This window comes from Pelobates fuscus, chromosome 2 (assembly GCF_036172605.1).
Source record: "Pelobates fuscus isolate aPelFus1 chromosome 2, aPelFus1.pri, whole genome shotgun sequence".
Classification (NCBI taxonomy): Eukaryota; Metazoa; Chordata; class Amphibia; order Anura; family Pelobatidae; genus Pelobates; species Pelobates fuscus.
Genome location: NC_086318.1, coordinates 424886126 through 425126646, shown reverse-complemented (window position 1 = coordinate 425126646; position 240521 = coordinate 424886126). Strand labels below are relative to the sequence as shown.

The 240521-nt window shown below is 40.6% G+C and overlaps 1 protein-coding gene across 1 annotated transcript; it reads left to right on the top strand.

The window, feature by feature from the left end:
- Window positions 1–38073: 38073 nt before the first annotated feature.
- APLF (aprataxin and PNKP like factor) lies at window positions 38074–228514 on the top strand. Its single transcript, XM_063441515.1, has 11 exons — window positions 38074–38264; window positions 54696–54767; window positions 108660–108826; window positions 120602–120776; window positions 128008–128137; window positions 154904–155046; window positions 169612–169934; window positions 178769–178885; window positions 209431–209477; window positions 216311–216343; window positions 227968–228514. Exons 1-11 carry the CDS (start codon window positions 38172–38174, stop codon window positions 228153–228155), a joined length of 1488 nt encoding a protein of 495 aa, XP_063297585.1. The 5' UTR covers window positions 38074–38171; the 3' UTR covers window positions 228156–228514.
- The last annotated feature ends 12007 nt before the right edge of the window (window positions 228515–240521 follow it).

Sequence of the window (240521 nt, the reverse complement as noted above, 5' to 3'; positions counted from 1 at the left end):
GTCCTTAAGGGGTTAAACAATATTAAAAATTCTGTAAAAATATGTAATATTTGTAAATAATATTGTAAATAAGTTTCCTAATAGTGTTTTAATTGCAGTTGGTTATCCCTCACTGAGACTCTTGCTACACTGTATAGGATTATAGAAGTCTTAAGATTGATTGAAAAGTCTGTATATGGCAGAACCATATCATTTTTTGCATACCCTTGTGCATGCTCTTCGTAACTCAGAACATTAAAGATTAAATGCTTTTTTAATACATTCTTTGTTAGAGACAATTTTTTAGATATATAACACATCTCAGAAATTCTTGGAAAGGTACCCAGTCAGTGTGTATTTATATTATTATCTCCCTATACCCAGTCAGGGTGTATTTATATTATTATCTCCCTATACCCAGTCAGGGTGTATTTATATTATTATCTCCCTATACCCAGTCAGGGTGTATTTATATTATTATCTCCCTATACCCAGTCAGGGTGTATTTATATTATTATCTCCCTATACCCAGTCAGGGTGTATTTATATTATTATCTCCCTATACCCAGTCAGGGTGTATTTATATTATTATCTCCCTATACCCAGTCAGGGTGTATTTATATTATTATCTCCCTATACCCAGTCAGTGTGTATTTATATTATTATCTCTCTATACCCAGTCAGGGTGTATTTATATTATTATCTCATTATACCCAGTCAGGGTGTATTTATATTATTATCTCCCTATACCCAGTCAGGGTGTATTTATATTATTTTTTTTTTTTTTTTTTTTTTTTTTTTTTTTTTTTTAATTCTTTATTTTTGTTGTGCACGTGTAAATGCAAAGATTGCACAATATACAAATATAACAGAAAAGGTTTGTCAAGTTCAAACAGTTGTACATGGAATACTGCACATTTTTTTTTTTGATAGGCATACTGCATATAGAAGGAAACATAGTAATAAAACGTAGTGATATATTATGAGCAGTAGATGAGATCGGTGAGTGTTATCTGAAATATCACCGGAATGTGTGAATTCAATCTTAGCAAACTGAAAGACTCTAGCTTGGTTCCATCTAGGCAACATAAACTTTTATAGGTACTGCTGGGTGATTTTCATGGGGCTGTAGCGTATGTTTGTCAGAGGGTTCGGAGAAGGGTTGGTCGGTTGACCCTGGTGTGCTGGAACCGAGCCCTTATGTATAGTGTCTGGGTTGCAGGTGATTGAGTGATGTACCTCTGTGTATAGGTAATGTAGAGCTTCAAGCCACATTGGTAGCTCCGGTGTGTGGTTATTAAGAGGGTGAATGCATGGCACTTGTCGTGGTGAGCGTGGTGTTTGGTCAGGTTGGACTGATTCGCGTCCGAACGTGTACATATGCAGCTCCTCCATGAGATGAGTATGATAAGTGCATATGATGGGAGCTGGGGGGGTGGTTGTTAAAAAGGAGCCAGCGTGTCCGGGGAAATTCCCGGTCTTGGCCGCATACGGCCTCTGTGGGTGGTCGTGTTATAACTTTGTGTAGTGTTCTAAACGTTTGTCACATAGTCAACATTTAACAAAGGGCTAAGCCCAACATAGAGAGAAACGACATATAAAGAATGTTTAGGCTTATGAGTCAAGTGTTCTCCCTCCCAGGTCCTCCTTCTGAAGCGGGGATGAATGGGACAGTTTTTGCTGGGTCCCATCTTGTAGCGGGGGGTGGGGTTGTGAGGCCCAGGGCCGCCAGGACAGTGTCCATCTCAGAAATGTCCGCCACCCTTTGTTCAGTGCCTTGGTGCTGAATGAGGAGTACATGTGTAGGTCCCCAACGGTACTTCACTCCCCTAGCTGCCAGCGTAGTTGTCAGCGGACGAAGGGATTTCCTCCATAGCAGAGTATTGCGGGAGAGGTCAGAGTAGAACGACAGTTCCATATCTTCAAATCTATAGGGGTTTTTCCCTCTGGTGGCACTCATGAAGGCTGCCCTGTCCTGCCCGTTTTGAAACTTAACCAGTAAATCGCTGGTAGTTGCGCTTGAGGGTGTTGTTGGTTTGGGCAGGCGGAACATCCCATCTAGTTGTATTCCTTTGGCTTGCCTGGGGGATAAGAGGGCCGTGAATAGCCTACGCATAAAGTGAGGCGTTTCTGATGGGAGAACTTTATCAGAGAGGCCCCTGATTTTAACATGTTTCCACCGTCGTTTATCCTCCATAAATGCCAGTTGGTGGGTGAGAGTGGTGTGAGCAACTGTCAGGTCGGTGACCTGCTTCTGTAGTGCCAGGACCTGTGTTGAGGTTGTTTGGGAGGTTTGCTCCACTGCAGTAAGGCGGGCAGTGAACCCCCTGATGTCTTCCCTCACCTGGGAAATTTCAGTGGAGAGTGTTTGGCGGAGGTCTGTGAGGAGGTTAGTGATTACCTCCGTGGTGACCAGGTTAGAGGTGCCTGCTGTCTGCTGTGGTGGTTTGGGGGGCCCCTTATGTCCCAGCGTACCTGGGCTGTGTATTGGAGCTTCTTCTGAACTGTCCGTGAAGTCGTCGTACTCGGCCGCCATATTGGATCCGGCCGCGCCATGCGGTCTCCTCAGCAGGTCTCCTATGTCCGCTGTAAACCGCGGCTGATCCGCTCGCGTTTTCTGCTTTTTTCTCCCCATCGTTGTGGGCGCTCTTTCCGACCGTCGGCCGGGCCGTGTGAGGGTTTATATCGGCTGAATTGAAGCCGTTAGTGTTTGCCGACCGGGAGAGCTGCAATCGTGCGTCCGATCCCACTGGGCGCTAGCTCCGCCCCAGGGTGTATTTATATTATTATCTCTCTATACCCAGTCAGGGTGTATTTATATTATTATCTCTCTATACCCAGTCAGGGTGTATTTATATTATTATCTCCCTATACGCAGTCAGGGTGTATTAATAATATTATCTCTCTATACCCAGTCAGGGTGTATTTATATTATTATCTCCCTATACCCAGTCAGGGTGTATTTATATTATTATCTCTCTATACCCAGTCAGGGTGTATTTATATTATTATCTCTCTTTACCCAGTCAGGGTGTATTTATATTATTATCTCCCTATACCCAGTCAGGGTGTATTTATATTATTATCTCATTATACCCAGTCAGGGTAATTTTATATTATGATCTCCCTATACCCAGTCAGGGTGTATTTATATTATTATCTCTTTATACCCAGTCAGGGTGTATTTATATTATTATCTCATTATACCCAGTCAGGGTGTATTTATTTTGTTATCTCCCTATACCCAGTCAGGGTGAATTTATATTATTATCTCCCTATACCCAGTCAGGGTGTATTTATATTATTATCTCCCTATACCCAGTCAGGGTGTATTTATATTATTATCTCTCTATACCCAGTCAAGGTGTATTTATATTATTATCTCCCTATACCCAGTCAGGGTGTATTTATATTATTATCTCCCTATACCCAGTCAGGATGTATTTATATTATTATCTCTTTATACCCAGTCAGGGTGTATTTATATTATTATCTCATTATACCCAGTCAGGGTGTATTTATATTATTATCTCTTTATACCCAGTCAGGGTGTATTTATATTATTATCTCCCTATTCACAGTCAGGGTGTATTTATATTATTATCTCTCTATACCCAGTCAGGGTGTATTAATAATATTATCTCTCTATACCCAGTCAGGGTGTATTTATATTATTATCTCTCTATACCCAGTCTGGGTGTATTTATATTATTATCTCCCTACACCCAGTCAGGGTGTATTTATATTATTATCTCCCTATACCCAGTCAGGGTGTATTTATATAATTATCTCCCTATACCCAGTCAGGGTGTATTTATATTATTATCTCCCTATACCCAGTCAAGGTGTATTTATATTATTATCTCCCTATACCCAGTCAGGGTGTATTTATATTTTTATCTCCCTATACCCAGTCAGGGTGTATTTATATTATTATCTCTCTTTACCCAGTCAGGGTGTATTTATATTACTATCTCCCTATACCCAGTCAGGGTGTATTTATATTATCTCTCTATACCCAATCAGGGTGTATTTATATTATTATCTCCCTATACCCAGTCAGGGTGTATTTATATTATTATCTCTCTTTACCCAGTCAGGGTGTATTTATATTATTATCTCTCTTTACCCAGTCAGGGTGTATTTATATTATTATCTCCCTATACCCAGTCAGGGTGTATTTATATTATTACCTCTCTTTACCCAGTCAGGGTGTATTTATATTATTATCTCCCTATACCCAGTCAGGGTGTATTTATATTATTATCTCCCTATACCCAGTCAGGGTGTATTTATATTATTATCTCCCTATACCCAGTCAGGGTGTATTTATATTATTATCTCTCTATACCCAGTCAGGGTGTATTTATATTATTATCTCTCTATACCCAGTCAGGGTGTATTTATATTATTATCTCCCTATACCCAGTCAGGGTGTATTTATATTATTATCTCCCTATACCCAGTCAGGGTGTATTTATATTATTATCTCCCTATACCCAGTCAGGGTGTATTTATATTATTATCTCTCTTTACCCAGTCAGGGTGTATTTATATTAGTATCTCCCTATACCCAGTCAGGGTGTATTTATATTAATATCTTGACTGCTGACCCTCTCCCTTTACCTTCCGTTACCCTTCCTCCCCAATAACTCACAGACAACCACATTGTGGGTAAGGGCAACGGCCACAGCTTTTATTATTAAGCCAGCATAATTTAAACCAACTGTCAGCTGCTGGATTTTCCCAGCAGACAGCTAACATAACTTAATTCTTCCAGAGCCTCTTCAGCCTGAAGTCCGTCCTCAACCAGACCAGGCTGCGACTTCCCAAGCCCGTCTAGGCACTGCTCTCAGTTCCACTTGCTGGCGAAGGACAAACCGCAGCTGTGACAAAATAAATAGAAAAATAAACCACACCAAACACAACCCATATAACAATAACATATCCCGTGTTCACACCAACCCAGGGATGGTGGGCGGGAAACAGCACTGCTAGGTTCCCTCAGATGCTCTCCTGTGGTCTGGTAAGTATTACCCAGTGTCCCCGGTCCAGGTGCATCCCAAACATTGTATCCCCTTGTCACCATGCCAACCTCTCCGGGCAGCAGTCATGCTCCCCCCTCCTTATCCACTCCAGGGTTTGGCCTTGACTGCTGACCCTCTCCCTTTACTGCTGACCCTCTCCCTTTACCTTCCCCTCCAATTACTCACAGACAACCAAATTGTGGGTAACGGCAACGGCCACAGCTTTTATTATTAAGCCAGCATAATTTAAACCAACTGTCAGCTGCTGGATTTTCCCAGCAGACAGCTAACATAACTTAACCCCTTAACACCGCAGCCAAATGTACAAGTTGTGAACGAAACAAAATGTAAACAAAACCTGGCATTTGCGCTATATGTCTGTCAAACCGTAATTCACCTCTTTCATATTAAATGCACCCCCCCTTATTATATATCATTTTATTCAGGGGAAACAGGGCTTTCATTTAATATCAAATATTTAGCTATGAAACATAATTTAATATGAAAAAATGGGAGAAAATAAGATTTTTTTTAAATTTGTTTAGTTCCACATGACATTTTAACTGTCAATGTCATAATACTGTTTACTTTTACTGCAATAAAATACACATATTTGTATTCAGCAAAGTCTCACGTGTAACACAGTACCCCCTATGTACAGGTTTTATGGTGTTTTGGGAAGTTACAGGGTCAAATATAGCGCGTTACATTTGAAATTGAAATTTGCCAGATTGGTTACGTTGCCTTTGAGACTGTATAGTAGCCCAGGAAATAAATTTACATCCATAATGGCATACCATTTGCAATAGTAGACAACCCAAGGTATTGCAAATGGGGTATGTCCAGTCTTTTTTAGTAGCCATTTGGTCACAAACACTGGCCAAAGTTAGCGTTAGTATTTGTTTGTGTGTGAAAAATGCAAAAAACGCCAATTGTGGCCAGTGTTTGTGACTAAGTGGCTACTAAAAAAGTCTGGACATACCCCTTTTGCAATACCTTGGGTTGTCTACTATTGCAAATAGTATGCCATCATAGGGGTAATTTTCATTCTTGGGCTACCATAGGGTCATAAAGGCAACGTAAGCAGGGCCGGCCTTAGGCATTTTGACGCCCTGTGCGAAAAATCTTCACAGCGCCCCCCCCTCCCCCCCCCCGTCATCCATGTATGCTGTAATGTTTGTGTTGTCTGTGTATGTGATAGTAGGTGTGATGACTGTGTGTGATATGTATGCTATGTGTGATATTTGTAATGGGTGTATTAACAGTGTGTGATATGCGTGTATTGGTTGTATGTGACACACACACACACACAGAGTCAGACGGCCATACACACACACACAGGAAGACATCCAAACACACACACAGACACACAAAGGCAGACAGTCTCACACACACACACACAGACACACACAGGCAGACAGTCAGTCATACACACAGACACAGACAGTAATACACACAAACACGCAGACAGTCATACACACAGACACACACAGAGGCAGACAGTCATACACACAGACACACACAGAGGCAGACAGTCATACACACACACACAGACACACACAGGCAGACAGTCATACACACACACACAGACACACACAGGCAGACAGTCATACACAGACACACACACACAGGCAGACAGTCATACACACAGACACACACAGGCAGACAGTCATACACACACAGACAGTAATAAACACAGGCAGAGAGTCACACTCACCTGACAATCCCACAGTTACCTGTGGAGTTCATTGTGGAGGCAGTGCAGCTCCTGGTGACTGTTTGGTGGGGAAGCAGGGACTCCTTCCTGCTTCCCCTGCAGCAGTTTTCCGGCGTTTTTAGCTCCGCCCCCGCCGCACGGTAAGCTCCGCCCCCGCTGCAAATTTAAAAAAAAAAAAAAAAAAAAATGTTTTTTTTTTTAAATCCACGGCGCCCCCTGCTCCATGGCGCCCTGTGCGGCCGCACAGCTCGCACACCCCTAAGGCCGGCCCTGAACGTAAGCAATCTGGCGAATTTTAAAGTGAAAAAAATGAAACACAAGCCTTATATTTGACGCTGTAATTTTTGAAAACACCATAAAACCTGTACATGAGGGGTACTGTTGTACTCGGGAGACTTCGCTGAACACAAATATTTGTGTTTCAAAACAGTAAAAAGTATTGCAGCAATAATATCGTCCGTGTAAGTGCTGTTTGTGCGTGAAAAATGCAAAAAACGTCACTTTTACTGGCGATATCATCGTTGTAATACATTTTACTGTTTTGAAACACTAATATTTGTGTTCAGCGAAGTCTCCCGAGTAAAACAGTACCCCCCATGTACAGGTTTTATGGTGTCTTGGAAAGTTATAGGGTTAAATATAGTGCTAGCAAATTAAATTCCCTTTACTTTCGGCATGGGTTGTCAGGCAGGTCCCGCTAATTGTAATTAATTAGGATACCTAATTATGTAAAATTATTACATAAATATATGTGTAGAATTAATATATGTATATATATACATATGTGTATATATACGTATATATATATATAATTTTTTTTTAATATTTTTATTTATATATAAGTATATATATAGTGTTATATACGTATATATTTATGTATATAGATATATATATTATTTCGTTATAAGTGTATTTTGATATAAATATATATATATATTAATATCACAATACAGTTAGAACGAAATAAAACACATCTATATATTTTTTAATATTTTATTTTTAATTATTTTTTTTATTTTATTTTTTTCCGTATGTACATATTTATTTTTTTATATTATTTATAAATATATATATAACAATAATTATATATATATTTAATCAGTATCAGTCTACGTGTAATTTGATATTAATATATATATATAATTATATATATATTAATATTAAAATACACCTAGACGGTGTATGTGTGTGTATATATATGTATATATATATACTTAGATCATATATATTTAATATATATATATGATCTAAGTATATAATTTTTTTTTTTTTACACTGTTTTAACATTTTTTTATTTGATTTTCAGCCAGCAGGGGGACCAACTGTCATTACAGTTGGTCCCCCTGCTGGCAATGCAGCAGGCAGCTAACCCGGCCATGTGATTGTGAGGTCCTCGCAAGGACCTCACTCTCACATGGCCGGGAGGGCTCCTGGAGGGCGGACGTGCCGCGGGGGGCTCCCTGGGAGTCCCCCCAACCGCGATCGCCGGCGTGGGATCACCGGCGACCGGGTAAGTTACAAAAAACCGGAGGGCGTACTATTACGCCCTGCGGCGTTTAGAGCCGCTTTTAAAAGGACGTAATAGTACGCCCTCCGGTCTTAAGGGGTTAATTCTTCCAGAGCCTCTTCAGCCTGAAGTCCGTCCTCAACCAGACCAGGCTGCGACTCCCCAAGCCCGTCCGGTCACTGCTCTCAGTTCCACTTGCTGGCGAAGGACAAACCGCCACCGCAGCCTCTCCCCTATCCCTGTAGAGGACTGCGTCCCCCAAAGTCAGCGCCTGTTCAATGGCTGACTGTAATCCCAAATTAAATATAGCCAGCCCAATTTCGTTTAGGTGGACCCCATCAGCCCTCATTATGTTTGCGTTGTTCCCTTCCAGCTCCACATGACGAGCCACAAAGCCACCCAGCCTACGCACAAAACGTGAAATCGATATGTTGAACCGTCGCCTACCGCGATCCAACGCCATGGCAGCGCCCCCCAAGCCGGACGAGGAATGACTTCAGACCACACCAGTCTGACCTCGCTGAAAAGCACCATACAACGAGCCAAGTCGTGCTTGCAAGCGTAAATTAAATCCACTGCGCGGCAGCGTCCCAAGCCATTCCCCCCGGCATGAAGTACCAGAACCACTGACCCGGTCACGAAGTGACGGAGCGCTACACACTCTGGATACACTTGGTGCCACCCAAACTCCGTAACCCCCGCCATCGAACCCTAACCTGCTCATGCGGGAGCCCTAGATTCCGGCCGTATGGTCTCTGCTCGGGACACCTAGCCGCCCAATAAATAAAGTAGTGACCGATGATCCAAACATACCGGGGGGGAACCTGTAGAGAAAACAACACATCATAACTACCAACAGCCTATAACAGATGAGGACGAATATACAGCTGAAACCTGCGGGAATCCCATCGACCCATGCGCTGAATTGCAGCATCGGACAGCCCTACCGGAAAGTATCCCTTATCCTCTATGCCCAAAGCCCGCAAACTAGCCTTAAAAACACTGGAGAACTGAGACAGAGTTAAGACTGACCCATCTGCGTAAAGCAAGAAGGACTCTGCTGCCTCCGGCCGTAAACGTACGTATTGCCCTACTAGCGCCACCGGACACCACCTACCCCCAGTAGCACCAATGCTAACCGAACTCCCCCGTTCTAACTGATCTGTTTTGGATTTCCGAATGAAAACCTCCACTCCACTCTGCCCTGTGCGAACATCCCCCCTCCGAAGAGATGCCAGAGCCCCAGCCGACGCGGCCACCAACTCTCCTATCCACAGCACGGCGTAAAAACATAGAGAAAAGGCTACCCTGAAAAGCAGCGCCTCGAAGGAGGAGAAGCACACCACAGAGAGAACACCACACAGAGCATCCAATAGGTGGATGGACACCGGCCGTCTACAATCAGGGACCCTTTCCTTCCTCCATCCCCGAAGCACCCTCTGGACCACGAACTCTTTTGAAACATCCTCCCACCCCATACAAAGGAAAGGAAAGAGCCACTAAACTGCGTTCCACCGATGCCACCGAAGCTGTGCGCTCCTGTAAGGAGGACATGTAAGCCAAAGTAGACAGCAACCTACCCTCAGTGGAATACAAACCGAACTCTCCCGCATAGACCAGCCACCGATCCCACACTGCCCGATAGGCTGTCCACAAAGCGGGAGCCAGCGATCTCCTGAACAGGTCTGCAAGGTTCCGAAATCGAGGGTCCACAAGCACGTGGGACATACCAGACCATCTTCCTCGGCTCCCGGGGCGACCTCCCAAAAACGATCCCACTGAAAGCGAGAAAGAGAATCGGCAATAACATTAGACACTCTGGGAACATGGATTGCTCGGAACCAAATGTTAAATTCCAAACAACGCAGAACCAACCGACGCAACAGAGCCAATACTGGAACCGAGCCAGATGATAAACGATTCACCACATGGACCACACTCATGTTGTCCGTGCGGAAAACCACCTACCTGTTCGCGAGCTCCTCCCGCCACAATTCCACTGCTACCACAATAGAAAAAAAACTCGAGAAAAGTCAAGTTACGCATCAGGTCCGCCTCGTGCCATGCCGCAGGCCAAGGCTCCTCACACCAACGTCCCCGAAAAAATGCCCCGCAGCCCAAGGAGCTGGAGGCATCCATAAACAACTCCAGGGCCACATTAGATATTGCTTCCCGTCGCCAAAATGTCCGACCATTATACCCTGCGAGGAACTCACTCCAGACATTCAAATCGTCCTTAAGCCGCTTGGTAACCAGGTGTAACGGACCATTTCGCCCACAGCAGGATAAAAACGTTTAGGTGATATCCCCCTTTCCAGATACACAGGCAGCTACTGCAAGCACCAATCTCCCGAACTGCAAACTACATGAATACTGGAATAGCTGAACAGGAAAAGCATACAATCCGCTTACACTCCTGGCAATCAGCATACAATCCAATTCCCCCCAAGAATGAGACGACACTTCAGCTTGAGGGTTAAAACAAGAAGCCAAGATTTATTCACACACTGTCTTATAAAGGATTCTCCCATGCAAGGGAGGGTTTTACAATACACCAATCACACAATGGTTACATCCCACAGATTCCCTCCCCTTAGCCTGAGAGGTAATCCAATTATACATACAGTTTAAAACATACTTTTTAACCAACATTCATAACTCTAAAACCATACATCAAATTCACATAAAAATTACATATTCACAATCAATCCATTCAGGGGAACAACATATCAAAAAATGGCATGAATCAGACCAGGGGTTCAAAAGTTAGTAAAGTATATTTTAAAAACCCCTGCCAGCATGGATTTCCGGCCCAGACCAGTTTCAGAGTCTATCCTGGAGATAATTGAGAAGTAATTCAATTATCTCCCAGGACAGAGACAAGACTCCATTATGCACATGGTGAGCACAAAGCATTAAAATACTATAAAATATACAAAGTCACATTTTATACATAAAACACAGACATGTCACATATAAGATAGCTGGGATCTGAGCGCACAAAACTACCAAATAGCGCTCAGATCCTATTCACACAGTTCAATTGCCATGGAGCTGAAGTCTTTAACTACACGAATGGGCTCCATGGCATAGCTATCTGGGTTAACACATTCACATAAAGTCGGGTCCATAGTCCAAAGGCAAGAGGCGGGCAAGCAGCCCCCTCCAAGGACACGTGGCGAGGTCGGTTTTGCCACACCCGGATAAAATGATGGGGAAGACTAATGCCGACGGTAGCCAGAGACAGCCGTCTACAAAACACCCGACCCATAGACATGATCCAACATGCAAAGTTCAAGTGGCCCAACAGGGATTGCATCTGACGAAGCTGCACCTTCCGCGCACCCCTCACCCGATCAACCAGGTGTCAGGGTACCTGGAGTCTCTACCTCTGAGAGAGGTAGAGACTTAGAAGTTTATCCGTCCGGACGCCATGTCTCCTCGGTCTCCCGCGGTTCACTCGGTCTTGCTAACGCCGGCCGCGAGGGAGTCACTTCCTTTTATAACAGAAGGACCGGAGGTAGACGTCATGACGCTAACCCGAAACATCCTGCCACTCAAATCTCGGGAGACGAATCAGGACTCGCCGGAGGCGTGTCCTCTCTCCCTAGCCAGGATACTTAACGGTGGTTCTCTCATTCACTCATTGCCCTGTCGTGGTTCTAGTCCGCCTAGTCACACAGTGCTTTATGATTCACTTGTCTTTTGGTTCTGACCCGGCTTTGTTGTTTACTCTTCTGCCTTTCTGTTATCCTTGACCCGGCTTGTCTCTCGCTTACCTGTCCTCTGTTATCCTCGACCTCGGCTTGTCTCTGACCATTCTATTGTAGTTATACGTTAGTCCGGCCATTCTAAGGACCGGTATACGTATCAGCTACTCTTTGTACTCTGCGTGTTGGATCCCTGACCCGATCCTGACATTACGACAGGGCCATGGATCCTGCAGGTACAAATTGTCAGCTTGGTTCTCCTGATCCTAGGTTTGACGCCATGGATCATAGGATGGATCAGATGGCTCTAGCACTACAGGCGCTGCTGTCTCGCCCTATTAATCCACCTGAGGAGAGGCGTAACACTTCTGCTTCTTCTGTGGGTTCGGGGTTAGAGGTAGCTACTGTAGGTGCTTCTTCCCGAGTTACCCCACCTGTACGTTATGCTGGTTCTCCTGAGAGGTGTCGTGGCTTTTTGAACCAGATCAGTATTCATTTCGAGCTACAGCCCCGTTCATACCCTACTGATAGGGCAAAGGTGGGATTTATTATTACCTTACTCATTGAGAAAGCTCTGAGATGGGCGAATCCGTTGTGGGAGAATGATAATCCATTAGTCTATAACTATAATTCCTTTGTAGCTGCTTTTAAAAGAACTTTTGACCCTCCTGGCAGGAAGGCCAATGCAGCCAGATTACTGTTGCGCCTTAGACAAGACAACCAAACACTTGTGGATTATGCACTAGAGTTCAGGTCTTTGGCGGCAGAGGTAAAATGGAATGAACAGGCCTATATAGACGTATTCTTAAATGGATTATCTGATGTAATACTTGATGAGGTAGCGACAAGAGAACTTCCCGAGAATCTGGAGGACTTAATTTCCTTTATCTCTCGTATTGACGAACGTCTAAGGGAGAGACAGAATACTCGAGATAGAACCGCTAAATCTTTCTCTAGACTAGTACCATCATTTCAAGTTTCTGAAACCAAAGATCCACAGGTTTCAGAACCTATGCAGTTAGGCCTTACTCGTCTCTCAGAGGAGGAGAGACAGTACAGGAGAAGAGAGGGACTTTGTATGTATTGTGGGTTCAGAGGTCATGTACGTTTGAGCTGTCCCAGCCGTCCGGGAAACGCTCGCACCTAAGTTTCTCTAGAGGACAGACCTTGGGTGTTTCGATTTTGTCCTCTACTCATAACTACAAAGAACATAGACTCCTATTACCGGTCTCTTTAACTTGGGAGAAGGGAACTTTAGACACTATGGCATTGATAGACTCCGGCGCTGCTGAGAGTTTTATCGACCAAAAGTTTCTCACCAAACACACTATCCCATCCCAGTTAAGGAAGACACCCTTGGCTGTTGAAGCCATTGATGGTAGACCTTTAGTTGAGCCTGTGATTTTCCGGGAGACCACACCTCTTTACTTAACTACTGGTATTCTACACAAGGAGGAAATATCCCTACTACTCATTTCATCTCCTTCTGTTCCCATAGTCCTGGGATACTCCTGGCTTAAGAAACATAACCCCGTTATAGATTGGAGATCAGGGGAAATAGTTTCATGGGGCCAGAATTGTCAAGAGAATTGTTTAAAGAAAGTGTCACCTCTTTGTAGTGTCAACTCACTTAATAACGCTACTGACTCTACCAAAGTACAGATACCGTCCTTGTATCAAGATTTAAAGGCAGTTTTTGACAAAAGAAAGGCTTTTAAGATACCTTACCACCACATAGGCCTTTTGATTGCAAAATTAATTTACTTTCTGGTACCATGCCCCCCAGGGGTCATGTATACCCTTTGTCCACGAATGAAAACTTAGTTCTAGAAGAGTATATTCGTGAAAACCTAGACAAGGGGTTCATTAGAAGATCCTCCTCTCCTGCTGGGGCTGGATTCTTTTTTGTTAAAAAGAAGGATGGTTCTTTAAGACCTTGCATTGACTACCGAGGTCTTAACAAGATAACCATCAGAAATGTTTATCCGATTCCCTTGATCACCGAGCTTTTTGACCGATTAAAAAGTTCTAAAATTTTCACTAAGTTAGACCTTAGAGGTGCTTATAATTTGGTGAGAATCCACGACGGTGACGAGTGGAAAACTGCATTCAATACTCGATATGGGCACTATGAGTATACTGTAATGCCTTTTGGTCTCTGCAATGCTCCGGCAGTATTTCAGGATCTTATTAATGAGGTTCTTAGGGAGTTTCAAGATGACTGTGTAATTGTATACCTTGATGATATTCTTATACATTCCAGGGATATTGAGACTCACCACAGACAAGTCAGGAGGGTTTTACACAAACTTCTTCAGCATGGCTTGTACTGCAAACTAGAGAAATGCAGCTTTGACCAATCCCAAACTACGTTTCTTGGTTATGTGATTTCTGGGGAAGGGTTTGAAATGGATCCGGAGAAGCTCCAATCCATATTAGACTGGCCTTTACCTCAGGGTCTCAAGGCTATCCAGAGATTCATTGGTTTCTCTAATTACTACAGACGTTTCATTAAGGGATACTCCTCTATCATTGCTCCCATCACCAACATGACCAAACAAGGGGCTGAGACTAAGAATTGGTCTACTGAAGCTCTTCGGGCTTTTGAGACACTCAAAGAGCTGTTTGCTTCCGCACCAATTTTAGTTCACCCTGATACTACTCTACCTTTCCTACTCGAAGTTGATGCTTCTGAGACAGGTATAGGTGCTGTTCTGTCCCAAAGGTTGGGGGTAGATAAACCATTACATCCTTGTGGATACTTTTCCAAAAAATTGTCCGGTACTGAAAGCAGATATGACATTGGTGACAGAGAACTACTAGCGGTTATAATGGCCTTGAAGGAGTGGAGACATTTATTGGAGGGTACTTTGCATCCTGTTACTATTTTGACAGATCATAAAAACTTATCCTATATTGGGGAGGCTAAACGACTATCATCTAGACAGGTTCGTTGGTCCATATTTCTCACTCACTTCAACTACGTACTCACATATAGGCCAGGTTCTAAGAATTCTAAAGCCGACGCCTTATCTCGCCAATATGAACCTGCTGCCGTATCTGAGCCGGTTTTGTCCTCTATAGTACCCAAGTGTAACATTATCGCTAACACTACTCTCAAAGTTCATTCCCCGCTACTTGATCAGATAAGGAACTTGCAGCATCTGGCACCTAGACTGACTCCGGCTTCCAGACTTTTCGTTCCCCCTGAACTTCAATTGGAGCTCTTACAGTGTCTTCACGAGAGTAAGGTGGCTGGTCATCCGGGTGTTCGCAAGACGTATTCTTTGATCTCCAAGGATTTCTGGTGGCCGTCGTTACGGAAGGATATTAAGGATTTTATCGGGGTTTGTGTGGTCTGTACTAAAACCAAACTACCGCATACGCTTCCTTGTGGCCTTCTACAACCGCTGGAGATTCCTGACAAACCTTGGTCCTGTGTGGCAATGGACTTTATTGTGGATCTGCCGGTTTCTAAAAAGCACACTGTTATCCTCACCGTAGTCGATAGGTTTACCAAGATGGCACATTTCGTACCTTTGCCTAAACTCCCGACTTCTCCTGAATTGGCGGAGGTCTTTGCTAAAGAGATTTTTCGTTTGCATGGGATTCCTTCGGAGATCACTTCTGATAGAGGCTCCCAATTTGTTTCACGTTTTTGGAGGTCGTTCTGTTCTCAATTAGGCATCAAATTGAATTTTTCGTCCGCCTATCATCCTCAGTCTAACGGAGCTGCTGAACGAACTAACCAGAAGATTGAGCAATACTTACGTTGTTTTGTTTCCGAACACCAGGACGATTGGGTCGGTTTGATTCCTTGGGCAGAGTTTGCGCACAACAATCTCGTTTGTGACTCCACGCATTCAAGTCCCTTCTTCATGAACTATGGCTTTCATCCATCCATTCTTCCCCCGGTTTCTCCTTCCCAAGGAGTGCCGTCGGTTGATGTCCATGTGGCCAATTTGAGGAAGTTGTGGGATCAGACTCGACAGATTCTTCTACACAATTCTGTACTGGTAAAGAAACATGCTGACAAACGTAGAAGGGCGGCTCCGAATTTTGTTCCGGGCGATAGAGTGTGGTTGAGCACTAGGAATATTCGTCTTAAAGTTCCTTCCATGAAATTCGCTCCTCGTTATATTGGTCCCTACAGGATCTTGACTCGAATTAACCCAGTGGCATATCGTCTAGCTCTTCCAGCTACTTTACGCATCCCGAACTCCTTTCACGTGTCATTGTTGAAACCTCTAATCTGTAACAGATTCTCCTCCACAATCGCCCCTCCGCGCCCTGTTCAGGTGGAGGGTCAGGAGGAATATGAGGTTAACTCCATTATTGATTCTCGTGTCTCCCGGGGACGAGTACAATATTTAGTTGACTGGAAGGGATATGGTCCTGAGGAGAGGAGTTGGGTACCACAAGAGGATGTTCATGCTCCTCGTCTTCGCAGGGCATTTCACTCCCGCTTTCCATCTCGCCCCGGCTCCTTCCGCCCGGTGGGCGTATCTGAGGGGGGGGGTACTGTCAGGGTACCTGGAGTCTCTACCTCTGAGAGAGGTAGAGACTTAGAAGTTTATCCGTCCGGACGCCATGTCTCCTCGGTCTCCCGCGGTTCACTCGGTCTTGCTAACGCCGGCCGCGAGGGAGTCACTTCCTTTTATAACAGAAGGACCGGAGGTAGACGTCATGACGCTAACCCGAAACATCCTGCCACTCAAATCTCGGGAGACGAATCAGGACTCGCCGGAGGCGTGTCCTCTCTCCCTAGCCAGGATACTTAACGGTGGTTCTCTCATTCACTCATTGCCCTGTCGTGGTTCTAGTCCGCCTAGTCACACAGTGCTTTATGATTCACTTGTCTTTTGGTTCTGACCCGGCTTTGTTGTTTACTCTTCTGCCTTTCTGTTATCCTTGACCCGGCTTGTCTCTCGCTTACCTGTCCTCTGTTATCCTCGACCTCGGCTTGTCTCTGACCATTCTATTGTAGTTATACGTTAGTCCGGCCATTCTAAGGACCGGTATACGTATCAGCTACTCTTTGTACTCTGCGTGTTGGATCCCTGACCCGATCCTGACACCAGGGAAGTAAGGATCCACAATTTATCTCTGGGCAAACGAAAAACCAAGCTGGTGGAGTCAATCTCTATACCCAGGAAGGAAATCACCGCCCTCGGGCCCTCCATCTTGTCCTATGCCACTGAATCCCCCAAATCTCGCATAACTGCCTTAAACTGTCCCAACAAATCCTCACATCGCGAAGAATGTGCCGGACCGACGAACAGAAAATTGTCAAGATAGTGCAAGAGAGAAGAAAAACCTGACACCTCCGTTACGATCCATTCCAGCAATGTGCTAAAAACTTCAAAATAATAGCAAGAAATCGAGCAACCCATGGGAAGGCACATATCATAGAAAATATCCCCTTGAAACTGACACCCCAACAAATGAAAACAGGAAGGGTGAACTGGGAGCAACCGAAAGGCCGATTGAATATCCGACTTAGCCATCAGGGCCCTGTGCCCTGCTTCCCAACCGAGATCCAGAGCCCGATCGAAAGAAGCGTATCGGACCCGACTATCCTCCTTCGCAATCCCGTCGTTAACCGAAGCCCCTGCTGGAAAAGACAGGGGATGAATCAGCCGAAACACCCCCGGTTCCTTCTTAGGAACGAGGCCCAATGGGGACACCCGCAAATTATCAAACGGAGGAACGGAAAACGGTCCCGCCATCCTTCCCATCTCCACTTCTTTTCTCAGCTTAGCCGCCAGCATCCCTTCCCTACCCCGAATAGAGGACAAATTGTGGGCAAACGACGCCTCCCCCGACGGAGTAAATGGGATCCTAAAACCTTCGGTGAAACCTTCCCAAAGCACCCGCGCGTCCCTACGCCTGGGATACCGCGCGAGCCACGGAAGCAGTCTTTCCGTCCGTACCGGGGTCCTCCCCCCGAGGAACGTCATCCTTTGATGCCGTCCCGGGGAGGGGTTTTTCTCTTCTAAAACACAGAACCGCCGGGTGAGCCCCACCACAGTGGGAACACTCATGTTTAAATCGACAACTGTTGTACCACCTGCAATGACTCTCATTGAAGAGCCAGCAGATGCCCTTCTTGATCCCGGCCGACGCTCCACCAGGAGCGCCGGCGGCCGAAGGAAAGGACGACGTGGCTGGACGGCACGGGGTCATGAGAAGCAACCATAGATTACCATCTTGCATGCCAAAATGCATGTGCGGTCGCATCGCCATTTTTTGCCTAAATTGCTGGTCATATTTAAACCAGCATTGACCCCCATAAACTTTATAAGCCCCCCAAATTAAATCTAAATAAGAAAACAACGACGGGGCCCGCTCTGGAAACCTCGTCGACAGAATACTAGCAAAAGTTGCATATCCTTGCAACCAATTACCGAAGGTACGGGGGAGCTCCTTACCTTTTCCACTCTCCGTCGCCTCACCGCGTCGAGGTTTATCAGCGGATTCCCTATCAAACAGGACTAACGATATGAAGTCCACATACTCACCCTTCAAGATCTTCTCCCTCACCTCCAGCGACACATGCATCCCCAGGGGGGCGATGTCACACACCGGCCACCCTGCAGTACCCTCCATAGTACCCAAAGGAGGGGTCCCAGTGGGAAGCGTAGTGTCCTGCGCGGCTAAGCCAACCTGCCCTAAGCGATCTACTACTAAGCGCAGCAATTTTATGACTTCCCCTGTATTCCCTTGTTCTAGCCCAGAGACCCCCTCTGCTCCTAACCAGGCGCGAGCCCACTCTAACTCACGGTTCTGGAGCAGGGGTCTCTCAATCAGCTCCACATCCGAACCATTCGTCAGGATAGGTCCTGCGGCCAGCCTGCCAGCTGCCCCTCCAGGGGCCTGGCGGCTCACCCCCATGGGAGCTCCAGATCTTCTGGGGTGGATGTGTGGAGGGGAATCCTGCGTCCCTCCCTCCTCTCTGACTGATGAAACACCTTCAGGTCTCCTTGGGTTATGAAGAAGAGGGGAATCCTGCGTCCCTCTTCGCTCCCTGGCTGTCCAAAGAGGGACTGGCGAGTTCCTCCGCCGGCCCGCTTGCTCCCGCTGGCCATCTCCCCTTTCGGGGGGCCAGCGGTGATCCATTTCGGAATCCCCGGATCCATCTTCACCCGGACTTCAGGGTTCGGCAGTGGCCTGTGACGTCTGCACTCCCTGACCCGCAGACGTCACGTACGCGCCACCAGCATTCCGGCGTGCGGCGCTACGCCTCTTCCGGCGTGCGGCCGCACACCCTGACGTCACATCTGCCGCAGCCGGAAAAGAAGGGTGAGGACTGCGCGACCTTACCTCTCCCACAGCGCCATCTTGGGATCCTCCATCTTGATGGCCAAGCCCCGACCGGACCATCCGACGAGTGGAACACCTCTCCTTGTTTTACCGGAACCCGGATTCATCCGCAAGGGGCCAGACACACTCGGCCGCGGACAGGTAGTAGCTGGTGGCACAGCCCTGGCTCTCCGCACCAGACTGGGGGACAATCTGGATGGCGGCCTGGAACGGCGGGCACGACGTCCTCTGGTGGGCCCCGACCCCTCCTGAGACTCCTGGGCGTCTTGGACACTGTGAAGCAGCGCAGCATAGGACTCTGCGCCGTGTGTCCTCTGAAAGGCCTGCAGAATAGTAAGTAGAGCCTCTCTGGGCATGTCAGGGACATGAGCCATGATGTTAAATTATTAACTGCAGTGGCAAATTCTTTAACAGCAGTTTTAAATTACTAACAGCAGTTTTGCTTTTTTCAGATGACCAGAAACAGCACTGCTGGTTCCCTCAGCGTGCTCTCCAGTGGTCTGGTAAGTATTACCCAGTGTCCCCGGTCCAGGTGCATCCCAAACATTGTATCCCCTTGTCGCCATGCCAACCTCTCCGGGCAGAAGTCATGCTCCCCACTCCTTATCCACTCCGGGGGTTGGCCTTTCTATACCCAGTCAGGGTGTATTTATATTATTATCTCCCTATACCCAGTCAGGGTGTGTTTATATTATTATCTCCCTATACCCAGTCAGGGTGTATTTATATTATTATCTCCCTATACCCAGTCAGGGTGTATTTATATTATTATCTCCCTATACCCAGTCAGGGTGTATTTATATTATTATCTCCCTATACCCAGTCAGGGTGTATTTATATTATTATCTCCCTATAACCAGTCAGGGTGTATTTATATTATTATCTCTCTATACCCAGTCAGGGTGTATTTATATTATTATCTCTCTATACCCAGTCAGGGTGTATTTATATTATTATCTCCCTATACCCAGTCAGGGTGTATTTATATTATTATCTCCCTATATCCAGTCAGGGTGTATTTATATTATTGTCTCCCTATACCCATTCAGGGTGTATTTATATTATTATCTCTCTATATTCAGTCAGGGTGTATATATATTATTATCTCCCTATATCCAGTCAGGGTGTGTAACGGACCATTTTGCTCACCAGAGGTTAAAAACCATTTAGGCGATATTCCCCTTTCCAGATGCACAGGCAGCAACTGTAAGCACCAATCTCCTGAACTGCAAACTCTACGAATCCTGGAAACAGCCTAACAGGAAAACCATACGAAAGGGTTACACTCCTGGTAGTCAGCATACAATCCAATTCCCCCAATAACGAGACAAAACTTCGGTTTGAGGGTTAAGCAGAATCTGACTGACGGCACCTTCAGCTCCCTGGGATACACACTGCCGCTGGGGAGGAAGGACGACACCTTCAGCTCCCTGGGATACACACTGCTGCTGGGGAGGAAGGACGCCACCTTCAGCTCCCTGGGATACATACTGCCGCTGGGGAGGAAGGACGGCACCTTCAGCTCCCTGGGATACACACTGCCGCTGGGGAGAAAGGACGGCACCTTCTGCTCCCTGGGGTACACACTGCCGCTGGGGAGGAAGGACGGCACCTTCAGCTCCCTGGGATACACACAGCCGCTGGGGAGGAAGGATGGCACCTTCTGCTCCCTGCAGGACACTCTGCCGCTGGGGAGGGAGGACGGCACCTTCGGCTCCCTGGGATACACACTGCCGCTGGGGAGGAAGGACGGCACCTTCAGCTCCCTGGGATACACACTGCCGCTGGGGAGGAAGGACGGCACCTTCAGCTCCCTGGGATACATACTGCCGCTGGGGAGGAAGGACGGCACCTTCAGCTCCCTGGGATACACACTGCCGCTGGGGAGGAAGGACGGCACCTTCAGCTCCCTGGGATACATACTGCCGCTGGGGAGGAAGGACGGCACCTTCAGCTCCCTGGGATACACACAGCCGCTGGGGAGGAAGGATGGCACCTTCTGCTCCCTGCAGGACACTCTGCCGCTGGGGAGGGAGGACGGCACCTTCAGCTCCCTGGGGTACACACTGCTGCTGGGGAGGAAGGACGGCACCTTCAGCTCCCTGGGATCCATACTGCCGCTGGGGAGGAAGGACGGCACCTTCAGCTCCCTGGGATACACACTGCCGCTGGGGAGGAAGGACGACACCTTCGGCTCCCTGGGACTCACACTGCCGCTGGGGAGAAAGGACGGCACCTTCTGCTCCCTGGGGTACACACTGCCGCTCGGGAGGAAGGACGGCACCTTGAGCTCCCTGGGATACACACAGCCGCTGGGGAGGAAGGACGGCACCTCCTGCTCCCTGGGGTACACACTGCCGCTGGGGAGGAAGGACGGCACCTTCAGCTGCCTGTAACTCCTTTTTGGCCAAATCTGCTAGGAATTGCAGGTACTCTCCTACTAGTTTCCTGGCGAGCTGCACGGCTCTCTCCGGGGGGTTGGGTCCATAGAAGGACAGCACCTCATTAACCTCTCTGTCAAACTCCTCCTGAGTGTAGTCAGACGCCATGCTTGCTCTGCTGAAGTTGGTTCCTTTTGTAGATAGGGTCGCTGTACGGGTACTAACGTTGCCCTCAATTTGTAAATCCAGGGAATGGTGTTACCTTGTAGCTGTCCTCCTGGGCTGTGGGAATGATCCCGTCGCTTGCCACCAATTGTAATGGACCGTTTTGCTCACCAGAGGTTAAAAACCATTTAGGCGATATTCCCCTTTCCAGATGCACAGGCAGCAACTGTAAGCACCAATCTCCTGAACTACAAACTCTACGAATCCTGGAAACAGCCTAACAGGAAAACCATACGAAAGGGTTACACTCCTGGCAGTCAGCATACAATCCAATTCCCCCAATAACGAGACAACACTTCGGTTTAAGGGTTAAGCAGAATCTGACTGTCCTGGCACATACAGTCTCTTTTATTCCCAATCCACAACCACAGTACAGCCCACAGGGTATTACAGAACAACCAATCAATCTGTACAATACACACAGACACTCCCACACAAAATCCTCCCCGCTGCCTGTGATATGATTACTGAACACAATGGGTAATCTCATTATCACAGGCAGAGGAAATACATTTTCATAAGCAGCATACTCCAAATACAAACATATGTCAAAATCATCCAAATTGATCAATTGGTTCAAAAGATAGATCAAAGTCCTTTGTGACCAAATGAAGCATGGCTTTTCTGCCCAAAACCAGTTCCATAGAGTCTTCTATCCTGGAGATAATTGAGAAGTAATCCAATTATCTCCAAGGACAGAGGCAAAACTCCATTAGCCACATGGCAGTCAAAGGACAATAAAAGACATAAAATTACAATAAAATACACAAGGTCACATTTATTACATAAAATACAGACATTCTACCTATCCCCAGATAGCTTAGATCTGAGCGCACATTATTACCGGATGGCGCTCAGATCACATACATACAGTTCAATCGCCATGCAGCCAAAGTCTTTCATACAGTCTTTCAGTATACGGCTGGGCTCCATGGCATAGCTATCTGGGGTAGCATGGCTTTAACAGTCCGCAGAAAGGCACAAACCAGCCTTTCTGCAGGGCAAAAGAACAGGGGCCATAGACTAAAGGCAAGAGGCGGGCAAGCAGCCCCCTCCAAGGACACGTGGCGAGGTCGGTTTCGCCACAGGGTGTATTTATATTATTATCTCCCTATACCCAGTCAGGGTGTATTTATATTATTATCTCCCTATACCCAGTCAGGGTGTATTTATATTATTATCTCCCTATACCCAGTCAGGATGTATTTAGATTATTATCTCCCTATACCCAGTCAGGGTGTATTTATATTATTATCTCCCTATACCCAGTCAGGGTGTATTTATATTATCTCCCTATACCCAGTCAGGATGTATTTATATTATTATCTCTCTCTCTATACCCAGTCAGGGTGTATTTATATTATTATCTCCCTATACCCAGTCAGGGTGTATTTATATTATTATCTCCCTATACCCAGTCAGGGTGTATTTATATTATTATCTTTCTATACCCAGTCAGGGTGTATTTATATTATTATCTCCCTATACCCAGTCAGGGTGTATTTATATTATTATCTCTCTATACCCAGTCAGGATGTATTTATATTATTATCTCTCTCTCTATACCCAGTCAGGGTGTATTTATATTATTATCTCCCTATACCCAGTCAGGGTGTATTTATATTATTATCTCCCTATACCCAGTCAGGGTGTATTTATATTATTATATTTCTATACCCAGTCAGGGTGCATTAATATTATTATCTCCCTATACCCATTCAGAGTGTATTTATATTATTATCTCACTATACCCAGTCAGGGTGTATTTATATTATTATCTCCCTATACCCAGTCAGGGTGTATTTATATTATTATCTCCCTATACCCAGTCAGGGTGTATTTATATTATTATCTCCCTATACCCAGTCAGGGTGTATTTATATCTTTCTATACCCAGTCAGGGTGTATTTATATTATTATCTCCCTATACCCAGTCAGGGTGTATTTATATTATTATCTCTCTATACCCAGTCAGGGTGTATTTATATTATTATCTCCCTATACCCAGTCAGGGTGTATTTATATTATTATCTCCCTATACCCAGTCAGGGTGTATTTATATTATTATCTCTCTATATCCAGTCAGGGTGTATTTATATTATTATCTCTCTATACCCAGTCAGGGTGTATTTATATTATTATCTCCCTATACCCAGTCAGGGTGTATTTATATTATTATCTCCCTATACCCAGTCAGGGTGTATTTATATTATTATCTCTCTATATCCAGTCAGGGTGTATTTATATTATTATCTCCCTATACCCAGTCAGGGTGTATTTATATTATTATCTCTCTATACCCAGTCAGGGTGTATTTATATTATTATCTCCCTATACCCAGTCAGGGTGTATTTATATTATTATCTCCCTATACCCAGTCAGGGTGCATTAATAATATTATCTCCCTATACCCATTCAGAGTGTATTTATATTATTATCTCACTATACCCAGTCAGGGTGTATTTATATTACTATCTCCCTATACCCAGTCAGGGTGCATTTATATTATTATCTTTCTATACCCAGTCAGGGTGTATTTATATTATTATCTTTCTATACCCAGTCAGGGTGTATTTATATTATTATCTCCCTATACCCAGTCAGGGTGTATTTAAATTATTATCTCATTATACCCAGTCAGGGTGTATTTATATTATTATCTCTCTATACCCAGTCAGGGTGTATTTATATTATTATCTCCCTATACCCAGTCAGGGTGTATTTATATTATTATCTCCCGATACCCAGTCAGGGTGCATTTATATTATTATCTTTCTATACCCAGTCAGGGTGTATTTATATTATTATCTCCCTATACCCAGTCAGGGTGTCTTTATATTATTATCTCTTTATTCCCAGTCAGGGTGTATTTATATTATTATCTCTCTATACCCAGTCAGGGTGTATTTATATTATTATCTCTCTCTCTATACCCAGTCAGGGTGTATTTATATTATTATCTCTCTATATCCAGTCAGGGTGTATTTATATTATTATCTCTCTATACCCAGTCAGGGTGTATTTATATTATTATCTCTCTCTATACCCAGTCAGGGTGTATTTATATTATTATCTCTCTATATCCAGTCAGGGTATATTTATATTATTATTATTATTATTATTTATATATTTAGTGTGTTTATATTATTATTATTTATATAATTGGTGTGTTTATATTATTAATATAATAAGTGTATAAATATTATTATTATTTATATAATTAGTGTATTTATTTTATTATTTATATATTTAGTGTATTAATATTACTATTAATATAATTAGTGTATTTATATAATTAGTGTATTTATATTATTATTAATGTTATTATTTATTATGAATATAATTAGTGTATTTATATTGTTATTAATATTATTATTTATTATTAACCCCTTAACGACGGGTGACCCGTTAAAATTAACCCCAGATCGCCGCAATTGCGGCGATCGCGGGGTTAATGGTGCTCCGGTCTGCCTCTGTATTAGAGCACCGACTCGCGCTGTCCCAGCACATGTGCCCGCTCTGACAGCATGTCAGAGCAAGCACATGTGCAGTGTATATTTACCTTCCGCCTCCCTGCACTTCCGGGTTCACTGTGAAGTGCAGGGAGACGGATCATCAGTGATCCTGCCCCCTGTCAAAAAATAAATAAAGTTTAATTAAAATCCCACCCCCCTTTACCCATTTTAATAAAAAATGAACCCCTTCCCTGCCAATTGATCACTGACTACAGTGATCAATTGGCAGGGATTACATTTTACTATGATCTGATTTTTTTTTTTAACCCTCAGGGGTTAAATTTATTTTATTAATTAATTTAAATATTTTAAAATTATAAATTTAGCTACCTGGGGAGGGTGGAAGTTAGTGGGGAATTGGGGGATTTAGTGTTAGGCTAACTAGGGGTTAACATTAAAAAAAGTTTTAAAATAAGCTTTAAAAAGTTAAAAAATTAAGAAAAAAAAAGTTTTAATAACGTTTAAGTAGAAAATAAAAAAATAAAAACCCTTTACCCAGTCCAAATAAAAATTAACCCCTTCCCTGCCAGTCGATCACTGCCTACAGTGATCAAAATACAGATCACGGTATTATACTGTGATCTAATTTTTTTTTAAACCCTGACGATTAACTTTTATTTATTTTTTAACCCTCAGGGGTTAAATGTATTTAATTAACTAATTTAAATATTGTATAATTAAATATTTTTCTAGCTGAGGTGGGTAAGAGTTATGGGAAAATGGGGAATTTACTGTTAGTGCTGCTTACTGCTAGTTAGGGGTTAACTGTAAAAAAAGCTTAGAAAAATGTTAAATCTGTAAAAAAAAGTTTTAAGAAAGTTTAGGAAACTTTAAAAAATTAATAAGCAAAACAAAAGTTTAAAAAATAGTTTTACAAAGTTCAAAAAGTTTTAAAAAGTTAAAAAATACATCTAAAAACACTCATTACCACTACACCTGGAACAAACTAGAGAAAAAATTATCCCACGCCAGGGTTCAAAATATGCCTTTTGACTTACCCCAGGGTGTATTCTTTAATAAATAGTATGTGTTTGTGGGGAAGTTTCAATAACCAACCATCAAAACTACTCCAAATTGGAACATGGACACAGCATAAAACTTCAAAGTTAGAAAAAAACTGAATGGCTGCGTCTCAAATGTGCTGTACTCAGACCACATAGCTGAGCAACATATGAAGTATTACACAGTGGTAGCACACATAAGGTTTGCAAAATATACTGTGCAAACTCACTTTGTGTGTCAAAAAGGCAGAAAAAAACGCTTATTACCACTACACCTGGTACAAGCTAGCGGAAAAATGATCCCACGGTAAGGTTCAAAATATGCCTTTTGAAATACCCTGGGATGTCTTCTTTAAGAAATGGTATGGCTTTATGGGGTATTTGGATTATATAGCCTGGTAAAATACTCTGAAATGGGACATGGGCACAGCGTAAAAATTAAAAGTTTGAAAAAAATGGAATGGCTGTGTCCCAAATGTGCCCCTCCGATGTCCACATATACCTGACAAAGGTACATACGGGGGTATTTTTGTACTCAGCAGACATAGCTGAGCAACATATGAAGTATTATACAGTGATAGTACACATAAGGTTTGCAAAATATACTGTGCAAACTCACTTTGTGTGTCAAAAAGGCAGAAAAAACGCTTATTACCACTACACCTGGTACAAGCTAGCGGAAAAATGATCCCACGCTAAGGTTCAAAATATGCCTTTTGAAATACCCTGGGGTGTCTACTTTAAGAAATGGTAGGCCTCTGTGGGGTAGTTTGAATTTAAAACCTGCAAAGATGCTTGGAAATTGCACATAGGCCCAGCGTCAAAATTCAAAGTTCGGTAAAAACTGATATGGCTTGGTCTCCTATATGGCACTGTAGCTTCACGAAATAGTGCCAAAGACATTCATTGGGGGTGTCTTTTTACTCAGAAGACTTAGCTGAGCATAATTTTGGGGTTTTGAACTTCGTGGCACATATAAAATATACAAAATGCCCAGCAAAAATGCAATCCGTATGTAAAAAATGCACAAAATAATTTTTTACCACATACTTTGGCATATATTGGTGAAATAATAAGGGCATGTTAAGGCACAATATGCACCTTATGAGATACCCTGGAGTGTCTACTTTTACAAATGGTAGGCCTTTGTGGGTTTTTTCTGAACAGACAAACTACTATAATACCCCAAATGGAAGCATAGGCTCAATAAATCCGTCTTTTAAAATTCTACTGTGAATACTGAAAAGGACAGGTCTCCTATATGGCACTGTAGCTTCACAAAATAGTGCCAAAGACATACAATGGGGATGTAATTTTACTCAGAAGATGTAACTGAATACAAAATAAAACTTTGCACAGGAATAGCACACACCAACTTTACAAAATACACATGAGAAGATCTTTGTTATAAGTTTGTGTGCCAAAACCCCCAAAAAACACAATTTTACTCCAATATTTAGCAGAGGTTGGCGGTGAAATGGCTACGTAGAAAGTGTCAAAACAATCTTAGGTAAATAGCCGGTGGTGTCTACTTTAAATAAATATATACTTTTGTGTGGCAATTTTGTTTTCTTTTATGGCTATTAAGCTTACAAGACAAACATACCAAATTCTAAAATCGCTCCACATTAAAAGTTTATTTTACTCCTTGTGCTTTGTGACCTGTAACTACCAAAAAAAACTTACATTCTCAGACACATTATATATTCTGTAAATCAGAACAACTAAATGAATTTATTTTTAATTACTTTCCTTAACCTGCACTAATTGTGCACACATTATTATTGCAAAAACTGTAAAAAAAAATGAAAACATTTTTTCATTTGTTTTGCATTTTTCTGTATTTTTTTTATAATAAATAAGCATTTATGTATATATATGTTACATCAAATTAAAGCCCTTTCTGTCCTTTGAAAAACGGTATATAATATGCGTCGGTGCAATAAATTAGTAAAATGCAAATTGCAGTTGAACACAAACAGCAAAAAATGCAAACAATGCCGTTGTCATTAAGTGAAAGACAAGCTTCTGAAGCTCTGTCCTTAAGGGGTTAATATAATTAGTGTATTTATATTATTAGTGTATTTATTTTATTATTTATATAATTAGTGTATTTATATAATTAGTGTATTTATATTATTATTAATATTATTATTACTATAATTAGTGTATTTATATTATTCGTGTATTTATATTATTATTTATATAATTAGTGTATTTATATTATTATTAATATTATTATTAATATAATGAGTGTATTTATATTATTAGTGTATTTATATTATCATTTATATAATTAGTGTATTTATATAATTTGTGTATTTATATTATTATTTATATAAGTAGTGCATTTATATTATTAGTGTATTTATATTATTATTATTAATATAATTAGTGTATTTATATTATTATTAATATTATTATTAATATAATAAGTGTATTTATATTATTATTGTATTTATATTATTATTAATATAATTAGTGTATTTATATATTTAGTGTATTTATATTATTATTAATATTATTATTAATATAATAAGTGTTTTTATATTATTAGTGTATTTATATTACTATTAATATAATTAGTGTATTTATATTATTATTTATATAATTAGTGTATTTATATATTTAGTGTATTTATATTATTATTTATATAATTAGTGTATTTATATAATTAGTGTATTTATATTATTACTTATATAATTAGTGCATTTATATTATTAGTGTATTTATATTATTATTAATATAATTAGTGTATTTATATAATTAGTGCATTTATATTATTAGTGTATTTATATTATTGTTAATATAATTAGTGTATTTATATAATTAGTGTATTTATATAATTAGTGTATTTATATAATTAGTGTATTATATTATTATTTATATAATTAGTGTATTTATATTATTAGTGTATTTATATTATTATTTATATAATGAGTGCATTTATATAATTAGTGTATTTATATTATTATTAATATAATTAGTGTATTTATAATGTTATTTATATAATTAGTGTATTTATATTATTATTTATATAATTAGTGCATTTATATAATTAGTGTATTTATAATATTATTTATATAATTTGTGTATTTATATTATTAGTGTATTTATATTATTATTTATATAATTAGTGTATTTATATTATTATTTATATAAGTAGTGCATTTATATTATTAGTGTATTTATATTATTATTAATATAATTAGTGTATTTATATATTTAGTGTATTTATATTATTATTAATATTATTATTAATATAATAAGTGTATTTATATTATTAGTGTATTTATATTATTATTAATATAATTAGTGTATTTATATATTTAGTGTATTTATATTATTATTTATATAATTAGTGTATTTATATATTTAGTGTATTTATATTATTATTTATATAATTAGTCTATTTATATTATTACTTATATAATTAGTGCATTTATATTATTAGTGTATTTATATTACTATTAATATAATTAGTGTATTTATATATTTAGTGTATTTATATTATTATTTATATAATTAGTGTATTAATATTATTACTTATATAATTAGTGCATTTATATTATTAGTGCATTTATATTATTAGTGTATTTATATTATTATTAATATAATTAGTGTATTTATATATTTAGTGTATTTATATTATTATTAATATTATTATTAATATAATAAGTGTATTTATATTATTAGTGTATTTATATTATTATTAATATAATTAGTGTATTTATATTATTAGTGTATTTATATTACTATTAATATAATTAGTGTATTTATATATTTAGTGTATTTATATTATTATTTATATAATTAGTGTATTAATATTATTACTTATATAATTAGTGCATTTATATTATTAGTGTATTTATATTATCAGTGTATTTATATTATTATTAATATAATTAGTGTATTTATATAAGTAGTGCATTTATATTATTAGTGTATTTATATTATTGTTAATATAATTAGTGTATTTATATAATTAGTGTATTTATATTATTATTTATATAATTAGTGTATTTATATTATTATTTATATAATTAGTGTATTTATATAATTTGTGTATTTATATTATTATTAATATTATTATTACTATAATTAGTGTATTTATATTATTCGTGTATTTATATTATTATTTATATAATTAGTGTATTTAAATTATTATTAATATTATTATTAATATAATTAGTGTATTTATATTATTATTTATATAATTAGTGTATTTAGATAATTTGTGTATTTATATTGTTATTTATATAAGTAGTGCATTTATATTATTAGTGTATTTATATTATTATTATTAATATAATTAGTGTATTGATATATTTAGTGTATTTATATTATTATTAATATTATTATTAATATAATAAGTGTATTTATATTATTATTGTATTTATATTATTATTAATATAATTAGTGTATTTATATATTTAGTGTATTTATATTATTATTAATATTATTATTAATATAATAAGTGTTTTTATATTATTAGTGTATTTATATTACTATTAATATAATTAGTGTATTTATATTATTATTTATATAATTAGTGTATTTATATATTTAGTGTATTTATATTATTATTTATATAATTAGTGTATTTATATAATTAGTGTATTTATATTATTACTTATATAATTAGTGCATTTATATTATTAGTGTATTTATATTATTATTAATATAATTAGTGTATTTATATAATTAGTGCATTTATATTATTAGTGTATTTATATTATTGTTAATATAATTAGTGTATTTATATAATTAGTGTATTTATATAATTAGTGAATTATATTATTATTTATATAATTAGTGTATTTATATTATTAGTGTATTTATATTATTATTTATATAATGAGTGCATTTATATAATTAGTGTATTTATATTATTATTAATATAATTAGTGTATTTATAATGTTATTTATATAATTAGTGTATTTATATTATTATTTATATAATTAGTGCATTTATATAATTAGTGTATTTATAATATTATTTATATAATTTGTGTATTTATATTATTAGTGTATTTATATTATTATTTATATAATTAGTGTATTTATATTATTATTTATATAAGTAGTGCATTTATATTATTAGTGTATTTATATTATTATTAATATAATTAGTGTATTTATATATTTAGTGTATTTATATTATTATTAATATTATTATTAATATAATAAGTGTATTTATATTATTAGTGTATTTATATTATTATTAATATAATTAGTGTATTTATATATTTAGTGTATTTATATTATTATTTATATAATTAGTGTATTTATATATTTAGTGTATTTATATTATTATTTATATAATTAGTCTATTTATATTATTACTTATATAATTAGTGCATTTATATTATTAGTGTATTTATATTACTATTAATATAATTAGTGTATTTATATATTTAGTGTATTTATATTATTATTTATATAATTAGTGTATTAATATTATTACTTATATAATTAGTGCATTTATATTATTAGTGCATTTATATTATTAGTGTATTTATATTATTATTAATATAATTAGTGTATTTATATATTTAGTGTATTTATATTATTATTAATATTATTATTAATATAATAAGTGTATTTATATTATTAGTGTATTTATATTATTATTAATATAATTAGTGTATTTATATTATTAGTGTATTTATATTACTATTAATATAATTAGTGTATTTATATATTTAGTGTATTTATATTATTATTTATATAATTAGTGTATTAATATTATTACTTATATAATTAGTGCATTTATATTATTAGTGTATTTATATTATCAGTGTATTTATATTATTATTAATATAATTAGTGTATTTATATAATTAGTGCATTTATATTATTAGTGTATTTATATTATTGTTAATATAATTAGTGTATTTATATTATTCGTGTATTTATATTATTATTTATATAATTAGTGTATTTATATTATTATTAATATTATTATTAATATAATTAGTGTATTTATATTATTAGTGTATTTATATTATTATTTATATAATTAGTGTATTTATATACTTAGTGTATTTATATTATTATTAATATTATTATTAATATAATAAGTGTATTTATATTATTATTGTATTTATATTATTATTAATATAATTATTGTATTTATATATTTAGTGTATTTATATTATTATTAATATTATTATTAATATAATAAGTGTTTTTATATTATTAGTGTATTTATATTACTATTAATATAATTAGTGTATTTATATTATTATTTATATAATTAGTGTATTTATATATTTAGTGTATTTATATTATTATTTATATAATTAGTGTATTTATATAATTAGTGTATTTATATTATTACTTATATAATTAGTGCATTTATATTATTAGTGTATTTATATTATTATTAATATAATTAGTGTATTTATATAATTAGTGCATTTATATTATTAGTGTATTTATATTATTGTTAATATAATTAGTGTATTTATATAATTAGTGTATTATATTATTATTTATATAATTAGTGTATTTATATTATTAGTGTATTTATATTATTATTTATATAATGAGAGCATTTATATAATTAGTGTATTTATATTATTATTAATATAATTAGTGTATTTATAATGTTATTTATATAATTAGTGTATTTATATTATTATTTATATAATTAGTGCATTTATATAATTAGTGTATTTATAATCATATTTATATAATTTGTGTATTTATATTATTAGTGTATTTATATTATTATTTATATAATTTGTGTATTTATATTATTATTTATATAAGTAGTGCATTTATATTATTAGTGTATTTATATTATTATTAATATAATTAGTGTATTTATATATTTAGTGTATTTATATTATTATTAATATTATTATTAATATAATAAGTGTATTTATATTATTAGTGTATTATATTATTATTAATATAATTAGTGTATTTATATAATTAGTGCATTTATATTATTAGTGTATTTATATTATTGTTAATATAATTAGTGTATTTATATTATTCGTGTATTTATATTATTATTTATATAATTAGTGTATTTATATTATTATTAATATTATTATTAATATAATTAGTGTATTTATATTATTAGTGTATTTATATTATTATTTATATAATTAGTGTATTTATATAATTTGTGTATTTATATTATTATTTATATAAGTAGTGCATTTATATTATTAGTGTATTTATATTATTATTATTAATATAATTAGTGTATTTATATATTTAGTGTATTTATATTATTATTAATATTATTATTAATATAATTAGTGTATTTATATTATTATTGTATTTATATTATTAATAATATAATTAGTGTATTTATATATTTAGTGTATTTATATTATTATTAATATTATTATTAATATAATAAGTGTTTTTATATTATTAGTGTATTTATATTACTATTAATATAATTAGTGTATTTATATTATTATTTATATAATTAGTGTATTTATATATTTAGTGTGCCAACAGACGCTGCAAAATAGGCTTAGAAGCAGGTTTCCTCACCACCACGGAATATGAATATTTGTTTGAAACCCACCCTCGGTGCCCGATCATATATACAGTGCCTAAGGTTCATAAAAGTCTGGAGTGCCCACCAGGACGTCCGATAGTATCGGCGATCGGGGGACTATTAGAACCCATAGGGAAATGGTTAGACGCAAAATTTAAAAAACCAGTAATGTCATTACCTACCTATGTCAAGGACTCTGCGCAAGTCATAGCAGCCTTAAACTCTATAGAACTCCCCCCACAAGGAGTCTACTTAGCAGCCATCGACGTAAGCAGTTTATACACCATTATTCCCCATGAGGAGGGAATCCAGGCGATGCGCCAAGTACTAATACAGTACCAAGAACGTATAGAGCCCCCGATTGAATATATACTTGAATTATTGGAACTATGCCTCACACTTAATTATTTTCGATTCGAAAAAGCATTTTATATACAAATATCCGGAACATCGATGGGTGCCCCTATGGCACCCATGTATGCCAATGCATATATGCATGCATACGAACAGATACATATACTTCAAAAATATGGTCAGTACATCTTGAAATACCTAAGATACATCGATGACGTGCTCATCATATGGACAGGTGATGAACAAAGCCTCCATGATATGATAGGGTCATTAAATCAACTGGACTCACCAGTAAGACTTACCCATCAAATTAACAATCAACAAATTGACTTCTTGGATCTTCGAATTTTCATAGAAGATAACAAGCTGGGGTATACTTTATTTTCCAAAGAAACTGATCGCAATACGCTACTACACGCCAGCAGTCACCATCCACCCAACCTTATAAAATCTTTACCGGTATCTCAGTTTATGAGAATACTGAGGAATAACTCTGATTCTACAAAAGCAGCAAACCAGGTACACGAAATGTTTAAAAAGTTTGCACAACGTGGATACCCAAGACAACTGCTGGAGGGTGCATATTCAAAAGCACTTAAAAATTACACAGACGGTCCTGAAATCAAAAATAACCAAAATAGAATGATTTTTCCTCAAACGTTCCATTCATTATCGGGAGAAATGTCCCAGAAAATAAGACACAATTGGGAGGTCCTCAAAAAAGATAAAACACTACCGACGATATTTCAAAACACTCCTATGATCAGTTATAGGAGAAATAGGAACCTAAGAGACTATCTGGTTCATACGGATATATCTATGGCACAACAGTCTGTTCAAAACCCAGGCTGCTACCGTTGTCTGAAATGCATGGCTTGCAATAGTATGACCCCGGGCAAAGTGTTTTACCACCCTCGATCAGGTAAAGAATACAAGATAAGGCAAAGGATCACGTGTACCACCACACATGTAATATATCGTATCATCTGCCCATGTGGACTCATGTATATTGGTAAAACGTCTAATGACCTCAGGGAACGCATGAGGGGACACAGATCCACTATCAGGACTGCGTTATCTAGTGGCATAGCAACCACCCCCATAGCCAAACATTTTTTGGAAGCAGGACACACACTGCCCACATTGAAATACATGGGCATTGAACATGTTCCGGCCCCGAACAGGGGGGGTGACAGAGACGTCTTACTTCTTCAAAGAGAAGCCTTTTGGATCTTTACATTAGGAACTTTGTCCCCGGGGGGACTTAATGAAATTAACCCACTCAGTTGCTTCACCCCGAAAAGATAAAGAAGAGCACAGCAATTGATATATTGATATATTTGTACTAAAGGTTAAAGAAAAATCATAGCGGACGATTTATTCATGAGACTTTTTTCAACTATATAGTATCCATATTATTATTTTTTTCTAGAATTTGTTGGCTGACGGTGGTTCCAGCTAGACTCCATAGTCTGTATGGCCGTAATTCTGTAATATAATTAAGTATATACATAGTAACCTGGCGGGGCATTCAATCATACTTTGAAGTTTTGTTAAAATGTTTCGTTCTATATTGGGAATTCCAATTTATACGTAGCCACCGTATGTTAGTGTTAAAAATGTTCTAACACAGCTTAACAAATTTGTTAAAATACTCAAAAAGATCCTTAAACTCTTAGCCATTTTAAGGTGGCCTTGGTATTTCTTATTTCTCATTTCTTATTTCTTATTTCTTATCCTTGAATTTTAAAATATGTCTGCGAGCGCAGATTATTAGATGTTTGGCCGTAACCACAATCACAGTCAGGCCTTTTTTTACTTTAGGCACTCAAGGGGTTAATCCCTACTTTCAAAGTTGAACAATCTTTTTCACGTTTGCACAGCCTCTCTTTCATATAATCTACTCTCCAATCAAATCACCTGTAATGCATATTTAAATCACTGTTTTCCTGCCTTTCATTGTCTTGAAAAAAGTCCCACGAGGACTGAAACGTCGACTTGTATGTCTTTTGAAATTTTGGCAAAATAAATCGTTTATATCCTTAAGAAGACCTTTGAGTGCACTCTTTCCATTTGTATATATTGAAGGCTGAGGCAGCACCGAGGCAAGTACAAGACCGGTACATTGAGTGCGGGACATCTGCAGTTTGTATATATTTAGTGTATTTATATTATTATTTATATAATTAGTGTATTTATATAATTAGTGTATTTATATTATTACTTATATAATTAGTGCATTTATATTATTAGTGTATTTATATTATTATTAATATAATTAGTGTATTTATATAATTAGTGCATTTATATTATTAGTGTATTTATATTATTGTTAATATAATTAGTGTATTTATATAATTAGTGTATTATATTATTATTTATATAATTAGTGTATTTATATTATTAGTGTATTTATATTATTATTTATATAATGAGTGCATTTATATAATTAGTGTATTTATATTATTATTAATATAATTTGTGTATTTATAATGTTATTTATATAATTAGTGTATTTATATTATTATTTATATAATTAGTGCATTTATATAATTAGTGTATTTATAATATTATTTATATAATTTGTGTATTTATATTATTAGTGTATTTATATTATTATTTATATAATTTGTGTATTTATATTATTATTTATATAAGTAGTGCATTTATATTATTAGTGTATTTATATTATTATTAATATAATTAGTGTATTTATATATTTAGTGTATTTATATTATTATTAATATTATTATTAATATAATAAGTGTATTTATATTATTAGTGTATTATATTATTATTAATATAATTAGTGTATTTATATTATTACTTATATAATTAGTGCATTTATATTATTAGTGTATTTATATTACTATTAATATAATTAGTGTATTTATATATTTAGTGTATTTATATTATTATTTATATAATTAGTGTATTAATATTATTACTTATATAATTAGTGCATTTATATTATTAGTGCATTTATATTATTAGTGTATTTATATTATTATTATTAATATAATTAGTGTATTTATATATTTAGTGTATTTATATTATTATTATTATTAATATAATAAGTGTATTTATATTATTAGTGTATTTATATTATTATTAATATAATTAGTGTATTTATATTATTAGTGTATTTATATTACTATTAATATAATTAGTGTATTTATATATTTAGTGTATTTATATTATTATTTATATAATTAGTGTATTAATATTATTACTTATATAATTAGTGCATTTATATTATTAGTGTATTTATATTATTAGTGTATTTATATTATTATTAATATAATTAGTGTATTTATATAATTAGTGCATTTATATTATTAGTGTATTTATATTATTGTTAATATAATTAGTTTATTTATATAATTAGTGTATTTATATTATTACTTATATAATTAGTGCATTTATATTATTAGTGTATTTATATTATTAGTGTATTTATATTATTAATATAATTAGTGTATTTATATCATTAGTGCATTTATATTATTAGTGTATTTATATTATTGTTAATATAATTAGTGTATTTATATAATTAGTGTATTTATATTATTATTTATATTATTAGTGTATTTATATAATTAGTGTATTTATATAATTAGTGTATTTATATTATTATTTATATCATTAGTGTATTATATTAGTAGACTCTCCAATGTTACACTATGTGTAAAGCCAGCAGCCCGAGGCACAGTAAAGCACAGTCACGTGACTATTGTTTATGGAGATCCTGCCTGCTGGTTGGTGGGTCCAGGGTCACGTGACCGTCTACCTCTGCCCTAACGCGGAAGTGCAGTGAGCGGGTCGGAGCTGCCCAGGTGTCAGTGCTCGGATCCGGCCGGTCCCAGGGAGAGTCACCGAACACACGGCCCCGGCTACAGCTCACATGTCTGCCTTTCAGCTGGAGGCCACGGATGGCAGTGGGAGCACAGTCCTGCCCCCGGGGGAGACCCTGATAGGAAGAGGACCCCTCCTGGGGGTAAGTAGCCATGTCCTGGGGGGAGTGGTAGGTAGCCATGTCCTGGGGGGGGTGGTAGGTAGCCATGTCCTGGGGGGGGTGGTAGGTAGCCATGTCCTGGGGGGAGTGGTAGGTAGCCATGTCCTGGGGGGAGTGGTAGGTAGCCATGTCCTGGGGGGAGTGGTAGGTAGCCATGTCCTGGGGGGGTGGTAGCGTAGGTAGCCATGTCCTGCGACAGCTGCCTCACTGACCCCTTCATGGCAGGCGACCTGGCTGTCATCTTACTGTGAAAATGGATATTAAATCCCTTACCATCAATGGAGTGAGTCCAGGGGTGGTCTGCATGATGGGAGTTGTAGTATTGAACCAGCTAGGGATGTTTCTTCTCATCAGCTTTGGGTTAAGCTGTGTCCAGGCAGATTATTGTGTAGTTGCAGTGTAATGTTAATATTAAAGCTTAACCCCTTAAGGACCGGCCTGTTTTTGCGATGTTTGTACGTTAAGGACCAGAGCAGTTTTAACACTTTTGTGGTGTTTGTGTTTAGCTGTAATTTTCCGCTCTCTCATTTAAGTTTCCCATACAAGTTATATTGTTTTTTTCACGACGAGAAGGGCTTTCTTTACATACCATTATTTGTATTATGTCATATATTGTATTAAAAAAAAAATAAAAAAATATGGTGAAAAATTTAAAAAAAAACATGTTTTTGGACTTTTACTTGAAAAATCTTTTACTTATCTACAAAAGCTAATGAAAAAAACTGCTAAATTGATTCAAAATTTTGTCCCGAGTTTAAAAACACCCAGTGTTTACATGCTTTATTGCTTTTTTTGCAAGTTATAGGCCTATAAATACAAGTAGGAAATTGCGGTTTCAATATATATATATTTTAAATGTATCAATAGTGACATTGTAACACCGTTATCTGTCATAAATGCCCGAAACACACCTAACATGTACATATTTTTTTAAAGTAGACAACTCAGGGTATTCAAAATGGGGTATGTCCAGTCTTTTTTAGTAGCCACCTAGTCACAAACACTGGCCAAAGTTAGCATTTATATTTGTTTGTGTGTTAAAAATGCAAAAAACGCTAACTTTGGCCAGTGTTTGTGACTAGGTGGCTACTAAAAAAGGCTGAACATACCCCATTTGCAATACCTTGGGTTGTCTTCTTTTGCAAATGGTATGCCATCATGGGGCTAATTCTCATTCCTTGGCTACCATACGCTCTCAAAGGCAACCTAACCAATCTGACAAATTTCAATAAAAAAAAAAAGTTAAATCAGCCTTATATTTGACCCTGTAACTTTCACAAACACTATAAAACATCTACATGTGGGGTACTGTTATACTCAGGAGACTTCGCTGAACACAAATATGAGTGTATCAGAACAGTAAAATATATCACAGCAATAATATCCTCAGTGAAAGAGCTGTTTGTGTGTGAAAAATGCAAAAAACGTCACTTTCACTGACAATATCATCGCTGTGATATGTTTTACTGTTTTGAAACACTAATATTTGTGTTCAGCGAAGTCTCCCGAGTAAAACAGTACCCCCCATGTACAGGATTTAGGGTGTCATAGAAAGTTACAGGGTTAAACACAGCGCTAGCAAATTAAATTATCTGGACTTTCGGCCTGGGTTGGCAGGCAGGTCCCTCAAATTGCAATCATTAAAATTACTTAATTAGGTAAAAATATTACATAAATATGCACGTATAATTTTAATATATATACATATTTATATATTTGACGTCTACGTGTATATTTATGAAATTATTTATGTAATTATGTATGTGGACATATGTATATTTCGTATTATTTTTATTTATTTATTTATACATAGATATATATATCATTACATTCTAAGTGTATTTTGATATAAATATATATATCAATATCAAAATACTGTTAGAATAAAATTGCATATATATAATTTTTTTTTAATTATTACAAATTATTTTTATTTTTTGTTATTTATTTTTATTAACATATTATTTGTGTTTTATAATAATATATATATATATATATATATATACCATATATATAGTTATTATATATTGTATATATTCGTGTGTAATTTAAATATAAGTGTATTTTTATATTAATATACGTATATATAAATATAAAAATACACTTAGTATGACATTATATATATATATATATATAAATATATATTATATATAGGTGTGTATATATAGATATAATACATGTATATATATCATATATATATATCATATATATCATATATATATATATATATACATATTATTTATTTTTTTACACTGATTGTTTTTTTTTTTTTAACTTTATTTTATGATTTTTTTTACTTGCAGGGAGACTGCCTGTCAGCACAGACAGTCCCCCTGTAGGCAGATACACAGACACCTATTGCGGTCATGTGATCGAGTGATCACATGGCCGTGGGGTCCTGATCTGCCGAGGGGGGACTGCCCGGGCAGACAGGCAGTCCCCCTGGACCGGGAGGAGCACTGATCGCCGCCGTGGGACCGACGGCGATCAGGTAAGTTGCCCAAAACCGTTATGACGGTTCAGGACCGTCAGCGGTCCAAACGCACGTTTTACCGCTGACGGTCCTGAACCGTCAGCGGTCCTTAAGGGGTTAAACCGGTGCAGACAGTGGGAATGATGCATCCTTAGCAGAGGGCATGCTGTGACATGTTCACACTTAAAGGGACAGTCCAAGCTGAATGACTGCTGCAAGGAGCTTAGTAATATCGAGCGGGTGAAATACACCACATTACGGTCAGTCAGTACCTGTTGCATAGTAACATGGAAACACAGGTTGTGTCTGACTGAGATGATTTCCTATTATTATTTCCCTTTATATAGCGCCAACATATTCCATAGCGCTTTGCAATGTTTTGAGAGGGAGGATTTAACGATAAATAGGACAATTGCAAGAAAACTTACAGGAACGATATGTTGAAGAGGACCCTGCTCAAACGAGCTTACAGCCTATAGGAGGTGGGGTATAAAACACATTCGGACAGGAAATAGAAATCAAATAAGGTGGGAGTGAAGCAGAGCTGGAGGAGAGAGTAAAGTGTTGCCTTTTAGGAGAGAGCAAAAGACAGGTATGTGAGGTAGAGGACTATAAGCTTTCCTACAGAGATGGTGTGATGAAAGTAACCTCGTCACTGGTACTTGGAGGGACCTGCTTGCCAGCCTTTGTTCGTGCCTTTTCCCTTCTACATTTCAGTATTTGGGGTTACCGAATGGATTATGCTTATGGTGTTCGTTTACTGAACAAACAACCGAACAGTCGAACCACACGCAAGTGGAGTGTGCAGCTTATTTACCTCCCAGGCTGGTAGTTACCCTGCAGCCAAATTGACAAACGGCTGGGTGGTCGACGTTCGTATAGTCGAACACGCGCCGTTCATCTTGTTTATAATGTATAATTTTTATTGTTAATGTTTTATGCATATATATATATATATATATATATATATATATATATATATATATATATATATATATATATATATATATATATAAAAAAAATTGAAAATCCCCCGCACTCACGCTTAGTTGTGTGTCCAATTTGCCGGGTGCCTGGCATGAACTCCCATAGAAAGATATTTGCCAACAAACTGCCGCTCACCGGTCTTGTAAAAGTCCAAAATTTATTTAGAAATAATTAAAAAAGAGACCAACGTTTCAGTCCCCGTTCGGGACTTTCCTCAGGGTAACAAAACAATAGTCCCGAACGGGGACTGAAACGTTGGTCTCTTTTTTAATTATTTCTAAATAAATTTTGGACTTTTACAAGACCGGTGAGCGGCAGTTTGTTGGCAAATATATATATATATATATATATATATATATATATATATATATATATTCGAGTATAAGCAGAGGCCCCTAATTTTACCCCAAAAAACTGGGAAAACTTATTGATTCGAGTATAAGACTAGGTTGGGAAATGGAGAAGCTACTGGTAAATTTCTAAATAAAATTATATCCTAATAAAATTATATTAGTTGAATATTTATTTACAGTGTGTGTATATAATGAGTGCAGTGTGTGTGTGTGATGCAGAGCCTTGGTGGGGGGTGGGCCTTTTTTATTATTTTGTAATAATAATTTGTTTTATTAATATTTATTTTTTTATTGTAAAAATATTTATTTTTATTGTAAAATTTGATGTATATATTTTTTTCGTCCCCCCTCCCTGTTTGTTAGCTGGCCAGGGAGGGGGGCTCTCACTCCCTGGTGGTCCAGTGGTGTGCACTGTGTAGGAAGGGGCTGGCAGAGAGTTTACTTACCTCTCCTGTCAGCTCCCTTCTCCTCCGCACCGGTTCGGTCAGCTCCTCTGTCAGCTCCCAGTGTAAGTCTCGCGGCCGCACTATGACCCCGCGGCTCTCGTGAGACTTACACTGGGTGCTTATCGGACCGGCGCGGAGGAGAAGGGAGCTGACAGGTGCTGCAGGAGAGGTAAGTAAACGCTTCCTGCCAGCCCCCTCCTACACAGCCCCATTGTCTGTATTATGGCAATGTAAGTTGCATGGGGACTTGCATAAATGGCCAGCTGTGGCTTCCATTAAACAGAATGCTTTACCCCTTCATAAAGTCTTGCTCATGTTTTGGAGATTGGAGAACTACATACACTCTGGGGATTGCTATATCACAATACCCCCTTGAGTAAAACAGAATGCACATGTTATGGTTGATTTTATATATTTTTTCTACCTTGTTAGGAAACCAAGTATATTTAAACCTCCTTCGGTAGTTTCCTCCTGAACCACCAGAGCCTTAGTGAATATAGCTCTCTGTTCGGTAGTTGAAGTAGACGAAGTCCATACGAAATACAAATAGCTTTATAAGATAATTCCCTTAATAAAGCATACGAATCCCCAAACATCAGCCGAAGTCAAGAAGAAGGGTACACATAGAACTGGCTTTAATGATCACACACAGGCTTTTATGAAAGTCCCCATGCAAGGGGACATCCCACAAGGAGGGACAGAGATTAACCAATCTGGCACAGTAACAACATAAAGCACACACCTACAATTCCCTCCCCTAGTCCTGGAGATAATCAAGTCTGATAAAGTAATAACTTGATTATCTCCAGGCAGAAAAATCTAAATTTTCCCCAATATCTGGAACACCCCTTTATACATGAGGTATCCCCATGCCGTGCTCATTGTACTAGAAAGCAGCGATTGACCGAGGTTCCTGGTCAGGGTGCATGGCGGTCCGTCATAGATGGGTTTTAAGGCACTTCTTAAACAATTGAAGGCTAGGGGAGTGTCTGATGCCGGTAGACAGGTGGGGTGGGGAGACATGGAGATATTGAGGTATCTAGAGATGAAAAACCAGAGGAGATAACATTTGGGATATAAAGACATGATAGGTGAAAGTCCTAAACAGTAAACATAAATAAGACTATCAGTGAAAAGAGTAGCACTAGCTAAACAAACAATTAACAAAAAAGTCATAAAGAATGAACATAAAATAACAAGGCTATAAATACACCAAAAAAAAACTGAAGCTCAGGATCGGAGATATAATAGTAATCAATTAAAAGATCACCATAGGGTCAGGAAACACAATCATGTATTCCTGACCCTATAGTGCTTAACCCACCATTTAGGTGTCTTGCCCCCCTATAAAAGTTTAAATCTCTCCTTATTTCCCGTGCCACGCAGTTCTGCCGGTGCTGGCTCAGCCCCCTTTTATGACATTGTCAAAATGGCTGATTTTTAGCCAATCCAATGTTATCCCATAGAGAAAGCATTTGGTTGGCTAAAATTGGCACAGGGGTGGGGCCAAATACAATTTTGGCCAATCAGGACCTCCTCATAGAGATGTATTGAATCAATGCATCTCTACGAGGAAAATTCAGCATCTCCATGCAGAGCGTGGGGACGCTGAATGTCAGGGCTGTTTTTTTGGCAGCACTGACCCAGGACGCACCTCCAGTGGCCTTCTAAGGAGTGGCCACTTGGGTGTCCCTAGAGGCAATGTAAACACTGCCTTTTCTCTGAAACACCTGTCAAGGGGTGGGGTATTTGAGGCAGCAAGCGAACAGTTAGTTCTTGAAGTTCATGTCTTGGAAGCATAAAAAACGGGCAAGCAAAAAGATCTGAGTGACTTTGACAAGGGCCAAACAGGAATGGCTAAACGACTGGGTCAGTGCATCTTCAAAATGGCCAGTCTTGTGTTTCATGTATGCAGTAATTAGTTTAAAAGTAAGTATACTGGCGCTCATTATTACCAGTTAATCTTTAAACACTCTATAGTTATAGCTGCTGTGGCACTCTGTGGATACACCTAAAATCCCACAAACCAATTATTAAAAAAAACAAATGGTTCAATGTTTAGGTGATAAACATTAAAACAAAAAATACAAAAATTCTGCGCATCTGTCGTGTGTATTTGGTTGTGTGTGTGTGTGTATATATATTTGGGTGTATTAATAGTACTTTGTAAGTGTGTGTGTGTGTCGGACTGTCTCTTTCACTGTGCGTGTGTCTCTGTCTGTCTGGGTGTCTGTCAATGAATGTGTATGTTTAGGTCACCAGCTCCCTCCGATCGCATGGGAATGATCATTTTACACCTCTTTTTACCAGCGCCGTGCCAGTCTCGCCAGAGCTGGCCCGCCTGCATAACTGAGATCATCAATTTCCAGTCAGCTTTTCCTCATAGAGATGCATTATATCAATTAAAAGCATCTCTATGAGGAATGTGCACCGCCTCCATACAGAGCGTGGAGACGCTGAATGTAGGTGCTGTACATTGTGCAGCACTGAGATAGGCGACACTTTAGTGGCCATCTGAGTGACAGCCTCTAGAAGTGTTACTAGGCAGCAATGTAAACACTACCTTTTCTCTGAAAAGGCAGTTTTGACATTGAAAAGTCTGCAGGGACAGGCTATAGACACCAGAACCACAGCATTAAGCTGTAGTGGTTCTGGTGATACTAGTGTTCCTTTTAGAATTGTATTTTTTGTTTTTAGGGGGGAAAAAAACTGGCTCATAACTTTTTTTTTTTTTTTTTTTTAAACTGGCTCCTAAATTGAAAGCAAATTTGTCAAGCCCTGCTATACACTCACATTGGATAAAGCCTTTAATGTTATGGCTCTGAGCGTAGGCGCATTTGTGGTGGAAACCGTACCATTTCTGATCACCAATTCGTGTCTTTCAATGGAATATATAGGAAAAAACAGGTGACGTGGAGAGCAATATATTGTAGTAATGTAATGGCACATAAAAAGAAACATCAAATATATTGTGTATGCTCACCTTTGCTTGGAGCCCATAGATACTAGCTCCAAGTTTGTAGACAGATTTGCCAAATATGGAGTGGCCAAAAAAAACAACTTTTTAAATCCAACCAAGATGTATTATAGCAGGCCAGGAGTCTCGGGTTTGGACACTTTCTTTTTTTTTTTACTTTTTGTTTTGAAAAACAAAATAAACATAGAACGCATACAACCAAATGAGGGAGTGGAGACAGGGTGAAAGTGTAACGGAGAAGGGAAGGGAGTTCCACAGAAAAGGTGCAGGCCTGGAGAAGTCTTGGAGGCGAGCAACAGATGTGGGAGTACGGACAGAGGATAGACGTAGGTCTTCGGCAGAGTGCAGGGGCCTTGACGGGACATATTTGTGTATTAGGAAGGATAGGTAGGTTGGAGCAGTATTATGTAGGGATTTGTAAGCAAGCACCATCAACTGTGTGCAAGGGGCTTCATTGCACCATAGCCTACACGATCATCAGTACTCCTAAATAAATAACTTCTTATAGGATTTTATGAATAACCGATATTTAATAAAATTTTCTGTTGGCTTCCTCTAGCTCCTTGCATGGGCTCCTGGACTTGATATATCCAATGTGGAAGAAGTACTACCCATTTTAATTATATCTGAAGAGGGGCAGGACTATGGATGCACCTACGAAAATGGTTTGACTCTTACCCATTGGACAGTGCTAGGGGTCACTGATACCATAAGCATAACATGGTGCTTAGAATACCCTTTTAAAGGAAAATTATTGGCTAATGAAAATTACCGTTGAATTTTTAGTGTTCTGTATGGGGAAAAAAAATTGTCCAACTGCTGTGCACGCCTCACAGTGATATTGGACAGAAATGATATAGGCATACCTCAACAATCGGGACAGGATGGGCTAGGTTCTCAGGGACCAGACGGGACATTACACTGAAATCCAGAACTGTACAGCCAAAAGTATTCGTGTTCTAGCCAGTCATCAGTGAGCGTCGATGAAGGGTACCCTCTGCATCATAAACGTTTAATTATAGATTTTTATTCCACTTATTTTAATAACCAGTGTAGCTAAAGTTGTATTGCCTCTTGACACTCTCCTTCTCCCCTACTTCATGTATCTTACGGCTTCACAGCAATAATAAACAGTTCCAATGTGACGTGCAAAAGGAACTCTGGGAATAAAACCGTGGCATATCTAAATCTATCAGATTTACTTGTAGAAACCAACTTATTTCTGTTGCCCCTACTCACACCTCAGCTAGCCTTCATGGTAATCACGCATGACATTGATAAATTGTGTGGAGGTAGTTTAATAAAGCTGTTTGATAACCCTTAAACCTTACAGAATTAAAATAGCTTCTCTGACTACTGGGAAATGATATTGCAACAAATACACTTTTGCGATAATTCCAAGTCTAGATGTTTCTTGAATAGGAAGCTGAACACGCGTATTTAATTATAGAAATAATAGAATAGATTCTGTTATTTTTGGAAATCTGTTTTTATAACTTTTAGTAGACTTGTGCACGAAAAGAAATATAGGTTCTGCCAAATATTTTTTTCTGAAGATACAAAATGTTTCAGGATACCTGAATTTTTTTGTAAATTTTTTTTTTTTTTTAGGTTCAGGAACTGAATCAGGTGATCAAACCAAAAAGTAGTGAAAATGGGCCAGTCAGTGTGTTGCAAAATGTATTTATAATATTATGTATACATTTAGAGGTACTCTGCATTTTCTCGCCGTTTGATTCAGAGATCAAGGTAGAAAAAGTAATAGGAGCAGTAAAAAAAATTCTATATCAGGGTTTGACAAATTTTCTTTCAATCAAGGAGCCAGGTAAAAAAATTAGGAGCCAGTTTTTTTTTTTTTCCAACATCAAAACTACAATTCTTAAAGGGACCCTATAGTCTCACCAGAAACATTACAGCTTAATTTATTAACTCTGGTGTCTATAACCTGATCCTGTAGGTTTTTCAATGTAAGATCTGTTTTTTCAGTGAAAAGTCAGTGTTTACCTTGTTGCCTAGTAACACCTCTAGTGGCAGTCACTCAAACGGCCACTAAAGTTTCTCCTTTCTCAGTGCTCCACAATGTGCAGCACCTTCATTCAGCGTGGAAGCGGTGCTGAACGTTCCCCATAGAGATACATTGCTTTAATGCTTCACTATAAGGAGATGGTAATTGATAATCTCAGTTATGGAGGCGGGCCTGCTGCGGCGAGACTGGCACAGCATTGGAAAACAGGTGAGTAAAAGCACCATTCCCATGTGATCGGAGGACACACACATCCTCTCACGCACTCACAAGATATTTATTTGATACACACACACAAAAAAAATCATAGATGCACACACACACACACACACACACACACACACAGGTGAATACATATTTTTAGCCACTCTCCTGTTTTGGGTGCAGTGGGACTGGGCACAGCAGCAGACATTAGATTGGTGGGGCTGGCTGCTGCTAATGGGAGTGGGCTGCTGCTGGTCAAGACTCCTCTCCTCCACTTGTCTCGATATCACGTGCAGTTGACTGTGCGCCGGGAGGAACTGAAGGGATCTGCAATTACTCCCTCCCGGCGCAGGGGAAACGAATGTGCGGGCGGTTGGATCTGTGAAATGCGGGCGGTTGGCTCTGTGAAAGGGGGGCAGGCGGTGAACAGAGACTATTTTACCAGGTGTCCTGCTATCTTGCTAGTTCTCTGTGCAGCCTTTGCGCCGGGAGAAAGTAATTACAGATCACTTCCTCGACCTGGCACCTGGGATTTGTCGAGCCCTGCTCTACAATATATATTTATTAAATTTGTATGTGTGTATTTTATGTATGGGTGTGTGTTTATAGAAGGCATTATATTATAGTGTGTGTGTGTGTATATATATAAATATACCTTGTGCCCCGCACTCTCTGCTCCCAGTCTTGTACTTGCCTTGGTGCTACCTCAAGCCAATTCATATATTTCCACAAAGCAGGCACTCAAAGGTCTTGGTTATGAATCAAAAATGTGCTTTATTTAGCTTTCCGTGGTTAGATATTATGTTGACATTTCAGTCCACCCTGACTTTTATCAAGAGTGTGTGTATATTTTGTTAAAATTTTTGTTCCTCTTGTTGTTTTCCTCTATTGATCACTTCTTACTACTTGATCTGTGAATAAAATATTTAGTACCTATCCTCTACTGTATGTGTGTGTATATGTGTATATATATATATATATATATATATATATAATTTACTTATTTTTTTTCCCATTCATTTATTTTTGTTGTTGTGCAGGTAGGTTCAAAATATCCACAAGTGCCACAACAGCGTATGTCAACATATATAAAAGTTAAGCAGTGGCTCGAGTAATCGCACATTTTTAGTATTTATGAACAAGATTCAACCGCTATTGCCAGCATGCCCTTCAAAAGTTAACTGAACTTAAGTTATGTAGGGCGTAGCACATTTTATACTTTCAGGCAGTGTAGTTGCATGAATGATATTAGATTGTAAGATCTTTAACAAAGATTATCTTTAAAGCTAGGTACCACCAGGCAGATCATCATATACCAGACTGTCTCCATTAGTAGGCATGGAACTTAATTCAAACAGCACTATATGTATTATAATAAACAAAGACCATGCATGCTAATCCACAGTTGCAGCTGCAACAATCTGTGGCATACTGTATCTTGTGTTTTCTTAACTTTAAAAGGCTGGGGTCATCACCAGCTCCGACAGCACACACAGCAAGAGGCCATGGGAATACGGTTCCTGCCTAGGCGTGAGGAGAGTCCCTGTGGAGTACCCCAAAGTCCCGCCATAAGGTGCGACATTCGCCGCCCTCCGTCCACAAGCTTCTCAGTTGCTGAGTGAGGTTGGTACTTTAGATCGGTGCTTCAGGTGATTTCTCCTTGTGTTCTCCTGTTATTGGTCAGTGGCTCAGGCTTCTTCAGGAGTTACCGCTGCCTAATAGGCAGGTGTGGGAAATGCAGGCTGTAATGGTTCCCGCCCATCATTGAGCGTGTTCTAGAGTTGTTGCGTGGGGGATTAAGGGCCATCAAGGAACTCCCGCCGTGCCGACCCGGGCCGCGTGCAACCCCACTACCGCTTCAGCTTGCCGTCAAGGGTACACCGTCTCGCCCAGTGCAGCTGCATCGCCGCTGTCAGCCATTTTGCCGTGACTGCGTGGGAGCCTTCCACCTTCAGGTCGCCCAGAGTAGGTGTGCAGATGGTAGCTTGCCTGGTGGGGACTGGGATGACCCCCACCAGTCCAAAGGGGGGGGGGGAAACGGGACCAAGAAGGCGCCAAGCAAGTGGTTGTTCGCTTTGATCGGGACGGAAAGCGAGGCAGCGGCCGTCCGCCCCACTCTCCTCCCGGGTAGGCCTCCGTCTTCAGGCCCCAGAGTCTCTCAACAGGACCCAGAACCAGACGATATTGGGCGCTCCAGCTGCAGTGGGACACTCCAGAGCCTCCTGCCATGGACTCCCAGGGTGGTAAGAGCACACTAAGGTGGGTATTTGCCCAAAATTAGTTTGTTCCCTCAGGAGCCCTAGTGTCTTGCAGCCTGCTGGCATGGCCGCCCAGCCGGCCCCCCAATTTAATTAAATGAAGAAAAAAATATGCACCTCCAGCTCAAAAAAAACAGTCCAGAATTTGAATACATATCCGCTTGGAATTCGGTCGGAAAATGCGATCAGCTCAGTATCAGACAAATTGCAGTTCAGTCTGAAATGAATCTCCAAGTCTAATATTTATATTGTATGCGTTTCAGAGTACATTTTCAGATATTTAAAGGGACACTATAGTCACCAGAACAACTACAGCTTATTGAATTTGTTCTGATGAGTATAATCCGTCTCTTCTGGCTTTTTGCTGTAAACACTGTCTTTTCAGAGAAAATGCAGTGTTTGCATTACAGCCTACTGATAACTCCACAGGCCTCTCTGTGGGAGAGAGGCAGGGGGGCTAAATGGTGGTTTTAACACTATAGGGTCAGGAATTCATGTTTGTGTTCCTGACCCTATAGTATGCTCCTTTTAATTGTTTGCTTCCATTTTGAAGTGGCCCTTACTAATCAAAAATCTCAGTATTAGGAAGGAACAACATCTGATTGTACAATATGCTGCCTTGATTGGTGCAGGTTGAGCGACACGACACAGCATTACCAGAGCAGTTCTGCTCACTCAAACCTTCAGCATAGTGTTGCACATTCTAGCTGTTGACGAGATGCCCTTCAGGAAAGAAATGTGCCCAGCACGATTGGCGATTATCATTAGATCTCCTCCTAGTAACAATAAACCAGAGCAATTCATTCCTCCCTTTATTAACCATTGAAAAGATTTTAAAATTCCAAAGTACACCTGCCATCGGGATGAAACGTGTAGACCGTAATATATAGTAATCCCATATTGGAGGACAAGACTGATTGATTTAAAGGAGCTACTGGATATTTTTAAAGTAATTGACATGTGAACATTGTTCATTTAAAGATGAGTGTGTGAACTATTTATCGGAAGTATGAAAGTCACAAAATTAAACTATAATAAACACATAGTTACACACAATAGAGACCCTGACTCACACCGAGGACACAGACTCGACACAGTCACTGACCGAGATATACACCTTTTCTCACACACACTCAAAAATATATCATTCATTTTTTTTATTTTTTATATATTTTTTTTATTTTAATATATATATTTTTTTATTTGGGTCCCCCCAGCCTCCTTTAACTTTGAGAGAGCTAGAGTGAATCCTTTTCCTGGGGGTCCAATGTGGGGCTTGTGTAATCTTCATGTTCCTCCAGCACTACACCCTTGCTCACTGTATAGTGATGCATAGGTCAGTGTGATGTCCTAACCTGGCTCCCGTCATCACCACAGGGCACACAAGGGAGCAGTGCTGGAAGATCATAGAGATTACAGCTCCCTCGCCACCCCCACCTTCAGCATATATCCACTCTGGCCTGTAGTGATATAGTGAGAGTGCTGAGGGCGGTTTACACTGAGCTGTAGTGGTTGTGGTGCTTCAGGTGCTTATTTAATGCCTGAAGAATAGGCAGGTCAGGCTGGCCCACCAATGGCGGACCATGGAGAGAGCTCTGTTACAGCACTCTTGGTGCATGGTCCTCATGCTCTCAGCACAGTGTTAGTGTGCTTAAGGCTGCACTTACGTTATCCTTTCTGGTGACCGTACCCTGGGGTCCCCAAAAGCAGTACATCAATGAACAAAGTCGACACGGTGGAGCAGAACCCTGAAATAGGTACACTCCTGCTGAAGACGGAAATTTTGGGATGCCTAGAGCAATGAGGCTATAAATCAAAACCACTTCATTAAGCTAAAGTTGTTTTGGTGCGTAGTGTCCCTTTAAAGTCACCAAATGTAAAGCTCTGTCACTACTCTTTAAGTCAACCTCTGATGCAAAAAAGCTGAATAGATTAGCTTTACGTTTTTCCACTCAGATTGCTAAAAATACATAACATTTTATTCCTAAGAGGTGAAAACTGCAATTATTGCCACTGAAATGGATGTGCAAATAACTGTTACATACTCAAATGTAAGGAGGCTACTGCCACATTGCATGGGGGTAAACACTACAAATAAGTAACATCATTTGCTCTATCTGCCCAAATTCCTACTCATTGGCTTTTTTAGATGACCTACTGATCATTTTGAGAAGCTGAAGGCTGCTGAGCTTCTTGCCTTCGTCAATCACATACTGTGGAAACCTTTTAAAAAGAATGAGAAACACTGTATCACTTAGATATTGGTCTAATTCATTGACCGAGAAATGTGATACTCAGCTGAACAAAGACGACTTCATAAACTGAACAGCAGGGAGCGCTCTTGATCCAGCAACATTGTTTCACTTGCGTACAAGCAATATTAATTTGGACAACTGTAGTGTAGTTGTTACATCTTATTTTAATGTGGCTTGAAGTTTTTTCCTACTTAATAATCCGAATGTTTATTCTGGATTTATATGTGATATTCTGTTCTTCAAGTGAGCCTGTTTTAATTTGTTGTACAATATTCTGGTGAGAGAACACCAGAATTTAATATCCTCTAATGAAGCACACTGCTTATCAGTGCGTTGATCACATATTTTTAAATATCCCCTTGAATATGGCTTTGTTATCCATATGTTACTAGATGATCCTTCGCAGTTCAATTTTACTTGTAATCAGGGTCAATAATTGTCTGTGGAACAATGAGTAGACCAAGACTTATATGATTTAATAAAATAAGAAACGTAGCTGATTCTAGTTACTGTTTGGGGAATGTAACAAAAATCGCTTTCTGTTTAATTGTTTATTGTAGACTTTGCTGTTTGATGTCCCTGTTAACAATATCTGAAAAATAAGTGGCATTGGGCTCTATGTGGATGAACAATGTACCATTTCTTATTTCTTCTTATTTCTAAAGTTTTGTTACTGGGTTGAGATTTGGAGTAGAGATAAAAAAAAAGCACTTTCCTTGGCAATACTTTGGTGTGTGGGTGATATCTTGGTACCATGATGCTCTGAGTGTACTCCTATTTATTGTGTAATCTACCTACGTCAACTTTCCTTCCATCGTGCAATATGAATGCACCCTCAAGGCATTTGGGTGGTTAAATTAATTTACGTTGTACGTCCTACCTGATAGAAATATGATATGAAGATGAAAAGCCATTTGTTTACTTTTTAGCTTGGCTTATTGGATCCTGTGGGGAGGGGGTGAGAGAATTTTGTTAAAAAAAAAATACAAACCTAAAAAACAATTCAGCTTTCATATGAATTACGGGAGTATACCATAATGATTGACTTCATAAAGTATTAATCAAATGAATCCAGAAATATTTTATAGAGGAGTCTTTTTGGGTGAAGTAAAGTAGTACATTGCTGTGTAAAAAAGTTACGCTGGCATTCGTTATCACAGCTAGGTGAAAGATCATGCATCCAGTTTGTCGTCATGCATGTTTAACAGATATATTTATATATGTTCAAATGTATAGGGATATGGTCAGGATACTAACATAAGAAATCTCCTAAATATTAGTGTCGCAAGTTCAGGTGAAATCAAATAGAGGCACAGTCTGATTTGGGATAACAAGCAAATAGTTTCCCTACTGTGGTAGAACTGCACCTCCCGTATAATGCTAAGCAATCCTATAAAAAAGACGTGTCTGTGGCTGGTTCCAACATGGTACATTTAATTGATTTAGCCTTTAATGGCCAATGACATGCCAAGTATGTCACGTTTTAAAGTACTTTAACGAACTCATGGTCTTTAAGGACTTCATTTAAACTTGCAACCTGTTAAATGGAAACAAATGTATCTCTTCATAGATATTTGGTACTGTAAGCGTAATGCTTTTTAACTTTCTATAATTGTACTATTTTAGAAAACCTTGAGAAACTACCATGAGTATAAGAGAAACTAGATTTAAAACTACGTTTAGATTAATGAAGCAGTTTTGGTGTATAGATCATGCCCATGCAGTCTCACTGGTAATTCTCTGCCATTTAGCAGTTAAATCACTTTATTTATGCAGCTGTAGTCACACCTGCCCTTGATATTACCCACACAACCTCCCTAGACACTTCCTGTAAAGATAATTTCAATATTTACATTTCCTTTTCTTGTACAGTCTTTCATTTAGAATTTTTGCTAATTTTATCTCTATTGCCCAGGCTCCCTTAGTGCTGCTGGCCTCACCGCCTCCTGCAATGGAATTGAGGAGACGTCTCTTTCTTGTTGCTGGTCCAATCCAATGCTCCTCATACAGGATGTCCCATGACAGTTTAATTTGGTTGTTACAGCGGAAGTAAAATAACCACTAGAGGTGTGTTTTAACCCTTCTAGGTAAACATTGCCGCTGCTACAAAACATCAATGTACATTTACATTGCAGGGTTTAAACAGGGCCACTGCTTCCAGACCACTTCATAGAGATGAAAAGGTCTGGGTGCATTTAGTGGTCCTTTAACTCCTTAATGGCAGAGAACTGAGCAGTAAGACTACTTCGGCATGATCTATACACCAAAACTGCTTCATTAAACTAAATATTATTGGTGCTTAGAGTATCCCTTTTAAGCTAAAGTTGTTTTGATGCATAGTGTCCCTTTTTAGCATATACAAATGAACTGTACTAAGTCCATTCAAAGATTGATACACCATCCGTAGCCTCCTCTTTAATCCTCTCTTTTGTTTTAGGTTACAGATAAAAGGGTGTCCAGAAATCACGCTCTTCTTGAAGTTGTGGATAGCAAACTGCGCATTAAGCCGGTAATTATTGATTTTAATGTTTGTTGGTGGATAAATCATGATGGAAATGCTATATAATTATTATACTGCATATTACAATTTTACCACATAGAGGGAGAATGTGATGTTTATATCAGGACCTTCATAAAATGACTGAGCACATGTTGTTTTCCGGGGGTCTTTTGTATTGATCGCATTTACAATTTTTACATATTGAATTCTCATAAAGGTGTGATGGCAAATCGTGGCCCTCCAGATGTTTGAGCTATATCTCATAATTGTTATGAAAGCCTTGGATATAATTCAACTGTTGTGATATTTGTGTTACTGTTACTTGTTTCCACTACATTTATTTGAAAAGAAAAAAGATATCGATGATCTCTTAAGTAGAGATGTACAATTTCTGTAATGTTTCATGCCATGGGGAAACTTTGTAAATTTTTGTTTTTAATTTTATTTTTTTCCCAGGAATTTTTTTTTTTACTTTTGTGGAAAAAAACTGAAAAAATGCAGAGTGGAATAGTTTTTGCAAACTGAAAATCATCTTGTTCCACTAGAAACATGAAATGCAGTGCATATAAAAGTATAATGCTTGAAATAAAATTACAACTTTTTCTGTTAACTAAATCTTGCTTTTTAAAACTTTATTCTTTGTTACAAATAGAACAAGGTCGGTGTCTGTTGAGAACATTTCTACTATATTTGAGAACAGGACCCCTCCTCTCCCCCTAAAGCATAAAAATAAGAAACCATAAATACACCTTAAAAATAAAAGATGTCCTCTAATACTCATCCTGGAACTTTGACTGGGATTTGCGCCTTAGCACCAATTGCAAATAAAGTAACTGGCATTATTTGTGCCAGTAGGATGTGGACATATGGCATTTTGGGGGTGTAAAGACCACCTTACTACTTAATCGTCATAGTGAGGTTTAACATTGGAGTGGTCCTTTAACTAGAATGGGAAGAGCTACTTGCACTTTCATTGCTATGGTCCTTGTCATTTAATTCCATAACATATTTTTTTAATGTCTTTTTAAATACTTCTTGTCACAGTATTTGCAAATTGCAACTTTGTTCCCCGCAGAAATTGCACTGTTAAATTGTTTCCAAATGCTAAATGCCTCACCATTTTAATGAGAGGAGAAAAAGAAAAAAAAAAACAATTTACTGGCCAGACTCTGACTATAAGTAAATATTATGCAGGAGAGGGGAGGACATGAATCATAATCATTAATATAAAGATTATGGATTCTCTGAGATCATGTGCACTGATCTCAGCCAGGCAGAGTGAAATCGAGACTGGTGCAACGAGGGCTGAAAGTGAAGTATTACCTTTCAAACCCTCACACCTGGGGACTAAATAGGTGTCAGGACACGATGGCATTATGAATACATGTTTGCATTTCTAATGCTATAGTACGGTATTTCTTTAACTTGCATGGTTTTAACAAAAAACAAGAAAGTATGCAGACAGTTTCAGTGTGTAAATGAAGCTTACTGCAACATCTGGAAAAATATATATAGCGCGATTGTGTCTAAATATAGAACCTGGCTATCAAAATAATCTGGTCAGAGACCCCAATTAAACAAAGTATATACAAGTGATCCTGCAATCCTATGCCAGCCCAGGATAGTAGAGATAAGGAGATAATTAGACGAATATTCACACTCTCCCCTAATAATACGCTTTATTGTGATCTGCTATAGGGATAGGAGTATTGAGTAGCTGAATCTCCATAATCAAAACATCCTAGGGAATATGCTTGTAAGACTAGGAGCATACTTCAAAACAGAGAGAGAAATGAAACTGAAATAGAAGTATAGAGTCAGTCAAAATCAGACTATTTTAAATTTAAGAAAGCCTCTCTCCCTGTAAAGCTAACTAGACAGGCATAGGAAAGAAAAAAGAGAAACGTACGTACGTGTCGGTGCTAAGGAGATGCACCTTCGTCAGGGGCCAACAAATAACTGAAATGGAGCCTTTTAAATACCCTAACTACCAGGAGACATGATTACCTTGTGTCCAATAGAATGTGGGGGTGTGTATGTCCACAGCTGACTGTGATATCCTGGTTAGAAGACTGTGACCGCCAATACTGATTGCTGGAAATGGAGGGGGAGTCCCTAGCCGATCACATGACTCATTGTGCCGTGCGTCACATGACGCATCCGGCATTCCCCTAGCTGGGCGTAGCTCGTTCATCCTCCCCAATTGCTACCGCCCCTCAGCCTCACATGGGAGTGCTCGTCACCGCCGATCAGCTCCTGTCCATCATGCTCACGTGGGCGGACCCCATGTGACGATACGGGCGGACCTGAGTAGTCTCCGTGCAGGGAAATGCCGAGAATATCGCTATTGTAGCTAAATACCCACATCTCCCTATTAAGTCCTGGCAAAGCCACAGTGTGTACTATCTACAATATTAACACTAAGCAAAGATGCTTAGGAGGTATGCAGGTATAATACCCAGTAGAAAAAAGTCCAATAAAGAACTAATGATAAATGTCTAGTGAGCGTGCAAAGTTATTTCTTATGAACACAGACAATATTAGTTGTGATATATGTTTTGTACTAGATACTTAGAGGACACAGGCTAGAATGCCCAATTAAAGTGGTACATTCTGCCCATGTATCTACCATACTGGGTACATTAGAGATATCTACCTCTAAGCGACCAGATGGTAGTGTGGTGGCCAAGTGAATGCATAGCTCACAGTCTTTTGTCAAAAGACCCTGGAAGAAATGAACCTTCAACAGACAGGCACCACATTCCTGAAAGGCCTTAAGTATTGTACCCATTGGGTGGCTATTGTCTTAGGACAGTACTGGCATTCGCAATTAAGTGGTCCTTGTCCGGTAATCATGTCAAAAATAAAGAACTATGTATTAAAAATAAAATAAAGCCATAAAAATGATGTTAATAATTCAAATAAAGTATACCCATTGTGAAGCACAACACGCTATATTTACAAATTTACAAGTGTATCAGGCCATACAAACTCTATCCGGGTCAGTCTGTACAGCTATCACATAGAAAGAAATATGACACCTATATGTATATATATATAAATACCTGAGCATCTTACATGGTGTCAATGGTCTGAAATGAAGGGTGTATATGAGAAACCTTCGTTTAGGCCCGAGGGTGACAAGGTTTTGAGCTTATAAATCCAGAAGCTCTCCATTTGGAGTAGCTTCTTGTCCAGGTCCCCCCCTCTTGGTCCCAAGGTTACCCTTTCAATGCCACTAAATCTAATTCCTTCAGGTGAGCCCCCATGGTGTAGTTTCAAATGTTTAGAAACTGGAGTATCAATTTGCCTTTTAGGGTTCACAGAGTTAACGTGTTCCCGTATCCTAAGTTTAAACATTCGAAAAGTTTTTCCCACATATAGTTTTTTGCACAAACAGGTAAGTAAGTAGATAAGCCAAAAACCACAACCCCCACGTTTGATAGCCACATTTAATTCAGGCTGGGAGGCCGTTAGAACTGTGTTTCAAAAGTTCTGGCCGTGTTTATTGGATGATACTCACCTTAAAAGGGTCCTGGGACCTAGAGTCGAAATGACCGCCCGTAGAGGGAAGAATCTCAGGAACATTCTTGTCCCAAGCCATTTTCACTGTCCCCCTACACGTACCTGGCTACACAACACTACGGTGGGATCATATCAATGTGGCCACTGTGTGGTTTGTAAATTTATCAAACGCGACTCTAAGATCATTTTCGATAGCACTGGGAAAATACCTTTTAAGATCAAATCTTTTTTCAACTGTAACACCACTGGTTTAGTATATCTCCTCACATGTACCTGTCATCTGCAATATGTGGGAAAAACTTTTAGACCCTTCAAGGAGCGTATCAAGGAGCATGTTAGATCACCTAAACTGCTCGTTGATACCCCCATAGGTCGTCATTTGAAAGAGGCTCATGCTGGTAATCCACAGGGGCTTCGGTTCTGTGGACTAGAATTGGTCCGAAAGGACAGACGCAGGGGCAACTATGACCGTTTTTTGAGACAACGGGAAAGCTTTTGGATCTTCCAACTCAAAACACTTCACCCAAAAGGTCTCAACGAAGGTTTTTCCTTCGCCCCCTTTATTTAAACAATCTAAAAATACTAATTTAATCCTGACAGGTCAAACTTTTTTGTAAATATTGTGTAAATATTTTCTAAATTTCTTTATATATATTTTCAAGATGTATGGTCGGCATTTTTTCACCTATTTAGGGTTATGTTTCTAACCCTTTAACAATACTCGTCAACACACCGTGTTACCCTAACAAATCCTCTGTTTTCCCTATATGTTTGGAGCTAATCACTTCTCCCAATTTCTAATTAATTTATACGAACATTTATTTATCCTTTCATAATTGTTCGTTTACGCCTCGTTGTTTATATACCTAAACCTCTAGTCTGTTCCTAACATCATGGCATTTGTATGCCAACCACCGAAAAATCGTCCTATATATAATAACTGGATTAATGTACTTTGGATCGTATATTGGAATTTTTCCAGCCCTCCCTTAAGTACTATTTCCCGTTTAATTCTGCATACGGGTATATTTATTTGAAAATACTGATGTACCATTAATGCCTTTGGACGACCCCGGTAACTCTATGAACTCATAGTCTTACCACTATTATCTCTGGGGATTTTTCGGGCTATATATTTAATCCCTCGCAGCCTTCCATGGCGCCCGGGTCTTTTGTATTTAATAGATCCATATCGGCACTCTGTTCCCGTATAGGGTTAACTGCAAATGTGGACCCTTTGTGGGGGAGGGATTTCTCCGCCCCCCTCTGTCCACACGGATTCACCGATTGGACAGTGAAGATGACGTCACACTAGAGGGAAGTTCTAAATTTCATTTAAAAAGAGGCGCTATCCACTCTGCAAACGGCTCTTGACAAAGGCGATTTGTATCGCCGAAATGCGCGTTGAGCAGCTCACATAGAGCGGATGACTTTATTTTAAATTTTCTTGTTTGGACAATTCTGGGGTTTGACATTCCTACGATCCTGGGCACTGCTAAAGACTGTTTACCGATATGTATAAGATATGTACAAGATGCTAGGGACTCCTACCCCCAAATCACATTTAGCTGTTTAGGCATCTTGCTACATATTGCTACATATTTCTTACTACGCTTCTCTTTGTAATTTAGAATTGGTTTCCTTATACTTCTTGCCTCAAGAATCAATATGTGCTGTATGCATGGGATATAAGTTGATGGCATTTATGGGAACCTTCCTATTTTACTTCTAAATTTGAAGTGCACTGTAACCTGTAGCCTTTAGCTACCTCTAGGCTAATACCCTTTATACTTGTACCTGTCTTCTGCCTAATAAGTGATATTTATCCAAGGTATTATTGAAGGCATTTCTAGGTACTATTGGGTCTTTATTTTGCATTTCTGGATGCATATATTGTATCCTTTACTATTTGATACAAAATATAGCCTGTTGTTTTAGCAACTATTGCTGCATACTTTATATCCTCGGTCCCTTCGATACAACTATATTAGTGGAACATTTGGCACATTTTTGAAGCCACATCAACATTTCCACAGTTTATTTGTTCTCTTTGGCATAGCCTGCTGGTGTAGCTATGACTCTACCCCACTAGGTCCTTATTTTAAATTTACACTTGTATATTCACGTTTTTTCTTTTCCTCAAGAGGGATTATTAAAGAGTTTTTGTTTTTTGGCTACCTGCATGTAAGACTCCCCCTAGTGGGTACCTGCAGTATAGGCCCTTTGTATAACATAAGAATATAAGGTCTATTTGGAAGGTAATTCGTTCTCGAGTTGCCAACCAGTAGCCCTATCTTTCTCTAAGTAGATAAGCCCCTTGGACTGACAGTTGAAGAAATTCTTCACTTTGAATTCTTGTATTCCAGAGGAATCTGAAAACGTTTTGGAGGGTCTGCGGATAAACTTGCACGCCTTACATTTCCCACATTGGTATGTCCCTAAGACTGGAGACTTCAACCATGATGTTTTCTGGGGTGCACTCTTAAGATGGCTCGGGACCAACATATCCTTAATATTACGTCCCCTTCTTGCTGTCACTGAGGCCTTAGGTGTAATTACCTTACAAAGATGTGGGTCCTGATGTAGAAGGGGCCAAAATCTATCCAAGATTTGTATAATTTGATGCCAGCCGGCATCAAAGTTCCCTATGCATCTTATGACTTCCTGTGGTGGCCCTGGATTATGTTCGGCTAAAAGGTCCAAGAGCATATTAAAAAGAGGGGTCTCTTTTTTAGGACAACCCAACATGGAAGAAAGTGTAGCCCCACGGACAAGGTACAGAGGCAGACCACCTCAACAATACAGGGGAAGAAAAAGATACTAGATAAGACCCCCTTAAATAACCAAATCATCAATCTGTCCTCATACACCCCGACCAAAACAGAGCTACAGGTGTTACAGCGTGGTATGTCCTTTGTCCCAGTTTCAGACTTTGATAAGTTCAACTGGACAAAGGACATACACCTGTTTGCGAGAAAACTGGCCCTGTTTAAATTTCACTATATGAAAGACGAAAAAAGGGCAAAAGATCTAGGACTACAAGTCTCTGATATGGGTGCACTGGATATGTTGGTTGACCTCCTTATTGCTAATGACGAATCTGAAGAAAGATACCCTCCCTTTACACATCTAAAAAAGAAAAGTATGTTCACTCCACACTTAATGGACTTTAAATACATAGACCAATTTGTGGAAATGACATGCAATGAAATTGAGGAAATCAACCCAAAAGACCTTCCAACCCAACTGAATAGTAACATTTCCCCCCAAGAACACATCTCTCTCAAAAAACGTAAAGATCTGGATGAGGTAATTTTTAAACCCTCAGATAAAAGGGTCAATACTGTCATTCTAAACAAACCTGACTATGTTTCCATGGTACATAGACTAATTGAAGACAGTAACACCTACGAAGTCCTAAAGGGTGACCCCACTAAAAAATACCTGGCAGAATTGAAAATAATCCTTGATGCAGCATTATCTCAATTTCTAATATCCAAAGACGAATATAATTTTATGTTCGTCAAAAATCCTGTTACTGCCACTTTCTATGCACTCCCAAAAGTACATAAACAGCAACCAGTACTTAATGGGAGACCCATAGTCTCTGGCAGAGGCAATCTGACCCAAAATATCAGTTTATATGTGGATCAGATCCTGAGGAAACTAGTAATTCAACTTCCTTCATACTTAAAAGACACGAAGCATACATTAAACATCATTGAAGAAATAAAAATCAGTGGCCACGCTATTTTGTGTAGCCTTGATGTGGAGAGCCTGTATAGCTCAATTCCACATGAAGTTGGATTACAACATCTGAAAGCAAGTTTGGACAGGAAACCAATAGTATCACTAAGACATAATAAATTTGTCCAAGATTTGATGCTGTTTATTTTAACACACAATCACTTCATTTTCCAGGGTAAATACTACCACCAGGTGAGAGGTACTGCGATGGGGACAGCTTGTGCCCCATCGTATGCCAACCTCCACCTGGGGTGGTGGGAGACCCAAATGGTATTCACTGAACATATGGTAAAATACACAAAGTATATCAAAATATGGAAAAGATACATCGATGATGTACTTATCATATGGACAGATACCCCGGATTTGTTTCTGGAGTTTGTTCACACTCTCAATTCCAATAACATCAATCTAAAATTGACTAGTGAAATTGGTGGTAATAGAATTAACTTTCTGGATCTCACCATTTCACTGACAGAAGAAGGGCGCCTCATATCTACCTTGTTCCGTAAACCAACGGCAACTAACAACTTGCTGAATTGGACTAGTCATCACCCTCCATCCCTAAAGAAAGGGATTCCAACTGGACAATACCTGTGTTTTAGACGCAACTGTTCCACCCTGGATGATTTCAAAATAAAGGCCAAGGTCTTACAACTCCAATTCAAACAAAAGGGGTACCCGAATAGATGCTTAAAGAACGCATACAAACGGGCTCTCCTGTCAGACCGTAAGGACCTTTTAGCCGAACATAATCCAGGGCCACCACAGGAAGTCATAAGATGCATAGGGAACTTTGATGCCGGCTGGCATCAAATTATAGAAATCTTGGATAGATTTTGGCCCCTTCTACATCAGGACCCACATCTTTGTAAGGTAATTACACCTAAGGCCTCAGTGACAGCAAGAAGGGGACGTAATATTAAGGATATGTTGGTCCCGAGCCATCTTAAGAGTGCACCCCAGAAAACATCATGGTTGAAGTCTCCAGTCTTAGGGACATACCAATGTGGGAAATGTAAGGCGTGCAAGTTTATCCGCAGACCCTCCAAAACGTTTTCAGATTCCTCTGGAATACAAGAATTCAAAGTGAAGAATTTCTTCAACTGCCAGTCCAAGGGCCTTATCTACTTACTTACCTGTTTGTGCAAAAAACTATATGTGGGAAAAACTTTTCGAATGTTTAAACTTAGGATACGGGAACACGTTAACTCTGTGAACCCTAAAAGGCAAATTGATACTCCAGTTTCTAAACATTTGAAACTACACCATGGGGGCTCACCTGAAGGAATTAGATTTAGTGGCATTGAAAGGGTAACCTTGGGACCAAGAGGGGGGGACCTGGACAAGAAGCTACTCCAAATGGAGAGCTTCTGGATTTATAAGCTCAAAACCTTGTCACCCTCGGGCCTAAACGAAGGTTTCTCATATACACCCTTCATTTCAGACCATTGACACCATGTAAGATGCTCAGGTATTTATATATATATATACATATAGGTGTCATATTTCTTTCTATGTGATAGCTGTACAGACTGACCCGGATAGAGTTTGTATGGCCTGATACACTTGTAAATTTGTAAATATAGCGTGTTGTGCTTCACAATGGGTATACTTTATTTGAATTATTAACATCATTTTTATGGCTTTATTTTATTTTTAATACATAGTTCTTTATTTTTGACATGATTACCGGACAAGGACCACTTAATTGCGAATGCCAGTACTGTCCTAAGACGATAGCCACCCAATGGGTACAATACTTAAGGCCTTTCAGGAATGTGGTGCCTGTCTGTTGAAGGTTCATTTCTTCCAGGGTCTTTTGACAAAAGACTGTGAGCTATGCATTCACTTGGCCACCACACTACCATCTGGTCGCTTAGAGGTAGATATCTCTAATGTACCCAGTATGGTAGATACATGGGCAGAATGTACCACTTTAATTGGGCATTCTAGCCTGTGTCCTCTAAGTATCTAGTACAAAACATATATCACAACTAATATTGTCTGTGTTCATAATAAATAACTTTGCACGCTCACTAGACATTTATCATTAGTTCTTTATTGGACTTTTTTCCACTGGGTATTATACCTGCATACCTCCTAAGCATCTTTGCTTAGTGTTAATATTGTAGATAGTACACACTGTGGCTTTGCCAGGACTTAATAGGGAGATGTGGGTATTTAGCTACAATAGCGATATTCTCGGCATTTCCCTGCACGGAGACTACTCAGGTCCGCCCGTATCGTCACATGGGGTCCGCCCACGTGAGCATGATGGACAGGAGCTGATCGGCGGTGACGAGCACTCCCATGTGAGGCTGAGGGGCGGTAGCAATTGGGGAGGATGAACGAGCTATGCCCAGCTAGGGGAATGCCGGATGCGTCATGTGACGCACGGCACAATGAGTCATGTGATCGGCTAGGGACTCCCCCCTCCATTTCCAGCAATCAGTATTGGCGGTCACAGTCTTCTAGCCAGGATATCACAGTCAGCTGTGGACATACACACCCCCACATTCTATTGGACACAAGGTAATCATGTCTCCTGGTAGTTAGGGTATTTAAAAGGCTCCATTTCAGTTATTTGTTGGCCCCTGACGAAGGTGCATCTCCTTAGCACCGACACGTACGTTGGGCGTTTTTTCTGCACTGGGCACTGGTGTTGGAGCACCATGATCACTATTTAATTTAATTTTCAATTTTTCTCTTTTTTCTTTCCTATGCCTGTCTAGTTAGCTTTACAGGGAGAGAGGCTTTCTTAAATTTAAAATATCAGTCTGATTTTGACTGACTCTATACTTCTATTTCAGTTTCTATCTCTCTCTGTTTTGAAGTATGCTCCTAGTCTTACAAGGATATTCCCTAGGATGTTTTGATTATGGAGATTCAGCTACTCAATACTCCTATCCCTATAGCAGATCACAATAAAGCGTATTATTAGGGGAGAGTGTGAATATTCGTCTAATTATCTCCTTATCTCTACTATCCTGGGCTGGCATAGGATTGCAGGATCACTTGTATATACTTTGTTTAATTGGGGTCTCTGACCAGATTATTTTGATAGCTAGGTTCTATATTTAGACACAATCGCGCTATATATATTTTTCCAGATGTTGCAGTAAGCTTCATTTACACACTGAAACTGTCTGCATACTTTCTTGTTTTTTGTTATATTGATACTTGGGGTTAAGCCCCTTTGAGACTTCTGGAGTCTCATACTGGTACTCCTGTCTCTGTGCAACACCGGTTACCACTGCCCCCTTTGGGAGGTGTGTATGGTGGATGCACAGGGACATAGAATGTTCTGTTTTTTGCTTTTTTCTTGCATGGTTTTAAACTGCTTCGACACCGTTATCAAATTACTCTCAGCAGACTTGTACCAGAGCCCTAATGTTTCAGAAATTGTCTCTTGTATGATAACAAATGTTAAGGAAGCCTATTCAGTTCTGCCAATTTTTGGTTGGAAAATTCTATAAACAAAAATGTGTATTATCAAAAGCAGATAACATTGCTATAAATCTGTATATCTAAATAAATCTTTAATATAGTGAAGACTTTCTATATTTCGTACGTAGAGAGTGCTGTTACTGATTTAAGGAACTCTCTATGAACCATAAGAACATCCTCTCAATTAGGTTGTTATGGTGCCTGGAAGTCCTGAATGCTGCCTTTACTTAAAGGGTTAAACTCTTTTTACGTATGGTTTAACCCCAAGCTTGTGTAAATGGCACTCACCTGTTCTGCCCCTTTTCTTCCGATCAAGCTCTTGACATCAACCTCAGACTGGGTATCGATGAGAGTCTGGGAGAATCAGTCACAAATGTGTAATAAAGGTACATACTCCGCTCCCTCTATATTAACTACCCTTCTGAGTTTCTGTGTAAGCTGCCTCTTTTTAACTGACACAATTTCCATCTCTAAGCCATATCTACCTGCTTCTTTTTTCAGTTTTCCATCCCATTCCAATAAAATGGGGTGTGATTCTCCTGTTAGGCAGGCCTGGCTATTGTAAGCCAAGGCCAACAATAATGATGGGTTCTATTGACTGGCTGCAGCCCTGCAGTGTCCCCATGCAGTTGGTTCCCTAGTCATATTTAACAGCACAAACCTTTGTTTTGCCATTTATTTAATGTTCATTCACTGGAATACAGCGAAGAAACCAAATTCCTTTATTGGATTTCTACAGCTTTAGTTTTTGCATAGAATATGTGGTTAACGTTTTTTTGACCATTTGTACGTTAATTTACAACATGGTAACATAACTTCTATTTAGTAGAATGCTAGCTTTATTATTTATAACAATATATAATTACTCGCACAAGTTTCCTTGACCAGATAATAGTTGAATTCCAGGTAAAACAAAGTTTATTTTTATGAAACATATCGGGAATTATACTCTACAACAAAAACATTAAAGTAGGCGTAATTGCTATAATTCCTTACTGAATAAGTAGAGGAAGTGGCAGTTTTTTTCATGTCCCTCATACTTGCTTCATGTAAACCAATATATTTACGATGAGCAATATTCTGCATAGATATCTTAGACCACACAATAACAGAGTTTATATTTCAATGGGTTAGGCCATGGTGTTTCTTCAAAGCCTTAGGGGATGACAACCATAATTTCACAACAATGAGCATAGTTACATAAACATTTTACTTTACTTTAAGCAATGTTTAACTTTCTCAACCACCAAATTGCCAGTCAGTCTTAGCTGATCTGAAAGCCTTTTATTTAAAACCATTTATCACCATATCCTTCTTCAAAACTTGACCCTGGGGATGACTTTCCCCCCAGATACTCAACTGGGGTGGAAACAGACAAATCATTTTCTATCAGGTTTTGCAACCAAGATTTAAAATATAAATTCCGATATTTGATAAATTAACCTGATCCTTAAACAGACCCAGGTCCTTCTGATCTAATCTAGAATGTCTGTATGAGAAATAAAAAGATAAATGGGCGGTTGGTGAAGGTGATGATAGGTCTCAAATCTAGTGTAGGCAAGCCACTGTCCTGAGGTCACTCTTAACCTCTATACAAAATAAAAACAATGTCTGGCGCCCTGTAGTTTGAATTAGCGTTCAGACATTGTGTTTATTTTGTCTGTATGAGATCATCACGATTGAAGTCCAAATTCAGTCAATATATTCTTGCTCCTGCTCTTTGCATGGCCCGCTTTGACAAAGGAATGACCTTTGTTGCGGTATCTGAAGTAAATAATAAATAGAATAAAAGGAGGAAAAACAACATTAATTCATGTTCTCTCGCCCTTATAACAATCTTTCCCCATTGTATCTCCTCCAAAATCTAATTTAGCCGCATCAGTTGCTCCCCCAATCCTGAAAGAATATGAAGTCAATTTACCTCAATAACCAAGTCTTTCTTTCAAAGCATAACTGCAAACCTTGTCAGTGGAAAGACCAAAATACACACAACAGAATATATAGCATATTTCTAACTAACATAATGATTACACTTGATAATATAGTATTGGTAAAATTTTACCAGATAATAACGGTTATTTCACGTTACTGTGCACGTTTTGATTAATATACACTTATTACATATAGCAACAAGTTCAACTTAATTAATGTGGGACAGGTACTGTCAAGTAAGGTTATTGAGGTCGTCAAGAAGACACATTTGATAAATTATTAAGGGAAGATTGTCGTTAATTTTATTATAACGGTTTAAATCAAGGACAAGATTGCACATTTTTTTTTTTTTTTTGGCCTCTTCGGTTAATATGGGATACTCCCAATATGTTTTTTTTTGCTGATAGATTCCAGATGGTTAATAAATGAAGCTTTCGGGTTGATAATTATGTATATTCTTCTTTCTGCTCCCTCCAACCGCTATGCAGTTGAGTTTAATTGATCTGCACCTTGGTAGGTAACGGTCAATACTGGGTAAAGGATGGCTCCTATGGAAGGAAGGGCAGGGAGTCATTGGGGATTTAATGTATTTTGTACGTGCTTGTTGTTTAGTTATGTTTTGGTCATATTTGGTCTTTCTCATCATGATGGTTCCACGGGAGATTGTCTAAATTTTAAACTGGTATTACAATGATAAAAGTATTAACATAAAATCTCAGGGGTTTAAATTCACCACAAAAGCGTAATATCCTCTTAAAATTTCTGAAAGATGAGTCTATTTCCATTTGTGGGTTGCAAGAAACACATTGGGAACGGAGAGGAAAATCACGATTAAACTTTAATTTTATTTTCTCCTCCTCCTTATATGATAAAAAAAAGAGGAGTTGCCACCCTTATTTCTTCTAGAGTAGCTTTCAAATGTATTCATCAAATACAGGACCTAGAAGGCAGGTATCATATATTAATCTGTGAAATAAACCATAAGGTATATACGATTGTTAACCTTTACGCACCAAATCAAGCCCCAATAAGGTTCATCCGGAAATTGCTGGATAAAGTTGATAGAATTAGTCAGGGTATGGTAATCTATCTGGGGGACTTTAACTGTATTCCTAATCCAGAATTAGATAGAAGTTTAATTAGGGATCATTATAATAAACAGTTAAAAACGTCAGCAAAATCTTTTAGTAATTTGTTAAAGAATAGGGGCCTTTTGGATCTCTGGCGCACTCTTCATCCTATGGAACATGATTTTACGTGTTTTTCACATGCACATGAGGTATACTCTCGAACATGTGAACTCTGTGAACCCCTCCAGGCAAATCGATACAGTCATCTCTAGACACCTGAAATTGAGACACGGAGGCTCAGCACATGGCCTACGGTTTAACGGAATTGAAAAAATAAAGCTAGGTCCAAGAAAGGGTGATATAGACATTAAACTTCTCCAGAGAGAGAGTTACTGGATTTTCACACTAAAAACCTTGTCCCCAAATGGGCTAAATGAGGGCTTCTCATATTACCCCCTTCATATGAGTACTCTCTCCACTAATAAAGTGAAGTGAGGTGGTTTTCCTCACTAGTAGACGCTTGTCTCCCTCTTTACTTCTAGGTCATTGTCCTGTATGTTCGAAATATTCAATACAACGATCCGTATCATTTCTCTATGATAGCTTTACACTTATATGTTCTATGTCCATTTTTTAAGCACGCTTTGTTAATATTCACTATTACTAAATTGTAATATGTATATATTGTAAATATCTGTAAATAACAATACATAATTATTTTTCTTTTTCTGCCATTAGAAGTACCGTATCTCGAGGTCTTATGACCATCTGTCCTGTTATATAGCATTCCGATACCTTTCTATCCAAGACTGTAATATAGGATACGCCAATCATAGCACAAAGTGCAAACCTAGGCATTATCGTAAATATGCCAGGAGACAGGAGATCATATATCGTCATTATTCTCACAGATGGAATAAAATAGGATGACCATAATCTGTATCATATTGATGCTCCCCCAATCCCATTTAGAGGTGCATAATATCAAATGTATACCTCATGAATGAGTGGAGGATCAGGTTAACCTATGGCATTCTAAGAAACTCCGTCTGTGTGAGTCTATGGAGCAGCATTATACCATGGATATACTTTATTGGTCAACACTGTCTCACTATCACACTCATGTATCAGCATAATAACCAAGCGGCTAATATTCTACCCGTACAGCTGAACCCGGAGCAGACAAGCTGAGAAATGTTGAAGTGAGGGACACCCGATATTTTATGTAGAAACTGTGGCGATGAGAAGCCGTCACAGCTTCAAAGGTATCCTACATCAGCAACACACTGGGGTTTTCGATCCCCTCTCGGCACGGAGTTGGTTAAAATTCAGTTGGAGAAACGTCGGAACCTAATGCATATGATTGGCTGGATTAGATCAGCCCATTAGCATATGCCGACGTGGTAGCAGATACATTATATCAATTACGGCTGAACCCGTAATAGTCTTGCCGAGAAATATTAAAGAGAGGGACTCTTGATACTTTATGTGGAAACTGTAGCTAAGCTAAGCTGCTACAGTTTCGCATGCCTCCCACAACACTGGCAGCTTTGTGTCTTTGACTCCCTCTCGGCACACAGTTGGTTAAACGGTCTTGGAACAACGTCAGAATATAATGCACATGATTGGCTGGCTCAGTCCAGGTCATTAGCATATGCCCACGTGGTATTTTTGGCGCTCGGTATCGGCTCCTTGATTGGACAGTCTCTAAGATACTGAGACCTGAGTACATACAAAAGGAGACTAGGAACCAGTCTCCTATCAGCCCCTGACGAAGGTGCATCTAAGCAAGCACCGAAACGCGCGTCGGGCTCTATGGGCTCTTTTCGTTCACTTTATTTCACTTAGGGCTATCTATCACCATGTGCAGGCAACCAACATTCTAAGTATGGTTCTGCACATGGAGCCACTATAATCTCTGTCTCTTTCACCTCCCTCTCTCTTTCCTTGGGTTTTGGTCACTTTATGACTGTCTGTAGAGCATTTATTCTCACAGAATAGGTTGGGGTCTCCCTTGTATCTACTGTAACCATTATTTGTTTAGCGTTACAGTTGCCTAGCAATAGACTCTGGGGGATATTTCGAATTCCTTCCCAAATGCTAGATTCTCTCCTTTTATTATATACAGGGAATTGCTATATGCTGCCCCATATGCCAGCTTGGTCTATGACTCGATTTACTACAGTTTTGTAAACTGCACATCTATAGACTACTATAAGTTTGGTGTCATTTACCAGCCACACAGCATACAGGAACCTTTGAGGTTCTACATAAGTGACCATACCCCAGATACCCATGTCAGCTGAATGACATACACCTACCCTTTACGCTCTTAGCTCTGGACTTGACCATTCTTTTGCCCAATAAAGTCATTAGCCAGTTAGCATTCCTTTGAGCTTTGTAGGCACTAGGGTATCACTTGATATCTATAGAGGTGAGCCATTAAGGCAAGTTTTCACATTTATTTATCTATTAGTTTTTTTACTAGATTGCATTAATTTCTTTATTTCCCTATCATATCCAGTAGTATACTCGGCCAGTCTGGATCACTCCAGCTGTTTGAGTAGTTTGTTTATACTCTAGAATTGACTTGATAGTCTCAGACCCAAGCATCTCAAAAATGTTGAAAAAAAGTCTTTATTAAAAACATTTCATGGTCAGATCATAATGCGCTAATAATGATTCTAGATGATGGTTTGAAGGATAATAGATCTAATTGGAGATTGAACGATCGTCTTTTAAATATTCCGGATTATCTAAGCCAAATTAAGTCAACTACTGATTTATTTTTTGAAGAAAATATTAAAGATGATCTACCTTTACCTATTATTTGGTGCGCTTATAAATGTACAATTCGAGGACACCTCATTAAGTTGGGGTCTCTAGAAAAAAAAAAGAATTCTTATAATCTTGCGCACCTTTATATAGAATTAGATAAATTAGATTATATAAATAAGAAGAACCCCTCCTTAGATATTATTAAAAAACTGTCGACTATTAAGGATAATATCAATGATTTACTGATTCAGAAAGCAAATTTTTCATTAGAAAAACTACGAAGATCATGGTACTATAAGGGTAATAGAGCGGACAAATTACTCTCGAATAGGCTGAAGAAGGATTCTATCAAGATGAGGGTAACTAAGATTATCCAAGAGGATAAGGTTCTCTTGGATCCATCAAAAATAGGCCAAGCTTTCCAATCATTTTATACCAAATTATATAATCTCCCGGATAGACAATCCCCAGTTAATCTTACAGAATATTTAGAGAATCTAAAATTGCCTAAAATATCGATTTTCCAACTGCAAAAACTGAATGAACCTATTAATTTAGAAGAGGTTAACCAAGCCATAGATAAAATAAAAACTTCTAAGACCCCAGGCCCGGATGGCTTTAGTAATAAATTCTATAAATCTATGAAGGAAAATTTAGTAAATACTTTAACAGATATTTTTAATGAGTTTATGGCAAAGGGTAAGATCCCGCCGGAGATGCTAAAGGCTAATATAATTCCTATTCTTAAACATCAAAAATCATCAGAGCTAATAACTAACTATAGACCTATTTCGTTGCTGAATGAAGATCTAAAACTTTATTCATCAATAATGGCAAGTAGATTAAATACGATTATGATGGATATAATCCATAGGGATCAAGTGGGTTTTATTTCTAAACGTTCTTCGGTATACAATGTTAGACGTTTGATAGATGTAGTGGATTGGGCTCAGTCGAGGAAATGTCCCCTCCTGATCCTGTCTCTAGACGCAGAGAAAGCGTTTGACAGGGTCAGGTGGGATTTCCTCGACGCGGTCCTACCATCCTTTGGTCTTTTAGGGAACATAAGGAATGCAATAATGGCCTTATATTCAACTCCCTTTGCAAAAGTCATGGGGGCTGGATTCAGCTCAGATTTTTTTCCGTTGAAAAACGGGACAAGACAGGGCTGTCCGCTTTCACCACTTCTCTATCTAATGACAATAGAATCTTTAGCAGTAGCAATAAGGAAAAATGAAGCAATAAAAGGCCTTAATCTTAAAAACGATTGTATTAAATTAACAATGTACGCTGACGACGTCGTATTAACTTTAGCAGATCCTTTAAACTCTTCAACAGCTCTTTTTAATTGTTTAGATGAATACTAATTACACTCAGGTTATAAACTTAATGTTAATAAGTCTACTGCTTTAGCAGTGAATATTCCTCAGGATTTGAAGGCTAGTCTTAGACAAAGATTTGAATTTAATTGGGCAGATTTATCCTTTAATTATTTGGGAATTGAAATCTCAAATGACGTTAATAGAATTATGGAATTAAACTTTTTACCTCTTCTTAAGTTTACTGCAAAGAAATTGAAAAAATGGAAAAATTTAGAGATCTCATGGTGGGGCCGCATTAATGTAATCAAGTCCTACATCATCCCAAAAAAGGGTTTCTCTTTAGAATGGTGGCCTTACCGTGCCCAGACAGTTGGTTAATTTTAGCTCAATCCCTTTTAAATAAATGTATTTGGTTACATAAGCCACCAAAAATATGTCTAAGCCGTTTATCTTTAAAAGTGAAAATGGGGGGCCTGGGGGTCCCTATCCTAAGGGATTATCAAAAAGCCGCGACTTTTACACACGCGGCCATTACTCAATTAAATGATAGTAAGAATGAGATCTGGTACAAACTAGAATAAGATCTTACTCCCACCGAGGGATCTTTGTTGGACTTGTCTCTGCTCTTTTGGCCCTTAAAATCAAGGATCGATCATAATTCAAACCCCATATCATTTAGTATTATTTTGAATAATATTCTAAGAGAGTGGGAAAAAACTAAAAATTTCCTAGGTCTTTATAATAAGCTAATTCCCCTCCTTCCCTTAGGGAATATATCACACTATATGCTCAACTTCAATCCAAAAAGCTGGATTGAGAAGGGGATATATAAATTTCAAGATTTAATGGATAGTAATGGGTGGATGGATTTTCAGACTTTAAAACAATTTATATAAAATAGATAATAAGGAGATCTTTAGTTACCTTAGGTTAAAAGGTCTTTGCAATCAATATGTTATCACAGAAAATTCCGATCGATTGAAAGATTTAGGAAATATTCTTAATAGAGATTCTCCTAAAAAAATATTATCTATGGGATTAAGCCTAATGCAAAAAGATCTGGATAAACCTTTGGAAGCTATAATAAATTCCTGGCAAAAAGATCTGGACATTCAGATTACTTGTAAACAATGGAGAGAAGCTTTAAACTTGGTCTATAAATATATTCACTGTCTTAATCTGGTAGAATGCCAATTTAAAATTGTAAACAGATGGTATATGGTACGTAGCAAAATTAAGAAGTTTAATACTTCAGGCGATTCCATCTGTTGGAGATGTAATTTGGTCTGTGGGAATTATTTACATATATGGTGGGATTGTGGTTACATACAGAAGTTTGGGGAAATGATCCTGGCTAAGATAAAACATATCACCACGATTGAATTATCCCCTGTACCACAATTGTCTTCTACAATTAGATATCCGCCAGGTTAGTTACAATTCACTTCCGCTTATTCTACATATACTTCTAGCGGCCAAATTATCTATCGCAAGGTACTGGAAAATGGCGTTAGTGCCTTCCTGGTCGATAGTTAAAGAACAAATTAGATATCAATTAAAAATGGAAGCTGGGTTAAATGGAAAATATCAAGAGCGCTAGAACTCCTGGCTTGTGAGGCTAGATGCTTGTTGGTGATCTATAGATAATCTTCTGAAATACTTTGGGTCCATGATTGAGACTGATATCCCTATTAAGTGTGACCTTATATGACCAATTGGTGTTTTGTTTTTGTTTTGTTTTTCTGTATGTTTTTATCTGTGGGGTTGTCTAAGTGGGAATTTTAGATAAATTTACGGATGTGTTAAGAACAAACACTGTTATTTCATCTACATATATGTAAAAGAAACTCTATTGTTATGTTTGGCTCACTGTTTTCTATGTGATGTTTTTACTAGTTTTTTGAATAATGTTTACCTTGTTAAAAAAAAAAGGAAAAAAAGGGGGAAAAAAGGAGTTGATATCTCCGAATAAAGATTATAAATTAAAAAAAAAAAGTTTAATTAAAATGTATCTAAAATTTCTTGCTACTCTTAATATAAACTTTGCTTTTTCTCATTAAAAAGGAGTTAGCCTCCTGATCTTCCTTTAAAATATGTTAATTTTTTTGGATAACCCTGTGTAAATAGTAATTATTGGAACTAAATAATGAGGGAAATTTTAACTTTTTCTTCTTTTTCTTCTCTTACCTTGATTATATATTTCAACAATTATTGTCTTTTTTTTAATCTATCTCTTTGCAGGTTTTCTGCAACAAAATGAGATCATATTCTCTTTTTTTCAAAAACGTATTATTTTAAACTTCTGCTTGGTCATTATAACCATTTATTTTAGTACAAAAATTGGCCTGGTGGTATATTCCATGTTTCCATGTCTTAAAATCAATAAACTAGTGACTTGTTTAAAAAAAAAAAAAAAAATCCAAACATTTGTTGCGGTATCTGAAGTAAATAATAAATCGAATGGAAGGAGGAAAAACAACATTAATTCATGTTCTCTCGCACATTTAACAATCTTTCCTCATCGCATCTCCTCCAAAATCTAAAGCATAACTGCAAAACCTTGTCAGTGGAAAGATCAAAATACACACAACAGAAGACTGTGTATCACAGGGCGTACAGCAAAATAAGCTTGCAATGTCTCTACTGGGCAAACTTTGACTTCTTTGATAATTGACAAATGAATCCATCTACCCTTTCCCATTTGATCTGTTTTTTGAAGACTGCAACCCAAATATCCCTAATAAAAACATCTTGAAACTGTAAACCTGATAGCCTAAATCTATAAAATGAAACCAACTCTCTGATCCTAAATTCTGCAAAGAGGGTTAAAGAATAGTCTGCAGCAAACATGAATACTTTGAATTGAGAATAATATACAACATTCAAAACATCAAGTAAATCTCCTAACACTGAAAAAGTAATGTTTAATATCATAAACTTTAACACTTTTTTTTTTTAAAATAATCTTTCAACAATTGCTTGATTACAAATGCATTAACCACTACTGCTTTATCTAGCAAGCGTAGAAAGTATGCTTCACCCGTTAAGCGTCTGGAGATAGTGTTCTTACATATACCATTGTTTAATACATTTAATGACTAAAGGCAGTTTCTATATTACACCCACTGAATCAACCTTGATTAATTCATGGAACCTATACCATTCACCCCACCCTGACACATAAGCACTCCAGGTTCGCTTTGCAAGTGCCTTCATGAGAACAGGATCAGATTTTCCAAGATGACTTGCCAAAAGCATTTTGGCAATTCCACCCTCTCATCTTCTGCATCAGGTACAAAATTCTGAAAATGTTGAGCTGAAATCGTGAAATAGCATCAGTTATCTTATTCTCAACTCCAGGATTATGCACAGCCTTCAACCAAATACATGTGACAGAAGCTCTCGTGCCATCACCTTTTGGAGAGGCTTAAATGCCAGCCTGTTACCCACAGACCATGTATCTAGTCCCAGGAGTCCCTGAAAGAGGTGTGTGACCGCAGCAATCAATGTACAAACAATACAACTCTGCAGCACCCTCTGCTGACTGACTGTCTAGAAGTGTGGACCTTTGCATAATACTGCCATGCAAATAAGGGCAGCCAAATATGTAATTAAATATATTATTGCTTTTTATTGTGTTTGGAAATCTTATTTGTTAATGTATTCATTTTAATTGTTTGTTTACTAATGTTCTTTATATTTGTATTTTATTAAAGTTGTCACCGCAATCTCAAAGGGGCGAGCATATGGGCTAGTCCCGAGTGAAAATAATGCTGAGCATGTTAGTTTCTTTGTTGAACTGTGTGTCCTGTGTGGAGCTTTCGGGATCCCAGCAACTGAGTCTTCAGACCTGTTGGCTGGCTGCATGATCATTCTAGCCCTGGGACAATTGCCTTGTAAAGACAGGAGCACTGACTACAAGCAGAGCTGCAGAGAATAGGCAGAAGCGACGATACCTGCCTGGAAGAAGAGTCTGGTCAGATGTAAGCATTCCAGAGAGCCCACATTCAAGCTTCGGTGACTGGAGCTGATGCGTTCCTGGGTTCAGGCAAGCAGCTAGGAAGCGGACGGGGCGGAGGTACTCAGAGTACAGGAGCTCCATCACATATGTTTTATACATAACAATACTAGATTTAGCAACAAATACCAAAGAAACATTTTGGATATATTGAATGAATAACATGTACCACTGACTTCTCTTCCCATTGGAAATAAATCCGTTTATTCTAGAGTCCCTTAGTCCAGACTAAAATTGCTGATACAATTGGTAACCGTTTAAGCAGGGTTAAATTCTTGGTTAACCTTTGCTCCACCCAATTATTTGGCCACTGCGCAAAGGCCTATTTCTTCTAAACCACCAATCCCTGCTGCGTCCACAAATAATTGTAATTCTTCGGTATCCTGATATTCTGTTTGCAATACTGAATAGCCATTGTAATCTTGCAAGAATCTTTTCCAAATCTTCAAGTCTTTTTTTTAATTTCTGCAGAAATCCCAATGAAACAGTTAATCAACTTTCTTTTTTGTAAAAGCCAAAGCCATCCGTCTGCAAAAACAATCTTCCTATAATGCGACCTGCAAATGTACTTTGTTACAGTAACTTTTTGGCTTGCTAAAAAAGAATTCAATATTTTTTTATTTTATTTTTTCTCTCTGAGCCTACAAATCTTTTCTGCTGGCAGCCTACATTCAAAAGCAACATAGTCCATTGTTCCAAAAAAAATGAATACTTGTCACCGGACCCACTGTCTTTTCCACTGCTAATGGAATACCAAACCAATGATTTAAACTACAGAAAAACAATCTAACGCATTTTGAACTTGAACCTAAATCAATAAACAAAACATCACCAAAGTAATGTACAATAGAATAAATGATTTATCTACAAAAACTCATGTTGACCTTAGTGGTGATATCCATAGACAAATCATTAGAAAAGTTTTCTAACTGTATTTAATCATTTGTAAAGTTTAATAAATTGAGGCTATAGTCCTATATAAAAATGTGTTATGCAGATACACACAAATTATTACACTACTTCATTTTTATTATGACGGGTATGATGAAACTAGGGATGATGAAATATAGGGATTTATATATTGTAGCGGGAGATGTGCATCATAAATAGAGCAATCTGACCACAAATTACATTCTGTGCCATGGATTTACTGCTTCTCCTCGTGTTACAGGCACATTGCTGTTTTACTTGTATTATCTTTACATTTCACTTGATGTGCATCACTAATTTATGCATCTGTGTTTAACATTAACCTTCAATTCGTTTTTACTTTTTTATATTTATGTGTAATTATGTATCGAGCAGCTCGATAAAGAATCATGCAAACTTAAAAGTCCGAATGATAAGCAAACTACACTGTATTATACATTTTAGACAATCGGGGAAAAATACATCTTACTTGGTGCAGGAAGTGAAGGCCAGGCCTGTATCAGTCTAATGTTCAACTGCATCCTTTTAAAGGAACACTATAGGGTCAGGAACACAAACCTGTATTCCTGAAATTATATAGTGTTTAAAACACCATCTAGCCCACCCTTGGCCCCCTAAATATAGTAAAATCTTACCTTTTATCCCAGTCTTCTGCTGCTGGCTCTCCCACTAATCTGCTTGCTGATCTGCATCATCAAAATTGTTTATCTAAGCCAATCACAATGCTTTCCCATAGAAAAGCTTTGGTTTGACTGAGCTTGTAAAGGAGGCAGGTCAGGGACAGAGCCAGCACAAGCCAAACACAGCCCTGGCCAATCCGCATGTTTTCATAGGGATGCATCTCTATTAGGAAAGTTTAGTGTCTCCATGCAGAGGGTGGACACACTGAATGTCAGTCACACTGTGCAGCACTGCCCCATGAAGCACCTCTAGTAGCCTTCTGAGTAGTGGCCACTGGAGGTGTCCCTAGGCTGTGATGTAAAAAACAGTGTTTACTGCAAGAAGCCTGAAGGGACTGATTATACTCCCCAAAACAAATACAATAAGCTGTAGTTGTTCTGGTGACTATAGTGTCCCTTTAAGTCTGTGCAGGACTTAAAGGGACACTTGCCACTAATTGCTGGATTAACCCATTTGTAAACATAGCAGTTTCTCTGAAACTGCTATGTTTACAGCAGAAATGGTTAATCCTAGAGGGACCTGGCACCCAGACCACTTCATTAAGCTGAAGTGGTCTGGGTGCCTGTAGTGGTACTTTTTAAAGGTTCAAATATAATGCTTGATTTTTCATTTTTTCACATTGAAATTGGTTAGGTTGCCTTTAAGAGTGTATGGTAGCCCAGGAATGAGAATTGCCTACATGACGGCATACCATTTGCAAAAAAAGGCAACTCAAGGTATTGCAAATGGGGTATGTTCAGTCTTTTTTAGTAGCCACTTAGTCACAAACACTGGACATAGTTAGCATTCATAATATTTTTTTTGCATTTTTAACACACAAATATAAATGCTAACTTTGGCCAGTGATGTGACTAAGTGGCTTCTAACAAGACTGGACATAACCCATAATGAATACCCTGGGTTGTCTAATTTAAAACAATATGTACATGTGAGGTGTGTTTTGGAGATTTGACAGAGAACAGTGTTACAATGGCACTATTGATACATTTTAAAATATATTTTTGAAACAGCAATCTGCTACTTGTACCTATAGCCCTATAACTTGCAAAAAAAAAGCCAAAAAACAGGTTAACTTTGGGTATTTCTAAACTCAGGACGCAATTTATAAACTATTTAGCACAAATGTTTTTTGGCGGTTGTAGATGCGCAACAGATTTTGGGGGTCAAAGTTACAAAAAGTGGGTTTTCTTTCTTTAAATTTTTTCATCATATTTTATAAAAAAAATTTATAGTAAATTATATGATATAATGATGATATCTTTAGAAAGACCATTTAATGGTGATAAACTCTATATAATATATGTGAGTACAGTAAATGAATAAGAGGAAAATTACAGCTAAACTAAAACACCTCAGAAAAGTAAAAACAGCCCAGGTCCTTAACGGTCACATGGTGATCACATAGCCCTGGAGGGCCGGGGTTGCCGGAGCTGCTGCAGGGGCACTGCTGGGGTCTCCGGCAGTCTCCCCCCCCCCCTCCCCCCAATCGTGATAGCCGCAGAACGGCGGTCCAGATAACTCCTTCCAAGTGTATTTTAATATTAATATATATTTATATAGATAACGTCCTTCCAAGTGTATTTTAATATTAATATATTTATATATAATTAATATTAAAATACTTTTTTTGTGTGTGTGTGCACGCAAGTACAATTCAGCATTAGACGCCACAACAGTGCAATCAGGAACAAATGGGCAACAACAGTGACCTTTTTTTAAAAAAAAAAGAGCACCATTTTTTTTATAGTAGAGAAACAGGTTAGACTGACGTCGTCAATTACAATAATAGTGAGTATAGTTAGAGGTTACCCACAGACCATGGATCTAGTTAGTACCTGAAAGATTTGTGTGAATATTTTTTTTTTTTTAAAGTATTGTTTCTCTCTGGTTTATCAATTCACTCTCTTATGAACTGTGGTTCAGTGAATGAACCAGATCTTCAAGAAAAACAAATAGAATTTCCGGAATGAGAAACACTGTATCACTTATATTGGTCTAATTCGTTGACCGAGAAATGTGATACACTCAAAGACGACTTCATAAACTGAACAGCAGGGAGCGCTCTTTATCCAGCAACATTGTTTCACTTGCGTACAAGCAATATTAATTTGGACAACTGTAGTGTAGTTGTTACATCTTATTTTAATGTGACTTGGAGTTTTTTCCTATTTAATAATCCGAATGTTTATTCTGGATTTATATGTGATATTCTGTTCTTCAAGTGAGCCTGTTTTAATTTGTTGTACAATTTTCTGGTAAGAGAACACAGTTTTTATTTAATATCCTCTAATGAAGCACACTGCTTATTAGTGCTTTTATTACATATTTTTAAATATCCCCTTGAATATGGCTTTGTTATCCATATGTTACTAGATGATAATTCGTAGTTCAATTTTACTTGTAATCAGGGTCAATAATTGTCTGTGGAACAATGAGTAGACCAAGACTTATATGATTTAATAAAATAAGAAACGTAGCTGATTCTAGTTACTGTTTGGGGAATGTAACAAACCTTGCTTTCGGTTTAATTGTTTATTGTGGACTTTGCTGTTTGATGTCCCTGTTAACAATATCTGAAAAATAAGTGACATTGGGATCTATGTGGATGAACAATGTACAGTTTCCTATTTATTCTCATTTCAAAAGTTAATTACTCGGTTGAGATTTGGAGTAGAGATTAAAAAAAAAAAAAAAAAAAGCACTTTCCTTGGCAATACTTTTGTGTGGGTGATAACTTGGTCCCATGATGTTCTGAGAGTACTCCTATTTATTCTGTAATCTACCTATGTCAACTTTCCTTCCATCGCGCAATATGAATGCACCCTCAAGGCATTTGGGTGGTTAAATTAATTTACGTTTTACGTCCTGCCTGATAGAAATATGATATGAAGATGAAAAGCCATTTGTTTACATTTTAGCTTGGCTTATTGGCTTATTGGATTCTGGGATGGAGTTAAAAGAAAATACAAACAAAAAAAACTATTCTGCTTGAACTTGAATCATGAAGCGTATCGTAATGATTGTCTTCATAAAGTATTCCGAAAATGAATGAAGAAATATTTTATAGAGGTGTCTTTTTGGCTTCATGTAAACCAATATATTTACGATGGGCAATATTCTGCATAGATATCTTAGACCACACAATAACAGAGTTTATATTTCAATGGGTTAGGCCATGGTGTTTCTTCAAAGCTTTAGGGGGTGACAACCATAATTTCACAACAATGAGCATAGTTACATAAACATTTTACTTTACTTTAAGCAATGTTTAACTTTCTCAACCACCAAATTGCCAGTCAGTCTTAGCTGATCTGAAAGCCTTTTATTTAAAACCATTTATCACCATATCCTTCTTCAAAACTTGACCCTGGGGATGACTTTCCCCCCAGATACTCAACTGGGGTGGAAACAGCCAAATCCCTTTCTATCAGGTTTTGCTATCAAGATTTAAAATATCAATTCCGATATTTGATTAGTTAACCTGATCCTTAAACAGACCCAGGTCCTTCTGATCTAATCTAGAATGTCTGTATGAGATCATCACGATTGAAGTCCAAATTCAGTCCATATATTCTTGCTCCTGCTCTTTGCATGGCCCGTTTTGACAAAGGAACGACCTATAATCCAAACATTTGTTGCGGTATCTGAAGTAAATAATAAATCGAATGGAAGGAGGAAAAACAACATTAATTCATGTTCTCTCGCACATTTAACAATCTTTCCTCATCGCATCTCCTCCAAAATCTAAAGCATAACTGCAAAACCTTGTCAGTGGAAAGATCAAAATACACACAACAGAAGACTGTGTATCACAGGGCGTACAGCAAAATAAGCTTGCAATGTCTCTACTGGGCAAACTTTGACTTCTTTGATAATTGACAAATGAATCCATCTACCCTTTACCATTTGATCTGTTTTTTGAAGACTGCAACCCAAATATCCCTAATAAAAACATCTTGAAACTGTAAACCTGATAGCCTAAATCTATCTAATATAGCCATTTTTTATGAGATAAAAGTGGCCTAGCAAAATATATAAAAAAAAAAAAAATGAAATAACATGTTAAAGCATCAAGTAAGTAAGGCATAATAGTCATTTCCCTGTGACACTGTGTGGGACTGACTGAGTAAGCAATGTGGATAGGTAAAAGTGTCCCAGAGGTACACCCCCTCCAGAGATATAGGATGGTAGTCAAATGTGGATCTAAGCTGAATTTGGGGAGAGGTGGGGAAGGTAAAGGAGCAGTCTTGTGTAAGACCACTGCAAATAACTACAGTTGCAAGAAAAAGTATGTGAACCCTTTGGAATGATATGGATTTCTGCACAAATTGGTCATAAAATGTGATCTGATCATCATCTAAGTCACAACAATAGACAATCACAGTCTGCTTAAACCAATAACACACAAAGAATGAAATGTTGCCATGTTTTTATTGAACACACCATGTAAACATTCACAGTGCAGGTGGAAAAAGTATGTGAACCCCTAGACTAATGACATCTCCAAGAGCTAATTGGAGTGAGATGTCAGCCAACTGGAGTCCAATCAATGAGATGAGATTGGAGGTGTGGGTTACAGCTGCCCGGCCCTATGAAAAACACACACCAGTTTTGGGTTTGCTTTTCACAAGAGCATTGCCTGATGTGAATGATCCCTCGCACAAAAGAGCTCTCAGAAGATCTACGTTTAAGAATTGTTGACTTGCATAAAGCTGGAAAGAGTTATAAAAATATCTCCAAAAGCCTTGCTGTTTATCAGTCCACGGTAAGACAAATTGTCTATAAATGGAGAAAGTTCAGCACTGCTGCTACTTTCCCTAGGAGTGGCCGTCCTGTAAAGATGACTGCAAGAGCACAGCGCAGACTGCTCAATGAGGTGAAGAAGAATCCTAGAGTGTCAGCTAAAGACTTACAAAAGTCACTGGCAAATGCTAACATCCCTGTTAGCGAATCTACAATACGTAAAACACTAAACAAGAATGGATTTCATGGGAGGACACCACAGAGGAAGCCACTGCTGTCCAAACAAAACATTGCTGCACGTTTACAGTTTGCACAAGAGCACCTGGATGTTCCACAGCAGTACTGGCAAAATATTCTGTGGACAGATGAAACCAAAGTTGAGTTGTTTGGAAGAAACACACAACACTATGTGTGGCGAAAAAGAGGCACAGCACACCAACATCAAAACCTCATCTCAACTGTGAAGTATGGTGGTTGGGGCATCATGGTTTGGGGCTGCTTTGCTGCGTCAGGGCCTGGACGTATTGCTATCATCGAAGGAAAAATGAATTCCTAAGTTTATCAAGACATTTTGCAGGAGAACTTAAGGCTGTCTACCAGCTGAAGCTCAACAGAAGATGGGTGTTGCAACAGGACAATGACCCAAAGCATAGAAGTAAATCAACAACAGAATGGCTTAAACAGAATAAAATACGCCTGAAAATACTGAAGTGGCCCAGTCAGAGTCCTGACCTCAACCCGATTGAGATGCTGTGCCATGAGCTCAAGAAAGCGATTCACACCAGACATCCCAAGAATATTGCTGAACTGAAACAGTTATGTAAAGAGGAATGGTCAAGAATTACTCCTGACCGTTGTGCACGTCTGATCTGCAACTACAGGAAACGTTTGGTTGAAGTTATTGCTGCCAAAGGAGGTTCAACCAGTTATTAAATCCAAGGGTCACATACTTTTTCCACCTGCACTGTGAATGTTTACATGGTGTATTCAATAAAAACATGGCAACATTTCATTCTTTGTGTGTTATTAGTTTAAGCAGACTGTGATTGTCTATTGTTGTGACTTAGATGATGATCAGATCACATTTTATGACCAATTTGTGCAGAAATCCATATCATTCCAAAGGGTTCACATACTTTTCTGGCGATTTTATTAAATGATGTACTAGGTACGACCCCCAACTTTACCGGTCGGGTAGGGGTTAAATGTGTGGGAATTTCACTGAAATTACAATTAAAAGATATCATTAAATGTAGTAGGGACTGCTTTTTCTTATGATCAAACCTGAAGTGGAAATAACAAAAACCTAAGGTTCTCCCTTCAGGTTTGCTCTTAAATTGACACTCTAGGCACCCAGACCACTTCTCACTGTCCTCCTTAGTCCTACAATTTAAAACATTGCAGTTTTAGAGAAAATGCAATGGTTAGATTCCAATACTGAGACTGTTCTTAGTTGCTTTCTACCAGACAGCCGCAAGTGGCGCTTAATACAGTTTTGAGGAGTTTGACTCTCTGAAACACTGGACGTCCTCTCGCTCTGCATTAGGACATCTTGAGTCAAGGAAACCCCACAAAGGAAAGCATTGAGACAATGCTTTTTTATGTGGAAGGCCTAATGCGCGCAACTTTTGCCGGACATGCGCATTAGGACCCCCAATACCCCAATGACTGACTCCCGAGGAGGCAGAGCATGACCCAGTGCTGGGAGAGTCCGTGGGGGCAGAGGAACACGTTAGTGTTGGGAAAACATCCTTGTTTTCCCGAACACCAAAGTGTTCCTTTTAAGGACAAAGTAGTAGTTTTGGCACCATTAGTGAATTCGTACAGAATAAAATAAACTGATCTCTCCACATTCTTTTTGAAAGAGTTGCAGACTTGGGAGTTATTTTCTTTTGTATTATTTACGGGGATTAGCTTTTTTTTTTCTCTCTCCTTCTTTAATATATTTTTAAAACGGAACTTTATGCCAATACATAGTGTGTGTTGCTGAATTTGTCAATGTTCCACTCCTGGAAACGGAGTCTCGATGACAGATTGCAGCCCAGAATTAAATTCAATAGTTTCCAACATTTAAATAGCAAAATCCCATTTGTTCAATTTACAAATGGCACTCAATCATGTGAATTGGTTTGCATACTGTCCTGTGTTTCATGTCCATTGTTTTAGAATATCAATAAAGTGGTATCTAGTCTTATCATTCACCTTTTTTCAAACCTAATTATGGCTGAAATCTGGATTGAGGAGTGTCTTGGAAACCATACATCATATACATGTTACAGGCTCCGTATTGGACATAGATAAGGTTGTGTCTCTGGGACTATAAGGAAAATAGATTCATTGTAAATCTTTCACAGTGTGTGGACAAATCATTAAATGCCCTTGTTGTATTAACCACTGTGCTCTGATTTTATTAACTCTGAACATTTCAATAGATGTTGGAGATGATTGTGTGTTTGTATTGTTTTCCTTTTTTTTTTCTTTTTCTTTTTTTGGGGTGGAGTGGGGTGGGGGTGGAAGTTTAAACAGATGTTGAAAATAAAACAGAATTTTTATTTATTTACTTGAGTTCTATGCACGGATTTGTATCATGTTACCATACCTTCTAACATTTCAGATGGACACTTCTCACTTTTGTGAATAACCATGTTTAATTTTAAGGGTGTGACTGAAATTTTAGGTGACTTACTAGTAACAATTTATGCAACTTAAATGTCATTTAGAAAAGAGGGACAGAGGGATTTGGACCCAAATAGATAGGGACAGTACGGTGGTGAACAGATGGAGATGTTACAGAAAAAGTAGGGAGTGAGCTGGAAGACGAGATTAGTACTTTACTACTGATGACCAGTACTTGTCATAAGGCCAGGGCCGCATGGCCGGTGGGGATGTAAGATTTCCCTCACCGGTGTTCTTTTAGATTCAGTGAGCCATCACATTGTGCTCCTCCATCACTCTGCAATCTCCGGAGCTGCTTCTTCTCTGTAATATAGACTGCCCGTCCCTGTTCTTTTCTGCTCCTTCCCTCATCCATCCATTTCTCTCTGCTGTATGGTAGGGTCCTAAGCCCGCCTCTGCCCACCCACAATTTCTCAGTGCCACTTCCACTACATCTTAACCCCGCCTCTTCAATACATAATTAGTAGCTCCGCCTCCTCTGGCTCTGTCTACCTCCTCCTTCCAAATCCCAGATCAGGGTGCAGACAGCAAAATCTCCCATTGGACCACCAGGAATCAGGTTCTTCCCCATCCTTGTGAGCATCAGGGAGGGGGGGGGGGATATACACTTTTATTTTAGGTTTTGTTTATATATCCCCTATTTCCATGGCCACACACATACTAGGTCATTAAACAACCCTGTACAAGCACACATAACCGGCAACCCCACATGCAGCATCCCCACACACACACAAACCCCAGAAACAAGCAACACCACGTGTAGCCTACTCTCACAACGGCATCACAGCAAGCAGCCACCCCACACACGCAACTCCACACGCAACATCTCAACAAACACAATCCCTCAAGCACCTTCACTCCCACAAATGCAACACCACAGGCATCGTCCACACACATATACACCCTTGCGTTAACGCATCCAGTTGTATATCACAAACCTTTGGCAGCAAGGATAGTAAATCTGCTGATGATAGCTTAAAGCCTGCTTCGGCAGTATCTAATGTATACCGGTTACCTCTATGCCCATCATACTCTGGTTTGTCATGCATGTTCCAAGGACACCATTTATGTGACTCTTGCACACATTTTAATTCCTTGATACGATGTAATTAACGCATGCAAGCCTCATCAGTCACAATATAAGGCATAGTGGAAGTGTGACTATGTATATACAGTCACTGTACGCCAGGACTTTGCTGTGTATTGGCAACAAGACAGTAGGAAGTCTTGTAAGAAGTGAATATGTGTAATTTGTTGCTGAAAAATATTTTTTTCTGAAAATAGCTTTAATCATGGGAAAAAAAAACATATAATACTGGTACGTAATGATATGGAGAAACTGCCACATTACACTTTAAATGCTGCAAAATATGGATAGAAGGTTTTTAATTAACTGGCAATTCTGAATGACATTCTGAGTACAGTTTACTTAGACGTTCGCCTCTTTTTTTCGTAAGCATTATCAGTAAAAGTGTGTTTTACTTTCCAATCTGTGGATTTGTTAAATATTCTTGTGTGTGTCATCTGCAATTTACTGCACTTCAAAAAGGAAAGTGTGTATTTTCATCTTTGAGAAGTATCTCATCTCTCTAGGGATCGAAGTCCACATATACAGCCGCACGAACTACAACATCTATTAACAGTACATTATAAGAGAAAATTACCTCCTATTTTTTAATGCATAAAAGACAATCAAGGGAAGGTACTTACGTCTGAAGTTCCTTTGATGTGCTATCCAGCTACAGATAGCCACTGTGAAGAAAAGAGACCCCCAGCTACCTTTTTCTTCTATGTTTTGTGTTTAATTCCCTTCTTCTGCCAACAATAGCTTATCCGTTCGGCAGTTTGCATCACCGACAATTGAGTGTTCCCTGGGTGGCCGTTGTTTGTATAGCCGCCCGCCACGAGGAAAAGAACACGGCGGCCATCTTGTCCACACGAGGCGAGTCAGCGGGACTTGGTCGTCGAGTGTCCGGAACTAAAATCGGACACTCGACCGTGCGAGGTACCGCTGAAAACTACCGGACGGCCGGTTCTCCAACTTGCCGAACACCCAGAAGAGCGGCATTCGGTAGTTATCCCCGTATGGACCAGGGGAACAATCGCTCCTATGAGCCAGGAGAGTATTTTCGGGACTTTTGACAGTTTGCGCCCTTTTTCCCAAGCGACCGACCCCACACACGGAATTCGTGGAACCATTTTGGGCAGGAGCCTCGTGTGTGGTCGGTAAACTAAGACTTCCACACTTTTTAAGAACCCCTGAACCGATCTGGGCGAAATTTGGATATGTTTGCCTCCCAGATCGGGGCTATCAGGGGATATGTATTTTGTGGGGATACCTTGTGGGGAAAGGGGTGTTCCAATGTTGGGGTGAAATGTGTGCCCTCTGCCTGGAGATAATTGATTTAACCTTTAACTTATCTCACTATCTTCCAGGCAGAGGAAGGGGCGTGTAGTACGAAAATACTGTACAGTGATTGGTAATATGTTTGTTTGTTTTGGGAGGTCCTCTTGCATGAGGACCCCCATAAAAGCCAGCCTGTTTCAATAAAGCTTTAGTTCTGTTACACCCTTCATGAAGTCTTGGCTCATGTTTGGGGAAAGGATACTCTAACTACTGGGAAGGATTGTCGTGAAGCTGTATTCATCTCTACCCCCTGCTGGAGTTATGATCACTTATACTCAGCAGTTGGAAAAGGAACAAAGGACTGCAGTAACATCTTCCCTGCAGGTCTTAACAACTGGTGGCAAGCGACGGGATTGAATGGAACACAGAAAGACAACTGATGAATGGCCCAGCAGTACGAGAAACTAAAAAAGACAACGCTACAAGATCTACTGGAAGCCCGAGGCCAGGTGGCAAGCAACAAAAGAAAAGCTACCCTCATAGCCGAACTAATGGAGGGCGACCAAACCAGCAGCGTGACGGACGTCAGCCGAGAGGAAGCGGAGTTCCAGCGGAAGGTGATGTGGAGGCTAAATTTATATGGGCCGAACCCACCACCGGAGGCAATAACGCAAATCCTGGCACAAGTGAATGCGGAACGCAGTGCCCTACAGGCCAGCTTGATCCAAGCAGACAACGCATCACTAACAGGATCTATAAATGGAGGACAGCGAAAGAAAATTAACTATGCTGCATTTAAAAGCTTTGCGGACGGAGAAACAGAGATTGACGCATATCTGCAGGATTTCGAACGTCAATGCGCTTTGGAGGGTCTGGAATCAGAGCAATGGGCATCGATCCTAAGCAGCAAGCTCACGGGCCGTGCAGCCGAGGCCTACAGAGCAGTTCCTGACACAGCCATACATGACTATGCCAAGGTAAAGGAAATTTTGCTTGCTAGATATGCTGTGACCCCAGAGACTTACAGAAAGAAATTTCGGGCCTTACGGAAAGGTGGCCGAGACTCCTACACTGAGTGGGCTTTTAGGCTATATCGAGCGGCCCAAAACTGGATACAAGGCTGCCTAGCCACCACATTGGAAGAGGTACTACAGCTCTTCTTACTTGAACATTTTTTCGAGCACACCCCGGCAGACACCAGGGATTGGGTCAGAGACCGAAAGCCGGCTACCATCGAAGCCGCAGCCAAGCTGGCGGACGAGCATCACGAAGGCCGGAAGGGGGAAGTTAGTGGGAATCGTCCTCTGGTAAAGTCCAGTGCTCCACCACCAGGACCTGTGACCAACCCCAGACCACCCACACCCCAACCTGGTTTCGTACGGAAACCTCCACCGGTATGTCACCAGTGCAATCAGCCCGGGCACTTCAAGATCCACTGTCCTCAGCGGAGCCGAACCAGCTGGGAACGGCCCCCACAAACGCCGAGGGCGGCCGCTCACCACTATCAGCACACCCCGGTGGGCGAGCCGACACCCGACTCCGAACAGTGGGCTGTCCTACATGAGGTAGACCTAGCCCAAGCTGAAATAGACAATCGAGTCCACCACCGACAGTTGGTCACCGTAGACGGTCAAGAAGCCGAGGGGCTCCGAGACACGGGCGCCACCCTTACGCTGGTACAGCCGCATACCGTAGCTGCCAAGGCTCGCACCAACAAGACTGTAGCAGTACGGGTGGCCGGGGGCGCCATCCACAAGATACCCACTGCTCGGGTACAGCTGAATTGGGGACATGGTGACAGGCCGATGGAAGTAGGCATTATGGCGGGACTACCAGCCGACGTTTTGTTGGGGAATGATTTAGGCTGTCTAACTTCAAAGCTGATACAATCCGAACCTGCCGGAGCCTGCGCAGTGACCACTAGGGCGCAAGCCCGCCGAGCTGGACCAACACACTCCGAGGAACCACAGGTAGGAACCGAAAACCCCCTAGTCGCCCCTAACCCTATCCCCTTCTGGGGTACCCCCCAAGATTTTGGCCAAACCCAACAAACAGACCCCACCTTAGCCGGTTACAGGAAGGCAGTAGGGACACCCAGAGAAGGGAATAACCACGAGGGATTCCAATGGGATAAGGGGTTGCTGTACAGGGTTACCGGGGGAGTGGGGAGGGGGGCAGCACAAGTGATAAAGAGGCAGCTGGTAGTACCCCGGAAATACAGGGCGGAGCTTCTAAGGCTCAGCCATGATATCCCGCTAGCCGGACATCTGGGTATCAAGAAAACTAAGGACCGCCTTACCCAGACGTTCTTCTGGCCGGGAATATCCACCGATGTGCAGTCTTACTGTAGAACCTGTGATACCTGTCAACGAGTAGGAAAAAGGGGGGATCACCCTAGGGCCAAATTAAGACCCCTACCTATCATTGACGAGCCATTCTACCGGGTAGCAGTAGACCTGGTGGGGCCTCTCAACAAACCCAGCTCCTCCGGAAAACGCTACATACTCACGGTGGTGGACTATGCCACCAGATACCCTGAGGCGGTGGCGCTCTCCAACATTGAGGCGGAGACGGTGGCAGAGGCCCTAGTTAAGATCTTTTCCCGAGTAGGGTTTCCCCGGGAAATACTTTCCGACCAAGGGACCCAGTTCACGGCAACTGTAACGCAACAGTTGTGGCAGAGCTGTGGGGTTAAACCTTTATTCAGCTCCCCCTATCACCCACAGACCAATGGCCTCTGTGAACGATTTAACGGCACGCTTAAGCAAATGCTCACGGCGTTCACAGAGTCCTACGGTCAATGGGAGAAGTTTCTACCTCACCTCCTGTTTGCCTACCGGGAAGTGCCTCAGGCGTCCACTGGGTTCTCCCCCTTCGAACTCCTCTACGGGAGAAAAGTCCGGGGACCCCTGGACCTCATACGAGAGCACTGGGAGGGCAACACAGGAGAGGAGGGAGTCCCAGTCCTGCCATACGTGCTGGAGTTTCGGGACCGCCTACAAGCTCTCACCGAGTCGGTTCGGGAGAACTTGCGGGCGGCCCAGAAACGCCAGAAACAATGGTATGACCACGGGGCCAGAGATAGGAACCTGGACATAGGGCAAAGGGTGTTAGCCCTCAGACCATCCAAAAAGAACAAGCTCCAGGCAGCCTGGCAGGGGCTATTTAAAATAGTCGAGCGGATTAGTGACACCACGTATATCGTGGCCAAATGTTCAGATGAAAGAGTAAGACGGGCCTTTCATGTCAACATGTTGAAGCCCTATCACGGACGCTCGGAAGATGTGGCTGCCATATGCGCCCCATCTACAGACGATAGTGAGGGACTCCCCTTACCAGACCTACTAGCGGCTAACCCCGGGACGGTAGAACAAGTGGGATTAGGAGACAAGCTAGACCCCCCTCAACAGGCCGACGCTAAGCACCTGCTCCAGGAATACGGTGGGCTGTTCTCCTCTCTACCCGGATACACGTCCGCCGCAGTACACCGAGTAGAGACCCAGGGGGAAAACCCCTTGAGACAACAGCCCTATCGTATACCAGCAGCAGTACGCACGAGCATGTGGAAGGAACTCCAGGAAATGCTCGAACTAGGGGTTATTGAGGCTTCCCAGAGTCCCTGGGCGTCTCCGGTAGTGTTAGTACCGAAGCGAGACGGCACCACTCGCTTCTGTATTGACTATCGGAAACTAAATGATAGGACAATCACAGATGCCTACCCTATGCCGCGGATCGACGAATTGCTCGATCGCATGGCTAGTGGACACTTCCTGACTACTTTAGATCTGTGTAAAGGCTATTGGCAAATTCCCCTAGACCCGGCTGCCATCCCTAAGTCAGCCTTCGTCACCCCATTCGGGCTATACCAATTTAAGGTTATGCCGTTTGGGATGAAGAATGCCCCGGCTACATTTCAGCGGATGGCGGACCGACTTCTGGAAGGAATGCAGGACTTCGCATGTGCTTACTTGGATGACATCGCCATCTACAGTGGCACATGGGAAGCTCACCTGGGGCACTTGGCTTTGGTATTCCACAAATTACAGGAAGCTGGCCTTACCCTGAAACCCGAGAAGTGCCATGTGGGCATGGCAGAAGTCCAGTATTTGGGGCATCGGGTAGGTTCGGGTAAACAGAGGCCCGAGCCCGCCAAAATAGAGGCCATAGCAAATTGGCCCCAACCCCGCACTAAGACTCAGGTCCTAGCTTTCTTAGGCACAGCAGGGTACTATCGCAAGTTTGTCCCCGAGTATAGCACCCTAGCCAAGCCCCTCACCGATCTAACCAAAAAAGCCCTACCCAAGCAGGTATCGTGGTCCCCGGAGTGTGCAGCAGCGTTTCAAAGTCTCAAAGCAGCTCTGAGCAAAGCTCCAGTATTGGCGGCCCCAGACCCTAATAAGACCTTTCTCGTTCACACAGATGCCTCCATGTTTGGGCTGGGAGCCGTGCTGAGCCAGGTGGGGGAAGATGGCATGGAACACCCGGTGGCATACCTCAGTCGGAAGTTACTACCTCGGGAGGTTAGCTATGCCACCGTAGAAAAGGAATGCTTGGCGTTGGTATGGGCCTTAAAGAAGCTTCAACCCTACCTCTACGGCCGAGCTTTTACGCTACTAACTGATCACAACCCTCTTATTTGGCTCAACCGAGTCTCGGGAGACAATCCCCGGTTGTTACGCTGGAGTTTAGCGTTACAACCATACAATTTTACACTGCAGTACCGTCCGGGCAAACAGAACGGTAATGCGGATGGACTTTCCCGTCAGACAGACTCGGACTCTTAATGCTACCACCCGGACATCCCCTAGCCAACCCGGCAGGGTCTAGGCGGGTATGCCGACCCATGGAACTAAGGGGGAGTAATGTGAAGAAAAGAGACCCCCAGCTACCTTTTTCTTCTATGTTTTGTGTTTAATTCCCTTCTTCTGCCAACAATAGCTTATCCGTTCGGCAGTTTGCATCACCGACAATTGAGTGTTCCCTGGGTGGCCGTTGTTTGTATAGCCGCCCGCCACGAGGAAAAGAACACGGCGGCCATCTTGTCCACACGAGGCGAGTCAGCGGGACTTGGTCGTCGAGTGTCCGGAACTAAAATCGGACACTCGACCGTGCGAGGTACCGCTGAAAACTACCGGACGGCCGGTTCTCCAACTTGCCGAACACCCAGAAGAGCGGCATTCGGTAGTTATCCCCGTATGGACCAGGGGAACAATCGCTCCTATGAGCCAGGAGAGTATTTTCGGGACTTTTGACAGTTTGCGCCCTTTTTCCCAAGCGACCGACCCCACACACGGAATTCGTGGAACCATTTTGGGCAGGAGCCTCGTGTGTGGTCGGTAAACTAAGACTTCCACACTTTTTAAGAACCCCTGAACCGATCTGGGCGAAATTTGGATATGTTTGCCTCCCAGATCGGGGCTATCAGGGGATATGTATTTTGTGGGGATACCTTGTGGGGAAAGGGGTGTTCCAATGTTGGGGTGAAATGTGTGCCCTCTGCCTGGAGATAATTGATTTAACCTTTAACTTATCTCACTATCTTCCAGGCAGAGGAAGGGGCGTGTAGTACGAAAATACTGTACAGTGATTGGTAATATGTTTGTTTGTTTTGGGAGGTCCTCTTGCATGAGGACCCCCATAAAAGCCAGCCTGTTTCAATAAAGCTTTAGTTCTGTTACACCCTTCATGAAGTCTTGGCTCATGTTTGGGGAAAGGATACTCTAACTACTGGGAAGGATTGTCGTGAAGCTGTATTCATCTCTACCCCCTGCTGGAGTTATGATCACTTATACTCAGCAGTTGGAAAAGGAACAAAGGACTGCAGTAACATCTTCCCTGCAGGTCTTAACAGCCACCTTCCATTAGGAAGAAGCTATTTTCTCATAAACCCCTGCAGAGCAGATGGGATGAATGAAACTGCTCTGGAAATGGTTAACTCAGATGAAGTTATGCATGTGGTGTGCTGATACAGTACTCAAAACCATGATAAAATTAATATAGCCAGCCTGGAATTCTATCAAGCAGGGTGAATAGTTTCACCCTGGCAAAAACGATATCTTGTGACTGGCAGGGTTACAGACTTATAGCAAACTGTTTGTCTGTACACACACACACACACACACATATAATGGTGAGAAAAACTGAAGCCTTGAGATTCCACTGTATTCTAATTCATATTTTGGCTGAGCTATGGTTATGGTGTGGGGAGTCCCGGTGAAGTGTTAAACCATAATTGATAGCTATTTCTTTCGTTTGAAAATATATATATATATATATATATATATATATATATATATATATATATATATATATATATATATATATATATATATATATATATATATGACACTAGATCACACATTTAGACTGGAAGAAAGGCGATTTTTTTTTTTTTTTTTTTTTTTTTACAGTAAGATCTGTAAGTTTGGGGAATTCTCTGCCTGAAGATGTGATTTCATTAGTTTGCTGATGTTTCAACAGCAACTAGATAAATACTTGCAAAAACATCATATTCAGGGATATACTTTTTAATTTGTTGGGTAATAGGTTTTTGATCCAAGGAGATATGATTGCCATTCTGGGGTCAAAAAGGATTTAATTTTCCTAGTTTGTTGCAAAATTGGAAGCACTTTAAACTGGCTCTTTTTCCTTCTTTTGGATCAATAGCAAAATCTGATGTGAGAAACGCTGGACTTGATATACACATGTCCGTTTAAAACTATGTAACACTGAATGTGGATATGTGCCCCTCTAGAGGTATGTAACTCCACCTTGGCCAAACCAATCTCTACCAGGGAAGAACAGCAGTGACAGACTGAGAATAGCAGAGAGGGGACATACTATGGGCACCTGTGGACTCTCAGTGTTAAAATGATCAAGAACATTTTAACACTGAATAATGGGATGGCTCCACGAGTGCCATGAGATAAATCTTACTTTGCCTAGAGTGTCTCATTAAATTTGTATCTGAGTTTTATTGAAGAGAATCTGATTAAACAAACACAGATTTTACTTTTTCATGTCTTACTGAACACTTTGATCCAGCATATGCTGGGTGTTTGCTAGAAATATAGTTTCATTCTGTTTAGTAACTTTGAGTTACTTTTTTGCTGCAATGAAGGACTAGCATTCCCTGTGCCTGTTGTTAAATTTAACCCTACACATCAACTTTGAGGTATTTTATTTATCCCATTTCCAAGTTTTCATTTTTGTGGAAAAATTATCTTCTGCTTAATTCCCTGTCATTCTGCAATATTTTTCACTTTAAATATAGCCCGCCGGGACCAGACTGCCATGCTAACCGGTCACATGCAGGTGAGGCTCCGGAGAAATCTGGCTTCTTAAGTTACAAAAAAGCAGACTTTGCACGAAAAACGAGCCCACAAAATACTTAAGGCTGTGGGAGAGGTGGCAGACCCCGAGATCGGGAGTTTTGGAACCCCTGTGTGGAACACGAAGCTTTGAAGGCTGCGCCCTACTCGAGAGGGGAGCAAGGTGGACGGCCGCTGCCAGGTCTCCCTTCCCTACTACCACATGCTGACTGCCTAAGTCGCTAGCCGGTCCCGTTTCTTACCCCCTATGGGCCAGGGGAGTCATCCCGGTCCACACTGAGCCCACTGAATAAGGACTTTATCAGAGACAGCACCTTTAGTACATCGCTTGCCACCTAAGACCTAACACACTCTAAAATACACCATGGCCATAATTTTTTTTTTTTTCTAACAGTTTCTCTCCGCCTGCCTCAAACAGAATCTAGTTATGTTACAAGGGTTTACTCAGCTCCAGTGGTCGCTTATATGTCTGTTTATTCACTCGACCATCTTACTTAATAATCTACACGTCTAATGCTTCCTGTTTGTGACTCTAACGCCTTGTCTCACACGTAGACATGTATGTTGTCGCTAGCTTTAGCAAGCACAATAACACATTGATTTATAGCAACGTAATCTCACAAGATTGGCATTCTGAACTACATAAGGGTAACGCGTCGGTTATACAGCGTACAGCCTGTATTCAATATGATTTTCACAGTGAGAAGACGCCAGTGTCCATAGTAAAGCATTGAGAATGCTTTCCTATGGACTGACTGAATGCGCTCGCAGCTCTTGCCGCGCATGCGCATTCAGCTGATGACGTCGGAAGGAGGAGTAAAGTCCCCTTCCTCCCCCTTCAGCCCGGCGGGAGGGGGGGGACCTGTTAACACTATAGTTCCAGGAAAAAGAGTTTGTTTTACTGGCACTATAGTGGTCCTTTAACCATGTGATGATGGAATTTATTACGCATCAATTTCCAATGCTCCTCTGTGGGGAGTATTGGATAGGTCTCGACTCGAGAGCCAGATGACGTAGCAAGAGGGAGAGAGGCTGGAGTCTACACACTAGAGAAGGTAAGTCAAATTTCCTAATTTCCTCTTTTGGGGGCATGGACAAACAGTATCTCCTCTTAATGCCCAGTGGAAATTTCATGACACACGTTTTCTAGGTTCAAAAACTGACTTTTCTGCTGAAATAAAAATTCATTAGCATGATGTCTGTACGGGAATAAGGAAAACATGAGTGTTTGTGCATAATAGAAAGTGAGTGCAAGATCTTTAAGTTTAGTCAGTTTTTTTTGCTTTCCAATTTTTTAAATGTAATAATACTTTTTGGGATATTTAAAAAGAGCATGCACATATTAAAAGCGGGTCGATTTGACCATATTTTTCTCTTTAGATTTGTCATCATGTTGTTGTTGTTCGCTAGATGCTATGTTATATCACTTCCCCTAAAGCCTATTGATTCGCATGCCCAGCATGTTTGTATAGGTGACGGAGAATGATTTTGATCGCCCTCACTACATGAATGCTCTGATTATTATAGCGGCTTGAAACAAATCAATGTTCGTGCTGCGGGCTTTATACAGTTTGGTGGGGTGGAGGGGGTTTGGTTTATGATTCCTGTATTTGTATTGTCAGCATAATACCTTTATGTTGTTGTTTGCTGGATGTCTGTAGCAAGCAATTTAAAAACTTGTTATCTGAATAATGTCGTAAGGACATCCATTTCTTATTGGATAAAACCTGGCTTTCATTAACTAGTAGATAAGCAACTTTTTAAGCAAAGCTCGCTTCAAACTTTTTGTTTGGGATGTACAACACTACAGTAAGAGCCTTTTGAGTAGCATTGCAAACTATTGCTCACTTTTCTTTAACCATGAGAATTCAAAGTCAATTTCAAATTTAAGGCCAAAGTAATCAAACTGGAACCATAGCTGGCTTAGAGAACTTTTCTAGCTCAGCTATTTTGACCTTGAATGTGAAATATATACTTTGAATTCGCACTTTAGAGAATAAACCTGTAAGTAGCATAATCACTGAAGATCATTTTGGTGTCGTGTTTATGCGTCATCTCCACAAGAAGTGTCCAACGGTTTTATGAGTGGTTAATCGAAACCGGGGCTCTCCGTGTTTAAAACACTGCCCACCTGCTGAAGTCCAAGATAGGCTGCACAGCAGAGGTAATGGGATTTCTTGTACAAATTCTGACCAATCTCTTCTTCCAAACTGAACCCAGTGACTCATTGTACCATAACTAATAAAACTGTAGTGGTTATAGTACTTGGGATAATGGTATACAGGTCCATATTAAACGGCAGACAAGAACAAAGATGTCACATTTGTCATACTCAATCCATATATTTTTTTTTTAAAGTGTTTAGAAAAGACTTCTTCCACTTTCTGCATTAAATCATGTGTCTCCACTGCAGTGAAGCTAGCGCAGACTAGAATTTGATCCCAATCTCATGGCAAGCCGCTGGTCTGTGATTTTAAAATGAGCGTATAGAATTACATCCAGAATGCAGTCAGTCTTAACTTGATGATTCTGTTAGATTAGGATATTCACAAATTTCATACTAACACAGTAGCTGAATTTGCCATAGTTGACCCATTCCCCATATAAATACATTTAAGCATGAACAGGTTTTTTTTTAATCTATCTCTATCTACCGTATATAGTGATGTCCAGAACAGTTAGCCAGGAACCATTCGCCGGCGAACATAGCTTGTTCGTGGCGAACGCGGCAGGCGAACATATGCGATGTTCGGTCCACTCCCTATTCGTCATCATTGAGTAAACTTTGACCCTGTACCTCACAGTCAGCAGACACATACCAGCCAATCAGCAGCAGACCCTCCCTCCCAGACCCTCCCACCTCCATGACTAATAGGGGGTGGACCGACCATCGCATATGTTCGTTCGCCGCGAACAAGCTATGTTCGTTGGCGAACTGTTCGGGACATCACTAACCGTATATACTCGAGTATAAGTTGAGTTTTTCGGCACATTTTTTGCTTATACTCGAGTCACTGTCTGTATTATGGCAACTTACATTGCCATAATACAGACTGGGGGCTGTGGGGGCTGCAGAGCTGTTACTTACCTCTCCTGCAGCTCCTGTCAGCTCCCTTCTCCTCCGCACCAGTTCGGTCAGCTCCCCTGTCAGCTCCCAGTGTAAGTTTCGCGAGAGCCGCGGGGTCATAGTGTGGCTCTCGCGAGACTTAGTGTGAGCTGGCAGAGGGAGCTGCACGGACCGGCGCGGAGGAGGGAGCTGACAGGAGCTGCAGGAGAGGTAAGTAAGCGCTCTGCCAGCCCCCTCCTACACAGTGCCCATCCACTGGACCACCAGGGAGTGAGAGCCCCCGTCCCTGCCATGTATCAAGCAGGGAGGGGGGACGAAAATAAAAAAATAATAATAATAAAATAATAAATAAAATAAAATAATATTTAATAATAATAAAAAAATTATAATATAACAAAACATTTTAAAATAATAATGAAAAATAATAATAAAAATGCCCACCCCTCACCAAGGCTCTGCATCACAAACACACACTGCATCACAAACACACACTGCATCACAAACACACACTGCATCACAAACACACACTGCATCACAAACACACACTGCATCACAAACACACACTGCATCACAAACACACACTGCATCACAAACACACACTGCATCACAAACACACACTGCATCACAAACACACACACACTGCATCACAAACACACACACACTGCATCACAAACACACACACACTGCATCACAAACACACACACACTGCATCACAAACACACACACACTGCATCACAAACACACACACACTGCATCACAAACACACACACACTGCATCACAAACACACACACACACTGCATCACACACACACACACACACTGCATCACACACACACACACACACTGCATCACACACACACACACACTGCATCACACACACACACACACTGCATCACACACACACACACACACTGCATCACACACACACACACACACTGCATCACACGCATCACACACACACTGCATCACACGCATCACACACACACACACACACTGCATCACACACACACACTGCATCACACACACACACACTGCATCACACACACACACACTGCATCACACACACACACTGCATCACACACACACACACTGCATCACACACACACACACTGCATCACACACACACACACTGCATCACACACACACACACTGCATCACACACACACACACTGCATCACACACACACACACTGCATCACACACACACACACTGCATCACACACACACACACTGCATCACACACACACACACTGCATCACACACACACACACTGCATCACACACACACACACTGCATCACACACACACACACTGCATCACACACACTGCATCACACACACACTGCATCACACACACACACACTGCATCACACACACACACTGCATCACAAACACACACTGCATATCACACACACTGCATATCACACACACACACTGCATCACACACACACTGCATCACACACACACACACACACACTGCATCACACACACACACTGCATCACACACACACACTGCATCACACACACACACTGCATCACACACACACACTGCATCACACACACACACACTGCATCACACACACACACACTGCATCACACACACACACACTGCATCACACACACACACACTGCATCACACACACACACTGCATCACACACACACACTGCATCACACACACACACACTGCATCACACACACACACACTGCATCACACACACACACACTGCATCACACACACACACACACTGCATCACACACACACACACACTGCATCACACACACACACACACTGCATCACACACACACACACACTGCATCACACACACACACACTGCATCACACACACACACACTGCATCACACACACACACACTGCATCACACACACACACACTGCATCACACACACACTGCATCACACACACACTGCATCACACACACACACACACTGCAACACACACACACACACACTGCAACACACACACACACACACTGCAACACACACACACTGCAACACACACACACTGCAACACACACACACTGCAACACACACACACTGCAACACACACACTGTAAATAAATATTCAATTAATATAATTTTTTTAGGATCTAATTTTATTTAGAAATTTACCAGTAGCTGCTGCATTTCTCACCCTAGTCTTATACTCGAGTCAATAAGTTTTCCCAGTTTTTGGGGGTAAAATTAGGGGCCTCGGCTTATATTTGGGTTGGCTTATACTCGAGTATATACAGTATCGATCTATCCTTTTTTATTTTGACTAACATATTTCAAAGACAAGCTTTTGAGAGCTCAGACCTGAGGAAGAGAAGACAACTCGCAAAAGCTTGTCTTTGAAATATTATGTTAGTCCAAAACAAAAGATGATATTCTGCATTCTGCAATACTCTGATATAGATAGAGATATCTCTTCTTGTTGCCTTCCATTGTGAAATCATTCTCCGCTTGTTCTGTCTCATACTCAAACCGTTTGACACAAACCAAGGGTTCCTGCTCGCCTATGGACCAGCCCTTCATTCACACACACTCGGCCAGCAGATGCATTTTAAATTTGAACAAAATTGATTTAACACTTCTGCATTCACAATAGGATGAGTGAGAAGCTGTGCCATAGGTGCCTGTGGGACAGTGTATGTGTGTAAAACCACTTGAAAATTGGTTGACACAGACTTGAACTTCTAGCACCATAACAACTACACAGCACCTCTTTAATGCATTTAAAAAACCATGGCATTCACATGCAATAAACTATCTAGTGCTCTCGGCGGGTTATAATTAATTTTAAACACTAACATTGATAAATGTGTTTCTTTTGTATCCATTTTCAAATTAAAATATTTTGCCAATGTGTTTGATAAACCGGCATTTTACTGAATCAGCAAACAGACTCCTAGTTTGTGGAAGAGATTTCATAGTCTATGTACTTTTCCTTAAATGTTTATAAATATAAAACGTTATCTCTACTTTGTACCTGGAATGTAGTATTTCAGTAAGTGTTGTGTGTGTGGTTCCCTGTACTCTGAGTGCATGCAATAACATAAGAAAAATAAACATGTTATGTGAAGTGTAGAACTAATTAACAAGCAAAAACTCTATCTATCTAAGATATTTTTGTTTAATATAAAATGTTGTAATGTTTTGGTTTTTTTTTTGCATGTTCTACAATTTTTATTTCTATTTACATTTTTGTAGTATATAGTTTGTGTCTTTGATGATTGCAATTATTCAGAATTATGCCAGGAATTTCCACTTGATTATTCTTGATTGTTTTCTTAAATTGTATTTCTTTAGCGTAGCAGAGGGTGAGAGGAGACTTTTCATGACAATTTATTTATTTAACATTGATATTTCCTGTACAGCTCCCATATGCGTAAACCTTGTGTATCTAGTGAGCACGATGGAAATAGGAATATATTGTATGTATTAAGCAGAGTGCTTTGTGGATATCTATACATCTTCATTAGTACAATTTCCCCTTTTTTTTTTTTTTGCGCATTCTAGTCCTATACAAATGTTGTAACCTGTGGGCTCTTTAATGGGATCTAATAAATCTGTTTCATCATAAATAGATTAAAAAGCTCAAATAAAAATACATTTTTTAGATTTTGTATGTTTGTGTATTTTTGTTTGATGTTTAAAAGGTTGTTCCAACCAAAAACAGTGTTGGCATAACCCTTCCTATCCTGCCTAACTGACCCACTCAAAAAAACAATAGCTGAAGGTCGTACCTATTCCAGCACCCTCAGCCAAATCTTCCTCTGCTGATGTAATCATTTCCCCTTAGATGCAAGGGAGGGCAGGCTAAGGGTTGGACATGGATGGCACGGAAGGGGCACTGCCACCCTGACTGACTGTCTTTGTGCCAGCATGTTGACGACATACACCAAACATGCAGCCCCAAAAAATTCTCCGGATTGGCTACTGAGTCTGCCGGACTTGCCAATGACTGTGTCAGAGGCGGTGTTACACAGAGGAATGATATGTGCATGTGCAGTATTTCATAACGCATACAGACTACATGGACCATTACCAGTTCACATCGGTAAAGGGGTCTTTTTGCATGGAGTAAGGCTTTAAGTGCCAATTTACTTCACTCATGCTGAGTGCGGTAACTGCCTATTTTTTTCATGTGTCCATTCATACAAGTTTTATTTTTTCTGTGTAATGTATTTAAGGTAACCAATTTGAGTTCAATATAACAATTTTATAATTTTTCTCCTAACTCACCCTTCACAGTTATGTGTATTTTGCATCATTACGTAATTTAAAAAAAAATATTGCGTCAAATATTTTAATGAATTTTGTTCCACATGAGCTGAAGTTACAAAGTCTGCTCTTTGCAATTCCAGCTGCTGTGACATGAATAACAGACACAAAACTAGACCGATGTGTGTACGAGTGAGCATGCACACACAATCGTAGTGCAAGTAGATTGCTTCTTGGTACATCAACAGAATCTAAAAAACGTATTTAAATTAGAAAAAAAAAACATCAGATGAAAAAAAAAAAAAAAAAATATATATATATATATATATATATATATATATATATATATGTATGTATTAAGGCCTTTTGGCCTGTAATTGTGGGAGGGGCGTATGACTCACCTTCTACCTACTTAAGGGACACCCCTTACCTGGCTCCATGCCGTCCAAGGTCAGCGCGGCATCACCCTCCCACCCACTCCTCTTTATCAACTCCTTTTTCTTACATTTCTTCTTGGTGGGCCCTCTTTATTTACAGGTCTACCTCATCGTCGGTTCCGGCACACCACAACCGACTTGCTCTTGTAATACCATCCCACACCTAACAGTGTTTGTATCTTCTGTACTATCAGGAGCCCTTAACACAAATATATATATATATATATATATATATATATATATATATATATATATATATTTGTGTAAGGGGCAAATAGCCGTATATGGAGTAAGGATCCAGCATAAGCGTAGGATAGTATAAAGGGAGCAAGTCGGTTGTGGTGTGCTGAGACCGACGATACGGTAGCCTGTAAATATAGAGGGCAAAAATGAATAATCAAAGATTTAATACAGTCAACAAATATATGAAAATTAACCAGACATTTCCTTAAATGCATTACAGTATTTAATTCCTGGATTTTGAAGGTAGGAATCTAGGACCAAAAGTGGACACCATTTGTTGTGGGTAGGATAGTATGTTATCTCTACTGTTGGTGCGTGTTGACTCGTTTCAGGATGTGGTAGAGCCAATAGGTAATGATATATGTGTTTACGTACGTGGGATCGTTGAAGACAATGATCTGTCTGAGTGGTGGTGATGGTAGTGGATTCTCTGGCCTGAGAAAGGCAATGTGCATGGCTGGTAATGGCCGACTTGGTAGTATAATCTAATGGTTGTAGATCTAATAGGTCCGATAAGGATGAAAAGTTGGATGGCTATTGGTAATCTATGAGAGGAACGTGGGGGAATGGATTCCTGAAACCTCTGAGTATATTCTTGTCTGGTATGATAGCATGAAGTTATGGTAGTTTTGGCCATAGGTTATCCTGTGTTGTTGAATGCCTGTAAAATATATAATTAATGGTGTGTGAGATAGTTTAAGGTGGCAAAAAGAAGCAAAACCTAGGAGAATTGTTATGACACAGGTTGAGCTATGTCTTGTTCCAATGAGATTCTTTAAGCCAGGTGAAAAGCTGTGTTATGCGTTCTACAAGTATGGGATGAAAGTGCTAGGTGGGATAGTGCATGCTATGCTGCATGAGTATGTCTAATCCATGATTTTGTCTCTGGAACGAAAGAGTGGCCGTGACTGTATGGGCGGCTGTAGGAAGCGTATGATGAACATGTCTGGAATATAAATGAGACAATTGTCGGCAGGGATGTATACCCCCGCCTGGTACATGAAAGTAAAAGAAATGTGATAAGTTGCCAACCAAGTTCCCCAGAAATATCATGACCTTATGGATGAGTATTGGCGTTTGTTGATGATATGACATGTGCTTAGTTGTCTGAGTAACAACGGATTGATGACCCTGACCATGATTTACCCCATGCCACAGCAGCTGCTACAATGGGGTAGATCCCCCCAAAGGGGCTGAGGTGGTGGAAAATGTTTCCAAACCTGGATGCCATAGCCAACAGCTCCAAAGCAATCGTTCCCGGTAGATCGCTGCCAAACCCATGGTAGACGCCGCGTCTGACCATCTGGTTGGAGAAGTGTCAGACAATCCTGGAAGGAACATGCTTTTACCATGCCAAGTGGTTAAGAAATCCCCCCCCCATATGCGGGTCTGCTGTTGCTGGGGTGTCTAGGGACATCCTCTGATCGTCATGTTGGAAGTGTGGAAAAAGGGGAAAGTACTCTGGATGTGAAAGCGTGGTTTTGTGGTATAGAAACATAGAAACATAGAATGTGACGGCAGATAAGAACCATTCGGCCCATCTAGTCTGCCCAGTTTTCTAAATACTTTCATTAGTCCCTGGCCTTATCTTATAGTTAGGATAGCCTTATGCCTATCCCACGCATGCTTAAACTCCTTTACTGTGTTAACCTCTACCACTTCAGCTGGAAGGCTATTCCATGCATCCACTACCCTCTCAGTAAAGTAATACTTCCTGATATTATTTTTAAACCTTTGTCCCTCTAATTTAAGACTATGTCCTCTTGTTGTGGTAGTTTTTCTTCTTTTAAATATAGTCTCCTCCTTTACTGTGTTGATTCCCTTTATGTATTTAAATGTTTCTATCATATCCCCACTGTCTCGTCTTTCCTCCAAGCTATACATGTTAAGATCCTTTAACCTTTCCTGGTAAGTTTTATCCTGCAATCCATGAACCAGTTTAGTAGCCCTTCTTTGAACTCTCTCTAAGGTATCAATATCCTTCTGAAGATACGGTCTCCAGTACTGTGTACAGTACTCCAAGTGAGGTCTCACCAGTGTTCTATACAATGGCATGAGCACTTCCCTCTTTCTACTGCTAATACCTCTCCCTATACAACCAAGCATTCTGCTAGCATTTCCTGCTGCTCTATTACATTGTCTGCCTACCTTTAAGTCATCAGAAATAATCACCCCTAAATCCCTTTCCTCAGATGTTGAGGTTAGGACTCTATCAAATATTCTGTACTCTGCCCTTGGGTTTTTACGTCCAAGATGCATTATCTTGCACTTATCCACATTAAATGTCAGTTGCCACAACTCTGACCATTTTTCTAGTTTACCTAAATCACTTGCCATTTGGCTTATCCCTCCTGGAACATCAACCCTGTTACATATCTTAGCCTGGAATATAAATTAGACAATTGTCGGCAGGGATGTATACCCCCGTCTGGTACATGAAAGTAAAAGAAATGTGATAAGTTGCCAACCAAGTTCCCCAGAAATATCATGACCTTATGGATGAGTAGTGGCGTGACGATTAGGCTTGGTATTTTTTTGGTGACTGGTGAGGCCCTGCTAGTTGCCAAGTGGCTTTAGAGGCTCTATCTATGCTAGGCGCGAGGGGATTTTGTGTGGCCACCGAACGTTGTGGCAGGATGTTGGCCTCTCGGTGACAGTAACCAAAAAATAGGAAGGGGAGTAACAGGTGAGGCCCTCTCTATGATACAATGCGAGGCGGCTAGTTCACGAGTGGCCCGAGGGGTGTATGCCTCAGAGTGTGAGGCGGGGTGTTGGCCTTGTGGGACCACTAACCAGGAATAATGCAGAGGAAAAAAAAGGGGGTAATGCCTATTGGGCCCTAGAACCCTAATTGCCAGTACACTATTACTATTCCAGGGAAGGTAAGAGATGGATAACTACGTGAGCAGGTGTATGTACCTGGTAGTATGGTATTGAACCTGACAATCCGTATAGGTTGTTTAGTAGTAACTGTAACCTGAATGGATAAAACCGTATGGCATAAGGAAATATGGCATAGACCAAGCTTATCTTAATACGTACAGTATATGTGAAAAGTAAAGTGCCGTGATGTGTAAATATTAAACATCGAAGCCATAGTGGTTAAATATGTATCAATCTTAACCCATTAAGTGCCATATGTACAAGTGAAAAAGTGGTCTGTCCCCACCTTGTATGTTGTATGTCCCCTTTCTAGGGGAAAGTCTGTTGTGTGAGCAGCGTGCTGTGAAAAATGTATGTGAACTATATTACCAGTTACGTATATACAGATGCGTCTGCTACTGTGTAATAATATATGTATTTATACCAGATGTTTGATATAGTACTTGCTATGTGAATTATTGGATGTCTTATTGTATGTCTTATTGAATGGTAGGGGTCAGTGAACATGGTGTTGCAAAATGCAAGTGCACTGGAGATCTGCCGAGTGCACTAAAGTGCTTACAGAAGACAAAACTGCTATACCGAAAATGCAGGGATCTTGTGAATGCTTCATAAATGCTTGCAAGCTCCTGAGGAAGTCGATACCGACGAAACGCGTTGAGCATTCACAAGATCTATACCGAAAATGCAGGGATCTTGTGAATGCTCAACGCGTTTCGTCGGTATCGACTTCCTCAGGAGCTTGCAAGCATTTATGAAGCATTCACAAGATCCCTGCATTTTCGGTATAGCAGTTTTGTCTTCTGTAAGCACTTTATTTTGTAGTATTGGTGTATCTAGTGCTGTTTCCAGCTCTTGGAGCAGCAATATTAAGCACTTTGCATCCTTGCACTTTTAGCAGTTGGCACCTTACTATATTTGAAGTCTTCTGTAAGTTTATAGCTGCTATCCTTAGGGGTTCTTGGCCAATTTGGCTGTATATTTAATTATTTTATATTTTTGCATACATTGTGCATGTTGCACTATTGCATTTTACTGTTGTCAATAAAGTGCACTTTTTGGATTTCCACCTACTGTTATTTATTTATGGGATTGTCCTGTACTGCATTAATATATATCTTAGTGATTGTGGCGCCCTGTAGTCTGAAGTAGTGTTCAGACATTGTGTTTATTATTTTTTATGAAGTGAAATAAAGTCTGAGAAGCCTGTAGTACACCGATTGACAGGTAGGGGTCAGCATGTAGGCGAAAATGCCGTGGTTCGTTGGTTTGTACATGAAATGCAATAATGTCTGAGAAGCCTGTAGTACACTAAATGACCGGTAGGTGTCAGTGTGTAGGTGAAAATGCAGTGGTTTATTGTTTTGTACATGAAAAGCAATAATGTCTAAGAAGCCTGTAGTACACCGAATGACTGATAGTGGTCAGTGTGTAGGTGAAAAATGCAGTAGTTTGTTGGTTTGTACATGAAATGCAATAATGTCTGAGAAGCCTGTAGTACACCGAATGACCGGTAGGGGTCAGTGTGTAGGCGCAAATGCTGTGGTTCGTTGATTTGTACATGAAATGCGATAATGTCTAAGAAGCCTGTAGTACACCAAAAGACCAGTAGGGGTCAGTGTGTAGGTGAAAATGCAGTGGTTTATTGGTTTGTATATGACAATGCAAACAATGTCTAAGCCTGTAGTACACTGAATGACCGATAGGGGTCAGTGTGTAGGTGAAAAAAAGCAGTGGTTTGTTGGTTTGTACATGAAATGCAATAATGTGTGAGAAGCCTGTAGTACACCGAATGACCGGTAGGGGGTCAGTGTGTAGGTGAAAATGCAGTGGTTCGTTTGTTTGTTCATGAAATGCGATAATGTCTAAGAAGCCTGTAGTACACCCAAAGACCAGTAGGGGGTTTAAACGAATGATATGCATGAACATGCAATGGTTTTAGAACAGACTTAAAGCCGTAAAGTGAGGACCTGACCCGTGCATGGTGCCGTGGGACTGATGCCTGGCGTAACGGGTAGGTCAACTTACGGTTTGTGAGTCACTTGGACACCATCCACGGCGATGAATTGAAGAAAGAAGGTGGTAGGCCGGAAAAGCCTGTGGCTGGATTCCTGACACAGCTCAGCTTAGAAAACCTCATGCAGTAATCAGGTAAAATGGCGTCTGGATGACCCGGAAGTGGAAATCATTCTGATGCTGACCTCAAGCGATATGAGTCGGGTATATAGGGGAGTGAATTCATTTAAGCCCCTCCCACAAATACAGGCCAAACGGCCTTAACATATTATATATATATATATATATATATATATATATATATATATCTAATATTTCCAATTTATTTTTTTACAGTGTAAAAAGTAGTGTGTATTTTGTTTTACCTATTTTTGTTATTTTGGTTATTCTCTGCTTTTGTCAGCAAAGTTTCAATTCAATAAAGATATCCCAGAGTTGGCGTTCAGTATGGCTCGGTAATTATGTGCAAACATTATCTTTTGCAGGTTCATTTGAATCCATGTTTTTATCTGGCTGCTGGTAAAAGCTCTTTTATACCATTGGAAAGAAACGAGTGGTATTGGCTGAACTCCAGTGACTGCTTTTCATTCTTGCCAGACAAATATATTTTCCGGGTCATTGAACAATGTACTGAAGATGAGAAACAATTAAGGTAAAGACAATTGTCTTCTGCTAAAGTGGATCCCCTATCTATATATATTCATATATATTTTTTATATGCACTTCCTTCCTGAGAGTGTGTCGTGATTGAGTCTTCAGGATTTACAGGTAATTGCTGGGCTTCCTGATTGAATTGGTCTTTTCTACATTCTGTCGTCCCCTCCCTCCATTTTGCGCTACCCTTATTCTATAAAATTGCCACAATGTAGAGATGGAAAAGTGTAGACTCGCGTATTCAACTAACCTTTTTACCTTTTTGATACTTACAGTAGCAGAAGACCCTATGTTTTATTTTTTTATTTTATGGAAATAAATGCGTTTTGGAGTAGACGTTTGTCTTTTTTTTTTTTTATATATTTTACTGAAGCAGCATCTCTGTTACAAAGTATTAGACTTAAAGGGGAACTGTCAGCTTCCAGGATATTTACAATTATGTTTACATATCCTTGTATTTAAGAAGGGGGGGAAAAAGTGTTTTGTCATGTGTAAAAATGAAAAATATATTTAAGGGACACTCTAAGCATCAAAACAACTTTAGCTTAATGAAACGGACCATGCCTCTGCAGTCTCACTGCTCAATTCTCCACCATTTTGGAGTTAAACCACTTTGTTTATACAGCCCTAGCTACACCTCCCCTGGCTGAGACTCTCACAGCCTTCCTACACATTTCCTATAAAGACAGATCTAATGTTTAAACTTTGTTTATTGCACAGTTTTTAAACAGTGTTTAATTTAGAATTTCATATCTTCTGCCCTGTTAATAGTCTGCAGGAGTGGAATGCCTGTGTGTGATTTAAAGTTCAATAAAAGAGCAGGATATTACAACTTCAAAAATGAACACACTTTGAGAACTGATTGAAAATGAAAACATTTTTTTTCATGTTGGCTGTGTGAGGTGTGGCTAGGGCTACAGAAACTACTTTAGTCACAGAGACAATTTCATCTTAATGAAGTGGTCTGGGTGCAGTGTCCCTGACCTCTTAATCCTGCAATGTAAAACATTGCCGTTTTTGAGACAGGTCCTCGTCAGCCAGCTCTAGTGGCTTACAAGGACCTGGAAAAAGGTAAGTAAAAGGGGGTTTCTAATCTTTTCTTTGGTGAGCGGTGGTGGGTTTGTATTGCTAACGCTCTAGTAATCCTTGAAGCTAAAGTTGTTTTAGTGCTTAGAGTATCCTTTTTAAATGTTGAAATAAGCATCCCTTTATCCTGCAATTGGATGGCTCCCTGTCATTCATTGCTCTATATTTTGCATCTGGCAGACCGCAAAGAGAAAGCAAACCGAGAAGAGAAATGAAACCATGCTTGTCCGCTTCCTTTGCATGGTTTGCCCGGCGTTGCATTGTCTGAGCTGTTTTATGATGTCATTTTATAAATCTCTAATATGCATTTGAAAACAAAACAAAAATGAAACGTGTAAAAAATAAAAATGTAAAAAAAAAAAAAAGTTGTTATAGGTGATTTTCAAATGCATCATTCAGTGGTATAAAATCCAGAAAAGTGATAGATCCACTATCAACCGAATAAACTCAACTGACAGATTTATTGCTTCTATATACCGTTTGCTTGCATAATAGTTGTGAAGTATTTTTCCATAAAACGGATAATAACATGCATGAATAATTCTTAGTTAACTGTGTATCGGGACCTAACATTGTACTGAGTGAATTATGGGTTGATCTGCTGCACCTTCAGTTCATTATCTTCTAGTTACAGAAGCAAAACTACAACTTACAGCAATGCAACTCCAAAAAATAAACCCTTTATGTATGCTAAAAATAAATGGGCTATCAACCCTAAAGATGGACTGGTAATAGTGAAAGGGTAATGCCTCTCGCCAAATTACTGTGCTCAAAGACCTTAATAATTGAGCTTGTTCAAGCCATTGCATTAAGCAGGACATCCTGTACTTGCCAAGTTTAGGGTCATAAAGGTTTGTGTTTGTGAGCAATTTGAACATTGCAATAAACACTTGGTCTTATAACGGCACAAATGCCATAGAGCAAGTTTTCAAGTGACTGTTTAGTAATGGATGAGTGTGCTTAATTATAGTGCCATAATGTAATCTGTGTTCAATTAGCCATTGTAGAGAATTACTCAGACTTTTATTAATAAAACTAATTGTTACTTAACTGCGCTCTCCGGATTAGAAAACCTTTATGGCAAACAGGATAATTATTCTTTTTTTTTTTTTTTTTAATAAATCTCTTTATTAAAGGATTAATAAGAACGACATGTCAGAGTGATAGGACACGCAGGTCCAGCATTTTGAGTGAAAACAACAAAATATAACAGGTAGATAATGGCTTTTAACATTCACTAGGTAATCAATAGCGGTCTAGACAATAAAATATCTACGACAATTGAGACTGGTCCTTTATAAGTGTATTTTCAAAATGTGAAAGGATTTAAACGGCAGTAATCCAGCCGATAAATCGCTTTATATACTAGATTCTGGGTTGAAGCGTCTCAGGTGTAAACAGGTAATGTCCGGGATCGAGCCCTCCATTACGTACCGTACACGTTATAAATATCTATTAAGTTGTTTGCTCACCTATACGCTTAAGTTTGGGAATGCTATATCTGAAAATTAAATGGCTAGTGGTACCGATACCAGGGCAAAGGAAAAACAAGCAAGGAAAAAACCCCTGGTGTATGAAGGGTGGATTCACGTGCCTTGGTGAAGACCTCAGGCCCCGTGTAAACTTGGGAGACGGGACCTATAACTAATAAAGGCCTCATATGTGACCCATCGATGGTCCCCTCCAGCTCAGCTCTGGATCTGGCCAGTTGGCCATTTCAACGCGCATGAAAGAAGAAAAAACAAAAAGGGGAGGGGGACCTGAGGAGGTTCACCATCTCAAGTTTCAGAAGTAAAGTGTGTTATGTAAGTTGTAGCGTGTGCTGTCAGTGCATAAGCAGGAATTGTGTCGGGGGTGTATCACATCTATAACCCACGGTTCGGTGGATATCATCCCTTCATAAGATAGGTAATAATCAAATTCGATAGTCAGGTAGTTCAGTCCGTGAGCGATTTCTTTATAGTGTTGTTGTCGTGTGTGTGTCTCGGATCTCCACATCATGTATTAAGGTCGAAGTGTGCAGTCATTGTCTCACAGTGAGCGTCTAAAGGACTCCTCCGGTCTGAGTCCGGGACCTCGGCAACCGACATGGGTAAGGAAGGGGGTGAGGGGGGAGAATAGGAATGGAACAGAAAGGGTATTGCTCCCTCTGCCTAGCTCGGCACGGCCCCCGCGCCAGACGCGCCCCTGTCCCCGCGGCATCGAGAAATATACATGAACCACGGCGTCCACATCTCCGCATGCTTCGTTTCCCTGCCAGTTAGAGCAGAGTAGGCTGCTTCAGCACTTTGGATTTCCTCTACCCTAAGAATCCATTCGGATTTGGAAGGTGTATCAGGTTTTTTCCAGTGAGCTGGAACGTTGGCTTTAGCGGCGTTGAGTAAGTGCCGCAAAATCGATTTCTTGTACGATGAAATAGAGGACGACGTGATATGCAGAAGGGCGAGTTCCGCCGACCAGTCCGGAACATCCCCCAGGATCTGTACGATCGTGTCCCTGATCATCTCCCAATACGGGGTAATAGCCGTGCAGGTCCACCAGATGTGTAGAACCGTTCCGCTCGCTTCCTGACATCTCCAGCATACAGAAGGTATGGAGGGGAATATACGGTGCAATAAGGTCGGCGTCCCATACCAATGGGAGATGAGTTTATAATTCATCTCTTGGTAATAAGAACTCATGGAGCTCTTATGCTGCCATAATAATGCTGTATCCCATTGTTGTACCGTGAGAGATGTTCCAAGTTGTTCTTCCCATTGTCTCTTGAACGTCTGAGGCGATGTTACTTGACTGGTTTGGAGGTATGTATATAGGACCGAGATAGCATGCTCCACAGCCGTGCCTTGGTCACAGAGGTTCTCGAACCATGTGAGGGGCCTGTGCAGCTTGTCTTTATGAGGTAGTGTTTCATAGAAGTGCTGTAATTGGAAGTATCGAAAGCATATGAGAGGCGTGCGTGGTCTGTCGCCCATCATCGAAGGCAAGGTCCGCAGCCTCCCGCCCTCAAGGGCTCTGTGGATGGGTATATACGTCCCTGTGTCCTGCAAGGGCCAGGCTACGGGGGGGAGTCCCCCACCTATGGCCTCATTATGCGAGATCGGGAGCATCGGGCTCGGGGATGGGGATATGCGATCCAACTGTCTCACAGATCTCCAGCCCACCAAAGTCTGGTAGGTCAGGCCCTCGACCGGGTGGCGGGTCGGCGATCGCCTCGGGGAGCCCCATATGTGTTCCTCCAATGTCGGGCCTATAAGACCTTTATCAAGTGTCACCCATTGCTTGGTGGAGGGTGTTATATGCCAATCCAGGATGCGCTGCATTATCGCGGCATGGTAGTATTTCTTGAAGTCGGGTAATGCCAACCCACCCTGGGTTCTAGGTCGACAAATGATTTCGTGCCGGATCCGAGATCGACCTCCTCTCCAGATATATTTGAGCACTGCCGTCTTCAGGGTAGAAAAGAAGACCAGCGGTAGGGCTAGAGGTATGGTTTGCAGTAGGTACAGAATCCGCGGCAGGATGTTCATCTTGATTACCGCGACTCTGCCGTGCCAAGTGATGTGTGGGTGTGCCCATCTGATGAGGTCCGAAAGTACGGTCTTTAATAAGGGTGCAAAGTTGTGTTGGTACATGCTATTTGGGTCTTCTGACACCCAGACCCCCAGGTATTTCATTTTGTCATGACACCAATGAAATGCGAACTCTGTTTCCAGTGAGCGGAATTCCTCTGAGGGGAGCGTGATGTTCAAGACCTCACATTTCGATACATTGAGCTTAAATCCGGAGATTTGCCCGAATCTATCGAATTCCTTAAGTAGGCACGGCAGCGTGATCCTAGGGCTGCGGACAAAGAAAAGAAGATCATCCGCGTATGCTGCCACTTTGTGTTGTGTCCCTTTCCAATCGTAACCATGGATGTCTGGGTTGTTGCGAATCGCTTGTAAGAGGGGTTCCAGAGTGAGGGCGAACAGTAAGGGCGATAGCGGACATCCTTGTCGGGTTCCGTTGCTAATTGCGAAATCCCCGGTTGTAGCCCCGTTCACCCTCACAGACGCTCGTGGGCTGCTATATAGTGCGGATATCCACGCAAGTAGTCTCTGCCCACAGCCTTGTAAACGGAGGGTCTCTAGCATATACTTCCAGTTGACACGATCAAATGCCTTTTCGGCATCGGTAGACAGCAGGAGCAGTTGTGTCCCCGATTTTCTAGCGTGGTGCTGGATGGAAAAAAGTCTCAATGTGCTATCTCGAGCCTCCCTACCTGGAATAAAGCCTGTCTGGTCAGGATGTATAAGATCCGGGAGCAGATGTTTAAGACGGGTGGCTATGACCTTCGTGAACAGCTTGGCATCGATATTTAGTAAGGAGATCGGCCTGTAGCTGCCACATTGTAGGGGGTCTTTCCCCGGTTTCAGTAAGACCGTGATGGTGGCAGCCAAGGATTCCGTCCCCAGGGATCCGCCTTCACCAACTGCATTGACTGCCTTAGAAAGCCAAGGCAGCAATGTATTAGTAAAGTTTTTGTAGTATCCCGTGGGGAAACCGTCTGGTCCGGGGGCCTTGCCCGTTTTGGAGGTCTTGAGGGCCGCTGATAGTTCTTCTATGGTTATCGGGGCATCCAAACGTGTGGCAGACTCTTGGTCTATCACTTTAGTGATTGTGTCGGTCAAATAGTCCCGTGACGAGTCGTGTATACTCGGGATTGTAGGGGTTCCATTATGACCATAGAGGTTATATAGTCGTTCATAGTACAATCGGAACTCTTCCGCAATTGTCTGCGGGAACTGGGATACTTCTCCCGAGGTCAGCCTGATCTTATGGATTTGTCGTTGGGGTTGGGGGCCTTTCAGTAGTCGTGCCAGATATTTGCCCCCTTTATTGGCGTGTGTGTAGTAGAAACCCTTGGTACGTTGAACTGTGCTAAGATGTCTTTTAAGGATAAGGTCCTTCAACTTCCTCCTCTGTTCCATCAGTTCGCCATACGTAGCATTGAGTTGGGAGCGTTTATGTTGGCGTTCCAAGGTAGAGATAGCAGCGTAAACTTCGACCATGCTTTGCATGAGGGCCTTACGCTTCTGGGACGCGATTCGAATGAGCGTGCCCCGAATTACACTTTTGTGAGCCTCCCAGATGGTGATAGGGGAAGAGTCTGAGGTGTTGTTTTCTCTGAAGTATTGTTCCAGTTCCTCTTGGATTAGCGTTTTAACGCCCGGGTCCAATAGTAGAGATGGGTTGAGCCTCCAGGTCCATTTTTTCGGTCTGTACAGAGGTGAATTCAGCTCAATCTCGACTGCGCCGTGATCTGACCAGGTGGTCGTTCCAATGTCGGCCCCGCGGAGATGGGAGAGGCCTTCCCTCGCGATAAAGATATAATCTATGCGTGAATAACGATTATGGAGTGCGGAGTAATAGGTGTAATCCTTTGTTGAGGGATGAAGAGCCCTCCAGCAATCCACTAATCGTAACGAGTCGAGTGACTGCCTTATTGACCTAATGTTGCGTTGTGGTATGCAGCTATGACCCGTGGAGGAGTCCAGGGTCGGATCGAGTGGGGCGTTGAAGTCCCCTCCCATCACCAGTATCCCATCAGTGAAGTCCTCTAGTTGGAGTAAGACATTGCGTATAAATGATGCTTGTCTTTTGTTGGGGACATAAATATTCGCTATCGTATATATCTTATCCGCTATGGTGCCTTTGAGGAAGAGATATCTCCCCTGTGAGTCCTGAGCGCGTTCCAGTTCTTTAAAATCCAGTTCCGTCGCAATTAATATGGCTACACCAGATTTGTGAGCTGTAGGGTGGTTGCAAAAGTAGTTAACCGGGTAGTGTCTACTTCGCAGTCCTGGTGCCGAACCCTCCTTGAAATGCGTTTCTTGTAGCAAGGCAATTGAGGTGCGTTTCTTCCTCAATTCACGTAGCAGGTGCGTTCGCCGCTCCGGGATGTTGAGTCCCCTGCAATTCTGGGTGAGGAATCTCAGAGGTGCACTCTGGAATGCCATACTTCCCTATTCGTGCCGGCAGAGCTCCCGAACGGAGGAGGACCGTATGGTATCCTCAAGAAGCCGGGAGGCTAAGGGCTACCGCGTACCCGGCGGGCGGGCCAGAAGCCGAGCGGCAAGAAGGGGGGGGGAGGGTGTGTGTAGGGAGGGCAAGGGTAGTGCGGGGAGGAGCGGGCAATAGCAGTAGTCGGACGCCGGCGAGCCGGAGACAGTACAGGAGGGTCAATCTATCAGTGTCTTGTGTGTGTGTGGTTAGTCGTGTGACTGTATGTAGGTAATTTCCCAGGAACCAGTGAGCGTCCCAAGTTAGGATTCCCTAAACCGGTTGAAGAAAAGTCTCGCGCGGTAACCGGTTGCGGGTGAAGTTAGCTCCGGGTCCAGCCCAGGAGACCAAGTTCCTTCCGTCCGGTCACCAATTGACTTGCGCGAGTAGATGTTGCAGAGAACGTGGGTCAAGCCCCAGCCAAGCGAGGTGTCAGAGAGTCGATGGGTCAAGTATGAGGGCTTCCACTCCACCACACCCCCCAATTTGAGCTTTGAGCAAACAGTAACAACATGGGAACGTTGCACGCCATAAGTGGAGCGAGCCGTCAATAACTTTAAACATCATAAATATATATACAATACATAATTCTCCCCATGACCCAACCTGAGGATCCCCATTGGACCCGTGTCTCTCTAGCTCCTACTCCTAGGACCAACGCGCCAGAGGCCACCCCGGGCGGGAGTAATCTTAGGTGTATCACCGCATGAGGGGGGGGGGGGGGGGTTGGATGGGGGGGAGATGTGCAGGTTGCACTTGCGTCAGGTGAGTAGAGTTAAGGATAAATGCTGTGCCCACTGATGTGAGCCCGTGGGCCTGGGACGTAGCGGGTGGCGAACCATGCAAATGCTCCCCCTACTGGGGAGGGGGGGGGGGGGGGGGGGGGGAGACACGCCAAGTAACCATTGGTAAGTATAAGCTGTCATACGCTTTCATGAGCCTTAAGGCTCGGAGTATGGCGGCGGTCCTTGTATGTGTTCCATCAATCGGGGGAGGGGGGGGGGGGGGGGGAAGGTGCGCTAAAAATGCTGTGGAAGTGAGACGCAGGCCTTCATAACTTTTCGTGCAATACTGATTAACAATGTACGTGGATGCTGGCCCAAAATGAGATGCATGTATTAAATCAATAAAACATCACAATGTGTGGGAAAGGCATGAAACACAGTTCACATTTCCCCCCATCTCCCCTCCCAAAGCCAGACAAGACGGAACCCGCAGTTCCCCGTATGTCCCCGTAGAAGAGTAGTTCCCCGCAAAAATTGGGCATATGAATCTAGGCTTGCAACACCCGGGTGGGACTTGTAAGAGGTGCCATCCATAAGGCAACAAGTGTGAACATCCCTCAGTGCCCCCCTGTCCCCCCACCCCAAGGCAAGGCGAGCCCGTTTCAACCCTTAAGGAGCTAGCGGTTGGAGATACGTATGGGCCAGTGCCGCTATACCCATGGCACCTCCGCCCGTGCCAGAAGCAGGATCTGGTTCCCCCCCCATATATGTGCCCCAATCCCCACCACCCAAAGCCCGTGTCCTCTCTTATTAAGCCCAAAGTACAAGGTACCTGAAACTGGGTCATAAATCAAACCTGTGTCCTGCAGATTCTGAGAGGTAGTAACAGTCATCCGGCAACAGCTTAGGGGCGCATCGTAGTTGGTTAAGAAGGGCGTATGAGGTGTTGGGGGTGCAGTAAGGAAGGCCGTCCCGGGTCTGCATCAGGCGCGTCTGGGTCCAGTTTGGCAAACGGTATCACTCCTCTGGAGACAACGGGTCTCTGTGGCTTCCCATATGTGGAGCAGTGGGTGCTCTCCCGCCTCGATGTCTAGGCCCCCTCTGCGGCCTCGGCGGCGGATTCAAAGGACCAAGGATCCAGTCAGGGACCGGCGGTGAGGGAAGGCCCAATTCTTCCATGAAGCGTGGCACCTCTTCAGGCCACCTAAGTGAGAGCCAGCGGTTTTGATGTCTGACTTGCAAGGAGAAGGGGAATCCCCATTTATAAGGTATGTTGCGGTCTCTCAATATCGTAGTGACCGGTCGTAAGGCCCTTCTAGCTTCAAGCGTCATTGGGGAGAAGTCATTATAAAGCGAGACCTGGGTCCCCCGGAAGGGCCAGGTCTGCCTTTCCCTGGCCTTCAACATTATGGCGTTTTTTATCGGGAACGAGTGTAAGCAGCAAATTAGGTCACGTGGGCCCTCTTCTGCTGAGCGGGGCCGCAAGGCTCTGTGTGCCCTCTCAAACTTAATTTCTGTCGGAGGTGATGGTTGAAGGAGAGAGCCAAAGAGGTCAGTAAGTGTAGCCACTGCATCCTCCGGCCCCTCAGCCTCAGGCACCCCGCGGACTCGTATGTTACATCTTCTACCCCTATTGTCAATGTCTTCCATCTGTCGGCGTAGAGAGAGCAGCATCTCGCCCTGACGGGCTACCGCGGTGTCTGTGGCCGTAGCCCTGGCTGTAAGGGCCTCATTCGCTTCCTCCACCACTGTAATGCGGCCTGCCTGCGCGGTGAGGTCGTTGCGCATCTCCGCAAGTTCGGACCGCATGGTGTCCTGAATTGTGGCGATAATGGCCTGGAGGTCAGCTTTCGTAACCACTGACTCCTTTAGGTCTTGCAGGGAGGCCTCAATGCGGCTCAGGGCTGGTACCTCCGCGTCCGGTGCCGATGTCGTGGGCGCCGCCATCTTGGGGCTTGGAGAGCCTCCGCTCGATCCGGTTTGCGGCTGTAAGAAGCCGTCCAGCGGTCTCTGTTGTGGGTTCTTAGGGGTTTGGGGGTGCTCCGGGCGTTTTGTGCGACCCATGAAGTTAGTGGATGCGTGCTTATGTAGCTATTTGGGGTCCGGTGGAGCGGAGCTCACTCTTCACGCGGCCATCTTGGCTAGAGCCGGAACCACGCCCCCCCAATTATTCTTGAGTTACATTTTTTGTAACATTTTAACAGTGTTTCTTAAATTGGGTTTCTCTACCCGTTAGGATTCTCTGTTAAATCCTTGTACAGGCACCTGTCTGTCGCTCCCATCACACAGTGCTCTTCCGCTGTCTCTTTGTAACCCTATTATTCCTGTTCAGTTAATTGATATATAGTTGGATGCAGAGTTTGCATCTCGCTATCTTTCCTCTCGAGATCACTTCATCTTTTTTGTACTAATTCTCATGTAGCTATGGTTACATAGTTGCATACATAGGCTGAACATAGACATATTTCCATCAGGTTCAGCCTCTCTCACATATGTTGTTTTTGCTGTTGATACAAAATAAGGCGAAAAACCTCAGTAATACAGTCCATGAGGTTTCAGATAGGACTAAATCATCTTTTTACTTCTGTCACATTCCTTGTTTTTTTTTATTGGCCTATATGATTCTTGTAAATGTACCTTATTTGCTTGTTGTGTTATCTCATAAACATTTGGATTTGTATCCCTCTTTTCACTGGTATTTTCTATTCCTTTCTGAAACGCTATTTGAGAATGGTGTGAATATCATCAATAAACAGTGAATCTCAAAGCAAAATAGGAATACATTGTTCAGACATGGTCGAAAGCTTTGGTGTGTAGAAAACCCTTTGTTTTAAGTATGCAGGCACTGCCTAACTTGGCAATGGCAAATGTTCTGGTAAAACAATGAATGCCTGAGGAATGTTTTTAAAGGACCACTATAGTGCCAGAAAAACATACTAGTTTTCCTGGCACTATAGCGCCCTGAGCGCCCCCACCCTCAGGGCCCCCCTCCCGCCAGGCTCTAGGGAGTAGAAGGGGTTAAATTTACCTCTTTCTCCAGCGCCGGGTGGGGAACTCTCCTCCTCTTTCTCGTCATCGGCTGAATGCGCATGCGCGGCAAGAGCCGCGCGCGCATTCAGCCAGTCCATAGGAAAGCTGGCGTCTTCTCACTGTGAAAATCACAGTGAGAAGCGCAGAAGCGCCTCTAGCGGCTGTCAATGAGACAGCCACTAGAGGCTGGATTAACCCTATTATAAACATAGCAGTTTCTCTGAAACTGCTATGTTTATAGAAGAAAGGGTTAATCCTAGTTGGACCTGGCACCTAGACCACTTCATTAAACTGAAGTGGTCTGGGTGCCTATAGTGGTCCTTTAAATCCAAGAAAACGTAATTTTCCCCACTTTGGAACTATTGACAAATGTTGTACAGTAGCAATTTTAGACTTATAAAATGGTCATGCAAACTACATCCAAGAGCACTTAGAGTGTAAAGTCTTTGAAAACTGTGTGCTATAAATTGTCATAAGACTGGACTTGTGCAAGTGAGGACTGGATCCATTTGAAGCACTACGAGGAATGTCTTCCTTGTATGCAGTTTAAGACCATTGCTTATCTTATGTGCAATGGTTTCCTCCTAGTCTGTTCAAGATAGAAGTTGCTGAACTACATGTATTGTAACTCCAGCGGAGCAAGGGTTTATGGTAGGTGGTCCAAGAGCAGCACAGAACTTCCAGGTCCAGGTGATCTATTGTGGTAAAAACTCTGCACACGTCTTTGGATTCTGATCCAGTGAATGTATATTTAGGACATGGAGAGTCTATCTGAGCAATGTTTTGCTGGTACTGTTTAGTTAGAGCCATATATTTTTTTTATTTATGTATAATTTAGCATTTATTTTGCCGTTACCTTAAAAGCTTCTCTTTTATGTTCTTCCTTTCAGAAATGAAGCACTTTCTGAAAACTGTCCATTAAGTAAACGATCTGCAAGCTCCCCAGCTGCACCTCAAACATACGAGAAGTCTTCTTGCTCAACGGTTGATACGTCACATAAAGCCTTGTTTAACGCAGATCAAGAATTGCTTGCTGTGACCGAAGAAAAGACATCAGTTGACCAAGTAGGAGTCTTTTCTTGTTTGCGTTCCTAATTTCACAATTAGTTTACATTTTATGTAAGTGAATCCTTGAATTGTAAGCACAGATGAAACCGGGATATTTATCATCTAATTTAATGTAATGCATTTGTGTATGAGCTATTGAAATTCAAAAATATATACTTACTCTTATTTTAATACTTGCTTATTTTGTGCAGTTCCCGGTCTAACCATTCAGTGACATGTATTTATATCACAGATGGCGTGCTAAATAGACATCACAGAATAGATTGTTTGCTTTATACTACTAAAGACATTTTGCTTTAGATTGTTTGCCTTGTGACATGACATCACAGATGGCTTGCTCCGTGACCCAGATTACATGGTTTGCTTTGAACATCCTAGAATAAATGGTTGGCTTTGTGACATCATAGATTAGAGAGTATGACATACATTGGATGGTTTGCTTTATGAAATCACAAATGAAATGGTTTTGCTTTAGTTGTTTTTTCTTGTGACTTACATTAGATCTTTTTTGCTTTGTGAAATTATAGATGCTTTGCTCTGTGACTTACATTAGAGGGTTTGCTCTGTGACTGACCTCATAGAGGGTTTGCTCTGTGACTGACCTCATAGATGCTTTGCTCTGTGACTGACCTCATAGATGCTTTGCTCTGTGACTGACCTCATAGATGCTTTGCTCTGTGACTGACCTCATAGATGCTTTGCTCTGTGACTGACCTCATAGATGCTTTGCTCTGTGACTGACCTCATTGATGCTTTGCTCGGTGACTGACCTCATAGATGCTTTGCTCGGTGACTGACCTCATAGATGCTTTGCTCGGTGACTGACCTCATAGATGCTTTGCTCGGTGACTGACCTCATAGATGCTTTGCTCGGTGACTGACCTCATAGATGCTTTGCTCGGTGACTGACCTCATAGATGCTTTGCTCGGTGACTGACCTCATAGATGCTTTGCTCGGTGACTGACCTCATAGATGCTTTGCTCGGTGACTGACCTCATAGATGCTTTGCTCGGTGACTGACCTCATAGATGCTTTGCTCGGTGACTGACCTCATGGATGCTTTGCTCGGTGACTGACCTCATAGATGCTTTGCTCGGTGACTGACCTCATAGATGCTTTGCTCGGTGACTGACCTCATAGATGCTTTGCTCGGTGACTGACCTCATGGATGCTTTGCTCGGTGACTGACCTCATAGATGCTTTGCTCGGTGACTGACCTCATAGATGCTTTGCTCGGTGACTGACCTCATAGATGCTTTGCTCGGTGACTGACCTCATAGATGCTTTGCTCGGTGACTGACCTCATAGATGCTTTGCTCGGTGACTGACCTCATAGATGCTTTGCTCGGTGACTGACCTCATAGATGCTTTGCTCGGTGACTGACCTCATAGATGCTTTGCTCGGTGACTGACCTCATAGATGCTTTGCTCGGTGACTGACCTCATAGATGCTTTGCTCGGTGACTGACCTCATAGATGCTTTGCTCGGTGACTGACCTCATAGATGCTTTGCTCGGTGACTGACCTCATAGATGCTTTGCTCGGTGACATATATTGGAGGGTTTGCATGAAGTTGCTGAACTTTCCCTATGAGAAATCATTGAATTGGCTGAATTGGTCAATTCTGTTGATCTTTGCCAAGGGGCAGAGCATGGGCAAAGCCAGCTCTGGCAGGCTTGTGCGGCGCTGGAATTAAGGTGAGGTTTTTTGTATTCCAGACCCTACAGTGTTCCTCTAATGTTATTGGCAGATGTATGTTCAACTATATAGTGACAGTGCAGTCCTATGAGTAGTTGCTACATTCATGCTATGAATTGTGGTGTGCACTCCGGTGTTGTCCGGTGCCCACTGTTTAGTAGGCAGGGCAGGCCTTAGTCCTTTAGGCGCCCTGTAAAAAAATATTTCACAGCGCCCCTCCCTGGTCGTACCTCTTCATTTATGTATAGTGTGTGTAAAGGGGTGTAATTTTTGTATAGCACATTTGGAATGTAGTGTGTGCATAGGAGATCCAGAGTTTGTATGTCAGGAATGAAGAGTGTGTGTAGGTGGTACAATGTGTAGGGGATCTAGTGTGTAAAGGACCCAGAGTTTGTATAGGAGATTGTGTGTGTGTGTAGAGGATCTAGCGTGTATTTGGAGCGTAATGTGTGTAGTGGTGCAGTGTGATGGAGTGAGTGTATGTGTGTGTGTGTGTATGTGTGTGTATATATATATGTATATGTATATTTGGACATATTGTATGTGTGGCGTGTGTGTGTATGTGTAAGGGGTGCTGTGTGTTTTTATCTGCCGTCACATTCTGTTTCTAATTTTCTTTGTCTGTTAACTCACTTAGGGTGAGGGTGCTGTTAGTTTGAGTGTGATGTGTGTGTGTGTGATGTGTGTGTGTGTGTGTGTGTGTGAATATGTTAATCAATATATACATCTGGTATAAATCTACCACAAAAGATTTTGAATACGGTGTGTTGTCTACTTTTACAAATGGTATGCCATGATGGGGTTGATTTTCATTCCTGGGCTGCTATACGGTCTCAAAGGCAACATAGGCCCAGCAAACCAATCTGGCAAATTTCAACATGCAAACATGAAAAAGGGGAAAGCCCTACATTGACCCCTGTAAGTTTGCAAAAAAAACTTAAAACCTGTACATTGGAGGCACTGTTGTACTCGGAGATGTTGCTCGGAGATGGAGTGTTCTTTGACAGAAACTGAGAATCCATGCCTAAAGTACAATGTGTGTGAAAAATAACACAGAAAATTACTACCCAAATGGTTGACAAAGACTGGTGGTAGAATTAGTGCATGGAAAGTGTTAAAATACCACCATTTGAAATACCCTAAGGTGTCTACTTTTAAAAGATATATGGTTTGATGGGGGGTAAATTACATTGTCCGACTTCAAAAATGTCCCAAATAGGACATGGGTGCATGATGACCAGCTGTGAAAATTCCAAGTTGGAAAACTGGAATGCGTACCCTCCAAATAAGATCTTTTAGCCCCCAGAGAACCCGACACACCTATATATGGGGGGTATCACTTTACTCAGGAGATGTTGCTGAACACATATTGGGGTGTTCTTTGGCAGCAACTCTTAAAGTTCTCCGTACATGTATTCTTAAATTGCTTTGTGTGTTAAAAAATCACCAATTTTTTTTATTTTATTTGGCATAGATTGGTGGTAAAATGGTTGCATGAAAAGAGTCAAAATACCCCTTCACATATTTTTTTTTTTTTTTTTTTAAAAGACAACCTAAGGCAGGGATAGGCAACCTTCGGCACCCCAGATGTTGTGGACTACATCCCCCTTGATGCTTTGCCAGCATCATGGCTGTAAGAGCATTATGGGGGATGTAGTCCAAAACCTCTCGAGTGCCAAAGGTTGCCTATCCCTGCCTTAGGTTGTCTTTTTTAAAAAAAAATATATAGGCATGTGAAGGGTTATTCAGGGATTCCTGACCAATATCAGTGTTACAATGTAACTTGCATTAATTAAAAAAAAAAAAAAAAAAAAAAAAGTTTGGGAATAGCAAAGTGCTACTTGTACTTATAGCCCTATAACTTTCCAAAAAAAGCTAAGAACATGTTAACATTGTGTATTTCTAAACTCAGGACAAAATTTAGAAACTATTTAGCATGGGTGTTCTTTTGGCGGTTGTAGATGCGTAACAGATTTTGGGGGTCAAAGTTCGAAAAAGTGTGTTTTTTATTAAATGTTTTCATCATATTTTATAAAACTTTTCGTAGTATATTATATGATATGATAAAAATAATGGTATCTTTAGAAAGACCATTTAATGGCGAGAAAAACGGTGTATAATGTGTGGGTACAGTAAATGAGTAAGAGGAAAATTACAGCTAAACACATACACAGCAGAAATGTAAAAAGAACCCTGGTCCTTAACGGTAAGACAATTGAAAAACAGTCTGGTCAATAAGGGGTTAAGTATATATTTTAATCCACATTTAGTGTAGATTTTTTCCATCACAATGCATATAGTAAATCTGTACCTACCCCTAAATGACCGCGTCTTCTACACATTTTGTGTATGACCAGTCCCATTTACGACATGCACTCCGCGATGTCCAGCTGCATGAATGCAGATACTGGGTGTAACGGACACCTTCCGTTGATGGACGCTTCTTAGCTTGCGCCGAACACCACAAGCACCGCACTGGACACCACAACCAACGCAGACTCCACAACCGCCGTAGCTTAACTGGAGCTGCGCCGTCTTCCGTCCAACCTGGAATCTGCTTCTGTCCTCCAGGACCGTGTGGGGAAGACCTTTCCTCCAGGAGAGCGTATCAGGAACAAGGGCTAAGTGATTAAAGCTCAAGGGAGTACGCAGAGCATAGCAATCCCCAGTGTGATATAGCAGTTCCCTCCAATAACGAGACAAGGCTACGTATTGAGGGTCAAGAAGATCTCTGGTTTAATGGCAGGTACTCTGCTTTTATGCAGTGCTCCCCTGCAAGGGAGACGCCCACAGGCAATTAGGCAGTAACCAATCAGATATCGGTTACATCCCACAGATTCCCTCCCCTCTGCTTGGGAGATGATTGAGTTTCTTACTGTATCTACTCAATTATCTCCAAGCTGAAAAATCATACTTTTTATGCATTTTAATAACTTTCTCATTTTACATCGTACATGAATAAAAATTTTTTATGAACAACACAACCTGTGGAACAACATATTCAAAATTTGTGAAAATCCGTTCAGTGGTTCCAGAGATATTAAAAAGTCTCTTTGGACCGACCGCATGCCTGTTTGCATGCCCAAAACAGTTCCACAGATTCAGGCTGTGTGGTCGGTCTATTTCTGCCCTGAAAATAACAAAGTCCCATCCGAAGGCGGCGTTCGAATCGTCGAACTCACTTCGACTTCTGTCGAAGTGTCGAAGTGAAACCGGGGTTGTGTTTCCGTGGGGTTCAAGTGTCTACTGGAGGTCTATTTTACACCCAAAATGACAAAGTCCCGTTCGAACGTGTGTTTGAATCTTCGAACGGGACTTGGTCTCCAGCCGCAGTGTCGAAGGGCAGGGGAAGGTACAGGTCAGCGGTGTTCGTTCAAATGTGTGGCCGATTTCCGTTCCAGACATTTGACGGCACACACCACTGACCGCGTTCGACTGGATTAAAATGGCCGCCGCCACGTGTTCGACTGTCTAATGGCGGCCACTTTGGCACTTCGACTGCATCCGAAGTGCCAGTTTAAAAGTACAAACCCTTTCTTTGTACAACACAGTTAAAGGGCCAGAAACTGTATACAAAAATCCATTATGCCCAAATGCAGTTCTTAAAGGGCAATACATCCCAGGGCCATAGTCGCAGGGCAGGAGGCTAGCGATCAGTCCTCTCCAATGCCCAGTGGCAAATGGCAGTTTGTCACACTGGGCAAAAGATAAAAATGCAACCCTCAACTCATTATTGAAGTGTCTGGGCTCGGGTAATTTAATAGTGGCAATGCCAGCTGACACAGTAAATACGATGCATATTTTTTTTTTAAGGCAATTGGAACTGTGAATGCGGACCTATTTATTATAGCTTTCTGTATCCGGGCTCCTGGGTTTGATATTGTAGATGATTGTCGTAATCAGTATGTGCAATTTCACTGTTGTGCGACTATTATAGTGATTTTTATCTCCATGCTTGACGTTGCTCTAACATTCATGCTGTGACTTCTTCACCCTTGGCGTTTTTCTTCTTGTAAAATTGTTTTCAATTCTCACTTTTATTGCACCTTTATGTTCTTTTGATGCCTCGGTTTTCTGTCCATCACACTAGCACCAGCCTTTGCTTATGCTCCAAGATGAGATGAAACAAGCGGCATGTCTATAATCCTTTAAATGAAAGATTCACCCTTTCCTTTGCACTTATTAATTTCTTTTCATTTTTCTTTGCTGTAGGGATCTCTTTATAAACCATAGAATAGAAAGCTGTTGCAAAGTCTCTTCGTAGATTTTAGTTCCACGCTTTTGCTTTTTATCTTCTACTCTTCACATATTAGATTTTCGATACAAGAGAATAATCACGTTTATGGAGTGGGTGTTGTGTGGTTGAGGGGGGAATTAAATAAATAAAATGAAAACCGTACATACTGTATTTTACACACAAGCACAAAAAACGTAGTCTTTTTTTTATTTTTCTACCAAGTCTATCCGTTTGGTTCTTTTTTTAAAAATTTTTTTTTTATTATATATATATATATTGTATTGCCTTGCAATGAAAATTTGTATGGTATTTAGTTGTCTGAATTACAATGTAGATAAACATCTGGGGGAGGTGTACTTGCTTACCTTGCCAACACCTGTTGACCCGGAGTGCTTCTTTGAGTTGCAGTTGCCTACATGTTGCCCAGAATGCCACAGATTAGAAACATCACTTCTGTGCTAGCTTTCTAAAACCTTTTTCAAAGTCATAAGCTGCATGTTCTCTGTTTTGGATAAAAAAGGACAGAGGATTTAGATTTCCTTAATGACTCCTCTCACATAAAAAGTAATGCTTTAACACAATATGCAAAAAGATTACGAATATTAATAAAAGTATAACATGCATACTTTAATCAAGTCTTTAAGGATGTAACTCCTTTCCAGCAGTTTACGTTCGAGCTGCAGTTCTACTCATTTCCTAGTATGGCACTCCTTATTTAACTGCAGAACTGACAATCTGTACAACCAGTGTCACTATTCTCTGCTGACCAAAAACACCTTGGCTCTTATAACCACAAAACGAACACGAACGGCAGGGCCAACTGATAAAACAAACAGTACTGCAATGACTCCTCTGAGGAAACATGGTACAGTTTTAAAGCGGACATGTGAAAATCAACATCCCGGTATTTGCTGTCCCACACTCACTACTTTGGTTAGCCTATCACTTAGCCTATTTTATACTTTGTTTGGCCTATCACTTAGCCTATTTTATACTTTGTTTGGCCTATCACTTCGCCTATTTTATACTTTGTTTAGCCTATCACTTAGCCTATTTTATACTTTGTTTAGCCTATCACTTAGCCTATTTTATACTTTGTTTGGCCTATCTATCACTTAGCCTATTTTATACTTTGTTTGGCCAATTACTTAGCCTATTTTAGACTTTGTTTAGCCTATTAGTTAATTGTGTATTCCTCCATTGCTATAAACTGTATTCCTTCCCTGTTGAGGAACAAGAAGTAAATTGTTTCCTATACTGTATTGCAGATTCTTTTATTTTTTTATTTTCAGGCACCAGCAGAGGAATATAAAGGAAGAGATCTAAAATCCAGCTGTGCCCCGAGGAAACGAATTTTGCCCAATTGGATGTTACAGGGAGAACTGGAAATTAAAAACCTCCCATTCTGTGTTAAAAAACCTGGTAGGTGTGCGTGGCTTTTTACTTGTTACACTGATGAAAAAAGTACCTGGAGAGTGATTTCTTCTTTCATTTTTCAGTTCTAATTGAATAAAATCAATATGGTTTTAATTATAGACGAGTTTAACTCACTAATGCAATATTTAGTTTTAACAGACTAAGACGCGTTCATAATTCTGTTCAATGATGGGGCCAATGCTGGAATGAAAAACAATTTTCCATCTAAGCATCTTTATAACTTTTCTCTATACTGTATACACATGCGCACGGGGTGTGCCTGGGCACCCTAATCCCCGTGGCACGCCTATGGACTGAGACCGGCAGTTGAGATCTCAGAATCTCCCCTGCCGGCTCATGCAGAGCCGGCGCTATCCGAGCACTGGCACAGATCTTGCGAGAGTGAACTCTAGCCCCACAGGCTAGAGTTCACTCTCCACTGGACCACCAGGGATGGCACATGGCAGCAAGCATCCCCATCCCTACATAAGGTAAGAAGGGAGGGGGGGTATTTACTGCCCCCACCTCCACCCCCCACAATCCCTCCAAACATACAGCACCCGCACACAAACGGCACCCTAACAGCACCCACACAGCGCACGCTAACAGCACCCACACAGCGCACGCTAACAGCACCCACACACACAGCACACTAACAGCACCCTCACACACAGCACACTAACAGCACCCTCACACACAGCACACTAACAGCACCCTCACACACAGCACACTAACAGCACCCTCACACACAGCACACTAACAGCACCCTCACACACAGCACACTAACAGCACCCTCACACACAGCACACTAACAGCACCCTCGCACACAGCACACTAACAGCACCCTCGCACACATACACATCACCCTCGCACACATACACATCACCCTCGCACACATACACATCACCCTCGCACACATACACATCACACACAGCAGTGTATATATGTGTATGTGTGTGTGTGTGTGTGTGTGTGTATATATATATATATATGTGTGTGTGTGTGTGTGTATATATATATATATATATATATATATATATATACACACACACACATACATACATACACACATGTAGCGTGTGTTTGTGCTTTAGGGTGCACACCCTAATGCAATAGGCTGTGCATGCCTATGTGTATAAACAACAATTTTAGGTACTGATTACCACTTGTAAATCTCCCATTAACCCCTTAAGGACACATGACATGACATGTGTGACATATCATGATTCCATTTTATTCCAGACGTTTGGTCCTTAAGGGGTTAAAGTGGTCTGGGTACAGTGTTCCTATTGCACTTTAGAGGGCTGTCTAGCCTCTAGCAGCTGTCTACCAGTCTACACTAGAGACGCTCCCGGAATGTTACCGGACCTTTTGATTTATTTTTTTTAACCCTATAATTGCGCGGCGTGGAGAGAGGCGTGAGGGAGGGGGGAGGCAGAGGAAGCTATAGTACCAGGAATACAGCTTTGCATTCCTGGGACTATATAGTATCCCTTTAAAAATAAACAAAAAATATACATGATTTTGAGGTTTCAGCTATTTAGAGTGTTGCATATTAAAGGGTGCCATGGCTTACCTAAGCAGCCCTGATATTTCTGAGCTGCATTAACAGTACTGTGCATCCCTAAAATTTTATATAGACGTTTAGTTCTGGAAAATCTGGCATGCCAAGGCTAGTCGTTACTGCATATAAGGGGCACTTCAGTCACATATGAAGCAATAATTCATCTTTTTGTTCACCAGAAGCAAAGTCCAACACTGCTACATCTTCTCACGCTTCTATCAGCTCTGTTAGGTAATGTCATCATCAAGCAGGATGTGGCTGGGAAATCTGTACAGTGATTTGAATATAGGAATTAATTTCCGTTGCTCATTCGTGAAAAGTGCAAACATTCAGCTGTTCATTGACTACATTAGAAAAAGTGATGGTTAAAGGACCGCTAAATGCACACAGACCACTTAATCTCAAATAAATGGTTCTTTAAACCTGCAAAACTAAACACTCCTCTAGTGGCTGTCACACTGACTACTACTAGAGGCACTTCCCCTCTGAGAACGGAGCCAGATTCTCTTCTCAATCAAATGCTGCTCATAGAGCGCATTTGATTGGCGCAGTGTAGGGATTTGCTGTACATGCGCACTAGCCTTTTAATGCTTAACTTTGAGGAAGTATTGGTTTTGCTGAGATCATGAGTCTTGATAATCTCAGCCAGACTGACCGAGCAGCCACGGTGAGACTAGTGCGTCGAAGTAAGAAAGGTGAATAAAACTCGCCTTTCAAACCCTCATGGGACATGCACGCACACCTAAATTGGCATAGAAACACTATACATGTTTGGAATCTTAATGCTATAGTGTTCCTTCCATGCACCGTGCATAGTTTATCTGCTTCCGTACCTTGATGTGGATGATGAAAGAACAGGAGTTGATTGTGACTTCCAAGCCACTGCCCAACAGATAATGGCAAGAAATGTCAAGAAACTATATCGTTGAGGAGTAAAGTAAAATATTTTTTCTCTGTATGATCACACATTTGCATCCTAGTGAAGAATATTCTTTAGATTTACCCTTTAGCATCTTCTGCACAATTATCACCTTTGTTTGTGGAAACTGGCTGTCATTACGCACATTATTGATAATAATTAATTTGATATATTTTGAAGTTATATTGTTAGAAGTAGAGGTTTAAAGATTAAAAATCTGAGCCCTGGGGTGCCTTCTTTTTGCTGCATTGTATTTAAAGGAAGAGCCTTAAATAAAATGTGTTCATTCGTCTTTTCTTAAATGATGATGAAGATTGCCGCTGTTACCAGAACCGCTGTGCTTCATGATATTTTATATCCTCCAGCAGATGTAACTTTCTATATAACCACCTGCTGGCTCACTTGGGTTCTTCAGAAATGCAAAATGTTTTGAGTACTGTAGCAAGAGGTTTATAGCAATCTGAACCATCTGAATGCATTGTAATAAGTGATTGCAATCAGTTCCCATGTGGCCTTGCTGACGGATGAAATTGCGCTGCCTACTTAAACTTAAAAGAAAAGCGTGTCAAGATTTATGGAAAATTAGTAATATTTATGGAAGCCATGAAAACAGAATTTCTCTACTCCAAAACCAACAGGTCTTTATCTGGGAAATACAGAAAATGATTGTATGCATGAATATAAATATACATACATATATAAACAATGGAAATAAGATGATTGCGCTCTATATAAGGACGTATAGAATTTTATTATAAACATTGATAATGTTTTATTTTAGGCTTCCAAAAACAAGCTGGGAACAGCTGTGCACATTGCCTGTTAGTGATATCGCGAACACACAATTTTCGGTTCGCGAATGGCAGACGCAAACTTCCCCAAACGTTCGTGAACCGGGCGTACCGCCATTGACTTCAATGGGCAGGCGAATTTTAAAACCCACAGGGACTCTTTCTGGCCACAATAGTGATGGAACAGTTGTTTCAAGGGGACTAACACCTGGACTGTGGCATGCCGGAGGGGGATCCATGGCAAAACTCCCATGGAAAATTACACAGTTGATGCAGAGTCTGGTTTTAATCCATAAAGGGCATAAATCACCTAACATTCCTAAATCACAATGGATATGGATTGACACCTGTCCTCAGAGACCCTGATACACACTGACACAGAGCAGAATAGGGACTGTTCCCCCTACATAGGGTCACTTGGCAGATATGGATTGACACCTGTCCTCAGAGACCCTGATACACACTGACACAGAGCAGAATGGGGACTGTCCCTCCTACATAGGGTCACTTGGCAGATATGGATTGACACCTATCCTAAGGATACCTGATACACACTGACACAGAGCAGAATAGAGACTGTTCCCCCTACATAGGGTCACTTGGCAGATATGGATTGACACCTGTCCTCAGGGACAATGATACACACTGACACAGAGCAGAATAGGGACTGTTCCCCCTACATAGGGTCACTTGGCAGATATGGATTGACACCTGTCCTCAGGGACCCTGATACACACTGACACAGAGCAGAATAGGGACTGTTCCCCCTACATAGGGTCACTTGGCAGATATGGATTGACACTGTCCAAAAGGACAAGCTGCAGGCTTCCTGGCAGGGCCCATACAAGGTGGTAGAGCAGGTTTGTGATACCACCTTTGTGATCGGTGCGGTCACAGGCATGGGAGGCAAGCGCATGCTCCATGTGAACATGCTCAAGCCATACCACGAGCGCACGGAAGAGGTAACCGCGATCTGTGCACCTGCCACTGAAGATTATGATAATTTGCCACTCCCAGATCTCCTAGAACAAGAGGGCCAGAGCGGAGACCTGGGAGAAGTACAGTTAGGAGAACGGTTAGACCCCCAGGAGCGAACCCAGGTCCAAAGACTAATCCAGGACAAGGGGGACACATTTTCCAACCTACCTGGGTACACTCCGTTAACCACTCACAAAGTTGAAACCCTAGACCAGACCCCCCTTCGCCAAACCGCCTATCGCATACCCGAAGCAGTTAAAGAAAATATGCGGAAAGAAATTGAGGAAATGATGCAGTATGGGGTGATAGAACACTCTGACAGCCCCTGGGCCTCCCCGGTAGTACTAGTACCGAAACGGGACGGCACGACCCGTTTCTGTGTAGACTACCGGAGGCTAAACTATAAAACAACCTCAGACGCCTACCCTATGCCCCGGATAGACAAGCTCCTAGACAAAATGGCCAGAGGCCAGTACCTCACCACAATAGATCTGTGCAAGGGGTACTGGCAGATTCCATTAGCCGAGGACGCCATCCACAAGTCGGCATTTGTCACCCCGTTTGGCCTGTATCAGTTTAAGGTCATGCCATTCGGGATAAAGAATGCCCCGGCTAACTTTCAGAGGATGGTAGATCGGCTACTGGATGGGTTTCAGGAGTATGCCTGCGCCTACTTGGATGATATAGCCATTTTTAGCTGCTCCTGGCCCGAACACCTGACCCACATAGGAGCCGTACTAGACCGGATTAGGGAGGCTGGACTAACCCTAAAGCCCAGTAAGTGCAATATAGGAATGGCAGAAGTTCAATACTTGGGGCACAGAGTCGGGAGCCTGCTACAGAAACCAGAACCCGCTAAAATAGAGGCAGTCGCCAAGTGGCCAACCCCCCGCACTAAAACCCAGGTCCTCGCATTCCTGGGTACCGCAGGGTACTACAGGAAATTTGTAGCGAATTACAGCACCCTAGCTAAACCTCACGGATCTAACACGTAAAAACCTCCCCAAGATAGTAGTATGGGCCCCAGAGTGTGAACAGGCCTTCCAACAACTCAAGACGGCGCTCATTAAATCACCTGTACTTTCTCCTCCTGATCCAACTAAACGCTTTCTCGTCCATACAGACGCTTCTATGTTTGGATTGGGAGCAGTACTGAGCCAAGTCGGAGCAGATGGCGGCCAGCGACCCGGGGCTTATCTAAGCCGGAAACTTTTGCCCAGGGAAGTAGATACACTGCCATTGAAAAGGAGTGCCTGGCGGTGGTGTGGGCCCTCAAAAAGCTGCAACCTTACTTGTATGGACAACCGTTTACCTTACTCACAGATCACAACCCGTTGGTGTGGCTGAACAGGGTGTCAGGAGACAATGCCAGGCTTTTGCGCTGGAGTTTGGCGCTACAGCCTTTTGACTTTACAATTCACTATCGCCCTGGGAAGCAAAATGGCAATGCTGACAGGTTATCCAGACAAACAGACCTTGAACAGTGATCTGTGAGTACTCCTCCGGACATCCCCAAGCCGATCCTGGCCTGCTTCAGGACGTCCTGTAAGCCTGGGTACTTATGCACAAAGCACTGTACGATTAGATTACACACATGTGCCATGCACGGTACATGTGTTAACTTGCCCAAATTCAATGCCGCCAACAAATTTCTTACGTTGTCACAAACTACTTTGCCGATCTCCAGTTGGTACGGAGTCAGCCACTTTTCCACCTGTGCGTTCAGGGCGGACAGGAGAGCTGGTCCGGTGTGACTCTCTGCTTTCAAGCAAGTCAAACCCAAGACGGCGTGACACTGCCGTATCCGGGATGTGGAAAAGTACCTGGGGAGCTGGGGGGTTGCCGTTGATGTGGAGCAAGACGCAGCAGCAGAAGAGGACTCAGCCGAGGAGGTTATGGAAGAGGATGGAGTAGGAGGAGTAGAGGAGGTGGCAGCAGGCCTGCCTGCAAGTCGTGGCGGTGTCACCAACTCCTCTGCAGAGCCACGCATTCCATGCTTGGCAGCAGTCAGCAGGTTTACCCAATGCGCAGTGTAGGTGATATACCTGCCCTGACCATGCTTTGCAGACCAGGTATCAGTGGTCAGATGGACCCTTGCCCCAACACTGTGTGCCAGACTTCCTTTTGCACAATAGAGTACAGGTTGGGGATTGCCTTTTGTGCAAAGAAATTTTGTCCGGGTACCTTCAACTGCGGTGTCCCAATAGCTTAAAAATTTTTTGAACGCCTCAGACCCCACCAGCTTGTATGGTAAAAGCTGGCGGGCTAATGGTTCAGACAAGCCAGCTGTCAGACGCTGGGCAAGGGGGTGACTTTCTGACATTGGCTTCTTACGCTCAAACATGTCCTTGGCAGACACCTGACTGTGGGCAGATGAGCGGGAACTGCTCAAGGCGAGAGACGGAGTGGCGGATGGTTGAGAGGGGGCAAGGAGGACCGTAGTGGTTGACGTGGCTGAAGATGCTGGACCAGGAGGAGGATGGCGGCTTTCAGTTTGTGTGCTGCTTGTACTCATGTGTTGATCCCATAGTCGTTTGTGATGTGCGATCATGTGCCTACGCAAAGCAGTTGTACCTAGGTGGGTGTTGGACTTCCCACGACTCAGTTTCTTTTGGCACAGGTTGCAAATGGCATTGCTGTTGTCAGAGGCAGACACAAAAAAAATGCCACACTGCTGAGCTCTGCAATGACGGCATTCTGGTGGTGGACAAAGCATGCGTTGATTGGCGTGCTGTCGGGCTGACCCCGGGTGCCGATGCATGCTGTCTGACTGTGCCACTAGCTCCTTGCGACGACCTCCCCCTGCTTCCAACTCGTCTCCTCCTCCTCCTCTCTGTCTCCCCATCTGAACTTTCGCCCTGTTCTTCTTCTCTTCTAGTGGGCACCCACGTGACATCCATGGACGCATCGTCATCATCAACCGCTTCACTTGTATCTGACAACTCAGCAAAGGAAGCAGCAGCGGGTACAACATCATCATCATCACACCGTACGTCCATGTGTGTAATGCTGCCTGCCTGAGACATATCCCTGTTATCTACATCCTCTGACAATAATGGTTGCGCATCACTCATTTCTTCAAACGGATGTGTGAATAACTCCTCTGACAGACCAAGTGAAGCGGCTGTGGTGCTAGTGTTGGTGGTGGTGGCGGCAGGTGGGTGAGTGGTATCTTGAGAGGTGCCCGAAGCTAAGCTGGAGGAGGATGGTGCGTCAAGGTTCCGAGCGGAACCTGTAGAAGATTGGGTGTCCTGTGTTAGCCAGTCAACTATGTCCTCAGAACTTTTCTGAAAACTGGGCATTATTCTAGGGCAAAAGGGAATCACAGCACCACGACCATGATGGCCCCTGCGGGGTGGCCTGCCTCTGCCTGTCATTCTATTTTTGGATTAGTGGTACTATGCATGCAAGCTACTGTGAGACCAGATATGAGTGGCAATGTGCACTGGCAGAGGTTGGCAGAGTACACGCTGAAGGCCTGACACCCGCTTTAAGGACACTGACTGCTATTAGCTTACAGTGAAAAACTGTATTATTAAAAAAAACCAACCTGCTAATATACTGTTAAAATGTTTATACCAGCACATAGCCTTTCTGGACAGTGATAGAGGTTAAGTATATGAGGCTAGCAAAAGATCTATGCATAAGTGTTAATATATGTTTTTCTATTTATTAATCTCAATACTGTGCAGTATTTAACATCTGATTTGCAGCTGAAACATGAAGACTCACAGAATCTGTGTGGGTGTCTCAGGCTGTGTCAGTCTTGGATACACCATTTGACACAAATCAACATTCATTTGTCATTTAATATCATTTGTCTCATATAGTATAACATATATCATTTCATCCCATTTAACGTCTGTGACATCCTGAGCTAATATCAATACTGGAAACCTTCCCGTCCATCTTGTACTATAAGATGATGCGGTTGCTCATGGTTCTGGTATAACTTGTATGCCTGATACTTTGTGTACTTTAAGTGTTTTGTAGCTTCTTGTGCAGAGCCAGAAGCATCATTCTGATTGGTTGTTCTACCCATGGCGAAAGAGCTTGTAATATACAATAAAAAAACAAGAAGTGCCCACGCACTTCCTGTAAAAAAAACCATACGATGGATCTCATATCCAAATATAATAGACATAAACACTGAAGTTTTCAAAATAGCAGGTCCAGAAAACAAACAATACTCTCCCAGAGTAATCTCTACCTCACATACCTGTCCCTTGCGCTCTCCTTAAGGGCAGCACTCTATTCTCTCCAGCTCTGCTTCACTCCACCTTATTTGATTGTCCCCTGCCTGCCATCTTGTGTTTTACGCCTTACCTCCTGTAGACGTTAAGCTTGTTTGAGCAGGGCCCTCTTCAACCTATTCCTGTAAGTTTTTGGAATTGTCTCTGTAACAGATCACCTGGCACCCCGACTTGGTACCTCCCTTGAAGAATGCTCCTAGCGCTTCCTGAGGGCTCCAAGCACTCCAGCAGACACCATAACTACCGTAGACTCCTTCAGAGAGCAAGACAGGAACAAGCTCTTACAAGAGCTCAGTAATTATAGCAAGGGAATATGCAGAGCATAGCAATCTCTTGTAGCAGATAAGAGACAGGACTCAGATTGAGGGTGAAGTAGAACTGACTGTACTGGCACATACAGCCTCTTTTATTCACATTCTACAAACATAATACTGCACACAGGGTTTTGAAATACAACCAATCAATCCGTACAATACACACACACTCCCACACAAAATACTCCCCTCTGCCTGTGATATGATTACTGAACACAATGGTTAATATAATTATCACAGGCAGAGAAATACAGTATTATAAAACATATCACAGGGACCCCAAAACATTGCAATAACCCCATAAAATATCCCCGGAACCGGGAGATCTGGGTTAACCACATATCCAAAATTCACCCAGATCCGTTCAGTAGTTTGGAAGATACGGTTTAATGCAGATTCCGCAGAACATATACAGGCTATATGAAAAATAATTACTTAAATGTGTCCCCTGTTCTGTAGTTTAAAACTACTGAACGATGTCTTTGTGCACCAAATACCGGCGAGATGGCACTGTGTAGAAAAGTCCAAACAGTGTCTGTGAGTTAAAATGGCCGCCATCCATTGTTCTCACCATGTGCTTCATCCATTGTTCTCACCATGTGCCTCTGATACATGAAATGGTGGCCACCCAGTAACTCCACAGTATGTCCCTAGATGGTTCTTAAAGGGCCAGCAGCAGCATAATAAAATAAAATATGCCCAAATCGGTTCCTAGAAGGGCAATACATCCCAGGGCCATAGTCGCAGGGCAGGAGGCTGGCAAACAGGCCCCTCCAAAAACCAGTGGCGAGGTCACTTTCGCCACAGTCTCATTTATTGTTAAATCTCCCCCCCCTTGATGATATTGTAAAGCGCTATGAAATATGCTGACGCTAAATACCAGTCATAATAAGAATAATTATACTCTCCTCAATAATGATGAAGGTTAGTAAAACAGGAAGACTTCTATTAAAAGAACTAAAAACATAAGACAAATTTGTCTGGTAAATGTAATAACAACAGCCCCTCATGTGGCCCAGAACCGTGGACAGACCTTATAGAAACATCAAAATGATACCCTCTTCACAGGCCTAGCTGAAGGGGTTATACAGGATCCAGACACTACTAGGTACTCCAGAATTTATACATTTATTACAAAAAAAACCAATGCTGGGCCAGATAAGACTTTGCATAACAATCTCACCACTCGTCAGCCCACAAGACACAGCGCGTTTTCGACTGACCGTTTTCCTCCTGCATTTGATTGGTGGCTTTCTCTGCTAGATTTATGAAAATGTTTAAGATCTACAAACATTATTTAAAGGAACACTGTAGCTTTAGGAATACAAATGTGTATTCCCAACCCTATAGTGCTCTAGTCCTTGTTTAGGATAACGTGACCCCGCAACCAGTGTTTTAAAAAAATAAAAGAAAAAGAGTTTACTTGCCTTTTCACCCTAACCGCATCGGTCTCCAAGGATAAGCTTCACCTCTTTCAAGATCGATGCTATTAGCCAAGCCAATTCACCTTCCCTTCAAATCCATCGTGTTCCTATATCCTGCTTTCCTTGTTTCTGTACTTGATCTCTGGATACCTGACACATACCTACCCACTCAGGCATCCCAAGAATCACGACGCCAGTGGAAGGGGTTAAAGTGAAGCGCATCACTGTCTCTGGCCAAACGTGCGACCCACCCAGAAAGACGTAGGATCCGAACAAAGTACTGTCAGGCCAGCCTAGCTTAAATGCACGCCAGCCTGTCTGTAAGGCCATCCCACATAGGACAGACCCAGGAGGTCAGTGTTGTCTGCAGGGCCCGAGTGCCGTGTACATAGAGCATTTTTTATTTTTATTTTATTCATATTAAATTGTTTCATATTTGAACAAAGTGATCTGTTATAAATGTGGGGGCACTTAATAGGAGAGAGGTAAATTATAATATATAGAGGTACACCGACATATAGCTTAAATTCTAGATTTTGTTTGGATCAGAACTTCTACAATTGCCTCCATCATTAGGGGTTAGAACAACCTGAGAAGTGAGAATTTCTCTTTAACCAATTCTGCTAATTCTTTACATGCACCAAACTGACTGAATCACTGAACTGTAAAATAAAACAGATGGAAACAGGAACAGTTCTGCTTTGATGAGTTTTTCCGATGTTGTTAACTTAGACAATTTATTTATCCTTATAGACCAAAATGTTACAATGCTTCAAGATGGCCTTGGAATCTCTTGACTCATTTGGGATTTTTACGATGATTTATACATTAATCAATGCTTAACTGTATTGTATGATGTTGATTTCACACATCATTAAAGATCACTTTTTGAAGTGTGCCGTTATGGCTTGATAACTCCCTTTTGGTTGTTCTGTATGAGTGCACTGCATCGTATTGGCATACAGTATATGAAACACCCTACTATTTGTATTGCTTGTTTTTGAAACCATTGCCAGCAGTTAGTTTTACATACAAAAAAATTGTAGGAGTTCGAAATACGACCATAAAGTACACTTTTGTTTTTTATTTTTTCTGACCTTCTGAAGCTTTTGTAAACATAGTTTTTGTTTTTATTTATTTATTTATAATTTTTTTTGTGTGTGTATATTATATTTGTACATTAAGCAAACCGAGGATGCCACCAAAAAATGCAATGTCAAGTACCTTTCATTTTGGTAAATGTTGAGGTGCTGCTCCCAATATATTGGACTTTCATCTTCCGTTGGTGATCAGAATATGTAATTTTACATTGACAACAGAACCAATAAGTGGAGAGGGGCTCCCTGGGCAATTATCTTGCAAAGAAACATTATAAATCCTGCAGACAAAAATAACGTGTATAAAGAGCTTCGCTCCAAAGGGAAACCATGCTGTAAGCAAGATAGAAGACACTGTGCGGGAGGTAAGCAGCTCACATGCCGAATAGATAATCAGGAATTCTATGTTCTTTCAAATCACTTAACGTGACCTTTCAGTCCATACAGCGGCATGTTCCTGAATATTGACATCTGTTACCTTCGCCATTACACCTTATTTTGCAGTAGATGTATCTCTTCGTTTAATATTCGCCCATTTTTGTTAACATATGGCTGCATATAATAATGCAAGTTTGGCTTTAAATTCTTACGTGTGTGTGTGTGTATAATTTAATAATTTATTTCAGTATTTAGCAGTTTTTTGTTTTGTAGAATTTTAGTACCCTTCATTGCTTATATTTTAAATTACATGTTGGCAAGTAACGCATTTAATCCCATGTGTTAAGTAAGTCAACCATTCTCGTATAACATATAAAATTATGTTTGGATTTGATTTATTCTGATGATAAATTGATCCCATTTTGGATACTGTTGCCTTTGCTCTGCTGATGCCCATATACGGTTGTCCACCGCCAACAGTGATGTTTGTTCAACATTTTACTAAGCACTTTCAAGACTTACAAAAAGGTTGGAAAAATACAATAAAGTGTATTCACTTCTGCCTCTTTTTTGGCTTGTTTTGTTTATATATAACTTAATTCACTTTATATAACCATCAATGCCCTCTATGTATTTAAACTTTTTATCAACAAAGAAGGGATTGTATTTCTTAAAGAGGTGCTATGGTATTTTGTATTACATTTTTTGCTACATTTTTTTTTTATTTTTTATTTTTTTAGTAATTGCTGTTGCATTTGTGATCAGAGGCCAACTGTGTTTTATTGTCCTGGTATGCAGTGGTGTATCCTGGTTTTGTGCTGCCCTAGGCAGGACAAAACTCAGGCACAACCCAACCCTTCCCCCCCGCCCCGCCTTCTAAATACACACACACACACACACACACACACACACACACACACACACACACACACACACACACACACACACACACACACACACACACACACACACACACACACACACACACACACACACACACACACACACACATTCACTGACAGATAAGCATACATTAGCGAACAGAAACACACACACTCACTAACAGAAACGCACACACTAATAGACACACACACACACACACACTAACAGACACACTCACTAACACACACACGGACACACACAATCACTAACAGACACACACACAATCACTAACAGACACACACACAATCACTAACAGACACACACACACACACACACACACACACACACTCACTCACTAACAGTCACTCTCACTAACAGACATACACACTCACTCACATTACATTGACTGCTAAAAGCTTACACTGAGAGTACTATAGGGGTCTATCTCCTTTTTCTCACTGTTACTTTTTTGAGGGGGTTGGGTCACTTTCCGGTATACCTTTGTGCTGTCTCTGATCTTTTTTTATTCAGGGTGGTGTGCAGTATTTTTCTACACTTATTCACTCACACACTTTTTATTTTTTATTTATTCACACATATATATTCATTTATTTATTTATATATTATTATTACATATATTTTATATTTTTTATTTTCATTTATTTTTCACAGTATATTTATTTTATTTCACATAGTCCACTCTTATACATTTTACACATTCTATAAATTTTATACATATACTGATTTTCACTTATATTCTGTTCACACACATTTTTACTTTGTATGAGGACTCTTCATCACCTTGAGGTGATCTCTTCTCATTTATCTATGCCTCCTGGTTTTGTTCATTATTTTATTTTACTGATGTATTTTTCCTCCGTGAAGCATGTAGATCATGGGGATACGGTGGGATCACTATGGTAACGGTTTAGTTACGCGTGTTGACGTCATTACGTGTTTGTAGACGTCACCACGTACGCACGTCATTATGCACGCACGTGTTTTCGTCACTACGCACGCGTCCACGTCTCCATGCTGGCTGGCGGTCTTTTCACTTAATGATTGGGAATCACTTTACACAGATGGGGTAAGTTTACTAATTAATATTTTGTGTATATATACGTACTTTTTATGCACTGTCACTATCTTGATAAAGACCCTGAAGGGTCGAAACGTTGATGTAGATTTGTGTTTGATGCTTTGAATATACTATTAAAAATCCAAGTGAGTGCTCCTGTCTCAACCTTCTTATTTACCGGCCTGGAGGCACCCGGGTCAATTTTTGTATGTTTTTTGGGGGGGATGGAGTGCCAGAGTCTGGACTTTTATATATATATATATATATATTTATTTCTTGCTGTAGCTTGGGTCTTGATTTTTGCTTAACAAGTGAACCTATTTTGTCTCCAATATGTGTTCCTAGCATTACTTTATTATTTTGAGCAGTTTGCAACATTGTGCCCACTGCCCAGTGGTAATTGTGACAGCAAATTTAAATTTAATTTTAGTCATAGTCTTTTGTCTACAAAGCCATTTTAATTTTAGTCGTATTTTTGTCATCGGAATTGTTTTAGTCTAGTTTAGGCCACGCAGACACAACTAAAATCAATAGCGTCTGTTTAGTTAGTTAAAGCCTCTATCTGTTTCTCTTGCCCCTTCCCCAGCCCCTCTCTGCCTTTTTGTGTCCCCCAAGCTCTGGTCTGTCTCTTTGTGTCCTCCCAGCCCCTCTAGGTTTCTCTCTCCCAAGCCCTGGTCTGTCTCTTTTCCCCTTCCCCAGCCCCTCTGTGCAGTGTTAATTTTGGCGGCAAATTTTTATTTAGTTTTAGTCATAGTCTTTGAAATACAAAGCCATTTTAGTCATCTGAATTGTTTTAGTTTTAGTCTAGTTTTAGTCGACTAAATCTCAAATTTTAGTCAACTAAAATTTGACTAAAACACTGATTGTTCCTCCCATTGTTAAAATAAAACTGTAACTGGGAATGGTTTGCTCATACTCAGAGCTTGAACTCTGACTGCATATTAAACTGTGGATGCAGCTGCAGAAATATCTTGCATGTACATATGCGACCAGTTCAAAGTTTTAAAGGTCGGTCGAAGTTGCCAAACCACTTTTTGGAAAGTAGGGACTATTTGTCTTATGGAGGTTTCCTACGCCTGACCATCTATGACCAGCAGAGGATCAAAGTGTGCTCAGTTTCCTGTGGTCAGAGAAATTTTCCCCCAATTCTTACCTTTCTTTCGTGATCTCGCGATGCTTCCTGTCAGTATTCCCGAATGTCCTGTCATTTAGACAGAACGCTGGCGAAACTACCGAATTTTATCCTAACCGAATGAGAACAGTTTCTCCATTCGTGTTAGGATGCAATTCTGGACTATATTCGGATCAGAATTTCATTAGAATAAATTCAATTCCGATTCGTGTATTAGGGAGCAGTCTACCAAAAGGCTGAAAGATCTAATAATAAAGATTACTTTGTATTAGTAAATTCAGCCCCTACTCGCTACATTGCGAAATGTCTTCTAAAGAGTGAGCAGCCTGGTGCCCCCCCACCCGTGCAGCGCGAGGGGGGGGGGGGCTATTAAACTGAAGGTGGGGAAAATGAGGGGGGGAGAGGACCTATTGTCCTATAATATGACCCCTATAATAGCATAAGGGAGATTAAAATCTCTTCATTTTCATTTAGGGTCCCCACCCGCCGCTCATAGGTGGGAGCTGGGGGGGAGGGGGCAACAGGTCCCTCCCTTTCCATTTAGGACCCCCACCCACCGCTCATGGATGGGGGCCGGGGGTGGACGCTAGTTCCCCCCCTTAAGTTTAATAGCCCCCTCTTGCACGGCACGGGTGGGGGCTCCAGAGGGGGGACACTAGGGGGCTTTTTTTTTTTTTTAACTGAGCATATTGACCCCCATAGAGTGAGGGAGGACATGGGGGGGAGTTAGGAAGTAGCGGGGAGCTACGCGCCGGTAGATCCCTCCTTGTAATAAACCAAACGAAGAGGTCTTCGTTCATTCGTTTGAAATGTCTATTCATTTATTCGTCTTTCTGACAAATTAATTAATAGATGAAATTCCTGCTCTCATGCCCAAGTGTTTTAACCGGGCATGAGCCAGAATTTCACAGTGCTATCTAGTGTGGGCAGATGACGTGCCCCACAGGGACTTCATCTACCCACACAAAGATGGTGGCTCCAGGCAGAAAATAAAGATTAAAAAAAATGGGTAATATGGGGGGTTCAGGGGCATTCGGGGTGACTATGGGACAATTGGATGTAGTGGATTCGGTAGGGGGATTTAAAAAAAAAAAAAAAAAAAATGGATTCTGCCATGACAGCGCCGCTTTAATATTGAAACAGCAGAGTGTATTTAGTTTAGAAGGTATTTTCCCTTTTTTAATTTCATTCATATACGTTGTAAAAGATCCAGTATTTAATTTAGTTCATGTACAGCGCTACGGAATCTGATGGTGCTATATAAATAATAATAATAATGTGGTTGGATCACATTTTACATAGTCAGTGATGTGTACTATCATGTAGCTTGGTGATCCAGTATATACAAATACATTTTTACCTGTTTTCCTCATTTATTTAAAGTCCATATGTGTAAGAACTTTTTTATTTATTTTTTTATTATGGGCAAAATAGCATGTTTATCATTTTATGTTAACTAGTGCTCAGTGCACTGTGTTGTATTTGAGTTAGAACCCTGACTTATTGTCATAGTCTGTAATGAAAGAAAGAAGTTTTAAATGTTTAAAGTCTCCAAGTATGGAGTAGTCTCCAATTACATTAAAGATTTATGCATGAACATTAACTTGCAAGCTATACAGTTTGTGATGATCAGATGCCATCATACAAGTTAACCTTGACCCTGATTTTTTTTTTTTTAAATGGCCTCCAGTTAAACCATTCAAGCCTCAGATTTATTCTTTAATTGCCTAATGTAGTTGCATCTCACAATTAATTCAGGTTAGTCTAGAAACACATTATATTCTCAGAATCATGCACCATCTATTGCTCTCCTGCTCCCCCATCCCACTGACGAAATACCCTGTCATTCACACACAACCTGGCTAGGGAGAGTGACATTCTGTTACTCTTCTCAATGATAGGCTTAGAACAGTGGGATAACTGGCATCTGGGCACCAGGGTTTTTTTTTTTTTTTTTTGGTCCGCATAACAATTGGTTGACATAGGTGTTATAAACATTATAAACATTGAACGTTCTATGATTTGACATGCTAATGGCAGTGTCCGATTAGGGTTGTGATGGTTAAATTTGTCATGGCAGATATTTTCAGACTTCATTTTCCATTGTGCTCAGCCAATGTTTAGGTGACCGCAGATGCAGGGAAATCTAGTTCACAAACCAGTTTGTCATCACTAGACTAAACTATTAAACACAAGGATGTAGCTTGGCTGTCCTTTTGTATAGGTATTAAAACATGTCTTTCAGCTGCTAATCATTAACCAATGTATACCAAAAAAATAAAATACATCTCAAGCAGAAAAGAGATTGTTCTCTGAAACGTCCCGACTGTGTCCTGTGTGCCTATTATCTGCAGAACTACCTTATTGCTCCAGTAAATAGCATTGTTTCTCTTCTGCAAGGAAAATATGTGATCCGACAAACTCTAGTAATAAACAGATGTTTCAGCAAAGCAGGGCCCTGTAATCTGACCTGATCCAAAACAAATGGGTTTCTTTCCAGCTAAGCAGTAGGATGCGGCTATCAGTCTCTGCAGCTTCAGCCAACCAGTTTTAGCACAGAATAACCGAGACTTGGTGAGAGTTTCCAATTTGGCTATTTTTGCCTAATCTTTGGAATTATCTTGCCTCAATTCATGTTTAACCTGAATCCTTACTGCCATTCTTTACATATGTATGTTATAAATATACCTATGGCCCGACAAATATTTAGAATTCAGTTTTGTATGGATACATTAATTTTCTTTCTTTGTTTATTTACAAGCGGTCAGAAAATCACACTATTCATTTCTGTTCTGAAAGAAAAGTGTCAGAATGAAGATATTCATTCTAAAGAATCATCCCAAGAATGTCTTGTGCTGAATGCAAACTGCAAATTGGGGTAATTTACAGTGTGATTGGAAAAGCTTGCTCTGTTGAAGGAAAAACATTATCTCTTAACAGACATTAAAACGTAGACTCTCATCTGCTTTTAAACTAAAATTCACAGAATCGTTTTGGCATGGGGTTATAGGAAATGGAGTCCAGTTTCAACTGGGGTAGTCCATTGTTGGATTCTCAGGACCTAATGTGATGAAGTGAGAGTTTTTTAATATATGCATTTATTTTAAATATTGTGGCAAAAAGAATATTCTTTCACTTTCTCATATCTCTTCTGATTGTTGGTGATTAATTTAACTTACATCAGAACTTTTGCTGCTGCCAATTTTTCCAGTCTGCTTGTCTGTCTTCCTGCGATAATGCAGAAAAGGACTTTGCCAATAATGATTCTAAATATTCGAGATAACACAATTTCTGAGATAGCACCCACCAATTACTTTGATGTAATGTGTATTCGGGTTAGTCCTGAGTAAAAATAAAACGGAGTGTGTTAGTTCCATTGGGAACTGTGTGTACTGTGTGGTTTGTTCAAGGATTCCAGTGACGGAGTCTTCAGACCAGTTGACTGGCTGCAATGGCCCCTAATTCACTGGACATGTTAAATAAAGAGCTAGTCCTGAGAGCCGCAAGTGCCTTTGTAAAGGCAGTAGATAAAGACCTGGTAGGCAGAGGTGTTGATACCTTCCTGGGAGAGAAACAGAAGAGGCAAAGGCAGAGGGGACAATACCTGCCTGGAAGGAGAGAGCTGCAACCTGGTCCAGTGGAGACTCCAGTCAAGCTTTGGCAACTGGGTCTAAAGAGTCCTTGGGAGCAGAGAGGAAGTTTACCTAGTGTTGGTATTTAGTCATAGTGCAGGTGTTCCATCACATTTTGTGGTAGTGGCGGAATCTGCTTCCTTTTCACAGGGCATTTCCAAAAACCACAGCGAGGCCTCCTAGGAAATATTTGTCGATATCCTGACCCGGCAAAAAAGCCATGTATTGAAGCCTTCTTTCTAAGGTAGAAGTGGGAAACCTTGCAAGAGCTCTTGATACACTAGCTCACCCAGCTAGGGTGAACAAGACCAGAGACTGTCCACACCAGTGTATTGTTCTGACAAACGGTGATTATTTTATGCAGCTTGCAAAAACTAAAGCAATTTGCTTTAGTATATGGTCATGTAATTTTCTAAAGTAGTCCTGCAGGTATTAGTCTGCCAATCTTCTTGAAGTATTTGCATACATTCTTTTAAGTTTAATTGCATTTTACTTTGTACCTCATCCAAAGGATTTCACTTTATTTCACTTCTATTGAGGTCTGAGCTCTAGGTGGACAGTCAAGTTTTGGGAATGTTTGATCTTTTTACCCTGACTTATTTAAAGTACATTAATGGGTTCATTTTGACCTACTCTCTTCTGTCCCAAGTTGACAGTCCTGCCAGTGTTGGGAAGTATAAAAGTATGAAGCCAACTACGTGTTGGTTTGTTTTTTCGTTTCTTTTTCTTTCATGACCGGTAACAAAGGCCTTTACAATTTTAATATAACCTGCTCTTGTTACCAGATCATAATTTTTTTTAAATTTTTTTTTTTATTCTTTATTTTTGAGTGCAGAGCAAATTGCAGGCATAAGCACTGACTGATACAACACATGGGATCAACACATATTTCCCTAGGGGGAATAGAGCGACGCTGGAGGTCCTCACACAGCGTGAGGACGTCCAGCGACGCTCTAGCACAGAAAACCTGTGCTATGAAGCAGGAAGTGTCCTCTAGTGGCTGTCTAATAGACAGCCACTAGGGGAGGACTTAACCCTGCAAGGTAATTATTGCAGTTTTAAAAAAAACTGCAATGATTACACTTGCAGGGTTAAGGGTAGTGGGAGTTGGCACCCAGACCACTCCAATGAGCCGAAGTGGTCTGGGTGCCTGGAGTGTCCCTTTAAGCTAAACATACACATCTAATTTCTTTAACATTCTAGCTTAATGTACATGCAAGGCAGTTAGGTGGTTAATTTTCAGACTATGTTGTTGTACTCTTTCCTGCCTAGGGTGACATGTAATGCATGCTGCTGTTAGGTAGCTGGGTGGTTGCTTGAACTGTGTGCGACAGAATATTCACCCTAGTGGCCCCTGTAGCCAAATTTAAATGTGACCGAAGAGGGTGACTTAGTGAGTGAGCTTGGATCTCTTACGTGCGACGCTCATGCCAGGTAGGTGTGGGTCAGTGGGGCACATAAACAAAATGTCCACATGAGTCTCTGTGTAGCTGATGCCCTCTGTGAGCCTAGCATTGTCCTGCTGCAAGCCGGCTGTCAGGCATACCTTGTGGATCCATCCGGGCTGGCTGGTATGTGTTGTCTGGCAATCCAGGAGAGGTGTGCGGCGTCTAGCATGTGTGACCGGCTTCTCGATTCGTCTGGAGGGTATATTTTCATCTGCTGGATGTCGTTGCTGTGGTGTGTGAGCTGACCTGCTGCATCTCCATTTCGTCCTTCTGTACCCGTTCGCCAGGGAGCTAGAGTGAGTGCTCATAGCTGGCTGCTGATGTGGTCGGGCCAGTTTGAATCTGGATGCTGTGTTGGTAGCCATGTTCCTTCCCTCCGTCCTCAGCGCATGTGGCACCCGCCATTTTAGGTGAGGTGCCTGGGTTGCCAGTTGGGGTGGTGGTGTTGCTGGGCCTTGTGTGCGCTGTAGCGGTCGGGGCCACAGGGTGAGGACCGGGATCACCGGGGGGGGGGGGGGTGCTCCGTTGGGCAGGATAGTGGAGCAGCGGCCGTCCACTCACTGCCAGTTAGGATCCCGCAGGGATCTCTTCTCCGAGGGACTGGAACTCTAAAAAAAAAAGCCTCTCCTCGACTCCGGTAGCCCATATATATCTAGGGTCGCGGTTGTTGATTGCTTATTTCTGCTGAAATCACGATTTATAGTTTAAATTGGTCATATTGTGCAGGAGCTGCTCCTTCCTGCGACCGCTCAGCTCCGCGGTCTGGCCCCGCCCCACCAGATCATAATTTTTTGATCAATCATGGGTGAGAAAAAATTGCTTCCAAACTTTTAGACTGTTATTTTTGGTCACACAATACAATTTGTTTTGCTTCATTGCAGCATTGTTCTTTGTGAACCCTTTAGAATTATCAGTATTATTTATTATTTATTGCAGCCAACATAGGAAGTTGTGATAAGACCTGAATGCATCCTCTCACATCATCTAATGTTCTTCAGACCAATTCTTAAATATGTTACCACAGTTTTGTGGGAAAAAGCCATTGAGACAATAGTTTCTACTTATAAAATGTTATGTCGCCGAAATTCATGGCAACAGAACATTTGGAAGCCCATGTTTCTTATAAACTAGATCTTAAACGGGCATTAGTTTCTACCAACATTTGAATAGATAATGGCAGTACTGCAGTTCCATTTGTTGCGACAAATCATAAACGTATTGTCCTGTACATTTGAAGAAATGCTTTAATGGCACCTTGCTTGCATAAGCATAAGTGCCCTTACTCTGTCCTTCTTTCTTGCTTCCTCTCCCCCACATTGGACTCCAAGACCACAAAAATGTTTCCCAGAGCCTACTCGGGAACTGTAGTTAAACCTTTTCACCTACTTCCAGATCCCGTGGGTTTAATTATAGTATATGGAGAGATAAGGTCACTCACTGTCTAATTGACTAATGTGCACTTAATTGTAAAGCTCTCAACTGTTACATAATCTGTCTTATTGAATAGCCGCTTACAATTCACTTTTAATTGCTACCAGGCAAAGGATTTAAATAGAAGTAGGCAAGGCATTTTAATTTTATTAATTGTAGTGTTATAGTCTTTCTTTACGTATAATACATCTGTACATTCTTTTCTTTACCATATGTGTGTATTTTCTTTTTTTTGAATGCCTTTTTTATCCCTTGTAATTTATTTTATGACTGGACGTAGAAAATTTGAATAAATGCACAAAATGCCCACAGCATAATTACATTTGCTGCAGACAGGCTCCTGGTGCTGAAGAGGACCCGATGGGCTCACCCACGAGCTATAGGTTCAGATTAGTAAATCGTTACTGTTACCTGCCCCACCCCAGCCACCAGATCTCACTTTCTGGGGTCTTTACGACCTCTGCAAACTCCCCAAAAAGGTAACAGTGTCACTTTAAATGAGGGGAGGGGGGGCTTGGTAGACCGGTCATATGTGTGTTTGTTTTTAGGTAAAATATACAAAACTGGTATGGAAATTAGTTTGAAACAACAAAACAAACTGTTAAGTGCTATTTTCCTCTGCCATCTTCCGCTGGCAGCCCTGATCTCCAGGACTTGTAGTGTATTGCCATGCTTACATTACCCACCACAGTACTAGAAAAACAGTGTGTTATTGGTAATAATGTGTTGTTGGCAATGTGTTGCAAAGATAACTGGGCAGGTGCACATGATAATGGAGGAACACACCACATGTGTGTTAAGCTCTTTACTGCTCCACTCTCATAATGCAAAGAGGCACTGAAACAACTTTATTGTACCGTGGATAAAGGAACACATTGTGTGCATGTTAGGATTACGTCCACAACAATCCCACAGTATACTTTTCATGAATTATACAAATATTGCTCCTGAACATTCATCTGTGAATGCAATGGCAAATCTGAAACCTTCTTTAGCTTGTGGTTCTATGAGACCTGCTAAATCGGCAGACACCAGTTGTAGTTCTGCTGTGTCTCTGGCATTGGGCTAAACCTATTATTTTTTTATTAATGAACCAATTTCAATATTTTCAATGAATACTTTAACGTTTGGGGATTTGTTTGACTAGGTACGGAAGATGACCTCTGTAGCAGAGCACCGGCAACCCGACTGGTAACCTCCGCTAAACTCTCCTCTCATGAGTATAGAGCTCTATTTCCCCAGTAACTAGACGACACACAGTTCTGGGAGTATATCGGATTTTATTCAGAATGCAGCCTTTTATGCACCGATCCCCAGCATGAGGTCTCCATTCTCTACATATAGATCCCGAAAAGGAGCATCTGTAAATTGGAGATAATAGTCCAGGCTTGCTAAGTAAATTATCTCCAGGATACAGAGAGCTAAACAAATCTATAAAAAAAAACAAAAAAAACGAAATCACATGAAAACAGTGATGGACCCCCACAAGTCTTATTCTCCATAAAGCTCTCTGTGGAGCCCAGTCTGTTGAAATAGCGCTCTGATCTGTGGAGGTTTGGAGACCCCGTTAAACTTTAGACCAACCGCTAACGTGGTCTTTAGTTCCAGGTGGTTACAGGCATCTGACAATACTTTAAAGGGATGTCTGGCCGGTTGAGAAAGGGGGCTCTCCCTGGCTCATAAGTAGCGATTGTTCCTACTGATTTCCTTTAGCTTCCCTCCAAAGACCGCAAGTTGGGCATTGGGATTAGGGGGAAAACGTGATAAAAGTGACCAGGCCAAGGTGGTACTTGTGGTTTAGCCGGAGTTCCTGGGGCAACACAGAGCTGTCCCGCTGAAGCATTTTGGACACTTTGGCTTGTTTCATAGACCGCAAACTGGGCAGAGGAACGGAGAGCCATGGTAGTGTTGCAGTCTTTTAGTGAGGTTTTGGGGCTATCATCCATAACCTCTTTTAAATAAGCTCAATTTCCTGCTTACAAAGTCTGTCTGTTTTGATTACATTGTTAATAACATTTAGTTCTTCTTTGAGTCTTTAGCGCTCAAATTTTTGCACTGATACATCGAGCTGCTCAAGTGTCAGCTTACACCCGTTTCTTCAGAAATCCCCACAGAAAGTAACCAGGAGCTAAAAGGTCAGGCGAATGTGGTGGCCAATGAATGTGGACATTTTTTAAAATTTATCAGCTTGCTGAACCATTGTCTCAGGAGATCAATCGTGGCCATGGCTGTATGGGCAGTAACGCCATCCTGTTAAAAACCACAAGTGGTGGTGGTGGTGGTGGTGCTAAGGTCTTTGTGTCAAGATAATGAACCTGCCATTTTGCAAATAAAATTCCACTATTTTTAATCATTGTTTCTTTGTGAAGTTACCCTTGGTGAATCTCCCTAGACTCTGTTATAATATGTACCAGCAACAAAAAACAAAAACAAAAAATATGACTACTTACAAATAAATAATTTACCTGTCAAATCTTACTCTGAATTTTGCAGTTTTGATCAGTCTTAGCAAGTTAACTGTTAATCTTCTTTCACGCTACAACGCTTTCATGCCAAGAATTTTGTGCTAAATTTAAATTTCGTAACGTGCATGGCAGGTGTCTTCAATTTCAGCACAAGTATATTGTATATTGTTGTATTTTTGAATCTTGAACTTGGTGCCATTTTTGCAAATTAGTTCACTTTAGCCTCGTTTATGATGTCTTGAGGATATAAAGGTATTTCCAGTGCTTTATTTAAGGCTGCTAACACTCCTTTACTGTAAAGTAGGTACATCTCTCAATCATCTCTCCTCAGTGCCTCACCTGCTGTTCTTTTCTTACCTGCAATCTCCATGAAGTATTTCTCTGGGTCTAAAGCACCCCAGGTTTTGTGTATTTACTCAAACCTGACTTTCCACCAAAGCCACCACAATGACGCGTACTGTTTATGGTGCTGAAAGTGCCACTTTAACATTAAATCATATCACAGTTACAAGTACATTTGTGTAAAAAAAAAAAAAACACACTTCTGCATTTATTTTTGTCTCTATTTTACTTTTTCCAAATTCTGAAGATAAATACATTTAAAAAAAAAGAAAAAGGAAAAATCACTTAACTAATCCCAATTATTTATTCTAATTAATCATGATGGGCAGGATACTTTTTTTTAAAATAAATAGCAATATAAATTGTGTGTGGGTATTTTTTCCCATGTAAATAATAGATTACACAAAATAATGTGCTGGGTTGTGTCAGCTGATGAAGAGGAGTTTTGGCATTTTATGTGAAATCTCCATAATCGTGCAAATCAGCCTCTGTTTATTATTAAATATATTATACATCCGAAACTCATTTGTCTAAAAGTTAAAAAAAAAATAAAAAAAATTATACATAACTTGAAAGCAGTGTTTACTTGTTCACATTTTCCTTTTTGTGACAATACAATTGCTTTTCAGTATTTTTTATTAGATCTACAGTTATTCTGTCCTATTTCTGTAGATTTTCAAGATTAAGTAATTAGAAAAGAAGAATTAAACGGAGCTTCACTGTGTTACACTAAAACTCCAATGCTTGGGAAGAAGGTAGTTGCTAAAGAATTATGGAAGTTTATAGTCCATTAGATTTTACTGTAAAATCCCATTAGAATTCATTTAACTCTGAATAAAATAAGTTTGCCAGTACAAAAAGAAAATCATTACCTCCGTTTCTCTCCGCTGCAAAAATATATATATATTTTTTATCTGTTAAGTTAGTTATTTTTTGTGGAACGGGACACTAAGCACTATATTGACTTAAGCAGTCCAAAAAATGGGACACCCTTCCCGTGAGAGTTAAGTCAACCTAGAAAAGCATACTGTATTTAAATACCCAAAAAGGTCATATCCAGTGGTTCACAACATAGGATAAGGAACATTTAAATAACAATCATTAAAAAGAGACATTATTTATAAACACTCAAAAGAAAAACCTTGAAAAAGACTTTTTAAGAAGAATGAAAACACATAAAAATGAGATTTATCTTTATTTTATTCACTCGCTAAGGGTAGCATGTATTAGTTATTGGTAATGCAGGTATCTGTCTATTAGGAGCAAGTCATTCAGCTTGTTCGCCTTGTTTTTTGTTTTATTAGTATATTGACTTCATTTCTTTTAAAATTGTTGTAGTGCTTGGAGTCCTCTGAAGCTCTCCTTACATAAAAAAATAAATAAATCTTGTTTTTTAACTTCAGAAATACAAGTAAAAATGTTCTGGTGATATTTAAACAACACAAACATACCAAACGTATGCATTTATTTTTTCTCTTTCTGCCTCTCGGTGACACTTTTTAATGCCTCTCTGGCTGGATGGAGTCCTTAATAACCATAGTCAGATAGAGGGGTTTCCTAGAATTATGATTAGCACCCACCTTTGCCAACGATGGAGGACTCTCCACGACCAAATATTTTGTTTCCTGCACTGGGTGCATTATTTTAACCTTACTTCTAGAACGAAAAATTATAGTCGATCTTTAATTTTTATGTCAAACCTTTTTTCCCTCTTTGAATTTTAATTTTTTTCATTTTCAGTCTTTACTAGAGCATTTGGTGCGACTTGTGGAAGAGCTTTATAGCTGATTACATTGTTTTTGGTTTTTTCTACATGCTTTTAGTGACAGATGTAGTTCATTCCTCATAATTAATTGCTGTACTGTTGATGAAAAAATTCTCAGATGAGAGATTGGTAAAAGCTCCATGTTTGTGAATTGATTATCTTTTACAAAAGCCAACTCTCATTAGTATTCTTTGTGGTGTTTGCACTCAGAATATGTTCACTATTTCATACGGATCATTATGTGAAGTTTGTTTGGCTTTTGAGGAGAGCAACTATTTTAGGACTACTCTAGATATGTGCCTCCACTTTTGTTTTGTAAATTTAATGAAGACTGTTAAAACGCTGTATATATCCATATTTTTATTAATTTGTGATAACCATGGATGGAGTCTGTGTTTTTTGTTTGTTTTTATTTTGTTTTTCCTCATCTTCATTGAAGGTGGGAAGCGGAACAATTTCTGTTTTACCCATTTTCCATTTAACAATCTAAACACAGTCCTGGGGATATTTTTGGTTTGTCAGGACTGGAACTTTTGCAATCTCTGAATACTGTTAAAATATTTGAGCACTTTACTACTGGGTTTCAGGGTAATGCACTAAATTCTTCATTTTTGGGGGGGGAATTCAATCCAAATGGCAAAACTGCGGTAAAAATAGCTGACACAGAACAATTCTCCAACTAAGCCATGGTCACAGCTCGTCTGTTTTTGCCCGAGTCTTACCATCTGGATTTAATATGCAAAAAATGAAGTTTAGTGAATAACCCAGTTTGTTTCAAATAACTTAATAAGTTGGAAGAATACCTACATGTAATAAACCCTGCATGTTTGTACCACTTGAGTATACTGACAGTTGTTGTTTTTTTTTTTGCAATTTAAGGAAGAAAGAGAGAAACCTTTTCTGAGCGAAAAGCGACTGCAAGCTGTAATGGTGGGAATTCTCTAGGAAAGAACTTGTCCTCCAGGGATGCCATTGGAGACGATGAACAAGGGAGTCCAAAGAAGAAAAAGATACAGTTGGAGGTAACACATGGTCATACATGGCTTTCAGATATGTTTTTTTTTTTTTTTTTTTAATTTGAATTTTTAGATTGCAAAAAAAACAAAAATAAGGGAAGTGTACTGAAGAATTACCTTGTTGTCTCCCTCTCTCTGTGTCCCTCACTGCTTCTTTCTCTTTTTCTGGTACACCTCTCGTCCCCACACTTGGCTCCAGCTTATCTGCTTGTTCACCTTGGAATGGTTGAGCGACACTAGACTTTTGATCCACGGTAACCCGGTAGTTTGTAATGTTGTATTCTGGGAGCAGAGGCGAACTGACATCTCACAGGCCCCCGGGCAGTAACAGACCCAGGGCTTCTTGCTGATGTACGGATTTTTTTGCTGCAAAGGTGAAGATGCATTTTGTTGCCCCTTTCTTCACATTGCTCACTCTTCTCCCTTTTGATTGTTAGGATGTCACACAGATATTATGAGTTCATTGCCTAGCACATGACTGGTTGTGCAACAGATTCACAGCCAGTACTCCTACACCTACAGTTCCCATATTCAGGGTTACCATATTTATACAGTTCCCATATTCAGGGTTACCATATTTATACAGTTCCCATATTCAGGGTTACCATATTTATACAGTTCCCATATTCAGGGTTACCATATTTATACAGTTCCCATATTTATGTTTATTTATAGTAAAAAAAGTTATGCAAATATGAAGCCTCCTGTCATGTGGTAACATTTTCTCTATCTATGGAGCACTGGTTCCTCCATAGACCCCTCTGCTGTATTCTCGCAATTAGCTTGGCTTTCCTTGCCACCGAACCCTCAGCGACGATGTCGCCATCGGATGTATTTGCACTGTATCTAGACAGTGACAGTGCCGCTTTAAATTTGAAATTCACTTAGAATTTTCACTTTAGTAAATAACCCTGTGAAAGCCGAGAATTTGCTTTGCTTTGTAAGCATCCTTCTCCCTATTTGCTCTGTATAATTGCCCGGTGCTTGCCATTGGGATGTCATGGCAGACCTAAACCTAGAATATAGGGACAAAACAGAAAACATCTGCATCCCCTGGTTCTCAGGCAATTGCATCAGTGGCTTGTTCCCTTTGTTGTCATGCCTGCAGTTTATGAGACACATGCCTGTGCACCTGGGGCCAAGTTTTGGTGACCTTTAACATCCTGGGATACAGACTGGTTGGACCCCTCTCTGCACCATGAAGTCAGGTAATCTGGTATCCTTCGCAAAAATCAATCTGTTGCTGTAGAGCTTATTTAGTCTTCAAATTATCCTCACAGTCTGTTCCCTACCACAAACCCGTTTTTCTGGCACTATAGGTTTAATAGGTTAAAACCACTTGCCTGAATCCGGCGCTGGGTCAGGCTCTGCCCACGCTCCTCCCCCGCCGATGTCAGCCGGCGGGGGAGACCTAAGCGCATGCGCAGTAATGGCCACGCGCGCGCATTAGACCTCCCAATAGGAAAGCATTATGCAATGCAATCTGACGCTGGAGGTCTGTTTGGATTCCGGAAGCTCTCTAGTGGCTGTCTGTTAGACAACCATAGAGGGCAGACTTAGTGCTGTAATGTAAACATTGCAGCACTAAGTGCAAAAGGGTCACAACACTTTACTACTTCTACCAAGCTCCTGGAAAAAGTGACACCGAGGTAGGAAAGAGTTAAAGAAGTCCCTATTAAAGACCATCAGTTGGGAACAATGCAGGCATGTCAGTGTCCTTAAATGACCCGTTTCTATGACTTGCCTAAAAGAGTTAAATAAAGAAAGAATACATAATATCGTTTTTGTATTTTTTTCTTAGTTTTAATCTCTGTAAAACAAACTTTCACCAGTTAATAATAGCCACATTTTTAATAAAACGAATACTCACACATGTTTTGCATTTTGCACTCACCATGGTCAGCAGACGGATTATGTATCTTAAAGTATTCAAATGGCTCAGAAATGTCAAATATGTCCTGCGAGAAACTCATGGTCTCAGTCACGTTTTAGAAGTTATTTTATCTCCAGGGAATGGCCCTTAACTTAACAGTAGACCGGAAGGACAGTCTGGTGTTGTCTAGTGCTATCCGGCCGACTCAATTTGATTTTGATTTTTTGCAATGCTTACAAAGTGGAACAAAGGGTTTGTGTTCGCTTTTGATATAAATGGACACATCCATCACCTAAATAAAGCACAGCAGGTGGCCTTTTTTGTATCAGACATGAAATTTATTATGGAACTGTAAGATGTTGAAACCATCTGGCAGTGGGAAGCAATTTCCTGTTGCACTCTTACTTCCTGCTTTGCTATAGAGCTACTTCCTACTCAGGAAATTAAGCACAAATGCATAGCATAAATTCTGTTTAAAAGTGTTATTGTGATTCACTTTTCCAGATAAAAGAGAGCCCTGTACAAATTGTATACATTGGAAAGTAAATATGATGTGCGATTTATAGAATCTGAAAGGACCATACAATGTTACTTAACACATCCAATAAAACTCATGCTTTGGGACTCCCATCTATTATTGTGAAAGACTTTACATGTTACTGATTTCTTTGGAAATTCAAAGAGATGTAGGAATTCTACTGGATTAATGACCGATAACCATGGTATTCCAGATGTTTGTGAAACTTCGGATTTTCTGCCATTACTATTCTATGCCAGCCTATGGTTTGAGTCAGAATCTCCCAACAGTTGCTCAGATCTGGTTTCTTTCAGTATTTAATGCGCATAGAAGCTCTATCTATTACTATACGTTTCTACCTACCAAACTCTTGCCTGATTGTTAACAGGACTACCAAGCAAAACAAATCTAAATCATATACAGGGGGTACAGAATGCTGTTAATGTACTTTCCACAATCCTGCCACTTAAATCCTGGCCCTGCACTGGCACTCGATATGAAGAAATGGCTTAGATTTCACCTTGGCAGAATGACCTGTAACACCCACCATGAAAGGAGCCCCAATATCTCTTCATAGCACAACGTTCACTGAGACCAGTAGTTGGGGAAAACAGTCTAGGCGTTCATGGATGCAGCAACATCAATCTGAAAGCCAGAGATATAATCAAAGAATCTTCATTGTATACTTTTCAAAAAAGAGTCTGGAGGCACTAATTCTTATACTTTTTAAAGTCCCTCAGAGTACCTATGTTAACCCTGCTTTTTCAGCGCATGCTAAAATATGAATATTGAGCTAATAAATAAGCAACTATTACAGTGGAGGTTATGATACCTAGATTATATGAGTGTTTTTTTGTTTTTTTTTGGGGGGGTGGGGGAACAGTTTGACAACCTGGAATGCCCACTCTTCGACCAATTTGTGCAATTCATACTGCAGGTTATATCCGTTCTTTCTACCATGCTAGGCAGTGAGGGGGGTGAGAAATACTAATGAACGGTTGGAACCTTTCTGGATACATCTTGATTTTTCTCCCCCATTTGTAAGATTTTTATTTATTTATTATTTTGATTGATATTGCTGTTCGGCACCTCTGCCAGTTTGTTTATATTACTCTCGCTGTCTTACGAGGATAAACCATAACACCATCAATAAAAGCTTTTATTGGAAACATAAAAAAAAAAGAAAAAACAATATATAATATGCTGTGCAAATTAATGGAAGCTACTGGCATTTTCCACTAAACTTGCACCTATCACTTTCATCCTGAAGTTTTAGCCAATCAGAAGACTCTTAAGGAATGAGGGGTGGACCTGATCACTTGGAAAATGGGCTAAAGATATTTTTTTTTTTTTTTTTTTAATTCTTTATTTTAGTGTGTGCAGGAAATAACATCACGCCTTGGTGTGCCACAACAGCTACATCAAGGTACATCAATGAACATTTACATTACATAGTGTGGCAACCGTTTGTCTGGCACATTTTTTTTTTTTTTGTCGCAAATAAACATATTGCAGCGGTTTAGGTTCTTAAGTAGCGTATACATATAGGAGTACAGTGTAACGTTAAAATATAACTAAACTAATATAAAACATCAATGCTATTATAGAGAGAGCTCGACATGTGATCACGTCATACATTTTTAGGTTAACTCGCGTAGTCCCATGCTTGTTTAATGTGTCTAAATAGTAATATAACAGGCTTATCCGACATGTCAGGGGCATATAAGGAAGTATCCTATAAAATGAGAAAAAATAAAAATAAAAAATAAACCCTCTGACATGTGGATAGTTAAGATAAAATAAGTGATAAAACAGGCTTTTAAAGCGGGAGTAAGGCTAAAATGCTCAGTAGAAAACCAGCTAAATTTAAACATTGTGTGTATCGAGCGGTGTTGGCTAGATTAGCTTAGTAGTGTGCTGAGGTTAGGCTTAGTGCGAGCTTAGTGCGAGCTTAACATCCCGCGTATATAGCCATAGTAGTCAGAACATGTAGTTCTACCCCGGTTTTCCGCTTAGCTAATATTTCCATTCAAGTGGGGTGTCACCAGGCAGGGCATCACTCATTCCACTATTTCCCTCAGTGCGTAGTAAGTTTAAACAAAAATTTACTATATACAAAGGTATGTGCCGAGGTTATTCATGTTAGTTAACATAAACCATACACTTTTCCTCCTTTCTACCCCCTTCCTTCAACTGGCAAAATTTTATTAAACAGAGATGTAGGTTTAGTACATAAATAGGAGTAGGTCGTGCATGAGGTACGTTGAAATAAAAAGGTAAAATTATATGTGTAGAAAATGCTAGTGACCACCAATAGGTAAAGCGTAGGTGCCTTATAGGAGCGTAACGGCCACTTACATAGAGTGACCTGCTAGAGATGGGGCGCTTATAGTTTTGTTGGTGTCGCTTACGGCTATAACTATGTAACTTGCCTTTGATATGATGTGTGTGCTTCGAGGGCCGAATGTGAGAGTTGACAGGCAGCTATTCCTGTAGGGGCAGCATAATGCAATGCTCGGCCATTTAACGTGTAGGATGTCAGCCTATTGTATACTGCACACCAATTAAGCAGTGGGCAAATAACAGGGAGCAAGATGGCCATTATATGGTTAAACACGTACAGTAGATAGGGTATGTGGTGGTCATATAGAAAATCATATAAAAATCATTAAGAAGAAAAAAAAATAAATATATATATATATATATATATATAAATGAAAATAAAAAATAACATTTTAAGTTAGTTTAAGACTAAGTAGTAACTGCTTTGTTGGATCGAACTGTCCATGGGACCACCAGGAAGGGGTTTCATCAGTGTCAATCGTATTATTGTCCCCAGTCCATGCGGTCGCATGAGCATATTCTATCTGAGGCTGTGCTTACGGCAGAGGGTATAGTGTCCGAGCCTGCGTAGGCACCCGGGTATCGGTGTCGCCAAACGAAGTCCTGTAGGAACCCGGTGGTCTGAGTCCCGCGCTCGGAGGTCATGGGGTGTCGTTGTTAGAAGGAGTACATTGTTAGTGGCAGCATTAAGCTCTGGTTGCAATCCCTTGATGGCTTGGGAGATAGCTAGGGACCCGTCGGGTGTTAGCCTTAAGTGGTGACCGCTGTGTAGGAGACCGGCGTGGATCCCTGTGGTACGAATGGGGTCACCCTAGCCAGATCCCATATGTGGGTTAATGGGGTATGATTGGATGGCCCTTCCTGGGAGAGGGAGTCATGCGGCAGGCCAAGAGCCCGTAGTAGGGCAGGAGCATCCTGAATGTCCTGCAATACGTGTGTGTTCGCCCCCTGTTGAGTTATTAAGGTTCGGGAGGACCTCCATCGGTATTCAATCTTGTGTTTCTGTAGAATAGAGGTGAGAGGACGTAGTGACCTCCGCCAGGCCAGAGTGCCGCTGGACAGGTCGGCAAAGAAGGCTAGTTCAATGTTCTGAAAGCGGAAGGGGGTTTTACCCCGTAGGGCCTTATCCCTGCTGGTTCGGAAGGTGACGATTACGTCTCTAGTGGCGGTGGCGGGGGCCGTTTTTGGCTTGGGTACCCTGAAGACCTCCTCTAGGGTAGGTTTATCTAGGCCGTGCGGCCTTATTGCAGAGAGGATACGACACGCGACTTTCGGTAACTCCGTTTCCGATATCTCTTCAGGGACTCCCCTGATCTTTATGTTGCGCCGTCGCTTGAAGTCCTCTTGGGTCGCAAGGCGGCGTTCATATTGCTGGCTTTGTATTTGGAGGTTCTGCACGGTCTGTTGCAACGTGGCTATGTTCTGTGCATGAGACTGAGTGGATCCCTCCAGTTTAGTGATGCGGCCTGTCAGGCCTCTCAAGTCAGCGCGTAATGCTGTGACATCTGCGTGGATGTGCTGTTGTAATTCTGCTAGCAGTATCTTTAGTACCGCCGTGGTTGCTGGTTCAGAGTCCGCGCCCGTGCCATTTCGTTTCTCTTTCCTTGTTGGGGTGGGAGACAGCAGGACCTCCTCATCCATGTCATCGGACATTTCTTCGGAGAAGTCCGAACAGCCGCCATGCTGTGCCGCCATGATGGTGCTGCTGGCGCCTCGTGCTTGACTCCACATCTCCCCGATCGTGAGCCCCGAGGTAGGCTTGTTTGGTATAGTTTTTCTCCCCTTTCGCCCCATGTGGATGTGGGGTATGTGTCGGTCGTTTTTTAGGGGGTGATGGAGTGTTATAAATGTTTTTCCCCCGTGTAGTGCTCGGAGCGTTCAGTTTGTGCGACCGTTCTTTCCAGCGTTCAGGCTCCGCCCCCAAAAGAGAGACATTTTAAAGACGAGTACCTCTTTAATTGTAGGATATTAACTGTGTTATACATGTAAACGTTGTTAAATACACCCTAGTTTTTAACCTTTAAACTATATATTTTTTTTAATTAAAATACTATACATTTCAGTTTTCCATTATATAGGTTAGAGAAAACTGGGTTGTGAGACATGCAAGCATCCTTTTTTTTTTCACCATTGTAGAAATCTTTATACTAATTGACTTTTTATTGTACCTTTGACCAAAAATATACAGATCAAATTTGAGGCAGTGCTCTGTGTTCTACTCTGATTTCCTTGAGCATAAAAGTTAAAATTGGCCATCATTGTAACATTTCATACAAATTCTTGTAGTGTGTTTTTATTTTTTTTTCTAAACTTAACTGGCTACATCTTGCTCTCTCAAACCTCAGTTGATGTTTTCCACAGTTCTCCAGTACAAATTAGAGGACTTTGTGAGATACATGCATTTTCTAAACAATCTGAGTTTCAGTATGTTGATACACTGTCTTTGGAGTAGTAATTGCATGCTAAATCCCATGTAGACTCTCAAAAAATAAAGCATTTTAAAGTTGTATACACAGGATAACATACAGTTCAGTAAATGAAAAGTCTGGTGATTGAATAGATATATAGCAAAATAAATGGATATTGATCGGATGACATTTCAGAGAGAATACCTTAATTAACTTTTGTGACCTTGCTTGCTGGAATATCATATCCCTTTTAAATTGTTTGATTTTTTTTGTTATATGCCCTGAGAATGTTCTTCTTCCATTTTTTTTTTTTCTCTTATTAACCCTTTCTTGTTTTTATTAGTAATTGCAGCTCCTCTTTGATTCATGGTTTATTCATAGTTGACCTTTGGGTCTTCTCCACACTGGGTGTGATTGCCTTCGGATTGCTGATGCTCTGAATTTATTTTATTTTTTTTTCACCTTCTCATGCACCCGTCTTCTCTTGGAATTCTCTTAGAACAATGTCTGAAAATGGTAAGATTTAAATGTCGGCCAATAAGCATCCTGAATAATCTTGCAGAGTGGCGGCACTATAGTTGCAGAAATCAGGGAAAATTACAGTACACATAAATTTTCCCTGTTTCCCAGTCCTTCAAAAATAATTTTTCACTATGCATAACACATGTCTGTGTTGTTCGCCAAAGTGCTTTTGTGGACAGAGAGAGAAGCACAATTGTAACACCCACCTCCATTAGGACCTGGACTTGGATAAAGATTTCTGTGAATTCCACCAAGATATAGGCTGGAAATAGAAGGAACCCCCAGAAGGAGTGAGGAGGAGAAATAAAGACCTGGGTGTCTAATCAATATGTGGTGTAGTTAGGACCGATCCATGGCCACCACTGATTCATAAAACATAGGAAGTTCAAGGTTCCAAGATTGTGTGCTTCAGTATAGCAGAGGTCCGTAGGAGATGGGTATGGGGATGGTGAAAGGCTAGATGGACAACAGGTACAGAGATGAAGCACTGGCTTACTAAGCCTTAGAGGTCCGATTAACAATTCACTGATATTGAATGTATTTGGGGGATTTAGAACTGGAGTCTAGCTGGGTGCATGGAAAGACATCATGAGTAGAACATTTCTGTGGTTTGGAAAGGCTACCTTATGCACTGTTGTCATCATACTACATATATATATATATATATATATATATATATATATATATATGGCCAACACCTCATTTTCCCATTCTGTACCAAAGGGAACATCTGCACAGTGATACCAACACTCAGAAGTGGCAGAGTGATTGCTTGATATGACAGCTGTCCATGCAACTAGGAACTCCGTGGATGACAAACCTGATGGCTGCTGGTCTGGATTTTTATACCTATATGTAGAATTCTACTTTTTTTTTTTTTTTTTTTAATATATCTAGGCTGACATTTAAAAAAATAAATAAATAAAGGTTACACAAGATATTTAGTAAGCTAAAGCTGTGCCAGTGTAATTAACAAGTATAATATGTTTGCGCAATAGTGAAATAATAAAACTCTTTTTAGGAAACTTTATATATAATGTACAATGTATACATTAATAATTGCTTTCATGGCTGAGTAAAAAATACTGTGTATATAATTTCTCTACCTAAAGGAGCACTATAGAAACAAACCAGTTTTCCTGGCACTATAGGGTCATTAGGTTCCCCCCCACCCTCAGGGCCCCTTTCCCGCAGGGCTAAAGGGGTTAAAACCCCTTCAGCCACTTACCTTTCTCCAGCGCCAGGCTCCCTCTGTGCTAGAGAACTCTCCACCCCCTCCGATGTCAGATCCGCGTGAGCATTCAAACAGCCCATGTGAAAGCATTACTCAATGCTTTCCTATGGACGTCCAGCGTCTTCTCACTGTGATTTTCACAGTGAGAATCACGGAAGCGCCTCTAGCGGCTGTCAGTGAGGCAGCCACTAGAGGCCGGATTAACCCTCAGTGTAAACATAGAAGTTTATCTGAAATTGCTATGTTTTCAGCTGCAGGGTTAAAACTAGAGGGACCTGGCACCCAGACCACTTAATTGAGCTGTTCCAATTTTATGTGCCTACTGGGGAAGAATAGACTTTTTTTCTATGATTAGTAGTGTGAAACGATTCCTCCTTTTTATATGTGGATGTCTCTTTAATCATTAGTGGCTTGAAACACTGCGTAGTCTCTCTGTTTTTGCCCTAAATTCTATGTAACATGATGCATATATGATTTTTGATATATTTCTCAAATTGTCTCGTTGGGAGTTGCAGTTTGTGCACCTGATGACATTAGCTATAGGACCATAAACACTGCTACTGCTTAATGTCTTATTTTACGGAGACCTACTCTGTTTGTGTTTTCGAAGCATAGTTCGTTTTAATACAAGGTATCTCCCAAAATAATTTAAACATAAACCGTCTCCAGCAATAGAACGGTGCTATATTTGGATTGCAGGTTTCTCATTTCACAGGTTGTTTGTACTAGCAACTCGCTGTATGAAGGCAGCACCATATAAACTAGTACTTTTGGTTGACAAAGAACACAGAATAAATTATTTGTTTTCTTTGCACACTCAGACATTGGATGTCATGAAGGATAAAAAGTCTTCTTTGTGAAGGTCCCTGTAGCTCATCATCAGCCTAATCTGATTTAGGGCTTCTATTTAGTGATACAGTGATTTTTTTTTTCACCCTTTCTTTCTCTCCATGAATACTATTATTGTAAAAAAATAATAATGCAGGAAACCATTGTCCTTATTATTGCCAAGGTGACACAGGAGGCATTATCCAGACGTCTTTATAGGGCGCATTCCCTTGTCATTCCAATGTGGCCCACTGACAATCCTTAGCAGCTTTTAAGATGTAGATAAGCATATCTATTCAACTGTAATTAATTAACATGCTATAGCACAATGTGAATTATGTTAAGTAGACTTGTTTGTCCCATAAATGCATGCTGTATTCATATATACCATTCCAGAATTATTTTCCTTAAACAAAATAATGTGTAAACAATAAATGAATAAAAGAGACCCATTTGAACGACCATTCTAGATAATCACTCTAAGTACTTTGGTTCGCTTTATATTTAGGTGTTTTGTATGCTTTAGAACTTGTCATAATTTATGGATGTTCTAAGTATTTATCATTAGCATATATTCAGTTAGCATATTGTAGGGGTAGGCTACCTTTGGCACTCCAGATTAATTGGACTACATCTCCCCTTTTGCCAGAATTATGGCAGATGTAGTCCACAGTACGTGGAGTACCAAAGGTTGCCTACCTCTGTTGTAGGTAATTAACTTAAACAATAGTGTTGGAATGGAAAAAGCAGACAAACACTAGAGGGCGCTAAGTATCCAAGAAAAAGTGAGATGTAACAAAAAATGCTACAATAGAATCTATGTATATAAATTAAATACATAGTTTATTTTCCATTTTAAAACCGTGATAACAAATAAATAAATACACTGACAGTACTATTGGAAGACCGGGATATACAATCCGAAACCAACCACTGGAGTGAATATAAAGGTGCAATCAAAAGCTCCGCTGGTTGTGATTCCTAGGCTCTAGGGAATACCTTCTGATGTTGACACCGTTGTGGTAATGTGGTCTTTGTACTGAGATGTGGGTCTGTGGCTCAACGCGTTTCGTCATGTAGTAGTCGGGACTTCCTCTGGAGCTGGAAATGATCTGGAGTCCCCTTTGATGCGTCTTCTTAAATGTTCAAGACCTTTGCGCCCAATTAGGTACTTGCGCATGTGTGGAAGGGCATAATTCTCCGTCTCGTCGCATGTATTTGCGAGCAGATTCGCGTCATACACAGCGACTACTCGGGATGGCCCAACACGCATGTGCAATCAACATGGAACGCAAACAAAACTTTATAAGCATCCGAACAGCTGATACAAAGTGACACAGAATTCTACAATGTCACTAGTAGTGGCAAATTCATTATATTTGATGCCTTCAAAACTAGCAATCACCTTGGTTTATACCACAAATAAATCTTGTATATGAAAACATATAAGAAAACATATTATTGTATGGTATAGGACTAAGATTAAAACATAATTTAAAAATCATAATCTGCCCAAAAAGTCTATTTACAAGACAGGTAAAAAAAAAGTTAAAATTTGTTTTCCCAAATGAGTGTAAAAATTATTTTTTTTTTAAAATGGTCAGTCTCTCAGTAGAAAATCGTTTTAGAAATGGAACAAATGGTTAGATCTCACCCAAGAGTGTTTAGATTGCTGGATGTGCCATATGTAGGGAAGTTTTTTTCACTGTAGTGAAGAATGTGGTAGATATTTCTTTCCTTTACAGCTGATGGTTGTTTTCTTCCTATATAGCTGGAAGCAAGTGGTGTGTAGATGGATGATATCAGTGTCAGTCGTTATCCACTATTTAGTAATCAGGGCTGTATAGATGGATGGTGTCCGTATTACAGTCTCTGTCCAGCCTGTAGCAATCTGAGCTGCGTGCTCGGGGCTCTGGTATCCCTTCCAATAATCTTAATTCTTAATAAATCTATAAAATATACTATATAATATAAAACATTATTATACGGTATAGAATATCATGACCGCGATTATCTGTCAAATAAAAGCTAAAATGTCCAAATCGGTGTTTAAGCCATACCGGGTGGAAGATTTTAATTTGTAAATCCACTCGGTCTCTTTTTTTTTGGCTAAAATCTTTGTGGTGTCCCCACCTCTTCAATGTGGTGTCACCTTCTCTATATACCTATACATATAAAATCTTTAAAATTAAAATTGGAACAGTTATTAGTGTCTGGGTACACTGTGTTTGTGACTGTGTTTCCTAATTCCATTCAAATGTTCAAGCAAACGTTTGTGCAACTTCCGGATGGTCCGGCCTGCATATTTTACCCCACATTTACATTCTTAGAGGTATACTACATTCTTACTATTACGTGTGATGAAATGTTTGATTTCAAAATTTTCACCTGTAGTAAAAATGTTAAAACATATAGTCTTCCTTTTTTGGTAGCTGCATGTAATGCAGTTACTACATCTGAAAAAAACATTTGGTTGTTTACCTAAAAACTCGTTTTCCAGTTTTGTTACACCTTTCTTGTTTTCAGATGTCAGTTTTCCTATAGATGACTCTGGGTTGCTTCGGCAGGATATTATCTAAAAAATCTATCTTGCAATAAAATAGGCCAATGTGTTAAAGGACCACTCTAGGCACCCAGACCACTTCAGCTTAATGAAGTGGTCTGGGTGCCAGGTCCTTCTAGGGTTAACCCATTTTTTCATAAACATAGCAGTTTCAGAGAAACTGCTATGTTTATGAATGGGTTAAGCCTTCCCCCTATGTCCTCTAGTGGCTGTCTCATTGACAGCCGCTAGAGGCGCTTGCGTGCGTCTCATTGTGATTTTCACAGTGAGAGCACGCCAGCGTCCATAGGAAAGCATTATGAATGCTTTCCTATGTGACCGGCTGAATGCGCGCGCAGCTCTTGACGCGCGTGCGCATTCAGCCGACGGGGAGTAGAAGAGGAGGATCGGAGGAGGAGAGCAGGAGGAGATCTCTCCGCCCAGCGCTGGAAAAAGGTAAGATTTAACCCCTTTCCCCTTTCCAGAGCCGGGCGGGAGGGGGTCCCTGAGGGTGGGGGCACCCTCAGGGCACTCTAGTGCCAGGAAAACGAGTATGCTTTCCTGGCACTAGAGTGGTCCTTTAAGTTTTTTTTTAAATTCTTTATTTTTGTAGTGCATAGAGTATCAAACAAGCTCTGGTAGACATTTCATACAAAATATTCAAACAAACAATACATATTGTTAGCTTCACATGGAATGTCAGGGAGAGACTGCACTTTTTTTTTTCTTTCTAAGAAGCAGGAAACAAGAAAGTCAACAGGAACACTATTCTTGGAAGTGGAAGAGCTAGTGGGTAACTTGAGTTATAGAACAGGGCTGAGAAGTGATAAAGGTGATGGCATATGATTTAAAGCATGCTTAAAACACAGAGTCATGGAAACAGGCTAAAGCATTGCTTTCTGGTGTTTGCCTAGATAGGTTGCTTAAGCTAATCGATTAACCGTAGTGAAGTAGTGCTATGGCATGGATTCTGGATGATGTGCCAAGTATGCCAGGCATTCAAATAGGATACATATGGTGGGTCGGGGGAGACATAAGGTTGAGGTTGAATGTCTCTTAATATGGGTACTGCTGTTACAGGATATCGGGTAATGAGGCCCGTTGATTGCCCTCTGCCTAGCCTTTTCCCTGCAGGGGTTCAGCTTCATCCCACCAGTTGGAAGCCTGGCCACAGGTCACAAGCTTTCTCATGGAGGGGTTGTCACCCTTAGAAAGACATTGGTAGGGGTTCACTGGCAGGTGCAGTGGTGGTTTCTGTAGAAGGGGATCGAGCTGCAGGTGAGTGCATTGCCCGGCGGCCCCTTTGCTGTAGGTAGTGTGAGACTGTCTCCGACCCGGCTTCTTCTGGCTGTTTTGTGTCTTCTTGAGCTTTCTCCGGTTAGGCGCTCCCTTGCAAGTCCCTCTGTTCTGGGTATGTGGTGCGCTCTATTGATCTTGCAACAATCTAGCGCTTGTCCGCGGTGAGCCCTTAACAGGCTGCTGGCGGAGAGTCGAAGGTGGGTCAGGCAGTTGCTGTGCCACTCTGTGGACTGCTGCCTTGGCCCGCTTTTTCGTTGCCAGAAGCCTTTAAACAGCTTGTCGAGTTGTTGCTGGGTGGTGTATGGCAGGTCTCCATTAGCAGAGGAGCATGTGGCATCCGCCATCTTGTTTAGGCCTAAGCACACAGTGTTGTCTTTGCTTGAGCTTTTTATGCCAATGCAAGTGGTCGATGGGTTAACTCTGTAGTGTTGTGCCGGGATATCCCTCTCCGGGAGGAGGGGGGAGTGGGGAAGCAGGGTCCGTGCTGTTTCGACACTTTTCTGGGCAGTTGCAAGTGGAGAGATCGACCGCGTCTCCCACCCTCTTGCAGCTCGGTGTAGGCCGCTAGTGCCCTGCTGAGGTCATCCGTCCAGGCTATGAGTTTTTGGATCGATCAGCAGCTTTGCAGATGCTGTGGGTAACCCCGAAGCTTCATTACCCAATTTTGGTGGGTAAGTTTGTAGTTTTGTCAGGATTTGACTCTGGGCCCGGAGCTCTAGCAAAGCACGTCTGGCAAGCTCGTCTATCAGGCCCCGCCCCCAGGCCAATGTTTTTAAATCACTTTTTCAATCCTATTTGCTTTATTATATTTTGTTAAAAATGCCATATTAAAAAGGTTCTTGTCGGAACCTGTTTTATTGTGTTTTACTTGTAAAATTTCCTTGCTATTATAACTTCCTACCTCGCGTTGTGTTTTTTAAAAAAAAAAATGATCTTTGGGATTTTAGCACTGTTCTGATTTTAACAAACCTATTTATTGCATTTTTTTGTGTTTTTGGTTTAAAGGTTACATCTACAACATCACCGAACAGATTACAGGGTAACACTAATATGGAAACTTCAAATAATGACTGCATGAAATCAAATTTACTACATGACCGTGATATGGACAACCAGGAAAGTGAAGATGTTGAGATGTCACAACCGAATGAACCTCAGCAGGGTGGCTCTAGCAGTCAGTTTTTTAAGCACTCATCCAATTCTAAGAAATCTAAAGAGGATGATATCTGTCAAAGCACTGAAGAAGATGCATGTTATGACAAAGCAGATTCCTCCCAGGAAGCTTCTAAAAAGAGGACCCGATGCATTTATGCAGAAAACTGCTACAGGTAAGGTTTGGGGTTTCTGGTTAATGCGAACTTCTAAATCAGGCAGTAGATAGATTGCTTGCTATTACAATGTGCTCTCACTTTAATCTTGTTTGTTTGAACATTCTTTCATTGTTTATCTCCATGATTAAAGGAATACCCCGATGTTAGAAATCACACTCAGAAACCCTCCTGTCCGATTGACAGCCAATAGGTTTTACTAAGGATCTTTATAAAAGTGACAAATTCTAATAAATATGCAGGGACATGCGGTTAACCCCTATAGCTGAAATGTTTTAGGGGACTGAAGTGTGCCTTGTAAATTGGGCTGCTTCCATTGAAATCATTGTTGTTATTGCCATCACACAATTTTCAGAAGCACTGAATAGTAGCAAGATGTTCAGTGGACATAATGCAGACCAGAATACTTGTAGATGATCTTGCAAATTGCAGCCAATACAGATGTCCAAATAGTCATTTTCTTCTGTTGGAAATTCTCTTAGTCATTTGTTAAATATGTATTTTCTTTTTTCTCTTTTTTTTTAATTAAATTGAACTGTTCCAGAACTTTACAGCATATAAAGAAGGTTTCATAGGCTCCATTAACCCTCGGTAATAGAGTAATATGTATAGTAATATAGTAATACCCGTGTGAGTGGTTATTTTGTAAAAAGTATTTCAGTGGCAAATTCACAAAAGAAGAAAAATTTGCAGGAATCTTCAGCTTGTTTCATTGGCAATATCTCCACTTGGCAAAAGACTTGATTGGGAGTCGAAACGTTGCAGTGTTCCACATGTTGCAGTAAAGGTGCCTGGACCCTTTTTCTAATACTGGTATTTATTATTATTTATGACCTCTCAAATCTACGTGTGCTTATGTAGCCAAACACAAGAATATAAAGATTAATTTACAAACCCAGCAATCAGTCATTAGTCATATCAAATAACGGACGTTCACTATAGGTGGACAATAAATGTCATTACTGATAAACATATGTTGTCTAGTGTCTTGTAAAAATGTGGATAAATAGAATATATATATTTTATTTTTATTCAGATAAGGTTCATCTTCTGGTAGAATGTAATATTACATCCCTTCGGTGACTGGTCCATCTGAAAAAAAAAATTACAAACTATATTTAACGGCTGTTACATATATAAAGACTCTACTCGAAATAAGTACACATTAGCAAATCGAGGCAGGATGATATTACTCATGATAGTTAATATAATTTAATTTACAAGGTTTTATAAGGTTGTATCTTACTGTGGGACAATTGTACTCGGAAAACCAGTGCAATGAGCACTTGGTATCTACTTTGGATGTACAGATCCTTGTAAAATGCTCATGGCACTCATTGATAATAGCAGCAATTCGTTTGCAGACACTGATGGCATTTCTTTAGACTATCACGCTGTTCCAAGACAAGTTAATGTGCTTGCTTTCAGAGGCTATATATAGTCTGTTCTCAGCCCTGCAGAATACATAACATTTCTGCTTGACCATCAGTTCATGTAGAAATTGAAATACATTTCCATCACTCTATAAATTATATATATGTGTGTGTGTGTGTTCTGTGTTCATTACTAGTCAATACATTAATTATTCCTAAATATATGTTTTTACTGGCTGTTAATATTCTCTGGGTTCTGAAGACTCTCTATTCGTTGAAGCTATTAAGTCCTAAGGTCATAGTAACCTTGAAGAATTGGATGATTTTGTAGAATTCGGTGATATATTGAAGTAGAAACGCAATATTTGTGTCTCTCTAGCTTTGTAAATTTATCAGGCAATCTTGCTGTGAGATTTAAAATTTGAGCTCATTTAAAACTGAAATTCTAAAAGGCATGCTTACTGGAACCTAGTTAAAGTATAGCTAGCATAGTACACCATACATTAACTTTAAATGGAAAAAAAAAACACATCTATTTAATGTGCTAGCAATATTTTTTATATATTTAAAGGATCACTATAGGGTCAGGAACACAAACGTGTATTCCTGACCCTATAGTGTTTAACCCACCATTTAGTTGGCTTGTCCCCTATAAAAGTATAAAACTCCCCTTATTTCCAGTGCTGCGTGGGTCTGCCGGCGCTGGCTATGCCCCCTTTGTGATATTATCTAAATGGCCAATTTTTAGCCAATGGGAAAGCATTGGATTGGCTAAAATCTGCACGGTGGCGGGGCCAAATGCCGTTTTGGCCAATCAGGTCCTCCTCATAGAGATGCATTGAATCAATGCATCTCAATGAGGATCAGCGTCTCCATGTAGAGCGTGGGGACGCTGAATGGCAGGGCTGCTTACTGTGCAGCTCTGAGCCAGGAAGCACCTCCAGTGGCCATCTAAGGAGTGGCCACTTGGAGGTGTCCCTAGGGGCAATGTAAACACTGCCTTTTAACTGAAAAGGCAGCGTTTACGTGAAAATGCCTGAAGGGAGCTATTATATTCACCAGAACAACTACATTAAGCCGTATAACATACATTAAGCTGTAGTTGTTCTGGTGACTATAGTGTCCATTTAATTAAAATGTGGTACCTTGTTTCTTTTCAGCAGAAGCCTCAGTGCTGATGAGTAACAGGGAAAGCAGGGGATTACCTTCCTACAGGCAGTGGTTCTTCTCTCCATCACAGATAATGCTCCACCAAGCGCAGAACCTGAGTAGAAGGAGAATATGGGAATGGAGTTATCAATGTTATTCTGTTCTGAAGCCAGCATTTTATTGCCATTTAAGATTATTGCCCAGCTTGGGCAGGTGTCCCTTAGCAAGGCTAATTTTGATGCTATAAATGAGACGTTGAAGCCCCATTGTGTGTCTGATACAGTGATGTAGCAGACATCTCATATTTGTCAACCTATTTATCATTAATATATTGAATTTGTACACAAACAATCTTGTCTAGAATGAATGCAGAGCTGATTAAGGGAAAGGAGCACAAATGGACTGGAAATGGCATGCTGAAATTTAAAGTAGGAACTATAAATTGAGCAGGGGGTGCTGGAATTAAATTGGAAAGAGTGAACGTGATCCAAGAAGCTCTAGGTACAATATCATATAATATTTGAATAATTCATTTCACACCCAATCTGTAGTTAAGAGCAGCTTTGTTCTGTACCGGAAGAAACATGAAATATATTGTAATGTGAACTGCATTGTCTTGTGTGTATTAATAAAATTCTAATTTCCATAGCGTAGAATTGGGAATGAAAAATGTAGGTGTGGAGAATGAATAAATATGGATAAGTGAAGTGTGTATTGTATGAAAATAAAGCAATCAATGGCTATTAATACTGTAAGCCATAAGAGTGAAGGCCAAGTGTTTTATGTCTGTCTCAACATTTCATTGATTGCATTATTTTCCTGAAATACACAGTTCACTTTTAATATTATTTAGATTACATGACTGTTTTAAAAAATAAATATATATAATATATATATATTTTTTTTTTTTTAACAACGGTTTAGGGTGTAAGTTAACTAACAGGCCACCCAACAGTCACAATTACAAGGTCTTGTCCTGACCTCTTTTTGGGGACACCAAGGCAAAAAGCATAGCCCATTTTGCATTGTCCGCCCTTAGTGGGCTGACTTGGTTGATTGACTGGCAATGGCTTGATTTGTGTCACTGGTGTGTCTCCTTTTACCCTGCCCAACAACGTCCCGCTAAAGCAGCATCGATACAGTTATTGTTGGGTATGCAGTAACACATCTTAAACCGTAATATGTTTGTGTAAATAAATGTGCACTCACCTTTTCAGATTTAAAATCCTAATCTCAGCCCTGTACCTGTTGTCTTCTCTGCTCTTTGGACGTTGGGATCTGAGCAAATGAACAAATGTAGTGCCATGGACTTTTGCAATCTCGCCCTTTTGAGGCTCATCTACATGGTGCTGCATTTGTTCAGTTTTGCAAATCTTTCAGGCCGCAGCAAGCAGGACATTATTAAAATTCTTAATATTTATTCTATTCCATCCAGAGGCGTCATAAACGTCAAATACACACCAAGCAATATTGTCCATTTTCTTCAGAAATTTCCATCAAGCTCTGAGATTCTAAAGGCATCTTTGAAGGCACTAAAGCACTGTCATTCTGCCTTTTGCATGCCTCCCAACCATTCTGATTTCAGTTGGACAGGCCCGACTTTTTTTTTTTTTGGCCTGTCACATTGTCCTGCTTTAGTTCTCAGGACTCGGAGCCATTTTAACTTAGAACTTTGTTTAAAATTTTTTGCTAAATGTCAGCCCATTGGTCCTCTATTCACTTTGTATTGGTTTGTCTATACTGTACTTTCTCTCTTCCCCTATTGTACATTCCCAAGAATATACTTGTGCTTTTTAAATATCTATAATAATTCTAATAATGCTGATGACATTCTGGTGCCACCAGAAGCTGAGGGGAAGGCACGAATATTATAGTACATTTAATGTTCATATTTTCTGTACTGTCCCAGCTGTATCAGTCAATACGCTGTATATGTATTGCAGTGTTAATGTAATCTGCCATACCCAGGTAGTTTTAATAAACATACAAACATTTTCAGCCAGAGGCATGCTGATATTTAATCTCCAAGTGAGCTAATTTCAGCCATTGTGCATTCTCATATCGCAAATCACAAAACAAATGGAACAGGGTATGAAAGTGCAGTTTTGTTTTTGTGATTCGGCCATTTTCACCAGAAAAAGTGTTGCATGGGAAATTTGTCATAACCGAAATGCCACATGGATGATATTCAGTCTGACCGAATTAATTTTTTAATTTACGAATTGATTTGGATTGACCAAATGTTTCTCCTCTGCATAAGTCTGTTAGAGAACATGGTTATCCTTCATTCTGTTAGATAGCAGGGTTATCCTACGTTTTGTTAGAGAGCAGGGTTATCCTACGTTTTGTTAGAGAGCAGGGTTATCCTACGTTTTGTTAGAGAGCAGGGTTATCCTACGTTTTGTTAGAGAGCAGGGTTATCCTACGTTTTGTTAGAGAGCAGGGTTATCCTATGTTTTGTTAGAGAGCAGGGTTATCCTACGTTTTGTTAGAGAGCAGGGTTATCCTACGTTTTGTTAGAGAGCAGGGTTATCCTACGTTTTGTTAGAGAGCAGGGTTATCCTACGTTTTGTTAGAGAGCAGGGTTATCCTACGTTTTGTTAGAGAGCAGGGTTATCCTACGTTTTGTTAGAGAGCAGGGTTATCCTACGTTTTGTTAGAGAGCAGGGTTATCCTACGTTTTGTTAGAGAGCAGGGTTATCCTACGTTTTGTTAGAGAGCAGGGTTATCCTACGTTTTGTTAGAGAGCAGGGTTATCCTACGTTTTGTTAGAGAGCAGGGTTATCCATCATTTTGTTAGAGGGCAGGGTTATCCATCATTTTGTTAGAGGGCAGGGTTATCCAACAGGCTAATGGAAAGTTATGTCTTTAGAATTAGTCTTCTACATTTCATATATGCAAAAGTTATATCTTGTGTATTCATGACACACCCATAGGGCTCTTAAACTATTATTGCTGCTTAGGTTTGAATAAGTTAATGGGGTATTTATTTAGTCAATGGAAGGCAAAGGGTTGGGCTGTGATGGCTAGGGAGAGCCTTGGATCGCATGCTTCGAAACAGTTTGATGCAAATGAGTAGACGGTCACCATCTGTATACTGTTTGAACCATAACCACTACAATGATCTGTATACTTTATGGTTCTGTAACGTCATTCTGTCCCAACACAGAAACTAATGTGGGAAATGTAGATCTTTTTTGGCAATGCCAAGCCGGTGTACCTCAGTGCACATCTTAGTCTAGACTAGAATAAACTAAGAATTGCAACTGAAATTTCAACACTGAAATACATAAGTGACTTGAGCTGGTTTGGATCACAGATGGGAAAGTGAGAAGGCTACGGGTAAATAAATTCTCAAAGGACCAGTACATGATGTGCCTATTATGAAATGATACCTAGAAATAATATGTGAAGGTGCTAGACCTTACAAGGCAATGGCACCAGAAAATGGTCCTGTTAACTCGGTTATTAATATTCCTTGTAATAGTTTATGAAGTGTCCTTAAAGAAAATATTATAGGCTATTTGATAAAAAGGAAACCAATCTTTACATTCAAGCTATTCTATAGATCATCGGCTAATGCAGTTCGATGAGTGTAAAAAGTAATTTTCTTTAAAGCTGTCCATCGGCCATTTCAATTATAGTTCTTTTACTCCACATATGGAGCTATAAATAAGACAATGTTTACTCCATTGGAGCAAGACACCTCCGGCGATTTTGCTCACCTTAGCTACACTATGGAGAATTCAATTATTATATATACTTCATATAATAACGTAGAAGTAAAGCATTATCTCAGTTTTCTGAAATTGCCATACCTTACCACTGAAATAAAAGACCAAGAACGTGTTTTATTACATGAAACTCAAATGAAATTGCATCTCTAGTTGCCAATATAGGAACAGCTAGTTTTCCAGCTACTGTACAACTGCTAGTGATAATCTTCTAATCCGTTGTATGTATGTAACAAATAAACACCACCAATCCCCTTCAAAGACAGTACATCTATACCTTTATATGCACATTTGAATTAATGTAGATACACTTATCAGCCACATTAAAACTACCTTCCTAATATCTTGTAGGTCGCCCCTGTGTTGCCAAAACGGCACTGATACGTTGAGGCATGAACTCCACAAGACCTCTGCATGTACTATAAGTTGCAAATTGGATAGGATTTGTTGTTCCAGCACATTCCACCGATGCTTAATCAGATCTGGGAAATTTGAAGGCCAAGGCAACACAGTGTCATGTTTCTCAAACCATTCCAGAACAAATGTTGCCATGTTCAGGGTGCATTATCCCGCTGAAAGAGGGCACTGCCATCTAACACCATTGCCATGAAGGGGTGTACGTGGTCTCGTTTGGTGGTACTTGCCAAAACAACATCCACAGCAGACCATTTCCCAGAGCATAACACGGTCTCTGACGCCCTGCCTTCTTACCATACTGTATCCTGTTGCCACCTCTTCCCCAAGCAAACTGTGCACAATGGTATTCACTTCACCTGCCAGTGGATTTAATGTTGTGGCTGATCAATGTGTGTGTTTGTGTAGGTGTATGATACATAATGGAGAACCCTGTATTATGGTAATATAATGCGATTGTGAGGTTCTGGAGACATCATTATAAACCGCAAGGCCGAAGGTATTATGGGCATGTGGTATATGTTTAGGAATGCTCAGGTTGGCATGTAGATGAGAGCGGATGTGCATGCTTGCTTGCAAATTGGGAGAAAAAAAAATCTGCAAAAGAAATGTTCTGTGCTCATGCTAGCAGTTTCTTTATAACTGTGTATGTTCAAACTATTATTATCTATAAGTGTTACAATGTCTTTTTACATCACAGGCCCACACTTTAATAAATTAATGGTTAATGGTACGTCTGGATCGTTTAAAGCCACGTTGAGCAGATGTGATCCAACAAACATTCATGTAATCGCATTGTTCTACACTCCAAATTTATTGCTTTTGTGATATCTAATCCACGTCTCCATCTAAGTAGATGTTCTTGGCCATTTTACAACGTGTGGCAAGAAGTTTGTCTCTCCTAATGTCCACTATCATAATTATATGACTCATACGATCCTAAACCGATGGGCTGTATTGCAGAGATTTTAGTTTTAAGCATTTGTAGCTATTTTGTAACATACTCAGAGGAGTTAAGTGAAAGGTGCATTATTTTGGGGAGACTTTATCATTAATCTCTGTTATATTGTGTGGAATAAAAAAGGTTTACGAACAATGCCACCATTACATTTTATCCTGAAGTATTAGCTGCTCAATCATCAAAAGGTTACTGCAGCCAAAAAAGTGTTTTTCCATTAAACTCTAGTGTTGAGTAGAGTAATCCCTTCCCCCAAGAAATAAAAAAAATTGCTAAAACCTACTTCCATAACCGAATTGGCGCTGCTTGGAGAAGCTGAATGTTCCTCATAGAGATGCATTTATCCAGTGCATCTCTATGAGGAGATGCTGATTTGTACAGCACTGAGGTTTGCAGTGCATGCACAATATCCTCCCAATGCTTTCCATTGAATTGGCTGAGATCGTCACGCTTAATGATCTCAGCCAAAGAGGCGGTGCGGGAATTGGGCCAACCGCAACAAGACCCGAGTAGGACTGGAATAAAAGTGAGTAAAATCACCGTTTTACTCTTCTGATAGATGGACCGGGGACCTAAATAGTGCTATTAGAACTATAGTGTCAGGAATACAGATTTGTACTGCTGACACTATAATGTTCCTTTAAGGCACGAACTGTAAAATGTTATAACAGCGAGGCAAAAGTATAGTCAAAGTACAAATAAATATATAGCGAAAGCATGAAAGTTTCATATATTAAGATAATTACCTAATTTGGACCAAGAGCATCATTTTAAATGCTGCGACCTCCTGGCCCTTGTTCATCAAGGCAGTGAATAGATAGAATTCTGAATTGTCCGTTATCAGCCCTTCTTATTCACAGTCACTGTATTATGCTGTTTTTATTCATCGTGATTATTAAGGTGTCTAGATGTCGGCAGATCACTGATGTGCAGAAAATGCTACATATATGAGTAAATTCATCTTTGCTTTATGAAAATGTGACTTCTCTCTGAAACCTGTGCTGTAAATGGAATGGCATGTTGTTCACACAGAATGTATTATGTTTACAAAGTGTTCGGGAATAGATGAGGTTCTTAGAAAAGTTACTGCCAAAGCTCCACCTTGTTCTGATGATTTGATTTTTGTATTTTTTTTTTTGCAGAATATGTACATCTATGAATATTGCGCAAAAACTAAAAAGGTGGTGATGTGTTTTTGTCTTGTAGAAAAAACCCTGCTCATTTCCAAGAGTTTTCTCACCCGGGAGACGGTGATTACTGTGACGAGGAGGATGATAGTCAAGATGACAGGCCAGAGTGTCCATATGGAACAGATTGTTACAGGTAAGAGTAATGTACCATTGTACACTTGTCTTTTGAAAGAAAACTGCCTGTTATGTTTTTATAATCCGTATACCTGGAAAGGTATCTTCCTAGTCACCAAACGCTGCATTCAGAGAAAGTAAATTATGGTTTTATATCATCACCTCTTAATGGCCTTCATCCAAACTGTTCTAGTGATATGTTAAAGGGACACTATAGTCCACCAGAACAACTACAGCTTATTGTATTTGTTCTGCTGAGTAGAATCATTATCTTCAGGCTTTTTGCTGTAAACACTGTCTTTTCAGAGAAAATGCAGTGTTTACATTACAGCCTAGTGATAACTGCACAGGCCACTCCTTGGATGGCTACTAGAGGTGCACTGTGCAGTACTGCCATTTTGTGTCTCCACCCTCTGCATGGTGACACTGAATTTTCCTCATAGAGATGCATTGATTCAATTAATCTCTATGAGGAGATGCTGATTGGCTGGGGCTGTGTTTGAATCATGCTGGCTCTGCCCCTGATCTGCCTCAGACAGGCTGCAGACCAACTTATTCATAGTCTGAATGTTTCGATGCCAAGTTGCCCAGTTCAGTTGGGTACTTTACTTGCACAGTCCTGGCAGCCCGGTAGTTGAGAGAAGCAGCTGATGTGCGGTTACGCACAATACTGATATCTTAAGGAAGCCCTGTAACTCTCCCCACCCCCCTTGCAATGGTGGGGTAAATCCCATTACTACCCTACAATAGTAAGCCTGGTATCCTGAAGACCTGGTGGTGTGTCTAAGATGGTGGCTGTGTTGAAGCTCTCACTCCAACTAGGAAACAGAGGGTCTTGAATGGAGGGAATCCTTCTCTGCCAGATTTGTTGCTCTGTGCATTTACAGCCATACTTTTGCTCCTACCGTGGTCGGTGATGGCCAGACCCTGGGCAAATGGCACGAATCACTGATCTTCTTCTGCACTGGGAGCCCACATGGACCAAGTCCATCCCACCTCCAGCACACCCATAGGGCTCTATGTGTCGGATTTCGCTCGGGCCCAGGATTCTAATGCCAGGAGTAGGACGGTCTGTGGACATCGTTAGTGGAATCCCATTCTGGCCTGGGCTCAGAGACCTGTAGAGTTGGGGAGCTGCAGACCAGGTTCTAATAAACTACTGCAGAAGCAGTCATGTACAGAAGGGACGAGAGGCATTGCCATGCTTGAAGCTGGAGCGAACTTTAAGTCATAGCTGCCCTGTGGCCTAGGCTGGCTGTCCACCCATAACTTGCTTTGTTCTATTGTGCCACTTGGCTATCTAATGCACCTTTATATATATCTTTCCTTAGCTTGTTCTTATCCTTAGGCAGTACTCTAGCTATAGCAGCAGTATTATCACACAGCAGAACAAACACAAGCTTGCTTTTATTTCATAGTAATTTGTCTGTCAGCCCTAGTATTTAATGAGATAGGGTTTCTTGCCTTTTCAATTCAAAGAATCGTCCCAACCGTTATATTCTTTTTTTTTTTTTGAGCCTTGTGTTAGCACTGTGGATAAATGTCACATACACGTGCAAGAATATAGATTTTTCTTTTTTATAATTTTTTTTTCTCTGTGTTACAATGTCTGCACCTGAATAACTATGAATGTTTATAATGTCACGTTTTATTAGATGACCTGATCACCTGCTAGATTACCTGACCACCTATTGGGCCAAGGATTCAGTTTTTTCCAGAATTCTTCTTTTGCTCGACATACGCTGCCAATGGTCATTTTGCTTAAATATGTACACACTGTCACACCTCATGGTGTTGCTGTTATAAAACCGCTGAAATTAAGATTTGTATTTTATGTAGTCTGTACTCACTGTACTTCTGTTCCGTGATGGCAAGACTTTACTCTGAAATTAGAGTACGAACCTTTTTGGCTTTCATTGAAGCAGTTTGTCTTTCTGTTAATGCTCTGTTAAAATAATATTTTCTTTTCCAGTTTGTTTTAGCTTATCCTGTTCAACTCACACATTTGTTAGACTGTAATGGGTAGAATTTATGAGTTTGCGGGTCGGTTTGACATGATGCAGTTATGTAGGATTTTATAACGAAGAGTTCCAGGACCTGGGGAACCATCTAATGCTCGGAGAATCTCAACTGTCTTTCATAGTAACTCTGTGACTTCCAGATACACTTCTGTATTAAAACTGGATTTAATTATGAATTCTGAATACTAAAGGTATTCTGCGATTGTATAGAGTAGCACCTTCGAGAGAAGGCATTCAGGAAAAAAGCATTATTTTAAAGATCATGGTGAGGAATCTCATGGTATTCGAGATTTGAATTGAATAGTGCATTTTTAAAGTATGAAAAAAATGGAAATATATTTATGGATTAGTTCTCTAAAGATGTAATACCACCCAGCAGTCTGGGAATTAAACTATCCTAATTATTATACATGCATTTCATATCTCTGCTTCCTCTGTAGTTAGAAGAGGTTGGTGATACTTTTTAACTTGCCATGCATGAGTGAAGTACTCTAGACAATAATAATTTATGCCATGGTATAAAACACACGGTTTTAATATTAAATTTGCAAATGCATATAAAATAAAAACAATCAGAGCATATTGCAATATATCAATCAATTAAATAGAACTAAACGTATATTCTTGTCAAGCTAATTGTTAGATGGTAGTTTTGCAGCACTGCCAATTCACTTTGATTATTCACTCATTAACTGCTGCTTGTACAGTTTGCGAAAACATAGTTTGAATATATTGGTAGTGGTTTTTTTTGTGTGTGTTTTTTTTTTAAAGAAAGGTACAGATAAGGAAAGGACACATAGTGTTGTTTTTTGTGTGTCCCTCCCCCCCACCCCCCCCTCCCCCCAATGTCCTAATGAAAGTCCCCTTGGTGGGACTGAAACATCGACCTATCTCAACAGTTTACTACTACTAGCTTCATGGAATGGGTTACCATGGCCGAGCAGCTGCATGCAAGCCTCAAAGCACCATGTACAATGCCAAGCATTGGACAGAGTGGTGTATACCACCACTCTGGAGCAGTGGCAACGTATTCTGTGGAGCGACTAGCCTCTCTGTTTTGCAGTCGGATGGGCTAGTCTAGGTTTAGTAGATGCCATGAGAACATTACCTGCCTGATTGGTTTGTGCCAATAGTAAATATTGGGAAGACAATGCTATGTTTCCAACTTTGTGGGATAATTTTGGGGAAGGCCCTTAAATAGTCTAGCATGACTGCCGCAGTGCACAAAGCAAGGTCCATAAAGACATGGTTGAAAGAGTTTGGAAACATATTTCAGAGTTTGTAAACACTAAAACCTATTAAAGACATTTGGGATGAACTGGTCGGAGATTGCGAGCCAGGTCTTTTCGTCCATCATTCGTGCCTGGCCTCACATATGTGGATCCTCTTCACACAAGAGGGGAAGCAGTTAACACACACACACACACACTGTGTAAGTCATCTGAGTCCACCTTATGTTTGACGTTTACACAAACATTGACACACAAACATGACCGAGATGTATATTACATGATCTGCCTGCAATTCCAACAAGCTATTAACCTTGCCCTACAATGCGGTTTGCCATGAATTAAAGCCATGTGGTCCAATGAGAATTACAGTGTCTGTACGTATTAGTGCAACATTGGGACCAAGACAGAAAAGTTTAACCCCATGGAGCCTGCACATTGTGGGAGAAGGGGGAGTATTTAAGAAGACCGTAATGGATGGTTTTCTACCAGGGAGTGTAAATCTCACCAATCACTGTTCCTCATGTATCTTTTCTGGACTCCGTACTCTTACCAAACAAAATACTGTATATACTCGAGTATAAGCAGAGTTTTTTAGCACATTTTTTGTGCTAAAAAATCCCAACTCTGCTTATACTCGAGTCAATAGTCTGTATTATGGCAATTTGCATTACTGTATTATATTTGTACAATACAGTGAACATAGTGTATTATTTACTCTTACAGATAGTCCTTTTTTTATGCAGTGATATAACTGTCTTGAAATCCCTTTAATTGGAAAAAGATATTTTTGCTAATAACCGGACGAGTCGCCCCAGCTTGCTTTTCACAGCTAAATGAACTTGTTGCTCATATTGTTTCTAGACTAACCTCTGTCCTTTTGCATCCTCATTTATCAGCTGGCGGTATCTCTTGATCGAGTGAATATTGTGTACTGTTTTTACAGAACCAAGATATAATGTATAATTATAAATCTACTTAATTTCAAATATTCTTGACATTAATTTCCCCTTCTCGGCTGCAATAAATGATTGTGAAACATGCTTTATTCCATTACTTACACAGACTATGGCAGCGTTTCCAGAGATGGCAACAAAGTCATAATTTGACATTTGTGTGCTTAAATGTCATAGGATTTCTGTTTATCTAAACCGCCATTACCAGATTGGATGAAAAATTGTCTTTCCTCAATAGGATAAGCGCTGGTTTTTATCAAACTAGATAATCTATTTTCATCTACTTCTTATAATGTAGAGATGATTATATTTTGTAAAATCTTTTTTACGTTTTAGTGCACTATAAATTGTTGTAAAATTGCTTTTATATAGATATATATGTAGGATTTCATACCATTCCAATATTGTACTTACCGTATATTCTTTACAAACTGCTTGTGTATGCGGTTTCACTCGACTAAGAAATGTAATTTGATTCTAATACCTTACTGATTTGCTTTCACCAGTAAATTGCCTGGGTCTAGCTGCGTCCCTGCTCTCTTTTACTTATTGTCCACTGAGTGCCTCCAAGTATTTTATACCAGCAGTCTTGGATGAAGGATGTATGGTTTGCGTCCTTGTCCTAGACAAATTGGGAATAAATCAACACTGTCATAAATCTGTACTAAATGAGAACAGTGCTGCCAAGTCTTACTCTGCCTTCATCCTTTTGTTTCAAAAAAATAAAAAAATCGAAATATAAATACTGTAGGGAGGTGAACCGAGAACGTTCTATAGAGCTGCTACTGACCTGATTTCACCAACAAAGACACTATATTTATATTTCACCTGATGCTTAATATTTAGAAAGAACATTCTCTTTTTTTTTAATTCATGTATGTCTGTTACATGTAAGATTTTTACATTTTTTTCTGTAGTTTCATATTTTTATTTTATTATTTTTTTTTTTTTTTATTCAGACCATCTTTTTTGCTGTTTATTTTTATTTGCAGTTCACCCAGGACAGATTTTACTCCTAATTATGGATCAGAGGGTGGGGGAGGTTATTGTAATAGGGGGCATTTATAGGCACAATCTTCATGTCTTTATTTATTTTTTCAGTTATACATTTCTTAAACTGAAAGTGATCATTTTAAATATATTGACATCATAGGATATTTACTTTTGACTTAAAATGAGAACATAGAGTAGAAAGTGGGAACCGCACTCGTTCCCAGCGGCCACGGGTGCTCCGGATCAGGACCAGCAATCCCAGAATAATATGCAAAGAAGAAAGAATCACAGGCACTCCGAATTCAAGCCGCAGGCAGTTTTATTGTAACAAAATGCAACACAATGTTTCGACCGTAAAGGTCTTTTTTTTTTAAATGAGAACATGACTTCTTGAGCACTTCTCCACTAACCTCCAAAATCTCATTTTACCTATCTCAAACCCCACCTGCCCTAACTCTGCAATCTCCTTCTACAATTCCACCCTCTCCTCTCAACTAGACATCATGGCACCTCCTACACTTAGATGCAGCAAGCACCCCCAACTACAACCTCCAGAACTGCTGAACGCTGCTGGAGAAAGTCTCACTCCACATCTGACTTTCTAACAGCTTGACTCTTTCCTCTGCAAAAGTAAATTACTTCAATTCCCTCATATCCACACTTTACCGCAAACCAAAACAACTATTTCACACCTTTAACCCTCTTTTTTGCCCTGTTGCTCCTCCTCCTACCAACTTAACAGCCACAAACGGTGGGGAAGATTTCTGATCTGCTCCAGTCCTCATCCCGCCCCACCATCTGCTCCCTTGAGCCTGATCCCTCACATCTCATCCGTACCCGGTCTCCTTGTCTTGCTTTGCCTCTCACTAAAGTTCTCAATCTCTCCCTCTCCTCTGGCAATTTCCATCACCCTTCAAACATGCAACTGTAACCCCGATTGTGTAAAAAAAAACTCCCCGTCCAACTACCGCCCTATCTCGCTACTGCCTTTTGTGTCCAGGATCCTTGAAAGTCCTTGGTTCAGTCCTTGGTCCCCTACCGTTCTCTATCTATACTGCCACCCTTGGTAAACTCATCAGCTCCTTTCAATATCACTTCTATGTGGATGTCATGCAAATCTATCTGTCTGCCCCTCTTGATTAGTGTTTCTGACTACCTCTCTGCTATTTCTAACTGGATGGCTGCCCACTTCCTTAAGCTCAACTTGTCCAAAACAGAACTTCTGGTCTTTCCTCTCTCAAGTGCTGCTACTCCCATTTCTGTCTCCCTCCACGTTAATGGTGCTACCATCTGCTCCACCATGCATCCTCGCTGCCTAGGTGTTCTCTTTTACTCTGAGCTCTTTTACTCTGAGGCTCCATTTCATTCCGTGGGTCCAGCACACCACCATTGATTGGGACTGTATGTAGTTATATTATTTTCTATGATCTCCTGTCTCTGGCACTCCCTATATATTTTATGTTAATTTGACAATGTTTTTTATTATAGCAATGGCGCACCAAGCGTCACCAGAATCAGGCACTTAAGTTACTAACCTTATTCCCGCTCCCCCTCCCTCCGTGCCTCTGTTCCATTGGTCAATTTGGTAGCTGAGCACACTACGGCTTAGAGGCGTAAAAACAACGTAGACTGTTAGCTGTTGGCTATGGCCACTTAATTATCTATAAAGACAAATAGAAATAAGAGCTGCACCTAATAAAAATAAATAAAATAATGAACAGATAGTCCAAATATAAAAAATGAAAATAGAAAGTCTTATCTAAATCGTTCTGATGTGGTCGTCTGGTACATCAATGTTCAGTCCGCAATATTTATCCTTGATTGGTTCTTCCTTATGGATCCACTCATATGTAAGAGACAAAGGGTATATAAAGGAAGCCAGATAGTGTAGTATTGTTAAAATAAAAGGTAATAAAATGGATAAAACTCTTGAATGCAAACTCACATTTGAAAGAGCAAAAGCCTGCTCTGGTGTAGAGGGCGTGCAGCGGTTTGGATCCCCGCTTATGGGATATGCAGTAGGTGTCCTCCGTCTTTAGTGTGTTTTCTTCGTCCTTTGTATGGCAAACACTCGGGTAGAGAGAGACAACCAATAGTGTACACTGGATATAAAACTTTTCCAGTAGTTAGCTATGATACTGATTTAGCAGGTAAAATAGATCTTCAGTAGGACTTCCTCATGTTTAGACAAAAAAAATTAAACCTCAAAATTTCAACACCTGAGTAAGGTCTTGCAGAGGGAGGGAGGTATCCTGACAGGGTTGTTTACCAAACTTAATTATCTATGTTCATTTGCTGGGTCTAGCTTACCTTCATATATTATTTTCCAGAAGAAGATAGGGCATAAACTAACAATATGTGACAGGCTTAGACATTGCTTGGTGTTCCAACTTTCAACCACCTTCCCTGACATATAGATTTTAAGGCATATCCAAGGCTTTTTTTTTTTCTTATGTCTGTCCATCATCGTATCTCTCCTTATATATAAACATTTTGCTTAACTCTCAAAGCCATACCTGTGATATATATTGTGGATGTTATTGTGCCTGCCTTTGTCGTTGTGGCACTGCAAGCTACTTTATTAAAGTATGCACAACAAAAATAAAGAATATATAAAAAAAAAAAAAAAATCTTTTTTTTCACAAAAGCATATCAGTTAAACTGTTAATGGGTCCCGAGTGATTCACCTCCTGCAACTGTCATTTAAAAAAAATCAATAAAAACCTACACTAAGTCTTCATTGAATACTATTCTACCAATCTACTTCCCTTACCGTTTGTGTCAGTATACCCCACTCCCTCTAGCATGTAAGCTCATTGAGCAGGGCCCTCAACCCCTCTGTTACTGTCACTATACCCCACTCCCTCTAACATGTAACCTCACTGAGCAGGGCCCTCAATCCCTCTGTTATTGTGTCACTATACCCCACTCCCTCTAGCATGTAAACTCACTGAGCAGGCCCTCAATCCCTCCGTTACTGTGACTATACCCCACTCCCTCTAACATGTAAACTCACTGAGCAGGCCCTCAATCCCTCCGTTACTGTGTCACTATACCCCACTCCCTCTAGCATGTAAACTCACTGAGCAGGGCCCTCAATCCCTCTGTTACTGTGTCACTATACCCCACTCCCTCTAGCATGTAAACTCACTGAGCAGGCCCTCAATCCCTCTGTTACTGTGTCACTATACCCCACTCCCTCTAACATGTAAACTCACTGAGCAGGGCCCTCAATCCCGCTGTTACTGTGTCACTATACCCCACTCCCTCTAACATGTAAACTCACTGAGCAGGCCCTCAATCCCTCCGTTACTGTCACTATACCCCACTCCCTCTAACATGTAAACTCACTGAGCAGGCCCTCAATCCCTCTGTTACTGTGTCACTATATCCCACTCCCTCTAGCATGTAAACTCACTGAGCAGGGCCCTCAATCCCTCCGTTACTGTGACTATACCCCACTCCCTCTAACATGTAAACTCACTGAGCAGGGCCCTCAATCCCTCTGTTACTGTCACTATACCCCACTCCCTCTAACATGCAAGCTCATTGAGCAGGCCCTCAATCCCTCTGTTACTGTGTCACTATACCCCACTCCCTCTAACATGTAAACTCACTGAGCAGGGCCCTCAATCCCTCTGTTACTGTGTCACTATACCCCACTCCCTCTAACATGTAAACTCACTGAGCAGGGCCCTCAATCCCTCCGTTACTGTCACTATACCCCACTCCCTCTAGCATGTAAACTCACTGAGCAGGACACTCAATCCCTCTGTTACTGTGTCACTATACCCGACTCCCTCTAACATGTAAACTTACTGAGCAGGCCCTCAATCCCTCTGTTACTGTGTCACTATACCCCACTCCCTCTAGCATGTAAACTCACTGAGCAGGACCCTCAATCCCTCTGTTACTGTGTCACTATACCCGACTCCCTCTAACATGTAAACTCACTGAGCAGGGCCCTCAATCCCTCCGTTACTGTCACTATACCCCACTCCCTCTAGCATGTAAACTCACTGAGCAGGACCCTCAATCCCTCTGTTACTGTGTCACTATACCCGACTCCCTCTAACATGTAAACTTACTGAGCAGGCCCTCAATCCCTCTGTTACTGTGTCACTATACCCCACTCCCTCTAGCATGTAAACTCACTGAGCAGGCCCTCAATCCCTCTGTTACTGTGTCACTATACCCCACTCCCTCTAACATGTAAACTCACTGAGCAGGACCCTAAATCCCTCTGTTTCTGTGCGTTAAACGTGTCTGGTTAAAATTACATGTTTGTTAGTCCACTCATTGTAAATCGTTACGGAATTTGTTGGCGCTATATAAATATAATAATAATTAAATACAGTCTAATGTATTTGTCTGGTCTCTTGCTCCCAATAACATTCTGTTTACATTGTTAATGATTTCATTTAAATCTGTAAATGCTTAAATGGATTTTTCTGAAATAAATTGCAGCTATTCTATAACGATTGTATTCCGCTTTGAAAAAGCAAGGTCAAATCTATAAATGTCAATTTCATTTAAATGAAGTGCTATTAAATAGCTAGTTGGCTTGTGTGTACGACAATATATACTTAAGGATGCGTTCTAAAACTGAATGCTCGTTTGCGAGTTCTTGATTGCAAAGCTGTAAAGAAAGGTTCATAATATGGAATTCCAGTGTATTCTGTCTGCTTTATGTAAATGTATGTTTAACATGCATCAAACTCTTCAGATTAAAAGACAAGCTAACTTAATAACAAGTATGGGTGCCCATCCCTATACGACATTGGCATTCATGCTTGGTGAACCAATCATTTGCGTTTAAGGGCTTGCATTAATTATAATTATTTGTTTGCTTAAGAGTTTTGCACCTCATGTTCACCAATAGATAAGCTAACTAAAGCAAACTTTGCTAAGTGATATGGTACTGTATCTGAGTCCCTTAGACTGACTTTTAAATCTAATACAAAAAGAGAAGTCCTGTGCTCACTCCCATCACTCATGGGTGGCAGCAATGACCACAGTACACATCAGCCCCAATATATAGTTAAAAACCAAAGGAAAAAAAAAAAGGTTACCTGCGCTCTTTTTTTTTTTTTTTTTTTCCTCCAATGGCCATTGGAGTAACTAAATGACCTCCATTTGTCTAAATATACATAGGGATTAAGGAGAGAGCGCAGGTAACCTGTTTTTTTTTTCTTCTTTGGTATTTGACTTTTAAATCTGCCTGGCTGTAACCCGGATGGAAACAAGGGCATGTCTGAATAGTAAATGGGACATTTTGATAAATTTCCTTTGCTTTAATATGCTCCGGTATGATGTTACATACAATAAGTGAGTCAAAACTCCCAACAGTCCCAATCAAGTTAGGCATTCCATTTTTTAGACTTTTTTTTTTTTTTGTTTTGTTGTGTTTTTAATCTTTTATCAGATGTCCCATTATTTCTTGGATTATTGAGCACTTTTTGTTTGAGAGATGATGAAACTGAATTTAAAGACCTTTGAAGATCTTTAGGAAGAGCCTCAAGTGCAGGGGTAGGCAATTTATGGCACTCTGGATATTGTTGACTACATCACCCATAATCATCTTACAGCCATTATGCAGGCAAAGCATCAGGGGAAATGTAGTCCAGAACATCTGGTATGCCTATCCCTGACTGATTTACATTGAAGAGAAAAGGGACACGTCATATGCAACAAATCCACCATATTAAGATGATGTGGTTTTGGTGCTTATAATGTCTCATTATTATCAGATTTATATTTGGAAACATAATAAAACATTTTGAGTCCATGCTTGCAATTAAAAACAAATAAAAGGTTCAGTTTAAAAACATGCAATTTTATTGCAAAGATTCAAGCAAGTTTCTATAGCTCCTCATTTTATCTCTATAATGTAGCAGTAAATTCTGTCTTTATACTGAAAGGAACATAATTGTTTTGTCACAATGTGGCTGAGTATTGATCAGCTTTTTAAAGAAATGTCTGCTTTAATTTTGATCATATTAACGCTGTCAATATTCAAACCTCCTGATGCTATCCCACTTAATACTAATCACTGCGCAAACCTGGCTTGATAAAGCAGGACATGTCAAAGGAGAACTGTTCTCGGTGAATGTGCTAAATCTGGAGAAGTACTGGGACGCATTCCACTGGTTTTATGGTAATTGTATCAAATGTAGCATTTTGCCCCATACACTACCTTACTCTCATGTCGGCAGGGGAGGAGCATGGGGGGCGGGGCCTGACCCAGCGCGAAGGCACATCGCCACTGGATTCAGGTGTTTACACCCCTTCAGCACCATGGGAAGGGAGGTGCGAGCGGCAATGTAGGAACATATAGTGCCAGGAAAACAACTATGTTTTATGGCACTATAGAATCCCTTCAAAACCACAGCTTCCATGATGCTTTTTCATTCTAAAGGCATTCTAATGAAATGCAAAGCATCATGGGAGTTGTAGTTCTGCAACATCTATGGATCTAACATTTAGCCACCACTCCTCTTCTAGAGCCTTTATCTCAAGGCTCTAAGGTACCTTAGCTCTTTACCTATTGGGCAGTACTTCCCACAAGTAACAATTCCAATTTATTTAACACTACAAACAACAAAAATTTAAATTAAAAGCATCTTCTTCCACGTTGGCTGTGTCCTCGGAATCGGAGCAACACTTTAGAAATCATGTGTTTTGTAGCATATTGTTTAAAGTCGTATTTGTAAAACTATGTAATTTTAGGTTCTACAGTTCATATTGTTGGTTTAACCCCTTAAGGACTAAACTTCTGGAATAAAATGGAATCATGACATGTCACACATGTCATGTGTCCTTAAGGGGTTAAACAAAATTGTATTCGCAGATTAGTTAATTTTGAGTTTTGATCTAACAAACAATGGAACATATGGAAATGTGATGATTTTTTCAGGCACTTATTGAAGAAAATATACAGACCCAATCATGCATGACCCATAGTTGAACCACACGTTTGGCACTTTATCACTTCATTAAATTCTTGCCTATATTTCTTCATTCTAATCCAACCACTGGTGAAATACAAACGTGCAGTGTTTTGGCTTGGATTGAATCCAGCAAATGTATTTATTCCAGTAAATTCATGGGGATTATGCAGCTTTATAAAAAATAAATTAAAAAAATAAGATAAAACCACACTGGGTTTATAATGTAATCTGGCATTAACAAATTATATATGACTGCATTTTATTGCCATGGTAAACATGACTATTTCCTTTTGAAAGTGTTAAATGAGCTTTAAGCAAGTTTGTGCCTTATATAGAGGCAAAAAATCAGGATGTCTCCATAAAATATCCCATTACACAGTAAGCTAGGTAGGTGGGAAAAAAGACTCAAGTCTGTAAAGTTCACCCTTTAAAACACATTTGTGACCAACTCCCATCTCCAAGTGAGTTTGCCACAAGCGCCTGGAGGGGCCTGCTTGCCAGCCTCCTGCACACAGACTATGGGCCCTGCAGGGAAACCTGTGAAAGACTACCAAACTTGACCGACCGTTAGCACTGATTTCATAGAACTGTTTTCGGCATGTGCACGGTCGGTCAAAATTATGACTTCCAGGAAATTCCTGAACCCCTGAACTGATCTGGGTGATTTTTGGATATGGTGGTCACCCAGATCAGGGCTATCAGGGGATGTAACATGTGTGAGGATATCATGTTTTGGGGTACTTTTGGGACTTTTTAGAGATGTGTGTTTTTTCTGTGCTTGGAGATTATGTATTGGGGCTTATGTGTACTATGGTCGTTGCTGCTGCCCAAGAGTAATGGGAGTTTGAGCACAAGACTTGTTTTTTTTTTGTTAATAAAAATAATTGCAGTGATTTCCAATTATGCGACAAAAGGGGGGGATATGCATACTCTGATTAGGTAGAGAATTCCACGTCTTTGTTTATACTGTAAAGAACCCTTTCCTCTGCGGTAAGCGAAAATGTTGTGTTCCAGCCTCAATGTGTGAACTCCTTATCTATCTGTTGTATATTGCTGCTAATGAACAGGTTGGCACATACGCTGTGTGTGTGTGTGTGTGTGTGTGTGTATGTATGTATAATTTTTTATTTTTAGAAGACAAATTCTATTTTTATTTATTTTTTTGCATTCTTTATAACTCATGATTTCCATTCCCTCATTAATTGTGTGGCCTGCCTATGTACTTTTTCCAGTTCTGCAATATCTTTCCTTAAAGCTGGTGTCCAAATTTGCACTACGTATTCAAGGTGAGGGTTTACCATTGATTTATAAAGAGACAAAATTATATTTTAGTCACATGAACCAATGCCCCATACTACCCTTCGCAATGGCAGACTGCAATTGCATACATTTTCCTTGTTTATCTATAATAAATAATAATCTACAATTGTTCCCAAGTCTTTCATTTAGGTTATCTCAAACTCAACAATGTATAACATTGTTTGTGTATTATATATAGAATTCATGTATTACAATGTGCAAAAAACAAAAACCCAAGAAGTCTCTCTTATGAAAATGTACAAAAGATGTGCATAAGCCAGTTGTGATATTTCATATGCATGTTTGCCAAATTACAGTGTTTGCAAAAGATTAAGGGATTTTCTATTGAGTTCATTAGAAGTCCATGCAAATACCATGGTGTTTTTCGGCTGTGTCCTCTTGGAAGGACTATAGGAAGACCTAGTGGACAGAGTTTTACTTAAATATTGCTTTCATATATCATTGTTTTTATTCATTGTCGTCCAGGTGCCTAAAGTGACCCTAAAATAGAGTTTAAGGATTCTTGTACAAGATGCATCCTCCAGTGAAGCAGTGGTCTTAATGCATCCCAGAATTATAGGATTTTTCATTAATCATGTTGCCTAAAATGTACCCTCTTAAAGGGACAATCCAGGCACTAGCATAACTTAAGTGCATTTGAAAAGGTTCTACGCTGTTCCGCAGTATCGTTTTTTCCCACATTTAGTTTAGTCTCTCTTTCTAGGAAAAATAATCTCTACCCTCATAGCCACGCCATAAAGCATCTTCCTGACTGATTTCGACTTCAGTGTTCATGCTCAGGCAATAAGAGATCAGTGCCACAGCCAGTCATCATCCTCCATCCATCATCAGTCCCCAAGAATATTAGGAGGAAGAGAGGAAGCAGGGTAGCCAGACAGCAAAGTGGTCAAGGAAGAGGTGAGGGATCTCAGGGTGGGGTGGAGGGGAGGGATGGGGGGGGGGGATACATAACAGCAAAGTTAGCAGGTAAGGGTTTGAAAAGGCAAATCAAATGAATTTTAAATAATGGGAAAGAGAGGGAAAGGGGGTGGGTAGAGGTTTGAAAGAGCAGTGAGGCGTTAATCTGTCCCTGGCATCGTTCTCACTCTTTTTACGTTGTCGCCTCTTTTTACTTCTGAACCAACCAATTACTTACCTTTAGTCCAGCACTGAGACATAGTCCTTGCAGCTGCCAGATCCACCGCTGTGCCACGGTTTCGTTGCCATGCCTGGTGACTTCTTGCCAACTTCTCATCCAATCAAATGAAGAGCATTGTGGACAAATTTCCCTCTAAAAAAAGTAAAAGTAGAGACCAGTTTGTTGATGAATATCTGCTGCCTTGCATATCCTGTGCTTTTTTGCGCAGTCTCTTTGTGAGAATAGCCTGTGATTTCACAGAATCTTCTGTAGACTCTCCTCTTGTGCCATGTGTCTTCTTAGACAGCAGGAGAAATTAATACAGACAAGAAAATAAGGAATTAACCTTTCCTTCCTGTGCTAGGAGCCTCCAGATTTTACTAGGCAACCCCCCTCAGATTTCCAAAATGTAATTATTAAAGGACGACTTTAGGCACCCAGACCACTTCAGCTTAATGAAGTGGTCTGGGTGCCAGGTCCAGCTAGGATTAACCCTTTCTTCTATAAACATAGCAGTTTCAGAGAAACTGCTATGTTTATAATAGGGTTAATCCAGCCTCTAGTGGCTGTCTCATTGACAGCCGCTAGAGGCGCTTCCGTGCTTCTCACTGTGATTTTCACAGTGAGAAGACGCCAGCGTCCATAGGAAAGCATTGAGAATGCTTTCCTATGGACTGGCTGAATTCGCGCGGCTCCTGCCGCGCATGCGCATTCAGCCGATGACGGCGATATAGAGGAGGAGAGGAGAAGGAAAGTTCCCCGCCCGGCGCTGGAGAAAGAGGTAAATTTAACATCTTCCACCCACTAGAGCCTGACGGGAGGGGGGCCCTGAGGGTGAGGGCACCCTCAGGGCACTATAGTGCCAGGAAAACGAGTATGTTTTCCTGGCACTATAGTGAGCCTTTAACAGTGTTTAATTATTTCATATATTTAGCAAATGTGTGTTTTTGGGAAAAAAATGTAATCAATAAAGGACCAATTAAGTTACTCTGACAACTTCATCGCAATTTTTATATCTACATACAGTCTTTAATAGTGTAACGATTGGTTCTGTTACAATGTCAGTTTTCATATTTTTATTCATACAAACATGTTATCAGTGTCCAATTCTATGAAATCATTCTCCAGACTTTTGTGGTAATATCTTACTTTATTCAGAGTACTTTAAACTAAGAGAGTACCGCTGAGTAAGGTAATAACGTCTGTACCCCAAGGCATGTTTGAAGACTATTGAAGGTATGTCTACCACTTAAATAATTTGATTTCTAATAGATGCAGAAACATTGTGACATTGTGTATTTATTAATTGAAGAAAAAAAATCACTAAAAATTAATACATGTACACCTTACTAACCTTTTTGATGTCCTTGTATGTTTTTTTTTGTTTTTTTATCAGCCTAATATTGTACACACTACATAAATGTAATAATTGAAATTCATATTTTTCATTAAAGCTTGTTGAGCTGTGGAGAAATCTGATTTCCATTTAGGCCTCAGGAATTTTTTTTTTTTACTTTCATTTTGAGCAATGTTAAATATCAGAGATTTTTGGGTAGATGACTTTCCAGTTCCATGTAGCATTCCGGGAGGTGAACAGCACGTCTCTGACAAATTATCTCTTTTCCCCTGGCTGTTTGTTGTTTTGTATTTTGCATACAAATATCATTCATTAAGTCCAGCAGAGTCAAACGCATTCTTATTTTTGTCTTTTGTTGGCTATTGTTAAATTTATAACGGATGTGACAATTAACAAAAATAATTCTGTTTTCCAGCAAACATACATATGTGCACACTCGCATGGATCAGAGCCAATTGGGATATGATTAAATCACAGTAGGTTCTGTGTACTCAGGTGAAACAAGAACCTCATCTTTTTTCTTTTTTTTCTTTTTTCAGTATGAGATCACTTCATAAGGTATGGAAGAGAAATAAGGGAGGGAGACAGAAGCAAATAGGCTTCTTGAGTAATAAATAGAAATAAAACCATTAAGATGTTATATACAGCTGGATTTCACCTTTAAAAGAGCCCAAGCCTGGCTCTAGGTGTGATGACAAATGTGCCTTTAAGGGGGCTACAACCCCTTTTTCATCAGCCACAGCCGAACATGATCCACTGGACACTTATATGTATGTTATAAATGTATTATACCGCTTAAAACAGATTAAAAACAAACCATAATAATAATATACAAAATATATTCAGTCCCAGTGGTCTTCTTTGATCCGAACCACGTTTCTGCTGTATGTTACCGCTTTCTTAATCGGTCATTTCCCGGCTTTGATTCAGTCTTTAAAAATCCCTTTATGTTCTCCAATTGGCCATAATGTCCGTGGCCAATTGGAGAACAGACAGGGATTATTAAAGACTGAAAACAAAGAAGAGGTCCTTGTGTCTCCTGAGTACACAGAAGCTACTGTGATTTGAGCCTTTCTCAATTGGCTCTGATTCATGTGAGTGTACTCATCTTGTAGATATATCCCATTCATTCTATTAACTATAATACACCAGGACTCGACAAATCCCAGGCACCAGGTCGCCTGGGATTTGTAAACCTGTTAGGCCCCTGCAGTGACCCTGCTGCCTGAGAGCAGAGTCAGGCAGACGGCGAAGGGAGGGGGCATCCGGCTCATGGAGAGCTAAGGGAGGGAGGTAGGCAGGCGGCTGACAGAGGGAGTGGGACGGCAGGCTCATTTATTGCTGAGGGATGGTGGGCAGGGCGGCCAGCACATGGAGAGCTGAGTGGGAGGCGGGCGGCTGACACAAGGGGGCAGCTGGGTAATGGAGAGCAGAGGGAGGTGGACGGCTGTAATCTCCCTGCTCTGCTCCCTCGTGTGCCTTGCAGTGATGCCGGGAGCCGGGTTATGACGTCACTCTGGCCCCTGGCTCACTAAACGGTGTGTGAGAGGGAGCTGGGTGGATTTAAATGTACAAAGGTAGGGAGGCTGGGTGGATTTAAATGTAAATATAAAAGTAATTACTTGTGAATGAGTGTGTGTCTGTCAAGGTATGTCTGTGTATGTCTGTGTGTGTGTGTGTTCCCTCCAGTCACATAGGTAAGTTGTTTTTACTCACCTTTCTTCCCACGCCCTGCTGGAGATGCTGCGGCTTCCCCTCCTCCATGGCTGCAATCCTCAATCTTGACTATCTCAGCCAATCCAATGCTTCCCCATAGGAAAGCATTGGGAGACTATTGTGCATGCATGGCAAAATGCCACTGCGCCAATTTAACTTCTCTTAGAGATGCATTAAATCAATGCATCCGTATAGGGAACATTACCGTAGGTGCTGCACAGTGTGAACATAAAGAGCACTCCTGTTACCAACAGACGTAGAAGAAGAAGGGAACACTGCTATTGTTTCAGGATACAGTTATATCTAGCGTCTCAAGATACAATTTTACAAACAAATTGTTTTTGCAACTTCCTGCAACCATAAACATGGCAGGCACTTAGATTAAGGTATACATCCTTCACTGATCCTCACAAAATCCAAAAACAAAATATAATATATAATAAAAAAGCTTCTGTTTACCATTACAAATAATAGACAAATACATGCAGTAGTAAGTGGAAATTAATATCCTCAAATTCCTTATGTATAAGTGCATAAATTACCCAGTTATACTAAACATAAAAAGATAAAGATCTTGCCAAGAAAAAAATATTCTTATTCAACCAATGGACATAAATTCGAAATTAATTTGGTTATCAATTGCAGTGGTCAGTAGGGCGCACTGGTGCAACACGACATGTTATATGTTTCCCAACAATATCCTAGCACTATTTTAAAAATATATATATATAATAAAAAGTGACATGTATCGATAGGACTTGCCCAGAGACTCACAGCTGTTTATTCTTAAAGACTCCCATTTAATGTGGATAAGTGCAAGATAATTCATCTTGGCGTAAAACCCCAAGAGCAGAATATAACATATTTGATACAGTGCTAGCCTCAACATCGGAGGAAAGGGATTTATGGGTAATTATAACAGATGACTTAAAGGTAGGCAGACAATGTAATAGAGCAGCAGGAAATGCTAGCAGAATGCTTGGTTCTATAGGGAGAGGTATTGGCAGTAGAAACTGCTCATGCCATTGTACAGAACACTTGTGATGTAGCAGGCTTCATTCCTGTGTGTTCGGTTGTCTGTACCCCCTTGTTCGTCTCCCGAATGGATGGTGTGTGGTCCCCCTTTTACACCTCCCTGAACACCGACCTCCCCTGGCTGTTAACCTCAAATTAAGTAACTAACTTGAGTGCTTTCCTCATCAAACGCACGTGGTCCAGTGCGTGGCGGCCATTTTGTCTCCCGAACACAGGCAGAAGTACATGGTCGTCGAATGCCTGGAACTAATTTCGGCCACGCGGTCTCCCGAACCCAGGCAGATATGGTACCGCTGCCCTTCAACTTCCCGACCAACTAGATGAATAATGTTCGGTAGATAGGAACTGCACACTGGGGGGAGCATTCGCTCCCTAGCAGCCAGAGGGAGCATTCGTCGGTGTTCGCAGAGGATCCCCCGAAAGGAGACCGGCCATTGCCCTCAATTCTCTGGAACTATTTTGCGCCATCGCCTCGTGGCCAGCCGAATGGATCTGAGCGCACAACATATTCAAATTCTAAATATAGCTATTCGGGGATATACAACTTCTGGGGGTTCCTGTAAATTATCAATGTTTTTACAGTGGTTTTGTATGTTTTCTGTACTTTATTTTAACTGAGAGATAATGGAGTTACTCCGCTTTGACACAATTATCTCTCAGACAATGGGTCGCCGGGGAGGAGCTTCTGTATATTTCGTATGCAGACCCCATGCTGGATGTCTGTGCATACAAGTTTGTGTTTGAGCAAAATGAATCCATTGTAATCCCAGACCTGTGTGTTGTCCAGTTACTGGGGGGAATAGAGCTATTCACACTTCAGCGCCTTGTTCCAAAGTTCCTGTCTTCACGGATCCAGCGGAGGAAAAGTCCGTGCCAGGATTAGCGTTCTGCTACAGGTGAGACCTCACTTGGAGTATTGTACGCATTACTGGAGACCATATCTTCATAAGGACCTTGATACTTTGCAGAGTGTTCAGAGAAGGGCTATACAAAACTAGTTCATGGGTTGCGGGGTTAAACTTACCAGGATACAATAGCTCATATACACACAAATACGATACAAAGCAACTGCAGTATAAATAACACAAGCAGAATACAGCAACATACACACAGCAATTTAAAAAAAATAGGACCGGCTCACTACAAGACATCACAATCGTATTTCGGCACACTGCTGCTAAAAGGTTGCCTACCCCTGCATAAGGCTATTCTAGATATAAGAGACTAATGAAATTTTAGAAAACTGGGCAGACTTGATGGACCGAATGGCTCTTATCTGCCATCACATTCTATGTTTCTTTACATTCTTAAGAAAAAGAAATACAGGATTATTCACTAAAATATTGTAAAGCGTTACGCAATCTGGCGCTATATAAATGGCAATAATAAAATGAGAATTCAAAGTGAATTTCACTTTTTTTTTTTTTAATTGAGTTTTTATTGGTTTTTCAGGGATACAGAAAAAAGGGGAGGAATTGGGGCGAGTAAAACAAGTAATACACATGATGGTCCAGGGATAACAGAGGCAATGATGAGATTGACATAAGGATACATAACTTGACTCTGGCCTATAAGCCCTGTACATATATATGTGCTCACATTTATGAAACTGCCACGCCATTTCTGTAGTGGCTTACCGGGCAGGTATATAATATCTGTTAAGCGGCATAGTAAGCAGCTATACATTCTACAAGCATTGTCATAGGAAGCGAAAACTGCTACCCCAAGATTCCCCCTATTCCCTCCTTTGTCCCATTCACTATAGCTTGTCCATAGTCTGGATGTCACCCTTTACCCCCTGGGAATGTAGAGGGAGAAAAAGAAGGCGGTGGAGAACAAGAAAGGATAAAGGGAGGAAGACTGATAGAAAAATAACTATATACAATGTGGTGCCTCCAGGCACCATTTAGAGAGTGTCACGTGTTTGGGTATCTGGGCTCAGGATGCAGAGATGGAGGTGAGCACAGTCAACAGATTAACAGGTATTTTATTTGTAACGTAAATGCAGGTTTCATATGCAGAAAATAAAGGAACAGTAAAGTAATTATTTCAATGTGCAAATAAATGTCTTTACAGAAAATAGAGTCCTTTTCCAGAGTTACTTCACTAGGTAATGCAGTATCTATTCGGGAGTAAGTGTTGAATGGAATGTGTACGACCTGTCTCCTATATGGGTTACCCTCCATGTATCACATAGGTTGTGTGTTGAGAGGTGCTTCATTAGCGTTTTGCTTTGTCTTTTAATGAATCTGTATCTGGGTGAGTGAGGGGATAGCATTTCATCTAGATGTGGATCGAATATATGGTTGAAGTCCCCGCAAAGGCTAGTAATACCTTGTTTAATGTAGGTAAGTTTCGTCAGGATTTTATGAACAAAATTTCGTTGTTCTTGGTTTTGTGCGTGGATTTTTGCAATATAGGGGATTGGGGCATGCGTCAGTTTTGAAATGGGTTTATTGGATGCATACTAGCTCTTCTTCCGGTGTTCTGAGTTCTCGTCCCAGAAGGTGCCTTTTGACTGGGACATTGAGTGCTCTAACATTGTGTGTGTGTACAATTTCATGGAAGTTTGGGACGTAACGTAACCAAAATAATGCTCAAGATAATGAGGGCACTACCTCTCCCAGCTCTGTGGAGCAAGGTAATGACACCTCCAAACTTTTGTGTTTGAGAACTCCTGCCACTAGAGCAGGAAATCCCTTCCCACCCAACCACAATTGAATTGTCGCATGGAATCCCGGCGCAACCCGTATATATACTGTGTGACTGCCCACTCGGTCATAGAGGAACCTAGAAGGCAGAACCTTCCCGTAGGGGATAGAAACAGAAAGGGGATTAAGAGAAAGGAAACTAAAGAATAGGAATAAAAGCGCCGCAAATACGGCTAGGCACCGCCTTTGGTGCCTTGGAGGTCGACGCTTATGGCTTCGATCCTGACAGTGGACTCCACTGAATCATCCCTTGGTGTAATGCAGAATGACATGTAGGAACCTATGTTTTGCTAAACAGTATATATAATAAAACATTCAACAGAGTATACAACCCAAAACTGTACCGGACAATGAGGTGAGATTGTCCCTCATTCCCAACCCATTTCAAGAACCATCCCCCATTGCATCTTATCAGTTAACAGTGGTGAAGATCAGGTGTGCAAGTTTGTCCTGCACAGCCCTATTGGTAGCCAAACCGTATGTTGTGTTTTATTTATTTATTATTTTTTTTATTTTTTTTACATACATTAATTAATGAACACCAGAGACTGTGTATTTATTTATTTATTTTATTTTAATTTATTTTTTGTGTTCGATTTTTAGAATTTTTTTTCATAGGGGTCTACTGACGCCATCAGTTCTTCCACTTTGGAAGCAAAATCATTGTGCGCTTCTGCATATTGCAGCATCTTATTTTCCAGCGCGGATGTCCTTGTGCCCAAGTCCTGGAGGTCTTTGCTAAGTCTGCTGAGCAAGGTTTGTAGGGTCGCCTGTATTTTGGCAGACATAGCATCAAGCATGTCGCCAATGATCCTCTGAGTGACTGGGAGGTCTTTGCTCGAGGTGTTTTGGGCTGTTAAGGCTCCGATTCGGTGCCATCTTGGCTGTCTTCGTGCGGTATCCCGCGGCTGTGCCCCGCTTTAACGCCCAAAAAGTTGGATTTGTCCACTTTCTCAGCGTGCCTTTTGCTTTTGTGCTGCGACTTGGTGCTTCTTGGGTTGTTTATCAGGTAGGTTCAGTGTTTAACCGCTGTCGGGCTGATTCTGCTGCGGAGCTTTCTGGAAGTGCGACTGTTCACCGCCATGTGCAGGACACGCCCCCGTGAATTTCAAATTTTAAAGCCAAACCTGGGAAATTTCTCAGCTAAGCTTTAAGTTTTGCTACTCTGGCCTTCAATTTGAAATTCACTTTGAATTCTCACTTTAGTAAATAAACCTATTCGTTGATGACTGTCAATACATAATTCACAATTTTGCATGCATTTTTCCTTTCCTTGTAATTCTAATTGCCTGGTATTAGTCATCACGTTGTATTTATTTCCAAGAGTTGTGCTTCCTCTGACTCATTTTATTAATAATACCGTAGCCCTCTATTTATTTGCTCAGGAAATAGTTTCCAATTTGTACAGCACCTCCAATCTCTTTGAAGATTAATGATGTATATTAGTAAAACAAGTAGTGTATTTATATTCTTTTCTTAATGACGGAAAAACTATAAATATTTGTCAGATTGGAGCAAATGTTCTTACACTCATTAGTTACATTGTTTATTTTCCTACTTTTAATACTTGAAAACAAACCATATCGATGAAGGCTGAGAAAATAATAATCTGTATTTTGTGGCAAAATGTGTATAGATAACCTGGACCCTGATGAAAAGAAGTCACTGGTGAATATTCTGCTTTTTTTTTTTTTTAATCAATTTATAAAAGACTGAAACTTGATGCTTTTCGGTCAAACCTGATGTTTTAGCATCACCAATTGTTTAGTAAATTTCTCTTCATGCAAGTATCAAAATTGCAGGCCACCTAGTCATTAGTTATCGAGACAGTGAGTTATGGTGGGTTTATTGCCTATTTGTAAAGTAGAGGTTATCATTGGATAGATCAAGGTGACATCACATCCAATCAAATGTAGGATAGAGCGGGCAATAAGAGGTGAGGGGACTGCAGAGAGAGGTCTTCCAATACATCTGCTTTGGCATTTATTTGAGACACCAGTGTAAGTAATACACAGGTGCTAATTATTATGCATGTAACGTCCCACCATGTATTAAGACATCTGTGCCAGTCCTTTTCTGTTTTCTCCTATTCTTTTGAGCATACATTGCCTTTTTATTCTGAGATTGACACTATACTAGCATTATGTTCGAAGTGGTGGTTTGAATGCATATGTTATAACGGAGATCTCAGTTCATTATCGTGGAAGACTATTATGCGACAGTATTCTCCTCCAACAAGCTATGTTAATTTGTATCAGGTCTTCTATTATCAACAGTTGTGCTAATTGTTTAATTAGTATGTTGTGTAAGTATTTTTTATTAAATACCTACCTGAGATACTTCCTTTGATTACTTTTTTACCACTTAATTTTTGCATTGTACTTGCTTGGGGGCTACAGTTGTAATCAAATGTATCAACCCCCATTGAAAATGTTTGTTTTTTGTAAAAATGTACAGATTTTCAGCTGTTTGCAATAAACAAATCAAACAAAAGCAATTGAACTAACTCAACACAATGAATGCTTCAAGTGGTTTCCGAAATTCAACTGAAAATACAACTTATAATGACTTCTCCAGTGTCAAAATTATTCATCCCCATGAATAGAATCCCTCACACCAGCACAAATATGCAAAACAGTTATCTCAAGCACACCTGATGAAACTTAATTAGTTGCACCAGGTTTGATTGAGCTAGAACACTTGAACTACCTGAACTGGCTAGGGATTTGTTGAGTGTCACGTTTGACTGCATTTTAGAAAAATAGTTAAATCAATAGAAGGGCCCACAAGTTAAGAGAATAGATCATTGCCCTTCACAAACAAAGAACAGGATACAAAAATATACCAAAGGCATTGAATGTTCCTAGAGACACAGTTGGAAGCAAAGTTTGTAAGTTCAAAGTTGAAGGAAGAGTGGCTTCACTACCTGGACCAGGCAGAAAAGGGAAGTCATCAATGGCTGCAGACAGATTTTGAGAAGGCAGGTTGAGAAAAACCCTTGAGTGACTGCAAAAGATCTACAGCAAGACTGGCAACAGGCATATAGGTTTTGATGAGCACAGTAAGGTGCATACTAATCGCAGAAGATTTCCATGCCAGAATTCCAAATTGTACACCACTACTGACCCAAAAGCACAAGAAAAGTCAGCTCCATAATCATATAAATAAGAAGTTTGGGTATTCTGTTCTGTGGAGCAATGAAACAAAATTATTTGGTGCAATGGATCAGCAGTAAGTCTGGATGAAGAAGAATAAAGCAAATGCTAAAAAGGACACTATGCCTACGGTTAAGCATGGTGGTGGATTGGTGATTCTCTGGGGCTGGGATCAATCCTCTTGCACTGGAAACCTGCAGTGGAAGGCAGGCTGGATTCATTGAAGTATCAGGAAATCCTAGGAGAAAGCGTCATTCTGTCTGTGAGGAAGCTGAAGCTTGGACGTCATTGGACCTTCCAACAAGACAATGATCCCAAACATACCTCAAATTCTTATCTAGAATATGCTCCTATGGAGAATGGAAAGTCTGTAGATCCACGGTCAGGGGAAAGTTCCTCGTTGGTCTCCTTCTTAGGAATTCACTCGTATGTGGAAAAAACAAATACAAAACAGGATAGTGCAATACGTCTGATAGTGAGGTAGATAGGAAATTAAAAGCTGGTATAAAACTCACATTTATAAGAGCTATAACTCGCTCTAGTATTGAAGGCGTACAGCGGTACAATCCCCGCTTATGGGATATAGGGAAAATTTCCTCCGTCAGTGATATGTTCCATGCTCAAAGATAAAAGAGAAACAACCAATAGTGCTCACTGGGTAAAATAGTGATAAAACATTTTTTGTATAAAATGGTACTCACAAGGGAGGAGCAGACCGACTGCTCCTTGAAGATAGCGCTGGTGGTATGATCCCCACCTCGGATTACTTGGAGTCCAGGGAAATAAATAAAAATGCCAGGTAACAAATAAATATACAGTGTAAAAAAGATAAATGGCACTAAATAAAAAGTGTCCAAAAAATCTTTAATCTTAAAATACACAGTAAAATTCCATAAACGCGTTTCGCCAATGTGGCTTTATCAATATGGATTAAGAACCTGATACCTGGCAGAAAAAGGTTTAAATAACACATACAAACTTAAAAATGGCGCCAAAATAGGGGACAGCCAATCAGAATACAAGTTATGAACAGATAAAAGTATGCTTTTAAAATTAGAATAGTAATAATAAATACACAATTGGATTCACTTATTATGGCTCTTTACACTGAAAAGAATTTAAAACGAGGTGTATTTGGTGTAAAATTTACAATAATGATGCGGTCACGTGACCGGCAATCTAATCGCATGGGATCTTGGGATGTGTAGATAGACGTCGGCGCGCACTGCGCAGCCGCCGACGTCTAGGGGAAGGGGGACGTCGGCTCGCATTTGATTGCGGCCGACGAGGATACAGGAGGGGCGGAGTAAGCCATGACGAAACCAGCTGTACACAGGAACGACGGCCAGCACAAGGCTGCGGCCGTCGTCAGGGTAACGAAAGTAAACGTCGGAGCACACACTAAGTGTGACCGACGGAGGGATGCAATCTGACTATGCCTGATACACTGGAAAAATAACACATATGGAAAAATTGGCAATAAAAGAACTTCAGGAAGATAAAAATATCGTAATTAAGCCCGCCGACAAAGGAGGGGGGATAGTTATACTATCCAGCCAGATGTATATAGAAGAGGCACATAGACAATTAAATGATATTAATGTGTATGAAAGACTTACATCAGATCCAACCACAAAAATTCAAGTTGTTTTAACCCAATTTTTAAACAAAGGCCTAAGTTCGGGGATTTTAAATAAACATGAATTTAATTTTCTAAACAAAAAATTTCCTATAATACCGGTCATATACTTCCTCCCCAAAATTCATAAAAATGAAACCTCACCACCTGGGAGACCTATCGTGTCTGGCATAGGCTCCCTTCTATGTAACCTCTCACAGTACATAGACACTCTTTTACAACCTTCAGTCAAACTCATGAGATCTTACCTGCAAGACTCTATGGCCCTTTTAAAGCTTTTAAACAATTTACTATGGAAGCCAAGTTTTTTATTAGTTACATGTGACGTCCAGTCACTTTACACAATTATCCCTCATGAGATAGGCTGTCAAGCCATTAGAGACATTTTAACAAAGGGGGGAAAAATTGCTGATATACAAATTGATTTTATACTGGAAGGCATCAATATTATTTTAAAAAATAACTATTTTTGGTTTTTAAACTCTTTTTTTATTTGCAGAAAAGAGGCACTACGATGGGGACTAGGTTCGCTCCCAGCTACGCCAACTTATTTATGGCGGATTGGGAATCCAAAGCTATTTTTAACGACCACCAGTGGAGAGCGAACCTAGTCTCATTTTTTAGATATATTGATGACCTTTTTTTTTATCTGGGAGGGCACTGAAGATGATCTTATTTCTTTTATGAATAATCTTAATATAAACAATAGAGGTATATTTTTAACTTATGAATATAGCAGGGAACAAATTAATTTTTTAGATCTTAATATTTTTATAAAAAATGGGAAAATACATACTAAGACGTTTTTTAAAAAAGTTTGCGTGAACACTGCCATAGACAAAACTAGCTGCCATTATCAACCTTGGCTCGATAGCGCTCCAAAAAGCCAAATGTTAAGACTTCGGCGAAACTGTTCTGAAATAAGTGATTTTAAACAACAAGCCAATTTTTTAAAAAACAAATTTATTGAGAAAAATTATTCCGAAACAGCACTTAGGGACACTATCGAAAATACCCAAATAAAAGCTAGAAATGAACTTTTAGAATACAAGCCGAAAAATACTGATAATCCTATGCCTTTGCCTATCATTTTTAACTATAATAATAAAAGTAACAATGTAAAAAAAGTTATAAAAAAACACTGGCATATTTTAAAGCAAGACGAAATTCTTAATAAAATCATACCAGAACGTCCCAACATAGTCTTCAGGGGAGCACCCAATTTTAAATCAATATTAACGAAGAATTTTACTAAAGAAACAACCAATGCAGCCCCGCTATCCTTTTTCCCACAAATTAAAGGTTTTTGCAAATGTAAGATGTGTATTGTTTGTAGAAGTACCGATCTTACCGTTCCTCATAAAGTCACACAATTCACTTCTAAAGTGACCAATCAGGTCTACAAAATCACTGATTTCATTAACTGTTCAACTAAAAATGTTATTTATCTGCTTGAATGCCCTTGTGGCTTCCAATATGTTGGAATGACCACTAGGTGCTTAAAAACACGATTAAGCGAACATTGCAGAAATATAATAAATGGGTACTTAAATCATTCAGTATCCAAACATTTTATTAAACATAATAAAGATCCTAGATTGTTGAAATGTATTGGAATGAAAAAATGTACGATTCCATGGAGGGGCGGTAACATTAAAACCATTTTAGGGAAAATTGAAATGGAATGGGTTTACAAACTCCAAACCCTCACTCCCTATGGTCTTAATGTTGACTTTGACTTGTTTAACTTGTTATAAATATGTATTCCTCACATGTTTTTACCCACTGTGTTCTTATGTACTGTATGTTTCACTTTGTTTTATTTATTATTTATCTGTATTAATATGTGCCCTCCCTATGTATAATTACACATTCATCCCTCTGTTTTTATTTTGGGGATTCATTTTATTTGGATTTTTTATGTGCTTCTGACTATGCCTGATGACACTTTTCAGTGTATCAGGCATAGTCAGATTGCATCCCTCCGTCGGTCACACTTAGTGTGTGCTCCGACGTTTACTTTCGTTACCCTGACGACGACCGCAGCCTTGTGCTGCCCGTCGTTCCTGTGTACAGCTGGTTTCCATGACGACGACCGCGGCTCTTGCGCGAGCCGTCGTCATGGCTTACTCCGCCCCTCCTGTATCCTCGTCGGCCGCAATCATATGCGAGCCGACGTCCCCCTTCCCCTAGACGTCGGCGGCTGCGCAGTGCGCGCCGACGTCTAACTACACATCCCAAGATCCCATGCGATTAGATTGCCGGTCACGTGACCGCATCATTATTGTAAATTTTACACCAAATACACCTCGTTTTAAATTCTTTTCAGTGTAAAGAGCCATAATAAGTGAATCCAATTGTGTATTTATTATTACTATTCTAATTTTAAAAGCATACTTTTATCTGTTCATAACTTGTATTCTGATTGGCTGTCCCCTATTTTGGCGCCAATTTTAAGTTTGTATGTGTTATTTAAACCTCTTTCTGCCAGGTATCAGGTTCTTAATCCATATTGATAAAGCCACATTGGCGAAACGCGTTTATGGAATTTTACTGTGTATTTTAATATTAAAGATTTTTTGGACACTTTTTATTTAGTGCCATTTATCTTTTTTACACGGTATATTTATTTGTTACCTGGCATTTTTATTTCCCTGGACTCCAAGTAATCCGAGGTGGGGATCATACCACCAGCGCTATCTTCAAGGAGCAGTCGGTCTGCTCCTCCCTTGTGAGTACCATTTTATACAAAAAAAATGTTATCACTATTTTACCCAGTGAGCACTATTGGTTGTTTCTCTTTTATCTTTGAGCGTGGAACATATCACTGACGGAGGAAATTTTCCCTATATCACGTAAGCGGGGATTGTACCGCTGTACGCCTTCAATACTAGAGCGAGTTATAGCTCTTATAAATGTGAGTTTTATACCAGCTTTTAATTTCCTATCTACCTCACTATCAGACGTATTGCACTATCCTGTTTTGTATTTGTTTTTTCCACATACGAGTGAATTCCTAAGAAGGAGACCAACGAGGAACTTTCCCCTGACCGTGGATCTACAGACTTTCCATTCTCCATAGGAGCATATTCTAGATAAGACTTTCTTTTTTTACTTGGACTAATTGTTGTTTATATATTGACTTCCCCTGGCGCAGCCTTTTTTGTTTTTTCTTTTGTCTCATCTTTTAAGGGTATTTGAGGGATTCCCTTATTAGGTTGCTGCCTTTTTTGTTACTTAGCGCTTACTCTCTCTCCTTGTTATACCTCAAATTCTACCAACACTTGGTTGCAGAAGAAGTCCTGGAAAATTCTACAGTGGCCATCAAAGTTATCTGACTTGGTGACAGCACGCAAACCCACGATTATTGCTGGACTGGAGGCCATTACTCATTAGCAATGGCCTCAGATTCCTCAAGAACGCTGCAAGAATCTCTGCAGCATGCCCTAACCACAAAAGGGTGCTCTACGAAGTACTAAAGATGCTTGCCATGAAGGGGTTGAATATTTTGATACTGGAGAAGTAATTTAAAGGGACACTATAGTCACCTGAACAACTTTAGCTTAATGAAGCAGTTTTGGTGTATAGAACATGCCCCTGCAGCCTCACTGCTCAATCCTCTGCCATTTAGGAGTTAAATCTCTTTGTTTATGAACCCTAGTCACACCTCCCTGCATGTGACTTGCACAGCCTTCCAAAAACACTTCCTGTAAAGAGAGCCCTATTTAGGCTTTCTTTATTGCAAGTTCTGTTTAATTACGATTTTCTTATCCCCTGCTATGTTAATAGCTTGCTAGACCCTGCAAGAGCCTCCTGTATTTGATTAAAGTTCAATCTAGAGATTGAGATGCAATTATTTAAGGGAAATTACATCTGTTTGAAAGTGAAACCAGTTTTTTTTTTCCATGCAGGCTGTGTCAATCATAGCCAGGGGAGGTGTGGCTAGGGCTGCATAAACAGAAACAAAGTGATTTAACTCCTAAATGACAGTGAATTGAGCAGTGAAATTGCAGGGGAATGATCTATACACTAAAAGCTAAAGTAATTTAGGTGACTATAGTGTTCCTTTAAGTTGCATTTTCAGTTACATTTGGGGAAGCCACTTAAAGCAGTCTTTGTGGTGAGCTATTTCAATTGTTTTTGTTTGATTTGTTTAATGCAAACAGATGAAAGTCTGTACATTTTGTCAATTAACCCAATTTTTCAATAGGGGTTCAATAATTTTGGTTACAATAATATGTATGACTGTTAAACTATTATGGGGGGGGGGAAAGGGGCGAGAGGTATTTGTGTTTGTCAGATTGTTGTTGTTTTTTTTTCACAAATATATCATTAATCTGTAACTTGCCCTATTTTCTGTTGCAGGAAAAATCCACAACATAAGCAAGAATATAAACACACCAAACCACCAGGTAAGACTTCTGTTATTTATTTGTGTTTATTGTAATTTTTGAAAAAAGCTGCTTTAAATTTGTTTTATGGAAGAAAACAAGCAGAAAAGGCTGGTCCGCATCCATAAAACTTAATTAATGAGGTTAGTTGAACTATTTACACACTTAAAAGGACACTGTAGGCACCCAGACCACTTCTGCCCATTGGAGTGGTCTGGGTGCCAACTCCCACTACTCTTAACCCTGCAAATGTAATTATTGCAGTTTTTTATAAACTGCAATAAATACCTTGCAGGGTTAACTCCTCCTCTAGTGGCTGTCTAGTAGAGGGCACTTCCTGGATTATAGCCCAGAAAACCTGTGCTAGGGCGTCGCTGGACGTCCTCACGCTGTGTGAGGACCTCCAGCGTCGCTCAATTCCCTATAGGAAAGCATTGAAAAGCATTTTCAATGCTTTCCTATGGAGAGCTCTAATGCGCATGCGCAACATTGCCGAGCATGCGCATTAGGTTTCCTCAGCCGGCGAGCGTGATCAGTCTCGCCCACTGGCTGACGTAATTACTGGGAGGAGCGGCGACGAGCAGAAACCACTGACGAGGGGATTGGGAGGTGGGAGGGAGAGGGACCTGCAGTTCCAGGAAAACGGATTGTTTTCCTGGCACTGGAGTTTCCCTTTAAATACTATAGAGAGGCTCTCGTAAAAAACAAAAATAGAAATATTTACTTTTTGTTCTAAAAAGGGCATGGTTTAGCCACACAACTCAAAGGTAATGGATGAAGATAAATTCAACTTCTAAAAGTAGAACAAAGTACCTGTGTACAATGATTTTCGTGGGCATTGCTCCATCTTTATAACTTGTTTTCCACCGTTGCTATACATAACTTTCCGATACTCTGTATCTTCATCTGCCCACACTAGATAGCGCTGAGATTCCCGCACATGCCCAGTGAAACACCTGGACATGCGAACGGGAATTTCATCTATTCATTCATTCATCAGACAGACGAATGAATGAATAGAAAATCAGACGAACAAACTAACACTGTGTATCAGTGTTCGTTTGTTGGTTCAGTTTATTACAAGGAGGGAGCTACCGCCATGCATCTCCCTCCTTGTAATATGTACAAATAGAAGCGGCAGGGAGCAGTGCTCCCCACCACTTCCTAAGCCCCCCAGGCCCCCCCTCACTCTATGGGGATCAATATGACCCCCATACTTGTATAAAGGAGAATAAAATCTCCCCAATGCCCCTACTCGCTAGACCGCGAGTGGGGCATGTGTACTAAACAGTGAGCAGCCTGTGGCTGCCCACTGTAAAATAAAATCCCTACTAACCGGCCCCCACCCCTGCGCGGCTGGTGGGGGCCATTGTAGCGGTACTTACCCTTTCCAGGGGCCGGCCGGGGTTCTCTGTTCTAGCCGTGCGCGGTCCTTCTGCTGCACGAGCCGCGCGCGACTCCTCCGACGGCTGGAACAGGAAGGCGGGCAGTGACCGCAAGAAGCGGTCACATGTCCCATCTGACTCTAAGAGCGCGCCGCGGGTCTCGGGCACGCTCTTAAAGGGACAGTGGGAGCCTAAATTGGAAAAGGCCTCCCATTGGTCCCTGTCATGCCACACTCCCCAGACACTTACCTTTTGGGGGCGTGGATGTGACAAGGACCAATCAAAATAGATGTTTAGGTATTTATACTCACCTTTTCCCTTAGTTCCTTGCCCTATCGTGGTTTCTGTTTCAGTTCCCTTTAGCGCTTGTTGTGTTCAGTTGTGTTCCTTCGTATTGACCTTGGCTTTGTTTCTGACTATGTTATCTCTTTATCCTTATCTGTTCTGTTTGCCGGCTTGCTGTTTACTGTGTACCAGACCCCGGCTAGTCCTAGTTAACGCTGTCTCTTTGTGCCCTAGACCTCGGATCGCTCCTGTCTCTGTACTTCTCTCATATACGTCAAGTCCGGCCATTCTAAGGTCCAGTAGACGTATCTCCCCTCTGTGTTGTCTTTTGTTGAGTTGAATCCTGCGTGTTGGGGTATATTTTCGTTACATTACGATAGGGCCATGGAACCCGCAGATTTAGCTCAGCAGATGGCTTCTCATGAGGCTAGATTTGTAGAGCAGGATCACCGTATGGATCAGATAGCCCAGGCTCTCCAGATGTTCTTATCTAGAACTTTTCCAGCAACCACACCTAACCCTCCTACACCCCTTCCTCCTGAAGTATCTACTTTGCCTAATACTTCGGTCCATTTAAAACCTCCTCCTAGGTATGGAGGGGAAACTAAGACATGCAGAGGTTTCATTAATCACATAGAATTCCACTTTGAGATGTATCCATGTTCCTTTCCCACAGTCTAAAGTGGGGGTTCCTTATGCACCAACTTACCGATAAAGCACTTGAGTGGGCAAATCCTATTTGGGCCTATGGTGCATAATTTCAATAGTTTCCTTACGGCTTTTTCGTAGAACTTTTGACACAACTAAAAGGTCAAAGAATGCTGCTAGAACATTAATGAGAATTAAACAGGGTTCTAGGTCTGTTGCTGACTATGCCATTCGGTTTCGTACCCTTGCTTCACAGGTAGATTGGACCAACAATAACTAACTACTGCATTCATGGAAGGTTTATCGGACACTATATTGGATGAGGTAGCAGCTAGGGAGCTTCCTATTGCATTAGAGAACCTTATTGACTACCTCAATAAGCTGATAATTTCAGCCTCAATACTCTGGGCAGCTGATAATTTCATGGACTCGTGTTTTGTTAAGAAAAATAACATTCCCATCAGAGAGAAGGAGATACCCTTGGCCGTTGAGGCCATAGATGGTAGACCATTAAGTTCCCCAGTTGTTACTCATGAAACGGTACCGTTAGACATGTATACAGGGGTTTTGCACTTTGAAACCATTCGGTTCCAGGTCATCACATCTCCCTCTTCTCACATCGTATTAGGGTACCCATGGTTACGTACTCACAATCCCATTTTCGATTGGGAGTCAGGGCAAATAAAATCATGGAGCGAAGCCTGTCACGAGTCTTGCACTATTGAAGTCACCCCTTTGAATTCTATTAATGTTCCTACCACTCCTCCTTTGTCTACTGTAATACCCCCTCAATACTTATTTCTCAAGACTGTCTTCGATAAAAGGGAGGCTGACAAATTACCGCCTCACAGACCCTATGATTGTGCTATCGATTTATTGCCTGGCACTATACCTCCAAAGGGCAGGGTGTACCCTTTATCTGTTCAAGAAAACCGTGTCATGGAGGAGTATATTAAGGAATCACTAGAAAAGGGGTTTATTAGGAGATCCTCTTCTCCGGCTGGAGCGGGGTTCTTCTTTGTATCAAAGAAAGAAGGTGATTTAAGACCGTGTATCGATTTATAGAGGCCTAAATAAAATCACTATCAAAAATGCATACCCTATACCTTTAATCACGGAATTGATTGACAGGCTCAAACATGCTACTGTATTTACCAAATTGGATCTTAGAGGTGCATACAATTTAATACGTATTAAGAAAGACCGCGAATGGAAGACGGCATTCAACACTAGATCTGGCCATTACGAGTATACTGTTATGCCATTTGGTCTATGTAATGCCCCAGTAGTATTTCAAGAATTTATTAATGACGTCCTAAGAGACTTTATTCACACATTTGCAATTGTGTACTTGGACGACATATTAATATACTCTACAGATTTACACACTCATCACAGACATGTTACAACAGTTCTGAAGACCCTTCTTGCTAATGGTCTTTATTGTAAACTGGAAAAGTGTCTATTTGACCAATCCGAAGTCCAGTTTTTGGGGTATTTGATTTCTGCTAAAGGTTTCCGTATGGATCCCCAGAAGCTTTCTGCTGTCATAGAATGGCCTCTACCACAAGGTTTGAAAGCCATTCAGCGTTTTCTTCGATTCTCTAACTATTATAGGCGCTTTATTAAAGGTTTTTCCTCTATTGTAGCGCCTATCACCCGTATGACAAAAAAGGATGGCAATACTCATGTCTGGTCTACCGAAGCACTTCAGGCTTTTGAATTTCCTAAGACTACGTTCGCCTCGGCTCATATTTTACAGCATCCTGTCCCCTCACTGCCCTATATTCTTGAAGTTGATGCTTCAGATATCGGGGTAGGTGCCGTCTTATCTCAAAGAGAGTCACCTGAAAAGCCATTGCATCCTTGTGGCTTCTTTTCTAAACAAATGTCCAAAGCAGAGAAGAATTATGATGTGGGTAATCGCGAACTCCTTCCTATTATTGCTTTTTTATTTGGGTGGGGGGTGGGTGACCAGGGGCTTGGGGACCCCTAGTCACCTTTGGGGGGTTATTTGATTTAGGGCCCCCACCCGCCGCCCAGGGGTGGGGGCCGGGGGGGGAGGACAGTAGGTCCCCCCCCTCATTATCATTATGGCCCCCACCCGCCGCCCAGTGGTGGGGGAGGACAGTAGGTCCCTCCCCCCTCATTATCATTATGGCCGCCGCCCAGGGGTGAGGGCCGGAGAGGGGGAGGACAGTAGGTTCCCCCATTGTAATTTATGGCCCCCACCCACCGCGCAGGGGTGGGGGCCAGGGGGGGGGAGAAGTGTAGGTCCCCCCCCATTACCATTATGGCCCCCACCCGACGCGCAGGGGTGGGGGCCGGTTGGAGGACAGTAGGTCCCCCCCCCTCATTATCTTTATTGCCCCCACCCACCGCTAGGGGGCGGGGGGTACAATAGGTCTGCCCCCTTATTTTACTTTAGGGCCCCCACCCGTCGTTTAGGGGTGGGGGCCAGTAGGTTTTTATTTTTTTACAGTGAGCAGCCACGGCTGCTCACTGTTTACTAGACATGCCCCTACTCGCGGTATAGCGAGTAGGGGCATATTATTTACTAATACTAAGTAATCTTTACTTAGTATTAGAAAATGTGGCTGAAAGACCAATTTAGGTCTTTCAGACTTTTAGTAGATAGCTCCCTAATACCGCGGGAATTAGGGAGTTATCTACTAAGCGGCTGCAAGATGCAGCCACAGCACGAATAGGATCGGAGTTTCATTCATTCGAATGAAATTGCGATCCAAACAAAGTGCCGAATTGCGTTCTAAAACAAACGAACATTCTGTTCTCATTCAGTTAGAACGCAATTCGTCAGTTTCATCTAAAATGACAGGAAGCATCGTGGGAACAGGGAGGAAAGATAAGGATCATGGGAAAATTGCTCTGACCAGCGGAAATGAAGCACACTTTGCTCCTCCGCTGGTCAGAGCTGGTCAAGCGGAGGAATCCTCCATAAGGCAAAGAGTCCCTACTTTGTCTTATGATTTTAAAGAAAACTATAGCAGACAGGAAGAAACGGAGAACAGATCCTGAGAGAGGGGGAGAAGAGGAAGAGATTGAGGAAAGGTAAGTTCGGCATGACAGTGCCGCTTTAACCAAGACTGATACATGGTTTATTCCTAAAAAAAACAGTCATGTACAAAATATTTAAAAAGTGCGAACAGAGACACCAGTTGGTTGCAGTAGATGATGAAACAATAAACTAATATAATCTGTAAAGATCCCTCTTCTCCAGCCAACACCATCTGAGAAAATAGCAAGGGTCAGTTATTCACAGTGCTCAGCAATACTAAGGCCAGTATTTTTACATACTGGCACTACTGTTACACTTTGGACTTCTGACCTGTGGCACAACTTCCATCTCTGTTACCTCCGTTCCATCATTGTGGAATGTGTCCTTTTGGGGTTGTTTTGGATTCTGGTACATTTGCAACAGATTTATCAAATACAAAAAAAAACATTAATTTTGTATAAATAGAACTTCGTAATAAGAATAGTAAAAATGTATAAGAATGTGAAAAATATTCAATAGGAAAATAGTCAGTTTTGGGGAATCAACCTCAGAAGTAAAAGAGAAATGTGCACATGGTATAGATAAAATTAACAAATTAATATAATAATTGTATCCCTGACATTGCCCTTACTGGAAATTGGAGATAAAATCAACTGCAGAATGGAATTACTCCAAATACAACACTGCTTTCATCATTCTAACAGTTGTTTGAGCGTTCTTATCCCACATCACAAATATTCATTTTTCATATTTGTTTGGTTAAACTATTAATAATAATCATTCCACAAAAGCCAGATCCCTAGCAGTTATTTTTAAATGTACAGTATTTTTTCAGTGACAACAGATTTATCAATCGTTATGTCTCCTTTTCTGTGAAAGGTGTTTTTGCTTTACATCTCTTTTGTTCGGAATATTTGTATTGGTGGTCTGTTCTGGAATGGGATTTTCTGCAAAAATAGCTGAATTTCAGCAGAGAAAAGCCAATTTTTTTTTTATTTTTTTTTTTACTGTTCTAGGAACAATTTAATAAATAAACAGATAAGAAGAGACCAAAAATAAACACTCTTCAGTAGACTTTTATACATTTCACCCAAAGTTTTATTTTTGTGCAGTGCTTGACCTGGCATTGACGGGACCATGTTGTATTGCGATATAATTTGCAAAATGTTTAATTATTTGCTAAATCTTTAAGCTTAAAGCTTAAAAGAAAACCTAGCATGAGAAAAACTAAATCCGTTATAGGGAATTCTCAACGTTTTATTCAATGGTTTATTTTCTAGAGAAATGACATTTCCCTTTTTATTGGTTGTGTATTTTAATTCCCGTTCTTTTCTGGGCAATCAACGTGGAAACTAAAGTAGTGTTACCAGTTAATGGACCATATAGAGAGCTTTGTCCCACAGTTGCTGATTGCCAGTAACCCCAATGGGTTTTGCAACTGTTTAAGTTCGTTATAAATGTTTGTGTTTTTGTATTTTATGTATTTAAATATTTTTCTCTTTTTTTTCTTGGAAAAACAGGCAGACGGCTACGGAAAAGAGCTACAAAAAAAGGTATATATTATCCCTGAATACATATCTTATTTATTAAAAGTAAAAATAAAATATTCAACTTGCTATTCAAAACCACAAAACTGTCAGAGCGTCCCCACTATCCGTATGTTTTATCACAAGAGCACGTTTCGGCTTACTGCAAAATAACAGCTCTGGTGAATTTTAAAGTGTGAAAACCAATTTGAGGACTTTTATATATTTTTCGATGTGACATACCTGTTTTTTCAAATAGTCAGGTAAATTTGCTTAAGTAAAAAATATTTCAAATGTAAGAAAAATTTGCTGGAATTGGACGCAATGGTACAAATAGGTGTGTACTCCTTAGGAAATCTTTGCGTGGGTTGTGTGGAGACACAAGTGATTGCTATTGGTCTGTTCTACTCACTAGGTAGATGTAGCACATTTTATTTTGCTTTAAATGTATACTGTAAGGACCAAGGCAACTTTAGCTCATTGAAGTAGTGTTGGTGTATAGAATATGCCCTTGCAGTCTCTTTGCTCAATTCTCTGCTCTTTAGGAGTCAAATGACTTTATTTATGCTGCCCTAGCTGAGATTTACACACTTTCTCCCTACACACTTCATGGAAAAGGGGTCTATTTTTTTAAGGAACACTTGTAGCATATCTCCTATACTCTGATCGTGTATCTGCGCTGAGCGCTTCTCCCTATTTCCCAGAAGGCGAAAGGGATTGTAGCTCTAACCCAAACATCAGCCTAGACTTGATGAAGGATTAAAAGTAATGTTTATTGATAAAAGTACAGGGTTTTATACACAGACCCCCAGCCTGGCATCTCCATTCAAAGTACAGTAATCCTGCCCAAGCGCCTCTATGTCTGGTGAGTCGTGGTAATTTATAGGGTATATCTCTAATGATCCTGAAGGGTGCATTGTACCTGCCTGGGGCCAAAATCTAATTCTAAGTAAGTCACCATTGTTCTTACCAGAGACTCCCTGGATCAGAAGTGTTATTTTGAAAAATTGAGTAAGTGATTAGGACTTCTGTTATGTTATCCCTTTTGTTTTTATCTGTTGTTGGTGTCAATCATTTTGATTGTCATCTATATTTTTGTATGCACTGTGACTATTTTTTGCTCATAATAAATATTCCTTTATTAAGTTATGCCTTTGTCTGGTTAAGAATCACGTTACCTGAAGAGACTAATTAGTATTTTTGCAATTCCTTAAATATTGGGCTAAGTTGTATTTTGTGGGTTTTATTGTTGATTTACCTGGGGGACCAAGGCACCCCATTTATAAATTGTTTTGGTGGTGGCAGCGTTCAAATAGTAATATTTATATTATTATGCTTAATTGTGGGTGGTGTTAAGTGGGATTTTATCATTATTTCCTGTCTAGTGCAGACAAATAGTGAACTTTAACCCTTTCACCACCACAGCTCTGTCACGCACACTCATGAAGTAGGGTGTGTTTGTGACAATCTATACAAAACCACTTTATTAAGCTAGAGTTGGAAAGCATGAATTGAGTTTGTTGGAAGAATTGAAATACTTAAACTCTAAGGAACACACCAGAAACAAAAATACTTCAGCTGAAGGGGGCGGGGCCTGGCTCTCAGACTGATCAGACTTTCAGAGCACGAGCTCATGAATACCTAGCAGATTTTGAGGTGCTAATCCTGACCAGGGGTACATCCTGCTTCTACTGTGTACTCTGTGGATAGAGGTCACTCCAACGTCCACGCAGATACTCCACTGGGAGTTCAAGAAGTTCTGTTGCGGCCTACTAAAGACTGGCCTGGGGAGAGGCGGCCGATCTCCCTGCCTCTTGAATCTTAAAGCAGTAACCACTGTGCTCCTAAACCCATCTCCCCCTTCTTTGGGACCGGTGGGGGTTATCCCGGTCCTCCACTGGACTGTCCTCAGCGGTCTCTACCGCACTACTCTTGTGCCCACGGGACATGATTCAGCTTGCCTGGTTGCCCAAGATGTCATCTACCCCACTCACTGACAAGCAGGGCCCATGGAGCATGGGCCCATCGCAGCTATCTAACAGCTGCTCTGTTGATTATATATTATCGCGCTTCCATGACATCTTCAATCATTTTTGGCTGAAAGCTCAAAGACTGCATCACTGCCTCAGCCTTTGAAGGTCATCCAGAGTCACACAGAGCCGAAGAAGAGGGGATCCCCTTGGGGCATAGCTACTGTGCATTCTCTCCCTCAAGCTACCAACTGCCATCCTGGGCTGATTGTTGAACATCTAAAAACACATGGATTTCAAGATCAGAGACAACATGGGTTTACTTCAGGGAGATCATGCCAAACTAATCTTATTGATTTTTTTTTTGATTGGGTAACTAAAATTATAGATCAGGGTGGTGCAGTAGACATTGCTTACCTAGATTTCAGTAAGGCTTTTGACACTGTTGCACATAGAAGGCTTATCAATAAACTGCAATCTTTGAGTTTGGATTCCAATATTGTTGAATGGGTAAGGCCCCTGGCTGAGTGACAGGCAACAGAGGGTTGTAGTCAATGGAGTATATTCGAAGCTTGGGCTTGTCACCAGTGGGGTACCTCAGGGATCTGTACTTGGACCCAATCTCTTTAATATTTTTATTAGTGATATTGCAGAAGGTCTTGATGGTAAGGTGTGTCTTTTTGCGGATGATACTAAGATATGTAACAGGGTTGATGTTCCAGGAGGGATAAGCCAAATGGCAAATGATTTAGGTAAACTAGAAAAATGGTCAGAGTTGTGGCAACTGACATTTAATGTGGATAAGTGCAAGATAATGCATCTTGGACGTAAAAACCCAAGGGCAGAGTACAGAATATTTGATAGAGTCCTAACCTCAACATCTGAGGAAAGGGATTTAGGGGTGATTATTTCTGAGGACTTAAAGGTAGGCAGACAATGTAATAGAGCAGCAGGAAATGCTAGCAGAATGCTTGGTTGTATAGGGAGAGGTATTAGCAGTAGAAAGAGGGAAGTGCTCATGCCATTGTACAGAACACTGGTGAGACCTCACTTGGAGTACTGTACACAGTACTGGAGACCATATCTTCAGAAGGATATTGATACCTTAGAGAGCGTTCAAAGAAGGGCTACTAAACTGGTTCATGGATTGCAGGATAAAACTTACCAGGAAAGGTTAAAGGATCTTAACATGTATAGCTTGGTGGAAAGACGAGACAGGGGGGATATGATAGAAACATTTAAATACATAAAGGGAATCAACACAGTAAAGGAGGAGACTATATTTAAAAGAAGAAAAACTACCACAACAAGAGGACATAGTCTTAAATTAGAGGGACAAAGGTTTAAAAATAATATCAGGAAGTATTACTTTACTGAGAGGGTAGTGGATGCATGGAATAGCCTTCCAGCTGAAGTGGTAGAGGTTAACACAGTAAAGGAGTTTAAGCATGCGTGGGATGCATGTGTGGGATAGGCATAAGGCTATCCTAACTATAAGATAATGCCAGGGACTAATGAAAGTATTTAGAAAACTGGGCAGACTAGATGGGCCGAATGGTTCTTATCTGCCGTCACATTCTATGTTTCTATGTTTCTATGTAATGTCCTCAGTCATCGTCCACGCAAGCTAAAGACGCAGGATATCCGGGTGGTAAGCACTGTTACAGGCGTTTACTATCCGGATCTTCTGCATCTCCCAGCAAAGGGAAAGGCTTGGTACTCTCTAGCTCCCTAATCTGTGGTTATCCGATACTGGCTCCCTGCCTGGCCTGGTGCTGGAGAGGATCCCTGCCCTGGCACTACACTATACACAAAAAGCTGAATTCTTCGAACTGCACCCTACTCCTGCCACTAACAGGGATCGGCTAAGTGGAGATCCATGCTCATCATCTGCACAGTATGCTTCTTTTTATCTTTCTTTTTGGTCTTTCTTTTTGTGTCCCTTATTGTGGCGAAACCGACCTCGCCACTGGGCATTGAAGAAGACTGATTGCCAGCCTCCTGCCATGTGACTATGGCCCCTGGGATGTATTGCCCTTTAAAGACATTATTTGGGCTTATTGGATTTGGAAACACTTTTTCTGCCCCTTTGAATACATGAGAAGGTGTGCCCCTCCCCCATTTCCTGTCTATTGTTCTCAAGTAGGGCGTTTTCCCAGGGACACTGCCAGACGAGTTGAAACTTGTTGCTATGGTTTAACCCCATGGCGATTTGATTGTGTTTGTGGTATCTGAGCGCTGTTCGGATATAGGGAGCGCTTAGATCCAAGCTATCCAAGGTGAATGTGGGGGTTCTGTTAAGTATAATAGGAATTATGTATTTTTGTGTTTTTACTGTTGTGAATAGAGCTATTTTCTGTATGCTGGAGGTAATTGGCTTACCACACCCAAGCCATGCTTGCAGGCGGTCACAAAGGGATTTCCAACTAACTTTTGACCCACTGGACCAATTTGTATGATTTTGATGTATGTTTGTATTTGGAGTATACTGATTCTGAAAATGTAAGTTTTATGTGATGTGATGTATACTTTTAGAGTTATGAATATTGTGTAAAACTGTGTATTTTCCTGCCTGTGACAATTACATTAGACCATTGTGTTCAGTAATTATATCACAGGCAGAGGGGGGGATTTTGTGTGGGAGTGTCTGAGTGTATTGTACGTATTGATTGGTTGTTCTGCAAAACCCCGTGGGCAGTACTATGTTTGTAGAATGTGCATAAAAGCAGAGTGTTTGATTAAAAGCTTCAGTTCTACTTCACTCTCAAGTTGGAGTTCCGTCTCTTATTGGGGGAATCTGCTACAAGGGATTGCTATGCTTGTCATACTCCCTTGCTAAATCACTACTAAGCTCTTGTAAGAGCTTGTTCCTGCCTTGCTCTCTGGAGGAGTCTACGGTGGTTATGGTGTCTGCTGCAGTGCTTGGAGTCCTCAGGAAGCGCTAGGAGCATCCTTCAACGGAGGTACCCAGTCGGGGTGCCAGGTGATCCGTTACACTTATTCCTTACCTCTTACATATGCTTTGATTGGTGCATGGGGTGTGGTCCCAGTGGATACAGTATGTGAAGACCTGTGTTTCCATATGTTTTCCTCTACCTATTTACTATTCACCATGTCTCTAACCTCCAGTATGCTTCACCATGTCTATATATTACTAGACATGTGTGAGCATTGTGTTAGAATCTATTATTAATATAAAAAGTGCACTTCTACTCTTCTACTCTTCTACTATTCTTTCTCATATGACAATGTTATTTCCCCTATCGTATATTATCTTGTGAAATGTCTCTGCAAACATGCTTGTTAAACTATGCACTGCAAAAATTAAGAATATAAAAAAAGTAAAAAAAAAAAATACTTCAGCTGAAGTGATTTATGTGTCTGGGGTCTGTCAATTTTTTGACAGTTTTATAAAAGTGCTGGTTTCGATAAAACTTATAAGACATAGTCACTGTTAGTCAGTCAACCAGGGACATTTTCTTTCTCTCGCTCCACAAAGCTAATGGAAGTGGCAGACGCTCTGGGTTTAAGACTAGTTTAGTACAACTCATTGAGAAGCATTGGAAATCTGCTACTCTGTGTGGGCTGCTCTAGCACAGAGGCTTCTCAGTGAGAGGCCCCGGACTAGTCAAAGAAGAACGTTCTTGTACAGTCTGGAGACAACAGCTCTGTTGCTTTCACATGCTGGTTTTTCGTATACCACCAAAGAGAACTTGCATAAGGGTATATGCATGTTTTCTTTGGGGATATATCTACTAAGTAGTGTGAAAAGTCAATATAGCATTCTTTTAATTACCATGAGGTTTGTGAATTTAAAATAAACAGTTTGCTTTGCTTAACAGATCACTTGAATGACTTTTAATGTTATTATTGTTCATGTCTCTTCATTATTTTAATTTAGTAGGAATTAATATCAAAAAATATATACTGGTTAAAGATAGAAGTTCATATAACTTGGTATTATGTAAAACCCAAATATAAAGGTAAAAACATTACAAATAGAAGTCATCCTTTTTCTGGGTAAAAAAAAATGTCATAAGTAGATATATTTGCACATCCATATGAAATTGCAGGTTTTTGAAATTTTAAAGTCAGAAATTATAACTATGTAAATGTCAGACTTTTCCATCTGTAATCTGATCTTCCAACAAACACATATCCATAGTAAAAACAAATAGTTAATTATTAGGAGCTTTTTAAATAAAAAATAAAACCTACAACACATTGATTGCATGTCTGCACAACATATCATAATGGGCACTCCAGCTGTGTTCAGAGTTACGCTGTCACATTCTAAATAAGGACAGTAGGTAAATATCATAAACCTGCCATTAGGGACAGTGATTCTGATTAAACTCTAATTAAAGTTTACTGCTGCTGTAAGATTTGCTTGAATGTTTGTGGTTGCATCCAAATGGTAAAAATGTGCACCTCAAAGCATTGCCAATACGCAATTATTGAACAGTACGAATTAGAGTATGGCTATAAAAGAAACTGGTTGGGCACTCGATGTACCATGTAGCATTGTCAAAACCACCATAAAAGTGCGCTTGTGGAAGCTGTTGTGGCTCTACAGGCACTGCTGTAAACCCATGCACAATAAAAAATAAAGAATTAAAAAACAAAACAAAAGGGAGGCAGGCAATGGGGACTCTGTCACCAGACTATGTGTTATATTACCTACATTTACACAAAGACTTACAGCAAAAGGATCTTTAAGAACACATGTGTAGAGCTTTGAAAAGTAGAAACTTGCTGAAGAATACAAGGGTATACATACACATCCGTACGCCTCACCCACTATGAGATCACAACTCTTGCCTGTACGCAAATTAAGCTGTATTCAACAGATTGCTACAATCTCTTAAAGTTTTACAGCTTGCTACAGACATGTGTGCGGGTTATAAACTGTTGCCAGTGGCTGGGTCACCCTATTATAAAACTCAATGTGTGCCATCACTTATAAGAATTCCTTACTATGTGCCCACAATGTGCACACTTTTTGAAAATTTTTCTATAATGCTCCACATTTGTCTGGGGTGAAAAGGCTAGTAAGGAACACTATGAGTTCTGCGTGGAAGGCATGTTCCCTTTCGCCTAGAAAGGTTAAAAACGCAGAGTGCATTTCACCAGGCACTTCTACCTAATATATGGGCTCGGCAGTTTCAGACAATCTGGAGGACAGCGCCCACTGATTTATAGACAGGCATAAAATGCAGGACTCCTTTAGTGCTCTGGCATGTCTCTCTGTAAGTTATGGTTTCACAGCATGACACCAGTCTACCCCTTTCTCACACCCCCTCCTTTAAAACAGAAAGGGGGCCACTTGTCTCTCACTCCCACACCAGCACCAGACTGGCAACTGGAACCTTTATAGATACAATAGATACAAATATTAAACCTAACCTGGGTGGATCTTTTTGTTCAATAGTCAAGGTAGTTACATCCAAGCTAAACTATCACCCCAAAAAAAGACACATTCAAGCTTGACAATATACGAATATTGTGCGATATGCAGTGTAAAGAGGCAAAGATTTCATATGAAAAGTAAAAAAATTGCGCAGATTGCACAGTACACTGACAGATTTGTGACAGAAAATGTGCCATTGCATACTCACGTGTTCAAGAGCCTTCATATGGCTCCATTTAACAAACATTGAACACTGTTCAAGAAGAAGGTGCTTATAATCTTAATTAATGGGTTAGAGATGGGGCCACCGCAAAAATAGACATGGTTCCTTTAAACCAACACCTTTGTTTAGAAGGGTAATATTGTCCTTATTGTTTGTAAGAAATTGGAACGGGAAAAATACCTAATTATATATACATATAAATATATATTTATCGCCGGTGCAGGTGGAGTGCTTTCACACCTTATTTGACACTATGTAGTGTTTTTCATAAAGCATACGTTATCAATGTTATAATGGATAGATATTTCCCTCCCCCCTCCCACCCACCGTTCATTTTGTTTGTTTGATTATTCTTAATTCCATATTTTTCATTGTTTTACAATGATTATTACTGCTAAAAATAAAAACCTTTTCAATAAAAAAAAAAAAAAAACACCATAAAAGGAGAAAATGTGGCACCACTGAAACATTGCAACGATAAGAATGAGGAGAAAACGTATCAGGGAGGCTACCAAGAGACTAACGGCAATACTGCATAAGCTGCATGAATTTCTGGTCGTTGCCAGTCATTCCTTGCAGATGACCACCATCTCTTCTGCCCATTTCTGGGCTATGAGAGAGGGAGGCATCCAAACCAATGCCAAAAGGTTAATTTGGTCACTTCTAACCATGTGGTAAAACAGGTTATGGCATAGCAAGATAAATGTTGAATGTTTAAGCCTAAATTGTTCAAGAAATGTTGGTCACAAAATCAATAAACCTCTTATGGACATCATGATTTGGGGCTGCTTCCCTTCAGCTGAGTCGAGAGCTCTCATCAAGATAGATAGGATAATGAATAGCTCAAGATATTTTGTCACAAAACCTTTCCTCTGTCAAAAAGATGAAGAGAAATTTCACATTCCATCATGACAATGACCTAAACTCTTGGAATTGCAGACCACACACCCATGGAAATCCTGCGAAATTACCTAAACAGACCTGTACACAGAAAACCACTTCACAATTTGAAGGAACTTTTTCCAAAGGAGAGATACAATTGATAATAGAGATTTGCTAACTGTAATAAATATGGAGTCTTGTACAGTCAGGATGCTGTAGTTGTCTTGTTGTTGAAAATGTTCCTAACAATTAACAATTTCGTTTTTATTTCTGAATATTTATTTTTTGAAAGTTCACATAAAAAAATCGAAAAGAGTCTGACATTTAAATTTTTTCTGCCTTTACATTTTGAAAACCTGCAATTTCACGACAGTGTGTAGACCAAAAAAAGATGCGTTAAACCAATGGACGTCTACGAAGAGATGCTGAGCTTGTGCTTGGTTCAGCTTCTCAGTGCCTTGCTCAATTCTTTTAAGAAGGAATGTTGCACTCTTTATAGATGTCATGATAACAGAGACTGCTGTAGACCTAAACATGTTAATCATGTTTCCATGCGTTTATTTTAATGTAAATTGGCAATGTTACATCGGAAATAAATAAACATGCATTTTGTGTACTTCACTTCACACGTAGAATAAAATCCAAGTGTGAGCCGAACGTGTATTGACTTAGTTACAAGGTTCTTGCCTGTTATGTCCCATGTGTATAGGTGCATAGCTTTCGATAATATAATTTGGAGCAATAAAAATGAACAATGCAATATACATAAGGTCATGCAGTGATGCCTCCGCATTGTGATACAAGCAGAACAAATCATAAACCTCAAAGGAGCCAATATTTGCATCCAATCTTGATTTATTAAAGTATTAATCCTCCTTTATAGATTAATGTAATTTAATTATTGATTTTGTTGCCTAAAAATTAAATCGGCTAATTTAATATAAGTTAATGTGTAATTCATGGTGAAGTGCATCTTCTTAAACTCTGCCATCTATAGTCCTAAAAACTAATGTTGGGGGCATTTATCTTTCTGTTACTTTAAGATGCGTAAAACATTAAGTTATTATTCTGTGCCAAGTAAAGGAAATCTATACACTTTGCTAAGTGAAAACGCAGCAGATGTAGAATAAAGAGAAAGTTGGTTTAAACTCCCTCGGTGACATCATTGGCCCAGCTGCTTTATTGAAATTAATTTCCTGTTATAGAGCGTGACTTGCATGTTCTATTTGCAAATATGATGCCACGGAGGGATTCGTTCATTTAATTAGTACATTATGCATTGCTAGCTATAATACAGGGTGTTTGAAAATTATGGACCCACATTCAAAGCAATATGTTTCACAATGGCAACATGTGATTACACCAAATGTTACAAATGGTTGAATGAGTTATCAAGGTTTCCTAACCATTTTATAAATGCCCCATATGCCCTCCAGCTGCTGTACGGTCAACATCAAGACAATAGTTCGATTCGTCCCAAACGGCTCTCAAAGTGACTTCTTTCAATGAAGTCACATTGCAGTTATTCTGTTTTTTTGAGGTCATCAAGATTAGTCGCTGATGGTTGCACAAAAACACGTTCTTTGACGTATCACACAATAAAAAAGTCCCAGGGTGTAATGTCTGGAGATCTTGCGGGTCAATAGTGTAGCACCAAGTCTTGGGGTCCCATGTGATCTATAAACATTAAGGCAGTGTGTCCTTTAAAAAAAACTTTAAACCTGAACTCAAAACCTGAATTAGCAAGGGGCGTGATGAGGTGGGACGCCGGAAGGGGTGGGGTGTGGGCGCGCGCTGAGTGAGGAGAGCGGGAGAATGGCGTCCTGAGCTGACCGCCTTTTTGAAAGACTTGCGTGAACCAGTGCATACAGCAGTTGGTTAACCTTCGAGTGCCAGACCGCCAAACGACCACTTTAAATTTCTAGAGAGGAGTCCTGGGACGGAAGATTGTAATACTCGTATAGAAAAGAAGCTCTGGAAACTGTGTGAATGTATTTTAGAATGGATAATTTTGTGTATTAACTCGGCTATTTATTGATATTAATTACAATTTCTCATCCATTAACCATGCTTACTGCTGGTAAAAATTAACAGGTGCTAAAAATAAATGAAAAATTATATACTTACTCTTAAACCTTGGCATTAATAATAAATCCCTGGGTTTAGATAAATCCAATAAAAAAAAATGCTGAAAAATCTACCATATCTCCGTGCAACATTCTTTAAGCCGGCACTAAAATCATGTTGCTAATTCCTCCCTCCAGTAGATTGGAGACCCTTTACCAAAAGGGATTTATGCATTTAAAAATGGAACGGGGGGCTTCATGCAGCTAGGCCAATAAGCATGGTTACTCTTTGACCTTACACATCATGGATTTGAAATTGTTATTTATATAGCGCCTTCAAATTCCGCAGCGCTTTACAATGGGTGGACGAACAGACATTTAGTTGTAACCAGACATGTTGGGCACACAGGAACAGAGGGGTTGTTGGAGTGGGGTAAAATGATACAAAAAGGTAAGGATAGTATTAGACTAGTGACAGTTGCAGAAGAGGAATCAGTTGGGAGCTATTAACAGTTTAATTGATACGCTTTTATGAAGAAGGGGTTTTTTAATGATTTTTTTGAAGGAGTGGAGACTGGGTCCATTTGTATGCTGGCATGTGGTAGCCTCTAGACTACTATGTATATTCACTGCCCTTGTATTCCGCTGTAATCAAACCAGTTGAAAAAGCAAACCACCGTTGTTTTGCTGGGTAACCAGTCTACTGCTTATGTACTGCTTCTCCAGTACATAGACACTCTATAGGGGGTCATTACTGCCAAAACATGTTTCAGATGGGTAGTGCTTGGTCACTGATAATTTATTCTGCTAATTTGCCATAAGTTGAGTGCACAATCTCTGTTTGTGGTGGTTAAACCCACAAACTGTCTTAGAACTGTGAAACTTGGGGTTGAATCCTGGTCAGACCACATAACTCAACTCCTCTTAAGCATGTTTGAGCAGGAACTTCTTCAAAATATCACTTTTATATCGTAAAGCGTAGCAAAATGTGTTGGTGCTATGTAACTACCAAGAGTAACTTTCTTTGGGCTTTTGAGTTTAATATTCTTAAAACGTTTTAATTGTAACCGCTTTAATTATTTTTATCCTGTCATTTTAAGGGGAAAGAGCTCTGGATGATAGCGATAATGAATATGACTTGGAAGACAGCTTCATAGACGATGAGGAAGAGGATTTTGACAATACTGATGAAGATTCTGATTGGGTGCCTGATTCAGAAGACAAGGGAAGCGAGGATGTGAATTTGCTTTTAAAGGAGGCCAAGAAATTTGTAAAAGGGAAACCTTAATAAACCTTACCGGCATCTGTTTTGTTTGTTTTCTAAGTCTTTTAAACACATGATATAAGTGCTATAATAAAATACCTACCGCTTTCCACCTTTACAAAACTCCACAAAGATATATTAATGTCAATGTCTATTTTGATATATTTCTAAACATAGTATTTTATATATTCTAGTTTTTGATTCCTATATATTTTATTTTATTAGGGAAAAGTTCTCTTGTTAAAATTTTCCGTGATGAAACATTTCAAATTTCCAAGCATATATTTGTATCTGAATGTAAACTTTATACCGGTTTCTCATTTTTAAGGAACGCTGGTGACTGCTTTTATTTGGCATGTGAATAAATGTTATTTTATTTTTAATGGTTTCTTCTTGAACATTATTGGCACAATCCAGACATACACGTTGACAATCTTGCCTATGTCTGAAAGCTAGGATTGAATCTGGTTAATGTTGTGAAGAAATGGCATATGAACAAGATAATGAACAGATACAAACCAGAATGAGATATTCACCCTCTGAAACTATTTATTATCCAGAGCTACATGCTTAAATTTTTCCGTTCCCTTCTGTTACATATGTGTTTGGTTGAGCAGAGCACGTCTTCCCACAGTTCATTACATAATTAGTATTTTGCTGTGGGAAAATCTGCATGTAGTAACTCAAATGTAAGCAGTGTTGACCTTTTACCCAACTGCCTCTTCTACTTGAAAAGTTATAGTCTAATATTATTTCGTTTTCTTTGAAATGGATAATATCTGGGAAATTAGGCAGTTTTTAGCTGTCTAAGAAAAAACTCCTAGATTGGCCCAATTTGTATCACGTAATTATTTTATTACATATTTATTTTCTTCTAAATAATAAGCATTTATAAAACTATTCACAGTACATTTGAGGGGTATAAAGACAATTAATTATAGAAATGCCTGTACAAAAGGAAACTCGTGTGTGTCAGTGTCCTTAAAAGGAAGATGGGTCCAAATCTAGTTTAACCAAGAGGGTACTTGCATATAAAATTTAACTTAAAGGATTCAAGGGTTTTCCCATGAAGAATCAAAAGAGGGGTATCTAGAATACCCTGCAGGTGTAAGGCAATAATGATCTAAGACCTTAATGGGGCACCATTACCATTTACTGCGAGTAGGGTGTAGTGGGATGTCTGTTGGTGGAGCCAGTCTGGTTGATTTTTATTGTGCGAAGGTCTTTTTATACATAGAGCAGAGTCAGAGGACTTTTCTATGCTAAATTCAGTCCGGAGAAGAAAAATATAGTAAGCTGCTATGTATATACCGTATATACTTGAGTATAAGCCGACCCGAATATAAGCCGAGGCCCCTAATTTTATCCCAAAAAACTGGGAAAACTTATTGACTCGAGTATAAGACTAGGGTGGGAAATGCAGCAGCTACTGGTAAATTTCTAAATAAAATTAGATCCTAAAAAAAATATATTAATTGAATATTTATTTACAGTGTGTGTATAATGAATGCAGTGTGTGCGTGTGTGTGTGTATGAGTGCAGCGTGTGTGTATGAGTGCAGTGCGTGTGTGTATGAGTGCAATGTGTGTGTGCATGAATGCAGTGTGTGTGTGTATGAATGCAGTGTGTGCAGGGCCGGTGCAAGGATATTTGCCGCCGTAGGCAAAAAAAATGTTGCCGCCCCTCCCCCCCCCATATGTCCTGACTTCCCCTCCTCCTCCCTCAGTGGTCCTTACCTCCCCACCCCCGTGTTCCTTCACTCCCCCCCCCAGTGGTCCTGACTCACCCCTCCCCTAGTGGTCCTTACCCTCCCCTCCCCTAGTGGTCCTTACTTCCCCCTCCCCTCCCATAGTGGTCCTTATCCCACCCCCTCCCTCTCATAGTGGTCCTTATCCCCCTTCTCCCTCCCATAGTGTTCCTTGTCCCCCCCCATCCCTCCCATAGTGGTCCATATACCCCCCCCTCCCTCCCATAGTGGTCCTTATACCCCCCCTCCCTCCCATAGTGGTCCTTATCCCACCCCCTCCCATAGTGGTCCTTATACCCCCCCTCCCTCCCATAGTGGTCCTTATACCCCCCTCCCTCCAATAGTGGTCCTTATCCCCCCCCTCCCTCCCATAGTGGTCCTTATCCCCCCTCCCTCCCATAGTGGTCCTTATACCCCCCTCCCTCCCATAGTGGTCCTTATACCCCCCTCCCTCCCATAGTGGTCCTTATCCCCCCCCTCCCTCCCATAGTGGTCCTTATCCCCCCCCTCCCTCCCATAGTGGTCCTTATCCCCCCCCCCTCCCATAGCGGTCCTTATACCCCCCTCCCTCCCATAGTGGTCCTTATCCCCCCCTCCCTCCCATAGTGGTCCTTATCCCCCCCCTCCCTCCCATAGCGGCCCTTATACCCCCCTCCCTCCCATAGTGGTCCTTAACCCACCCCCTCCCTCCCATAGTGGTCCTTATACCCCCCCCCCCCTCCCATAGTGGTCCTTATACCCCTTTTTTTGTTATTATTAAAAAAAAATTATTATTATTATTTTTTTATTGTTATTTCTTATTTTATTTATATATTTTTTTTTTCGTCCCCCCTCCCTGCTTGATATATGGCAGGGAGGGGGGCTCTCCTTCCCTGGTGGTCCAGTGGCAGTTCAGTGGGGGGAGAGGGGGGCTGGCAGAGCTGTAACTTACCTTTCCTGCAGCTCCTGTCAGCTCTCTCCTCCTCCGCGCCGTCCGTGCAGCTCCATCTGTCAGCTCACACTGTAAGTCTCGCGAGAGCCGCGGCTCTCGCGAGATTTACACTGGGAGCTGACCGAGGTGCTGACCGGACGGCGCGGAGGAGGAGAGAGCTGACAGGAGCTGCAGAAAAGGTAAGTTACAGCTCTGCCAGCCCCCCTCTCCCCCGGTCTGTATTATGGCAATGCAAATTGCCATAATACAGACTATTGACTCGAGTATAAGCCGAGTTGGGGTTTTTCAGCCCAAAAAATGGGCTGAAAAACTCGGCTTATACTCGAGTATATACGGTAGCTATTTTTAAAATAGAATTGGTATTCTCAAAACGGCATGTGTCAAGCAAATCGGATTGTGCCAGGAATTTAGGTCCATCAATAGGTTTAAGTGCATATGGGCAGTCTAGCCTTTGTATGCTTTTTTAGTATGTTTTAATGGGTTATTAAGACAAAAAAGGTTTGTGATTGACATATGTGGTTAGCAAATGATGTTGGATGCCAGTCAGGTATAGTTTGATCGTGCTGTGTGACAAGTTGAGATTAAGGTGGCAAAAGGCTACAAACGCCACCCTGACTTCTACAGAAAATGAATCTCTAATTTGGATAAATGTATTTATTTAATACAGGGCTTGACAAATTTGTTTGGAATCTAGGAGCCAGCTAAAAAAGTTAGGAGCCAGATTTTTTAAAACAAGTGAAGTTTAATTTACAAGACATATACAATTCTTAAAGGGACACTAAAGTCACCAGAACCACTACAGCTTAATAGAGTTGTTCTGGTGCACATAGCATTTTCAATGTAAACACTGCCTTTTCTGGGAAAAGTCAGTGTTTACATTGCTGCCTAGTAACACCTCTAGTGAAAGTCACTCAGACGCCACTAGGGTCCTCTGTCAGTGCTGCACAGTGTGCCGCACCTTTGTTCAGCATCTCTACGATCTGCATGGAGCTGCTGAATGTTACATATAGAAAACATGCGCACTATCCTCCAAATGCTTTCCTATAGGAAAGCATTGATTTATCGGAGATCTTAAAGATTGATTATCTCACCTGTGAAGGCCGGACAAGCCGCGTAAAACTGGCATGGAGTTGGAAAGAAGGTGAGTAAAAACACATCTCTCGTGATCAGAGGGGTGTAGGTACCTAAACAGACATAAGAAGGCACACACTGACACACACACACACACTGATGGAGAGAGACACACACACACACATATTGACAGGGAGAGACACACACACACACATACTGACAAAGAGAGAGAGACACATACTGACACAAGATAATTGGTCCGAATTACTACACTGGGCCGAGTTTGCTAGGAACAATACTAACCATGACTCTTCTGGATATAGTCCATTCTTTGTTAATAACGGTCATCATCCTAGTGTTCTTCCAGCTGTTTTTTCTGACACCTCTTCTATTCGTGATATTTGGACCAAAGTTCACTCCGCTCTCAAAACTGCGGCTGATCGTTTCAAATTTTATGCTGATAAACGGCGGGGTGCCAACCCTGTTTACCAGGTAGGTGAGATGGTGTTATCATCACGCAACGTCAAACTGAAAGTTCCTGGCCATGAAGTTTGCTCCCAGATTCCTTGGTCCTTTTCATATCCTTCGTAGAATTATTCCTGTTTCATATTCTCTGGCTCTTCCTGCCTACTTGCATATTCCTAATACGGTTCATGTTTCTTTGCTTAAACCACTCGTTTGCAATAAATATACTGTCCAAAGTGTTCCCCCTCCCTTGTTGGTTGTTTCTGGACAGGAAGAGTATGAAGTCTCTTCCATAATCGATTCCAGGTTTTCTCGCGGTTCCTTACAATATTTGGTTGACTGGAGGGAGTATGGACCTGCCGAACATTCTTGGGTTCCGGCTTCCGATATTCATGCTGGTCGCAAGATTCGTCATTTCCACACCAAGTTTCCCCTCAAACCTGGTCCTGCCCGCCCGGTGGGTGGTCTTCAGCTGTGGGGTAATGTCACATGTCCGTCCTCACCTTGTGGTGTCCGTGAGGATGACTATCTTCCTTGCATTGGTGGAGATGCTGGTCGGCGGCCCTGTGCTGGTGTGTCTGAGCGTACTGAAAGATGTCTGCTGCTGCGGATCCATACCAATTTGTAGCCCCACGTCCGCCCACGGTATTGACGCAAAGGACGTGCACGCACATTCTGGGGTCATAGGCTGGGTACGGCCAATCGGAATTAAAGGACTCATTTCTTGCCTTCCCTCATTGCCCTGTCGTGGTTCCCTTAGTGGTTGTCCGAGAGTGTGTTCCTGAGCATTTATTTCTCGTTATTGACTTTGGCTTCCTTTTGACTTCCCTGTATTCTGGTATCCCTCATCATGTCTCATCTGTGTTCCCGACCTCGGCAAGTATTCTGACTATTCTCTGGTACGTTAAGTCCCGCCATTCTATGGCCCAGTAAGACGTTACCTTTAATCTTAGGTGTGATACAGTTCTGCATGCTGGATCAAGTAGTAATCCTGACCGCCTGTTAGTGTCGTTAATAAACATCTTAATAATTTAAAAATGAAAAACCAGTGTGGACCAGATCAAATTCCAGCAATGTCACTGAAGCTCAGTGCGCCAACAATTGCTAAACCTGTCACTACTCTTCTCAATGAATCACTGGTGTCCGTATAGATACCCAACTTTGGAAGATACCAAAGTATTGTCACCACTTTTGTAGTCTAACTATCACCCAATATCATTGCTCCCAGTATTGTAAAAAATCTTGGAAAAATGCATCCACACGCAACTATGTGAATATTATCAACAATCACATTTTCTGACCCCTGATCAAGCAGGCTTTCGTCCAAATTACTCAACTTCGACTGCCCTCTGAAAAGTTTGCAATGACATCCAAATTGGCATGGAACAAGCAGACTTAACTGGAGCTATATTTCTTGACTTTGCTAAGGCCTTTGACACAGTAGACCATGGCATTCTTTTGCAAAAACTTAAAAACTCAGGCATTGGTGATCATCTGCTAAAATGGTTTTGATCGTATGTTTTAGACCGATTGCAATATGTGGCCATTTCTGATAGCACTTCCCTCCCTCTTCCAGTCACATGTGGTGTTCCCCAAGGCTCCATACTCAGGCCCCCTGCTATTCACATTATTTATAAATGATCTGCCTAACGTCTGCAATTCCTCAACTGGACACATGTATGCAGATGACACTGTGATCTACACTAGTAAACTTAAGCTACCGCGGCTTGAGGCCATGCTCCAAAACCAATTCACAGAGGTAGAAAAGTGGATAGCGGATAACGAGCTCTTCCTAAACACTGACAAAACTGTTACAATGATCTTTGGAACTGTACCTAAATTACGTAAACTACAAAATCAACAACTGTGTATGAGAACTAATTCAAATAGCACACTGACAGCAGTCTGTTCTTTTAAATATCTAGGTATGTTGCTAGACCCCAATCTATCCTTTGGCCTTCACACTGAAAAAATCTCTTCAAAACTTGTCCTGTACATAAACAAATCCTGCCTAAACCCTACAGTAAGGAAACAGTGTAACAAATGCTAATGCCAGTCATTGATTATGGGGATGTAGTGTTTGCACCCACACTGCAAGCCCACATTAATAAACTTAAAGGACCACTATAGGCACCCAGACCACTTCAGCTCAATGAAGTGGTCTGGGTGCCAGGTCCATCTAGGGTTAACCCTGCAACTGTAAACATAGCAGTTTCAAAGAAACTGCTATGTTTACACTAGGGTTAATCCAGCCTCTAGTGGCTGTCTCATTGAGAGCCGCTAGAGGTGCTTCCGCGCTTCTCACTGTGAAAATCACAGTAAGAAGACGCTGACGTCCATAGGAAAGCATTGAGAAATGCTTTCCTATAGACTGATTGAATGCGTGCGTGGCCAAAGCTGACGTCGGAAGAGGGAGGAGAGTTCCCTTAGCGCAGAGGGAGCCCGGCACTGGAGAAAGGTAAGAGTTTAACCCCTTCAGCCCGGCTGGAGGGGGGCCATGAGGGTGGGGGGGGGGGGAGAACAAAGAGGGAGGGAGGGGGGTAAGAACAAAGAGGGAGGGAGGGGTGGTAAGAACAAGGAGGGAGGGAGGGGGGAAGAACAAAGAGGGAGGGAGGGGGGTAAGAACAAAGAGGGAGGGAGGGGTGGTAAGAACAAAGAGGGAGGGAGGGGTGGTAAGAACAAAGAGGGAGGGAGGGGGAAGAACAAAGAGGGAGGGAGGGAGGGGGTAAGAACAAAGAGGGAGGGAGGGGTGGTAAGAACAAAGAGGGAGGGAGGGGTGGTAAGAACAAAGAGGGAGGGAGGGGTGGTAAGAACAAAGAGGGAGGGGGGTGGTAAGAACAAAGAGGGGGAAAGAACAAAGAGGGAGGGGGGTGGTAAGAACAAAGAGGGAGGGGGTGGTAAGAACAAAGAGGGAGGGGGTAAGAACAAAGAGGGAGGGAGGGGGTGGTAAGAACAAAGAGGGGGGAAGAACAAAGAGGGATGGGTTGGTAAGAACAAAGAGGGAGGTGGGTGGTAAGAACAAAGAGGGGGGTGGTAAGAACAAAGAGAGGGGGTGGTAAGAACAAAGAGGGAGGGGGGTGGTAAGAACAAAGAGGGAGGGGGTAAGAACACAGAGGGGGGGTGGTAAGAACAAAGAGGGAGGGGGTAAGAACACAGAGGGGGGTGGTAAGAACAAAGAGGGAGGGGGTAAGAACACAGAGGGGGGGTGGTAAGAACAAAGAGGGAGGGGTGGCAAGAACAAAGAGGGAGGGGGGTGGTAAGAACAAAGAGGGAGGGGGTAAGAACACAGAGGGGGGGTGGTAAGAACAAAGAGGGAGGGGTGGCAAGAACAAAGAGGGAGGGGGGTGGTAAGAACAAAGAGGGAGGGGGTGGTAAGAACAAAGAGGGAGGGGGTGGTTAGAACAAAGAGGGAGGGGGGTGGTAAGAACAAAGAGGGAGGGGGTGGTAAGAACAAAGATGGGGGTGGTAAGATCAAAGAGGGAGGGGGTAAGAACAAAGAGAGAGGGAGGGAGGGGGGTAAGAACAAAGAGGGAGGGGGGTAAGAACAAAGAGAGAGGGGGTAAGAACAAAGAGGGAGGGGGTAAGAACAAAGAGAGGGAGGGAGGGAGGGGGGTAAGAACAAAGAGGGATGGGGTAAGAACAAAGAGGGGGTGGGGTAAGAACAAAGAGGGGAGGGGGGTAAGAACAAAGAGGGGAGGGGGGTAAGAACAAAGAGGGAGGGGGGTAAGAACAAAGAGGGAGGGGGTAGGAACAGAGAGGGCTGGGGGGTAAGAAGAAGAAGGAGGGGGTAAGAAGAAAGAGGGAGGTGGGTAAGAAGAAAGAGGGAGGTGGGTAAGAAGAAAGAGGGGGGGGGGTAAGAAGAGAAAGGGAGGGGGGTAAGAAGAGAAAGGGAGGGGGTAAGAAGAGAAAGGGAGGGGGTAAGAAGAGAAAGGGAGGGGGGTAAGAAGAGAAAGGGAGGGGGTAAGAAGAGAAAGGGAGGGGGTAAGAAGAGAAAGGGAGGGGTGTAAGAAGAGAAAGGGAGGGGTGTAAGAAGAGAAAGGGAGGGGTGTAAGAAGAGAGAGGGAGAGGGGGTAAGAAGAGAGGAGGGGGGAGTAAGAAGAAGGGAAGGGGGAGTAAAAAGAGGAAGGGGGAGTAAGAAGAGGGGGGAAGGGGGAGTAAGAAGAGGGGGGGTAAGAAGAGGGGAGAGGGGGTAAGAAGAAGGGGAAAGGGGGGGAGTAGAAGAGGGGGTAGAGGGTAAGAAGAGGGGGAGGGGAGTAAGAAGAGGGAGGAGTAAGAAGAGGTGGGAGTAAGAAGAGGGGGAGGGGGGTAAGAAGAGGGGGAGGGGAGAGTAAGAAGGGGGGTAAGAAGAGAGTGAGGGGGGAATAAGAAGAGGGGGGAGTAAGAAGGGGGTATGAAGAGGGGGAGGGGGGAGTAAGAGGAGGGCAATTGCCCCCTCCCCTGTCCGCAGGCACCGTGCGGGCAGGGGAGGGAGGAAGAGAGGACCCGGGAGCTCACCCTTCAGCTCCTCTGGGTCCTTCTTGCGCGAGCACAGATCGTTGCCGCGGTTACCACGGCAACGTTACGGCTCTTGCGAGAGTAAACTCTAGCCCTGGAGCAACAGGCTAGAGTTCACTCTCAACACTGTGACCACCAGGGATTCCTGGTGGTCGCAGTGGTGAGAGTGAACTCTAGCCCCATAAACACACTGCCCCCACACACCATACACATTCACACACTGCCCCCATACACCCACACACACCATACACATTTACACACACACACACATACACTGCCCACCCATACACACACAGCCCCCCATACTAACATTGCCACACACATACACAGCCCCCTCATACACACATTGCCCCACACACCCTACACATTCACACACTACACCCCCTCACACACACTGAACCTTTCACACACACTGCACCCCTTACACATTGCACCACTGCTCCTATACCCTACTACAGCCTCATATACCAGCAGACCCCAGGTAAGTTGTCAAACTGTTCTTAAACGGTTTGAATACTTACTCTGAAAGGGGGGCCCGGCCCTCCTGGCACCATAACGACTACGCAGAGCAGTAGTGGTTATTGTGCATGGATTATTTCTTTAAATAATCTACAAGTGCCCCACAGGCCAGCCAGCCAGCCCACAGCCCGGCCAGCCAGCCCACAGGCTGGTCAGTTGCCAGCCAGCCAGCCCACAGGCCACCAGTTAGGCTTACAGCCTGCCAACCACAGCCAGCAAGCCACAGCCTGCCAGCCAGAAAGCCACAGCCAGCAAGCCAACAGCCTGCCAGCCGCAGCCAGCAAGCCCACAGCCTCCCGGCAGTAGCCAGCAAGCCCACAGCCTGCCAGCTGCAGCCAGTAAGCCCACAGCCTTCCAGCAAGCCCACAGACTGCCACCCAGCAACAGTAATTAAGGTAAGAGGAGCCAACTTGGCCTAGGTATCAGCGAGCTATGTTGTGTTGCTATATTGTGAATAGGAACCAGAGTGTTGGAGAGACCTCCCTCCAGGCCCCATTAGATTACATTGTAGTCTCTAATGGGACCTGGAGGAAATTCTTTCTAACACTCTCTAAAGGACACTGAGATAGCCTCTGCTAGAATGATCCCCCCCTCCATGGCCCATTAGCCCTCAATTGTAGTCTCTACTGGGGCCTGGAGGCGACTGTTTCCAGCAGGGACACTGAGATGGCCTCTGTTAGAAAGACCCCCTTCCAAGCCTATTAGACTCCATTGTAGTCTCTAATAGGGCCTGGAGGGGATTCTTTCTAACACACTCTCTAAAGGACACTGAGATAGCCTCTGCTAGAAAGACCTCCCTCCATGGCCCATTAGCCCTCAATTGTAGTCTCTACTGGGGCCTCGAAGGGATTATTGCACTTTTGTTCCTTGTGTCTAAAGATTGTGTAGGGTGTGTAGGGTGTGGCTGGAGGCGGTGCATGGAGGCGGGACATGGGTGGCGCTTGCTGCGGAGTATGGGTGGGGCCTGTAAGGGGGCCCTTGGTTTATTTTGCCCGGGGGCCCTGAGGGTTCTCAGTCCACCCCTGCCCACAGATCAGGGGAGGGAAGGGGAGAGGGGCGGGGAGCTCATGGATTGTGTGTACGCCACTGTATACAGTGCCTTGCCCAAACCTTTACGCCTTCCAAATTTTGTGTCACAATTTTATATTACAAGTGGTACATTGATATTAAGTTATAAATGTTTTGTAGTGTTTATCTCACTTAAACTAGGGACATACTAAACAGAATATTGGGATGATGGGATGATTGGCTGCAATGCTCAGTACTTTCATTAGGTGTCACTATACTTTCCACACACATACCTGGTAATAAGGCTGATGTAACTCAAAGAATGTTGATAACTGCTGTTGCTGTGCTTGATACAAAGTTGCAAAACATAGTTGCAAATGTTTAACTATTCACTTGCTAAACTGCATATGTTTAACCATTCACTTGCTGAAATAAAAAAAGTCGTAAAATGCAATTAAAATAAATTACATAAAAATAAATAAAAATGGGTCAAAACATCATATAGCATAACCATCATATACCATCCATAATCCCCATATAAAAAAAGAATTATACCCATGATTCCATCACAAACAGGTTAAATATGTTCCTTGGCATGTGTATTGATCCATTTTCTATTATTTTATTGTAATTTACTATAATTGCATTATGCAACTGTTTTATATCAGCAAGTGAATGGTTTAATTGTATATGTTTAACACTTGCAACTTTGTATCAAGCACAGCAGCAGCAGTTACCAACATTCTTTGTTACATCAGCCTTATTACCAGGTATGTGTGTGGAAAGTATAGTGACACCTAATGGAAATTACTGAGTATTGCAGCCAATCATCCCATCATCCCATCATCCCAATATTCTGTTTAGTATGTCCCCTTAAACTTTTGATAGTTTTATTTAAGATAGTAGCAAATTAAATGTTTCTTGTATAGCCTTTAATCACTGGATACTTTATAACCTTTTGGAAATAATTTTGGAAATTATAGGTTGCACCAAAATACTGTCTCCCAGTCAACAATATCTAATAATTAATATAAAATAACCTTCAAGAGGTATGACAAAAATGACATAGATGGTTCTGGTAAGGTTTATAATGCGTGGTCACCTTATTAACCAGAATGTTACTTTTTATTGTTTATAACATTTTGTAACTGTGGACATTATTTTGGCAAACTCTTTCATCTTTAACTATTTTCCATTTATGTTTTTTAGTAACCCTCCCTATTTCCAGAGTTGCATCCTTGTTGTTTCATAAACCAGCATTGTATACACACCAAGATCAAATCCGATGATGGTTTTTTAAAAGTTTGCTGCAATAGACAGTTTTTTACATACCAGACTGATGATATTTTTGACCTGTTCCTCTGGGCAGATTATCTCCATGGTGTTCATGTTGATTGTGTAGGAAACCTACCCGATGCACAAGCTGGTAACGCTCCCCTCGCTGGGTCTTTTGGACGCTACTTGCTGAAATGGTGCTTCCTTTTATAATTTGAATAGTGTGGAATCATACCAACCCTTAAAGTGACCATGTCCTCTAGGCGAACCCATTATTAATAATTTTCGAGTCGAGGAGATGATGTGGACCAATCAGTATATGTGTTAGCCTATATAATGCAAATTTGTGCCCTTATTTAGTGCACTATCGTGGTTTCTGCTTTGATGCACGTTAGTGCTTATTGTAAGTCTCCATTGATATTTTTGATATTGACTTCCTCCTTCCTGTGCTCAACTCCAAAGGGGCCTCTGAAGCTAGGGGGGCTGGGCGGGGTGCTCAGCCCAAAAGGAATCTGGTCTGTATTCCAAACCCACATAGTAAAGGCAAAAAGGAATTGGGGGAACACCCAGAACATGCAGGTTGTAGGGATTGTGATGCCGTAGTGACCAAAATGTATACATAATACAGATTAAGGAACAGTGCACATAAAAATACATTTTTAAATTGAGTATTTCTAATATCCTGATGTGGCTTGTTATTTAGTTTATCAGTATTTCTATATTCCTGACCGTGGCTATTTCTGACCTTGTCTCTCAGCTTTATTAACACTCCGGCCAATCTAAGGCCCGGTAATACGTTTATTTGGAACCTCTGTCTGTGTTCATACGCTGTAAATTGGGGTTCGACCCCGTGACAGATTGTATGTTTGTGGATTAGATT

Coding starts and splice junctions, on each gene's coding strand:
- APLF (XM_063441515.1), top strand. CDS start 38,172: ATGTCTGCCTTTCAGCTGGAGGCCACGGATGGCAGTGGGAGCACAGTC. Junction 54,768..108,659: donor GCAAACTGCGCATTAAGCCG/GTAATTATTGAT, acceptor TATCTTTTGCAG/GTTCATTTGAATCCATGTTT. Junction 128,138..154,903: donor ATTCTGTGTTAAAAAACCTG/GTAGGTGTGCGT, acceptor TTGCAATTTAAG/GAAGAAAGAGAGAAACCTTT.